Source organism: Mobula hypostoma, chromosome 15, assembly GCF_963921235.1.
Source record: "Mobula hypostoma chromosome 15, sMobHyp1.1, whole genome shotgun sequence".
Lineage (NCBI taxonomy): Eukaryota > Metazoa > Chordata > Chondrichthyes > Myliobatiformes > Myliobatidae > Mobula > Mobula hypostoma.
The window spans coordinates 19,758,750-20,002,542 of NC_086111.1; the positions used below are offsets into that span (position 1 = coordinate 19,758,750).

At 43.2% G+C, this 243,793-nt stretch overlaps 3 protein-coding genes and 1 pseudogene across 6 annotated transcripts; 3 read left to right on the plus strand and 1 right to left on the minus strand.

The window, feature by feature from the left end:
• Positions 1-53,280: 53,280 nt before the first annotated feature.
• nicn1 (nicolin 1) lies at positions 53,281-71,390 on the plus strand. Of its 4 annotated transcripts, none has more exons than XM_063067823.1 (7): positions 53,281-53,436; positions 55,480-55,592; positions 57,152-57,337; positions 60,764-60,883; positions 62,404-62,466; positions 68,382-68,486; positions 69,166-71,389. In XM_063067823.1, the coding sequence occupies exons 2-7, from the start codon at positions 55,491-55,493 to the stop codon at positions 69,205-69,207; spliced, it is 618 nt and encodes a 205-aa protein (XP_062923893.1). In that variant the 5' UTR covers positions 53,281-53,436; positions 55,480-55,490; the 3' UTR covers positions 69,208-71,389. The 4 variants fall into 4 exon arrangements, with proteins under 4 accessions (XP_062923893.1, XP_062923891.1, XP_062923892.1 ...); XM_063067821.1 differs by having other exon boundaries at positions 55,480-55,622; positions 69,166-69,915; XM_063067822.1 differs by lacking the exon at positions 53,281-53,436 and adding an exon at positions 53,902-53,944 and having other exon boundaries at positions 55,480-55,622; positions 69,166-71,388.
• Positions 71,391-92,491: 21,101 nt separating this feature from the next.
• Positions 92,492-150,959, plus strand: amt (aminomethyltransferase). The gene is made up of 9 exons (XM_063067825.1): positions 92,492-92,656; positions 104,592-104,759; positions 107,862-107,942; positions 118,767-118,898; positions 119,172-119,250; positions 126,293-126,438; positions 138,293-138,473; positions 148,085-148,240; positions 149,287-150,959. The coding sequence occupies exons 1-9, from the start codon at positions 92,588-92,590 to the stop codon at positions 149,463-149,465; spliced, it is 1,191 nt and encodes a 396-aa protein (XP_062923895.1). The 5' UTR covers positions 92,492-92,587; the 3' UTR covers positions 149,466-150,959.
• A 1,926-nt stretch (positions 150,960-152,885) lies between these two features.
• LOC134357165 (uncharacterized) lies at positions 152,886-155,730 on the minus strand (annotated as a pseudogene).
• Positions 155,731-155,996: 266 nt separating this feature from the next.
• On the plus strand, positions 155,997-241,470 carry bap1 (BRCA1 associated protein-1 (ubiquitin carboxy-terminal hydrolase)). Its single transcript, XM_063067826.1, has 17 exons — positions 155,997-156,087; positions 182,940-182,969; positions 183,134-183,188; positions 187,246-187,378; positions 190,589-190,708; positions 191,676-191,737; positions 198,544-198,686; positions 212,721-212,799; positions 214,238-214,361; positions 217,082-217,229; positions 219,218-219,402; positions 226,055-226,188; positions 227,730-228,178; positions 236,371-236,543; positions 237,691-237,783; positions 239,012-239,084; positions 240,674-241,470. The coding sequence occupies exons 1-17, from the start codon at positions 156,051-156,053 to the stop codon at positions 240,805-240,807; spliced, it is 2,172 nt and encodes a 723-aa protein (XP_062923896.1). The 5' UTR covers positions 155,997-156,050; the 3' UTR covers positions 240,808-241,470.
• Positions 241,471-243,793: the final 2,323 nt, after the last annotated feature.

Consider the following 243,793-nt stretch of genomic DNA (forward strand, 5'->3'; position numbering starts at 1 on the left):
TTAGCCCACTGCTCCACTCTCTCTACACCCACCACTGTGCAGCTTGGCACAGCTGAAATGCCATCTACAGTGCTAATATATATATAGCTAGGGTGTCTACGACTTTAGCACAGTACTGTATTTGTCAATGTGCAGTGGAGAGTGAGTTTGTAAAATCTGGTAGGAGCAAAGGATTTTAGGAATGGAGAGGTGTGTGGGACAGGTGGCAGAGGAGGAATGCTAGGTGTGGGAGTTGGTGCAGGTGCAGACACACCCAACCCTGAGACACCAAGCAAGGATCCAAACAATTGGTTTATTGATCATTAAAGAATGTCTCTCTGGCGCTTCCTGCTCCCTCCCCTCTCCCTTCCCCCTTTCCCAACCATTCTGTAATGATCAATAAACCAACTGTTTGGAATCAAACGACTTTGCCTGGTGTCTCAGGCCTGGGTGTATCTCGACCTGTGCAACCCCCTGTCCCTGGCACTCCTTCTCTGCCACCCGTCCCACACCCCTCCCACAGTGCTCCCCCCTCATCATTCCCAACATCTTTTGCTCTCACCAGATTCACAAACTTGCTCTCCGCTCCACATTGACAAATACAGAACTGTGCAAAAATCTTTTTTATATATATATATATGTATGTGTGTGTGTGTGTGTGTGTGTGTGTGTGTGTGTGTGTGTGTGTGTGTGTGTGTGTGTGTAGTTCTAATTTTATCATGTTTTTATTCTATATTACAAATTACTGCTGCAGCACAGCAAATTTCATATGCTAGTGATATTAAACCTGATTTTGATTTCAGAGGATCCACTCTGGAGTGACCCGGGTGAATGGGAGTGGCATATTCATTCTATTGCTTACAAAGTCTCCCAAACACTCAATACGGGATGTACATTAGTCAGAGGTTCATAAGCTGGGGAGCGTCTGTGAAAAGGAACTGAAATCAAGGTTCATCAAGTTTCTTCCTGAGACGATGGGCCTGTGGGGGGGACATAAGAGATTTCAGATATTGTAATGTGGAGTAACAAACAAAAAGATGGAGGAACTTAGTGGGTCAGGCAGAATCTGGAGACAGAAACTGACATTTCAGGTCAAGGCCATCTGGATTAAAAGGTGGGGGGGGTGGGGAAATAGCTGGAAGAAATATAGATCAGATTAGTTTAGCAGCATGCATAAAATGCTGGAGGAACCCAGCAGGTCAGGCAGCATCAATGGAAAAAAGCAAACAGTCAATGTTTCACTACCATACCACCCTATCTCTGTTGGGGTGGCATGAGGATGTGGTGAAGGCAGATGTGTGCGAGGAGGAAGAGATGCAGGTGAGGGCAGCATTGATGGTGGAGGAAAGAAAGCCCTTTTCTTTGAGAGAGGAGGACAGCTCATTCACTCTGAAATGAAAAGTCGCATCCTGAGAGCAGGTCAGGTGGATCTGAGAGAAGGGGATGGCGTTTTTACAAGTTACAGGGTGGGAAGAGGTATAGTCCAGGTAGCTGGGGGAATCGATGGGTTTATAAAAGATATCAGTAGATAAATTGTCTCCAGAGATAGAGACGGATCCATTCCCATTCCGACATGTCAGTCCATGGCCTCTTCTGCTGCCGCAATGAGACCACACTCAGGCTGGAGGAGTTTATATTCCCTCTGGATAGCCTTCAACCTGTTGGCATGAAGATCGATTTCTCAAACTTCCAGCAATTGCCCCCCGTTCACCATTCTTCATCCCTTTTTCCCTCTCTCACCTTATCTCCTTACCTGCCCATCACCTCCCTCTTGTGCTCCTCCCCATTCCCTTTCTTCCATGGTCTTCCACCCTCTCCTATCAGATTTCCCCTTCTCCATCTCTTTATCTCTTTCACCAATCAACTACCCAGCTCTTTACTTCAGCCTACCCTGCTTCCTGGTTTCACCCATCACCTACCACCTTCTACTTCTTCCTCCCCTCCCCCCACCTTCTTGTTCTGACTTTTCATCTTTTTTTCCCCAGTCTTGATGAGGAGTTTCAGTCCAAAACGTCGACAGTTTAATCTTTTCCTAGATGCTGCCTGATCTGCTGGGTCCCTCCAGCATTTTGAGTGTGTAGCTCGGATTTCCAGCATCTGCAGATTTTCTTGTGTCAGATTCGGATTTATCTTTACTTGTCACATGTACATCGAGACCTACAGAGAAATGAGTTGTTTGCGTCAAATCAAATCTGCGAGGGTTGTGTGGGCAGCCCACCAGTGTCGCCACACTTCCAACGCTGACATAGCTTGCCCACTACTCAGTAAGCCTAACCCGAATGTCTTTGGAACGTGGGAGGAAACCAGAGCAGCTGACGGAAACCCACGCGGCTCACGGGGAGAACATACGAACTCTTTGCGGACAGCAGCGGGATCGAACCCTGATCTTACAGCTGGTGCTGCAAAGCGTTACACTAACTGCCACGTTACTGTGCCACAAACAGAAGTGAAGGGCAGAGATGGAGCAAGAGCAGGCAGGTGACAGGCGAAGAGGACGTGTGATAAGGTTGATAGAGTGGTGAAAAGAAGGTGGGGGGGGTGGAAATGACAACAAACGAGACTGTCAGCAGAGATTGATTAGGCAAGGCCTCCACTTCCGTAACTTAAGAATGAGAAATGCTTTCACTGAAACACACAACAATTTTAGGCAATTCAATAGGGTATGTGGGGAGAGGATGTTTCTCCTCAGAAGTCTAGAATTAGGGATCACAGACTCAGAGTAAGAGGTAGTCCATTATAGATTAAAATGTGGATTCATTTCTTCAAAGTTCAAAGTATATTTATTGTCAAAGTATGTATATGTCACCATATACTACCCGAAGATTCATTTTATTGCAGGCATTCATGGTTGAACAGAGAAATACAATATAGTTAATGGAAAAACTACTCAAAAACAAAGACTGACAAATGACCCATTTCACTGTATGTTTCGATGTACATGTGATAATAAATCTGAATCTTTTTCCAGCACTGAATCTGGAACATTTGTACCATTTTACAGGGACAGATAGGTGTTGTATTGCTATCTAGTGGCCATATGTGGCAAGCAGAGATTATGCAGCGAGTTTTCCCTCTTCATGCCACAGATCTGGGGGGGCGTAGAAAGTATTGCACAAAGCAGTACCATGTAACAGATTCTTATGTCAGTTTACGGACTCGCCACCTGCCTGTCATTTCTGAGGCCGGGGAAGTCAGTGTGTAATGTACATACACTGTACATTGAGAGAGATTGCAGGTTCTACTTGATTATCTGATGCGGCTTTTCCTCAGGTTTCGGCTGCATTTCAGGCCTTTGCTCCTGATCGTTGGTCACCCGGTCTGGGGCAATCAGGGAGATCTCCAAGGAGGTGGACAGTCGAGGGTTCTGCCCAAGCTGATTTCTTGCCCTTCTCCCAGGTGTATCCCTGGTGAAGGAGAATTAACTATTCATAGGTACAACACGGTCCTTCCAGCACCTGTGTGAATCATACTAGATCGGTGACGAGAACATGGCAAGTGCACATGCAGCCGTTTGATCATGCGGTGAATTGATTGGACCTCCTACACACAGAGGGCGCTCTCTTTTGACACAACCCCTCTGTGGGCCTGGTACGGAGCCCCCGCACTGTAAGTTACCCAGCAGGTACCACTACTAACATGACTCAGTAAAAACATTTAATCCAACTACTCCATTCTCGTCCTTGCTCTGCGCATACGTAATCATTTCTGACAAGGTTCAAAACACAAATGGCCTCTCTACTCCAACCACACAATCCATTTTGGGCTGCAGCTATGGCAGAACTGATCCCTGGAACCTGGCTGCGATGGAAACAACCTTCACGGAATATGTGAAACTCCTGCCAATCTTAACACCAGTGGTACAGCTGGAGGAAGCAATGAAGCTCAACCTGCTCCACCTGCACTTGGGAGAACTTGAGCAGAAATACTTTGATGCTTTGGCACCTACAGAGCGAGTCTGAACAGACAGATGCCCTTAAGGCTCTGGGCAAAGTTTGAGGGACGTAGGATGCTTCAGGTTCTCAGAGTGGCAGTAAACTCTCAACAATAATGTAGATGATTTCATCACAAGATCCTAGCGGGGCACAGGAATGCAAGTACTAAGGTATTCCTTCGAGCAAATTCGAAAACGTGATGCTAATCCAAGCACTGATTGTTGGAGCTTCCTGAACGAAGGTACAATTTGGCCTGGGACAAAGCATGCTCCACAGCTCACCACCAGGAGGCAGTCAAGAGAGGCCTTATGCAGGTTTGGACTCCTCCCGAAAACGTCAAGGTTTGTCAGTGGATACTGACCCACAATGTACAGTCTCCGCAGAGATGTCATCACTGTGGGGAAAGTCATGCCCTGGTTCTGCCAGAAGATCGGGCACCTCAAGAAGGTGTGCTTCGCTAAGGAATGTGGCATGAGAAAATCGCAAAATTCAACCATCATCCCCATGCAAGAAGACAGCCGGCGCTGAACCGTCAGCACTATTTTCCAAACCCATGAGAGGGGGCACCAGAACTAGCCTCCTTACTTGGTTATGCTCACAGTGGACGACCGGCCTGTGAAATTTAAGCTGGATACTGGGCCAGTCATCACCTTGGTAAGTGGATTACCCTTATGACTGCCGAGCTCGTCAATCTGCAGCAATGCTGGAGATGTGTGGGGTCTTTATGGCAGAAGTGGTTCGCCAGGGGAACCTGTTTCACTTACCTGTACATGTGGACAGGGGAGGCCAACGGCCTGATCTGCTGGGCAGAAATTGGACTGTGATGGGAAGTTACTGGAGAGATTCTGAATCTGATGATATAGAGGTCAAGCATGCATTCTTCCGGAACTCTCTCAGTAGAGTCTCTCAAACTCAAGAGTATATCACATTTTTATACCCTTAACATCAAAGGTAACAGTAGGTGATTCAATACAATTTCAATAGTTACAATGACATCGTTTACTTCAATACTTTGCATTGACGATGCTTTCTTTGAATTACATATCTACAGTGGGAAACACCTCTGAATGTTCAAACATCCCCTCTGGGACATACTATTTGACACAGATTCCCTAGCTGATTCTCTGAGTACACAAATCTCCCAACTATTGATTGATCAGCTATTTGATCTGTTCAGTGATAGTATCAGTTCTAGTCTGCAAGCTGCCATGAACTTGTTTACAATGGTGCAAATTAACCTAAACTCACAACAGTCTGGTTTGGTGTAGGCCAATTAACACAGCCCCATTGTCCTACATTGCATCTCTTGAACAGCTAGCCCCATGCCTTGTGCTCTACAGGCAGTACTGTTTATTTGCAAAGGTGTTCTTTTAAGTTCAATTTTCTGGATGCAATTTACAATTTACATTAAGAACTGAATATTGGTTCTTGTTTGAATTAGATCTCCTATGTTCACATAACTCCAGCATACTCCCTAACACACTGCCCTCCACTTCAGCTAACCAGGAAGCCACAGAGAGAGAGGCTGCCCCCTGCAGCAGTCCATATGAGGGTGCACCAGTTGACCCCTACCAAGGATGGAGAGTTCATCATTTTGCTCTGTTTACCTCATTTATTCCCCTCCTCTATAATTCCCATTCATAGGGGGAGGAATAAACTGTATCAGATTGAATGCAAGAATGTGGCAAGTACACATGTGACTGGCTGGTCATGCAGTTATTCATTGGGCCTGCTAAGTGCGGGAGGCACTCTCTTTTGACATGGGTTTTCCGGTGTGAGTGTTTTTCTTCTCAGCAGGCCATAGTTCAGAATATGACTCATTAAAACTTTTAGTCCTACTGCACCATTGTTGTTCTTGTTCCGCAAATGCGTAATATTGTGGGTGCCACAAGGGCTCGAGTGCCTTCTAGATAGAGATGACCGTGTTGTAATGTGAAACTATTGCTTATAAATGGTGTGAATTGTGGAATGCTACAGTATTGTAGTATTGCAATGCTGAATAAGCCTGCTTTGGAAAAGAATAAAAGGAGGAAAGGTGTTGAACATCTTGTATGAAGGTGATCAGGATTCCACAGATTCCACTTTGCAGCCAACCTTCAAAGTAAGTGAAGACCTGCTCATGATCCGGCTGTCGTGCAACCTTTTCAGAGTTGATAGCATTCACCTGAAGACAATGGTGAGGTATCAACAGTACTACTAGCAGAACAGCTCACGTATAGACCCAGAGAAAGAGAAAGCATAAAGACAGGCCCTTTGGCCTACAAGGTCTGTGCTGGCCATCAACCAACCATCTCTTCAGGGGGCAGATATCAGATCCTTCTCCCCAACGCAAGTTTTTACCGTAAAGTTCAGCATGGCTTTCTGTGTGTGGAACCAAAGGAAACAGGGGACAATTTTAATGAATATTTCTTGGGAGTTTTTATTGTGGAGAAAATGGTGAAATCTAAGGAAATGGGGGAAGATGAGTGGCGATGTCTTAGACAAACATACAAATTAACAGGGAGGAAGTACTGAAGGCCTTACAGTGTATAAGGTGGATAAATCCCTAGGGTACATTAATTTCTGGTAAAACTGTGCCATATTAGTGTTCTCAGCCTTCTCTTGGTATCAGCATTGCTCCTAGTATTATCACAAATGACACAATGGAAGTTTCTGTGCGTAACTTGGAAGGATCTTTTCAATGACTGAGTTCACTCTCTGTCTTCTGACTCTCACTAGCTTCAGTTCCCACACTCCTTTCCCACTTAGTAGAGGTCCTATTCCTAAAATTCCCAAAGCTTGGCAGAAACTGTGGAGGACCTTGAAGAGATTCTTGCTTCTTATCTGGCTACAGATGTGGTTCCAGAGGACTGGAGAGTGGTTAATGTGGCACCACTGTTTAAAAAAAGGTGGATAAAGCAAGCCAGGAAACTACAGGCCACTGAGTCTGATATCAGTGATGGGTAAACTACTTGAGTGGATTCTGATGGACATCATCTACCAACATTTGGAGAGACAAGGTCTGATTTGGAACAGTCAGCGTAGCTTTGTATGTGGGAAGTCATATCTGACAAATCTCTTGGAGTTCTTTGTGGAGGTAACTGAGCGGGTAGATGAAGGCAGGACATGGGAACTTCTCTATATGGATTTTAGCAAGACCATTGACAAAATCTCTCTTGGCATGCCAGTTTGATTAGAGTGCATGGGATCAGTCGGTGGCAGGGGTGGTGGGGAAATAAGGAGTTGGATTCATAGTTGGCTCAGTGGTAAGAAGCAGAGGATGATGCTTAGGGGTTGTTTTCTCGACTGGAGGCCTGTCCAGTCAAATTTATGTTAATGATGTGAACGTGAGGCTATTAGTTATGGTTAGTAAATTTGTGGAAGATATTAAATCCGGTGCTGTTGTACTGTGTGTGTAAGATTATGAAAAGTTGCGGGGGCATCCTGGGCAGCTAGGTATGGGGGCTGAGGATCAGCAAATGGCTTTAAATCCAGATAAACGCAAGGTTTTGTATTTTGGAAGATCAAGCCAGGCTATGGATGTTAGGGCTCTGGGGAACGTGGTAGAAGGACCAAGAAGAGCAAGTACATAGTTCACTTTAAGTGGTGTCACAGGTGGATAGGGTGGTGAAGTAGGCATTTAGCAAACTAGTCTTCGTCACTCAGAGCTTTGATTCAGGAACTTGGAGTTACATTGCAGTTATGCAAGTTGCTGATGAGGTTGCTCTTGGAGCATTGTATACAATTTTGGTCATCCTGTATGAGCAAAGATGTTATTGCAGTTAATTGTACATTGTATTTTATAGGATAGCTTTTAAATTTTATTTATTGTGTTTTTTGTGCTTATTGAGTATTTTTATGCTGCATCGGATCCGGAGTAACAAACCTTTACATTTGTGTACTGAATAAAATGGAAAGTGGGAATGGTGGCAACACAATGTTATGGAGCAGATCAAGAACCAGCACCATCCATTCCATTGGGGAATATCTGTCCACATCCTAGGAGAATCACCTTTGGGTGACAATCCTCCATCATGAGGGATTACCAATGAGTCTATGACAAGTGGCACTTCTCATGACTTTCTGCTCACCAGCACCCCCTCCTGGCCACCAGCTGCCTCTTCCACTGCAAGGCAGCATGCTTTTCAAAAACTGGTAAAAAATGATAAGAAAGATAACCTAACAGTGTAAATACTGCCAGAACGTGCGCAAAAATTGTGACCATGTTCAGCAATTATATGACTGTGGTGATTTGGAAATGCATAAAAAAAATTAGGTTCAGTTCCTCTGAAGCATCAATTACTTTGGACACAAGCATCAAAACTCCCAAAATTCAAAGGTGGATACTCTTGCTTTGAACTTTTTGAACTAATCAGTGAACATTCACTGCGAGTTTGTTCAAATCTATCAAGAGTTTATAAGGATGATACATCGAGTGGACAGCTAAAGAATTGTTTCCCCCAGGGAGGAAATGGCTAATACACAGGGGCATAATTTTAAGATGATTGGAGAAAAGTAAGTTTTTTAAAAAACAGAGCATGGTGGATGCTTCGAACTCCCTATCAGTGGTGGTGGTAGAGACAGATCCTGCCTGGAGGGGTGATGGAATGCTGCCACAAGAAAGCAGCATCCATTATCAAGGACCCCCACCACCCAGACATTCTCTCTTCTGTCTGCTGCCATTGGGAAAGCTGTACAGGAGCCATCAGTCCCATATCACCAGGTGCAGGAACAGTTATTACCCTTCAGCCATTAGGCTTCTGAACCTGAGTGGATAACCTTACTAATCTCAATACTGAACTGATTCCACAACCTATGGACTCACTTTCAAGAACTTTACAATTCATGGTCTGTGTTATTTGTTTATTTATTTGCAGTTTGTCTTCTTTAATACATCGGTTATTTGCCAATCTTTATGTGTGTGTAGTTTTTCCATTGACTTGATTGTATTTCTTTGCTCTACTCTGAACGGCTGCAAGAAATCAAATCTCAAGGTATGGTGACATATACAGTAAGTACTTTGATAATAAATTTACTTTGAACTTTGAGATAAATGGGGGACATTTAGGGAACTCTTAGATATGCACATGGATGATAGAAAAATGGGGCTGTGTAGGAGAGAAGAGTTAGACTGATCGCAGAGTAGGTTGTAATGTGGTGTTACATTGTAGGCTGAAGGGACTGTACTGTGCTGTAATGTTATATGTGACTTCAGTGTCCCACACAGCGCCACATGATCTTCCTATCACATCTTCCCTCAGTAACTAAAAGTCATACAATGGCTGCTTCTAGCCTCACATTGCCCCAGGAACACACATCAAGTCCTCAGTTCCCAGAAGACTCCATCAACATCTGTCCTCCCTGTCACCCTCACATCCCTTCATGCCAGAGTATTTTTATCCCACTTCACCGAGCTCAAGATGCAATATTCAGGGCATGTTGTGCTGTTTGACTTACCATACACCCTGCCTGCTGGATGCAGACTCGCTGAACGACAAATGCAGCTGGATGTTGTAACATCAGCACCCTCTGCTATAGGAGCTTCCTGCCATCTAGTGGTCCAGGCAACTTACTGCCACTATTCAAATTGTTCCACTAACATTGCAAGCTTAATTAATGAGTCCCAATGAAGGGTCTTGGCCTGAAAAGTCGTCTGTTTATTCCTCTCAATAGATGCTGCCTGTTAAAGAGTGTTCTGGAGTTACGTGAACTTAGCAGATATCAATTCAATTGCAACATAAATTGCAAGAAGTAACTGGAAGTTAAAAGCACACCTTGGTAAATAAACAATACTGCATGTGGGCTGGCTGCTCCAGAGATGTAAGACAATGAGGTTGTGTTAATTGGCCTACATAAATCCACACAGCGCTGGGTTTAGGTTAATTTAACACTATTGTAAACAAGTTGAAGGCAGCTTGCAGATCAGACTGATACTATCACTTAGCAGATCAAATAGCTGATCTATTAGTAGTCAGGAGGTTTGTATACTCAGAGAGTTGGCTCTTGCAACACCAATCTAGGAAACCTGTGTCAATTAATTTTGTCCCAGAAGGGGTGTTTGAATAACCAGAGATGTCTCCCACTGTAGATGTGTAATTTAAAGAAAGCACTGTCAACCCAAAAAATTGAAATAAATGATGTCATTCTATCTATTGAAATTATATTGAATCACTTACATTAAGGGTATAAAAATGTGATATACTTTGGGGTTTGTGAGACTGTACCGTCAGGATTTCCAGAAGAATGCCTGCTTGTTGTGATGAATAAAGACTTCTACATCACCAGATTCAGTGTCTCTCCAATAACTTTGAACACAGTCACACATTAGGGGCTCATCTGGGATTTGTTTATGACCCACTGTATAGCCAGTGACTTAAGCAGTCTAAGGGGATGAGTATTTTTAAGAGAAGCACCCCACGCTTTGATCTGTTCAGGTCAATGGCCATGGAACCACCAAGTATCAATGAACAGGGTGGAGAGCTGATCTGGTAGATATGAAACTGTGGTGTGTGTTTGTGTAAGAGACCAGCTAGAAGACAATTTTGGGCATTTTGGTGAAACAGGACTACCAGTTGCAAACGGTGGTTACTGACCAATTTGGACGCAGAAGGGTGCGTGTATACTCCTTCAGGAGAGTGCATAAGCAGTATATTTGATGGTGAGTTTTAAGAATAAGTATGAAACTTTGGGGTAACAGACTTTTATCTGGAAAGGAATATAACAGACATCATGAATTCAGCTGCACAGAAGAAGCAGATTGCATACTCCGTGGTTGTAAGTAGGTCCTGTTTAATCGTTGGCTATCACTTCCATTTTGCTTAGTGTGGGAATTAATTTGTAGATACTTGAGAGAGAGGTGTATCTGTTGGGATGGCACATATTGAGGTCAACCAACACCATGTTAAGAAGCCTGCCAGCCCTTTACACTGATAACCAACATCCGTAAGCCCTTCACCCCTAGGGAGAAGCAGAGCACCTTGTCTGAGCTGCCTTTGCTCAAAGTCGCTTGTGGGAATTCAGGATTCTGAAGCAAGATTGAAGAATTGATTGAAATGCACCAGATGCACCCCAAAGACACACATCTGTTGGTAAAAGTGAAATGCCCAAGGAATATATGGGACAGTATGGCCTGTGGAGTACAGAATGCTAGCACTGCGGAGGGACATCGCTTTAGGGGGAAGTGAGGCAGTGAATGGGGGAGGTGAGAATAATTGGGGAACAATATCAGTGATTCAGAGAGCTGATGAACCTGCCATGGATTACGCAGATTGTAAATATCAAGCAAATGAGGAGTACTCAGTATTGGACAATCCATGGAGGGACTGAAAATGTTGAAGGAAGGCCTGAACTCAGCCCACCAGAAAGTTTTAGATTTGGGGATAGTAGTGGGGTCAACACCCCATGATAGAATCTTGGGCTGGGGAGATAGACTAGAGAGGGAAGAGAAGTTGTTACGTGCTCTTAGTGAATTTAGCTGCTATGAAGACACAGAGGACTTGCTTTGTGTGCAAACCATTGTGACTGTGAACAAAGCCACCGGACAGACACAGCTGGTAGATATAGAACATTTTATTCGGGACACCCACAAGCCGACAGGGAGGGGAGGAGATGGGAGTAAATTTGCTCCAGGAAAGGCCAAACTCAATGGAGGATCTAATTAAATATGACAGAAAAAAAGTCCTGTACTTTGAATCCCCTTCCCCAATTACCTGCGTGTATCTACATCTACCTTATCATCCCTAATGGCTACTCACAAGGCTCTAAGCAGAGATTGTTCCAGAAATTTGACCACAGGATGAAGAATTGATTGAAATTCACCAGCTGCACCTGAAAGATATACATGTGTTGGTAAAAGCGAAATGCCCAAGGAATATGAGGGACAGTATGGCCCAGGGAGTAAGGGATGGTACATGGGCACCTGGTGGGAATGCCAGCAATAAAGAGAGATATTATTTCTTTAAAGGGGAGATGAGAGTAACTGGGGAATGATCATGTCAGTGGTTCAGAGAGCTGATGAGACTGCCATGGATTATGTAGAACGTAACTACCAAGCAGGAGGGGTATTCAGGTTTGGATAATCCAGGGAGGGATGATTCAGTCTTCCCAGAAATGTTGAAGGAAGGCTCTGAACTCGTCATAGACTTAAGGATAGCAGTGGGATTGACCTACCCAAAGATAGTGTCATGGGCTGATGAGATAGACCAGAGGAAGGGGAAGAGAAGTCTTAAAGTGGCTGTAGTGGGTGTAGCTGCTGTGAAGAAATGTAGGGCTTGTTTTGTGTGCCAGCAACCAGGGCACTAGCAAGGTTCTGCTGGAATAGATGTAGAAAGGAGATGATTTGTTACAGTGTGGCCTTCTGGGCTATCATGGAGGCAGTGTCCATAAAAGGGAGAAAGATCTACCACCAACACAGGCAGAATCCACAGCGGTGCCCTCTCTGTCTGATCTGACTGCTAACCCGATTATAGAGGTACTAAGGACAGCATCCAGGACAAACAAATGGCAGGTGACGGTCTCCGTTGACAGTGATTGTCACCCATGGATGTACATAAAAGGATTTTTAGGGGCTGACAATGTGATGTCAGTGGACAGCGTCATCAGTGTCGATAACTAACACACCCTTTCCTATGATTGGAGAGGTAATTTACAGTTCCAGTGCAGGGGGTGAAACAATGAGGGTGGAGAGAAGTGAGCCTCAGGTACCTGAGATTGAGGGAGTGCAGCTTCCTGCAGATTTTGGAGTGTGCCAAATCATGAGGGTACTGTTCCCAGAATAAACAGTTCATGTAAAGCAGGTGCTATCACAGACTCAGGAAAGGGAGAAATAACATGGACAAGACAGGGACAGTGAGCATGTATGATCCCCAGAGCAGCCAACATTGCCCACAGAGAGACAGCAGCCCTGTGCAGGGATGGGAGATGGGACAGTGTTTCTGAATCATGTCAAACACAGGCGAGAACTATTACAAGCAGTACAGCAATCAAAAACACAACAGAAAGGGGGTAATAAGGAGCAGCAAGAGAATGAGTGTGCAGATCACAGGGCCAAGAGAGAAGCAAATGAATATGAGATGACAGAAATTGAAAGTCCAGAGAAAGAAACTACTGAGGCAATTTGGTAAACTTGTATGATGATGTGAAGGACCATTGTAATCAGGTTAATTCATTAAGGGACTGAGCAAAACAGCAGTAACATACTGCTGATCAGAGAGAGCCAGAGAGAGAGAAGATTATCCTCACCAAGTCATTGGGAGGGAGCTGCCTAAAAAGGCAGTGTTTGCTTCCAGATGGACAGGATCACAGCTGATGCTTCAGACAAGTGACACCTATGTCCGTGTGCAGACCTGGCGATGCAACCAGTGGAAATACTGGACTCAGGTTAAATGGTGTGACTCACCTTGTGAGAGGAACAAGTAGATTCAGTCTGATAGTTTCAGGTATCAGATTGAAGGGGCAAAGACAAGGATGTGATTAAAGTACAATTGCAATGGTCCAGCAGGGAGGGAGGCAACAAGCACATGAACAACAAAGCTGCATTTTCCAGACTGGTTGACACTGAGAGGACAAAAGTATCCAAGAAGACAACATGACCAAATTTCTGGAATGTTTTCTTGCCATCTCTGCTAGCATCAGTTAGGGTGATAGCAGAGGGACATTGGGGAGGAGATCCAGAGTGAAGGGCAAATTTTGCTGACCTACTTAATTAGATCCTCCTTAAAGGTTGCCTTTCCTGGAACAGACTTCTGTCCAGGGGCCAAGAGGAGGATATGTTAGGGAGTATTCTGGAGCTTTGTAATTATAGCAGATATTAATTCAACCAAGAACCAGTCTTCAGTTATTAATGTAAATTGTAAATTGTATGCAAAAAATTGAAGTTAAAAGAACACCTTTGCAAATAAACAAGACTATCTGTGGAGCACAGGCTAACCTACAGCATGGGGTTGGCTGCTCAAGAGATGCAGTGTAAGGCAATGTGGTTAGGCTAATTGGGCCTGCATCAAACCAGGCAACGTGGCTAAGTTATTTGCAACCATTGTAAACAAGCTCAAGGAAGCTTGCAGACCAGACTGATATTATCACTTAGCACATCAAATAGCTGATCTATCAGTAGTTGGGAGATTTGTGTACTCATGAGTATCAGCCCTAAACAACATTATTTCTGTGTGTCTGGGATCTCTGTCCTAGAAGCTTTTGAACAATGCAAGTGAATTATTTTGTCCCAGCAAAGCTGTTTGAATATTCAAGATGTGTCCCACTGTAGATATGTAATTTAAAGGAAGCATGGTCAACCCAAAATATTGAAGTAAGCAATGTTTTTGTAACTACTGAAATTGTATTGAATCACCTACTGTTACCACAGAATTTAAGAGTATAAAAATATGATATACTTTTGAGTTTGAGAGACTTTACCAAGAAGGTCTCCAGAATATCTGCCTGTCATGATGAATAAAGACTTCTGAATCACCAGCTTTAGTGTCTCTTCAGTGAATTAGATCACAGTCACTCCAACATTTTGCATGCTCCTCTAATATATTCAAGGGAACATGAGCCCAGTCTTTCACTTGTCCTGAAAAATGAAATCCATTATCTGACTGAATCTCTCTGGGGCTCCCATGACAACTAATTAACTTCTGCATTTCCTTCAGAGTGTTGCCCTGATCAACTTTTGTTAAATTAACGCCACAAAGAGTGAAGGGGCGAGAAATGACGAGGCGAATTCAGCAGATGAGCCAAGATGGAGTGTTGCAGAGTTGTTGCAGAAGGAGTTCCGATGCGAGTACGACTGGCCCGGGAGTGACGTTGGATTGCTCTGGATGCTGAAAGAAGTCAGAGCCTGGGCAGAGGAGATTCAGTGCACATACAACTGGCCCGGGTGCAAGGTTGGATCACTCTGGGTGCCGAACTCAATGGAAGAGCTTGAGAGCGGCTTCGGATTAGGCGACGAAACCTCGGCCCGGATTGAGTTGCTGGTCATCTCCATGGCGCTGAGGCTATGAAGACTACCCCGGCTGCTGTGCTCCATGCCAGCTAATATGATGAACTGACAAGCCAGGCTTTGGGCCTACTCTGGGCTGCCCTGGGGTTTGGATCTGAGGACTGTTTTGGTTGGAATGCTGCTGTTCGCCTCAATTGTTTGCATGATTTTAATTTTTTTTTCTTTAATTGGGCTCCTTTCAGTTTCTTGCTTTGTGGCTACCTGTGAGCAAGCAAATCTCAAGGCTGTATAATTTATACATTCTTTAATAATAAGTGTACTTAAAACTTGAACTTTTGTACAAAAATTGCCATTAGAAGACCAGAATAGGGGTTCATGCGTTTATTTGTTAACTAATAGCCCTGCCCTGTTGACTTTTATATTTACATTCAGTTGGACAACAGAAAGGCAGCCATTTTTGTTTTTAGAATTTTTCAGTCAGACTGAAGCACATATACACAATCCCGTGCCATCTTTCCTTCATTTGTGCCATTAAAATCATTGTCTGTAGGTGTTGTTTCAGTTCATAAAGGAGAACACTACTGAGCAATATTTTGTGTTAATATTATGTAAAAATTTATTTCTGATTATTGGTATAGTGCTTGACCAGCCTTGGTAAGGAATGTTTACATGATGTTAGTCTTCTCAAGTACTTTAAAACCTTGTTTACTCTCATTGTGTATATTTTTGGGTATTTTACATGTAGGTAAGTCTTCTATATTCCTAATTTCTTATGAATACATGACTTAATCATCATCAGTGTGTTGCATTAAATACATATGGAAGGCTTTTTCTCTTTGTTTTACTCTTATTCAATTGTATATGTGAGTGCTGTCCCATAAAGCACTGGGAGCTTGGACACTATATCCTGACTACTGTGTTCAATTGAGTGGAGTTTGGCTTCCTGCTGAATTGTGTACTTCCTACTTCACACACAAGCAGAGCAGTACAGTGCAAAGAGGGGAATGCAGCTGGCCAAATGGCATATGAACAGTCAATGGCAGTGAACAACAAGCATTATGGATGACAGGCACTCAAAGCACACAACACCACAAGAAACACAAAGCTGGCGAAGCAAAGTTCCTGACAACAGTTCTCATCGTAGTTCACTGCGATCATGCAGACCATCAGTTTGTGCTGCAGCAGCATAAGCCAGAGAGAAGGCAGAGGCTGCATGAACCCAAGTTACATTTGCAGAGAGGGAGATTGCCATTAAAATAGACAAGGCTCGGCGAGAGGCTCATTAGGAAACTCTGCATCATGAGTGATTATGTCAGGGCCTAAGCCTTAGTCAGGGTCTTAGCCAGTAGTCTGAGTCGGCCTATAACACAACACTGGATCAAAGGTCACAAAACCCCAATCAATTGACCTCTCATACTTTGCATAGTTGGAAAAAAAAGACAGCAATCAGCACAATGAAGCCAATGGTCACCCTCCAGTAAACTGCTTACAACAAAGCTCAGAAATATTTAATCCTTCACATATGTTACACAACTCTTACCTATCTGTCCAGCAGCAAATAAGAAATCTCCTGACTGTTAAAACAGAGGAGATAATGCCAAGTTTTGACAATAACGATCTACAACAATAGCTAAGGTTCAACATGCCTCAGTACACAGGTAGTTTACAAGTCGGCCATCCAGAGTCTTAAGTCATGATGGATGTGGCAAAATATCTGGCATGCAAAGAGCTTCTGAGCACCGGCCTATCACACTTTGATAATAGTCCAGAAAATTATAGAGCAGTGATTCCCAACGGGGGTAGTACCGCCCCCCAAGGGGAAGGTTACGCATCCTAAGGGGGCATTAGGGGAAATAGAAGTTATCAGGGGGTGTTCAAGATTCTTGGGGAGGGTGCAGTAAGCATCATCCTAACTTAAGGCACGTGACTTGACCCACCATTAGTTTAGTAGGCACCTCCAAACAAAAAAGGATGAGGCCCTGGAACACAGGAAGAACCATAGCTCTGCAGGTGGTGAAATAGAGCCAATCAGTGAACCTGCTGACCCCTATGATTCTTCTTGAGGTCTTCATATGTGCAGTCAAGAACCATCTTTGGGGTTATGAAACCTTACAAGACTGGTCATTTGTGCTAATTGTAATAGTATAAAGGTGGCTTGCCAAACACCAGCTCTATCCTGACTAACATTCAAATTCCAGTCTGAATCCCTGTCAGCGTAATTTTTGCTGTCGTGATCATCTTCATCTTCGCTTCACTATTCCTTTGCATGCCACTACCATTGTTCCATCATTGTCAACTCGCTGCTATCGTCAGCATCTGATACGCATTCCCAGTTTGTGTTAATTCATTTTTTAATTTAGCCCTGTTAATGATGGATATGTATGGTGCAATCTCTGAATCTGAAGGTGGCGAAGCCTTAAATTCTAATCCTGCCAAGAAACAGAAACTACAGGAAGTGCATTAATACAATGTTACATACCTGGAGTATGGTTTTATTCTGTTCCAGTCAGACCACCATGTGTCTTATTTGTAATGCTGTGCTGTCTAATGAAGCTATGAAACCGTCAAGATTGCAGAAACACTTCTGTAAGATACCCTGAAAAGGTTACTTACGGTATTACTCAGTTCCAGAAGATGAAGGAAGCATTTGAAAAGTGTTGCACACTTGAGTCATAGAAGACTAGAAATGACCTTGCTAGTGGTCTCATTGCTTCTTATAACATTTCCAAATGATAGCACAGTGTAGAAAATCATAGAACTGGTGAAACATTAATAATACTCGTTATATCAAAACTGCTCACCACTGTTCTCAAAATGGATACCAGTATTCTAAAATCAATTCCTCTGAGTAATAACTCTGTACCTCGTTGTATTGACGAAATGAGTGAAGACACTGAGTATGAACTATGCTCAGAGCTACAAAAAACAGAATTTGGATAACTGGATGAGTCAACTGTGTGAGACAATGAGGCATTGCTAATGGTTTATGTACAGTTAATCAAAAATGGTAAGGATTATGAACAGAGTATCTTTTGTATAAAGTTAAAAACAAATATCAATGGAGCATCAATGAGCTCAAAATATATATTGAGGGTAAAAGTATTCCGATTAGGAACATGATTTCTTGTGCATCAGATGGAGTACCATATATGGCAGGTCACCATGCTGATTTAGTGGCATTTATGAAAAAAGAAATCCCAAGTCTGTTTGCAATCTATTGTGTAATTTGTCAACATCTCACAACTCAAAACCTCAGCCAGTGACTCTTTCAAGCATGATACTTGTAATATCTGCTAGTAACAAAATTAAAGCTCATCCATTAAATAGCAGAATATTTCACCAGTTGCGTCAAGATAATGATGAAGAGTTTGAACTTTTGCTTCTTCACACTGAAATGTGTTGGCTGTCAAAAGACTGCTGCTTAAACATTTCTTTGATCTTTTTGCTCAAAGTCGACAAGAACTTGGAAAGAAGATTGAACTTCTACGAGGAGATGTGGCATTCCTCGCCAATATGCGCGACAAAATGAAAATTCTAAGTACAAAACTGCAGGGTGAGAATTTCAATTTAATCTAGATAAAAAGTGCAGTGTCCACTTTTATCAGAAAATTGGAAATACATAAGCAAAACATTGGGAGAATCCCTGTATGGAAAGTATGGCACTCTCTCTCACAGACGGTGACTTATCAGAGTATTGCTTACACCTGCAGTCACTGAAGAAGAATTTTCAGAATTAATTCAGGGATTTGAACGATCTGGAAATTCTGGACTGGGTAATCAACCTTTTTTTTGTAATTGAAGAATAGGAAGAGAGTCTGCAAGAAGAAATTACTGAAATTCAGAATGATGAAGAAGCAAAAATGCTTTTCAAAAATATCAGCTTTTGTGGTATGTGGCTACATATGAAATTTCCTGGTCTTTGGAGAAGAGTCAAACTGCTCTTCTTTGCATTTCCTTCCTCCTACCTTGTTGAAAGAGGCTTCAGTGCAGTAAACCACATACTCACAAAAAACAGAAACCACTTGGACATCATTAAGCATTGGGGCTTATGGCTTTTGCCGTCACAACTTGAACCAGATATTTCAACTCTTGCTAAAAACCATCAAGCTCAAGGATCACATTGATGTCGAAGCTGCTGTACAGCACACTGGTACTATGTTAGCTCTAAGTTTAAAGACAAATAAAAATTTTAAGCAGAATAATTTTTCTCTTGTGAGCATATGGTAGACATGCTTTTACACTATGGGGGCACCAGAAAATATGCTGTGCCCCAGAGGGGTGTTGGCAAGTATGCAAGTGCTTTGGGGGGCATTGGGCTAAAAAAAATTGGGAAACACTGTCACAGAGCACTGAAGTCATCCTTTAATAATATTGTACAATTAAAAACCTGGATCTTACTGCTGGTGAGGAAATGGACTGGCTATCAGAATGACCTGGTAAGGACTCCTCAGACTTTATTAAATGCTTTAGAGCAGTTCAGATAGGCAACCAAGCTGCAGCTTTAAGAATGACCTGGGACAGACTCAATGAATATTACAGTGGAGATATGAGAAAACACACCTTTCAAGAAGCTGGACAGCTTTCCAAAGATTGCAAATAAGAATAACTGTAAGTTAAGAGAACTTGGGGATCTGTTAATGGGGCTGCTTTCGGGAAAGGATGATGGCTATCTGTCTGGCTTAGTTTACTAAACACTGCTCGCAGTATTACTCCCATTGTTGAAAAGCTGTCACATTCCTTGCAAGAGAAATGGATTTCTCAAGTTTCGAAGTATAAATAGGAATATAGAACCATGTCCTTCCTTTTCTTTGTTCACTTATTTCATCTGTCATCAAGCTAAATCAAGAAAGGACATCAGCTTTGCTCTTCCTGGCCCTTCAGAGGAGCAAGAAACCTCCTCTAAAGCACAAAAACATTAGGACTCTCCGGTGTCCCTACATTAGATCAATGTCTGCCAACCTATAGCTCAGAAGGAAACTGTACCTAAAGATGACCCAGCAAAACATTGCCCCATTCATAGTAAGCCTCGCCTGACGCAGAAGTGCCTTGGCTTTAGGTTAAAAACCATTGAGGAACAAACGACTTACCTCAAAGAACAAGGGATTTGTTTCAGATGCTGTTCTTTATCATTACATCTCACACGTAACAGCAAGGCCACATTAAAGTGTGATAAATGCAACAACATGTTCCAACCCTGCATCATCGTCCTCCCATGTGGGCATCCAATGTTTTAGATCGGATTTCAAAGCATGACAGGAGGAAGAAGAAACTTTGCCACCTGTGAGCTCTTAATGCACAGAGCTTTGTAACAGTAATCTAGCCATTAAATCCTGTTCCAGGATATGCTTAGTTAATAGTGTATCCTAAAAGGCAATGAGAGAATGATTGTACACTGTGCTCAATAACGAGAGCGACAGATCCTTAGTCTGGTTGGGGTTCTTTGATTGGTTTGGCATCCATCATCCTACAACTTGAAGACCTGTGCTGGTGTAATGGAGAGATCAGGTAGAAGAGCGACAGGTTGTCAGACTGAAGCAAGAGATGGTGGCATTACTCTTACATTTCCAACACGAATTGAGTGTAGTGACATTCCAGGCAATCACAAGGTAATACCACCTCCTGAGGCTGCTCTCTATCACATTCATCTCAAGTGTCTTGCCGAACAGATCCCACATCTAGATGATAAAGCCCAAATCCTACTTCTGCTTGGGAAAAGTACATAAGGTCAGGAAGCAAATCAATGGTCCTGGTAATGCACACTTCACAGCGAAGCTGGATCTAGGATGGTATGTTTTTAGGGTATGTTCACAGACCTTCTGTTCACAGTTTTAAGACAAACATTCTGGAAAACAGGAGACCTTCACAGCTCAGCCTTTGTACAAGTCATGTTAATCTTAAAGGTAAACTCCAATTCACAGCCTCAACACAGTCTCTCACAAAGTCATCAGTATCAGCAGAACAGTGAAGACTGTCTTGATCTCACAGTCTTCAGAGGAACTGAGGAAGATCATAAGCTTGCACTCTCTTTCTAAGATGAACTCTTTCTTAAAGGCTATGGACAAACAGAACTTCCAAGATGAGACCAACAGGACAGATTTTCTCGTGTATGATTGGACATCTTTCCCTACCCCCCACTTTCTGCTTTCCTCAGGGATCGCTCCCTATGCAACTCCCTTGTCCATTCTCCCTTTCCCACTGATCTCGCTCCTTGTAAGCAGAACAAGTGCTACACCTGCCCCTACATCTGCTCCCTTAATACTATTCAGGGCCCCAAACAGTCCTTCCAGGTGAGGCAATACTTCACCTGTGAGTCTGTTGGGGTCATCTATTGTGTTCGGTGCTCCCGTTGTGGCCTCTTGTATATCGATGAGACCCAACGTAGACTGGGAGACCACTTCGCTCAGCTCCTATGCTCCATCCGCCATAAAATGAGGGATCTCTCAGTGGTCACCCATTTTAATTCCACTTCCCATTCCCATATGCCCATCTATGGCCTCCTCCACTGTCATGATGAGGCCACACTCAGATTGGAGGAGCAACACCTTATATTCCATCTGGGTAGCCTCCAACCTGATGGTAATGCCCCTCACTTCTCTATTCCCCATTCCCATTTCTCTCTCTCACCTTATCCCCTTGCCTGACCATCACCTCCCTCTGGTGCACCTCCCCTTTTTTTTCTTACTTCCATGGCCTCAGGTCCTATTAGACTCCCCTTCTCCAGCCCTGTATCTTTTTCACCAATCAACTTCCCAACTCTTTACTTCACCCTTACCCCCTTCCCAGTTTCACTTATCACCTTGCGTTTCTCCCTGCCTTCCACCCACCTTTTTATTCTGACTTCTCATCTTTTTTCTCCAGTCTTGCTGAAGGGTCTCGGCCCAAAACGTCGACTGTACTCTTTTCCATACATGCTGCCTGGCCTGCAGAGTTCCTCCAGCATTTTGTGTGTGTTACTTGGATTATCAGCACCTGCTGATTTTCTCTTCTCTGTGATTGGCATCTCTCCACTTTAAGTCTCCTAGACCATTTCTGCTCAAGAATAGAGACCTTAACTTACCTCTCTTCTCTATGGCGCCTGGTTGATCAAAATTTCAAGGTGAAAGAGCAGTCCATTGCTTTCCTACATGACCCTCCACTGACTGAGGGAAAAGAAAGCTGATATCTACCATATTTGGAGGCTACCACCATGGATAGACAAGATCAAGGTGATTTTCGACTCTCATGCTCAATACAATGGCATCAGTCTGAATGGCATTCTGCTCACTTGACCAGACTTGAATTACAGACTTTTGGGGGTCCTGATCTGCTCTCCTGATGGCAGTTAATGCTAACATTCCGCAGATGTTTCATGTAGAGAGTATATTTACTGGCTGCATCACAGCCTGGTATGGAAACACCAATGCCCTTGAACAGAAAATGCTACAAAAGGTAATGGATATGGTCCAGTCCATCACGAGTAAAGCCCTTGACATCATTGAGCGCATCTACATGAAACACCATTGCAGTAAAGCAGCATCCGTCATCAGGGACTCCCACAACCTAGGACATGCTCTCTTCTCACTGCTGCCATCAGAAAGAAATTACAGGAGACTCAGGACTCACAGCATCGGGTTCAGGAACAGTTAGTAACCACCAGGCTCTTGAACCAAATGGCATAACTTCACTCAGTTTCACTTACCCCATCATTGAAATGTTCCCACAACCTATGGACTCACTCTTCATCTCATGTTCTTGATATTTATTATTTATCATTATTATTTCCTACTTTATGTATTTGCATATTTCTTGTCTTTTGCACACTGATTAAACACTCAAGTTGGTGTGGTCTTTCATCGATTCTGTTATGGTTATGGATTTATTGACTATGCCCGCAAGAAAACGAATCTCAGGGTTGTATATGGTGACATATTTGTACTTTGATAATATATTTACTTTGAACTTTGAAAGGGAATATGCAGCGATGGATGACTTACTTACCGGTAGTTAGTGCCTTCGGCCCCCACTCACCAACCACACAGACCTGACTTTGCACAACACACCTGTGAGCTCATGCTTCTTCCCCTCTTCTCACTCTCTTATTCTGGCTTCTGCTCTCTTTCATTCCAGTCCTGATGAAGGGTCTCGGCTCAAAACTGTTTATTTCCATCCATGCCGTCTGATGTGCTGAGTTTCTCCAGTATTTATTCGTGTGTTACCCCAGTCCAGCATCTGTAGTCTTTGTGTCGGCCTTTTTTGGGGGGTAGAGTAACCTCTTTAAGGTTAAAGGGGAAAAATTTAAAAGGGCTTGAATGATAACACAACCCTTTCCACACAGAGGGTGGTATTTGATGAGCTGCCAGAGAAAACTGTATTAATGGATACAATGACAATGTTCATAAGACATTTGGACAGATACATGACCAAGAACGGTTGAGAGGAAAATGGGCAAGCAAGTTGTCCATTAGTTTACATGGACAACTGGATCAACATGGGTAAGTTGGGCTGAAGGACATGCTGCCCAATTTTCTGACTAAGTGAGGTAGGCAAAGGAAATTGATGAAAGCCATCCGGTAAACTTTGCCCACACAGATTTTGACAAAGTCCTGGTTCAGTGGTAAAAGAACCTGGGCTCCAAGACAAACTGACTAATGGGATCCAAACTGATTCTATGATAGGAAGCAGAAAGATCAAGGATGACTTCTTAATGGGGATCAGGCCAGTGGTGTATCACAGGAATTTAGCTAGAACCTTTGTCTTTTCTTATATTAACAACTTGGATGTAAATGTAAGAGATTTGATTGGGAAGTTTGTGGATGACACAAACTGGCGTGGATTATAAGCGACTTTGTCCAAGTCTACTGGATAGAGATCAGATAAATTGGGAAGGATCAATGGCAGTTATAATTTAATCCCAACAAGTGTGAGATAATGCACTCCATGAAATCAAATAGAAGTTTAAGATTTGCAGTAAACAGCAGCAGATGAAGGAACAATGACAGACATACCCAGGGATCCAAGTACCTCATTCCCCAAAAGTGGCAGCACAGATCAATAGGGTGGTCATCATCATCAGTAATCACTTGTAGTCAGGTATGATTCTTCTCCTGGTGGCTGATCTGGTCAGTCGTGGGCTTTGAGATGACTGAAGAGGCCGATCCATGATCCACAAGTCCTATTACAGTGTTGGCAAGTGTAGGTCATTGAAGTGATGGTGGGTGTGGCTGGCTGGCCCTTTCCCAGTCTCCCCTTACTTCGAAGCCACTCAGTTTCAGAAGCACAGTGGAGGTATTCTTTGAGCTGTGCAGTCCCCTCATAGACAGTCCTTCTTCAGATTTTCCTATCCTGTGCTAATTTCTCGCATCCATTCAGGTTGATGTGGCACTTCCTCAGGTGGGTCTTGATACTGTCTTTGAACCACTTTTTCTATCCTCCAGGAGTGCACTTTACATCCTTGAGTTGGCCAAACAGGAGTTGTTTAGGGAGGCAGTAGTCAGACATATGGATGATGTGACCAACCCATCACAATTGGTGCTGAGTCATAATTGTGGCTATGGAGTTAATGTTAGAATGCCTGTTTTTCCAGCTAACTCTCAGAATCTTTTGGATGCATCTTTGATGGTAAAATTCTAAGGGTTTTATGTGCCTGCTATATGACTCCACTCCATATAACAAGGAAGGGAGGACTATAGCTTTATAGACCAGAGGCTTAGTGTTGGTCTTAATATCCCAGTCTTCAAAAAACCCTCTTTCTCAGCCTGGCAAAAGCTCCACTTGCACAGCCTATTCTGCAATTTATTTCAAGGTCAATGGTGGCTCTTGAAGAAAAAGTGCTGCCAAGATATGGGAAATGATCAGTTTTCTCCAGAGGGATGTTGTCAATTTGGATGCCTGGAGGTTTAGCAGCTTGATCTGGAACAAGTTGGTGTAGGACCTGGGTTTTCTTGATGTTTAGATTAAGTCTCAGGAGCTTGTATGCTCTGGCAAAAAGCATTCATTATACACTGCAGATCCTCCTCAGAGTGAGCTATGATGACATTGTCATCTGCATATTGGAGCTTCAGGATGGAATTAGTTGACACCTTGCTCTTTGCCTTGAACCTGTTAAGGTTAAAGAGTCCCCCATCTGTCCTATAGGGAATCTGGACTCCTTGTGGGACGCCTTAGCCTGTGAGGTGAAGAATGGTTGCAATGAAAATGGAAAACTGAGTTGGGCAAATGGTGCACCCCTGTTTGACCCTGGTCTCAACCTTAAAAGGTGTTGTTTCAGAGCCACTGATGCTGATGATTGTTGCACTTATATCATTGTGTTACGAGCTGCAGGATCTTGAGCTATTTCTCTGGGCACTCAATTTTACACAGCACTTGCCAAAGGGCAGGATAATTTAGAGTCAAATGCTTTTCTAAGGTCTATGAAGGTCATATAAAGCGAGAGATTTTTTTCCCAGGCTTTCTCCTGCAATTGACATGCTGTAAAAATCATGTCAGATATTCCTCTGGCTGGATGGAAGCCATACTGATATTCAGGCAGGAAATCTTCTGCCAGAGATAAAAGGTGAAAATTCGGGTGAGTACCTTTCCTGTTGTAGAGAGGAGGGAGATGTCTCTATAGTTTCTGCAGTCAGCTTTGTCACCCATTTTGAAGAGTGTGACAATCAAGATGTCCCTGAGTTTAACAGAAATCTTCTCCTGGTCCCAGATCTTGACAAGCAGGTCATGAATATGATTTAAAAGTTCTGTGCCATCTACCTTGAGGATTGCTACTGGAATTCCATCAGGCCCAATGTCCTTGTTTTTCCTCAATTTCTTGCAAGCCATCTGCACCTCTCTGATACAAGGAGATTCACTCCTGACCTCCTTCATGGGTCATTGTGGGAGCTGGCTGATGACTTCAATGTTAAAAACGGTGTTACGATTAAGAAGCTCCTGAAAGTGTTCCTTCCATTGAGAATTGAAGGCATCATCGTCCTTTAGCAGCTTTTGTCCTTTTTTGGAATGAAAGAGGTTTAGGCCACAATGGTTTGGTCCATACGCTGCCTTAGTGGCAATAAAGAAACCCCTAATATCACCAGAGTCAGCAAGCTGCTGTATTTCTAGAGTCCTCTCAGTCTACCACTGATTCTTTATTTCCCTTACTCTATACTGGACTACGGCCTCAGCTTTGGAATGGGCTTCTCTTTTTGCCTTGCATTTGATGTCCATCACCAACACCCTGTTCTGCTGGAGAAATAAGGTGAAAACTTTGTGGATTCATCCCCATTGAAAGACTTGGCAATTTATAGATTATGTCATTGTCGGAGCAGAGATCGCAGAGACATAAAGAGTACAAGAGCCATAATCGGTGCTGATGATGGCTGGACAGGCCATCGGCTTACTCGCTCACTAATGACCATCAAAATCATGGTAAGAGTAGAGTGAGAAAGAAGCTGTGCTGTCCCAGGTTCAACATTGAGAGCCTAAAAGACACAGTGAAGGTACATCTCCAGGCTGTCCTTCCTGAAAGACTCACAAAGCAGTATCTGGAGGACATTGAAGCACACTGGACCACACTGAAGACCACCATCCTTGATACTTGTAAAAACATCGGATACACGACCAGGAAAAACAAAGATTGGTTTGATGAAAATGACAATGAAATAGAAGAGCTAATCTACAACAAAAGGAAAGCTTTCTGTGTCTGGGAGAAGGACATCAACTGCAAGGCAAAAAGAGAAGCCCACTCCAAAGCCAAGGCCATAGTCCAGCATAGAGTAGGGGAATAGGGTGGTAAAGGTTTAGGACAACAAAAAAATTACATGATATATATCAGTGATAATAAACTTGATTCTGAAAGCCTGTTTGTTCTCCCTGGAGTGAAGGATGCTAAGGGGTGACCTGATAGCAGCACAAAGGATTATGAGAAATACAGATGGGGTAGATAGTCACATCTAACAAATGGCAGCTTTTGTTAAGATTGTAACACTGAAAACAAGTGAGCACAGCTTAAAGGTGAGATTGGGTACCCAATGGACAAGAGTATGTATAACTGAAATGCACTACTAGAGATGGCGGAATCAGATATACATGTAATTACTAACTCTGTGAGAGACACTTAAAGCAGCAAAATTGAGGCAAATATGGATCCTAATGCAATGTGTACTCTCACTGGATTAATTAGTTTTCATCATGCAAATTTTGAACTTCAACTTTTAGCTTTAATGATTTTCACATAATGCAGTGTTTTTCAACATAGAATCTGAAACAGAATCAGAATCAGGTTTAATATCACTGGCATATGTCATGAAGTTTGTTAACTGAATGCCCAAATGGGGAATATTTACATTACTACTTTGAGAAAATGCCACATCACTCCTTGTGTTTTATACACCTGAGACTAAACTAGAAGACAACTGCCACAAGATTGTTTTTACCCGGAGCTCCGTGTCTATTTAAGGAATGATCTCCAGACAACCATTTAGAAGACAAGCCTTCATTAAAGCAAGCACACCTAGAGCTTCCTTGTCCTTTCATCTGCACTTGCTGCATTTTATTTCACTACAAGAACCAAGACAAGCATGATTCGCTGTTACAACAAATTAAGTACATACTTTGCTGCTTTGTGTGGGCTGCATTTGATAACTGGGAAGTATCATCTGCCTTGATGCTCAATTGAGGCATTAGTCAACTTCCACCCCAGCCTGAATACACACGTAGCACCTTAAAACACCTCAGACAATTGACTATGAAATCATTGAGGGTTCGTTGGTCCAAGTAGAACATCACTTAGGGGATCTACTCAAACATAATATTTAGCAGGGATTGACAAGTTACTCAAGAGGAAATCCTAAACAAGCATTCATGACAAAGAGTGATCCTTGCTGATAAGTTATGCAGCGTTGGCTCTGACCCACTTTTCACACCCCATCCTTTTAATTTACTAATCCTAAATCAAAAACAGGTGTGCTGACTCAAATAACACCATCAGTCCTGCACTCTGATTCAAGATGTATGTAACAACGTTTGAGTTGTAGGGGAGGAGGAGTTATGGAAAAGGTTATATTCTAATTCATGAGTCCTCACAAAATTACTGTCAAAACCTCTTTTCCAAGGCAACATGCTACTGCAAGAATTTATAGAACTGATAAAGTGTCTTTGGGTCATACTTCCTCCAGGAGGAGAAGGAGTTACGGAAAAGCTGGCATTCGAAGTTAGACGACATTAAAGGACTTCTGAACAATGCAGATTCCTGAATCCAGAATTTCAGAGGAGCTATGGAAAGAGATCTTCAAAACGAGTAGAAATTGTAATGGACAGTGTTCATTTCTGCTTATTTGACATGACTATGAAGTAATGAACCTAATTTCATGACTGTTAGGGTGGATTCTGGTGATAGGATATATAGTGAATATTAATTTCAGCAACAACCAGTCTTCAGACTGGAATGTGGATTGCAGATTGAATTTAAAATGCAGCTCTGAACAATGGTCTTCCTGGAGTTACAGACTGGGGATTAACATTCATTTTGGGTGTCTGGAGTGTTGGTGTGAAGATGGAAATGTTTGAAAATTATATGTAATCCAAAGGAAGCATTGTAGATGCATTGTAACTATAGAATTGCCCTGCTGTTACCTTTGATCTTTAGCACAAAAAATGTCACGTAATATTGGGTCAGGGAAACCTCTTTTGCCAGAGTGTCTCAAATTTGATGCCTGCTGCTCGCTTTGCTGTATCAAGACTTCTATATCCACCAGCTTCAGTGTCTCTCAGTGACTTTGTTCACAGCCACATTACACTATGTATAACATTGCCTTTCTTACCCATTTAAAATCATCCAAGATTAGTAATTATTGCTTATTCAAAAGCATATACTTCACATTTCACCTCTCAGACACAACCTATCTTGTCCAAATTCCTGTATTTTTAAAGTGCAGTTAACTGTTTGATACGGCTGTGGATGTTGCAGCAAAGCAAGAGTTAAGATAATGTCCAGGCTAGGATGGTTTACGGGAACCCACGCAAGTGAGGCCTTTGAAGACAAAGTTGAAGAGTAAAGTTTCCCAGGCATATCTCTTCATGAGATAGTATTGGGATGACCCATGCATTTGCCAGTCACTCTTCCCGTTTTGGTTAAACAGATGGACATCCATACTGTTCTGCCCCCGATGTACTTGAGCTTGGTGGCCTCTATAGGTGCAGTTCACTTTATATAAATATCACTTACTGTACACAGACTCTTTTTCTGATTTGAAGCACACAGAGAAGACATCCATCTCCATCCACTCTTTAATTCCTTTGAAATAGCAATATTTTTTCACAAAATATTCTCAATAAAAACCCCCAAAAAAACTTCAGCCTTGGGTGATTTTGAGAAGTTGTTCAGCTCACTGCATATCTGTGCTTACATGCACAATGAGGGCAGCAGAGTGAAAAAACAGGACATCCTCAAGGGCATCGCTTGTGGACTGCAGACAGGTCTGAACACCGCAGGCAATAATGTGAACTTCCAACCCAAGCAACTTTCAATTGCCAAGATGTGGAAGTCAGGTCAGAATGCAGCTAATCTGCCCGATCTTCACAACGTTCAAGCAAAACCACAATCAGCATCGCTGCAGCACGAGCTTGTGGCAAAGCTGCAGCAGCACAAATGAAAGCAGAGTATGCTAAGCATGAAATTGAGTTGCAAGTGAAAACAACAATGCACAGAGGCTACATTAAATGTGCTGAAGCAAGAGTATGAAGCTGAGGCTGTTTCAGCAGAGGCAAACATGTATACATAGAACATAGAATAGTACAGCACAGTACAGGCCCTTCAGCCCACAATGTTGTGCCGACCCGCAAACCTTGCCTCCCATATAAGCCCCCACCTTAAATTCCTCTATATACCTGTCTAGTAGTCTCTTAAACTTCACTAGTGTATCTGCCTCCACCACTGACTCAGGCAGTGCATTCCACACACGAACCACTCTGAGTAAAAAACCTTCCTCTAATATCCCCCTTGAACTTCCCACCCCTTACCTTAAAGCCATGTCCTCTTGTATTGAGTAGTGGTGCCCTGGGGAAGAGGTGCTGGCTATCCACTCTATCTATTCCTCTTATTATCTTGTACACCTCTATCATGTCTCCTCTCATCCTCCTTCTCTCCAAAGAGTAAAGCCCTAGCTCCCTTAATCTCCGATCATAATGCATAATCTCTAAACCAGGCAGCATCCTGGTAAATCTCCTCTGTACCCTTTCCAATGCTTCCACATCCTTCCTATAGTGAGGTGACCAGAACTGGACACAGTACTCCAAGTGTGGCCTAACCAGAGTTTTATAGAGCTGCATCATTACATCGCGACTCTTAAACCCTATCCCTCGACTTATGAAAGCTAACACCCCATAAGCTTTCTTAAGTATCCTATCCACCTGTGAGGCAACTTTCAGGGATCTGTGGACATGTACCCCCAGATCCCTCTGCTCCTCCACACTATCAAGTATCCTGCCATTTACTTTGTACTCTGCCTTGGAGTTTGTCCTTCCAAAGTGTACCACCTCACACTTCTCTGGGTTGAACTCCATCTGCCACTTCTCATCCCACTTCTGCATCCTATCAATGTCTCTCTGCAATCTTTGACAATCCTCTATACTATCTCCAACACCACCAACCTTTGTGTCGTCTGCAAACTTACCACCCACCCTTCTACCCCAACATCCAGGTTGTTAATAAAAATCACAAAAAGTAGAGGTCCCAGAACAGATCCTTGTGGGACACCACTAGTCACAATCCTCCAATCTGAATGTACTTCCTCCATCACGACCCTCTGCCTTCTGCAGGCAAGCCAATCCTGAATCCACCTGGCCAAACTTCCCTGGATCCCATGCCTTCTGACTTTCTCAATAAGCCTACCGTGTGGAACCTTGTCAAATGCCTTACTAAAATCCATATAGATCACATCCACCGCACTACCCTCATCTATATGCCTGGTCACCTCCTCAAAGAACTCTATCAGGCTTGTTAGACATGATCTGCCTTTCACAAAGCCATGCTGACTGTCCCTGATCAGACCATGATTCTCTAAATGCCCAGAGATCCTATCTCTAAGAATCTTTTCCAACCGCTTTCCCACCACAGATGTAAGGCTCACGGGTATGTAATTACCCGGACTATCCCTACTACCTTTTCTGAACAAGGAGACAACATTCGCCTCCCTCCAATTCTCCAGTACCATTCCCATGGACAACGAGGACATAAAGATCCTAGCCAGAGGTTCAGCAATCTCTTCCCTCGCCTCGTGGAGCAGCCTGGGGAATATTCCGTCAGGCCCCAGGGACTTATCCATCCTAATGTATTTTAACAACTCCAATACCTCCTCTCCCTTAATATCAACATGCTCCAGAACATCAACCTCACTCATATTGTCCTCACCATCATCAAGTTCCCTCTCATTGGTGAATACCGAAGAGAAGTATTCATTGAGGACCTTACTCACTTCCACAGCCTCCAGGCACATCATCCCACCTTTATCTCTAATTGGTCCTACCTTCACTCCTGTCATCCTTTTTTTCTTCACATAATTGAAGAATGCCTTGGGGTCTTCCTTTACCCTACTCGCCAAGGCCTTCTCATGCCCCCTTCTTGCTCTTCTCAGCCCCTTCTTAAGCTCCTTTCTTGCTTCCCTATATTCCTCAATAGACCCATCTGATCCTTGCTTCCTAAACCTCATGTACGCTGCCTTCTTCCACCTGACTAGATTCTCCACCTCACTTGTCACCCATTCTTTCACCCTACCATTCTTTATCTTCCTTACCGGGACAAATTTATCCCTAACATCCTGCAAGAGATCTCTAAACATCGACCACATGTCCATAATACATTTCCCTGCAAAAATATCATCCCAATCCACACCCGCAAGTTCTAGCCTTATAGCCTCATAATTTGCCCTTCCCCAATTAAAAATTTTCCTGTCCTCTTTGATTCTATCCTTTTCCATGATAATGCTAAAGGCCAGGGAGCGGTGGTCACTGTCCCCCAGATGCTCACCCACCGAGAGATCTGTGACCTGACCCAGTTCATTACCTAGGACTAGATCTAGTATGGCATTCCCCCTAGTCGGCCCGTCCACATACTGTGACAGGAATCCGTCCTGGACACACTTAGCATACTCTGCCCCATCTAAACCCTTGGAACTAATCAGGTGCCAATCAATATTAAGGAAGTTAAAGTCACCCATGATAAATCTTCCAATTCTTACCATCACTCTCACGTAGCACTGGCAGCAATCCTGAGAACGCCACCCTTGAGGTCCTGTTCTTCAGCCTTCTGCCTAGTTCTCGAAACTCACACTTCAGGACCTCATCTCTCTTCCTGCCTATGTCGTTGGTCCCAACATGTATCACGACTTCTGGTTGCTTTCCCTCTCGTACCAGGATGACGTGCACCTGGTCAGAGACATCCCGGACCCTGGCACCCAGGAGGCAACAAACCATACGGGTGTCCTTCTCACATCCACAAAATCTCCTGTCTGCTCCCCTGACTATAGAGTCTCCAATGACAACAGCTCTCCTCTTCTCCGTCCCACGCTTTTGCACCACCGGGTCAGACTCGGTGCCAAAGGCCCTGCCACCGTAGCTCACACCTGGTCAGTCATCCCCGCCAACAGTATCCAGGACGGTAAACTTATTATTCAGGGAAATGGCTACAGGGGTGCTCTGCACTACCTGTCTGCTCACCTTCGCTTTCCCCCCTCTGGCTGACACCCAACGACCTGCTTCCGACAGCCTAGGAGTGACTACCTCCCTGTAGCTCTCATCTATGACTGCCTCATTCTCCCTTATGAGTCGAAGGTCATCCAGCTGCTGCTCCAGATTCCTTACACGGTCTTCCAGATCGCCCAGCCGTATGCACTTCTGGCAGTTGTGACTCTGCGGGAGAGGGGCGTTCCCCCAAGACTGCCACATCTCACATGAGAGGCACATCACCGTCTCGGGAGACATTGTAAAGACTAACTGTGAGCAAGCCTGTCCTCCGCCTCTTCTCGTCGAAGCCTCTCGAGTCAAAGCCTCAAAGCTCCACTCCTTCACTGGCCCACTCACTCACTGGCCGCTTTCCACAGGCCACTTCGCTTGAGCTATCCCTCTATTTATCTGTTTGAGCTTTTCAAAATGCTTGGTCACCTGACCTCGATTGCCCAATCAGCTGCTTTCTGCTGAGTCTGAGCTTTTGAAATCTTGATTGTCTAATCAACGGTTTTCTGCTGATCTTTTCAAATCTTGATTGACTTGACTGCACAGACCAACTGCCAAAACTGCCAGAATCTCTCGAGTCAAAGCTCCACTCCTTCACTGCCCCACTCACTCACTGGCTGCTTTCCACATGTATGAAGCAGCAGACAAATGTATGAATTCCTACAAGAAATAAATCTCACGGTTCTATATAGTGATGTATATGTACTTTGATAATAAATTTACTTTGAACTTTGAACTGTGAATGACTTAAACATTTGTAAGTCTATAAACAGAACCAGTCAGGCTTTGAAACATAGAAAACATGCAGCACAATACAGGCCCTTCGGCCCACAAAGCTGTGCCGAATATGTCCCTACCTTAGAATTACCTAGGCTTTACCACAGCCCTCCATTTTTCTAAGCTCCATGTAGCCATCCAGGAGTCTTTTAAACGACCCTATCGTTTCCGCCTCCACCACTGCCGCCAGCAGCCCATTCCACGCACTCACCACCCTCTGCGTAAAAAACTTACCCCTGACATCTCCTCTGTACCTACTTCCAAGCACCTTAAAACTATGCCCTCTCGTGCCAGCCATTTCAGCCCTGGGGAAAAGCCTCTGACTATCCACATGATCAATGCCTCTTGTACACCTTTATCATGTCACCTCTCATCTTCTATTGCTCCAAAGAGAAAAGGCCAAGTTCACGCAACCTATTTTCATAAGGCATGCTCCCCTATCCAGGCAACATCCTTGTATATCTCCTCTGCACCTTTTCTATGGTTTCCACGACCTTCCTATAGTGAGGCGACCAGAACTGAGCACAGTACTCCAAGTGGGGTCTGACCAGGGTCCTATATAGCCGCAACACTACCCTTCCATTCCTAAACTCCATTCCACGATTGATGAAAGCCAATGCACTGTATGCCTTCTTAACCACAGAGTCAACCTGTACAGCAGCTTTGAGTGTTCTATGGACTCGGACCCCAAGATCCCTCTGATCCTCCACCATTAACACTATATTGTCATCATATTTGACCTACCAAAATGAACCACCTCACACTTATCTGGGTTGAACTCCATCTACCACTTCTCAGCCCAGTTTTGCATCCTATCAATGTCCCATTGTAACCTCTGACAGCCCTCCACACTATCCACAACACCCCCAACCTTTGTGTCATCAGCAAATTTACTAACCCATCCCTCCACTTCCTCATCCAGGTCATTTATAAAAATCACAAAGAGTAGGGGTCCCAGAACAGATCCCTGAGGGACACCACTGGTCACCAGCCTCCATGCAGAATATGACCCATCTACAGCCACTCTTTGCCTTCTGTGAGCAAGCCAGTTCTGGATCCACAATGCAATGTTCCCTTGGATCCCATGCCTCCTTACTTTCTCAATAAGCCTTGCATAGGGTACTTAACTTGCTAAAAATCCACATACACTACATCTACGGCTCTACCTTCATCAATGTGCTTAGTCACATCCTCAAAAAATTCAATCAGGCTCGTAAGGCACGACCTGCCTTTGACAAAGCCATGCTGACTATTCCTAATCATATTATGCCTCTCCAAACATACATAAATCCTGTCTCTCAGGATCTTCTCCATCAACTTACCAACCACTGAAGTAAGACTCACTGACCTATAATTTCCTGGGCTATCCCTACTTCCTTTCTTGAATAAGGGAACAACATCCGCAACCCTCCAATTCTCCAAAACCTCTCCCGTCCTCATTGATGATGCAAAGATCATTGCCAGAGGCTCAGCAATCTCCTCCCTCGCTTCCCACAGTAATCTGGGGTACATCCCGTCCAGTCCTGGTGACTTATCCAACTTGATGCTTTCCAAAAGCTCCAGCACATCCTTTCTTAATATCTACATTCTCAAGCTTTTCAGTCCACTGCAAGTCATCCCTACAATCACCAAGATCCTTTTCCGTAGTGAATACTGAAGCAAAGTATTCATTAAGTACCTCAGCTATTTCCTCCGGTTCCATACACACTTTTTCATTGTCACACTTGATTGGTGCTATTCTCTCACATCTTATCCTCTTGCTCTTCACATACTTGTAGAATGCCTTGGGGTTTTCCTTAATCCTGTCCGCCAAGGCCTTCTCATGGCCCCTTCTGGCTCTCCTAATTTCATTCTTAAGCTCCTTCCTGCTCGCCTTATAACCTTCTAGATTTATATCACTACCTAGTTTTTTGAACTTTTTGTAAGCTCTTCTTTTCTTCTTGACTAGATTTACAACACCCTTTGTGCACAATGGATCTTGTACCTACCATCCTTTCCATGTCTCATTGGAACATACCTACTCAGAGCCCCACGCAAATATCCCCTGAATATTTGCCACATTTCCTCGGTACATTTCCCTGAGAACATCTTTTCCAATTTATGCTTCCAAGTTCCTGCCTGATAGCGTCATAGTTCCCCTTACTCCAATTAAACATTTCCCTAACTTGTCTGTTCCTATCCCTCTCCAATGCTATGGTAAAGGAGATAGAATTGTGATCTTTATCTCCAAAATGCTCTCCCACTGAGAGACCCGAGGTTCATTTCCCAATACCAGATCAAGTACAGCCTCTCCTCTTGTAGGCTTATCTACATATTGTGTCAAGAAACCTTCCTGAACATACTTAACAAACTCCACCCCATCTAAACCCCTCACTCTAGGGAGATGCCATCACAACAGCCAATCGATCATACTAAAAAGATGCCTAAATGCATATGGGCTATAGAAAAGACAGTACCTCAGTTCTACATAGAGAAGCTTCCCTCACTACTCAATCAAAATATCTTTCACGTAGGCCAGGTATTGACAGTCAGATCTACAGCAGCAAAGATCCACAATGGCCCATTTTGCATTTTTACCGCAGTGAAGACTTTAGTCTAGAGTTACTACTTAAGGCAGTTCCATCTGCACAGACATGGACAAACTGAACTTCCATCCACACCATGACACACATTCAGCAAATCAGTCTCCAAAATGCTCTCATTCAGGGGCTGCAGATGTATTCAATTTGGCTCTGTACCCTGCTCGTCGAGACCTAGTCACAACGAGACTAAAAGAGTTTGACAACTAGTCTGCCAAATATCTGTCTGGTTTCTCAATGTCGAGAATGGGCTAAGTCTCAACCCTAACAACGAGCTATACCTTTTCTGTAGGTGGCTTGGTGGGGAGTCACTACAACATGCAAAAACAGTTAAGGTGGTTCATATTAATAATCCAGGAAAAGGTTTACAAATGAGGCTGGATACATGCTATGGTTATCCAGAGGCAATTGAGGAATCCCTCTTCAGTAGACTTGATAATTTTCTAAAACTTTCACACAAAGAACTGTAGAAGCTACAGGAGCTTACAGATCGGCTGTTGGAAGTACAAGCAGCAAACAGTGAGAGCTACTTACTAAACTTGAGTTTCTAGGGCACAGCAAGGGCAATAAACCCCATAATGGAGAAACTACCAAACAACATCAATAAACCCCATAGTGGAGAAACTACCGAACAACATCAATAAACCCTACAGTGGAGAAACTACCGAACAACATCCAATAAACCCCATAGTGGAGAAACTACCGAATAATATCCAATAAACCCCGTAGTGGAGAAACTACCAAACAACATCCAATAAACCCCATAGTGGAGAAACTACCGAATAATATCCAATAAACCCCGTAATGGAGAAACTACCGAACAACATCCAATAAACCCCATAATGGAGAAACTACCGAACAACATCCAATAAACCCCATAATGGAGAAACTACCGAACAACATCAATAAACCCCGTAATGGAGAAACTACCGAACAACATCCAATAAACCCCGTAATGGAGAAACTACCGAACAACATCCAATAAACCCTGTAGTGGAGAAACTACCGAACAACATCCAATAAACCCCGTAGTGGAGAAACTACCGAACAACATCCAATAAACCCCATAAATATATACACACATTCTTTTGCTCTCTCTCCTTTTTCTCCCTCTGTCCCTCTGACTATACCCCTTGCCCATCTTCTGGGTCTTTTCCTCCCTCCCCCTTTTCCTTCTCCCTGGGCCTCCTATCCCATGATCCTCTCATATTCCTTTTGCCAATCAACTGTCCAGCTCTTGGCTCCATCCCTCCCCGTCCTGTCTTCTCCTATCATTTTGGAACTCCCCCTCCCCCTCCCACTTTCAAATCTCTTACTAGCTCTTCCTTCAGTTAGTCCTGACGAAGGGTCTCGGCCCGAAACGTCGACTGTACCTCTTCCTAGAGATGCTGCCTGGCCTGCTGCGTTCACCAGCAACTTTGATGGGTGTTGCTTGAATTTCCAGCATCTGCAGAATTCCTCATGTTTGCCCCTACCATGGTTAGTAAAACTGAAGTAAAAAACTCTAATATGAACCCCGACAAACAATGTTCTATCCATATGAAACTTCATCTCTTAAGGAAACACAAAGGATTCAGAGAAAACCCACTTGCATGCTGGGGACACTTTCTAAAAGAGCACTCAATAGGTTTCAAGTGTTGTGTTTCAACAGCACATCAGACAAAAGATTGTAAAGCTGTCATACACCGCACTGAATGCAACAGTAACCGACACATATTATCAGCACTTTGGGTTATTAATGGTTCCAGTACACCCAGAGCAGAGGATGGCGGGGAGCCAGCAGAGCATCCATCACATGTACGTACTTCCTCATCCACAGAGGTTTCTGGGGAAGGTTTCCAAAGCAAATCCTGCTCTAAAACATGTCTCGCCAACACCTACCCAAAAGGATATCTTGAGCAAAAAATTGAAGTATTTGTGATATTAGGTCGTTAGAGCAATGTGTCATCAGCAAAATCAACATGGAGTCAATAAGAGGAGAGGTCTGCTTTCCCTTGCCAACTCTCATTATTAAGTTTCATTAGCTTCTATTAAAATATTTTCATCTATTTAAGCATTTGAACTAATTGCAGTCATACTAATTTCAAAATCAACTGGAATACAAGCATGAGCAACTGTTAGATGTAAAGAGAATACATCAGCTCTCACCCAAATAACATTGAAACCTTTGCTACAAAAGAGTCTTACTTCTCTTAATGAAAACTTCATTCACTGTAAAGCATAGGAAACATATGGAGATTTTCAAATAGAGATCCTTAAACAAAAAGCGACATTTAATCGTTTTTGATCAGATGACGAATTCAGTCCTACTTTTAATGCTCCAAACTTAATATCTAATGTCAGGTAACATTTGGGTGAGGAAGTAATTAAACAATCTGATCTGCTCAGCACAGTATAATGCTTTATTTCAAATGCTTCTTTGGACTGACTCAGCAAGCTTCTACATAAACTTGCAACTTGAAGCAGTCAAGCCATCTGACTGCTGAGAGACAACAGTCTATAAACCAGTTGCCTTTTAATTGCCAATTCACTACCACTGCATTTTAACTACTCAATGCAGTGAGATAGACAAGTTTACTTTGAGATAAAACAATCGTGAACTAAGACCAAAGTATGATAGTTGCTACAGTACAACTATGCTGTATTAAAATTAAACTTACTAGAATTGTGAAAAGAAAGTGATCATCAACATCAACGTTAATCTCAATTTCAGCAAGATTCCTAGAACAGTAAACAAAATTGAATTCTTTCAATGTTTCACATCTCTTTGCATGAAAATTGGCTTTCTTGAGGTATTAATAAGAAGGAAAAATATCAGAAAAATGTGTGTTTGTCTAGACTTATTTACTGGAGAAGTGAGATATCAAAGGAGTTAGATGAATCCCACAGAAAAATTAAGTGTACAAAAGTTGCTTGAAAAGAAGGAGACAAAAAAGAGGCAAGATAATGGTGTCTACTAATGTTTAAAAAAACAGTACTGGAATCTGAGGATGAAATAGATGACTGTAACTCTCTATACCCACTGTCTCCCTCAGGCACAGTTACAACATTGCCCACACCAAGTGCCACTTGAATACTCAGTAGCCGAAGCACGAGCCAGAGCACAACAACAGTCAGAGGCTCCCAATAGGAGACGCAGGGTCTACTAGGTGGAAGTTACAAAGAAAGCTAAGTGGCTGGGGAATGGGCACAATATTAATTTAACTATTTTATGGACTATCCTTATGTATTGTAAGGGTTCAGTTTTGTGGTTGTTGAATGTCTCACCACCACTGTGGCCTTGAATGTAACAGAACTGGCTGCAGGAGCTTTGATTACCACTAGGGGAGCACATCATGGGACGCAGTACTGCGGGAACAGCCATGGGAACATGAAAGTTCACCACAGGACTGGGACTCATGAAGAGTGGTGACAAGTGACAAGGGATGATTGGTTCTAGTTCTGTGGTTTGAGATGGTGCTATGTGTTGGTCTTCTTACTGCAGCATTTCATATCAGTGGAAAAGGGTATAAATGTAAAGTGGTTGGGTGGGGGGAGAAGGAGTGCTTGGGAGTAGTTTTTCAGGGCCTCACTGATGGCCTGGTCATGAACAGCAACTCAGATTGAATAGGAGGTATACTACAGTGAGAGGGGCCCACGCATGCCTAGATAAATATTTTAATGCTTGCTCAGTTCTGTCCTAATAAATGTTCTTTTGTACTTCTAACTAAGTAATAGGAGTTTGTGTCTTCCTGTCTCGCCGAGTTGGATCTGAGAACCTATTTTTTTAACAAAATACCCCACAACTGCCTGTAAATTGTAGAAGATACAGAAAGCAAATGAAAATGTTAACAAATGTATAGAACACATACTGTATGTACTGTATTTCAAGATCTTTCCAGAATAACCCAAGGTAGGGATGTCCACCTTGTTGAATGTTATCGAAATGGATAGCAACCTAGGATGAAGGAGTATTTACTGTTACTTGTGTGGGATACAAAGACAAAGTTGCCTAAATCTTTTTTTTGTGACATTCTCAAAGGCAATTACGCCAGAAGTCTAAGCCCATTTATTTGTAGGTGATAGTGACAAGGTACTTGAGTCAGTACTAGCGATACCTCACGTCCACAAGCCTGGGTTGAGGCAGAGGACATGGATGTCCGGAAGGGTTTTTTTTTAAGCTTACAGAGGACCTGACCACTGGGCTCGAGTGCTCTCAGCACTAAGGCAATTAGCAGTTTCTGCCTCTACCACCACCTGAAGTTACAAATTGACTTTAAATAATCTATTTGATCCACGTTGCCAGCCATCACTGCGACATCGGAATTCTACCTGTCATGAAGCTCTGAATTTGTCATTCCCTTGAATAGAAGTGGTGTTGGCCAGAAAGAACTAAAATCTGCAAATCAGAGAATAGGAATGAGGCGAGGGCAGTGGAAGCAGACAAAGCAAGTGAGGGTTAATACCTGTAACACTGGCCAACAGCTTGATTTCTGAATTGACACTGGAGTAATTTCTTCCACAACTTGTGCTTCCGATTGGTCACTAGCACCATTGAGCTATGAGTCAGTGAGCATTGTGGGACTGTTTCTCAAAGGTTGATCTATTGGATCAAGTGGCATACATAATCCACTGCACAGCAAATTACTCCACTGAAGGCTCAGATGACTTGTCAGAGGAATCCATATGGAAGCTATTTTCAAACTATCACAGTTAAGTCTTTCTCTCTTACTAGTTGCACCCTCTGCATGTGTCCTGAAGGCATTGTCACTGCTATGAAATCATCAGCTAATGCAGACCGACTTTTAAAATGCTGCCTGGCGTAAGTCCCCATGTTACTGTTCATACAAAACTACCATACTGCTCAAGGGACTTGGGACTAATGGTTTACTGTCTTAAACCTGACAGCAAAAGCTGTCTATACTAATCCAGAAGGAAGCCTTTACGTTTTCTGAGGCAGTTGTCTATAAATGCAATCACACTTTGTACTTCGAGCCGGGTGGCCATCTTTTTGGCCTCATCTTTCCAGCCTGAGATAACGAAAGTTCAGGAACCCATGCCAGGCACCTGATCCACCTTGCCATACACCAGGATGGCATGCCGATGCATTTTGTAAATGGTTACACCTCCGCGCCCAGCCGGAAGCAGGTGTGCCTGTTCTAAGAGGTGTCCGCTCCACTGGCTTTATCGACCATGGTGAGTGGGGGTGACTTCATTACACCATCGAGGAAAGGGGTCACTCCAGTGCCCAGAGTGACCGAGCATCACTGCGGATGTTAAGGGAACTGCTCGTTTCCTTTGACTTGGTTGGTGTTTGATTCCTGCGCTTTCACAAGGAGGTCTGAAGTGGAGGAGGGGAGGCTCATGGATTGATCATTTGTATATCACCAGGACACACATCTCCCAAGTGTCAGTGGTCTCCATGCAGCTGGTTGTGTGCTCAGACCACCATTAGGTCAATCAGCTGCCTGCATGGATGGAGTCCATGTACCAACATTTCAACAACAGGTTACTGGAGGTAGGCCAATTTCAGGATTTATTCCATCAATTTTTGGACTCATGGAGGGAAGAACAGGGGAGTTTCCCCTCACTGAGGTTCTGGTGGGATGTGGATTGAGTAAATGGCAGGTATGTGAGATCGAGTGGCTTGAAAAAGATGTGCTCAACTTGAGTTCTGGCTGGGGCCGGCCACTGACGATCTGCTCCTCTGGGAGGAGCGCCCGAGGAAGAAGGCAGCCCTGAGGCACCTACAGCTTGTCAAGTCCTGAGGTGCATTTATGAGGTCACTGGTCCAGATGCTACAAGATCAGGACAACCTCTCACCCTTCTTCCACAGGCAGCTTGTGGAGCTGCTGACGGAAGATGACTCCTCTGTCACAGATCTGGATAGAGTTATTGCAGAAGTGCACTCCTGTTATGAGACTCTGTTCTTGCCAGACTCTATCATTGACAGGGTGGACAATGTGAACCTTTTTGGAGCTCTGCACACATTCAGACTTGGACCACCCTGTGTCTGATTGTTGTATGCTGCTGCAGATGGCCTTGTTAAAGTCCGGGGTCCCTGGCAGCGCCCTTGCGCTTTGGGAGCGGGGTGCATCAGGGGTGCTCCATGTTGGGGCAGTTGTACTCTGTTTGCGTGGAGCCATTCTTGTGCCTTCTCTGTGAGAGGTTGATGGGTTGGTTAGACGCAAACCTGATATGGATGTCCTCCTCATGGTCACTGACCCTGTTGAGGATACAAGACTGCCAGCTGTGTCCTCTGCAAGAGTCAACTAAGAAAATTGTGTTGGTCTTTTGGTAGCTCAGTAGTGAATGGACTCCCTGACAGAGGGGCTAAGACCCTTTGGGTGGAGCACCATGAAACTCTTCTTTCAGGGAGTCTATTTCAGTTCCTACTGAGGAGGCCTAGCTAGTGAACTGGTGGGACTTAAGGATGGAAGTCTCTGCCTATTTGATGCTATTTTATACTGGGGCAAGAACGTTGGTCATAAGTCAGCTGGTAGCCTGCATGATCTGGTACCGGCTTGTCACTTTAGTCCTGCACACTGTTTCTGTCCAGGACTGAGAAGAAGGTGGTGGACTTCTTCTGGGGCACACAAGACAGTGGGCCTCTCCTGCGATCCTGAATCAAATGATTGCAGAGCACAGTCCGATATTGGTGTGTCTAATACCCAGTTGGTGGTGTCCACCCTCAGGACCTTGCAAAGAGACCTGTACGCTGGGCACCCTTGGAGATGGCATGAGCTCTCAACCCACAGTTTGGGGTTTAGTTACATCCAGTCAGGGTGCTCCTGCATGAGTGCAGGGTAGTTTCTCTGGCTATAAGGGGACTTATCTCCATCCCATTGTGGAAGCTCAGAAGTGTGCAGGGGTACCCGATGAACTAGCTCCTACTCAGCCGGAAATGCTCATGAGACCCAAGCCCTGAGGTTTCTCCCAGGAGAAGGACCAACATAACATGAATCATCCTGAAAAGATACCCCCTATTAAGTTTCGCAACACACCGAGGCAGTTCTTGTACAGGCTGCTCCTGCACACTTTTCACTTCCTTGCCCTCGTCTACCGACTGGACATACCATTGCAATCTGTTCTACACTCCAGCTGTGGGGGAGGTCCACAGTGGAAGTTATTTATGCAGGGGTACTTCCCTATATAATTGGCTGTGGGTGTACAGACATGTAGTAACTGAGATGCTCCTGCACAGCTGGAATTTTCTGTTATAAAATGTTAAAATAATTTTGAAATCACCCTAATACAATTATGAAATTATGCTAATGTAACTTTGAAATCTACACTAATATAATTTTGAACCATGTAATTAATTGTGTTAATTTTCTGAATACATGTACCACAACCTTTACTTTAAAACATCTTAAAGCATCAACATATTTACATTGTCAGTGTTTCAAGATACAACAGTTACAAATTGTAACAATACACATAGAATGGAAGTCAGTAGTTTATTGTTCATAAACAGCCAGCCCGCTGAAAACCAATGCCTTCTAGTCAAAAGATTTTACTTTTGCCATTTTACATGTCAATTGTTCTGACTGCCTAACATCGTCTGTGTTCTGAGTTGTGTTTGTTTGATATGAAAAATCCTATATTCTGACATTTTGCTAAGTAATCTTTCAAAAAAATCAGAATCTAATACGAATTTTATTTTTACAAATTGTTAGAACGAGGTAAAAATTTGTTTCTATAAAATTGTTCGTCTGATAGTATTTTTTATTACAAATTATAAATTTTTCAATCTAGCTTGTTTGCTCATTCATTATGTGCTGTTATATGATGTAGGCGATCATGCTCTTTCCGTAACCATGATTATTCTTGGCAAATTTTTCTATAGAAGTGGTTTGCCATTGCCTTCTTCTAGGCTGTGGCTCTCATTATCAAGTTCAAAGTTCAGAGTAAATTTATTATCTAAGCAGCTCTATCGACAGCAGAACTGCACACTGTCCCTTTCATGTCACAAGAAGTGTAGGCATCTACATGGTAAACAGTGATCTGCCGCTGTGTCAATGGCCAGCTGGGACACCTGAAATCTACCTGATGTGAAGTTCTGAGCTTGACAATCCCTTGAATGTAAGTGGTGTTGCCCAGAGATCATTACCAGATAAGAAGCTATTTATTTAGTTATCTAAATCTACAGGCTTGTAGAAAGAACAGTCTGTGATCTGAAGCGGCCTGGATGCAATGTTTGGCTGACTTGGCCAGACTGGTTTGAACCAGTCTGAATTGCAAAGAACAAAGGGAATTATCCAGGGCACAAGTCTGGAATGTGGGGCAGGTGGGGGGGGGGGGAAGAGCTATCAAGTAATACTTCTTATAGACTTGGACCAGAGCCAATGAAAGCAGATACAGGTTGGTCAAATGAGCCTGCGCCAATGAAATCAAGATTACAGATTGATCTGATAAAGTAAAAGGTAAGAAAAGAGGATTTCGGGAACACAGACAGCACCGATTTTGTGGAGACCAACCATCGCAAAACTGATAACACCGTGTCAGAAACATGGAGTTTACATTGGGATCAAGAGGAATGCCTGGCCATAGACTTCTTTTCCCAGGTATTCTCTCCGTGCCGAAATGAAGATTATTGTTGAGGGTTAATACCTGTAACATTGGACACCAGCTTGATTTCATAATCGGCACTGGAGTAATTTCTTCCACAATTGAGCTTCTGATTTGTCACTGAGCTATGAGTCAGTAAGCATTGGGAGACTGTTTCTTAAAGGTTGATCTATTGGATCAAGTGACATACATAATCCACTGCACAGCAAATTACTCCACAGAAGGCTCGGATCACTTGAAAGAGGAATCCGTGTGGAAGCTATTTTCAAACTATCACAGTTAAGTCTTTCTCTCTTACTAGATGCACCCTCTGCAGGTGTCCCAAAGGCATTGTCACTGCTATGAAATCACCAGCTAATGCAGACCGACTTTTAAAATGCTGCGCAGTGTAAGCCCACATGTAAGTCTTCATGTAACACCACCATATTGCTCAAGGGACTTGGGACTGATGGTTTATCATCTTATGCCAGACAGCAAAAGCTGCCTTTACTAATCCAGAAGGAAGCCTTTCCGTTTTCTGAGGCAGTTGTCCTTACATGCAGTCGCACATGAGTTTGGACAGTTATGGAGACTACATGGATTCCTCACCTCTTTGGGGACCCCAATACTGCATTATGAAATGTTTGCAAATCTTCTGCAATTGTCATTATTAAGTGCATGGCTCGTACCAACAGAAGTGATGAAGTATTTGGAAGTAACGAACATGCCGATTCCTCTGCTAAAGCAGCAGGGGCAGACACCTATGAGCATGTGCTACCCCAGGCTGCAAACTCTTTCCCAAATTCTGTGGACCAACTTGTACCATTACAGTGTGATGCATCAGAAGCTGAAAATCCTTCATGAACCAAAACACACAGTGCACGACTCACTCCAGTGATCATCCTGTTAAGCCCTCTGCTTTCCTTTTTTGGCTTGCCCTCGTGGTACATGTGTTGACATATTAACAGCATTTTTAATTCATCTCATCTTCTTTCTCCTATCAGGCAGAAAATACAAAAGCCCAAAAGCATTTACACCAGGCTCAAAGCCAGCTTCTGTTCCACTGTTATTTGACTTGTGAACAGACCTCTTCGCCTCACAATCTACCTCGTTATGATTTTGGATATTGTTTACTTGCACTTTCTCCCTGGCTTTTACATTTTGTTCTGTATTATTATTGTTTTAACTTGTTCTGTCTCAATGCACTGTGTAATGGTTTGATCTCTATGAACAGGATACAGGACATGTTTCTCACTCTCTTGGTGCATGACAATTAAGAAAACCTAACTGTGGTAGCTAGAGCATGGCAAGAACAGGTCCTTTGAAGAGTAATGTGCCCCGACAACCGACAAGAGTACAAATGTAACACCCCAGAGAACAGTACGAAATGCCAGGGACATGAGCAGACCAGGCCAGATAAAAATAACAATGAAAGACAGGAAAGCACACAAACTATTAAGGACAACTTTTGAGAGATGTAGATCTTCTTTTGTCCTGACAGTAAAATCAAGTATTTTAAGGTATTAGAAAATGTAGAGAGCACCTTCCTAGCTAGGAAAGATAAGATCAAAACCATACAGCCTAGGAACCATAGATTAGTGGAACAGGTTTCAGTTCCAACGTAGGAAGAGGTTTGCACATAGAGGGGTGCTTTTAAAAGAATGCAGGAGAGATATAGAAGATACCTAGATGGCTAGGCCAGGGAATTAATGGCGGGGGGGGGGGGGTTCCAGCTGAGGTCGAATGCCCCATTAACCTGGAAGAACTTGAGCTCCATTGTAACTCTCAGGTCGTGGCCTTGAACAATCAAACAGATATTCCAGGGTTCTCCCGTGTTTAGAACAGGCTGACGATGTTCATTTAATTTCTGATATACATTACCGCGACTGAGATTTTGAATGGTATTGTCAGTTTTAACAAAGATACTATGGCTAGCCCAGACAGATTTACTCTGAATGCTGTTTCCAGTATGGACAACAATGTATTGTCAATTCTCTTTACTTCTTGGATTGAAGTAGTTAAGTACTTTCTTTAATGAAAAAGAGAGGGACTGTGCTAATCCCGAAATTTTGAGGCAATGAAAATTTAAAATCTGTGGACAACTGGTGTCCCATCACCATTGGTTTGATGCTTCTGATATTGTTCTCGAAGACTTTGCTCCAGTAGTTGATGGATGTGTTTGTCCATCAGAAGGGATCTGTCTCAATCACCCCGACTAAGTCAAAAGTACAGTATTGCAATATTAAGCAATAGGAATAATGGGATCAAGAAGAACCATAAAGAACTGGTTGATTTTATAGACCTTTCAAAGGCATCATTAAAGCCTTAGGTGAGATAGGGGTTGGTGCCCATTTTGTGAACCTAATTTAAGACACATAAAAGGACTTCCGCACTTTGTTTGATAATGGAAAGACCAAAACTGGGTTAATCCCTATTTCAAGAGAGGTTAAGCAAGGTAACCCGCTTTGCTGTGTTTTGTTTAACATTTGATTATGTTTGTTAACTAGGACTGCGTCTTGTTCTATCTTGTTGCCGATGATCTGTCGTGCATTAGCTTGGCCTTCACTGATGACATTGCCCTTGTGAGTGATTCTCACAAGGGCATGTCCAAGAACCACAATATTCTAGACAACGTTGTAAGATAACAGGTCTTGGGGTTAAACTCAATAAAACAGCGGGATTCATTTGATTTGTAAAGTAAGGCACTCATTTTAATACCACCGATAAACGGCTTTTTAACAAAGGTGGGGTCAATAGTATAGCAAAATATCTTAGCACCAGGATAGGCCCCTGGATTGGGTGTTCTGGCCACGAATAGCAGAATAAACTCGTGGGATAGAGTACGAGTATCTTGAGAATTAAGCTCAAGCCAAACCAATAGGTAGAATTTTTTAAAACATACACCATCCATTGATTTCATTATTCCTTAATACTTAACAAGGATCTCCAGGCCATCCCCATTAAGTTGGACCAGACAGCCAGGGGCTTTATTAAAGAATATTTACACCTCTTCAAGGGGTTTGATGATTAGTTTTTATGGTGACTGATCATTTGAAGCTTCAAGATTTAGAACTACTTGTGTTTGTTGTTGTCAGTGTTATCTTGAACACTATTCTGGAAAAATATGATTTATGGGCTTTTCATTTTTATCTAAGCTGTAACTATTTACATCTTACAGAATTTGGAGCCACTGTTCCACATTCTTCACATTAAGAGGACAAGTATATTAGAAGTTAGATTTGGTGCAGGTTACCCCTAAAACATTTAAACTTTTATGTTTAGTCTAAACATTTACTTACTTACTTACTTTACTTTATTGTCGCCAAACAATTGGTACTAGAACGTACAATCATCACAGTGATATTTGATTCTGCGCTTCCCACACCCTGGATTACAAATATTAAATATTAAAAATATTTAAAATAGTAAAAAACAGTAAATATTAAAATTTTAAATTATAAATCATAAATTGAAAATAGAAAAATGTAAAGTAAGGTAGTGCAAAAAAACCGAGAGGCAGGTCCGGATATTTGGAGGGTACGGCCCAGATCCGGGTCAGGATCCGTTCAGCAGTCTTATCACAGTTGGAAAGAAGCTGTTCCCAAATTTGGCCATACGAGTCTTCAAGCTCCTGAGCCTTCTCCCGGAGGGAAGAGGGACGAAAAGTGTGTTGGCTGGGTGGGTCGTGTCCTTGGTTATCCTGGCAGCACTGCTCCAACAGTATGCAGTGTAAAGTGAGTCCACGGACGGAAGATTGGTTTCTGTGATGTGCTGCGCCGTGTTCACGATCTTCTGTAGCTTCTTTCGGTCCTGGACAGGACAACTTCCATACCAGGTTGTGATTCACCCTAGAAGAATGCTTTCTACGGTGCATCTATAAAAATTAGTGAGGGTTTTAGGGGACAGGCCAAATTTCTTTAGTTTTCTCAGGAAGTAAAGGCGCTGGTGGGCCTTCTTGGCAGTGAACTCTGCTTGGTTGGACCAAGTCAGGTCATTTGTGATATTGACCCCGAGGAACTTAAAGCTTTTGACCTGTTCCACTTGTGCACCACCGATGTAATTTGTGGCATTTATTGATAATAACTACATTTTGTTCTCTTCCCCTGCCCCATATTCTACAACAAATGTAAAACTTCCATTCATTTTAGAAATTGAGAATTCTCTGTTGAGATTTAGCCATCACAAGAGCAGTATATTGAACAGGACAAAAATATTTACAAGTCAAGACAGCACAAAGCTACAGTCTCTGTCGAGATTGTGGCTCAGATTTAGTTATTTTGTTAGGTTCATAGGAATGGTTTTGGGACAGCGAGTGGAGTTAGGGGTCAGGCTCATGTTTAGGGACAGTGGAGTTAAGACGTCAGGCTGGAGTCTAGGCCCTCGCTCCAGGCTCCGAGACCAGTGACATGGACGTGTGACAAAGAACTTCAGTGGATGGATGTTGGGCTGGCATCGCTGTGGACAAAGACGAGCGAGGATGAAGACTTGTGGCCCCCTCAGGTCGGCGGGTCCTAGGATCAGAGGTCCATGCAGGCAGAAGGCACAAGGGCCAGTGATTCCCCTAGGTCAGCAAGTCCACAATTCGAGGTCTGGCTTCAGGTTCCCAGTATCAGTAAGTCTGAAGTTTGAGGCCTGACTATCAAATACTGACGTCGACAAGTCCAGAAATTGAGACCCTATGGCTGAATCCCTGGGTCTGTGAGTACACCGGAGTAGTCGGAGGCTGACAGTCTGCAAATCCACTGGACTGATTGTATGTGTGAGTAAGTGGGTGGGAGGGAGCAAAGGGACTTGTTTAGCTGTTGTTTTGCTGCTTGCTGCTGTTATGCTGAACTTTGTGGACATGCTATGTTGTTGTCAGAATATGTGGAGTCACTTGTGGTCTGCCCAAGCAGATCCTTATTGGTTGTTAATGCAAGTGGCACATTACACTGTTTGTTTCAATGTGCATATGATAAGTGAATCTGAATAATGTTTCCTGCACTCCTTAGATGTGTAACTACTTATGTACATCACCAGCAGAGTTTCCACAGAGAGCAAAGAATCAGTGGCCAAATTGTGGGAGCAAGATTCCACTGATTGACCTGTTAGAAACCCACCCTGCAACAGATGCCAATTTCAAAGGTCTCTGGTCACCTCAAAATCCATTTTCTCTTTCTAATCATACCACACAATCCATGTACCAAGAGACTAATTTTACTCTAGCATAAAACCCCTAAACATGCTGATTAGCTATGCCTGCAAACACAATTAACTGGCCAACAAGCCTGGATGCTTTCCCCCCACACTGTGAACAAGAGATGATTAAATCAATAAAGATATTTAAAGCTTTACATTAATTTAGATAGTATGAATAGGGGAAGTGTTGCAATGATCAAACTTGAGCCACTCCATTAACCTGCATTAAGGGGTTACACCAGTAAATAACATTTCCTTTTTTTTTGGTGTGTGCCTGCGTGCGTGCGAGTCTGTGCATGTGTGTCTGCGTGCGTCCGTGATGATGTCTTTTTCATGGCTTTTACAAGCCGCGGAGTGAGGGAGAGACTGTGTGGTGCGCCACTCCTCACACAGACATTTTCTCGCAGTATTTTTCCACTTGTTTTACGAGGTCGAGTTGCGACCTTGACACTCAACGCGGCACGGATGGAAAGTGTACTCGGGACTGGGAGACTGCTTTGCTGAACATCTACGCTCTGTCCGCCAGAGAAAGCAGGATCTCCCAGTGGCCACACATTTTAATTCCACACCCCATTCCCATTCTGACATGTCTATCCACGGCCTCCTCTACTGTAAAGATGAAGCCACACTCAGGTTGGAGGAACAACACCTTATATTCCGTCTGGGTAGCCTCCAACCTGATGGCATGAACATCGACTTCTCTAACTTCCGCTAAGGCCCCACCTCCCCCTCGTACCCCATCTGTTACTTATTTATATACACACATTCTTTCTCTCACTCTTCTTTTTCTCCCTCTGTCCCTCTGAATATACCTCTTGCCCATCCTCTGGGTCCCCCCCCCTTGTCTTTCTTCCCGGACCTCCTGTCCCATGATCCTCTCGTATCCCCTTTTGCCTATCACCTGTCCAGCTCTTGGCTCTATCTCTCCCTCTCCTGTCTTCTCCTATCATTTTGCATCTCCCCCTCCCCCTCCAGCTTTCAAATCCCTTACTCACTCTTCCTTCAGTTAGTCCTGACGAAGGGTCTCGGCCTGAAACGTCGACTGCACCTCTTCCTAGAGATGCTGCTTGGCCTGCTGCGTTCACCAGCAACTTTGATGTGTGTTATTTACATTTCAATCTTTGAATTCCAATTTGACTAATCTTGAAAACCCTTCCCAGACTTTTCACATATTCCCAGCATTATTTTTAAAGGGAAACCTTATTTGACTACCTTTAACTAACTATGCATTAATCAGTTTTGCAGATTTAGTAGTTCACGTGGTTATGCAAAACAAACTCACAAATGTTCCAGGCTTTATACTTTAAAACTTGAGGGAAAAAAAGACTATTTAACAACCATTGACCTACTGCACCAGCACATACACAACACCTAGTGTCACTTTATGTACACACAACCCAGGTAAGTGTGAGGTGGTTCATTTTGGTAGGTCAAATATGATGGCAGAATATAGTATTAATGGTAAGACTCTTGGCAGTGTGGAGGATCAGAGGGATCTTGGGGTCTGAGTCTATAGGACACTCAAAGCTGCTGCGCAGGTTGGCTCTCTGGTTAAGAAAGCATACGGTGCATTGGCCTTCATCAATCGTGGGATTGAGTTTAGGAGCCGAGAGGTAATGTTGCAGCTATATAGGACCCTGGTCAGACCCCACTTGGGGTCAGTTCCGGTCACCTCACTACAGGAAGGATGTGGAAACCATAGAAAGGGTGCACAGGAGATTTACAAGGATGTTGCCTGGATTGGGGAGCATGCCTTATGAGAATAGGTTGAGTGAACTTGGCCTTTTCTCCTTGGAGTGACGGAGGATGCGAGGTGACCTGATAGAGGTGTAAAAGGTGATGAGAGGCATCGATCATGTGGATAGTCAGAGGCTTTCTCCCAGGGCTGAAATGGCTAGCACGAGAGGGCATAGTTTTAAGATGCTTGTAAGTAGATACAGAGGAGATGTCAGGGGTAAGTTTTTTTTACGCAGAGTGGTGAATGCGTGGTATGGGTTGCCGGTGACAGTAGTAGAGGCGGATACGATAGGGTCTTTTAAGAGACTGCTGGACAGCTACATGGAGCTCAGAAAAATAGAGGGCTTTGGGTAACCCTAGGTAATTTCTAAGGTAAGGACATGTTCGGCACAGCTTTGTGGGCCAAAGGGCCTGTATTGTGCTGTAGGTTTTCTATGTTTCTATTTAGTCTATGTACGAGTTCATCATACATTGCATTTTATAGGATTGATTTTATAGTTACTGAGTTGTTATGTTCTTTACACTATGCTTTTTACGCTGCTTTGGATGTAGAATAACAATCATTTTGTTCTCCTTTACACTTGTGCACTGAAGAATGACATATAATCTTTAATCTAGAAACTGGTATCCTATTATTGTCACCCTCACCATCACTGACCTTAACAACCCTGGGGATCTCCTATCTACTGCCACCAACCTCAGTTCCCTCACCCCGCACCTCCCGTTTCTATAATCTACCCAAGGTCCACAAACCTGCCGGTCTAGGTAGACCCATTGTTTCCGCTTGTTCCTGTTCCACTGAATTCATATCTGCTAACCTCGACTGTTTTCCCAACATAGTTTGGAAAACCACTTCACCGAGCACCTATGCTCCATTCATCAGAAAAAGAAGGATCTTCCAGTGGCTACCCATTTTAATTTCACTTCCCATATGTCAGTCCACAGCCTCCTCTACTGCCCTGATGAAGCTACACTCAAATTGGAAGAGCAACACCTTGTCTGGGCAGCTTCCAACCTGATGGCATGAATATCAATTTCTTAAACTTCCAATAATGCACCCTCTTCCCCTTCACCATTCCCTTTTCCCTGTTTTATATCATCTCCTTTCCTACCCATCACCTCCTTCTTTACTTTGTTCCATGGCATTCTGTCCTCTTCTATTATTCCACCTTCTCCAGCCCTGTATCTCTTTCACCAAACAACTTCCCAGCTCTTTACTTCAACCCCCAGTTTCACCTATCGTTTCCCTCTCCCACCCTCTAACTCTGACTCATCTTCTTTTCCAGTCCTGATGAAGGGTCTCAGCCCGAAACACAGACTGTACTCTTTTCCATAGACGCTGCCTGGCCTGCCGAGCTCCTCCAGCATTTTTCGTGCGTTGCTTCGGATTTCCATCATCTGCAGACTTTCTCTTGTTTGTAATTGCCCTATTACTGCAGGCAGGTTACATGGTCCGTATTGCACAGACAATACTTACCAAATTTTGATTTTAGCCATGACTAATTACAGTTTTACTGTCATTATTGCTTTGTGGGGGCTCACTATTAGTCATGTCCGTGTAATTCGGACTAACAGCTGCAAAGGGGTCTCGTTTAATCTCAGCAATTTCCAACACATTTCAATAAATTCACTTGAAATTGCGCCAGACGCACCGTCCTTAACTTCCCCTCGGTATAATTCAATGTAGTATAAACCATAGCACTTTAAAAAATAAAATAATTTAAAATAATTCCTATATATAATCACCCCCCATTCAACAAACTCTTTACCGACCCGTACGTGCAAAAAGTCGACGACGCCCCTACACACGAAACGGAAATATCACGTGATCACCGCGGTGCTCAGCCCGCCTCATCCTCGTGCCTGACGTAACCTCTTCCCCGATTGGTAGGATCGATGCCGTCTGGACGGCAAGCTATCACGTGAGCTTCCTTGAACCGCCTCAGCGTCCGCGCTCCTGTTCTCCACCCAGCTTCTATCACGTGGTCTTCCACCAGGGCCCGCCTCCTCTCACGTCACACGACGCCATGGTTACGCTTTCTTGGGTTTGTTGGTTCGGTTTAAAACGAATTGTTGTGTACATATGATTGAAAAACAGTTAAATAGTAAATTCTGAATTAGTAACTCAATGGTAAGATATTTTTCTGATGTTTCATCATACTTAAGTAAATAAGCGATTGTGTTAAACCTTAGTCGTCAGTTTAATTAAGGTAGTCATTTCCAGCCAATTTTTATTATTTGTTCTAGATGCAATATTACTGAATCCTTCCAATATAACAACTGCTAGTATAATGTCCACGTTACTAAATGTATTTAGTGTTTATGTCAATTTTGCATAGGGACTAAATATAATTATTTTGAGGAAAGATCTCAACCGAAACGTCGACGGTCCATTTCCCTCCGATTGACAGCCATGACTGTCCCGCTGAGCTCCTCCATCATTTTATATATCGTTTCAGATTTCCAGCATCCGCAGTTTCCCACTTATGAATGAAGTAATATTCTAATGTTAAGAACCAGTCCCACGCAAATAAAATTCCTCTTCCTTTCTTATTTTCCTCAATGTTAGGTGCTCCGAATAAAATTCGCATTACAAACCCTGGAAGTAAGAATTATAGATGCCAGCTGGTTAAAAGGAGGTACTGAGTTAAAAATCCACTTTATGAATGATTATATAACAGGCACTAACCCAAAAAAGCAAAAATATTTCGATCTTGTTTCCCACCCTTGTTCATGAGCCCTGTATTCCTGCACCAGACGTGATTATTATAGCTGGCACCTTGAGTTTCTACTGGTTGCTTTGCATTTAGATAAATTGTATAGTTTCACCCTAAAGACTGTTTAAAATTCATTAATAGTTAGTACTATGCAAAAGAACAATTGGAATGGTTACTTTTAAGTGGAAATTGGAGATAAATCCTATGATGAAGCTGTAGGTACAGTGGATTTGGGTTAATTGGGACACATCAGGACCAGTACATTTTGGCCCAGTTAAGCAGCTACCCCAATTAGCTGAAGTTTCATGAAAATAGTTAAAAAGCTATATTTTAAAAAAAAGACAAGCTAAGGTTTGACTGAGTTATGTACTTAAATGAAATACAGGACAAATTAGAACACTAACAAAACTACTACACTATAAAACTGTTATAGTTCCTATCAGTTATCAATAGAAGAATTAATCTAGTGTACGCTGTCGTGCTCCTTTGACTGTAAATGAACAAAATCCATGCGGACACCTGGTGCAGATAGCTAACAATGTTCTTGATGATTGTATCCTCCAAATCTTCATTTTTATTGCAACATTCTAGATGACTGTCAATATCTTCAAATTCTTCCTAGTTCTTAACTTGGAGTAGGGAAATTGTTTCATTTTCACTCCCAGCTGTTTCTGGCATCTCCAAGCCTGAATGCTTAAAACTGCAGTAAGAAAACTGTTCTGAATTGTCTTACTGTTTATTACTCACCAACTATCAGCGACAAAAATCATTGGCTTTTGAACACAAACATGCAAGTGAAGCTATTTAAAAATTGTTCATTCTAAGCATGGTGCATGCAAATAACACTAGTTAGAAACTGTTCAGCAATAGTCTCCTGTCCCAATTAAGCAGCACAGTTTCCCAAATAAATGAAGGGAATCCCAACTATTTTCTCGATTAGTTTTGTTCTCTAAGAGGTCAGGGCTGCCCCAATTAACCGATGGCCCAATGAGCCATAATCCACTGTATATGGAGATCTCACTGCTATAAACGTTTGTGCACTGCTCCTTTTAATACAGGGATATCTAATATTAGAATACAATTAACTTATTAAAATTTTAATGTAGATTATGTTTGAAATATTTTCTTTCACCATCTTCATATTTTATAAATGTAATATTTTTAAATGTTTCCTGAATTATTTGAAACTTGCAATTCCCGTCATTTAGTGGAAATGAATAAACTGTCGACATCTCAACCCAAGGCGTGGACTGTTTATTTATATTCATAGATGCTGCCTGGCCTGTTGAATTCCAGCAACATTTTGTGTGTGTTGCTCTGGATTTCCAGGATCTGCAGAATTTCTTATGTTTATTAATTCCCATCATTGTTTTTATGTACAGTTCTACTTCAGGGTTCAGTGCTCCGTATTTCAGTAAGCATATGGTAATATCTAACACCAGTCTCCTGTTCTACAGACACAATTAAAATGGCGGATAACTGCATTGCATGCATGATCAAAAGTCCAGTCGCACTACAGAGTGGGGATTTGAAAACAGATTCTGCAAAGCCTGGTGTGTTTGTAATTGAGGTGACTTTTCCAAAGGAGAGAATTGCTAATGTATGTGAGTTTTGTGCCTTCAATGATCAATTAAAGGGCAAAAGTGAGAATGGAAAACTACTAACTTACTGTATATTAAATTAGATCATCATTGTAGGTATAGGTATTTAATGGTGCATGCTGTAAAGGGGCTGGCTGGCAAAAGAAGCTATGTAATTATTGGTAAAACAGGTAGAAGCCTGCTTGATGGAGACGTTGAGCTGCAAACTCATACCAGCCAATGAGCTATTTGTCCCATAGATCCTGTATTCTTGTAAAGATGGCTTTTGGAATAAAGCAGCTGAAATTAGTTTTCAGTGGTGGGATATGCATATAAGAGGCATGTTAAGTCAGGGGAGAAGGAGTCCGGTGAGTGGAGCACCTTGTGAGCAGAAGCGATCATGGAGATGGGAATGGCTTGCCTAAGATTTTTTTTAAATTCCTAAACCTGTATTTTGCTACTGATCTTGGAGAAAATGGTCAGCAACAACGATGGTATGGATCTCATATCCAGCCATTGGCCGCCGATAGGAATTGGTACTCAGAAATCGCTGATGTCCGTAGGCAGGGTAAGCGGCCAAGTGCATAAAAAATTCTGCCCTTTACCTTCTGCTTTCTGGCTTGCTATTTGTACAGTTATTTAAACATTTCAAAGGATAAAAATTTCAGTTTTAAGATACAGATTAAAGTAAATTCTGCCATTTACTTTCTGCTTTCTGGCTTACTATTTGTACAGTTATTTAAACATTTAAAAGGATAAAAATTTCAGTTTTAAAATACAGATTAAAGTAAATTCTGCCATTTACTTTCTGCTTTCTGGCTTGCTATTTGTACAGTTATTTAAACATTTAAAAGGATAAAAATTTCAGTTTTAAAATACAGATTAAAGTAATATGCAAAATATTTGTAAACTTTTAAGTTGAATATATTATTTCAAGAGTGGAATTTTAACATTTTTCATTTAATGTTGTGTACACATTTCTTTTTTGGGTCCAGAGAGGATTGTTTATGAGCAATTATAGCCTAAACATGTATTAAAGTTTGGTTAAATGCACAAAAGTGTTGCATTTTAGTATTTTTAACTGCAAAGTATTTTTAATACCATGTGATTAACTTGGAAGTGGCAGTTACAATCAAAAAGAATAAGAGAAAATAATATATTCTGGCATGCTTTGAAATAAAAGGCTGACTATATCCCAAAATCTACCCTATTAAGGATGAAAACCTTGTCCCTTTTTAGAAATGCTTCATTTTAATACAGGGCATACACTTTGTGCTACTTTCTTCTATAATGATTGAAGAATTACTGTTCTCTTTTAGTTATTTTATTGTTGCAAGCAGTCTGAATCTCATTTAATTGATTAACTTAGACATGCTGTTTTTCTTTCCAAATATTTCAATCCATTCCAAATTTACCATGTTTATTTACTTTTAATGTACCCTTTGTTTCAATTTTATTTTATTGTTTCCATCTACTTATTTGAACTGCTTATTATTTCAACTTTTCAATTGTTTGTTAACTCTGCTTTGTATTGCTGTTCACTGACCAGATTAAGAAAATCACATTTAAGAATTATTATACTGCTTTCTTAACAATACGCCTTCAACAACGAGTGTCTGTAGCATCTGACAAAACTCAGCTGAAGTGGAAAACTTCCTTACGCAACATGTGCCTGATGCCCAATCCTCACACTGAGAGTGGATCGCAAGAATACTTTTCCATCTACAGACATCAGGTCAGATTAGACTTTGTCTCCTCTGTTAATGGAATGAATGTATGTATTTTAAAAGAAAACTTTCCTCCTTAATTCTTCTATGCACAATCAAATGGGATAAATCCTTAAATTGATTACCATTTTAATTTAGCTTTTGTTCCATTTCCTTCATCCCAATATATCTTTTATTACCTCTTGTTGTTCCTTCCCATGCCTTGTGAATCGGGTGGCAACCTTGCTGTTTCTTCCATTACCATTTGATAGCTACATTTGTTCACAAGATAATTCAAAGACACCAAATTTAAGCATTATTGTGTAACAACTCCACGTACACCGGGTGCGATGAGGCTACCTGAACACATTACTTGTAAGTTTTTCAGGAAAATAATTACATTAGGGACAGCTGTCTGGAATAAATTATGTTAACATCCATTAATCATAATTCTCTGCTTTTGGTGACTAGTTTGCAAAGTGATTCAAAGGAGAGGTTTTAATTGTATCTGGTTATAAAGTATTCATTTACTGGCTCTGACAACTTAATAACATCGTAGAGGCTTCCATCATGGAAACAGGCCATTCAGCCCAAATCATCCATGCCATGCTGACTGAGTTGCCCAGTGAACTAGTTGCATCTGCACATGTTTGCCCAATTGCACTCTATACCTCTAGATTCTCTGTACTTATCTAAATGGCTTTTAAGCATCACTAATATGCCCACCTCAGTCACTATTTCTGGCAGCTCATTCCGTATGTGCACCAGCTGCCCCGATGCCCCTTTTAAATCTGTTGTCTTTGATCTTAAACTTATGCCCTCTTGTTTTTAAGCATCACCTGCCTATGGAAAAAGATGATGTGCTTTCACCCTGTCTATGCCCTTCGTGACCCTGTATCCCTCTCTCAGGTAGCCCCTCAATCTCCTACTTTCTGGGTAATAAAGTCCTAATCTGTGCGACCCCTCCTTAAAACTCAGACTCCCAAATCCTGGTAACATTCTGGCAAATCTTTTCTACACTCTTTCTAGTTCAACATCTCTCCTATAACAGGTGACCAAAGCCGTTCACAATACCCCAAGTGCAGCCTCTATTCCTTATATAGCATTAGAAGGGGATCATTTCCTCTGGAATGCACAGGTTTATTCTTCCCTTTCCATCAAAGTCACTCTTTCTCCCATGGTACTTCTTAGTTGAATGGCAGGACATGCCACATCTGACCTCTTCTCTCTTCCTTCCCCAGCATCCAAATTTCCAAATGAACCAACCCAGTACAATCAGTATATGAGCTCATCTACACTGGAGAGATGTAGTGAGGATTAAATATCTTCTGGAGTGCATCCTTTCAGTGCTTAATGATGGCCATGAGCTTCCATTTACTTGTTGCTGTATTCTGCTTCATTCTTGCTCTGATCTTTGCCCTGCAATTCCTGCTATGCTCTGTTGAAGTTTAATGTATGTTCAACGAATAACACTTGACCTTCCAGCTGGAAATTACAAGTCAAGTCAAGTCACTTCTTATTGTCATTTCAACGATAACTGCTGGTACGGTAGTTCTTTGACTTCTTTCCTATCACAGGCTTTACTTTGTGTACTTTCAGAAGCTTTCTCTGTATCGTAAAACTAATTCCATCTCTGGTTGCAGGATAGTAATGTAATATTCATTGTGTTTCTGCCTCTGTAGTTAAAAACAAGACAATGTTTTTCAGGACGATGGTGCTACATGAACAATACAAAAACTACACTGAACTATGTAAAACAACACAAAACCACACTAGACTACAGACCTACCCAGGACTGCATAAAATGCACAGAACAGTGCAGGCATTACGATAAATAATAAACAAGACAATAGGCACAGTAGAGGGCAGTAGTGTGGTGTCAGTCCAGGCTCTGGGTATTGAGGAGTCTGATGACTTGGGGGAAGAAACGGTTACATAGTCTGGTCGTGACAGCCCGAATACTTCGGTGCCTTTTGCCAGATGGCAGGAGGGAGAAGAGTTTGTATGAGGGGTGCGTGGGGTCCTTCATAATGTTGTTTGCTTTATGGATGCAGTGTGTGGTGTAAATGTCTCTAATGGCGGGAAGAGAGACCCCGATGATCTTCTCAGCTGACCTCACTATCCGCTGCAGGGTCTTGTGATCCAAGATGGTGCAATTTCCAAACCAGGCAGTGATGCAGCTGCTCAGGATGCTCTCAGTACAACCTCTGTAGAATGTGGTGAGGATGGGGGGTGGGAGATGGACTTTTCTCAGCCTTCACAGAAAGTAGAGATGCTGCTGGGCTTTCTTTGCTTTGGAGCTGGTGTTGAGGGACCAGGTGAGATTCTCCGCCAAGTGAACACCAAGAAATTTGGTGCTCTTAAGGATCTCTATGGAGGAGTCGTCGATGTTCAGCGGAGAGTGGTCGTTCCATGTCCTCCTGAAGTCAACAATCATCTCTTTTGTTTTGTTCACGTTCAGAGACAGTCCGTTAGCCGCTGCACCTCGATGCTGACTCTCCGTTCTTGCTGCTGAGATCCACCACACTCGTGTCATCGGTGAACTTGATGATGTGGTTTGAGCTGTGTGTTACAGCACAGTCATGGGTCAGCAGAGTGAACAGCAGTGGACTGAGCACACAGCCTTCTAACTTCAAGAAAGTGGGATTAATGTAATGCTGTAAATAGATGGTTGATAGTCAGCATAGACTCAGCAGTCCAAAAGGCTTGTTTCCATGCTGTATGACTAAGAATGAATTCAGATAATTAGCATTTCCATAATTTTTATTTCAGATTTTCTGCATTCATTTGCTGTATTTTGTTAACTATTCAGCTTTGCACTTCCTCCAGGCACATTCCCTGTGCTGTACCCTCTCTTGTCACTTGATCTCCTTTGACTTCTTTCCTCTCACAGGCTTTACTTTGTGTACTTTCAGAAGCTTTCTCTGTATCGTAAAACTAATTCCATCTCTGGTTGCAGGATAGTAATGTAATATTCATTGTGTTTCTGCCTCTGTAGTTACTGCCTGGCCTGGTCTGCATTTCCATTATTTCCTGTTCTTTTGGATTTCCAGCACCTGCTTTGTGTTTTGTTTGTGGTTTCTCTAATAATGAGCTACTTTATGTCTGTTCAAAAGTTCAAAGTAAATTTATTATCAAAGTACATATGTCACCATATACAATACTAAGATTCATTTTCTTGCGGGCTTTTACAGTAGATACAAAAGAAGCACAGTATAATCAATGAAAGACTACACACAAAGTCTGACAAGATGTGAACTAAAAATATTTTGGTGATAAAAATTTGTCATGTTTAATGCCGTCTGTGATATTAAGAGCAGATGGGAAAGTAGGTGCACCTTTGGTGTTTGTAGGATGTGCTAGAATTTCTCTGCTGCAGGGAAACAGTGATATTTTGTCAATGACAAGCACAACTTGTAAATTAACTTACAAGATGTATTGGGCTTCAATCATAGATGCTATTTGAACCAAATGATGTAATGACCATGCGGCTGATCCTCCGACAGCCATCTCCAGTCTGGCTGAATTTTACATTGGAAGATATCAAAGTATATGAATGCAATCACAACAAGGATGTAAGTATCAGTATGGAGCACCTTCAGAATATCAGTATGGAGCACCTTCAGAATACTGTAAATAGTTGTTCCTGTGCTGTCCGACTAACAATGAATTCAGATAATTAGCATTTCCATCATTTTTATTTCAGAGTTCCAACATGCTAAATCAAGTTGTAAATATTCATAATATCTCTTGCAAAAATGATTATTATAATGTCATTACAGTATATTGATTCACAATAATGTAAGTGGTAAAAGGGAGTTTAATTAGTTCACTCCCAGGAAATGCTTCTCATAAACTGACTCTGTTCTGCCACAGAGGGAGAATGTTCTCTCAGATCTGGCTTGAGAGAGCTAGTTTACACCTGTTCCTGACACATGGGATGCCTTATTGTTAGACATTATTTTGGAGTCCTGCTAAATAAAATAAGATTTCATAAAATTTGTGAGTTACACTCAGTCTTTGTTATCCACTAATTTACTCTCCACTGGTATGTGTACCTGCACTGACGGCATTGTCTTCATCATGAACTTTTTTTTCCTAATGTATTTATATACATACAGGTTCAGGACCCAAGCGTTGTGCAAATAGAGTAGAGCAGTGGAATCAGGGAATACGGATATCCTTAATTCTTTGGAAGTGGCATCACAGGTCGATAGGGTCAAAAAGAGAGCTTTTGGCATTTTGGCCTTCATAAATCAGAGTATTGAGTATAGGAAATGGGATGTTATGTTGAAATTCTATAAGACATTAGTCAGGGCAAATTTGGAGTATTGTGGGCTGTTCTGGTCACCTTCCTACAGGAAAGGTATCAATAAGATTGAAAGAGTCAAGAGAAATTTTACAAGGATGTTGCTGAGACTTGAGGACCTCAGTTACAGGGAAAGGTTGAAAAGGTCAGGACTTGATTCCCTGGAGTGTAGGAGAATGAGGGGAGACTTGTTAGAGGTATAGAAAATTTTGAGGGGCATTGATAGGGTAAATGCAAGCAGACATTTTTTTCCACTGAGGTTGGGTGACACTAGAACTAGAGGTCATAGATTAAAGGTCAATGGTGCGATATTTAAGGGGAACATGGGGAGGGAACCTTTTCATTCAGAGGGTAGTGCGAGTGTTCAACGAGCCACCAGCGGAAGTAGTGGGTGCAGGTTTGATTGTAACATTTAAGAGAAGTTTGGATAAGTGTGTAGATGCGAGGGTATGCAGGGCTATGGTCCAGGTGTAGGTTGATAGAACTAGGGTAACAGTTTAGCACAGACTAAATGAGACAAAGAGCCTGTTTCACTGCTGTAAGTACCCTGACTCTGAAAGTGACCAGCACACAGTTTAAACTTGATTCAAATTATGTATTTTATATCTATACTTGTTATGTCAGATGAACTATTACTGGAATTTTTTTCTTGTACATTGCTTATTTCAGAGATAAATGGAGATGGACATGGGAAATTTGTAGGATGAGTTAGAAAGGTTCACTTTATGCACCAACTAAATAAAATTAAATGTCAATTGATGATTTGCAAGTATTGTATTTTTACAGAAAGAACAGGGACCATGGCTTTCTAAGCTTACTCCGCTGGAACAACCTTTGAACTTGTTTGAAGTGAGTGCATTGTTTATTTTTACATCTACAAATTGTACAGGTCTTTGCAGCTTCCAAAAGTGAAAAGAGACTTTCCACCAAAATTCCAACATTCTCTGTTCTGATGTTCATGATCCTTTCCATCCACTTTCTATACTTCAAATTTTAATAATCTTACTTATTTTTAATAATCTTACTTATTTATGGGAATTTGCAATAGCTAAGTAGAGATTAATCTCTCTAAATACTTGTTACACCTGTACATTAATTTTATCAAATAATTGGGGTACGAGGACCTTTGGGTGCCTCTGACAACCGAAACCTTTCAATCTCCTGCAATAAAAACAGACAATGTTGGAATCATTCAGCAGGTCAGACAGTGTGAATGGAAGGAGAATCAGTTATCGCTTCAGACTTCACCAAAACTGGAAAAGAGAAACAAGTTCATCTTTCAATCTCCCACCATTTTAAAATTACATTTCTATTTTCCCATGTGACTGACCCGACATTTTTCCACATAAAGTATTCCATCTCTCCTTGCTCATTCATTAGCTTGTCTGCATCTTTGCAAGCCATGTCTGCCCAGTATTACACTATCAGCTCATCCAAATCATTGATATCAATTGTAAAAAAGATCTATAATTCATTATTCATTAATCCAGCTTCCTACTCCGAACATAATACATATGTTCCTGCTATGTTTTCCGTCTGTTAAAGAATTCTCATTCTACGTCTATTTATTTAACCCTCCCATTCCCAATGAAATCTAAGACTGTTTAATAACTTCTTGTTCTCAGCTTCTTTCCCTTCTCGTCTTCACATTTCTCCTCTCTTTCTTGCAATTGATTATTTTAAAGATAAAAGATTAGCTTTACTTGTTCATCCCACGTCATCGAAATGTACAGTGAAATGTATCATTTATGTCAGGTGAAATCAGCGAGGATTGAGCTGGGCAGCCTGCAAGTGTCACTACACTTTTGGCGGCAACATAACATGTCCACTAACCCTAACGGTTTTTTGGAATGTGGGAGGGAACTGAAGCACCAGAGGAATCCCACGCGGTCATGGGGAGAATTTCTTGCGTACAGCAGCAGGAATTGAACCACAATCTTACAACTGGTGCTCTAACCGCTATGCTACTGTGCTACCACATCCCATGATGCAGTCAACATGGATTTTTAGCAAGATAAAAGGTTCCATGTGCCAGACTTGTCATAAAATATATAAGCCTATGGGACACAAGGGAACATTTGGCTAATTAGTTTGGTGATAAGATACAACAGATGAAAGTTGATGGGTGTTTACATGACTGAAGTGCTGTTAACAATAGAATTCCTCTGAGCTCAGCACTCAGTCTCAAGCCCTGTCATATTTGTTAATGTTTTTGATTTCATTGTTTGGGAAATAATAAAGAAGAGAATAAGTATGTTGTGTGGTTAATTGAAGAGGGAAGAAACGGACTGTGGGAAAGAATGGATGCTCAGGTTGTGTTGAAAAGTAACATCAAATGTGTAGCCCCCTGGCCACCCTCAGGGTCACTTGGCTTGCTGTCTTCTAGGGAAACAGCCCTCAGCCCCGCCAAACTGGGTAATTAGTTTGTGTGGATGCTGTGTGATGTACCCCACCCCACCAACAGACAATACACCAGATAGGATTAAATGATTTACAGTTTATAGATATTACTGGAACTATATAATTAATAGAGAATAAAATATAAAAGGAAAATGAAAGGCGCCACACTTATCAAAGTTCAATCTCTTCGTGCACAAACAGTTGGAGCTCAATCAATTCCTGACAACCACCCGGATCCTGTCGACTCACGGCTCGGGACCACCCGGAGTGACCGACCGGAGCCTTTCCACACGTCCGCTGTCCTCTCCATCTCCCCTCCTCGCTGAACGCCCCGTTCGGGGTCCCACCCCGTTAGCAGACCTCACAGCACCTGGTCCATTCTCTGTCCCTCTCTCCTGCCTTCTGCCCCAAAACCCCGCACCTACAGTATCTTCAAATATACCAAAAACATAACAACTATCCCAATTGGTTCATTTGTCCTCATATCAATAGATAATACAAAACAAACCGCTAGCAGGAAGGACTTTCTCAGCGTTTAACATAACAAAGCATTCCTAAGTATAACATAACGAAGAAGCCATTTTAATTAGCCTCCGCAGTAACATAAAAGACGAAACCCCCTTACACTCTCCCCCCACCAAATAAAGTCATGCCCTCATGACTTCTAAATAGCTCGCCAACCAGCCCTGCGGACACACAACACACACATACACAGATACACACAGTGACAGTGCTCCCCTAACAGTGGACCTTACGCCCGTCCCACGGGTGCTACATAGGCCAACCTATCTGGGGGCTTCCTAATCCTCCGAGACCTCCGTACCCCCTCACCTAAACCCAAAAGGCTCAGACACTACTAGGGATACCTCAGGCCTGCTTGCCAACTCCTCTCTCACTCAGGCCGCCATTACAGCTCCGGGGCCCCGCTTCTTTTCCTTCCTGATCCTGCCGTAACTCAGACTGCCCACAGCTAACCCTCCCCACTACACCTGACTCAGGGGGAGAAGGGCCAAAGGTCTCTTCCTCAATCACGGGGAAGTTAGCGAAAGGCAGCATGTACCACATGTGCAGCACATCATCCTTCGAATCCGTATTCGTCCTCATCTCCTCGATCGGTAGCCGCTGTTCAAGTTTCTCCAAACTGAAACATTTAGCTGGGGCTACCCCTTCAGCCTCCTGCAGTCGAGACGTCAGCTTTTTCGGGGACTCCTTCAACTCTCACCACAGCCTCAGCAGTTCTGACTCAGGGTTCTTGGCCATCTCAATCTGGGATGCAGTTACCCCACCAGCTTCTCCCACCCTGACCTGAAAAGCAGCAGTTAAAGAATGTTCAGCCTCCGGTTGTTTCTTCCTGAAGGCGTCTTCCAGGTCAACTTTCAGTTTTTCCACTTCATTTAAACGCGCAACAGTCACCTTCAGGTTCCTTTCAAGTGTCCGCCTCCCTTTTCTAAGATCTGTCCTCCATTTCTTCACCTCCTTGGGAGTATAGTCAAACTCCCCTCCCTGGGCTCTCGGTTTTCTGTTGGCCTTAGTCAGAACACTTCCTTGATCTTCCCCAACTTGTAAGTCGTCCAATCTTTTCTGAATCAACGTCTCGAGTTTCTGCTGATCCCTTCGAAGGTGGGTCATTGTTTCTTCTAGCTGGATTAATTCATCAGTACATGACCACAGTGTCGGCTCAGAATTCCGTTGCTCCTTCTCCACATTGACGAGCGTGAATTCCAAGTCTACAAAAACGTAACAACTATCCCAATTGGTTCATTCGTCCTCATATCAATAGATAATACAAAACAAACCGCTAGCAGGAAGGACTTTCTCAGCGTTTAACATAACAAAGAAGCATTCCTAAGTATAACATAACAAAGAAGTCATTTTAATTAGCCTCCGCAGTAACATAAAAGACAAAACCCCCTTACAAATGTAATACTGAGAAATGAGGTCATAGATTTGGGCAGGTGCAAGAAGGCATGGGAATACATGATGTGTAGGAGGTTACCGAGTGATATGTAGAAACTCAGGGCCCTTAGGATGCATGTCCAGAGAACTTTATAAAGGGCAGCAGGACAGAAAATAGTAAATAGGGGAGGAGTAGGCCACTGCACCCCTTCCTACCAGTCAATGTGATCATGAATGATCCAACTTGGGCCTCATCTCCTCTTCTGTTTTCAAATCCTTAATTTTTAAAAATGTATCTACTTTCTCTTCAAATACCCTCCTGTGATCCAGCCTTCACAACTCTAGGGTAGAGAATTCCGAAGATTCACCACTTGGCAAGAAGTTTCTACACATCTCAGTTTCAAATCACGCCACCATAAACCTGTAACCATGTCCCTTTCTCTGCGATTCTCCCACGAGAGGAAACCTCTCTGTCTATCTGTCAAAACCCTTTAGGATCTTGTAAATCTCAATAACATCTCTTATTCTTTTCAGCTCAAGAATATAGATCTAATTTTTTTTAACTGTTCACAGTAGAGCAACCCTCTCATCCCAGAAATTAACAGTGAATCTCTTTTGGATTGCCTTCAATGCTAGTACATCCTTTTTTTTAAAGAAAAACGAGGGGACCAAAACTATGCACAGTACTCCAGGTGTGGCCTTGCCAACACCCTGTACAATTGGAATGGTGTTTCATCATTTCTAAACTCCATAACTCATTCAGTAAAGGCCATTATACCATTTGTCTTCCTAACCAGACTGCTGACTTTTTGTGATTCATGCACAAGAACATCTAGACTCATCTGAACTGGTAGGGAGGGAAGGATGAATGGGAGGAGCTGGCTAAGACAGACAGTCAGGCATAAGTGGCCTTTTCACTGGTTTGTAAGATGTAATGGGTAGTGTGCCAACATGTTATAATTTGGAAAGAAACTGAATACAAAAGTGTGGAGATTATATTTCAGTTCTACTAGGCATGGGCAAGGCCACATCTGGAGTATTGTACACATTATTGGTCTTGTGTAGAGAAAATATTCATGGTTTGGAAACAGTTCAGAGAAACTTTGCAGGACATAACATGGATGTCGGCTTGTACTTTGAGTGAAGGTCAGACGGGTTTGACTTGTTTAGAAAACTAAGAGAGGACTTGATTGAAACGACAGGATAACGGGGAGTTTTGACAGGGTGGTTGTGGAGAGGTCGTTCTCAACTGTGGAATAATCTAGAGCAAGGTGTTGCCCACTTAAGACAGATGAGATTAAATTTTATTGTCAAAGGGCTGAGAGTCATTGAAACTGCTGGAAGAAGAACTTTACATATTTCTAAGGCAGTAATAGGTAGATTGTGTCACGTGACCAGCAACAATGAATATGTAATTGAGTCTAGTTTTATAAACAAACATAAACATATATTAAACTCCGCTCAACAATAGCGAAAAGAATTCAAACGACTAACTTAACCAGAAGTTAACTGCTCTGGAACAGTTCTTAAAGTGGTAAGTTCAAACACAGTCTTAATATGGTAAATTCGAAAGTCCAAGTGATTTACACAGTCAATAAGGAGAGACTTCTTTGAAAACGGATTTCTTCAAAGACGTGACGTTACTGCTGATTCTCCAAAGGATTCACGATGAAGGAAATAAAACGGCTTAAAGGAACTGACCTTTTCCTGGCGAATGAACACTGCAAAAAACCTTCCTGATCTTACAGGGGTTATCTCAGATGCAGGTCACTATTTCTGAACAAAGATTCAATAAGGTCAATCCTTTATGAAACCGCCGAACGACACCAACTTTACTTAATCCTTCAGGTTCCTGAGTAAGGTCTTCACTCTCCAATACTAGACTGTAAAGGTAAATCAAAGATACCTCAAACAAAACTGGCAGCGATTGATGAAACTGCCGGCACAACGATTCTACCTTACAATAGAAAATAAAACTCCACTTTAAAACGAAACTGCGTCATAAGACGAATACGCAGCATAACGGAGTAACTGATGAACTAACGAAACTAACCTCGTCACAACAGGGGTTTCTCTTTATATACCAGTTGAGAACGTCATCGCGTGACCTCACACTGGCGGGAAAATTACATCACCCCACCATCACAAGACCATTACATCATGCTCATAAGATAGTCACAAGATACCCACAGGGTATGTAACAATTGATAAATAAAGAAATAAAAGGTTACTGTTGGCATACATAAACATGAAGAAATGTTATATTCAGATCAGCCGCGGGCATGAGAGGTGGAGTGGCCTGTTCCTACAGCTAATTGCAGTGTCCATATTTGGAGTTTACGTGGAATTTGTGGCAGATTAGAGATGAGAAGGTACTGTTATGAACTGACAACATAATTTTCACAAAATTGCAATCTGATACAAGGATGGCCATCTACTTTACCTTCAACTAGATGTATTTTTTACAGGGATTACCAGATCCAGACGCAGTAGCTTCTAGTGTGCAGCAGATGTGGGTTTTAACCGAAATAGTCCAGAGCAATTCAACCACTGCCCGTGTGGGCCGCTTTGATGTAAGTATCATTATTCTTTTGTTGCAATTTATCAATAAGTAGAATGGAAAATGAGCTTAAGATTAGCAGGCAAATGTAAATAAATGCACTTACTAAGAGAAGTTAGTCTTAATAAAGTTTTCAAAATTGAACCTCAAGTTATTCCCTTTGGCCTGACAAGAAAGATGGGGAAGGAATCATTTTAAATCAGAAGATCACTGATTTAGTTGTGCTGAATAAGCCAGGATCAATTAACAAATTGATTAACTGTAACTCTCTTTATTCCTGATTCGTGATTAGTAACCTTTGTCCATTATTGAAAGTCCTTGTGTGAAACTGTCTGTCCACTAAAGTTGTCGATCCTTCCATTGGGGAGTAAAATGATACTCGTTGTTGGAATTAAAGTCTGACAGTCAGAAGGAGTTCCGGGATTGTGATGTGATTTTCAGTGTCCCTGGATGTTATGTGAAAATGAACATGGGACAAATTGCGCAGAACACAAACAAGCATGCAATCACTGTCTAGTATCATAAAAACATATCTGCAAATTCAATAATAGAAGTTGATATAATAGCTATAGAAAACTAGTTCAGGAAAATGAGGGAGATTTTGAAAAGAGGGAAAAAAACAACGGTGAATTGAAATTCATTCAAAAATGGAAGAGCCATTATCACTCTATATTTCTTATACTTGTCCATAGGTGGATGGTTCCTATGATGTCAGCACGTTATCCTACATCTGAGCAGTTCTTCCATCTGTGCTGTTCCCTCTGTAAGGACCACAGCATTGACAGCACCTTGATTTGTGACTGTATGCAGGTCTGAATGCCAAGTTGTTCATGCCTCAACCGGAAATTGAACTGAAACCTGAACTGAGTTCATTTCACAGTATTGCTGTAATAACTCCACTATTGTTTTACATGTACAAAGTTAATAAATGTCTCATTGTAAATGTACACTATTGTAAATAGAACAGTTGTTAAGGTATGTATTATTTTTCATTTTGGTTGGACCCGATTGCTAGAGCTATGAATGTTCACCTCAATTGCGAATTTAATTATCAAAACTAGACAACGGGGTGACCCGTTGGGGCACCCTTTGAGAGAAGGGTTATGCAGTCTGATGTGACCAGAATGAACATAAAATTTTCCTGAATGCTATTGGTATCGCTTTGCTTTGGAAACTGAAGTAGAAAACCTCAGTTTATTAAAGAAGAACGACACGTATCAAAGCAAATATAGCTGCTTCTCATTTAACAAAGGACACTTTTGATGGCATCATTTCTGGTTTATCTGCCACTCTTGTGCCTCTTGTTGTCATTCTGGAGATGTGCAGCCCTTTCATCCCCCATCTCTTCATCTGTTCTGCTGTTTGTTGTTTGTCTCTGATCCTGGAGACATGCATGCCTCTCCTCCTCTGTCTCTTCTTCTCTCATCTTCTTTTGTCCTGACTTTTTGATCCTGGAGTCATGCGGCCCAGGCCTCATCTGATTCTTGTTCTCTCCCTCTCCTTGCCGCTTTCCGACGACGTTTGGCGTCATCTCTTGACCATAATGTCCCCCTTCCCTTTCCATGCGGCATAATTAGGCTGACCTTTTACCCTAATGCTGGATAGAAGATACGAAGCACTAACACCAAAGGATGCTGATTATTCTTGATGATGTGGTTGGCGCTCTTCTAAATGGACGTGATATAGTCACCGCTGTCCTTTGACTGCAGCAAAGGGTTTTATGGGTGTCTCAAAGTACGTCATTACAATAAGAGTTAATTATCTCATTGATGGGTGGCAGTTAGATCTGTCCCAATCCTGCACATGCTGATGGTGATTAGCAGAATGTGATCCCTCGAAATAGAGCTGCCCTGCCTTTTTGCTCTGGTAGGTGTCACTGCTGAGGCTGGCCGTGCGCATGTGTCAGGCTGTCATGTCCCGATTTCCATGATGGTGGGTTAAAAGGGAGCCTGTTGATTTTTGTGAATGAGCAATTTTATACGAATACATAACCCTGAACTTTGCCTGCATTCTGTAAGCTAGCGCATTTTAATTCGATTTAGCCAAAAAAAGTGCTGGTAATGCACCTTTTGCGCTAATTGGAGGTCACAAACAGACAGACAGAGCATGAGAGTTTTAGTAGTATATGGATAAACTTTTCAAACCATTCATTGCAAAAATATTTGAGGATGCATCAACTTGTTACAGCCAGAATAAGTGGCACCACTTGTGGACTGCCCGCAGCTCATCCTTGTCTGAGTTGCTTGTTAACACAAATGACACATTTCACTGCATGTACATGTGATTTAAAAACTGTATATATATAAATCTGAATCTAAAGAGTGGATGGTATACAGATAAAACATTAGTTTTAATCTCCCATCAAGTAACTTTCAAAAGTAGGAAGCAAAAATAACTAAAAGAAAATCTGGGGAAGACTGACCAAGTGAGAGTATAAAAACAGAAAACAAAGTAGTAGTGAATAATCTTCCACTGTATCTCATCTTTGCGCAATGCTGCAACAGGATTGCCTGAATACTAAACTGTAAAAGAAATGTTTAATTCTGTGTTTCACTAATGTAATATTTACTCCATTTTTTCAATGGAGAATACTGATAAGGTCAGTCCAATAATTTCATCCTCAACACATTTTGGATTGTTAGTTGATTCCAAGTTATTGTTTATTTGGATAGCATGTTGGGCTAAGTTCATAACTTACAGTGAACTCAGCATAACTACAGTATGCACTACTAGCTTCAGTAATAGAAAACTAGTCGGTGTCTAAGAGAAGTAGGCTTAAGGGGAAAATGATGATTATTATCGCAACATGTTAAGGTTTGAGACAAAATTTAAGTACGCAAGTTGTCACAGCATAGATTTTAAGAATATGTGAAAGGAGGGGATAAATAAAATAGAAGATTTTGGATATAAAGTGAGAGTTATTCAGGGATACATTCAGATATTAAAGGAGAGAAAAATACTCAATTAATCAAATTTAAATTAAAACTTTGAGGTTTAAAGTTGAAGAGAATTCATTGGCAGTTTTTGGTACATTCATTAGATACAAGAATTGTTCCAGAGTCTATGGATGTGATTCCTATAGTTTAAGGAGATAAAACAATACCAGATAACTATATTTAGCTGTGCGTATCTGATAGGAAAGTTAATAACTCGTCTCTACAAGGTTATATTTTTAGTTTATTTCTTTTCTTTATAGAATTTAACATGGATTTCAAATTTAGTCATTTTTGACAAAATTTGTATTATTATTTGTAAAGGTAAAAGTGCATAAACATGAGCAATATACAAGCTGTCCACAGCGTAATCTGTGTACATACATCTATTGATGCTTCTGGACACACCTTAAGTGATGTTCCTGGAATCATCGGGTGTTTCGGGTCTTTCAACATCATACAGCCTCCTCCAGGTGACCCAGCCGGGGCTGATCAGACCCCAGCTTGTGTCCAGATGGCTAGCTACTTATAACTCCATGGCTCCCCTCTTTTGAGCCACAGCCATCTTGAGGCCCTCTCTGCCGCATCGGTGGTACTGCGGATGGCTCTCCTCTTCCTCTCTCCCTCGATGCCCAAAATGCTGAAGGCTCTAACTAAAGAATGGGCTACGAATCCCCTACAACCAACCTCCACTGGGAGACACCACACTCTCCATCCAGCCTGCTGACAGTTGCTGACCAGTCCTGCGTACTTGGAGAGTTTCCTTTCAAAGGCCTCTTTCAAGTTATCTTCCCATGGGACTGTCATCTCCAGCAGCACCACTTACTTAGTAGACTCAGACACTAGGACAATGTCTGGTCGCAGGGTGGTGGCTGCGATATGGTTGGGGAACTTCAGCTGCCCTTCGAGGTCCACCAACAGCTGCCAGTCCCTTGCAGAGGTCAGAATGCCTGCAGATGTTCTTTTGGCAGGTATTGGCTGCTCCCCAGCTCTGACAAAGGCAATGGTCTGCTTGGAGGGTCGGGACCGCTTCGCCCACTCAACTCCTGTGCTGACGGCTTCAGCAATGGTCTTCAGGACGTGATCATGCCTCCACCTGTACTGTCCCTCACCAAGTGCCCTTGCGCAGCCGCTGAGGATGTGCTCCAGGGTTCCTCGCTTGGAGCACAGTGAGCACGCAGATGACTCTGCCTTGCCCCATGTGTGCAAGTTTGATGGGCTTGGAAGCACATCGTACACTGCCTGGATGAGAAATTGGACGCAGTGTGGTTTGGCTTTCCAAAGATCAGCCCAGGTCACTTTCCTCTCAACCCCATTCTCCCATCTTGTCCAAGCTCCCTGTTGCTTCATTCCCACTGCCTTGCAGGCTCTCATCTCCTCCACTACTGCTCTCACCTCCTCCTGAACTAGACTACGCCTTTCCTTCCCTCTGGTGTCCATTTGGGGAGTTGGAAAGGATCCCAGCCCAGCTCGGCCTTGTGTGACCACTCCCACCAGCCTCCTGTGACGCAGCCTCGCCTCTGCTTCCTTAACAGCTTCCTCTGCCCTCCACTTCCTGCCAGTACTTACTTGGATCCCTGCTCTAGACACCTTCAGGTCACTTGAGTCCCTATACTGTAGCACTTCTCTGGCTCTTGTTACCTTGAATTCTTCCTCCAAGGATTTGAAGGGCAGTTGCAGTTTGTTGTGGTGTCCATAGGGTGCGATGCTGCTCAGACTCTTTGGCAGCCCCAGCCATCTCCTGAGGTGGTTGCTAACCCTCCTCTCTAAGGTTTTGACTGTCGAGATCAGAACTACATAGACGAGGAGGGGCCACAGGATTCTGGGAAGAATGCCATGCTGATACACCCAGGCTTTAAACTCCCCAGGTAGACCAGACTTGTCCACAGATCTCAGCCAGCCATCCAACTTGGTGCAGGTTGCCTGAATGGATGTTGTGTCCCTTAAAGAGCTGTCAAAAACTTTGCCTGAGCTCTTGACTGGCTTTTCTGTGATGGTTGGGATGGCTGTGCCTGCGATGCTGAACCGGAACTTGTTCTCCACCTTCCCTTTCCTCAGCACCATCGATCTTGATTTGGCAGATTTGAAATGCATCCGGGTCCACTCCATCAGCTTTTTAAGCCCTTGCAGAATTCTCCGGCAGCCTGGGACTGATTCTGTGGTGACTGTGAGGTCATCCATGAATGCCCTGATAGGTGGTTGCCGTTGAACGGAATTCATTCTGGGCCCGCTGCACTCTGGTTCAGCAGACTTAGTGAGCATGTTCATGGCTAGGGAGAACAGTAATGAACAGGTTCTGTTTTATAGACATCCATATGTTAATTTTGTCTGAAAATACACCAAAATTACACTATAGTAACCATACCTCCTCAATATTGTAAAGTACCAAAGACTGACAAGAAAGAGCAATTAGTAATAGTGAAGAGAGGGAAAACATAGGAATGAACATGTGCTGGACTTTTGAATTTAATAATACTATGAGAAGCTTGTTGTTATTGTGTCCATAGCTGGGCGTTCTTAACCCAAAGACGGTCTATATTATAATAGATGTCTTCTTCTTTCATGTGCCTTTCGCGTTACACGCTTGGGCAATCATGGCTTTCCACATCGAACGATCCCATGCAGCGTCAATGATATCTCGCACACTTAGATCTGTTAGTTCTTTCGCAGTGTCCATATATTTTCTTCTTTGTCTTCCACTTCTGCGTTTCCCAGGCATACGGCCTTCTAATGTAAGGCATTCTATTTCTCCCTTTCTGATGACATGGCCCAGGAATTTAAGTTTCCTCTCATTTAATGTTCTCATTAAAGATCTTTTAGTATGATCTTTTTGTAATAGATGTAATTGAATAAAACTCAGGACATTTGAAGTGAGAAGCAAGGAGGACAACGAATGTCAAGTTGGCTGCAGAGTAAAAAATGAAGCAGTTCAAAGTAGATCAGTAAAAGCTGGAAAACAGTTTTCCCACAAGCACCATTTCGTTACTATTTGCTGAGAATGAAAACATAGTTTCAAGTATGCTAGCGATACCATATTTAGAAATGATGCCCAATGCTTTGTAGATTCGCTCAACAAATCCTACTTCAATATATTTTAAATTTAGAAAATGGGACAGTAAAGTGTGAAAATAATTGTAGGGGGCTGGATTATTTTTCAAGGCACTGTAACTGAAATTCCTGATTCCTGATACCATCCTAATATCCTGTCTGTTTTCCTGACATCCAAAGTTTTGGTGCCTAGAAATTAACACAATATTACTTTAACAAATCATTGAACACATTTAGAAGGAGCAGCATCCATCATCAACGACCCCCACCATCCAGGCCATGTTCTCTTCCTACTGCTGCTATTGGGAAGGAGTTACAGAAGCCTTAGTTCCTACATCACCAGGTTCGGGAACAACCATCTTGAACCAACTTAAAACTTAACTCACTTCAATGCTGAACTGACTTCACAACCGATAGACTCACTGTCATGGACTCTACAACTCATGTTCTCAGTATTATTTGTTTGTTTACTTATTTACTTAGTATTTGCACAGTTTGTCTTTTTGCACATTGCATGTTTGTCAGTCTTTGTTACTGATAGATTTTCATGAATTCCATTGTTTCTTTATTTCTTGTAAATACTTGCAAGAAATTGAATCTTAAGATAGTGTATGGTGACATATATGTACATCGATAATAAATTTACTTTGAACTTTAGCATAATGGTTGGGTAGAAAGTTTCGCTAAATTTTGAGAAGACCAGGGCCATAATCTTGGATCATAAACTATTCTTCTGGCAACCCAAAGCTGCTTATTAATAGAGAGAAATTGCATTTATGTAGTGTTTTGGATGGCATCTGCATAATATGTTTCTCTAAGTACATGATCCTTAGTGTGGACATTGACAAGTAAGGGGAAAGTTTAGTTTTAATTCAATGGTTAAATCTATCTAACTTAGTCTAAATGTTACAACTTCTTGCCTTCACAGCTTTCAGTAAATTGGAAAGCCAGCTCTGATGGCGAAGACTGGGGACTGGAGCCCTGTCCTGAAATTGGAGGACTGTCCATGTGTGTGGGTGGGAGGGAGGAAAGGGGCTTGCTTTGTTGTTGTTGCTTTGATGCTTGTTGTGTCCTGTGTTGTTCTGGCAAGCATTCTGTGCATGCTATGTTGGCACCAGAATGTGTGGCGACATTTACCAGGCTGCCCCCAGCATATCCCTTGTTACACAAACATTGCATTTTATTCTGTGTATTGATGTACATGTGATAAACGTAAATTTAAATCTGATGGGTTGCCCATTAATTCACTCAGTTGATTTACTTAGTGCCACAGGGGTACAAAGCTGAGGGTAGCTGGAGTTTAGCATGGTGTTTCTCTGAAAGCACAGACCTTAGAGTACAGACTTCCCTGGAATTAGGGTAACTCTGCACTGACATTGCCTTGCAAGTGAAAGCCACAGCACCAAAGTGTAGCTGATTGGTGAGTATTTTCTGAAATAGTCCTTGCCACGGTACCTGAAGTTGAAGCATGGCAGGGTGACTCAGGCAAGAAGAATCTGCATTTGTGCCTTGTGCAACTTCCTTTTTAACAGATGTGTAGGAAATGTCTTAAGCTGCAGCGGCTTGAACTCTGACCTTTAGATCTGGAGCAGTGACTTGAGTCACTGTGTGAGACTGAGGAGTTTGTGCTTTGTATGCTTATGGTGTTACTGCAGCTAATGAATACTCAGAAAGGGAATAGGTGACTGTGAGGGAGGCTAAGCGAAGAAGGCAAGCAAATCCACAGTCACCATAGTGAATCTAAGATCAGGAGTCCCTTGTGTCCATCTAAAGAACTAACAGATTTTTTTCTTTGTAGTATTGATGAAGGCAATAGTCCTCAGAAGAGCAAAGAAGAATGATACCATGTATGGCTCAGTTACACAAGGAGTAAACAGTGAGAGAACAATATTGATTGGGGAGTACAGTTCTATGATCATACAGACAACTCCGGAATGGTTTGACACCTCTTGTACAATTGTAGAGCATGTCACTGAATACCTGAATGGGAAGGATGAAGAGCTAGAAACTGCTCTATTTCTGTATTAACAACACGGGAGGCATTGGGTCCTTCAAGCGGATTTTCAAATGTGTAGGAAAGGATTGACTAGCAAGCCTTCAGACATGGAAATCCCTGGAATATTTCTAATGTAAAACTATCAGGAATACCAAGAGACAAGACCGGCTGTCGGTTGTGGCAGAACATACATACTAGACCAGGCTACAAAACAAAGTCACACTGCATTACTGACAACAACACATCCCTTTTTGATGAACCTAACACAGTCTCTGTATATTTTGATCTGAAGATGATTGGAATGTCACCCACGCCAACAACCTCCAATGCACCTGAATCCTTAGTCACTGCTTTGGTTGTAAGATCAATCTTCCAGGGAGTGGACTAGTAGGAAGCAACAGGCCCAGATGGTATCCCTGACTGTGTCCTTACAGCTGGGATACCATGTATGGCTCAGTTACACAAGGAGTAACAGCTGGCGGGGTATTGTAGACATTTTTAACCTCTCCCTGTTTCAGTATGGGTTTCTCACTTTCTTCAAAAAGACCATTATTATCCTGGTACCAGATTTAGATTTATTTATCACATGTACATTGAAACATACAGTGAAATGTGTTGTTTATGTTAATCAACACACCCAAGGATGTGCTGGAGGCAGCCTGCATGTCACTACACATTCTGGCACCTACATAGCATCTCTATATTGTTTGACACAACACAACACAGAACAACACAAGCAGCAAAAGCAACAGCAACAGACAGAACAAAAGGCAACAACAGAACAAGATAATGACAGCAAATCAATCCCCTTTTCCATCCTTCCTCCTCACACACTCACTCACTCACTTCCAACTCCAGGATAGGCTGCCTCTGGACTAGACACTCAGACATCAAGGATCCAACATCCAATTTCTGACCTGGACTCACAGACTCGACCTTTCCATTTTTTGGACATTACCCTTCAGCTTTACCTGCTGGACTTAGTCAACCTCAGGGTATCAACCCTGAGACTCAATAATTATGGGTTTGACCTTCAGGCTTTGATCAAGCCGAACTCCAGTATTGACTTTGGACTGTGGAGTGCCTTGGGCCTCAACTTCTGGACTTGCGTGGACTTCCGATTTTGGTGGCCTCAGGTGGGGTGGGGTCATTGACTTTCTTGACTACGACCCCTATGGACCTGTGACTCTGATTTCACTGACGTGGATTGTGGGTCTCCCAAGCACCTGTTGGATCCAACCTTTAGATCACTGACCTTTGATTGTGGAGTGTTCCAAATTGGACTCCAAGTGCAAGTTCCTGCTCCTGACTCTTTATCCTTCCTCATCCCTGATACTTAAACTCTAACCTGACCCCTAATTTCCCACACTTTCCCCAAAACCATTGCAACAAACCTAAAAAACAGCTAAGTCTAAGCCACGACATTGCATCTTATCTTGACTGGACACCTAAGAAAAACAAGGTAACTTACCTTAATGACAACTGTCTCATAGCTCTGACATCCACCTTCATAAAGTACTTCGAGAGATTGGTTATGGCGTGCATTAACTCCAGCCTCCCAGACAACCTCAACTCACTACAATTTGTCTGCCACCAAAACTGCCTGTGATAGATGTCATCTCCCTGGCACCTCTGGACAGAAAAAAACACATGTTAGACTACTGTTTATTGACCACAGCTCCAAATTTACTAATATAATTCCAAACTCATTAATCTCCAAACTCGTCAATGTGGGGCTCAACTCCTCCCTTTGCGACTGGATCCTTGACTTCCTGACCGGCAGGCTGCAATCAGTAAGGATAGGCAGCAACACCTCCGCCACAATTACTCTCAACATTGCTGTACCTCAGCGATGTGTGCTTAGCTCACTGCTCTACTCTCTCTACGCCCATGACTGTGTGGCTAGACACAGCTCAAATGCTATCTATAAATTTGCTGACAACACCCCCATTTCACACCACAGAATTTCAGGTGGTGACCAGAAGGCGTACAGGAGTGATCTATATCAGCTAGCTGAGTGCTGTCACAGCAATAAGTTTGCACTCAACATCAATAATTGATTGTGGACTTCAGAAAGGGTGAGGTGAGGGAACGTACACCAATCCTCATGGAGGGATCAGAAGTTGAAAGAGTGAGTAATTTCAAGTTCCTGGTTGTCAACATATCTGAGGATCTATCCTGGGCCCAACATATCACTGCTTTTACCAAGAAGGCACAACAATGAATATGTTTCATTGGGAGTTTGAGGAAATTTGGTATGTCACTAAAGTCACTCGCAAATTTCTATGGATATACCGTGGAGAGTATTTTAACTGGCTGCATCACCATCTGTTATGGGGGGGGGGGGACACTGCACTGGATTGAAACAAGCGGCAGAAAGTTGTAAATTCAGTCAGCTCCATTATGGTACTAGCTTCCCCAGCAGGCAGGACATCTTCAAGGAGTGATGCCTCAAAAAGGCGGCATTCATCATTAAGATCCCCTCATCCCAGGATATGCCCTCTTCTCATTGTCACCTTCAAGGAGGAGGTACAGGAGCCTGAAGGCACACACTCAACGATCCAGGGATAGTTCCTTCGCTTCTGCCTTCGGATTTCTGAATGGACATTGAACCCATGAACACTAACTCACTACTCTTCTTGCACTACTTATTCAATCTAACATGTGTCACGTACCCCGTGACAGGGATAAAGAAACCAGCAGAGATGGAAAACACTTTGGAGTCTCGTATTGCTATAAACTACTAATATTTATTAGTAACTATGCAATACAGTAATATAAATGTACATAAATCAAACAGGTTAGCAATCATTATATATAAAAGTAAGTGTGGAATAGATATGTATGAAAACCAAGCTTCTTTAAGTCTAGGGGTAAAAAGATACAGTCTTACGATGTTGAGTAAAGTTCAGTTCAGTTCAGTGCGTGGTATTTAGTTGAGTAGTGATGGAGAGAGAGAGAGAGTGAGTTGAGTCTTCAGGTGAGCTGATGCCGTCGATCTTCTCGTCGTCCTCCGAAATCCTTTACAAGTCACCGACTGTGACTTTAACCAGGGGGACCGGTCTTCCTGTGGTGGAGCTATCACCCCGGCCAGGGTGGATACATAGACAACTCCCCATCAATCAACCCCTTCTTCACAGGTGGAATAGCAATTTGGATCAATCCACCTGATTGATCCTCCAAAACCCACTTTCTCTGCAGGCACAACAATGCTCATTCAGTGTCCAGATCATTGTCTGAGGTCTGTAAGGTGGATGAATTGAAAGTGCAGATTGTTATTAATGATTATGATATAGTTGGGATCACAGAGACATGGCTCCAGGGTGACCAGGGATGGGAGCTCAACGTTCAGGGATATTCAATATTCAGGAGGGATAGACATGAAGGAAGGGGAGGTGGGGTGGCGTTGCTGGTTAAAGAAGAGATTAACGCAATAGAAAGGAAGGACATAAGCCGGGAAGATGTGGAATCGATATGGGTAGAGCTGCATAACACTAAGGGGCAGAAGACGCTGGTGGGAGTTGTGTACAGGCCACCTAACAGTAGTAGTGAGGTCGGAGATGGTATTAAACAGGAAATTAGAAATGTGTGCAATAAAGGAACAGCAGTTATAATGGGTGACTTCAATCTACATGTAGATTGGGTGAACCAAATTGGTAAAGGTGCTGAGGAAGAGGATTTCTTGGAATGTACGCGGGATGGTTTTTTGAACCAACATGTCGAGGAACCAACTAGAGAGCAGGCTATTCTGGACTGGGTTTTGAGCAATGAGGAAGGGTTAATTAGCGATCTTGTCGTGAGAGGCCCCTTGGGTAAGAGTGACCATAATATGGTGGAATTCTTCATTAAGATGGAGAGTGACATAGTTAATTCAGAAACAAAGGTTCTGAACTTAAGAGGGGTAACTTTGAAGGTATGAGACGTGAATTAGCTAAGATAGACTGGCAAATGACACTTAAAGGATTGACGGTGGATATGCAATGGCAAGCACTTAAAGGTTGCATGGATGAACTACAACAATTGTTCATCCCAGTTTGGCAAAAGAATAAATCAAGGAAGGTAGTGCACCCGTGGCTGACAAGAGAAATTAGGGATAGTGTAGCGATGTGCTACACACAGCGCCAGAATAACCACACGGAGTCGGTGAGTTGGAGTTGCGATGAAAGAGGTTTATTCAAACTTCGCGGCCCGCTTTAAAGCCTTCCCGTTCCCGCCCTTTTTGCTGCCGGCCCTCTGCCTGCACGCGCTCTTTCGTGAGCCGGTTCGTAGGTGTCAGAAAGTGGGTCGCCACATAACCCCCCCCCCCAGAACTGGCGATACCTCCCCCAATGTCCACAGTCTGGATCGGCCTCTGTTTAGGAGGTCTGCCCCTGCACCGCGGTGCCTGAGCCTGGACCGGTTGCGCCAAGTCCACATGGGCCGGTTTGAGTCGGTCCACCGTGAAAACCTCCTCTCTCCCCCCAATGTCCAGCACGAACGTGGACCCGTTGTTCCTGATCACCTTAAACGGCCCCTCGTAGGGCCGCTGTAGCGGTGCCCGGTGTCCGCCCCGTCGTACAAAAAGAAACTTACAGTTCTGCAGGTCTTTGGGTACGCAGGTCGGGCTCTGTCCGTGCTGTGAAGTGGATATGGGGGCCAGGTTACCGAGCCTCTCACGTAGTCTGTCCAGGACTGCCGTGGGTTCTTCCTCTTGCCCCCTTGGGGCTGGTATGAACTCTCCTGGGATGACTAGGGGCGCGCCGTACACCAACTAGGCCGACGAGGTGTGTAGATCCTCTTTGGGCGCCGTGCGGATTCCGAGCAGGACCCAGGGAAGTTCGTCCACCCAGTTAGGCCCCTCCAGGCGGGCCATGAGAGCCGATTTCAGGTGACGGTGGAAGCGCTCCACTAGTCCGTTCGACTGTGGGTGGTAGGCAGTTGTGTGGTGTAGCTGTGTTCCTAAAAGTCTGGCCAAAGCCGGCCACAGGCTGGAGGTGAACTGGGCGCCCCTGTCGGAGGTAATGTGGGCCGGTACCCCGAAGCGGGCTACCCAGGTTGCGATCAGTGCTCGGGCGCAGGATTCGGAGGTGGTGTCGCTGAGCGGGACCGCCTCTGTCCATCTGGTAAACCGGTCTATCATAGTTAGGAGGTACCGTGCTCCTCGTGACACTGGCAGGGGCCCCACGATATCCACATGGATGTGGTCGAACCTCCGGCGGGTGGGTTTGAACCGCTGCGGTGGAGCCTTGGTGTGCCGCTGCACCTTGGCCGTTTGGCACTGCATGCACGTTTTGGCCCATTCACTGACCTGTTTACGAAGTCCATGCCACACGAACCTGTTGGAGACCAGCTGGACGGTGGTCCTGATGGAGGGGTGCGCTAAGTTGTGAATGGATTCGAACACCCGCCGGCGCCAGGCTGCTGGGATGACGGGGCGGGCTTGGCCGGTAGCTACGTCACATAGTAGGGTCCTCTCACCTGGGCCTACGGGGAGGTCTTGGAGCTGCAAACCGGAGACTGCAGTCCTGTAACTGGGGATCTCAGCGTCTGCCTGCTGTGCCTCTGCCAGCGCTGCATAGTCCACCCCCTGGGACAGGGCCTGTATGGTAGGTCTGGAAAGTGCGTCTGCCACGACGTTGTCCTTTCCAGAGACATGCCGGATGTCCGTCGTGTACTCGGAGATGTAGGACAGATGTCGCTGCTGGCGGGACGACCAGGGGTCGGACACCTTAGTGAACGCAAAGGTAAGCGGTTTGTGGTCTGTGAAAGCGGTGAAGGGCCTACCTTCTAAGAAGTACCTGAAATGCCGGATTGCCAGGTATAGTGCCAATAGCTCCTGGTCGAAAGCACTGTATTTGAGTTCGGGTGGTCGTAGGTGCTTGCTGAAGAACGCCGGGGGTTGCCAGCGACCCTCGATGAGTTGTTCCAGCACTCCACCGACTGCTGTGTTGGATGCGTCCACCGTGAGGGCAGTAGGAACGTCCGTTCTGGGGTGCACTAGCATCGCGGCGTTTGCCAAGGCTTCTTTGGTTTTAACGAAAGCGGTTGCGGCCTCTTCGTTCCAGGTAATGTCCTTGCCCTTACCCGACATTAGAGTGAACAAGGGGCGCATGGTTCGGGCTGCTGAGGGGAGGAAACGGTGGTAGAAATTCACCATACCCACGAATTCCTGCAAGCCTTTGATTGTGTTGGGTCGGGGGAAGTTGCGGACCGCGTCTACCTTGGCGGGCAGCGGGGTTGCCCCGTCTTTAGTAATCCTGTGGCCCAGGAAGTCGATGGTGTCGAGTCCGAACTGGCATTTGGCTTGATTGATTGTAAGGCCGAATTCACTCAGGCGGGAGTAGAGCTGGCGGAGGTGGGACAGATGCTCCTGCCGACTACTGCTGGCTATGAGGATGTCGTCCAAATAGATGAATGCAAAGTCCAGGTCACGTCCCACCGCGTCCATTAGCCGCTGGAAAGTCTGTGCGGCATTCTTTAGACCAAACGGCATTCGGAGGAATTCGAAAAGTCCGAACAGGGTGATAAGTGCTGTTTTGGGGATGTCGTCCGGATGTACAGGGATTTGATGGTATCCCCGGACGAGGTCTACCTTGGAAAAGATCCTTGCGCCGTGTAGGTTTGCTGCGAAGTCTTGAATGTGCGGCACAGGGTAGCGGTCTGGCGTTGTAGCCTCGTTCAGTCTGCGGTAGTCACCGCATGGTCTCCAGCCCCCCGTTGCCTTGGGCACCATGTGAAGGGGGGAGGCCCATGGGCTGTCGGACCGTCGTATGATCCCTAATTCCTCCATCTTCTTGAACTCCTCCTTCACCAGTCGGAGCTTGTCCGGGGGAAGCCTTCGAGCACGGGCGTGGAGGGGTGGTCCCTGGGTGGGATGTGGTGCTGTACTCCGTGTCTGGGCATGGCTGCCGTGAACTGCGGTGTCAGCACTGATGGGAAATCCGCCAGGACCCTGGTGAATTCATCGTCGGACAGCGCGATGGAGTCCAGGTGTGGGGCTGGCAACTGTGCTTCACCCAGGGAGAACGTTTGAAAAGTCTTGGCGTGGACTAATCGCTTCCCTTGCAAGTCGACCAGCAGGCTGTGGGCTCGTAGAAAATCTGCCCCCAGCAGTGGTTGGGCCACGGCGGCCAGTGTGAAGTCCCACGTGAACCGGCTGGAGCTGAACTGCAGCCGCACCATGCGGGTGCCGTAGGTTCGTATTGTGCTGCCATTAGCGGCCCTCAGGGTGGGTCCCGGCTCTCTGTTGCGGGTGTCGTAACTCGTTGGAGGTAAGACGCTGATCTCCGCTCCGGTGTCGACCAAAAAGCGGCGTCCCGACTGCTTGTCCCAGACGTACAGGAGGCTGTCCTGATGGCCAGCCGCCGTAGCGATCGGCAGCGGCTGGGCCTTGGCGTTTCCCGGGAATTTGCAGGGCGGTCTGCAGCGGCGGGCCTCCGTGCCCCACCGCTGGTAGTAGAAACACCATTGTTCGTTGGGCTCCTCACTCCCGTCGCTGGGTTTTGTAGGCTCTGCTGCCGGGCCTGGTCTGGTCTGTTGTTGGGCACGCGGCTTGGTGATCTGTGTGACGGGAGCCCCTCTCTCTTTCCTGGCATTCCACAGCACATCTGCCCGGGCCGCCACCTCCCGGGGGTTGCTGAAATCTGCATCGGACAGCAGCAGGCACATGTCCTCGGGCAGTTCCTCCAGGAACGCCTGCTCAAACATGAGGCAGGGTTTGTGTCCTTCAGCCAGGGCCAGCATCTCGTTCATTAATGCTGACGGCGGCCTGTCTCCCAAACCATCCAGGTGCATTAAGCGGCGTGCTCGTTCGCGCCGTGAGAGTCCGAAAGTCCTTATGAGATGAGCAGGGCCTTGAATGCCGTGTATTTGCCGTCCTCCGGGGGCGACTGTATAAACTCCTCAACTTGTGCAGCTGTCTCCTGCTTGAGGGAGCTCAGCACGTAGTAGTAGCGAGTGGACTCCGAGGTTATCTGCCGAATGTGGAATTGAGCTTCTGCTTGTTCGAACCACAAATGGGGCCGCAGCGTCCAGAAGCCTGGCAGTTCCAACGAAACTGCGTGAACAGATGCAGCGTCGGTCATCTCTGGTCCAAATATCGTTTGGGCTGTCGGGGTCACCAATTGTAGCGGTGTGCTACACACAGCGCTAGAATAACCACACGGAGTCGGTGAGTTGGAGTTGCGATGAAAGAGGTTTATTCAAACTTCGCGGCCCGCTTTAAAGCCTTCCCGTTCCCGCCCTTTTTGCTGCCAGCCCTCTGCCTGCGCGCGCTGTTTCGTGAGCCGGTTCGTGGGTGTCAGAAAGTGAGTCGCCACAATAGTATTAATTCCAAAGAAGAAGCATACAAATTAGCCAGAGAAAGTGGCTCACCTGAGGACTGGGAGAAATTCAGAGTTCAGCAGAGGAGGACAAAGGGCTTAATTAGGAAGGGGAAAAAAGATTATGAGAGAAAACTGGCAGGGAACATAAAAACGGACTGTAAAAGCTTTTATAGATATGTAAAAAGGAAAAGACTGGTGAAGTCAAATGTAGGTCCCCTGCAGACAGAAACAGGTGAATTGATTATGGGGAGCAAGGACATGGCAGACCAATTGAATAATTACTTTGGTTCTGCCTTCACTAAGGAGGACATAAATAATCTTCCAGAAATAGTAGGGGACAGAGGGTCCAGTGAGATGGAGGAACTGAGCGAAATACATGTTAGTAGGGAAGTGGTGTTAGGTAAATTGAAGGGATTGAAGGCAGATAAATCCCCAGGGCCAGATGGTCTGCATCCTAGAGTGCTTAAGGAAGTAGCCAAAGAAATGGTGGATGCATTAGTGATAATTTTTCAAAACTCGTTAGATTCTGGACTAGTTCCTGAGGATTGGAGGGTGGCTAATGTAACTCCACTTTTTAAAAAAGGAGGGAGAGAGAAACCGGGGAATTATAGACCGGTTAGCCTAACGTCGGTGGTGGGGAAACTGCTGGAGTCAGTTATCAAGGATGTGATAACAGCACATTTGGAAAGCGGTGAAATGATCGGACAAAGTCAGCATGGATTTGTGAAAGGAAAATCATGTCTGACGAATCTCATAGAATTTTTTGAGGATGTAACTAGTAGGGTGGATAGGGGAGAACCAGTGGATGTGGTATATTTGGATTTCCAAAAGGCTTTTGACAAGGTCCCACACAGGAGATTAGTGTGCAAACTTAAAGCACACGGTATTGGGGGTAAGGTATTGGTGTGGGTGGAGAATTGGTTAGCAGACAGGACGCAAAGAGTGGGAATAAACGGGACCTTTTCAGAATGGCAGGCGGTGACTAGTGGGGTACCACAAGGCTCAGTGCTGGGACCCCAGTTGTTTACAATATATATTAATGACTTGGTTGAGGGAATTAAATGCAGCACCTCCAAGTTTGTGGACGACATGAAGCTGGGTGGCAGTGTTAGCTGTGAGGAGGATGCTAAGAGGATGCAGGGTGACTTGGATAGGTTGGGTGAGTGGGCAAATTCATGGCAGATGCAATTTAATGTGGATAAATGTGAAGTTATCCACTTTGGTGGCAAAAATAGGAAAACAGATTATTATCTGAATGGTGGCCGATTAGGAAAAGGGGAGCTGCAACGAGACCTGGGTGTCATTATACACCAGTCATTGAAAGTGGGCATGCAGGTACAACAGGCGGTGAAAAAGGCGAATGGTATGCTGGCATTTATAGTGAGAGGATTCGAGTACAGGAGCAGGGAGGTACTACTGCAGTTGTACAAGGCCTTGGTGAGACCACACCTGGAGTATTGTGTGCAGTTTTGGTCCCCTAATCTGAGGAAAGACATCCTTGCCATAGAGGGAGTACAAAGAAGGTTCACCAGATTGACTCCTGGGATGGCAGGACTTTCATATGAAGAAAGACTGGATGAACTGGGCTTGTACTCGTTGGAATTTAGAAGATTGAGGGGGGATCTGATTGAAACGTATAAGATCCTAAAGGGATTGGACAGGCTGGATGCAGGAAGATTGTTCCCAATGTTGGAGAAGTCCAGAACGAGGGGCCACAGTTTGAGGATAGAGGGGAAGCCTTTTAGGACCGAGATTAGGAAAAACTTCTTCACACAGAGAGTGGTGAATCTGTGGAATTCTCTGCCACAGGAAACAGTTGAGGCCAGTTCATTGGCTATATTTAAGAGGGAGTTAGATATGGCCCTTGTGGCTACGGGGATCAGGGGGTATGGAGGGAAGGCTGGGGCGGGGTTCTGAGTTGGAGGATCAGCCATGATCATAATAAATGGCGGTGCAGGCTCGAAGGGCTGAATAGCCTACTCCTGCACCTATTTTCTATGTTCTATGTTCTATGTATCATCTGACCTCTCATTTATTTCTCTGTGCTGAGCATCACCTGTCATTCAAAGAGTCCCTCCCTCCTCTGTCTGCAAAGAAGTGCACAAGCAGGCAACAAGTCCTTGAAAGTAACATCAACAATCTGCCTTTGGTCACCATAGCAACCTTCGAGCTGCTCAGTGCTGTCTCCAACTCCAAACGCAGTAGAAATCCAAAGTTACTTCCGATGCCTTAAAATGACAGTCCAACTGTTAATCTTCGTCTCTCTCTCTCCCTTCCAAACAAACCATCAATGATGAATGTCTCTCTCTGTCTCTCTTCAAACGGTTAATTGGGGCACTCCTGGATCCCCTCACACATGTATATATTGTATTATGTATTGCTGCATAATGACAAATTTCTGGACATGTGCCGGTGATATTAAACCTGATTCTGATTCTGAACCCCACAGTTCAGGTTCAGTACAAGTACCCTGCAGGCTACTTCCTCAGCCCCCGACTCTACTCCCTGTACACTCATGACTGTGTGGCCAGATTCTGCTTTCACTCCATCTGCAAGCTTGCAGATGGTACCACCATAATTGGCGGTATCTCAAATCATGATGAGTCAGAGTGCATAAAGGAGATAAAGAGCATAGTGATGTGGTGTCATGACAACAACCCTTTTCTTAGCATCAGCAAAATAGAAGAGCTGGTCATTGACTTCAGGATGAGGCAGTGCACATACTCTGGTTTACATCAATGGTGCTGAGGTCAAGAGGGTTGAGAGTTTCAAGTTCCAAGTTCCTAGGACTGAACATTGCCAACAGCTTATCCTGGTCCATCCATGTTTGATGCCATGATCAAGAAAACTCACCAGTGCCTCTACTTCCTCAGGAGGCTAAAGAAATTTGGCATATGCCATTTGACATTCACCGATTTTTATTAATGCACCATTAACAGCATTCTAACTGGATGTATCACAGGTATGACAACTGCTCTGCACATGACTGCCAGAAACTACAGAGAGCTGTGGAGCAGAAAAGTATATACACAAAAGATTCTGTAGATGCTGGAAATCCAGAGCAACACACACAAAATGCTGGAGGAATTCAGCAAATCAGGCAGCATCTATGGAAGGGAATAAGCAGTCGATATTTCAGGTCAATTATGAACATGTGCCTAGTCTGATGCAAGGTGGGAGAGGTTTAGCTCTGATACTTTAGAACCATTTCTGGGGTAGGTAGAAAAAACCAGGACCAATCTTCTCACATAGTGTGTGAGTACTTTTGGAGAGGGTTTAAACTAGCAGGAGAGAAACAAAGTTAGGAGTAGGTTTGAAATGCAGTAAGAAAAACAATTAGGAGGCAGAAACAAAAGTTAAACGAGGATATTTAAGGACATGTTACACCTGCAACAAGCTGGATGAATTCATGATAACAGTTCCCAGTTCTGCAACCTCCCATCTAGAAGAAGTTCAGCAGATGCATGCGAACACCATCAAGTCTCATATAATTGTAATGGGCTGGATTAATCAGTCCCTACAATTTGAGAGTCCAGGAGATGTGGTAATAGGTGTAGAAGCACAGCAAGATAACTTAAGCCTAATTTATTATCATAAAAATAGAAAGCACAAATAAACCACACAAAATATTACGTGGTAAGTCACAAAGATTTCAGGGCTCATAATTCTTAGTCACCACTTGATTGTTGCTGCTGTTGTGGGAACTCTGAATTCCGAGTTGATCGTGAAACCACCCCTTGGTCATAGGTACTGATCACGATCTGGCCCTTGGTGCAGTCCAATGAAATCAGAAAAGGCAGCCCAATATATTCACAAGCTTCACAGGGAAGATCAGAGTGGTCGGCTATGTGTGGAACCAAAGGAAATGGGGGAGATCTTAAATAGTTTTTTTGCGTCTGTATTTACAAAGGAAACTGGCATGAAGTCTATGGAATTAAGGGAAACAAGTAGTGAGATCATGGCAACTGTACAGATTGAAAAGGAGGAGGTGGTTGCTGTCTTGAGGAAAATTAAAGTTGATAAATCCCCGGGACTTGACAGGGTGTTCCCTCAGACCTTGAAGGAGACTGCTGCTGAAATTGCAGGGGCCCTGGCAGAAATATTTAAAATGTCGCTGTCTACAAGTGAGGTGCCAGAGGATTGGCGAGTGACTCATGTTGTTTAGTTGTTTAAAAAAGGATCGAAAAGTAATCCGGGAAATTATAGGCCGGTAGGTTTAATGTTGGTAGTAGGTAAGTTATTGGAGGGAGTACTAAGAGACAGAATCTACAAGCATTTGGATAGACAGGGACTTATTAGGGAGAGTCAACATGGCTTTGTGCGTGGTAGGTCATGTTTGACCAATCTATTGGAGTTTTTCGAGGAGGTTACCAGGAAAGTGGATGAAGGGAAGGCAGTGGATATTGTTTACATGAACTTCAGTAAGGCCTTTGACAAGGTCCCGCATGGGAGGTTAGTTAGGAAAATTCAGTCGCTAGGTATACATGGAGAGGTGGTAAATTGGATTAGACATTGGCTCAGTGGAAGAAGCCAAAGAGTGGTAGTAGAGAATTGCTTCTCCGAGTGGAGGCCTGTGACTAGTGGTGTGCCATAGGGATCAGTGCTGGGTCCATTGTTATTTGTCGTCTATATCAATGATCTGGATGATAATTTGGTAAATTGGATCAGCAAATTTGCTGATGATACAAAGATTGGAGGCGTCATAGACAGTGAGGAAGGTTTTCAGAGCCTGCAGAGGGACTTGGACCAGCTGGAAAAATGGGCTGAAAAATGACAGATGGAGTTTAATACAGACAAGTGTGAGGTATTGCACGTTGGAAGGACAAACCAAGGTAGAACATACAGGGTTAATGGTAAGGCACTGAGGAGTGCAGTAGAACAGAGGGGTCTGGGAATACAGATACAAAATTCCCTAAAAGTGGCGTCACAGGTAGATAAGGTTGTAAAGAGAGCTTTTGGTACATTGGCCTTTATTAATCAAAGTATTGAGTATAAGAGCTGGAATGTTATGATGAGGTTATATAAGGCATTGGTGAGGCCGAATCTGGAGTATTGTGTTCAGTTTTGGTCACCAAATTACAGGAAGGATATAAATAAGGTTGAAAGAGTGCAGAGAAGGTTTACAAGGATGTTGCCGGTACTTGAGAAACTCAGTTACAGAGAAAGGTTGAATAGGTTAGGACTTTATTCCCCGGAGCGTAGAAGAATGAGGGGAGATTTGATAGAGGTATATAAAATTATGATGGGTATAGATAGAGTGAATGCAAGCAGGCTTTTTCCACTGAGGCAAGGGGAGAAAAAAACCAGAGGACATGGGTTAAGGGTGAGGGGGGAAAAGTTTAAAGGAAATATTGTGGGGGGGTTTCTTCACACAGAGAGTGGTGGGAGTATGGAATGAGCTGCCAGACGAGGTGGTAAATGCGGATTCTTTTTTAACATTTAAGAATAAATTGGACGGATACATGGATGGGAGGTGTATGGAGGGATATGGTCCGTGTGCAGGTCAGTGGGACTGGGCAGAAAATGGTTCGGCACAGCCAAGAAGGGCCAAAAGGCCTGTTTCTGTGCTGTAGTTTTTCTATGGTTTCTATAGTTTCTATGGTAGAGTGACCCAGAAACAGACAAACTCTTTGATCTTTTGTCTCAACACAGCCTCTGTTTTTTCAAGTACATCCTATGTCCATTAACACAGTGTTCAGCATACCCTCATAAATCATTTAGACATTGTAATGGCCACTCTCACTTATTTTGTAGCACACAACATTCCTTTCGACTTACAAAAGAACATTAATGTCTATACACATAAACAATAAACTTGAATGCAGAAAGAATCCATCAACCTAGCTCTCTAACCAAAAGACATTTAGTCATTAACAGACATCCTCATGTTAGTCATGCCAGAGAATAAGAATCCAGCTACTACTAATAAACGTTCTACAGACATTAACAGACTTCACATACTACAATATCAGAAAGAGCTAAATTGTTATTTTGACCCTCCAGAAATTTATCCAATGTTTTATACAATTTAATGTAACATAATCACCTCAGTTTGGAAGTGTATTGTTATTTCATCATGGTTGAGTCTAAATCTTGGAATACCTGATGTAACTTCACCAGGAGACAGTTCTTTGGGAAGGCAGGTCACATTCAGCTCCTTGAGGACAATGCCAAGTGTAGAATAAATGTCCCCAATTATTCTCAGATATTAAAAACATATACACTTAGATAGATATACATATATATATAATGTTAATGCCATTACAGGGATGTGCTTAGTGACCAAAGCTTGGAAGAATATTCCAGTGTATCTTGGCTAAGGTTTGGTGTTTCGAATTTGAAACAGTTGAGACCCAAGTGACTGCAGAATCTGTAACAAAAAAAAACTGCTGAAAGGACTCAGCTGGTCAAACAGCATTTGTGGAGGCAAAATGTTTCAGATGGAACTCTGCATAGAACTACTCTTCTTCTCGTTCTACAGATGCTACCTCACCTGCTGAGTTTCCAGCACCTCAAAGTCAAATTAATTATCAAAGTATGTACTCTATATGTTACCATATATTACCTTGAGATTTATTTTCTCGCAGCCCTTTACAGAAAAATAAATACTATAGAATTTACAAAAATCTATTCAGAAACAAAGACTGACAACCAATGTGCAAAATAAGATAAATTATGCAAATGAAGTATAAATACTGAGAACATGAGTTGTTGAATCCTTGAAAGTGAGTCAATAGCTTGTGGAATCTGTTCAGAATTGTGGTGAGTGAAGTTACCCACACCGTTCATGAGCCTGATGGTTGTAGGGTAATAGCTGTTCCTGAACCTGGTGGTTTGGGACCTAAGGCTCCTGTACCTCCTGCCTGATGGTAGTAGCAAGAAGAGATCATGGTCTGGATGCTGGGGTCCCCTCTTAATGGATGCTGCTTTCCTGTGACAGTGCTCCATGTAAATGTGCTCAGTGGGAGGAGAGGGCTTTGCCTGTGATGGACTTGGCAATATTCACCACTGTCTGTAGACATTTCCGTTCCTGGGCATCGGTGTTTCCAGATCATAATTCAACCAGTCACAATATTCTCCATTGTGCATCTATAGAAGTTTGACAAAAGTTTATATTTGTGCCTGCATATAATATACCTTTCTATATTAGTCCATCACGGGTAAAACCTCTGTACTATTGAGCACATTTACATGGAGTGCTATGGCAGAAAAGTAGCATCCATCATCAGATATCCCCACCATGCTGGCTTCTTGGTGCTGCCATCAGGAAGGAGTTACAGGAGCCTCAGGATCCACACCACCAGGTTCAGAAGTTATCATCTCCTCAACCATCAGGCTTTTGAAGCAGAGGGAATAACTTCACACTGCAACACTGAAATGTTCCCACAACTCTTGGACTCGCTTTCAATGATTCTTCATCTCGTGTTTTCGTTATTTATTGCTTATTTATTTATTATTATTATTTTGCTTGTTTTTTTTTGTATTTACTGTGAATGTCCACCAGAAAATGAATCTCAGGGCTGCATATGTATTTTGATAATAAACTTACTTTGAACTTTGAGATAACATAGTGATGGTTAATAACTTTCCGTTGAAGCTACATGTATTCTCCAGATCACCTGCACGTCCAGAAACTGCAAAATTAGAGTTTAAACGAGCTTGTTCGAAGTGCGTTATGGGATTTGTAGTTCTTTGTGGATCGGTGAGCAGAATCCCGAAAGGTCGGGACTACAATTACCAGATGTCTCATCCGATGAGCGAACGCCCGCTCAGTTTGTTGGAGTGAGCGAGTGTTGCTTGTTGCTGCACTGTACTTGTTCTCGGAGTAGGGAATATGTTGGGAGCCAGAGCTCGTTTGAGGTTCGCGCTCCGTCTGCATCGGAGCTACAGCCATGGCATAATGGTAATGAGTGGATCAGGGGCCTGAGATTTCTGGGCTGGGAGTAAATGGCAGGATTTGTTATGGTGGGGAAATAGTATTGCATTAGTAAACACGAGTGTTGTCGAATTAGGAGGGAGTATTGCACAACTCCTGGGGTCATGCTTAATAGGGAATATTTCCAGTTCAAGAACTGCATTCATTGTTTGTTGTGGGGAGTAATACGAGATTTTTTGATGTGCATTATCAGTTCAAAAGCGTAACATTATCTTTTAAGGGCTGTTATTGTATGGATAAGTTTTAACCCGATTAATATGTTTTCTGACCCATGGGCCCACGCACTGCTTGGCTGTTGATAGTGCAAGATTCAGTAAATTGACAGAGTGAGGCTTGGAGATGGAGGTGGGGGGGGTGATTAAAACTTTTCATTTATAATGTCCCCTGCCTTTGAATGTAACTTCATCTTTGAAGAAGAGCAAATTATTAAAACAATGAACCTATATGCAAAGATGGTGTATTTAAACGAGAGGAAGCAATACTGCACTCTTGTCCTCAGTTAACAAACGTGAAGGAGTAGTAAGTGTTCAAGGTCCAGAGAGGAGGTTCATGAGGATGATCCCGGAAATGAAATGGTTAATGTCTGAGGAGAGTCTGGTGGCTATGGGCCTGTACTCGCTGGAGTTTAAAAGAAAGAGGGGGATCTCATTGAGACATCGAATATTTAAAAGTCTAGATAGAGAGAATGTGGAGAGAATGTTTCCTCTAGAGGGTGAGTCTAGGACCAGAGGGCACAGCCTCAAAATAGAAGGTCGTCCCTTTAGAACAGGGATGAGGAGGAATTTATTTAGCCAGAGGGTGGTGAATCTGTGAAGTTCATTGCTGCAGATGACAGCGGAGACCAAGGCATTGGGAATATTTAAAGCGGAGGTTGATACGTTCTAGATTAGTAAGGTTGTCAAATATTGTGAGAGAAGGCAGGAGAATGGTTTGAGAGGCATAATAAATCAGCCATGATAGAATGCCGGAGCAGACTCGATGAGCCAAATGGCCTAATTCTGTTTCTACCCTTATCAAATAGTAATCTTAAGTTAAGTTGGGTTTATTACCATGTGTATAATATATGGATACAGGTACAATGAAAAACTTGCAGAAGCAAAACAGGCATGTAGGTGCAGAAAACACAATATAAATTATACAAGACAGTGATGGGAGGGCAAAAAAACCTGGAAAACAGGACCAGTGCAAAAAGACGACTAGAGACAAGTCTGGTACTTGAGCTTTGTTCTTATTTATTATACCAGGAACATTGATTACTATGCAGCTTTGTTAACTGCAGTGTTATAAAATGGAGATTAGATATTGTTTTGCATGATAACTTGCTATTTGAATAATATATTTCAGTGTTTGTGTAGAGTTTCCTTGCTTATCAGCTGTGCCATGAACCATCCAATCCTGTCATTCCCGAATTCAGATCAATGGGATTTTTTATTAAAGTGTTTTTTTGTTCATTGCCAACTTGCAGTGATTATGACAGGTGCTGTCCAAGATGTTAAGTTGTGCAGGTCCACATCTGTTCCCATTCCTCATCAGCTTGGTCAACCATTCACTCTTAATCCTTTGTATTTCTTTGTGACCAATTAAGACATCTGGGGATGTCAGAGACTTTTTGAACGGTGTGTGGTTGGCAGTAAGCACTGGAAATTTGTCCACAGGTGGAAGGCTGTGATTTTGAACTTGTTAAGCACAAGGTTGCTGGCTTTGGTGTAGATGCTCTGTGTGAAATTTTATAATTTTGCTCTTTTGGCAATAAACTGTAAACTTGGTGTGGGGAACATTGAGCCTAATAAACTCCTTTGCTGTAATTAGTAGCCCTGATCAGTGTGAAGGTCCATGGGCCTATGTTCTTCATGTATCTGTAATTCACTAAATGTTGGCTGGTCTGTTTTAAGACATCTAGGATCAGAGGCACAGCCTCAGAATGCAAGAACGTATGTCCCTTTACAACAGAGATGAGGAAGAATTTTTTTTTTGCCAGAGGGTGATGAATCTATGGTATTCATTGCCACGGACAATTGTGAAGGCCAAGTCACTGGGTATATGGGTTCTTGGTTAGTAAGGTCATCCAATTTATGGGGACAGGGCAGGAGAATAGGGTTGAGGGAGGTAATAAATCAACCATGATGGAATGGTGGAGCAGACTCAATGAGCTGAATGGCCAATTCTGCTCCCTCCTTGGTCTTGTAACCTGACTGGGTGCTTTCGTACAGTGCTTTATTACTGCACTAAGAACAAGGAATGGATTCAGATGTCATTCTTGAATTTGAATCATGTTTTTGTTTTACAAAGTATTCACAAAATTGCTGGGCTGCCTTAAATGTCCAGCTACTTCTGTAATATTCTATAATGAAGAAAATCAGCATCCTTTGTCTGAATGATGTGTGTGTCATTACAATGTAAATGAGCCAACGCAACAAATTTCCTTCTTCATGCCTGCTGTATCTAATTGGTTAATGGTTGTTCTAAATCGAAGTCATGTTCCTCTGCTCTCCTCCATTTATCTCTTAATTTGATGAATGTTTGTTTCCTATACTTAACAACGGAAGTATCCACGGCCATCTGCAATGCAGAATTTCAAAGACTTTTGGCCTTTTGGGTGAATACATTTCTGCACATCACAGTCCTGTTTGGCCATCTCTTTATCTGTAATAGTGGTTCTAGACTCTGTAGCTAGAGGAATCATCCACTGTACTGTCAAGCTGTTGAAGATTTTTCTTCAGTACAATCACCTGTCAGTTGAAAACTCTGACTAGTATTTGGTCTACTTAATTTTTTTCTTCTAGGAAGTCCTCTTATTTCAGGAGAGTCTAATGCATTTTTTGAGGCAGGAAGGACATCTCTTTATTTGAGGCCATTAACACTGATAAATAATATTTCTATAATATATGCTATTATACATTTGCTTTCTTTGTGCTTGCAACCCCTGAATGTTGGCGTTCCATAGATTATGCACCAAAATGCAAAGACCAGCACATCTTGTATCATACATTGTATTTCAAATGAAAAGACCTTTTCTCCTCTGGAAGTAAGTACCTATGATAAACTTCCAAGTTATAAATTTCCAACTTGAAAATTAGCAATCTGACAATGTATTGTAAATGTTCCTTTGATTCGTTGAGCCCCACCTCCAACTCCAAGGCATATGTGTACCATAAACAACTTTGGACACTTTGCATTCAATACTTCCATCTTGATCAATTGAGAATGGGTGAGACCAGCCCAAAAGTAACTTACTTATTTTTATCTCCTGTTAACTAAACTTCACACTATATATTTTAATGAAGTTTTAATTTTTTACTTTATCAAATAATTTTGAAAAAATCTAATTAAGTTTCATCCATAGGTCTGCCTCGTACATTTTCCCAGTTACATACCTCAAACATTCTTGACTATTTGTAAAACATATACCCTTTCAAAAGGAGCTTGTTCCTTTTTTGATCAAGAAACCTTTCTTGCATGCTTTCTTTACACTCTTTGTAAGTGAGGCCTTCTCACCCTATGTTAGGATTAAACGTCCCCCATGATTCTTCTACAGGCTGTCCTCAGGTTAAGAATACCCAATTTAGGAACATTTCTACCTATGAGTGTGCTCCAATCATAAATTCAAAACGTTTTTATTTGTATGAATGTCAGAACTAGCTCACTTGCTGTCACTTCCATTCATTGCAATACTGTGGAGGTTTAGGTACTGTATCAAGTAATCTTTGTGTGTTTTCTGAAAAATTGACTTAAGGACATTGATAAAACAGAACTCATTCATTACCATGGATGCCCTGTATTACCCTTGTTGCATGAACTCTGATGTATATCCTGTTGAACACGACAACTATTGCCTTTTGAAACATGAGAACACATCAGGAACAATACCAGTGTCCCTAACGAGAATTAACTAAAAATAATAAAGCAAACTAGCTAAGGTCGAACTGTTGTCGCTGATCAACTGGACTCTGACATCTTCCTCTTGTTCCTCAATCACACTTTATGTACTTGTACACAAGAACAGCATGGCCTCATCACCAATCTGTTCTGAAATTTGAACAAAGACCGGCAATTTTTAGACAGATTCACTAGTTAGAGTCAGATATTGACCAATTGGTTACCTTGTGGATGTCAAATTCCTTATTTGCATGATCAAACACACACCACAGTAATACGGGTATTAATAGCCAATAGAATCTCCACATAAAAACCACTAATACTTCAGAATGAGTATAGTAATTAGTAGAGTCGGCTGCGGTTGGGTGCTTCCAATGCATTGGCAAGTTTGCTTCCATCTGCGTGAGATGATGGGGCTATCGGGACTTGAAACTTTTTTTACCGTGCCCATGGTCTGCTCTTTATCAAATTACGGTATGGCTTTGCACTGTTGTGACTATGTTATAATTATGTGGTTTTGTCAGTTTTAGTCTTGGTTTGTCCTGTGTTTCTGTGATATCATTCTGGAGGAACGTTGTTTCATTTTTTAATGCATGCATTTCTAAATGACAATAAACGAGGACTGAGTGTCCTCATAATCTAATCTAATCTAATTGACCAATAGCAAGTGTCATGCTAGAAACCTTCATTTACACATCCTTGTCTTGTCTTGGTATGGCAAATGGCTACAGCCCCATGCTATACAAAGGGAAGCTAAGCTCTTCAAAGATGTTTCTTACTTGGAGTGACAGCACACCATCTGTAAACCATCCTTGCCTGGACATCATCTTAACCTTTGTTTCAACTTCCACACTACCATTACTAGAGCTAGTGATAGTTTGAATAGATCCATTCTGAAGCAAATCAAGTCTTGAATGTCTTGGGGGTTTTGAATCTAATCCCACTCATTCTCTCCCTCTCAAGTGTTGTGGGAAGCAGACATGGTCGGATTGACCATGTGTATGATCAGGTCACCGTCAATGGGCAATAAATTAGATCGCTTTGGTAGCGATGATTATAGCTCCATACCAGCCCTGGAAAAGTAGTTTATTTTGATCATACCTGATTGAAAGTGTGCATATTCCTTACCCTGACATCAAGTAATGAAGATAGACGAGATGGAGGGACTGCAACAATGGTGTACTTCCCTAGTGAATTTGTAAGGGAACATTTACAGATAGTTAATACTGCTCTTACTATTTTTGGAGTTGGTTGATTCCATTTCGTGCCCTCTCACAACCATGTGAGGATTAAACTTTCTCTGACTTGAGCACAGCGGTGTGGCAGGGGATGTCAGATTAGATGGCAACCTCTTTGACATCAGGAGGCTCCATGCAACCACCAAACTCTGTAGAGAGCAGGTCCTGGAGCTGCAGTATGCAGACGACTGTGCTTTTGTGGCCCATGCTCCGGAGGATCTTCAGACTGTCCTTGCTGTGGTGGTGAGAGCGTACAGCAGGATGGGACTGACTGTCAATACCACCAAGACAGAAGCGGTTTGCCAGTGGAGTACCAGTCTCTCACCCACTCTACCTGCCTTCACTGTTGGTGATGAAAAGCTGTCAGTAGTGCCATCTTTCAAATATCTGGGGAGCATTCTCTCTGAGGATAGCAGCATTGACAACAACATCCAGAGCCGCATTAAACAGGCATCAGCTGCCTTTGGGAGACTTCGGCGTAGAGTCTTTCAGAACAGGAGCTTTTGTCCCTCCACAAAGGTCACCATATACCAAGTGGTCTGTGTCACCGCCCTCTTTTATAGCTGTGAAGGTTGGGTAACCTACAGCAGTCGCATCCAGTCCTTGGAGCGCTTCCACACAAGCTGCCTCCAGCGCATCCTGGGAATTACCTGGCGTGAGCGGGTGCCTCACACTGAAATACTTGTAAAGACCAACTGCAGAAGTATTGAGGCCATGATCACCCAGCGTCAGCTGCAGTGGCTGGGGCACGTGATAAGGATGCCCCCATGTCAGCTCCCCTGCAGAGTGTTATACGGCCAGCTACATCATGGTCAACGCTCAGCTGGAAGGCCGAAGAAAGCGCTATAAGGATCAGTTGAAGAATGCTTTAAGGAAGTGCAAGATCAGACCCGAGGACCTGGAGGATGTTGCTGCTGACCGTACCACTTGGTGACAGCTGTGTGGGGATGGGGTTTGTATTCTGGAAATGGAAAGAACAACCAGAAGGCAGCAGAAGAGAGCCGGGAGAAATGCAGCCATGGTTGCCACCACTACCACCACCACTACTACATACTCCCTCTTGCCCCTTCTCTGCTCCTCACCTGCCCATCACCTCCCTTTGTCCCCCCCTTCCATGTTCTACTCTTTCCTAACAGATTCCTTCTTCAGCCCTTTACCTCTTCCTGAGAAGAAATGCTGGAGGAACTTAGGACAGGCAGCATCCATGGAAATGAACAAATAGTCAACATTTTGAATTGAGACTATTCTTCAGGACGGGAAGAGAAGGGGGAAGTACAGAATTAGAAGGTGGGGGTAGGGGAAGGAGGATAACCAGAATGTGGTAGGTGAAGCCAGAGGGTGGGAAAGATAAATCCGATCAGATAAAAAGAATCGATTAGGAGAGGAGAGTGGACTGTAAGGAGAAATGGAAGGAGGAAGGGACCCGGGAGAGGTGATAGGCAGGTGAGAAGAGTTAAGAGGCCAGTGTGAGGAATAGAAGAAGAGGGGAGGGGAAAGAGAAGTCAGTATTCGTACCATCAGATTGGAGGCGACCCAGATGGAATACAGAGTGTTGCTCCTCCACCCTGAGGGTGGCCTCATCGAGGCCGGGAAGTTCTGCTTTTGGCAGATGGAGTGGAGGTGCATGTCCAGTTCCGATGAAGGGTCGACCCGAAATGTTGACAGTTTATTCTCCGTGGAGGCTGCCTGACCTGCTGAGTTCCTCCAGCACTGTGTGTGTGTGTGTGTGTGTCTCACCATGAGATCTGTGCATGTTTGGCATGGCAAAACTGTAGTCAGTGAGTTAGCAAATGATGGTGGGTGGGAAGGCCTCTTCAAAATGCATGTGAAATTCATGTAAATGTATTTTCAGAAGAACTTACTTTTATTTTTGGAAGCGCAGGATTTCTCTGCACTAGAGTCAGAAAGTGATATCTACCACACAGTAAGTTTCTCTCACTATCAGCCACGGATCTTTAATTTTAATTATTTACAACAGTTATTCAGTTTATGAAACTTTATCTATAGGTCTCAATATTAACTAAAGTGAAAGGTGAGGTAATTGTAGTTAAGAGCTGCTTACGTCTGTGTTTTAGAATGAAAAACATACACGTGAATAATCTGGGAAACTTCAGGCTTTTAAGTTGTTAGACAGAAATGGGATCATTTTAGTCATGGAAAAATGATTTTTGTTTGATAAAACATAAGAGGCCTGAGGGCAACTTCTCCACAAAGAGGTCAGTGTAGATGTGGAACAAGCTGCCTGGGAAACGGTTGAAACAGATACAACAACAAATTTAAAAGATATGTGGACAGGAAGGATTTAGTGGGGTATGGACCCTGGTGAGTGCTGTAAAACAGAGGGATTGGGGAGATACAAGTGCGTAGTTCATTGGAAGTGGCATTAGAGGTACAGGGTGTGGTGAAGAAAGTATTTTGCATGCTGCCTTCGCAGTCAAAGCTTTGTGTATAGGAGTTGGGAGGTTATGTTGCAGTTGTTGAAGATGTTCATAAAACTATTCTTGGAGATTTCTGGACAGTTTTGGTCACTCTATTGTAGGAAAAATAACACTAATCTGGAAAGGGTGCAAAGACGTGCTGCCAGAATGTGAGGGACTGAGTTACCAAGAGGTTGGGTAGGCTAAGACTTCATTCCTTGTGACGTAGGAGAGTGAGGGTTGGTGACCTTACAGAGGAGCATAACATCATTAGGGGCATAGATAGAATGAATGCACAGAGTCTTTTTCACTGAGAAGGGGAGCCAAAAACTAAATGGCATGGGGTGGGGGGAGGTTTAAAAGGAACCTGAGAGACAACTTCTCGCAGAGGGTGACCTGTTTGTGGATTGAGTTGCCCAAGGAAGTGGTTGAGCTAGGTACAATAATAATTCTTAAAAGGTATTTGGGTAGGAGAAGTTTAGAGTGTTATGTGGGCACAGGGTTCAAGCTTGATGAGTAGAAACATAGAAAATAGGTGCAGGAGTAGGCTATTCGGCCCTTCGAGCCTGCACCGCTATTCAGTATGATCATGGCTGATCATCCAACTCAGAACCCTGTACCTGCCTTCCCTCCATACCCCGTGATCCCTTTAGCCACAAGGGCCATATCTAACTCCCTTTTAAGTATAGCCAATGAACTGGCCTCAACTGTTTCCTGTTTCCAGTACCTTGGTAGGCTTGAAAGATGTGGGCTGAAGGGCATGTTTCCAAACTGATTTACTCTGACTCAGATGATAAGTTGCCTCATGAAACAATTACAAATGCACAATATTGGGCGTACTGTATTCTCAGGGACAAATATCCAGGCAAGCTTTTGGTTAAGAAACTAACAAGTGGAGTATTATAGAGCCACGTGACACGTAAACAGGCCGTTCAGCTCAACCTGTCCATGCTGACCAGAGTTCCCACTTGAGCCTGCCCCATATGCCTGCGTTTGGGCAATATCCTCTAAACCTTTCCTATCCATGTACTTGCTGAAATTATTTTATAATTATACCCCCCTCTACAGCTTCCTTTGACAGCGTGTCCCATATACCCACCAAGTGCGGTGAAGTTTTAAAAAAGCTTGCCCCTGAGGTCCCCTTTAAATGTTTTCCCTCGCACCTTAAACCTCTGCCTCTGGATTAGATTTCCCCACTTGGGAACAAGACTCTGACCATTCACCTTGTCTATACCCTCACTTTAAACCTCTTTAAGGTCTCCTCTCAGCCTCCTTCAGTCTGCGGGGGGGGGGTGGGTGGGAGAAAAAGCTCAGTCTATCCAACTTATCCTTGTAGTCCAATACCTCCATTTCAGGCAACGTTCTTCAGAATCTTTTCTGCACCCTCTTTAATCACATTCTTCCTCAAGCATAGTATTCAGAACTGCACCCAGTACTCCAAATGTGGTCTCTCCAATGTCTTGTACAGCTGTAACATGATGTCCAAGTTCTTAGAATATAGAATTAAAGGAATTGATTCCAGATTGTATCTATTTCCCATTTTGGATGTGGGATCAAGTATAATATATCCAAGTTGTCTGTTGATATAAAGCTGGGTAGCAGTGTTGTCTGTGAGGAAGTGTAGGGACCATGGGATTCATAGGTAAGTGAATAGGCAAATATATCATAGATAGAATGTAATGTGGAAGAATGTGGTTGTCCACTTGGTTTAAAAATAAAGTAGGCAGAATATTTGTTTTTAAATGGTGAAGGACTAAACAGTATTGGTCTTCAGTAGGAACAGGACATCCTTGTGTGCACCACTGAAAGTTCACGTGCATATTTAGCAAGCAGTTAGAAAGGCAAAGAGAATTTAAGAGTTTATTTAGCTGTCTTGTTTTGTTTATATTGGGTCCCAGTGCAACTACATATGAAATATTGGGATTTTAGAGAAGGATTATCAGATTGCTTCCTAGGTTAGTGGGGTTGCTGTATGAGGAGAAACTTAAGTAAGCAACCTAACTGGCTTTAGAAGAATGAAAGGGCAGCTCATTGTGTTTTACAAATTTACTCCAGAGTTTAACTGAGCAGATGTACAGCTGATGCTTTACCTGACTGGGATCATGGCCTCAAACCGAAGCGTTTACCATTCAGGACAGACAGAAACACTTTCTTTGCCCAGCGGTTAGTGAATCTTTAGATTTCTCCATCCTGAAAAGATGAGGAGGCTCAGTATTCAAATACATTGAAGGCTTAAACTGGGATCCCACAGGGGTTACAAAGATTGTGTTAATTAGGCAGGCAAGTGAGAGGAGAGCAAGATCAAATCAGCCCAGCCATTATCTTAATCAATATGGAGTGTCAAAGTACAGTAGGACCATATACTACCTCAAGATTAATTTCCTTGCAGGCATTTATGGCCTACTCTGAATAATTATTGAAAATTTGGCAGCAAATTTGCAGGAGCACAAACATGAGAATGATTGGGTAAGGTGTTCTGATGTTAAATGTGGGAAAAAACTATTGCCAGGGCCCTAAAGTAAAATTCTAGGAGTTTTAAAATTCTGAGGCAGGCAGCTTCCGTGTATCATCTCCCTCAGCGTTCAAGATTTTGTGCTTATGCTTCTGGAACGGGACAAGACTGACCTTTGGAATCTGGAGGACTACCCACAATTCGTACTTGGTTACAGTTGCGTCCTTTGGTTAATGCAGTGTTGTAAAGAGATCTGCTTATCAGGGAATGCAGTGCTGAGCCATCGTAACAACACTTTGTAAATGTGGGAGATTAGTTACCAAGTTCAACACTTTTTAATCATAGAGATTTTTTTAAATGCTGAAAGACTGGAGCTGCATGGGGCCCTATATAAATAAAACAAGACATCTATACTCAAATTATCTTTGCCTTTTTAACTGTTTGCTGAACATATTAGCTTTCAATGGTTCACACAAGGATGTCCAGATCCCACACTGAACACCAACACCTTTCAATCCTTCACCATTCTAAAAAAAAACAAAAGACTGGATTATTTTTGTAATTTGTCAATGACAATGTCACTTCATTCATAAGCTCTCAGCTGTTCAACATAACCATGCTTTACTGTGGAATTATAATATTAGGAAGAAATATTCTTTTGGAATCAGGAATTTTGTGTAAGGGATTGAAGACATTTAGAAATCCCATTCTCTCTTCTGCATAGTTAACATTCGTTAGAATATTGAGAATGGATTTTCTTGAGATGGACTTCACTCTTGCTCCATATCCCCTGCACAGTATTGGCATCTTGGCAGATCCAGGAAAGCCCAGACATTGTGTGCAAACAGAACACCTTTGTAGGGCTACTTTATGTATATTAAAGCTATAGAATTTGCAGCCCAGAATGAAAATATTTGGCCATTTGTGTTTTTGACTTTTTGAAGAAAGTGTCCAAACATCCTATTCTGCCATACTGAAATCTTTCCTCGGTGTAATTACCAATCCACCTTTTGAAAGCGGCAGATGAATTTGAACTTTTTCCTGCAGTTAGACCTGCTCCCCCTTGTCATTGACCATAAAAAAGGGAAGAATTATCAAGAGTTGAGATATCTACCTTGTGTAAAGTTAGTGCCAGGCACTCTCCAGACCATGTGAAAGTTGCTTGTACCTCTTTGATTTCTTCTTCTTCTTCGATGTCTACACTTCGATTCTATATGTGAATGTCTACCTGTGCTGTACCTGAATTATAGGGACCGGTTGAATAGGTTAGGATTTTATTCCCTAGAGTGTAAGAGAATGGGGCGGGGGGGGGGCAGATTTGATAGAAGTATACAAAATTGAGGAGTATTGATAGGGTAAATACAAGCTGGCTTTTTCCAAGTGAGGTTGGGTGAGACTAGAACTAAAGATTATGGGTTAAGGGTGAAAGGTGAAATGTGTAAGGGGAACATGAGGGGGATCTTGTTCACTTAGAGAGTGGTGAGTGTGGAATGAGATGCCAGTGAAATTGATGGATATAGGTTTGAGTTCAACAATTAAGAAACTACATTGATGGGGGGGCGGGGGGGGGACAGAAGGCTGTGGTCCAGGTGCAGGTGCAGGACAATGGGACTAGACAGAATAATAGCTTGGCACAAACTAGGTGGGCCCAAGGGCCTCCTTCTGTGTTGTAGTTCTCTGACTCTAAACGTTTGAACAAAAATGAGGATGATGATGTTAAACAAAGATGAGGAATAATATCCTGGCTCTCATAAAAGGACAAATGTATTCATCTTGTAGAGGGTGAGAGAGCTGCCAATCAGGAACAAGGAACTGGTGTTGTGTTTTAGTGGGAAGAGGGGAAAGCATCTCTGATTCATCAATAACAATGTCCTTGAGCTTCCATGCATGACCCTCTTTGTGCGTGTCTCTCTGCTCAGGAATCTCTGAAGAAGACAGCACTGTTCGAGTTCCATCAAAGCGAAGGCGCACGGATGGTGGAGTTTGCGGGCTGGAGTATGCCTGTGCAGTACAAGGATAGTCACATCAGTTCACACTTGCACACCCGCCAACACTGCTCGCTATTCGATGTTTCTCACATGCTGCAGGTAAGACCCGAGTCTGGATATTATACCTGGTGTATCAAGCAGCTCCCTACCTCATTGATTCAGAACTTCTAAGGCTTATTGGTGATACTGACCTCTGTGGACGGGGTGACAAACAAGGTACTGAGGAATAAATAGATTTTTGGAAACACGTGGCATGTCCAGTCTCTTTCTCTTCGATGTCTGCACTTCATTGAATACTATTCAAAGACTATTGAGTATTGAAGGGCCTAGATAGAGTGGATGTAGAGAGGACGTTTCCCATAGTGGGAGAGTCTAGGACCAGAGGGCACAGCCTCAGATTACAAGTAGAGCCCTTTAGAACAGAGTTGAGGAGGAATTTCTTTAGCCTGAGTGTGATGAATCTGTGGCCAGGTCATTGAGTATACTTAAAGCTGAGGCTGATGGGTTCTTGATTAGTAAGGGCATTGAAGGTTATGGGCAGAAGGCAGGAGAATGGGATTGAGAGGGAAAATAAATCAGAAAAAAATGTGGAACAGAGTCCATGGGCCCAACAGCCTAATTCTGCTCCAATGTATTATATTTTTATACACAATAGGTGCAGAAGTAGACCGTTCGGCCCTTCGAGCCTGCACCGCCATTCTGAGATCATGGCTGATCATCTACTATCAATACCCGGTTCTGCCTTGTCCCCATAACCCTTGATTCCCCTATCCATAAGATAGCTATCTAGCTCCTTCTTGAAAGCATCCAGAGAATTGGCCTCCACTGCGTTCTGAGGCAGCGCGTACCACACCTCCACAACCCTCTGGGAGAAGAAGTTCCTCCTCAACTCTGTCCTAAATGACCTACCCCTTATTCTTAAACCATACCCTCTGGTACTGGACTCTCCCAGCATCTGGACCATATTTCCTGCCTCTATCTTGTCCAATCCCTTAATAATCTTATATATCTCGATCAGATCCCCCCTCAATCTCCTTAATTCCAGCGTGTACAAGCCCAGTCTCTCTAACCTCTCTGCGTAAGACGGTCCGGACATCCCAGAAATTAACCTAGTGAACTTTTATGTCAGATAACATTTGAGAGGAAAGGTAAAACTGAATTACTATTATAGATGACTAACCTTGCAACAGAACTGTCCAGTTCTGATATAAACAGAAGAAGTGAACTACCAAAAGGTGCTATAGAAAATGTATGGCTGCTTGCCTTTGCTGGTCAGGGCATTGAGTATAAAAGTTACAGAGTCATGTTGCAGCTGTATTAAATTGGTTAGGCAACATTGTTAAGAAGGGATTTAAACAAACACACGAACCGGCAAGGAGTGGAGGGATACAAACCACCTGTGCAGTTTAAGTTGACATTATGGTCAGTACAGACATGGCGGGCCTTGGACCTTGTTCCTGTGTTGTGCTGTTCTAAGTTCCGTACTTTGTTGAAGTCTGTGAAACTTAAGAGCCTCCTTTGGAATCATGTCGATGGTACTAGGCAGAGTAATAGTTCAGCATGGACTAGATGGGCTGAAGGTCCTGTAGGGTTCAGTGATTGACACGCTGCTCCACACGGTGGGTCTTGTGGGAACAGAGCAGAACTCCAGTAGCTCGGAGTGAGATTGAGAAAATGATCGGCAACTTAAACGAGAGGGTGAATAGTTTCTTTTTCCACAGATCTGCTTGACCTGTGTGTTTCCAGAATTTTCTATTTTTACTTTAGATTTCCAGTTTTCAGTTGAGGTAGTGAGGATATTTTGGACCCAGTCCCTGAAGAACCTGAAGAATGGTTCCTCCAACTTTTTGTTTGTGGCTTAGTCTGGATTTCTAGCATCTGCAGAATCTCTAGTGTTTTTGAAAAATAGTGGATAGGTTGTGATGATGATGGATGGAATGCAAATACTTTTTTTTTAAAAAAAAGGCAACGTATGTCCTATTAACGAGTGGCAGAGAAGGAGAGGAATTTGTGAGCATTCAGTAAAGTTTTACAATTACTACAAAACTATCCTCAGTGGAATCAGTTACCAAGTTGCAGTTCTGAGAAGCAGTAATGATTAGCATTTCACAGATTATCAGGTTTGGAAAAGAGTAAAAAGTTCAAAGTAAATTTATTATCAAAGTACTTATATGTCACCATACAACCCCGAGATTCATTTTCTTGTGGGCATTCACAGTAAGTACAAAGAAACACAATACAATCAATGGAAAAACTACACACAAGACAGATGAACTTCCAACCAAAATGATTTTATGAACACAAGAAAGTTTGCAGATGCTGGGAATCCAAAGTGCAACACACTGACACACACACAGTGCTGGAAGAACTCAGCAGCTCAGGCAGTATCTATAAAAATGAATAAGTGGTTAAAATTTCAGGGCAAAGGAAGGGGGAAGATGCCTGAATAAAAAAAGGTTGGGGAGGGGAAAGAGGCTAGCTGGAAGGTGATAGTTGAAGCCAGGTGGGTAAGAAAAGTCAAGGGCTGGAAAAGAAAAAATCTGATAGGACAGTAGGAGAAAAGGAAAGAGGAGAGGACCTAAGGGAAGTAATAGGCAGGTGAGAAGAAGTGAAAATTCATCATGGGGAATAGAGGAAACTCTGGAATTAGTTTTGCTTAAGGAATGTGGAAGAAACTTCCAGCAACACAAGTAATAACTTGGCTTAATCCAGTGCCTTTAATGTTATAATAAGATATCCTAAAGTGATTTTCATGAGTATTATCAGAAAATAAATTTGTGTCTTTGATGGTAAATTACAGGGGCAAGTTTACACTGAGGTGGTCACGTATTTCAGGAGAGTAACTGAGCTTGGGTGGAATGCTGGTCCAAAGGGCCATTGGCTAGTGGGGACGGGAGTGGAGTTTTCTTCATTACTTAGGGGATTGTGGAGGGACTGAGACATCATTTTCCTTTTGTGGGGTCAAATCCACATCCTCATTTAAGTAAGTAAAATAAATATCTATGCAATAATGTTTTGTGTTAAGTACACTTTTTTTTGCCTTTTCATTTCCAGTGAATGGACAAGATAAAAGTACTGGAAAATTATGTTAACCAGTTTTTTTTAATATCCCACCTGTGTATGTTAAGAATATAACTTTCTTATAACTGACATACTTGGAAGTGTTTTTGGCATCTCATGTATACGTGTTCTGTGTTTCAGAGCAAGGTGACTGGGAAGGATCGAGTGAAGTTCATGGAGAGCTTGGTGGTGGGGGACATTGCTGAACTCAAGGACAACCAGGTAAAGGTGGCTTCCTGTCATGAAATATCTGCCCACTGGTAATCTCTCCATCCCAATGCTGAATTGAATTAATAATAATAAATACTTTATTGATCCCAAGTGGGATATTCTTTCGTTACAGCAGCAACATTTAAAAACCCACTTAGCAGTGTGGAAACTTAACTAATGATAAAGTACAGAATAGTAGTATACACAATAATAATTTACCTATGTGCAATAACTTGCAATAATGTACAATAATAATTTATGAAATAGTATGTAGCCCCCCCGCCCCCCGCCCCGGCCACCCTCAGGTTTGCACGGCTCGCTGTCGTCTAGGGAAACAGCCTCGGCCCCACCAAACTGGATAATTCGTTTGTGTGGATGCTGTGTGATGTACCCCACCCCGCCCAAATAACAGACAATACACCAGATGCAATTAAATGACTTACAGTTTATAGATATTACTGGAACTATATAATTAAGAGAGAATAAAATATAAAAGGAAAATAAAAGGCGCCACACTTATCAAAGTTCAATCTCTTCGTGCACAAAACAGTTGGAGCTCAAGGACCTTCTTCTTCACCCTGCGACCCCCTCAGACCACCTCGACCGGCTGCCTGGGACCAACAACGGTGGTCGACCAGACACTCCACACGAGTCCGTCTCCGTCTCCTCGCCGAACGCCCTCCTCGGGTTCCGACCCCGTTAGCGGACATCACAGCACATCGTCCATCCTCTGTCTCGCTCTCCCGCCTTCTGCCCCAAAACCTCGCGCATACAGTGTCTTCAAATACACCAAAAACATAACAACTATCCCAATTGGTTAATAACATATTTCTTATCACACTCTAAACCAAAACAAGCTACTAGCGCAATCTTTCTCAGCGTTTAACACAACAAAGCCGCATTCCCCACATTAACATAACAAAGACGCCATTTTAATTAGCCTCCGCAGTAACATAAAAGCCGAAACCCCCTTACAAGTAAAACAGATGCTATTGTACTGTGATGTGTGTTCTTGTGTTACACAGAGATGAACTGTAGTATATGTTTATTGCATTTGGTAGGAAAGATCCTTGTGACAGCGGAGCTGAATGAGTTTGTTTGAAAGGGTGCTGCGCTGTTTATTCAGTAGGTCATGGAGAACGTGTGCCTGATTGTCTATAATGGATAACAGTTTGTTTAGTGACCTCCTCTCCACCACCAACTCAAAAGAGCCTGGGTTGTAGCTGAGGATGGATCCAGCCTTTTTGATGAGTTTACTTAGTCTTTTTGTATCACCAATGCTGCTCACCCAACAAAAAGCCACAAAGAAGACTGCACTCACTACAACAGACTGAGAAGTGATCTCCAACATCTGGCTGCACACATTGAAGGATCTCAGCTTCCTTAGAAAATAGAGTCTGCTCATCCCCTTCTTGTAAACAGCCTTGGTGTTGGTTTTCCAGTCAAGCCCATTGTCAAAGTGAACACCCAAATATTTGTACTTTTCCACCGCCGCAACTTATTCCTCCCAGAATGTATACAGGGCTCGTGACGTCCTATTCCTCCTAAAATTGATCACGATCTTCCTGCTTTGGGCTACACTCAGGAGCAGGTGATTCCTCCTGCATTACTCCACAAACTTGTCCACCAGTCCTCTATACTCTGACTCCTGCTCATCTCTGATACACTTAACCACCGCAGAGTCATCAGGGAACTTCTGTAAGTGACAAGACTCAGATTTGTACTGAAAGTCTGAGGTGTACAGTGTGAACAGAAACAGAGACTGGGCAGTCCCTTGTGATGCTCTAGTGCAACTCTCCACCATCTCGGAGAGAGAACTACCCAACCATACAAACTGAGGTTCATCTGTCACGTAGTCAGTAATCCAGGAGTGGCTGGATTGTATTGAAGGCACGAGGGAAATCAAAAAATGTTATTCTCACAATGCCACCAGCATCATCCAGGTGGGAGAGAGCTCTCTGCCACAGGTAGATGATGGCATCATCCACTCCCACATGAGGTTGGGAGGCAAGCTGTAGAGGGTCAAATAAAGATCTCACCTGCAGTCCAAGGTAAGTCAGGACCAACCTCTCCAACACCTTCATCACATGAGATGTGAGGGCAATTGGTCTGTAGCTATGTTCCCTCACGCACACACACATTTTTCAACCAGTGCACAAAGGAAATTAATGTGCGCACAAAAGGTTAGTTACCTAAAATAATGTAGTAATTAATAATTATACTCATTGAAAATAATCTCTTAGCTAAATGTTTCTGTTAACTAGTTAGTCAGTTTTTCAAATGCCACAATGCACATCACTAATTTATGTCACCTTACCTTTCCTGTTCCTGTTGATGAACTGGCTGCACTGTGCAAGATTCTGCAAAAGAGTGGCCTGACACCGATTGATTCACTTCATTTTGCGCAAGCCAAAATTAACAAGATAAGAAAGCAGTATCTGGGAGACAATGTTTTGTGGAGTGACAAAGTTACGGTTTTGCTAAGCCAACAACATGAAGAAAACGTCATAGTAGATACAAGTTTGCTGTTGACTTTTATAAATAGTCTTTGTGTTCATTTAGAAGAAAGGTTTCCTGAAGATGAGGTACAAGAATGGTCAGCTTTTGATTTCTCCACAATTGTTGATTGTGACTTCACATTTGGCAATGAACAAGTTAATGCCTTATGTCTAAAATATCATGATTTTCTAGCTGAAAATATTGTAATAGTTAGACAGTTTAATGACTTCAAATTTTCCGTGCAAGAAAAAATTAAATCCAAACTGATTTCAAACTTTGCTTAAATGGTGGCATTTGTACTTCAAAATGAACAGCTTTGCGACCTTGCACAGTTGATGGATGTGGGGGAACCTTTCTTGCGTCTAGTGCGGACTGTGAGTGAGGTTTTAGCCTAATGAATCAACTCAAAAACCAGCTGAGAAACCGTTTAGGTGAATGTCATTTGGATATGTTAATGAGAATCAAAAGCTTTCAATTGGATGGAAGTTCTATTAGTCTAGATAGAGTTTACAAAGAATGGGTAAATGCCAAAGACAGGAGAGAGAAAAAAATAACTGAGTGACTGAAATATACATTTTATTTTGTTGTTATTCTGTGCAGTTTTATGTCAAATATTTTGTAAACCTACATAAACTGTGCCATGTGCACATTCAGTGCGCACATACTTTTGTCACAGGAAAAAAATTTGCACAACTTAAGATTTTTGCGCGCACTGACTACTAAAAATTAGAGGGAACATTGGTCTGTAGTCATTAAATTCAGATGGAGTTGCCTTCTTGGGTGCAGGAACCAAGCAGGAAGTCTTCCATAGCACCGGTATCTTTCCTTGACTCAGACTTGGATTGTAAAGGTGCTGCAAAATACCAAACAGTTGGCACACATAGGCTTTCAGTACCCAGGGGCTGATACCATTCAGGCCTGCAGCCTTGCCTTGATGTAGTCTCTCCAGCTGTCTCTTAACCTGACCTGTGGCCTCAGTCAGGTTGGGGAGGGTGGTCATCCCCATGGAGGCAGGATACTCCAAGGTTGGGAGGTTTGGAACGCAAGCACTCACCAGAGGGAAAGAAGAGGTGGAGGGAGAAGGCTTTGGGGGCAGGGAGGGTGTGTGGTTTGGGCAAGTGGGGGAGGGGACAGCAGGAGGTCCTGTGCTGAACCTGTTGAAAAACAAGTTCAACTCATTGGCCCTATGCAGGCAGCCTCGATCTTCCTTTCCTTAACCTTGAAGCCACTGATCAGCTTCATGCCTGACCGTACGTCCCTTTGCTATTTTGCTGGAACTTGTACTCCAGCTTCCTCTTGTAGGATTCTTTGCACTCTCTCAGCTTTACCTTCATTTCTCTCTGTACTCATCTCAGTACTTGTCTGTCTCCAGACCCAAGGCTTTATTCTTCTTATTCAAAAGTTCTTTCAAGTCGCTGGTGATCCAGGGCTTGTTGGGGAAGCAGTGTACAGTCCTACAGGCAAGATGGTGTTCTCACAGAATTTGATATAGTCTGTGATACAATCAGTCATTTTGCTAATGTCCTGCCTGTGTGGCTCACGTAACACATCCCAGATCATCAACTGGGTGAAAGATGCTCTTTGGTCAGCCCAAAACTTGATGATTTTCCAGCATATGGAGATGTCCGTGGGAGAATGCTGCCGACTGGCACATTCTCGACTGCAGGAGTACGTGCTGAGGGACGCACTGAAACACGGTGCAGCCACCGCAAGGGCCCGCTGGGGAAGGACCACGGTTTAGGGTTCTTCTCCCGCGGGAGTGGGAGGGGTCGGTGGCGAGGAGTATACCCCTCAACAATGGTGTGGAAAGATGAAACAACAGAGTGCCAGGTGGGTGTCTAAAAGTGTAGAAATGTATAGACCGTAATGGAAACATCTGTAAAGGATTGACAATCATTGAATGGTTTATTGTACATAATTTTATTTTTGAATAAAGTATATTTTGCTAATTAAAAAAAATTTTACTATATCAAGCGCTGCTGTGGCAGATCATGAACCTGATGACCTTTCGGTCTGCCCAAAGGTTGTTGGTCTGCTAGCACATTGAAACGTCCTCGGAGGAATGCTGCTGACTGCCACGTTCCAGGCTGCAGGAGTACGTGCTAAGGGGTGCAATGAAGCTTGGTGCAGCCACCACAAGGGCTCAGTGGGGGAGGACCACAGTACAGGGTTCTTACACTACAGAGGGGGCTGGGTTGGGTGAGGAGCCTCTTCATTATTGTAGTAGTTTACCACCTCAGGGGACCACATGAGTAGCAATAGACCTATCGGTTTTAAGGAATGTCATGGAATAGTACAGAAGCATTGACTATTATCTTAAGAATGAAAAGGCATTGCAAGGTTTATTCTTGTAGATATTTTTTATCATGAATAAAGTTTATGATGTATATGAATAATATAGTATTTTATGTATTGCATAGTATTGCTACTGCATTACAACAAATTTCACAATTACAGTGGATTCCAGCTAATTGGGACATTGGTTAATCAGCACTACTACTACTATGTCGACTCAGGCCTAGGGGGCTGGCGTCGGGCACGATGATGGACTCTCCACTTCTCCCTCTCCCTCATCAGTGCCTCGCTAGTTGCAGTCTTCTCGCCTCGATTTTAGTGGAGAGCATCGGTAGGATGTTATAGAGCTCAACGTACATCATGTGCTGTTGCCAACTCCCATCAAGAGCCATCCGGAGCATTTGTGTATAGCAACCATCTAGAGACTTTCACATAGTCTTGGTGAGTGTCCACGTCTCGCATCCGTACGTGAGAATGGACTCTATGACTGCTATGAAAATCCTCTTTTTAAGCCCTCTGGTCAGGTTCGACTTCCAGATTTCCTTCATTTTGTTCATAGCCCTCCACGCCAATGCCTTCCGTATCTTTATGTCCTTCTCTGAACTCATCATTCTTGACCTGAGGTACTTGTAGTCAAAGACTTTCTTAATGGTATCATTCTCTACGGTCTTGAGAGTACCTTCATCGCGGTTAAACGCCACGTACTCTCTTTTTAGCATTTAGGTGAATTCCAACTTTATTGCACTCATTTTCCACTTTTGTCAGTAGCTGCTGTGCTTCCTCCATCTGGTCAGAGAGCAGGACTATGTCATCTGCAAAATCGAGATCTGTGAGTGTAACTGGTCTGACCCTTTTGGTTCGCCCTGGTTTTATGGTAAAACCAAGCTTGTCATGATCTTTGGTAGCTTGACGCAGAGCGTAATCAAGGACGATTATAAAGATGTAGGGTGCCAGAGTGTCTCCTTGCAGCACTCCAGCTAGGAGCTCGAACACTGCTGTTTTTCTGGTGATACAACTTTCGCCATGGTTTTGGTATAGCTGGACTCTATTGCTCTCAGTAGACGGTCTGGTATTCCATAAGCTTTCAGGATCTTCAGCATTTTACCTCGGTGAATGGAGTCAAAAGCTTTGCGAAAATCGATGTAAGTAAGCACGGCTGGTAGGTTGTTCTTCTTGACTTCCTCGATGATCCTACGAAGAGCAAGTATTTGCATTACTATTGTGCGCTTCTGCCGAAAACCATTCTGATTGAATCTTAGCTTAGGGGCAATGGCGGTGCGAGTCCTGTTCAAGATCATCCAATTGTATAACTTTGTTAAGATGCAGGTCAAACTGATACCGCGGTAGATATCTGTCTTTGTGAGGGATCCAGACTTGGGGACTGGGATAATGTTTGAGAGTGACTACTTTTCTGGTTTGTCGCCTTTTGTCAATGCCGTATTACATATGTACAGCAAGATGTCATCCAGGTCGCAGTTCTTCAGGACATCTGGTGGTATCTCATCTGGTCTAGTGCTCCTGCCCTGTTTGAGTGCATATTTGCCTTCCTTCAGTTCCTCAATGGTGAATGGGCCGTCATCGATGTTGACTTGCGTTGGTATCGTGGGTATGTCCTTTTCTTCTTCCGTGATCATTGGAGGGCTTCCCAGCAGGTTATTAAAGTGGGTAAACCATGTCAGGACATGGTCCTGTACTGTTTTACCACTTATTTGATCTAATGGGGACTTCTTCTGTCTACTGATCTCATTGACTAGGTGCCATGCTTCTCCATGCTGCATGTCTTCATTAGCAGCTTCTATCTCTCTAATCCTCTCAGCTAGTTCTTCTTCCTTCAGATGGTCTTAGGTGGCAAAGAGATTCTTCTTTGCCGTCTTGAACTTGTCTCTTAGCTCTTCTGTTTTGCTCCTTCTAAGACGATGTCAGGATGTTTTGAGATCCGACTCTTCTTGATTCGCTACACAGTAGGCAAACTCTTTGTTGCATCTGTGTGTGCGTCTATGAGCTGTTGATAGCGGTCGGTGGCAGTCTCTTCCTCCCCCCTTTCCAGTGGGCCGAAGCGATTTCTCACCTCCACTGTGTACTGGGCTTGAAGAACAGGTTGTGAGGAGAATGCCTTCCAGTCTATGTTCTCTTTGGGACCTGTGGCTTTGGGTTGCCACAGGCTCAGTCTCACTTGCATTGACACTACTCTGTGATCAGAACTGACCAAGTTGAAGGTGCTGTAGGCTTCTGAGTTGATCACACAATTATGCCATTTTGTTCTTACGAGGATGTAATCGAGCTGTTTCCTGTAGATGGAGGCTCTGTTTTCATATGTCCACAGTTTACCAGCTCGAATTGTGTGTTGGCAGCAATGAGACTGTGTTCCTGGATGAAGTCAACTAGATATTGTCCATTTCTGTTGGTAAAGTCTTGGTATGAGTATGGAACATCTTCCAGTCTGACCTGGGCATTAAAATCGCCGAGCACAGCCAGGAAGTTATGTGCCGGTATTGAAGTGACAGCTTCGTGAAATTTACTGTAGAGGGCCTCCACCTCCTTCTCCTTTGATGGGTTTCAGTCAAATTCCGCAGTAAGGATTCTGTCACTGACTGAGACTACGCCCCTCAGTGCGTCCTTCGCCTTGCTGTTCAACATCAGCCCTACTCCACCTTGTGCTGACATCATTGTCAGCTCTGTCCATGCAGACGAGGTGATGAGGTGCATCCCCTCTACCTCTGTCAGGGTGTACATGACGGTGTTCTTGGATCCCCAGGATGGAGATCTCGTATCTGCTTGCCTGTGATGCCAGCTCTGTGCATCGAGGCAAGAGGCGGGTGGTGCTTACGTTGAAGGTTGAGATGATCGTTTTTACCTTACAATGCAAAATCAGGGCAGTTGCTTATTTAGAACAACTCTTGAAGAACAAAAACTAATGGTAAAACTAACCAGGATTCCCGTTGTTTATTTGGGACACTACGTCACTTAATTGTGACACTATTGCTGAACTGTTTCTAACCAGCGTCAGTCACGTGAACTTGTGTGGCTATTAATCACTACCCCATACTTGGAGCGAATCATTTTTAAATAGCTTCAGTTGTGTGTGTTTGTGTTCAAAGAGCAGTAAATTTTGTCACTGCTAGTTGGCGAGTAATAAGCTGGAAGGCAATTCTGAACTGCTTTCTTACTACGGTCCCAAGCAGTCATGCTTTCATGCTGGAAATGGCCAGGAGTGAAAGTGAAATTACTTCACTCCTTCAAGTTAAGAACTGCAAAGAATTTGAAGATATCAACAATCATCTTGAATGTTACAATGAAAATGAAGATTTGGCGGATACAATCACAAAAGCATTGTATGATGGCTGTCTATTACCTGCAGTAATTTTGTTCAGTTACAGTCAATCAAAAGACCACAAGTGTATATTGACTGTTTGTTGTATCCAATGATGACAGTAAAACCTGTGCAGGAGAGTTTTTGAAGTGGAAAAGCTGTGCACTGGGAAAGTTCCACTCTCTCGGCCTTTGAAGTTCGGGTTCAGCGGGATGAGCAGTCGTCACAAGCTGGGATCTTCCTTGGTTACAGTGGATGATCTTCACTTTTGTGCCTTATCATGACTTACGCTTGCCACGAAGAGTTGCAGAATCACCATCCTGGCTGTAGGATCTTGCTGTTGATCTCATCCATCCACTTCACCGGAGCTGACTTCACATGTTAGGACAGGCTTGTCCTTATCTCACTGGGTTTTGAATTCTGCTGGCTACCCTCACCTGGTTTAGCCAATCTGTTGCAGTGGTTTACTGGGATGTAGCAGCTGTTGCATGCAAGCAGCTACTTGGAGCCACAGGTGAGAGCTGAGTGTCGGTTGGGGACAAAGGGTGAATAAGCTGTCCTGGAATGGATGTGACAAGTCCTTCCATGAGAGGTGCCAACCCTCTCCATGGACAGCCCATACATGGCACTGTACACTGGTTGAATTCCTCCATCAATGACTATTAGGAACAAATACGCAGTTTTGTAGTACGGTGGTGGCATTGGAAGTGTTCTCATTTGTTCTGTATTTAATTTAAATATAATTTTTTGTTACTCAGTTAAATGGTAGTTTGTCTTTTTTGTATCTTTTTAACTATTTCCATGAAATTCCAGCTAATTGGGGCAGCTGATTCATTGGGCCAAAATGTACTGGTCCTAATGTGTCCAATTAACCAGAATCCACTGTATTTGTCAGTGATAATAATTCTGATTCTGAGCCATTACAATCTCTGACAGTGGTGTTGAGCGTAATTTCTGCAGTGCTGTGTCAACCAGAACTTTAATCTTGAGGGTTGTTTGAACTCTGGTCTGTGTTGCAGTTGATCTGACCAAGGCTGATAATATCTGGTTGGTTCAGGGCTGGGGAGGAAAGACATCAATCAGTCTGGGGTTTTGCTCATGATAACTACTTTAAATAGTGTTTCCCCATCAGACTTATTAATATGGGGAAATCAATAGTTCAGTAGTTCCATTTAATATCAGAGAAATGTATGCAATATGCATCCTGAAATTCTTGCTCTTGGCAGACATCCATGAAAACAGAAGAGTGCCCCAAAGAATGAGTGATAGTAAAAATGTTAGAACCCTAAAGCCCCTCCCTACTCCCCCCTCCCATGCACAAGCAGCAGCAAAGCAATGATCCTCCCCCATCCCCACCCACCTAGTTCCACAAAAAAGCATCAGCTCCCTCCACCCACCAAGCATGCTATGGCAAAGCCCCCAATAAAGACCATGATCTGCAGTACAGCAAAAACTAATTATAATATGATTGGTTTTAAACTAGTTCTAACTAAATAGTCTGCCACTTTTTTCTGTCTAGACTAAGTTGATGATCTAATGGACTGCTATTATCCTCAGAATAGTAGTTCACAGTGAGTCCGGCAATTAGAGGAAATTTTGAAAAAATATCCATTGGAATCTTGACACATTAGTTTGCAGTTAGTTTGCTGGCAAGCTTCAATTAACTGAAGCTTGGAGCTAATTTGGTGCAAGCCTGAAGTAAACGCTTGTAGTGGATGTCTACTTAATTGAAGAATGGATGCATTCATTCACCAAGAAACCAGCATGTGATTCCCAAATAAAAATTCTCAGTTAATTTGATCAAATTCCTGGTTGTAATACTCATTTATGTAAATAAAGGGTTGGGGCTGAATACTTTTTCAAGGCACTGTATAAAGCTTTGATTATTCAGTTTTGGGCTGTGTGGGCTGGGTATCCGACACTGCCTGTTTTTAGTGGTCACCAACCTGAGTGTGGCAGACCATCTCAGGTTTACTCAGGCGTGCACCTGGTACGCATGTCCCAATTGGTATAAGGATGGGATGGAGCTGCATTTGTACTTTATTTCTTGCTGATGTCACATGGGATTTTATTATGATACCCCACAGCCAAGTAGTCTCGTGACAGTGATTGTCTTGATTGCTGAAATGTGGCCAGCTTCTCCTCTGTGAAATTCAACAGCTATAATGAACAAGTTTTGTCAGTTGGCTTCTTATAATAATCATGGTGCACTTTATACATATCTAAAGCCCATCCCACATACCAACCAGTCAATGTTTCGGGTCAAGACTATCTGCATCTTTTTGTTCAGATAAGGAATCTTAACCTAGAATGATAGCTGCCCATTTCCTTGCACAGATGCATCCTGACCGGCTGAGATACTCCAGCTGTTTGTTTGTTGCTCCACACACCAACTACAGAGGCATAACAAAAGTAAAATCCTTGAGTCTAAAAAGCATCTGTTATGAGCTCGGAAGTATAGAGCTGATGGTTAGTTTGGCATGGGGGAGCACATTTGTGGCTGTGTGCATGTGCATGTGGTGCTTGTTTTTGTTTCACCTGCAGTATTTGGCTATGTTTAGTAGGTGCTGGGTCTCAGCTCCTTCTCAAGGATCAGCTTTATTCGTGATACATGTATTAGGAATTTGCTGTGTTGTGTTGGCGCGACGTGCAGAAAGACTCAACGTTCAACAGTTATAAAGAATTCTATAAAAATAAGAGATTAAACTGATCTTTCACTGCTTGTTGTTCAGGGCACACTGTCGCTGTTCACCAACGACAAGGGAGGAATAATGGATGATGTCATAGTGAGCCGGACATCAGATGGATACTTGTACATCGTCTCAAACGCTGGCTGTGCTGCCAAGGACTCTGCTCACATGAAGGTGCATTGGCTTTATTCCACATGTTAGGGATACAGAATCTCAGTGTCAGACACAGGTTGTACATTGTTTCACAGTACGGAATCTGGTTGGGTGAGGTGAACAGGACTTTGGGAATAATGTCTATAGATGTTCACAGATTGCTCTCTTCCCCCTTTCTGAAACCTGAAGATGCATTCTAAGGTCACTTTGCCAGGGTGCCAGTGGGGTCATTTGGTGTGCTGTCCTTGCCCTGATACGTGGCCCTGTGCTTATCACCTTCCTTCTCTTTCCCAGGAGCAACTAGCCCAGTTCAAAGCTGCAGGGAATGATGCCGACCTGGAGTTTCTGGAGGCCGGATTGATCGCGCTGCAAGGTGACTGCATTCAAATGCTATTTCAGAGCCATCATTAGCCTGGTAAAGGTCCTACCCCAAGCATTGGTTCTCTTTAATGCTGACTATCACAGCCAAATGTAAACATTTCAGGACTTCTTATTATCACTTCCCCGTCCCCTGGCTTCATGCATCACCTACCGGCTTCCCCCACCTCCCACTTCTTAATCTAGTTTCTTCCCCTTTCCTTACCAGTCCTGATGATTGGTCTTGGCCTAAAATATCATCTGTTGATTCCTCTCCTAGTTGCCATCTGACCTGCTGAGTTCCTCTGGCATTTTGTGTGTGTTCTGGATTTCTATCATTTGCAGACTCTCCTGTTTTTTTTTTGAGTAAGAATCCTGGTCTCTTGGCACTCTCAAATTTCTTGACAAGCACAATTCCCCAATTCACAGATGATGGCAGGAGAGCCACAGAATTGTATGTTGCGGTTTTTTTTTGATAATTTAAAGATAAACATCAATATGGTTTTATGTAGGTTGCTCCACTCCAGAATGCCTCCTACCTAATTAAATACTTTCTGAAATGTGATCACAATTGCAGTGTAGAACAGTCGGTGTGTGCCCATAAGCAGCAATGAGGAAAGTGCCAAAATAATCTGCTTTGGAACCGAAGCAAAATTTTGCCGATGTTGAAAATATGAAATTAAAACAGGAAACTCTGAAAATGCACAGCCTATCAGACAGCACTTGTGGTGAGAAAGGGATTGATGGGATTGATAGCTTCAACACCGGTTAGTTCCTTATTCTTGGAAATAATGTTTCTGGAATATTTGCGTCTGTCCAAGAGGGCAAATGGAGCCTTGGTTTAATATCTCATCCAGGAACATTTTTGGAGATATACAAGTTAACATTTCATGAAGGAAAAGCCATAAACTGAAGAGATTCTGCAGATGCTTTATATCTAAAGTAATACACACAAATGCTTGAGGAACTCAACACGTCAGGCAGTATCAATGGAAAGGAATAAAAAAAAACCAACATTTAGGCTGAGGCCCTTCATCAGGAATGGTGCCTGACCTGCTGACTCCCGCCAGCATTTGTTCAAAGTAAATTTTATTATCAGAGTACGTATATATCACCACATACGACTTGGGATTCATATTCCTGTGGGCATACACAACAAATCTCTAGAACAATAACTATACAGGATCAATGAAAGATCAGCCAGAGACATTGGTGTTCCCATACCAGGCCGTGATGCAGCCAGTCAAAACACTCTCCACTACATGTCTACAGAATTCGTCAAAGCTTTTGATGTCATGGTGAACCTCTGCAGACTCCTAAGCAAGTAGAGGTACTGTTGTGCTTTCTTTGCAATTACATTTATATGACAAGTTCTGGACAGGTCCTCTGAGATAGTAACACCCAGGAATTTAAAGTTACTGACTCTGTCCATGTCTGATCCTCTGATGATGACTGGCTCATGGACTTCTAGTTTTCCTCTCTTGAAGACGATCATCAGTTCCTTGGTCTTTTCTGACATTGAGAGGTTTTTCTTGTGACACCACTCAGCCAAATTTTCTGTCTCCTTGTATGCTGATTCATCACCAGCTTTGATACAGCCCACACCGGTAGTGTCATTAGCAAACTTGAATATGGTGTTGGAGCTGTACCTAGCCGCAGAGCCATAGGTGTAAAGCAAGTAGAGTGGAGCGGGGGGGGAGCTAAGTACACAGCCCTTTGGTGCACCTGTGCTGATGGAGATGGTGGAGGAGATGTTCTTGCCAATCCAAAGTGACTGGTGTCTGCAAGTGAGGAAATCCAGTACCCAATTACACAAGGAGATATTGAGGCCAAGGTCTTGAAGCTTGTTGATTAGATTTGAGCGGATGGATGATGGTATTGAATGCCCTGAAGTGGATAAAGAGCATCCTGATGTATGCATCTTTGCTGTCCAGATGTTCCAGGGTTGTGTGAATGGCCAATGAGATGGTATCCCGTGTGGACCTGTTGCTCCAGTAGGCAAATTGGAGCGGATCCAAGTCGCCACTCAGACAGCCTCTCAAAACATTCTATCACTGTGGCTGTAAGTGCTACTGGAGAAAAAAGCCAGTTTAACTGCTCAATGTGATTCTGTTCTCTGGGCTTATGTGTCCATCATTTACATCTATAATGATAGCAGCAGTGCAAAGAGATCGTCAGCTCTGTGTAATGCTAAAATAAGTTGTACAAACACAGAGTCAGACCCCGATCTCACAAAGTCAAACCCTGGCAGAGTGATCTCACAGTTGTTTGAAATCAGCTCTGTACAATTAATAAAATTGTCAGTATAGATGCAGAGTCTGGACTGAGCTTGAGTGGTCCGATGCTGGTAGGCCACTCTTGCAATGTTTCATTTTAAATCATGTAATTACAATAGATAGATACTATATTGATTCCAAAAAAATTAGTGCCACAGCAGCATTACAAGTGCACCTATATACAAATATTAGAAGAGAAATAAGAAAGAATAAAAACTCAGACACGAGGACTTCCGTTAATGCCCCTCCTCCCCTTCACACCCCATCCCTTATTTATTTATCTAATATATTTATTATTTTTCACCCTTCTCTCTCCCCCTCTCCCCCTCTCCCCCTCTCCCCCTCTTCCCCCCTCTCCCCCCTCTCCCCCCTCTCCCCCCTCTCCCCCCTCTCCCCCTCTCCCCCCTCTCCCCCTCTCCCCCCTCTCCCCCCTCTCCCCCCTCTCCCCCCTCTCCCCCTCTCCCCCCTCTCCCCCTCCCTCTCCCCCTCCCTCTCCCCCTCCCTCTCCCCCTCTCTCTCCCCCTCTCTCTCCCCCTCTCTCTCTCCCCCTCCCTCTCCCCCTCTCTCTCTCCCTCTCCCCCTCCCTCTCTCCCCCTCTTCCCCCCCCCCATAACTCCTTGCCTGCTCTCCACCCTCCGGGCTTCCCTCCCGCCTTCTCTTTCTCCCCAGGCTTCCCGTCCCATGATCCTCTCCCTTCTCCAGCTCTTAGATCCACCCCTCTCCTCCTGTCTTCTCCTTTCATTTCAGATCTCCCCTCCCACTTTCAAATCTCTTACTATCTCTTCTTTCAGTTAGTCCTGACGAAGGGTCCCAGCCCGAAACGTCAACTGTACCTCTTCCTATAAATGCTGCCTGGCCTGCTGCGTTCACCAGCATTTTTTGTGTGTGTTGCAAGAATAAAAACTGTTACCTGAAAAAGTCATCTCTTCCCTGCTATAGGCTGACTCATTACAGAGCCTAATAGCCAAGGGTAAGGATGACCTCATATAGTGCTCTTTGGAGCAGTGCAGTTGTCTTAGGCTGTGGCTAAAAGTGCTCCTCCGTTCAGTCAAGGTGGCATGCAGATGGTTCCCTAAAGATAATATGTCCAACCATTCCATAAAGTTTAACTTCCAGATTGAATGGTAGTAAGGAATGCAAGTACAATGTTAGCATTAATTTCATGAGACTAGATTATAAAAGGAAGGATGTAATTCTGAGGCTTTATAACGCATTTAGACTGCAGTTGGAGAGCCGAGTAGTTTTGGGCCCCATATCTAAGAAGGGATGCACAAGCAGGGAAGAAGGTCCAGAGAAAGTTCATGAGAATGATCTTGAGAAAGGGAGTGTTAATGTATGTGGGACGTTTGATGGCTCTGGGCCTGTACTCACTGGAAATTAGAAGAATAGGGGTTGCGGGGGGGCAGAAACGAATCAAATATTTAAATACCTAGACGGAGTGGATGTAGAGACAAAGTTTCCTATAGGGCACTGCCTCAGAATAGAAGGTTGTCCCTTTACAACAGAAATAGGGATGAATTATTTAGGCAAAGGGTGGTGAATCTATGGAATTCATTGCCACAGATGGCTGTGGAGGCCAAGTGGATGTTGATACGTTCTTGATTACTAAGGGCATTATAGGCAGAAAGATGGGGTTAAGAGGGATAATAAATCAGCCATGATGGAATGGTGGAGAAGACGATGGACTAAATGGCTTAATTCGGCTCCTACGTTTTATGGTCTGATGTTGTTACAAATGGTTTTCAAACTGTGTAACGAGCAGGTCTTGGTTTGCTGGCTTTGACTTGAGAGTTTGACGGTTAAGATTTTTATTTAACTGCACTCTCTGGAGGAGGCACACTGCTCTCTCCTGCTTAGGGTAGTTCCAATTGAACAGGAGCTCAGCAACTGTATCGTAATTACTGAAAATCTCACTGAACAATTACATGTATATCAGTGATTATACAAAAATATAAGCAAGCATAGGAATGTTAAACTACAAGAAAAATAATAATTCTACACCTCAATCCAACAAAGGACGTACCAGCCTTTCTTCCGGTGATGTTGGTAAGACAATTTCCATTCAAAATGTAATTTGATTGAACGTTATTAATGATTGATTAATTATCAGGAAGTATAGAACGACCCAGTAGAAAGACCCTGTGATTAAATAGGGCCTTTCACAAGCTTTAACTGACCACATTGTTTTCAGTCAATGAATTTGAAGAGCTGTCACCGTTGGAATTGGGAAATAATTTTAACACCACAGAGAAGTGGTATCGACATAATCTGTTTTGAAGACAACCGATGCTGACTTGATATTGGCATGCCTCTGATGAGAGTCCCATCAGGTTGAAATAGTTTTTATTTTATTTATTTACAGATAACAGCATGGAACAGGCCCTTCGGTCCAACGAGCTGTCCCTCTCAGCAGCTCGCCTATTTAACCCTAGCTTATTCACAGGACAATTTGCAAAGACCAATTAACCCACTAACCGGTCTGTTTTTGGACTGTGAAGGAAAACTGGAGCACCCGGAAGAAGCCCATGCAGCTCACGAGGGGAGTGTACAAGCTCCTTACAATGGATGCTGAAATTGAACTCCACTGCCTTGACCTGAGCTGTAAATAGTGTTGCCCTACCACTATGCTACAGTGCTGCTCATGCAGGCTGGAGTGACACAAAGCACTGGATGAACTCATCAGGTCAGGCAGCATCTGTAGCGGGAACTAAATCTTTCTGGTTGAGATCCTTCATCTTGACTGGAAAGAGAGATTGGAAGTAGTGTTGGACCCTGATGTTTTTGATCTAAGGTTCTTCAGCAGTCCACAGTAGCGGTTAGCACGACACTATTACTGTTCAGGCATCAGAGTTTGGAGTTCAATTTTGATGCTGTCTGTAAGAAGTTTGTACGTTCTTCCCATGAGTGGGTGGGTTTCTTCCGGGTGCTCTGGTTTCCTCCCAGATTCCAAAGACATACCAGTTGGTAGATTAACTGGTCATTGTAAATTGCCTTGCCATTAAGCTAGGGTTAAATAGGTGGGTTGGAAAGGCTTAATCTGCACTGTCTCGCTAAGTAATGTTAAATAAGCAAGTCAAGCATGAAACTTATTTCATTCCTATAACAGTTAATAAACGATCGTAGACAATGAGGGGAAAGGGTGAGAGGAAGAAGGAGGAAAAGGGAAGTAACTGTATGGCATGGAAAAGAACAGCAAAGAGTCCGAGCCAACATAGTCCAGTCCTCTTATAGACAATCCATTCAAATTTCATTGTGAATTAACCAATAAAATAACCCCTATTCAAGTAATGTGGTACCCACAACTGCCACCATTTTAAAGAAAACATAAGCATACAAGTGATTATATAAAAATACAAACAAACATAAAAAAGTTAAACAACAAGAAAAATAACAATCATACAGTCCAAACCAGTATAAAAAGGTGGAAGGAAGGGGCAGATCAAGAGTAGCTGGTCGTAGGTAGATCCAGATGAAGTTGGGTGATAGGGAGGTGGTTGGGAGAGTGGGGATGACATCAGAGGCTGGAAAGTGGTGGTTGGAAGTGACAAGGGGTTGAAGAGGATGAAATCTGATGGGAGAGGAAGGTGCAGCAAAGAATAAAAGGGAGAATAGTGGGGTAGGGAACCAGTGGGGTGAAGAGGAATGAAAGAGGGTGATGGTGGCTGTTTGGATGAGGAGCAAAAAGAAAGGAAGAATACTGGAGGAGAGAGGATTTGGTGGGGGGGGGGGAGGGAAAGAGAAAGGACAATTACCAGAAGTTGAGAATTTCAGATCAAATGAAGTCTCAATCTGAAACATTGAGTGTCATTTTCCTCCACAGATGCTGCCTGACCTGCAAATTTCCTCCAGATTCCTGCATCTGCCAAATTTGTGACTGAAATAGTGCTGTGGAATTATTATTTTTTTGTCTGTGCAGACGAGAGGGCAGACATGACCTTGGTTTGAGTTCTCATATAAAGATAGCCCTACCAAACAGTGGGAACATGCTATATTAATGTACTGAAGTGTTAGCTACGATTATACATCCAGGTCTCAGCAGCTGGAGCATTGTTCCCTAGCTCTCTGGTCAGAGATGATCAGGCTGTCTTTTGTCTTTCTCAAACCTTGACTGACCAGCATCTTACCCCATGGGAGGGAGGAAAGGGGCTTGTTTTTCTATTGTTGCTTAGTGTGTTTTGTGTTCTGTGTTGTTCTGTCAAGCATTGCGAGCATGTTGTGTTGCCTCTGGAATCTGTGGTGACACTTGCGGTCTGCCTCGGCACATCCCTAGATTGATGTTAACATAAGTGATACATTTCACTATATCATACACAAAATGTTGGAGGATCTCAGCGGGCCAGGCAGCATCTATGGAAAAGAGTAAACGGTCCCAAGTTTTGGATAATCAGAAGAAGGGTCTCAGCCTGAAACAGTGACTGTTTATTCATTTCCATTGATGCTGCCTGACCTGCTGAGATCCTCCAGCATTTTGTGTGTGTGTGATGCTCTGTATTTCCAGCATCTGCAGATTGACTCATGTTTGCATTTCACTGCATGTTTTGATGTACTGTACAAGTGATAAATAAGTCCGAATTTGGTTTGAAATTCTCTGTTCCCATGCATGGAATTGACCAAACCAAGATGCAGCAGCACCTCTAGGACCCCAGCATTTGCTTTTGCCCATCCGCTCTGTTGGGATCTTGCTGTGCTGAAACAAATCCAAACTCCTCTTCCCATTGCAGAGCACAGCACAACTCTCTAGGTAACGTGGACCTTTTATTTACCTCCCCTCCCCCCTTGCAGGTCCATCTGCAGCAAGGGTGTTGCAGGAGGGCGTGTCCGATGACCTCAGCAAGCTGTCCTTCATGTGGAGCACGGTGACGACAGTGTTCGGAGTCAAAGGTTGCAGAGTGACCCGTTGCGGCTACACTGGAGAGGACGGGTTTGAGGCAAGTTCTCTTCTCCTGAAGTAAGTGCCAATAATCAGGTCAGATAGGTCTCTCTTATTTAGCATATACAAGGACATCCCCCTTAGAACAGAGATGAGAAGAATTTCTTCAGCCAGAGAGCGGTGAATCTGTGGAATTCATTACCATGGATGGCTGTGTAGATTTAAAGTGGTGATTGATAGGATCTTGACTAATAAGAGTGTGAAAGGTTGTGTGGGGAGAAGGTAGGAGAATGGGGTTGACAGAAATATAAATCAGCCATGGTCAAATGGTAGAGCAGACTCGATGGACCGAATGGCCAAATTCTATTTCTATGTCTCATAGTCTCATTATCATCAAGGTAGTTAGAATCGGCATTGGAGAAAGGAGTGATTTTGATTTCGATACTCTGGTACATCAACCACCATAGTTTTGTTTTTGTACATGGCAAAACTTTTAGGCATCTCATAAAGTATGAGCAGACCAAATTTAATACTGAGGCACACAAGGAGAAAAGACAAATATCCTGTCTCATTTCCCTGCCCTTGACTCATTTCTACCCCTTTCCAAAGGGAGGGTGAGTTTTAATGATGAGAAAGATGCACCGAGGGATTAAGGGACTGAAGGATGTTCCAACAAGCGAAGCAGAGCTGAAGTTTGTAGGGTGGACAGCTCACAGTAGAAACAGCCAAGACCATGGGATAATAAGATGTGGGTGAAAGTTTCATCTGATGAGCAGAGGTTATAGATGTACAATATTACAGTGATGAATGTAGACAGTGATAGGACGGCGAAGCAATTAGATGGAGACTGTAATTAGTGGACAGTGGAGAGTGATAGGTCAACTAAACAATCCGATGATGGCCACCTCAGGGTCTAACAAATGAATGTAGACAGCGCGCTGCATTCACTACTAACAGACAATGGCCATATCTGGGTATGTTCACTATCTGTTCCACCCTCAAGACTGTTACCAAGGGGTGAATGGAGTCGGTAGTTTGGAACAAAGTTTATGATGAGCAGCCAAGGCAATAGAGTTGATTTTTCTCACTATTTGTGGAAACGTCTACTCCTCCAAGTGCAAGCAGACTGTACTTTAGAGAGACTGAGTAAATTTGCAACCGGCATTATTTTTCCTGATGGGTGTTGGGGAGGATCTTGTGGATCTGGAGTGGGAAGATCTGTTTGATTCAGAATCCTCTGCCTACGACTGGATATATGGAGATGAGGAGGAATTTCTTCAGCCAGAGGGTGGTAAATCTGTGGAATTCTTTGCCACAGGTGGCTGTGGAGGCCAAGCCATTGGGTATATTTAAAGTGGAAGTTGATAGGTTCTTGATTAATAGTGTCAAAGGGTACGGGGAGAAGGCAGAAGGAATAATATATTAGCTGTGGTCGAATGGTCGAGCAGACTCAATGGGCCAAATGGCCTAATTCTGCTCCTGTGTCTTATGATCTTGTGGATAAAGAGTGAAACCAGGTAAATGCAGCCCAACACCTGATTGAGGAAGAGGATTTGGAGGAGGAATTTTCCAGAAGCTGTGAATACGTGAAAGGATGTGTATGTCCTGGTTCCACAGTCCTGTGTAAGGTAGACACCTAACTGCAGTAGTTCAATGCAGTTGTGGGGAGGATGAACACAAAATTGGGAGTTGACGAGGTGACATCCTAAAAAAGAGATGAAAGAAGTTGCTTGTTGCAGCATTGGAACAGTGTGAAATAAAGTGGAATGGAGCATTGTGGCATTAACTTGGTGTTGCAGAAAAGTTAGAGCATAATAGAATGGCATTGAGGGTGAATTTCTGGATATGATCTAGAATGCTGCCTCATGGAATATTGCACAGGCTGAGAGCACAGATGGGAGTATTGTCACTCGACTACAGGAAGAATGTTATTAACCTGGAGGAAAGATTCACAAGGATGTTATCAGGACTGGAGGGCTTTGGTTACAAGGAGAGGCTGGATAGGCTGAGGCTTTTTACCGTAGAGTATAATAAGCAGAAGGGTGACTTCAGATCAGGGGTTCCCAACCTTCTTTTTTGTGCCATGGACCCTGACCATTAATTGAGGGGTCCGTGGACCCCTGCTTTAGAGGTTTATTGAATCACAAGGGCTGTAGCTAGGCGGGATGGTCATAATCTTTTTTCTTCAGATAGGGGGATCTGTAAATGAGAGGTCGCAGGTTTCAGGTGAGAAGGGAAAAGTTTAAATGGGACTGAGGGTAAACAGATTTACACAAAGGATGCTGGGTATGTGGAATGAGCTGCCAGAAGAAACTGTAGAAGTGGATACAATTACAATATTCAAAATGCGCATGGAAGGTTGCACGGATAGTTAAGTTTTAGGTGGCTGTGGGCTAAATACAGGTCAATTGGACTTGCTTGGATTGATGGCTTAGTCAGCATGGACATGTTGAGCAGAAGTTCTGTGCTGTACAACTCTATGATCTCTAACTCTGGGTGTGTCTGAATTGGAGCTGATATCAGCCTGCAACGTGCTGGAGCCTGTGACATCCATTAAATGTGGCGGGGGGGGGGGTGGGAGGTGCAGACTCTGATTGTGGAAGTGAGTTTTGGTCAGAATCTTCTAAAAGGTGAGAAGGGAGCCAAAAACCACTGAGGATGAACAGTGTGAAATGCACTGATGGAAGTCCTATTGGTGTGAGGAAGAGAGCTTCTTCAAGGTAGCCATGTGTGAGAAGTCAGAGTGAATTCGATAGTAATGGATAACAAACTACTGATGCTAGGATCTGAAACAAAAATGAATGGTAGAAGAACTCAGCCAGTCAACAGCCTCTGTCCAAGTCAAAGTAAGTGTACAGGTGTCCCCCGCTTTTCGAACGTTCGCTTTACGAAACCTCACTGTTACGAAAGACCTACATTAGTTCCTTGTTTTCGCTAACAGAAGGTGTTTTCACTGTTAATGAAAAAAGGCAACGCATGAAAAAAAGCAGCGTGCAATAAAAGGCAGCGCACGAAAAAAAATCAGCGCACGCCCCGAGCAGCCGCTCTCCCCCGGATTCGGAACAGCATTCTCACCAGCATTGCTTAAGCACGTGCCTGTGAGCAGCTATTAGCAAGATGAGTTCTACGGTATCGGAAAAGCCTAAAAGAGCTCGTAAGGGTGTTACACAGTGTAAAACTAGACATAATTAACTGTTTTGATCGTGGTGAACGAAGTAAGGACAAAGTGAGTTTGGCTTGTGGAAGTTGACAAAGATGATGTTGGAGAGGTTTTGGCATCCCATGACCAAGAACTGATAGATGAAGAGCTGATGCAGTTGGAAGAGGAAAAGATAACAATCGAAACCAAATGAGTAATAATAAAGTACAACTTTAATTTTGAAAGGGTACGTCGGTTTAGGGCATATTTGCAAGATGGTTTGAGTTCTTACAAAGAACTGTATGATAGAAAAATGCGCGAGGCTCAGCAGTCAAGCAAGCCTTCCACATCAGCCACAGCAGACGACGAACCTCGACCTTCGACATCGAGGCAGGCAGAGATAGAAGAAGGTAACCTGCCTGCCCTAATGGAAACAGATGACGATGAGATGACACCCCAGTATCCCACCACCCCAACCCCCAGGCTGCGGACAGATACCCAGATACCGATTCACGGAGAATGCTGTGGTAGCCGGGAGGCACACAGCACATCTTTAAGGAAAAAGCCAAAATAAACATGCTAATTAATTAGGTGCCGCCTGGGACGTAATTGTCGGCTCAGATCAGAGGCGATGCAAATTTCGGCTTTTTTCTTAAAGATGTGCTGTGTGCCTCCTGGCTACCGCTGTACCTCTGCATACTTCGCAGATCGGTATCAGTCGCTGCCCGGAGGGTGGGGGCCACTGCACCACCCCAAACCTCCAACGACTCAGCCTAACACACCATCATCAGTGTGCTCGGCGCTTTCCCAATTCCGGTAAGTGATACTACACTGTACGTACATTATTTCTACTTTGTATAGGCTGTGTATTTTTAGGTGTTATTTGGTATGATTTGGCAGCTTCATAGCTTAAAGGTTACTGGAGAGCGCTTGCCCCGTGTTTTTGCTGACGGCGCTTGCGTGAGATTTTCGCTACGGAGAACAGTTCAGGCAATGCTTGTGGAAAAGTATTTCTACTTTATATAGGCTGTGTATTTATCATATCATTCCTGCTTTTACTATATGTTACTGTTATTTTAGGTTTTATGTGTTATTTGGCATGATTTGGTAGGTTATTTTTGGGTCTGCGAACGTTCACAAAATTTTCCCATATAAATAAATGGTAATTGCTTCTTCGCTTTACGACATTACGGCTTACGAACTGTTTCATAGGAACACTCTACTTTCGGATGGCGTGGGAAACCTGTATTATTGAAGTGCCTTTTTGTCACCATATACTACCTTTGAGATTTATTTATTGTGGCATTTAGAACACAGATCACAGAACAGTACAGCACAGGAACTGGCCCTTTGGCTCACAATGTTGTGCCGAATTAATAATCAAATTGCCAACTAAACTAATCTCTTTTGCCTACACAATGTCCATATCCCTCCATTTTCCTCACATTCATGTACCTACGCAAGCGTCTCATAGAAGTCGCTAATGTATCTGCCTCTGACACCACCCCAGGCAGTGCATTTCAGGCACCCACCACTCTCTGTGGAATGAAAAATCATTGCCTCTTGCATCTCTTTTGAAATTACTCTCCCTCACCTTCAATATTGGATATTTCAACCCTGGGAAAAAGATACCATCTGTTTACTCTATCTATGCCTCTCATAATCTTATAAGCTTCTATAGTCGACCCTCACTAATCCGACTACCTGTAATCCGGTTCCTTCGATAATCTGGCACTGATTATGCTTAATGTGATCCTTCTGTAATTCGGCATTTTCACTAATCTGGCATTCCTCAGGTCCCAATGGTGCTGGATTAGTGAAGGTGGGCCTGTACCAAATCTCCCCTCAGCCTCTGCAGCTGCAGAATAAACAACCCAAGTTTGTCCAACCTCTTGTTATAGCACATGGCCTCTAATCCAGGCAGCATCCTCTCCTGCACCCTCTCCAAAGACTCGACATCCTTCCCATAATTGGGTGATCAGAATTGTATGCAATACTCCAGATGTGACCTACCTAGAATTTTATAAAGCTGCAATATAACTTCCTGACTTTTGAACTCAATGACTCGACTAATAAAGGTAAGCACGCCATATACCTTCTTAACCACCCTTTCAACCCATGTAGCTACTTTCAGAGAGCTATGAGCTTGGACCCCCAAGATCCCTCTGCTCATTAACACTGTTGAGGATCTTGCCCTTAACAGTGTACTGACTTTTTATACTTGACCCACCAAGGTGCAACACTTCACCTTTGGCCGGTTTAAACTCAATCTGCCATTTCTACACCCATATCTACAACTGATCTATATCTTGCAGAATACTTTGCTATCCACAACACCACCAATGTTCATATCATTTGTAAGCTTACTAATCCACTCATCTACATTTTCATCCAGGTATTTTATATACATCACAAACAGCAGAGGTCAGGACAGGTCCCTACGCAACACCACTAATCACAGACCTCCAACTAGAAGTCCTTTCGACCACTACTTTCTATCTTCTATGGACAAACCCGTTACGAATACAGATGGCCCCCATGGAACCCCATTTATCTTCTGAATGAGCCTCCTATGAGGGACCTTGTCAGACACCTTACTAAAATCCTCCACAGCTCTACCTTCTCCAATCACTCTTGTCACCTTGACAGAATGTTCAGTCAAGTTAGTAAGACATGACTTGCCTCACACACAGCCATGCTGGCTCTCTCCAATTAGGTTGTGGTTTTCCAAATGGTCCTAAGTCCTATCCCTAAGAATTCTCTCCAGGAACTTCCTTACCATTAACATGAGATTCACCAGTCTATAGTTTCTGGAATTATCCCTGGTTCCCTTCTTGAATAATGGAACAACATTAGCTACTTGTCAGTCATCTGGGACCTTGGCTGTAGCTAGATAAGTCATGGAGATATTGGTCAAAGCCTCAGCAATCTCTTCTTTTGCCTTTCTCAATAGCCTGGGGTATATCCCATCAGGCCCTGGGGACTTCTCAGCCTTAATGCTCTTTAGGAGACACAACATACCTCCTCCTTTACTTTGAGATGCCTTGGCATATCAATACTCTCAGCACTGATCTCCATGTCCTCCATGTCCTCTTTCTTGGTGACCTCACCCACATCCTCTGCATCCAAGCAAGTGTTTTTTCCCCCTTTATCCTTGAGTGATCCTACCCTCTCCCTAGTTATCCTCTTGCTCTTGATAGAATATCTTGGGATTCCCTTTGATCCTACTTGCCAAGGACTTTTCAAGGTCCCTCTTCACTTTCCTAATTTGTTTTCTGAGTTCATTTTTGGCATCTTTGTAATCCACAAGGGCTCTCTTTGATTCTATCTTTCCAGGCTTTACATACTTCTTTTTTCTCCTTGACTAAATTCATCACTTCTCTCAACATCCAAGGTTCTCTTACCGTGCAATCCTTGTCCTTGCTTCTGACCGTAACATACCTGTCCTGTACCCTGTGCAGTTGATCTTTTAACACCATCCACACAGTACCTGTGCCCTAGCTTAGCATCATGCAGATGTTTCTGTAAGAAGAATAAGAGCTCTATGGACCACAGGAAGAAAGCAAATCTACGGCAGGACGGACAGTCTCAATCTTTAGTGAAAAAGCTCCCTGTACTTGACGGAGAAAAGATTTTTGCATTCCATTTTGACCCCAGAAGAGTTCTAGCTTTGGCAGAGTTCAGAAGGGCCTGATAATATTTGAATAAAAAGAGAAAATTATAGGAGTATTTGTAATATGAGTAAGGGATGTCTGCCATGATATTGAATGGTAGAGCAGTGAGCAATGCTCTCATCATTCCCTCCTTTTATTTATGAGGCAGAGAGCAGAGTAGTGGGCAAGGATCCTATCATTCCTTCCTTTTACTTATGAGGAAGAGAGCAGAGTAGTAGGAATGGATTGATCAGACCTGTAGGGGAGAGAGGCATTGATATTTGATGTCACGTAAATGGGACAGTGGGTGTAAAATGATCCTGGGCTATGGGTAGAAATACGTATAAGGGTTAGAAGCAGGACTAGAGTAGTCAGGACTAGAGGGAGTTAGATATGGCCCTTGTGGCTAAAGGGATCAGGGGGTATGGAGAGAAGGCAGGTACAGGGTTCTGAGTTGGATGATCAGCCATGATCATAATAAATGGTGGTGCAGGCTTGAAGGGCCGAATGGCCTACTCCTGCACCTATTTTCTATGTTTCTATGTCTATGTTTCTATCCTCTGGACCCTTTCTTGCCAATTCAGCAACAATGGTGATGGTCACAGAGAGATGTAGTACAGAACCAGGTCCTTTGGCCCACTGTGTTTATGCCATCCATCAAACACCCATTTACACTAATCCTACATCAATCCCATTTACTAATTTCTCCCCACAATTTTATCAACTCCTCCTGTACACTTGGGGGAATTTACATTGGGCAAAGTATCCTGCGCATCTTTGGGATGTGAGTGGAAACTGGAGCATCCAGAGGAAACTCACAGGCACAGGGAGAACGTACAAACTCCTCACACACAGCACCAGAGCTCAGATTTGAACCTGGGTTGCTGGCATCGTGAGGCTACACCAATGTCTCAACCATAAATCAGCGCTGAAACTTCGGTCTGTTTATCCCTTGATTTCTGTAAGATCTAGAAAGTATCGATTTGATTTGAGTGTAATTAGGCTTCCAGACTTGTCCAGGATACAAAATTATAAACTTTCACAATTACATTTGTGATGAAAATTCTACTCATTTTTGTCCTGGCAGGCCTACTTTAAGATTGTTTCCCCTGGTTGTAAATCCCTCAGCTCAGGGAAATCTCTCTTATCTCCACCCAATACCCGATGACTATTTGTTTTGCTCCACAGATGCTGCTTGATGTGCCGAGTTCTTCCAGCATTTTGTGTGGTGCTCTTGCATTCACCCAATGGGATTTAATGAGACTTCATGTGATTGTTTGAAACTCTGAGTAAACCAAGTCTTCCTTCTCTAATCTCCCATTGTGTGACAGACCCACCATCCCTAGAACCTCTTATGTGAATCTTTGCTGTTCTCCCTCAGTGAAGTACAATATATAATTTTTTAGATCAGCAGTCCAAAAATATAAACGATTCTCCAGACCTGTTCTCATTAAGATCCTAGATAATTGCAGGAAAATATGTTAAAGCTAATGTACCATTTACTTTCCTAATTTCTTACTGCATTTGCATGTTGGCTTTTGGTGACTGGTTTACAATAACATTGTGGTCTTGCACTAGGATTTGGGTTTAATAGGACGTTCTAAAGTCTTGAAAGACTGGATTACAGGGAGATGTTGGGAAGGCTTGGACTTCAATCCTTGGAACATTGGAGACTGAGCAGTGATCTTGTAGATGACCAGAAGCTCACGAAGGACATAGAGTGAATATGCACAGTTTTTTTTCCCCAGGGGAAAGTAATCAAGAACTATAGAGCACGAGTCTAAGGTGAGTGGGAAAAGATTTAATAGGAATGTAGGAGGCAACTTCTTCATCCAGAGAGTGGTTATGTTTATGAAAAGATCTGCCAGAGGAAATAGGTGAGGCAGGTAGAATACAACATTTAAAAGATATTTGGACAGGTACATGGATGGGAAAAGTTCAGAGGCATGTGGGTCAAATGTCACCATAGATGACTTAGGCCGAGGGCTTTTCCCAGTAGTAAACATGAAATGCTGAAGATTTTTACAAAGGCATGAGACCCTGGGTGTCACAGATCTACATGTTCAGCATCGCAAGTTTTCCACTGAAGTGGGTAATTCACATTTTTCATATTGTACTCTACGTTGTTGCCTTCTCACTCAGTTGACACTATCCCCTTGGATCCTTCATTACAACTTATTTGAATGAGCATGGAGATGAAAGTTGCAAGCCATTTTTGTGGGATTGACCAAAGTTTAGAGTGAAGTGGTATGGTTGCATTGGTACAGGCTGTAGAGATTGGGGCAGTTGGTTTGAGAATGTTGCAGGGCTATAAGTAGAGACCGTAGTTTAGGTTTGAAATAAGTATAGGGCTCTGGGCAGAAGGTACTGGGTTTTGGAATTAAATTGATTTAGGGGTGAGGGCAGAAAGAGAGGTTTAGAATGGAAATGTGATTAAGAGCAAGAGCCAAAGGGTATGGGATTGATGCAGATCTGTGGGGAGAAAATGAGGCAGTGGTTGGGTGCAGGCATAAGGATATGGAGGAGTAGTGATCGGGAGGAAAATGAGGTAGATTTGGTTTGGAATTAATGGAGGAGCATGGGGTAGGTCAAATGGAGGGATTGAGTTTGAGGTGGAGACTCACCCTTGGAAAGAGTAGGCACGTGGGACTGGGATTAATGTTGGAAACAGGATTTTCTATTAATGCAGGGCTATAGCTGAGAGCAGACCACTGGGATTGATGGGGATGTATTGAGAGGGTAAGGAAATAGAACTGGATTTTAAAATCTACAGAACGATTGGGAGTAAGCAGGATAGTGTATATGGAATTGGGACTGAGGTAGTTATATTAGACGAGGTGTGTATTTACAGGGACATTACCAGGCTGGAGCATTGTTAAAGGAATTGGCTACATTGTGGAACAAAGGAGACTGTAGTAGATGCCAAAACCCTTGCACTTCAATCAAAGTTGTGTTTAGTATCAATTGTATGCGTAAGTACAATGAAAAATTGCAACAGCATTGCAGGCACGTAGCATCAGACACACAACGTTCACAGGAAAAACCTAAATCACTTTATTATTTTTATTAAAGTTATAGAGCGCTACTGCACAGGAAGAGGCCTCTTGGCCCATCTAGTCAATGCCAACCTGTTTCTCTGCCTAGTCCCATCTCCCTGCACATAGACAAGCCAGACCGTCACCCTCCATACTCCTCCCATCCACGTACTTATCCAAACTTCTAAATGTTGCGATGGAACCCACATCTTCCACTTCCACTGGCAGCTTGTTCTGCATGCACACCAGCCTCTGGGTGAAGAAACTCCCCCTCCGGCTCCCCTTAAACATTTCACCTTTCACCCTAAGCCTATGGCCTGTAGTTCTAGTTTACCCAACCTCAGTGGAAAAAGCCTGCTTGCACTTACCACATCTATACCCCTCATAATTTTATAAACTCTCACTCTCCTATGCTCCAGGGAATGAAGTTCTAATCTGTTCAAACTCTCCTTATAACTCAGGTCAAGTCTTGGCAACATCCTGGTAAATTTTCTCTGTACTCTTTGAAGCTTATTGATACCTTTCCTGTGTGGGTAGGGGACCTGAACTACACCCAGTACTCCGAATTTGACCACCAACATATTATACAATTTCAGTAAAACATCAACTCCTATATTAAGTACTCTGATTTGTGAAGGTCAATGAGCCAAAAACTCTCTTTATGACTCTACTGGTGATGCCACCTCTTTCAAGGAATTATGGATCAGTGTTCCCAGATCCCTCTGTCCTAACGCACTCCTCAGTGCCCTACCACTCACTGTGTGAGTCCTACCCTGGTTTGTCCTCAAAAAAGTGCAACTTCTTACACCTTGTCCGCATTAAATTCCATTTTGCCATTTTTCAGCTCACTTTCCCAGCTGGTCCGGATCCTGTTGCAAGCTTTGATAGCCTTCCTCGTTGTCCACTGAGCCCCCAATCTTGGTGACATCCACAAATTTGCTGATTCAGTTGACCACATTATCACCCAAATTGCTGATATGGATGGTAAACAACAGCAGACCCAGCACTGATCACTGTGGCACACCAATAGTTGCAGGCCTCCTAGTCAGAGAGGAAACCTTTAGGCCCCTCCGGCCTTTCAGGTCCCACCACCCAGCACCCCCGATTTAACTCTAGCCTAATCACGGGACAACTTACAATGGCTAATTAGCCCACTGACCTGTACGTCTTTAGACTGTGGGAGGAAGCCAGAGGACTCGGAGAATACCCGTGCATTCCATGGGGAGGACATCAGAGTCCTTACAGAGGACTCCAGGATTGAACTTTGAACTCCAATGCCCCAAGCTGTAATAACATCACACTGACCACTATGGTACCTTAGCTCCCCCTAAATGCACTGCTTATTTCTGTAATTTAGAATCACTTATATCTTTGCACTGTACTGTTCCGCAAGGCAACAAATTTTGTCATATAGATTGGTGATAGTCGGATTCTGAAATTGTAAACAATTTTTACAAAAATCACAATTAGAAGAAAAATATCAATTGCAGTGCAATGTAGTCATGGTGTTGCTTTAAGATGAGCCTGTCCTAGCTTGTGAAGTCAGCTCCAGTGGACTGGGCAGATGGGATCTACAGTGAAATCCAATGCTCGGGAAGGTGATACTGCAGCGTTCTGGAGAGCGAAGGGCGTGACAAGGCACAGAAGATGCCATGGTCATCCACTGCAACCGAGGAAGACCCCAGTTTGTGACACTTGTTTGTATCACTGGACCCAGACTTCTGAGGTTCAGAGAGTAGAACTGCCATAGTACAATAGCTTTCCTCTTTAGAAACTCTCCTGCACAGGTTCCCTGTCATTGTCAGACATGATGGACAAGATGAGCACTTGTAGTTCTGCAACTTGCAGGGTGACCAGCTGAACAATTATTTAGCATGGACACTGGCTGCAGTTGCCTTTCTGAGGGGCAGGTTGGGTTTATGGGTGTCACAGGACTGCAAGAGCATAAGGCATTGGGATTGGGACATATCTGAGAAGGGAGCAGGGTTAGCAGAGTGCTACCTAAGAACTATGGAGTAGCGATGGACTGTTGCTTTCTGTTGTATTGGGAACAAGTGAGTAACATTTCCACTTTTGAAATTTTAGATCTCAGTACCTATTGAACACACTGTTGAGCTGGTGGAGTTGCTGCTGAAGAACAGTGAAGTCAAACTTGCTGGCCTCGCGGCACGGGACAGCTTGAGGCTGGAGGCTGGCCTTTGTCTTTACGGAAACGACATTGATGAGACCACAACACCCGTGGAAGCAAGCCTTTTGTGGACTATAGGTACTCCCCTTAACCCCTGGTGTGTCTGCAGAAGATACAATGACTCATCCTTATAAGCAGGATCAGATATCACTTTTGAAATTTGCTAATTTGACTTGGTTCATTTAGTTCCTGTACTGGTCCAGAATTTAGCCGTTAGTTCTCTTTCGTATTTCAGTTCCTACTTCCTTTTGTCCATTTAGCCTCATAGCTTTGATGATAAAACAAAAGATTGATTGAAGTAGCGTCACGACGGTGCAGCGGTCTGCAGTGTTGCCTTATGGCCACGAGGACCCAGCTTTGACCCTGCCCTCTGCCATCTGTGTAGAGTTTACACATTTCTCCTGTGACTAGCATAGGTTTTCCCAAATGTTCCAGTTTCCTCCCACATCCCAAAGACATGCTGGGTCAGTAGGTTAAATGGCTACTGTCAGTTGTCCCAATACAAGTAAGTAGCAGGAGAATTGGGAAGAACCAATCAATGCCTGAGAAGAGAATAGGTTCCTGGGAAATGAATGGGATTATTAGATTGCTCTGGGAGATAGCACAGATTCAATGGGCTGAATGGCCTCCTCAATATGATATGTGAATTCTTAAATTCTTCCTGCTTGTAAAATTTAGGCAAAACTTCTATTTCCTTTAATGTCTATTTCACGTCCATCCCACTCCCATTATTTTGGTTTTAGTTTCAGTTTCTTCCTTGCTTTGTTGTTCAAAATCCTCACACAAATGTCCCATTTCTCCTATCTCTGTCAATATTGATTGAGTTTTCATCTGCAGCGTCTCTTGCCCCAGAATGGTAAGAGTGTTCTGATAACTTAAAACCATTTAAGACCATAACATATAGGAGCAGAATTAAGCTATTTGGTCTATCGAGTTTGCTGTGCCATTTAATTATGGCTGATCCATTTCCCTGTCAGCCCCAATCTCCTGCCTTCTTTCTGTATCCCTTTATGCCCTGGCTAATCAAGAATCTATCAACCTCTGCCTTAAATACACCCAATGACTTGGCTTTCACAGCCGCCTGTGTGAACAAATTCCACAGATTCACCACTCTCTGGCTAAAGATATTCCTCCTCATCTCCTTTCTAAAAGGACATCCATCTGTTCTGAGGCTGTGTCCTCTGGTCTTAGACTCCCCCACCATAGGAAACATTCTCTCCACATCCACTCTATTTAAGGCCTTTCAACATTTGATAGGTTTCAATGAGGTCACCTCTCTTTCTTCTGAATTCCAGTGCATATAAGCCCAGAGCTCTCAAGTGCTCTTCATATGATAACTCTTTCATTCCCAGAATCATTTTTGTAAACCTTTGAACCCGCTCCAATGTCAGCACATCTTAGAAAAGGGTCCCAAAACTGCTCTCAATTGAGGCCTCACCAGTGCTTTTTAAAGCCTCAACATTACATCCTTGTTCTTATATTCTAGTCCTCTTGAAATGAATGCTAACATCATTCGCATCTCGCGATTATTCGCATAATTGCATTTGCCTTGCTCACCACAGACTCAACCTGCAAATTAACTTTTAGGGATTCCCTGCACAAAGATTCCCAAATCCCTTTGTACCTCAGATTTTTGAATCTTCTCTCCATTTGGAAAATTGTGTACCCTTTTATTTCTTTTACTAAAGTGCATAACCATACACTTCCCAACACTGTATTCCATCTGCCACTTCTTTGCCCATTCTCTTAATCTAACTCCTTCTGTAGCCTCTCTACTTTCTCAAAACTACCTGCCCCTCCAACTATCTTCATATCATCTACAAACTTTGTCATAAAGCTATCAATTCCATCATCCAAGTCATTGACATATAACGTAAAAAGAAGCAGTCCCAACACAGACCTCTTTGGAATACCACTATTCACCAGCAGCCAACCAGAAAAGGTTCCCTTTATTCCCACTCCTTGCCTCTTCCAATCAGCCACTGCTTTATTCATGCTAGTATCTTTCCTGTAATACCATGGGCTCTTAACTTGTTAAGCAACCTCATGTGTGGCACCTTGTCAAAGGCCTTATGAAAATCCACGTACACAACATCCACCGATTCTCTTTTGCCTATTCTGCTTGTTATTTCTTCAAAGAATTCCAACAGATTTGTCAGGCAAGATTTTTCTTTGAAACCATACTGATTACTGCCTATTTTATCATGTGCCTTCAAGTACCCCGAAACCTCATCCTTAGCAATCTCTTCCAACATCTTCCCAATCACTGAGGTCAGACTAACCGGCCTAGAATTTCCTTTTTTCTGCTTCTCTCCCTTCTTGAAGAGTAAAGTGACATTTACAATTTTCCAATCCTCTAGAGCTATGCCAGAATCAATTAATTCTTGAAAGATCATTCCTAATGCCTCTACAATCTCCTTAGCCACCTCTTTCTGAACCTGGGGTGTATACCATCTGGTTCAGGTGACTTAACTACCTCAGATCTTTCAGTTTTCCAAGAACCTTCTCCCTAGTAATGCCAACTCCACACATTTCTGCCCCCTGACATACTCGAACTTCTGGCATACTGCTAGTGTCTTCCATAGTGAAGACTGATGCAAAATACTTATTCAGTTTGTCTGCCATTTCTTGTCCCCCATTACTACCTCCCCAGCATTATTTTTCCGCAGTCTGATATCCACTCTCACCTCTTGTTTACACTTTATGTATCTGAAGAAACTTTTAGTGTCCTCTTTAATATTATTGGCAGCTTACTTTCGTATTCCATCTTTTCCTTCTTAATGACTTTATAAGTCACCTGTTGGTTTTTAAAATCTTTCCAGTCCTCTAACTTCCTCTAATTTTTGCTCTATTATGTACCCTCTCTGGCCTTTATGTTAGTTTTGATTTTTCTTGTTAGCCATATTTGTGTCATCTTGCCTTTAGATGTATATGATGTAGATGTAGATGTTTGGGACGTATATATCCTGTGCCTTCCAAATTGCTTCCTGAAATTCCAGCAATTGCTGGTCTGCCATCATCCATACCAGTGTACTTTTCCAGTCAATTTTGGCCAGCTCCTCTCTTAAGTCTTTGTAATTCTGTTTACCCCACTATAATTCTAACATATCTGACTTTAGATTCTCTTTCTCAAATTGCAGGCTGAACTCTATCATATTATGGTCACTATTTCCGAAGGGTTCTTTTAACTTAAGCTCTCTAATCAATTCTGGGTCATTGCACTATGCCCAATCTAGAATAGCTGATCCCCTATTGGGTTCAGTATTGGCACGTGGCCAAGTGGTTAAGGCGTCGGTCTAGTGATCTGAAGGTCGCTAGTTTGAGCCTCAGCTGAGGCAGCGTGTTGTGTCCTTGAGCAAGGCACTTAACCACACATTCTGCGACAACACTGGTGCCAAGCTGTATCGGCCCTAATGCCCTTCCCTTGGACAGCATCGGTGGCGTGGAGAGGGGAGACTTGCAGCATGGGCAACTGCCGGTCTCCCATACAACCTTGCCCAGGCCTACACCCTGGAAACATTCCAAGGCGCAAATCCATGGTCTCACTGACTAACGGATGCCTATAATATTGGGTTCACCATGAGCTGCTCTAATAGCTATCTCATAGGCATTTTAGATATTACTCCTCTTGGGATCCTGTAACAACCTGATTTTCCCAATCTACCTGCATATTGAAATCCCCCATGACTATTGTACCATTGCCCTTGTGGCATGCGTTGTAATTTGTAGACCATATCCTTCTTACTGTTTGAGTGTCTACATAAAACTCCCATCAGGGTCTTTTTACCCTTGCAGTTCCTTAGCTCTACCCACAACAATTCAACACCTTCCAAGAACTTGGCAGGTGCAACAAGTGGTTAGGAAGGCTGGTTCAGTATTATCCATTATTGCAAGGAGGTTGAAGTTCAGGAATGGGGAAGTATTACATTGAAACAAAGTGTTGCTGAAGCCACAAATGGAGTTGTAACCCTCTCACAGTGACTCGAAATGAACTGAGCTCATTAGCTATCTCTGGCAGACAGTCACATGTTTCAGCATTGCATGGGTATGATGAGATGGCCAACTTCAATAAGTAGCACGTCTAGGGTCGGTATGATTCGGGTCAACCAGACAGGATAGTTGGAATGTTCCGTTGAGGGAACAAAAATTATGGTGAATGCTGTATAAATACAGCCCCATGCAAAGTTATCATTCGCCAGGAATTAACAATTTGCACCAGCATAAAATTAAAGTGGAACTATATTTACAATTATTTCTACTTTAACAAACAGTTAACAGTAAAAGGCCCATTACAGATGAACCAGTCTAAAAGTGCACGTAAACGTTGGAGCTCATTGCTGGATAGTCGGTAGTCATGCGCTATGCTTTAATTACTCACATTGCTGAACCCACATTCTGCGTGAAAGACACCAGCCACAGTTTGAACTTTCCTTGAAGATGGTGACAAATGAACTGGCTAACTCAGAATGGTGGAACCATTTGTCTGCACGAAGCACTTCTTATGACGGGGTCTCTCCCGCGGGTGGGGTTCCGTGTGCGTCTTCCCTTCTGCTCTTTTCTGCACTTTTCTTCCTCCAACACCTGCCAACAAAAACCCAAAACCAACCCACCATCTCCTAGAAATCTGATGCCACCAAGCTTTCTCGAGTGTTCCATGGCATCCCACTGGACAGCAGGTTATCAAGACAAACTCGATTGGCTGACACAACACTCATAAGCTGAACAAGTGACTCCTTATCTTAGCAAAAACCAAAATACTAGATTGTGAAGCTTAATGACAGAACACACTTTACAGAAAAGCTGCAGAAAATAAAACATAACAGTAGTCATACAACAAAACATGTTCTTCACTAGGGCATCACAGAGTGTTACATTGTTTTAGTCCTCTTAGTTAAGAAGAGATATACTGACATTGAAAGCTGTCTTAATGAAATTCCCTCAGTTAACTATCAAGATGAGAGGCCTGTCCTATCACAAACGATTTAAGGTGCTGGATCTATATTCTTTAGAGTTTAGAAGAATGAGGGTGACCTTATTGAAACATATGAAATCATAAGGGAGTACGGCTGGGTAGTTGTGATGTTTACACACGTGGGAGGGTCTTGAATAAGAGGACAAAGATAGAAGGGGGCGGTTACCTAAAACTGAGGTATACAGGATGTCTCCTCTCGGAGTCTAGTGACTCTTTGGAATTCTGTACCATGAAGGGTTGAAGAGGCTTCACCATCAGGCTATTTACAGAGCAAGCTGATGCATTTTTTTGAAAGATCAGCAAATTGATGGCAATGGGGATCCAGAGCAAATCAGCCATGATATTAAATGGCAGGGCAAGCTTGGGGAGTGGGGCAAATGGTCTACTCCTTTTCCTTTCTTTCTTTTCTTTCATCAACACCCATGGTCTTTCTGTGTTTAATGGCTATCTAGAGTAGACAAATATCAGAATTGTATTGTACCTGCATACTTGACAATGAACTGAACCTATGAACCTATATTCTAGCTTATCCCACTCCATCTTGGTGAATAGAAACATAGAAACATAGAAAATAGGTGCAGGAGTAGGCCGTTCGGCCCTTCGAGCCTGCACCGCCATTTATTATGATCATGGCTGATCATCCAACTCAGAACCCCGCCCCAGCCTTCCCTCCATACCTCCTGACCCCCGTAGCCACAAGGGCCATATCTAACTCCCTCTTAAACATAGCCAATGAACTGGCCTCAACTGTTTCCTGTGGCAGAGAATTCCACAGATTCACCACTCTCTGTGTGAAGAAGTTTTTCCTAATCTCGGTCCTAAAAGGCTTCCCCTTTATCCTCAAACTGTGACCCCTTGTTCTGGACTTCCCCAAGATTGGGAACAATCTTCCTGCATCTAGCCTGTCCAATCCCTTTAGGATTTTATACGTTTCAATCAGATCCCCCCTCAATCTTCTAAATTCCACCGAGTACAAGCCCAGTTCATCCAGTCTTTCTTCATATGAAAGTCCTGCCATCCCAGGAATCAATCTGGTGAACCTTCTTTGTACTCCCTCTATGGCAAGGATGTCTTTCCTCAGATTAGGGGACCAAAACTGCACACAATACTCCAGGTGTGGTCTCACCAAGGCCTTGTACAACTGCAGTAGTACCTCCCTGATCCTGTACTCGAATCTTCTCGCTATAAATGCCAGCATACCATTCGCCTTTTTCACCGCCTGCTGTACCTGCATGCCCACTTTCAATGACTGGTGTATAATGACACCCAGGTCTCGTTGCACCTCCCCTTTTCCTAATCGGCCACCATTCAGATAATAATCTGTTTTCCTATATTTGCCACCAAAGTGGATAACTTCACATTTATCCACATTAAATTGCATCTGCCATGAATTTTCCCACTCACCCAACCTATCCAAGTCACTCTGCATCCTCTTAGCATCCTCCTCACAGCTAACACTGCCACCCAGCTTCGTGTCATCCGCAAACTTGGAGAAGCTGCATTTAATTCCCTCATCCAAGTCATTAATATATATTGTAAACAACTGGGGTCCCAGCACTGAGCCTTGCGGTACCCCACTAGTCACCGCCTGCCATTCTGAAAAGGTCCCGTTTATTCCCACTCTTTGCTTCCTGTCTGCTAACCAATTCTCTATCTGCATCAATACCATACCCCCAATACCGTGTGCTTTAAGTTTGCACACTAATCTCCTGTGTGGGACCTTGTCAAAAGCCTTTTGAAAATCCAAATATACCACATCCACTGGTTGGTGGAATGATATGAGGGCAAACAAGATTACTGTCTATTCAGCGCTAACTTAAAACTTTCCACCTATAAATGCTGCCTACCTGCTGAGTACCATTTGTGTGTTGCTACTAGCTCTCTCCCCTCTTCCTTTTTCAAAAATGTTGACTGTACATTTCCCTCCATAGATGCTGAGTTTCTCCAGCACCTATTACTGCTAACTATCTCCCCTTCCTTCCAGACCGATGAAGGGTCTCATCCTGAAAATCCACTCTCCATTTCCCTCCATCGATGCTGCCAGATCCGCTGAGCTCCTTCAGTGCCTTTGAATCTTTTTCCATTCACTGTTTCTCACAAAGTTTCTGACTGTCCTCTTGCTCTTGGCCTTGTTTTTTTGCAATCTTTGACTCAAATTAAGACCCAGTCTCTGTGACCAAAAATTCACATCCCTTTTCTATTTGGAGTTCCAAGTTATATCCACCAACTCTCCAGAATCATTAAAACTCACTCTCTCTGCTTGCTCTTCAGGTCACTTCACCAAATGCTAGAGGAATTCAGCAGTTCAGGCAGCATCTATGGTTGGGAATAAACAGTCAACGTTTCAAGCCAAGACCCTTCATTGTGGCTAGAAAGGAAGGGGAAAGAAGTCAGAATAAGAAGGTGAGGGGAGGAGGAGGAGTACAAGTGGGTAGGTGATAGGTAAGACCAGATGAGGGGGAAGGTGGGTAGGTGGAGTACGGTGATGAACTGGGAAGCTGGGAGGTGATAGTGCAAGAGGTAAAGCACTGAATAAGGAGGAATCTGATGGGAGATGATAGTGGACCACAGGTGAAAGGGAAGGTGGAGGGGCACCAAAGGGAGGTGATAGGCAGGTAAGGAGAAGAGAAGGGGTAAGAGGGGAACCAGAATGGGGAATGGAAAAAGAGAGAAAATGAAAGTGGAGAGATTACTGGAAAAGTTGGAGAAATCAGTGTTCATGCTGTGAGGTTGGAGGCTACCCAGGCAGAATATGAGATGTTGTTCCTCGCACCTGAGAGTGGCCTCATCTTCCGACCTTCATGTCAGAAAGAGAATGGGATTTCCAGCATCTGCAGAATCTCTTGTGTTTACTTCACCACCTTCCTGTCTGTAACGTGTGACCTCTTGGCACTGTGTTACCGAGCTATTCTCCAAGTGTTTGTAAACTTAGTCTACATCATATCCATCTATTGGTGGAATCAGACTCCAATCTGCTCAGCTTGTTCTTCTGCCTTGTTGGTTACTCGACACCCTACACCTGCGCAGTGCTTTCTGCTGACTTGGGGCTTGGTGAGTCCAATTAGGGTCCTTTCCTGTACGGCAATTGCCCTGGACAACCTTGATTTCCATGTGGGAAAAATTATCCACATCGCTCATCTGTCCTGCTCAGATAGAGCACAGTAGAGGAACAGGCCCTTCAGTCCACGATATTATGCTGACCTGTTTAAACTAGTATTAAATTAATTCCTTCTGCCTAAACAATATTTATATCTATCCATTCTCTGCACATGAATGGGTGGGTTTGGATATTGTGTAGGCAGGAAGTGCATATCTAAGAATCTCTTTAGTGTCTCTCTTGAATTTGCCTTCACTACTATTACCCTTAGCAGCACCTTCCAAGTACCAGTGACCTTAAAAAAAAACATGCTCTGCATATCGTCTTGGAACTTCTTTCCTGTAACCTTTAATGCATGCTCTCTCCTATTAGACATTTCGACTCTGGGGAAAAGTACCGGCCATCTACCTATACTTGTCATAATCTTACAAAGCTCTATCAGGTACCCCCTCAGCCTGTGCTGCTCCAGAGAAAACAACCCAAGTTTGACCAACCTCTCCATGCCCTCTAGTTCAGCAAATATCCTGGTAAACTTCTTCTGCACCCTCTTCTAAGATGTGGGTGACATCGTTTAAGTAATCACCCAACACATCCTCAAGTGATCATGCAAAGGTCAACTTGGGAAGCCCACTGTTTATTCTGTACAACTAAGCTACGTGCAGGGCCACTTCAAAATGTGAAATTGTTTTCCCCCAAGGAAATGGCGGGGAAAAAAGACCAACTGCTGGAGGAACTCAGAGAGTCAAGTCACAGCAGTGGGGAAGGAATTGCCATTGTTTTGATTCAGTCCCTGCATCGAGACTTTTTCAACGACTGGTACTGCTCGACCCACCAACTCCCTCCAGTTGATTGATTGCCCCTCCTTATTCCAGCATTTACCATCTCTTGTGTTCTCTCGAGGGTAGAAAGTTTCTTCCCCTGAAGAATTCAGATTTATTCATCACATGTACATCGAAACATGCAGTGAAACGCGTTCTTTGCGTTGACCAACATTTGGTTAACCAACTTTGGGGTTCTCACGTTTAACTGTCGTTCATTCTTTAGGGCACTTCTCTGTTTTTGTGGATGTTTGCAAAGAAAAAGCATTTCAGGATGTATATTGTATACAATTCTCTGACATTAAATTTGACTTTGAACCTTTGAACCTAAAGATGTACTGAGGGCAGGCTGCAAATATATTTGGGAACCACTCGAATTTTGCAATAGTTCAGCAGCCACAGGTGTGTGTGTGTGTATAGAGAGAGATAGATATATAGATAGATATAGAGAAGGAGATATATAGATATATATATCTGATATTAGCTATTTATTTCCAGATTTTTTGAATTGCATTCAAATGCTCCAACTGTCATAGTGGACTGGGTTTCTGTATATTACTAATCCAGTGGCATAACCAACAAACTACCCCCTGTAATCCCCAAATTCTCTCCTCGCTGGGATGACCTCCCACTCCCTGTTCCCTGTGGCTGTATCCCACGGACACTGTTTGTCCTTCACCCACCTGCAGCTGGGGCAGCGGGGACCCTAGTTGTTTGGTGCTGCTCCTGTTAATTAGAAAAATTTTTTTTTGCCAGCCAGCAATCATTACCTTGACGCAGTACCCCCCACTTCTTCTCACAGGAAAACGCCGGAGAGCGGCGGCCAACTTCCCTGGAGCTGAGATTGTCCTGAAGCAGATCAAAGAGAAAACGAGACGGAAACGAGTTGGTCTGACATCAACTGGGCCCCCAGTCAGGCAGCACACGCCTATTTTAAACGTCGATGGAAAAGTCATTGGTATGTTCCAGGGGAGTGTTACATTGGAGGGGACGCCATGAAGGATTCATTACAAACTTCTAAAGGGAAATGGGCTAAATACTTGAAAGATTTGGTAAGGTTGTGTGTGAAGAATAGGGATGTAGGACCAAATCAGATATGATGGAATGGTGGAGCAGACTTGATGGGCCAAATAGCCTCATTCTCCTCCTATATCTTACGGTCTTGTGATACCTTTGGAACCTCTTTGATCCAAATGGTGCTATGTGATTATTTATTGTTCATACAGTCATACAACACAGAAGCAGGTCCTTTGGCTCAGCTCATCCATGCTGACTGAAGTGCTCACCTAAGCTAGCCCCATTTCCCTGTATTTGCCCTTATTCCTTTTGACCTTTCCCACCCATGTCCCTCTGACAGCTCGTTGCCTAAATGTGTCATCCTCAGTGTGAAGAAGTTGATTCTTCAAGTCCCTTTTAAATAGATCCGCTCCTGCCTGAGTGCATTCGCCGTCTGTGCCCCTCATTTTTTCATAGGTCGCTTACACCTTGCATTCCAGTGAATAAAGCCCTCCTCAGAAAGTAGAGGCCTTGGTGAGCTTTCCAGGTTGTGTAGGGTGTGTTCTGGGACCATGAGAGGTTGTGCGAGATGTCCCAGGAGTTTGAAACTGTTTGCTGTGCTGCTGATATATAAAGGTACCACGTGGGGGAAGGCATTTCCATGCTCTGTCTCTCTTTTTTTTAAAGGCCTATTGGCCCAACTCGCTCAGGCTGACCAAACTCGCCTATCTTAGCTAGTCCCATTTACCCGTGTTTGGCTTATATCCATCTCGGCCTTTTCTATCCATGTACAAATAAATGTCTTTTAAACACTGTAATTGTACTGTGTTGGTTTGCAGGACAGCTGGACGCATACAGTATGTCCCCTTACCTTCATTTATACATAGGATGTCCAGTAGACTTCAGGAGAACTTGTTTAAAGATGAATGATTATCAAAGAAAATGATTATCAAATAGAGAAGTTATAAGAATTTTTAACCTTCACCTCTGTTTTCCATTGATGTACAGGGGAGGTAACGAGTGGCTGCCCCTCCCCGTGTCTGAAGCAGAACATTGCCATGGGATATGTGGATACAGAATACAGCAAGTCGGGCACGCCGATAAAAGTGGAAGTTAGGAAGAAGATCGTGGATGCCGTTGTCACCAAGATGCCTTTTGTACCCACCAAGTACTATACTGTGAAGTGACACCTTCATCAAATGTTAGACGTGACCAGGGTTAAAATCATAGTTGTAATAGTTAGGTGATAGTTGATGAATTATCAAGTCTTCAGGTTTACAGATTCTGACAATTGAGCTGCTCCATTCTCCCGTAGAGAATCAGAAAATCTACAGCAGGAGTGGAAGCCATTTGGTGGCGTTTGTCTGTGCCAAGAGAAAACATCCATCCAACCAAATGGCAGCTCCAGCTCTAGGTCCAGAGCCCTGCAGGTCATGGCTCTCCAAGCAAGATGAGGGCTTTTGCCTCCATCAGCTTTCCAGCACACCAGTTATTTCCTTTTGAGAGGGTGCGGGAGCTGCCTTCCTTCAGTAGTGCTTGATAATTATCCTCTGTGAACTAATCTTTCATACTGCCTTTGTAAATGAACATTCATTGTTAATTAGGTGCTATGCCAACTCTGTAAAAAAAAAAGCTGTAGGTGATGCAGAATTGCCTCTGCAATATTTGAATTATGACATGAATACTAATTCAATTGATGATAACTGACGAGAGGTTAACACTGTCTGCAGCCAGTTCAGTAATTTTAATAAATGTAGTGCTTTATTTACAGACAGTGTTTGGTAATATTCACACCTCTGTACAAAAATGTTAATGTTGATTTTTGTGTGCGTTTTTTCCAATGTATTTGTAGAATAATAAAATTAAATAACCAGCATTGAGAAATGAGATGAAGTTTAATATGAAGGGGAACCAGCTTGTCCATTAACAGCCTGTAGTTATGTCTCCTACTCTATCTCAATCTTGCTCAGACACTTCAAACTACTTGAGGCTTGGCCTCATTCATGTGTATTAAGTTTCTTTTCCCAGCTTCCTTTTAAAGTGGCCAATTTTAAACCCAAGCTTAGCACACGACCTTGAAATTAGTTTACCGGTTCTTTTAAGTTGTGCATTTTGGTCCTGTTTGAAGAACATGAGTTTGCCAAAAGGCATGTGGGGACTCTGAAGTCAACTGAAAGAAAGTTTTATGGTCTGATGAAACCATATTGAGTTTTTTGGCTCAAGCCAAACACAGCACATCATCAAAAACACACCATCCCTACCGTGAAGCTTGGTGGTGGCTGCATCATGCTGTGGGAATGCTTCACTGCAGCAGAGCCTGGAAAGCTTGTGAATGTAGAGGGTAAAATGAATGCAGCAACATACAGAGAAATCCTGCAGGAAAACGTGATGCAGTCTGCAAGAGAACGCTGACTTGTTCACGGCAAGACAATGACCTCAAACATAAAGACAAAACTACACAGGAATGGCTTAAAAACAAAGTTAATGTCCTGGAGTGGCCAAGTCAGAGTACAGACCTCAATGCAATTGAGAACTTGTGGTTGAACTTGAAGGTTGCGCAGATTTGTAAAGAAGAATGGGGAAAAATTGCAGTGTCCAGATGTGCAAAGCTGTTAGAGACCTATCCACACAGACTCAAGGCTAATTGCTGCCAAAGGTGCATCTACTAAACACTGACTTGAAGCAGGTGAATACTTATGCAATCAATTATTTTGTCTGTTTTATTTGTAAATAATTTGGATCACTTTGCAGAGATCTGTTTTCATTTTGACACGTGTGTCTTTTTCATTTGATCATTGAATCACAGTGGATTTAATTTGGCTTTTTTTGACAGTATTGTAAAACAATAAAACATTAAAACTTCCAGGGAGGGGGAAATACTTCTTATAGGCACTATATTTTGATAATATATTTACATTGCACTTCTCCTTCTCTAATAAATGCTGGCTATTACCTTGCCTGCCATGTCACCTGATATGCTCCTATGTTACTGGCAAGACCTCCCTCAAAATATGGAAGGAGGCTATAGGTGGGTTTTCCAGGGTGCTTGGCAACTTAGTAGGCATGTGCTACCTCTCATTATAGCACATGCCTTCTAATCGAACCCAGGTGTTTATTTTCTGGGAGATGGGTGGGCCTGATGATAGAAGATTGTGGGAGGTTTTGACAGAGTAGACCGCAAGTAACTTTTTCCCGGGGTTGAAATGCCTAATGCTAGAGAGCTTGCAATTAAGGTGAAAGGAGATGCACAGGAAATGTTTTTACTACATTGAGTTGTGGGGTATTGGAAAACGCGGCTGGAGATTGTAGTAGAGACAAATATAGTAGTGGAGCTTAAGAAGCTCGTCGATAGGCATGTGAATGTGGCAGAAGTGGTGAGTTTTTTTTAAGATTATGAGGACAGTCAGTCCTCATTTATTGTCATTTAGAAATACATGCATTAAAAAATGATACAATATTCCTCTGGTATGATATCACAGAAACACAAGACAGACCAAGACTAAAACTGACAAAAACCACATAATTATAACATATAGTTACAACAGTGCAAAGCAATACCATAATTTGATAAGAGCAGACCATGGGCACGGTAAAAATAAAAGTCTCAAAGTCCCGATAGCCCCATCATCTCACGCAGACGGTAGAAGGAAGAAAACTCTCCCTGCCATGACCTTCCAGTGCCGCAAACTTGCCGATGCAGCATCCTGGAAGCACCCAACCACAGTCCGACTCTGAGTCCGTCTGAAAACTTAGAGCCTCCGACCAGCCCTCCGACACCAAGCACCATCTCTGCTGAGTGCTTCAACCCTGGCCCCAGCTGCTAAGCAACAGGCAAAGCCGAGGATTTGGGGCCTTCTCCTCCGGAGGTTCTGGATCACACAGTAGCAGCGGCAGCGAAACAGGCATTTCAGAAGTTTCACCAGATGCTCCTCCGTGCTCTCACGTCCATCTCCATCAAATCAGAATTGTGCACGGCCTCCTACTTGACAGATTACAGATATTCATCACCGGAGAGGCCGCGCGCGCTGCATCACGCCGCCATCTTCTCCTCCTCCCGAGTTAGGCATTTAATTGCTAGTTTAATTGTAGACTGTGGGCTGAATGCCTGGTTCCTGTGCTGTACCATGTATTCTATGTTCTGTGATCTATACCTCAATCTCCCTTTGTCTTCTACACAACACTCACCGCTCTGCCATCGATTGTCCCTTCACTTCCCATTGTTTTTTATTCACTATGCCTTTTCCCCAAAAGCAGTGGCTAGCATTATCAACATTTGCTGCACATCATCAAAACATTTCCAATACAACAGTAGCTTGAGTGTACAGAAAACCAGAGCAAAAACTGACTTAGATTGAACTAGACTGGAATGGGAGTGGAAAGGAGGTGAAAACTGGGCAGACAATTTTTGTCCAACATTGCATCTTTTATGACCTGACTTTGATCTTTTGTTATTTATTCTAGGTTTCCAGCATCTGCAATGTTGTGATTCTGAGGTACACCCTGCGGATGCGCTGGGACACATCATCAGTGATGCAACCTGGGGTCGTCGGGTGTTTCAGGTCTTTCAACATCATGCACCCTCGTCCAGGCGACCCAGCCGGGGTTGATCAGACCCCAGCTTGTGTCCCAGCAGCACTGGCCCATGGGTCACCCCTCCTGATCCATAGCCATCCGGAGGCTCTCTTAGCGGCCTCTGTGATGGTCCTGATCGCTCTCCTCTTGCCAGCCCCAGTGATGCCAAGTAGGGCGTAGACTCTGCAGAGTGAGCGGCCGGCAAAACCCCTGCACCCGACTTCGATGGGCTGGCAGCGAGCCCTCCAGCACTGCTCGACCAGCTCCTGGGACTTGGCCCGCTTCCGCTCATTTTGCCTCCTCAATGCGGTCCTCCCAGGGAACTGTCAACTCAATGAGGATGACCTGCTTCGAGGACACTGAAGAAAGGACCACATCCGGCCTCAGTGAAGTTACTGCTATATGGTTGGGAAACATCAGCTGCCTCCCGGGGTCAACTTGAAGCAGCCAGTCTGCTGCGGTGCTAAGCAGGCCTGATGATGATGCTGATCTGGGCTGACGTAGGGGCTGTGCTCTGGCTCTAACAAAGGAGATGTTCTTCCTCTGACCACTCTGTTTGCTGGTGGTCATGGCCATCGCAATGCTCTCTGCCACTGCCTTCAGCACCTGGTCATGACGCCACCGATAGTGACCTTCCCCCAAGGCTTTAGGGCAGCTGCTAAGGATGTGTTCCAGTGATCCTCTTCCTGGACAGAGAGGACATGCTGGTGTATCGCTCTTGCCCCAGACGTGGAGGTTTGCAGGGCTTGGCAAGACATCATAGACAGCCTGGATTATAAATTTAATGCGCTGGGGTTCTGCCTGCCAGATATCAGACCAGGAGATTTTCTGCACCAGCACACCTTCCCACCTTGTCCATTCTCCCTGCTGCTGCATGCCCACCATCCTGCTATTCCTCTCCTCTTCAATGCCAGCCCACACTTCCTCCAGGACTAGTTGGTGTCTGACCTTGCCTCTGGCCTTGTCAGAGCAAGGTTGTGAAACGGAGCCCAGCCCCGCTCTCCCAGTTGTCTCAGCCGGGACTCTGCTACCACCAGCCCTTCCTGTGCCTTCCACTTCCTGCCAGTCTGTACCTGGATGCCTGCTGCTGCCATTTTAGGGTCCTTGGAATCCCTGTACTGCAGCACCTCTCTTGTGCGGGAAACCCTGAACTCCTCGTCCAGGCTGCTGAAGGGAAATCGCAGCTTATTGCACCTTCCGTACAGTGCTGCACCGCTCAGACTACGAGGTAGGCCCAGCCACCTTCGAAGGTAGTTACTGACCTTTCTCTCCAGTAACTCCACAGTTGTCACAGGCACCTCGTATACCAGTAACGGCCATGGGATTCGGGGTAGGATGCCATGCTGGTAAATCCAGGCTTTGAACCTTCCAGGTAGGCCTGACTTGTCCACCCTGGTGAGCCAGCTCTCAAACTCCTTGGAAGTTGATCGGACGGCAGATGCATCTCTGAGGCTACAGTCAAAGACCTTCCCTAAGCTCTTGTCTGGCTTCTCGGTGATAGATGGAATTGTAGTGCCATCCAAGGTAAAACGAAACTTGTCCACCACTTTGCCCTTCTTCAACACCATGGAGCTGGATTTAGCTGGTCTGAATCTCATCCTTGCCCATGTGATGAGCTTTTCCAGGCCCTGGAGGATCCACCTGCTGCCAGGAACTGATGTTGTCATGACAATGAGGTCATCCATAAAGGCTCCGATCAGGGGCTGCCGAACACCAGACTTGGTCAGCAGGCCTCTACACTCTGCCTCAGCTGCCTTGACTATCATATTCATGGCAAGGGCAAAGAGAATAAAGGAGATTGTGCACCCAGTTATAATCCCCTTCTCCAGCCTATGCCAGCCTGATGTCATAGCTCCAGAAGTGACTCTCAGTCTGAAGTACCCATAGTAGTTCATGATGAGGTACTTGATCTTTCTGGGAACATGGTGCTGGTCCAGTGTAAAGTCCACCAGTTTGTGGGGTATTGACCTACTTGCATTGGCGAGATCTAGCCAAAGCACGACCAGGTCTCCCTTCCCCATGTGCGCCTCCCTGATCAGCTGGGTAACTACTCCAGTGTGTTCCAGGCATCCAAGCACTCCGGGAATTCCACCCCTCTGCACTGAAGTGTCGATGTCCGTCATCCGGCGGGACAAGACACTAAAGAAGATTTTCCCTTCCACACTAAGCAGCGAGATGAATCTGAACTGCTCCAGGTTCGATGAATTTTCCTCCTTGGGGATCCAGACCCCCTCTGCGTACCTCCACTGGTCTGCCACTGTCCCCCTGCGCCAGATCACTCATAGGATCTTCCAAAGAATCTTCAGAAGCTCCGGGCAGTGCTTGTACACCTTGTAGGGTACTCAGCTGGGCCCTGGCGCAGAACTGGCTCTGGCTAAAGACACACCCTCCTGGACTTCCTTCCAGGTGGGCTCCCTCACATCGAACTCCACTATGGGGAGTGGTTGGCTTGTAAGGGCTCTGTGGAGGCCCAGCTCTTGCTCCCTTGCATGGTTGCTCAGGATGTTATGAAGGAAATGTGTTCTTTCGAGCACACAAGGCGGCCGCTGCGTTTCTGCCCTAGGAGCTGTTTTGTAAAACCAAACGGATTGGCTATGAAGGCAGTTCACTTCCTGGCTCTTTCTCTCCTTAGCCTCCTGTGCCATTCTGCTCTGCACAGTGTCATTAGCTTCTGTTCCAGAGCTCAAGCAGGGGAGGTTTCTGCTCCTCTGTTGCAACCCTAAACTGCCGTGCCATGGACCGGAGCTCTTGGCGCAGTTGGTGGATCTGGGCTGCCCTGTGGTTCAAAGTGTATTGGGATCTGGTGGTCTTTCCCTCCTTTATTCCAAACCTCTCTGTGGCAAAGCTGACAATGATGGTGGTCATTGACTGAAGCCGTCTGTCAACATCTCCCTTGGCTGTCAACTCTATAATTAGCTGAAGAATATTTAATTGTTGGCTAAAGAACAATGAACACTAATATAAATGCTAGAACTCACCGAATTAACAATTCTTTCTTTGGCATTATTAATCTAGTTGTAAAGCACCAGTGACCTACCAAATTAAAGGAACAACACAGGACTTGCCCCGCACAAACGTGGCGTTCAGTGCGGCCGTGGCGAGGTTTCTGCGCGTGCGTGCAGTCGCGTACTGATGACGTAGTGAGGCCTGCTCCTGCGCCGGGCCTGGGTTGTAGGAGTAATGGATAGCGGGGCGAGAACATGAATAAAGGCTGGCTGGAGCTGGAGAGCGACCCGGGTGAGTACAGGGAGAATGGGGAAGGTTAAGAATATGAAGCGGCGGGGTAAATCCCGCGGGGAGCGGAGTAAGGACGGGAGCCGCTCCGAGCTGGAGCCCACTGCGCCCAGTGAATGAAGCAGTCTGGTAGGGCTCAACTCCCTGGTAACCTCCGCCTCCCTGCCGGAATTGGCTTGGCGACAGAATCATTTGTAAAACTAGTCCTGTGCCCTGCAAAACTGAGAAATGTGTGGTGTATGCAACCCAATTTGCCATTAAACCTAGGCACCAGGTTTAGTGCTGCCTTGTTACAGGGGCTGTAAATGATTACGGCACCCAACATAGAGATTCCTGCTTCTGCACTGAATAATTCCAGCAGAGGAGTGTTGTGTAAAGTATTAGGCTGTAATACTTCAATTCTAGGAACATGTACAACCATAATGCAATCTTCCTGTGTTGGGGAACAGGGCTGTGTCAAGGTAGCAGATAGACCTCGATTCTCCAAGAAATTGGATTTAGGGCTTTGGCAAGCGTGTGTGCAGTGAGATTAATTTAGAATTGGAGAAGGAAAGAACCAGTGAGTTAGAGTATTTTCTTCTTTAACTGTAAAGGTCTGTGCTGTAGATGTTTCTGACAGATGACAAAAGTGGGAAATATCAGATGGTGATTGTTGATTTTAAAATGAGGTGTATGTACAGTACTTCCTCTTCTCAGTATCTAAACTTGGTCTTGTGAAGCAGAATATCAGATATATTTTTGATCTTTGCAATGATTTGCTATTGGTGTGGCAGAAATGCCCCAAGATGTTTGACTGAAATGTTGTCAAATTATGTCTCATACCAGGATACATATGCAGATATTTGAGCAAATGATCAAAAAGGTAAGGCTTTAGTATGTGGAGAACCTTCAAGAAGGGTAGTGATGTTCATTATAGGACTTACATAGAAACATAGAAAATAGGTGCAGGAGTAGGCCGTTCGGCCCTTCGAGCCTGCACCGCCATTTATTATGATCATGGCTGATCATCCAACTCAGAACCCCGCCCCAGCCTTCCCTCCATACCCCCTGACCCCCGTAGCCACAAGGGCCATATCTAACTCCCTCTTAAATATAGCCAATGAACTGACCTCAACTGTTTCCTGTGGCAGAGAATTCCACAGATTCACCACTCTCTGTGTGAAGAAGTTTTTCCTAATCTCGGTCCTAAAAGGCTTCCCCTCTATCCTCAAACTGTGGCCCCTCGTTCTGGACTTCCTCAAATTGGGAACAATCTTCCTGCATCTAGCCTGTCCAATCCCTTTAGGATTTTATACGTTTCAATCAGATCCCCCCTCAATCTTCTAAATTCCACCGAGTACAAGCCCAGTTCATCCAGTCTTTCTTCATATGAAAGTCCTGCCATCCCAGGAATCAATCTGGTGAACCTTCTTTGTACTCCCTCTATGGCAAGGATGTCTTTCGTCAGATTAGGGGACCAAAACTGCACACAATACTCCAGGTGTGGTCTCACCAAGGCCTTGTACAACTGCAGTAGTACCTCCCTGCTCCTGTACTCGAATCCTCTCGCTATAAATGCCAGCATACCATTCACCTTTTTCACCGCCTGCTGTACCTGCATGCCCACTTTCAATGACTGGTGTATAATGACACCCAGGTCTCGTTGCACCTCCCCTTTTCCTAATCGGCCACCATTCAGATAATTATCTGTTTTCCTATTTTTGCCACCAAAGTGGATAACTTCACATTTATCCACATTAAATTGCATCTGCCATGAATTTGCCCACTCACCCAACCTATCCAAGTCACCCTGCATCCTCTTAGCATCCTCCTCACAGCTAACATTGCCACCCAGCTTCGTGTCATCCGCAAACTTGGAGATGCTGCATTCAATTCCCTCATCCAAGTCATTAATATATATTGTAAACAACTGGGGTCCCAACACTGAGCCTTGCGGTACCCCACTAGTCACCGCCTGCCATTCTGAAAAGGTCCCGTTTATTCCCACTCTTTGCTTCCTGTCTGCTAACCAATTCTCCACCCACACCAATACCTTACCCCCAATACCGTGTGCTTTAAGTTTGCACACTAATCTCCTGTGTGGGACCTTGTCAAAAGCCTTTTGAAAATCCAAATATACCACATCCACTGGTTCTCCCCTATTCTCTCTACTAGTTACATCCTCAAAAAATTCTATGAGATTCGTCAGACATGATTTTCCTTTCACAAATCCATGCTGACTTTGTCCGATCATTTCACCGCTTTCCAAATGTGCTGTTATCTCATCCTTGATAACTGACTCCAGCAGTTTCCCCACCACCGACGTTAGGCTAACCGGTCTATAATTCCCTGGTTTCTCTCTGAGTTCTGGAGCTCAGAATCTTGACTAATGGTGCAGTAGTTGCATATGGGTGTGATAGGCCGTAGTTGGATCAGCACAACCTTAATGTTTGTGAGGCTGTTGGAGGAAGTGCGGGACAAAACCATGAAAGGATTTGAAAACAAGGATGAAGATTTTAAAATGGTATTGCCATGTAAAATGACAAGCCAATGTATGAGTGGAACTTGGTGTGGAGTAGGACATGCAAAGTGGAATTTTACATTACCTGAATTTTCTGCCATGTAAGCCTGAAGGAGAGCACATTAATACTGCAACTGGAACTAAGGTCGATTTGTCTTTAGAATCCAAGCTATTTATTTTCCATCTCTTCCCATTGTTTATAGAGCCAGACTTTTCCCGAAGTTTCCCTGACCCCTGCGATTGTGTCACATGGATGGCACAGCTGGTAGAGCTGCTGCCTCACGGCTTTAGTAACTTGGGTTCACCTCTGACCTTGGTTGCTGTCTGTGTGGAGTTTGCATGTTCTCACTGTGGTTGCATGAATTCACTTTGAGTACTCTGCTTTTCTCCCACATCACAAAGACGTATGAGTCAGTAGATTAATTGGCCAGAGTAAATTGTTCCTGATGTTTAGGTGAGGAGTGGATATGATGCAAATGAGTGAAGAATAGAGGGGGAAAAAGGAAATGTGTGAATGGATATGGTGATCCTAAGGGCCTGTTTCCATGATCTGTGCCTCTTTCCTGTCCTCTTTGACTCAGCTCTTGCTCTCAAGCGTATTCCCCAAAACCTCAAATTACTGTTTCTGTTTGGCTCTAGTTGCTATTGTAGAGTTCTCTGTCCTCGGGACCTGCCTTCTCCCTTTCAAATCTATTGGCAAAGTCCTTTTCATTTCCAGTCAAAACTGTCTTTCTAGATGTTTGAACCTCTGACCATATTTCTTTCCTTACCTTGTGACTAAACTTGTATCAAAGTTTCAGAAGTTTATTTTATAACTGTGAATGTAAATCATTGACCTTCCTTCTCCACTGCTGCTGCTTCTGTTATCAATTGCATGTTGCCACCTCTTGCTGATGTCCTTTCACTGCTGTTCTTCCTGTTCTCCATTGTTTCATCTGGGGATCCCTCAAGTCTATCCTTATCCTCAACACAAGAGATTCTGCAGATGCTGGAAGTCCAGAACAGCACACACACAATGCTGGAAGTCATCTCTGGAGAGGAACAAACAGTCGACATGTTGGGCCCAGACCCTTCATCAGGACTGGAAAGAAAGGGGTAAGAAGCCGGAATAGGAAGGTGGGACTGGAGAAGTTGTACAAGCTGGCAGGTGATAGGGAGAAGGTAGATGGGGGCAAGCTGATACAGGAGGAAATGTTTCATATATCTCTTCCAGGGAAGGTGGGACCTGTACAAAAGAGACGCTTTGTACCTGATCTTGAGAGGGAATAATACCCTTGTGGGAAGGTTTGCTAGTGCTGCTGTGAGGGGTTTAAACTAGAGTTGTGGGGGTGGGGGGGATAGGAACCAGGATGCCAGGGCAGCTTGTGGATGTTAAGTCTATGTACAAATACAGAAACTGAACAGTTGAGTATAGTGGGGTTGTTGTTCTGAGTGATTGTAGGAAAGGCAATTGAGTTTGGAGCACGGATCAGCACGTGAAATTATGGACATTGTGGATATCATTGAAACTTGGTTGCTGGATTGGCAGCTCACTCTTCTGGGGTCCTGTAGTCTTAGACATGACAGAGCGGGACTTATTAAACAGAAAGGGGTGGCATTAATCATCATGGAAAATGGCACTGCAGTGCTGATAGAACAGTCTGGAGAGCTTGTCAACTGAGGCTCTGTGGGTGGAACTGAGGAATAAGAAAGGGATAAGCACATTTAATGGGATTATATTACAGACCTCCTAATAGTTAGCGGGATTTAGGAGAGTGTATCTGTAGAGAGGTTGCAGACAGTTGCAAGGTTGTGATAGTAGGTGATTTTAACTTCCACATATTGACTGGGATTCCTCTACTGTAAAGCGGTTGGATGGGGTAAAGTTTGTCATATGTGTTCAGGAAAGTTTACTGAATAAATATATGGAGGTCCCGGTGTGTGTGTGTGTGTGAGAGAGAGAGAGAGAGATGAGAAAATGAATTTGAAGAATGAGAATATCTGCTATTAGGGAATGAGACAAGGTAAGTGATAAGAATGTGTGTGTGCTGGGGGAGTACTTGGATCTAGTTATAATTCCATTAGTTTCAAGATAATATGAGAAAGATGGGTCTGGTCCTTGGATTGATATTTTAAATTGGAGAGAAAGGCCAATTTTGATGGCATCAGAAAAGATCAGGCAGGTGTAGATTGGGAGTCAGGTCTCCGTTCAAGATTTAAAAAGCAGAACTTCGAGCCAGTTTTATCTGAATTGGCCAGTCCACACCAGGGGTGCGTAAAATGAGCTACTTTTTAAGCAGCGATGGAAATTTTGAAGACAGAGTTTTGTGGCAGTTTCTCTGAGTTGAGAAGCAACCAATCAGCAAGAGGAATTAAACAGAAAAGGCCAATAAGAATAATTCACGTACACGAGAAGTGGCCATTCTTTTGCAGTATGCCAGTCTTTGCAGTGGCCTTGGCTCATCAGGCTTGGGTGAGGTAGATTGTCTTGTAAGTTTCTCCCCCTCTCCCCCTCTCCCCCTCTCCCCCCTCCCCCCCCCCCCTCCCCCCTCCCCCCTCCCCCCTCCCCCCTCCCCCCCCCCCCCCCCTCCCCCCTCTCCCCCTCTCCCCCTCTCCCCCTCTCCCCCTCTTCCCTCCTCCCCCCTCCCCTCTCCCCCTCCCCTCCCCCCTCTCCCCTCTCCCCCTCTCCCCCTCTCCCCCTCTCCCCCTCTCCCCCTCTCCCCCTCTCCCCCTCTCTCCCCTCTCCCCCTCTCCCCCTCTCCCCCTCCCTTCTTATTGGTTCATTCCTCATCTATTAGGGCATTGATTAGTGAGAATGGCTCCAGGGGCATGTTTTGTACTGTGTGTGGTATGTGGGAAGTCTGGGAAACCTCACTGTGCACTAAGCAACAGCTCCTGAGAGAACGTACAGTATTAAGGAACTGGAGCTGTGGCTCTATGACCTTTGACTCATACGGGAGAATGAGGAGGTGATAGACAGGAGCTACAGGGATGTAGTCACCCCTAGGTTGCAAGAGACAGGTAACCGGGTGACTGTTAGGAGAGGTAGGGGGGAATGTTCAGCCGGTGTAGAGTACACCTGTGGCTGATCTCCTCAACAATAAGTATATAACTTCAGATACTATTGAGAAGGATTGCTTACCAGGGGAAGCCACAGTGACTGGGTTTCTGGTACTGAGTCTGGTGCTGTGGCTTGGAAGAGCAGGGAGGTGAAGAGGACTGCAGTTTTGATCTGAGATTCCTTGGTCGTAGGAACAGAGATGAGGTTCTATGGGTGTAATAGAGACACCCGGATGGTATGTTGCCTCCCCGGTGCCAGGATCAGGGATGTCTCTGACCATGTTTGTGGCATTCTTAAAGACGAGGGTGAGCAGTCAGAAGTCTTAGTACATATTGGCACCCATGACAAAGGTAGACAAAGTGAGGAGGTCCTGAAGAGAGATTTTAGGGCGCTAGGTAGGAAGCTGAGAAACAGGACCTTGGGGTAGTAATCTCTGGATTACTGCCTGTGCCACATGCCAGTGAGGGTAAGAGTAAGATGATTTGGCAGGTGAATATGTGACTGAGGAACTGTTGCAGGGGGCAGGGGTTCAGTTTTATGGATCATTGAGATCTTTTCATGAGAGGGTATGACCTGTACAAGAGGGACCTGAACCAAAGGGGTTCCCATATCCTTGCATGCAGATTGGCTAGAGTTGTTTGGGTGGGTTTAATCTAATTCAGCATGGAAGGTGGGAACTGGAGTCATAGTGCTGAAGTTGGTTTACAAACAGAGGCAATGCATAGTGAGACTCCAAGCAAGGATAGGCCCTTGGTAGGGCAAAATTGCAGTCAACAGGATGAGTTGCACCATAAAAGGTGGATAAAATCGAGGAAGGTGAATACAGGGCTAAAGCTGTTATAATTGAATGCGCATGGTATACAGAATAAGGTCGATGAAATTGTAGCACAATTACAGATAGTCAAGCATAATGTAGGCATCACTGAATCATGGCAGAAAGATTATAGCTGAGCTCTTAATGTCCAATGATACACATCGAAAAGATGGGCAGGAAGGCAAAGGGGGTGGTGTGGCTCTGCTGGTGAAAAGGTGACAGGTTTGGAAGGTGTTGAATCGGTTCTGATAGAACTAAGGAACTGCAGATGTAGAAAGACCCTGATGTCTACAGATCCCCAAGGATGTGGTCTACAAATTGCAATGGGAGATAGAAAGTGCATGCCAAAAGGGCAGTGTTATAATAGTCATGAGGGATTTCAATATGCAGGTAGATTGGGAAAATCAGGTTGGTGTGGGATTCCAAGAAGGGGTATTTCCAGAATGCCTACAAGATGGCTTTTTAGAGCAGCTTGTGATTGAGCCCACCAGGGGATCAGCTATTCTGGAATTCCAATTCTTTTTATGTTTAAATGTCAGTGATTTAGATGATGGAATTGATGGCTTTGTTGCAAAGTTACCACATGATATGAAAATAGGTGGAGGAGTAGATTGTTTAGAGGATGTAGAGAGGCTACAGGAGGAGTTAGACAGATTAGGAGAACGAACAAAGAAGTGGCAGATGGAATACAGTGTCGGGAAGTGTATGGTCATGCACTTTGGTAGAAGGAATGAAATATTTGACTATTTTCTAAATGGAGAGGAAATTCAAAAATTTGAGGCACAAATGGATTTAGGCGTCCTTGTGCAGGATTCCCTAGAAGGTTAGTTTGCAAGTTGAGTATGTGGTGAGAAATGCAAATGCAATGTTAGCTTTCATTTCCAGAGGACTAGTATTACATTCTTGTGCAAGGATGTAATGTTGAGATTTTATAAAGCACTGGTGAGGCGTCACTTGGAGTATTGTGAGCAGTTTTGGGTACCTTATCTTAGAAAGGATGTGCAGAAACTGGAGAGGGTTCAGAGGAGGTTCAGGAAAATTATTCCAGAATTAAAGAGCTTGTCATATGAAGACTATTTTATGGCTCTGGGCCTGTATTCGCTGGAATTTAGGAGAATGAGGAGTGACCTAATTGAAACCTATCGATTGGTGAAAGGCCTTGATAGAGTGGATGTGGAGAGGATGTTTCCCATGGTGGGAGTGCCTTAAGACCAGAGGACCCAGTATCAAAATAGAGGGACGTCCTTTTACTATGAAGATGAGGATGAATTTCTTTATATACACACATACATACATACATACATACATACATACATACATACATACATACATACATACATACATACATGCACGCACACATACAGATACAGTGGCATGCAAAAGTTTGGGCACCCCTGGTCAAAATTTCTGTTACTGTGAATAGCTAAGCGAGTAAAAGATGAATTGATTTCCAAAAGGCATAAAGTTAAAGATAACACATTTCTTTAATATTTTAAGCAAGCAAACTTTTTTATTCCCATCTTTTACAGTTTCAAAATAACAAAAAAGGAAAAGGGCCCCAAGCAAAAGTTTGGGCACCCTGCATGGTCAGTACTTAGTAACACCCCCTTTGGCAAGTATCACAACTTGTAAGCACTTTTTGTAGCCAGCTAAGAGTCTTTCAATTCTTGTTTGTGGGATTTTCGCCTATTCTTCCTTGCAAAAGGCTTCTAGTTCTGTGAGATTGTTGGGCCATCTTGTATGCACTGCTCTTTTGAGGTCTAGCCACAGATTCTCAATGATGTTTAGATCAGGGGACTGTGGGGGCCATGGCAAAACCTTCAGCTTGCGCCTCTTGAGGTAATCCATTGTGGATTTTGAGGTGTGTTTAAGTTCATTATCCTGTTGTAGAAGCCATCCTCTTCATCTTCGGCTTTTTTACAGAGGGTGTGATGTTTGCTTCCAGAATTTGTTGGGTATTTAATTGAATTCATTCTTCCCTCTACCAGTAAATGTTCCCCGTGCCACTGGCTGCAACACAAGCCCAAAGCATGATCGATCCACCCCCGTGCTTAACAGTTGGAGAGGGGTTCTTTTCATGAAATTCTGCACCCTTTTTTCACCAAACATACCTTTGTTCATTGTGACCAAAAAGTTCTATTTTAACTTCATCAGTCCACAGGACTTGTTTCCAAAATGCATCAGGCTTGTTTAGATGTTCCTTTGAACCTTTTGAATAGAACTTTTTGGCTGCAATGAGCAAAGGTATGTTTGGTGAAAAAAGGATGCAGAATTTCATGAAAAGAACACCTCTCCAACTGTTAAGCATGGGGGTGGATCGATCACGCTTTGGGCTTGTGTTGCAGCCAGTGGCATGGGGAATATTTACTGGTAGAGGGAAGAATGAATTCAATTAAATACCAGCAAATTCTGGAAGCAAACATCACACCATCTGTAAAAAAAAAAGCCGAAGATGAAAAGAGAATGGCTTCTACACAACAGGATAATGAACCTAAACAACAGGAATTCTGCAGATGCTGGAAATTCAAGCAACTTCAAGTCCTGACGAAGGGTCTCGGCCTGAAACGTCGACTGCGCCTCTTCCTATAGATGCTGCCTGGCCTGCTGCGTTCACCAGCAACTTTGATGTATGTTGCTAGGATAATGAACCTAAACACACCTCAAAATCCACAATGGACTACCTCAAGAGGTGCAAGCTGAAGGTTTTGCCATGGCCCTCACAGTCCCCTGACCTAAACATCATCGAGAATCTGTGGATAGACCTCAAAAGAGCAGTGCATGCAAGATGGCCCAAGAATCTCACAGAACTAGAAGCCTTTTGCAAGAAAGAATGGGTGAAAATCACCCAAACAAGAATTGAAAGACTCTTAGCTGGCTACAAAAAGCATTTACAAGCTGTGATACTTGCCAAAGGGGGTGTTACTAAGTACTGACCATGCAGGGTGCCCAAACTTTTGCTTCGGACCATTTTCCTTTTTTGTTATTTTGAAACTGTAAAAGATAGAAATAAAAAAAGTTTTCTTGCTTAAAATATTAAAGAAATGTGTCATCTTTAACTTTATGCCTTTTGGAAATCAGTTCTTTTTTGCTGGCTTAGCTATTCACAGTAACAGAAATTTTGACCAGGGGAGCCCAAACTTTTGCATGCCACTGTATATCTGTTTTTATTTTTGATATATTTTATTTTTATATATTTATCTCTTATATAATTTCTATATCAGTTAAGTTAGACAACCTCTCCTCCTCCACTCTCACCCTGAACACCGGTGTGCCTCAAGGCTGTGTGCTGAGCCCTCTTCTGTACTCCCTTTTCACCTATGACTGCATTCCTGTACATGGTTCTAACTCCATAATCAAGTTCGCAGACGACACCACAGTGGTTGGTCTGATCAGAGGAGATGACGAGACGGCTCACAGGGATGAGGTCCAGCACTTGGCCACGTGGTGTGCCGGCAACAACCTGGCCTTAACACCCAGAAGACCAAGGAGATCATTGTGGACTTCAGGTGTGCTAGGAGCTACACTCACGTCCCCATCTACATCAATGGAGCTGTAGTGGAGCGTGTATCAAGCTTCACATTCCTTGGTATCCACACTTCCGAGGATCTCACCTGGTCCCTGAACTCCATCCTGATTGAAAAGGCGCAACAGTGCCTTTATTCCTGCAGAGCATCGAGAAAGCTCACCTCTGTCCCAAGATACTAACGGACTTTTATCGCTGTACCATTCAGAGCACACTCACTAACTTCATCTCAGTGTGGTACGGCAATTGTCCGGTATCGGACCGCAAAGCACTCCAGCGTGTGGTGAAAACTGCCCAGTGGATTATTGGTACTCAATTGCCCACCGTTGAGAACATCTACCATAAACACTGCCTGAGCAGGGCGAAAAGCATTATCAAGGATGCATCTCACCTTAACCACGGACTTTTTACTCTCCTCCCATCCAGTAGGTGCTACAGGAGCCTCCGCTCCCGTACCAGCAGGCACAGGAAGAGCTTCTTCCCTGAGGCTGTGACCTTGCTGAGCCTCACATCACAGCGCTAAGCAGTATTGCACCCATATTGTACTGTCTCAGTACTTTTATATTTGTGTGCTGTAGCACTTTTTACTCGCAGTTACTTTGTAAATAACACTATTCTTTGCACTTCTGGTTAGATGCTAACTGCATTTCATTGACTTTGTATCTGTACTCGGCACAAGGACAATAAAATTGAATCTAATCTATATATATATATATATAGACACACACACACACACACACACACACACACACACACACACACACACACACACACACACATAGTGGCATGCAAAAGTTTGGGCACCCCTGGTCAAAATTTCTGTTGCTGTGAATAGTTAAGTGAGTAGAAGATGAACTGATCTCCAAAGGCCATAAAGTTAAAGATGAAACATTCTTTTCAACATTTTAAGCAAGCTTAGTGTATTATTTTTGTTTTGTACAATTTTACAGTGAAAAAAGGGAAAGGATCACCATGCAAAAGTTTGGGCACCCCAAGAGATTTGAGCTGTCAGATAACTTTTACCAAAGTCTCAGACCTTAATTAGCTTGTTAGGGCTATGGCTTGTTCACAGTCATCGTTAGGAAAGGCCTGGTGATGTAAATTTCAAAGCTTTATAAATACCCTGACTCCTCAAATCTTGTCCCAACAATCAGCAGCCATGGGCTCTTCTGAGCAGCTGCCTAGCACTCTGAAAATAAAAATAAATGATGCCCACAAAGCAGGAGAAGGCTATAAGAAGATAGCAAAGCATTTTCAGGTAGCCGTTTCCTCAGTTTGTAATGTAATTAAGAAATGGCAGTTAACAGGAATGGTGGAGGTCAAGTTGAGGTCTGGAAGACCAAGAAAACTTTCTGAGAGAACTGCTTGTAGCATTGCTAGAAAGGCAAATCAAAACCCCTGTTTGACTGCAAAAGACCTTCAGGAAGATTTAGCAGACTCTGGAGTGGTGGTGCACTGTTCTACTGTGCAGTGACACCTGCACAAATATGACCTTCATGGAAGAGTCATCAGAAGAAAACCTTTCCTGCGTCCTCACCACAAAATTCAGCGTCAGCAGTTTGCAAAGGAACTCTCCAAGTGTTAAGCATGGGGGTGGATCGATCATGCTTTGGGGTTGTGTTGCAGCCAGTGGCACGGGGAACATTTCACTGGTGGAGGGAAGAATGAATTCAATTCAATACCAGCAAATTCTGAAAGTAAACATTACACTGTCTGTAAAGAAAAAGCTGAAGATGAAAAGAGGATGGCTCCTACAACAGGATAATGATCCTAAACACACCTCAAAATCCACAATGCACTACCTCAAGAGGTGCAAGCTGAAGGTTTTACCATGGCCCTCACAGTCCCCCAACCTAAACATCATCGAAAATCTGTGAGTAGACCTCAAAAGAGCAGTGCATGCAAGATGTCCCAAGAATCTCACAGAACTAGAACCCTTTTGCAAGGAAGAATGGGCGAAAATCCCCTGAACAAGACTCTCAGCTGGCTACAGAAAGCATTTACAAGCTATGATACTAGCCAAAGGGGGTGTTACTAAGTACTGCCATGCAGGGTGCCCGAACTTTTGCTTCGGGCCCTTTTCCTTTTTTGTTATTTTGAAACCGTAAAAGATGGAAATAAAAAAAAGTTATCTTGCTTAAAATATTTAAGAAAAGTGTCATCTTTAACTTTATGCCTTTTGGAAATCAGGTCATCTTTTACTCATTTAGCTATTCACAGTAACAGAAATTTTGACCGGGGTGTCCAAACTTTTGCATGCCACTGTGTGTGTGTGTGTGTGTGTGTATATCAAAGGTTGATAGATTCTTGATTGGTCGGCATGAATGGATATGTTGGTGGGGGGGAGGCAGGAGATTGAGGCTAAGAGGAAAAAAATGGATCAGCCATGATGAAATGTCAGAGCAGACTCGATAGGCCAAGTGGTCTAATTCTGCCCCCATGTCTTATAGGATAGGTTATTTTCTGGCAAAGGGATGCTTGGTAAGTAGGAGGCCTTCAATAGTGAAATTTGAGAGTACAAAGTTTGTATGTTTCTGTTAGAATAAACTGCTAATAGATAGGAAATCTTCGTTTGCAAGGAATATTGAGGCTCTGCTTAGGAAGAAGAAGGTTCATAACAGGTAGAGGCATTAAGGAACGGATGAGGCACTTGAGTACAAGAAATGCAAAAGAACACGAGGGAAGTCGGGAGGCATGAGGTTGCTCTGGCAGACGAGGTGAAGAAGAATCTCAAGGGCTTCTACAGATAAATGAACAACAAAATGATAGCAAGTTCGAAAATTGGTCCTTTGGAAGATCAGCATGAACATCTATGTATGGAGCCAACAGAGATGGGGTTGGCGGGGGAGATCTTAAATGGATTTTTTGCACTTGATTTTACTTGGAAGTTGGAAACTGTCTATAAACTTGGGCAGCACAATAGTGTGGCCCTGAACTGTATCTGAATTACACAAGAAAAGCTGCTTGCTGTCTTGAAGTAAATTAGGGAAGACAAGTCCTCAGGGCCTGTCAAGATGTCATCTCGGATCTTGTGGGAGGCTAGTGCAGAAATTGCAGAGGTATCTAAACTGCCCTTATCCATGAGTGAGACACCAGAGGACTGGAGGAAAGGGTCTAAGAATAAGCTGAAAAATTATAGACCAGTGAGTCGGACATCTATAGTGGGTAAACTATCAGAAGGTATTCTAAGGCAGTGGTGCCCAACCACCGGGCCACAAGGAAACGATATGATTTGGCGATATGAAATGATATGAGTTAGCTGCACCTTTCCTCATTCCCTGTCACGCAGTGTTGAACTTGAACATCCCCCCCCCACCCCTGTTGCGTCCGCAAGAATATCGTCAATATTAAACTGGTCTGCAGTGGGGACCCTTGTTCTAAGGGACAGGATATATACTTGTATATTTAGATAGACAAGACTTGATTAAGGCTAGTCAACATGGCTGTGTGTGTGGGAGGTCATGTCTAACCAATCTTACAGAATTTTTTGAGAAAGTTACCAGGATAATTGATGAAGGAAAGGCAGTGGATGCTGTATACATAGATTTTAGCAAGGCCTTTGACAAGGTCCCGCACAAGAGGTTGGTTCAGAAAGTTCATTCACTTGGTATTCAGGATGAGCTAGTAAACTGGATTACTCCAGTACAGCCTCCTTTACATTGGTGGGACCCGTTGTAAATTGGAGGACCACTTTGTTCAGCTCCTCCACTCCATTCGCCAAAAGTGGAGCTTCCTGGTGGCCAAACATTTTAATTCTGATTCTCATTCCCGTTCCAGCATTTTGGTCCATGGCCTCCAATGTGCCAAGATGAGGCCACTCACGGGTGGAGGAGCAACACCTTGTATTCTGCCTTCAGTAGCTTCCAACCTGATGGCATGAATATCAACTTCTCCTGGTTTAAAAAAAAAATTCCTTTCTTCCTCTCCTCTTCTGTTCCCCACTCTGGCCTCTTGCCTCTTCTCACCTGCCTATCACCTCTTTCTGAGTCCCGTTCCTTCTTCCCTTTTTCCCTACAGTCCACCCTCCTCTCCAATCAGATTCATTGTTCTCCCACCCTTTACCTTTCCTACCTATCTGGCTTCACCTATCACCTTCTAGCTATCCTCCATCCCCTTCCCTCCAACTTTTTATTCCAGTGTCTTCCTCCTTTCTTTCCAGTCTTGAAGAAGGGTCTGGGCCCAAAATGTCAACTGTTTATTCATTTCCATAGATGCTGCCTGACCTGAGTTCCTCCAGCATTTTGTGTGTGTTCCTTCGGATTTGTAGCATCTATGTGCTTTCTCGTGTTTATATTTGGATTAGATATTGGCTTTGTGGGAGAAGGCAGAGAATGGTAGTGGATGATTACCTCTCTGACTGGAGATGGTCGGTGGTGTGCTGTAGGGATTGGTGCTTAGAATGTTGTTTGTCATCTATATTAACAATCTGGATGATGTAGTTAACTGGATCAGCAAATTTGCAGATAACAACAAGTTTAGGTGCATAGCAGTGAGGAAGGCGATCCAAGCTTGTAGCGGGATCTGGTCCAGCTGGAGGGCACCATGTTGATGAGACTGGACAGAGTAACAGTTTGGCACGGACTAGATGGGAGAAGGACTCGTTTCTGTGCTGTAGTACTCTTATGACTGTGACCTCAGGATCATCTCTAATTTCTCTGACAGGACACACTGCTATTTGACTTGAACCCTGTTCTGGTTTCTCCTTTTTCCATGCCAGAGAACTTTAATTTAAAAGATTTCCTTCAAGCCTTTGAGAAAACAGTACAGCTTGACACAGTGCAGTTGATTAATTTTTGTAGTACAGGTGCTTGGCTTATTGAGTGGTTGGTAGGAGGGCTGGATAATCAGAATCAGGTTTATTATCACTGGCATGTGATGTGAAATTTGTTAACTTAGCAGCAGCAGTTCAATGCAATACATAATCTAGCAGAGAAAAAATAATAATTAAATCAATTATGTATATTGAATAGCGTTTTAAAAATGTGCAAGAACAGAAATACTGTATATTTAAAAAAAAGTGAGGTAGCATCCAAAGATTCAATGTCCATTTAGGAATCGGATGGCAGGGGGGAAGAAGCTGTGCCTGAATCACTGAGTGTGTGCCTTCAGGCTTCTGTACCTCCTACCTGATGGTAACAGTGAGAAAAGTTCATGCCCTGAGTGCTGGAGGTCCTTAATAATGGATGCTGTCTTTCTGAGACACCGCTCCTTAAAGATGTCTTAGGTACCAAGATGGAGCTGACTAGATTTACAACCTTCTGTAGCTTTCAGTCCTGTGCAGTAGTCCCTCCATACCAGACAGTGATGCAGCCTGTCAGAATCTCTCCACAGTACAACTATAGAAGTTTTTGAGTGTATTTGTTGACATGCCAAATCTCTTCAAACTCCTAATAAAGTATAGCCACTGTCTTGCTTTCTTTATTACTGCATCAGTATGTTGGGACCAGGTCAGATCCTCAGAGATCTTGACACTCAGGAACTTGAAACTGCTCACTCTCTCCACTTCTGATCCCTCTGTGAGGATTGGTATGTGTTCCTTCGTCTTACCCTTCCTGAAGTCCACAATCAGCTCTTCCATCTTACTGACATTGAGTGCCAGGTTGTTGCTGCGGCACCACGCCACTAGTTGGCATATCTCACTCCTGTACGCCCTCTCGTCACCACCTGGGATTCTACCAATAATGGTTATATCGTCAGCAAATTTATAGATGGTATTTGCCACACAGTCATGTGTATATAGAGAGTAGAGCAATGGGCTAAGCACACACCCCTGAGGTGCGCCAGTGTTGATTGTCAGCAAGGAGGATATGTTTGCACCAATCCGTACAGATTGTGGTCTTCTGGTTAGGAAGTTGAGGATCCAATTGCAGAGGGAGGTACAGAGGCCCAGGTTCTGCAACTTCTCAATCAGGATTTTGGGAATGATGGTATTAAATGTTGAGCTATAGTCTCTGAACGTCCTGAAGTAGGTATTTGTGTTGTCCAGGTGGTCGAAGGCCGTATGAAGAGCCATTGAGATTACGTCTGTTGTCGACCTATTGTGGCGATAGGCAAATTGCAATGGATCCAGGTCCTTGCTGAGGCAGGAGTTCATTCTAGTCATGACCAACCTCTCAAAGCATTTCATCACTGTTGATGTGAGTGCTACCGGGTGATAGTCATTAAGGCAGCCCACACTATTCTTCCTAGGCACTGGTATAATTGTTGCCTTTTTGAAGCAAGTGGGAACTTACGCCCGTAGCAGTGAGAGGTTGAAAATGTCCTTGAATACTCCCGCAAGTTGGTTGGCACAGGTTTTCAGAGCCTTATCAGGTATTCCATCGGGACCTTCCGCCTTGCGAGGGTTCACTTTCCTTAAAGACAGTCTAACATCGGCCTCTGAGATGGAGATCTCAGGGTCATCAGGTGCAGCAGGGATCTTCACAGCTGTAGTTGTATTCTCCCTTTCAAAAAGGGCATAGAAGGCGTTGAGTTCATCTGGTAGTGACGCATCGCTGCCATTCATGCTGTTGGGTTTCGCTTTGTAGGAAGTAATGTCTTGCAGACCCTGCCAGAGATGCCATGCATCCGATGTCGCCTCCAACCTCATTCAAAATTGTCTCTTAGCCCTTGAAATAACCCTCCACAAATCATACCTGGTTTTCTGGTACAGACCTGGGTTGCCAGACTTGAATGCCACAGATCTAAACTTCAGCAGATGATGTACCTCCTGGTTCATCCACGGCTTTTGGTTTGGGAATGTACAGTAAGTCTTTGTGGGCACACATTCATCACACAGGTTTTAATGAAGTCGGTAACAACTGCAGCATACTCATCCCTGATGAATCCCTGAATACAGTCCAGTCCACCAATTCAAAGCAGTCCTGTAGGTGTTCCTGTGCTTCCCTTATCCATGCCTTCTTGGTCCTCACTGCTGGTGCTGCAGTCTTCAGTCTCTGCCTATACTCAGGGAGTAGAAGTACAGCTAGGTGATCAGACTTCCTGAAGTGAGGGCATGGAATAGCATGGTAGGCATTCTTGATGGTGGTGTAGCAATGGTCCAGTGTGGTGTTTCCTCTGGTATTGCAAGTGATCTGTTGATGGTTGCTTAGTGATTTTTTTCAGATTGACCTGGTTAAAATCTCCCAAAACGTTGGTGAAGGCGTTAGGGTGTGCTGTTTCATGCATTTTGATCCCATTACTCAGATCATCTAAAGTCTGCTTGACATTGGCCTGAGGTGGAATGTAAACTGCTAACAAAATGACCCCAGAGAACTCCTGTGCTAGGTAAAAAGGACGGCACTTTACTGCTAGATATTCCAGGTCTGGTGAACAGAATTGGGACAGCGCTGATATATTAGTGCACTAAGAAGAGTTGATCATGAGGCATACTCCTCCACCTTTGCTTTTGAGAGACTTTATAGATCTTTCCTGACGGTGTATAGTAAACCCGTCGATCTGAAGCGCTGCATCTGGTACGGAAGGGCCAATGATGACCCAAATCTAGTGACCTTAAACAATGCATGGAATGACACAATCATGGCACTTTTGTGACTTGCGGAATATGAGGCAGCAATTAGAGCAAAGTAAATATTGTCTTTCTAGGGAAACAATTTCAAATGATTCAGTAGGAAAGCCTCATAGGTTCCAGACATTGTCCATCTTTACCTGTATCAGCCATTTGATCAGTGTGGATCATATATGGTGCAGCCTGCTAAACTGATCAATACTTAGTAAAATTTATTGGTATTTCCAATCAGAATGCAGCACTATGGCAAATCAGAAGAGGCGGTGCTTCCAGAATCGCTGCAAAAGCTTTGAGATCTGGAATAAAAATGTGCTCTTATAAAATTTGTGAAAAATAAATAAACACAACGCATTCAGAAAATTGACCTAGTTTACCAAGAACAATGGTCACTGTGGGAGGCCACTTAAGGGTTTTGCTTTGGAAACTGAGAAGGCATTCTCATGTATTGATATTTGGACAATGATATTTTATTGAACAGTTTAACATCCATATATAGTCAATGAAAGCAGCAACCCTTTCTCTTCTGTCAATAACATAAACAGAATTATACCATTAATTCCTTTGCATATGAAGTGCGCACCAACAGGGATAGTACAATGAGAAAATAAAACATCCTGTGGAAATGCAACCCCACCAATAGCATTAGATGATAAGACATAGGAGCAGAACTAAACCATTCCATTGTGGCTCATTTATTATCCCTCTCAACCTCATTCACCTGCCTTCTCCCTGTAACCATTGACACCCTTACTAATGAAGAACTTATCAATCTCCACTTTAAATATCCCCACTGACTTGGCCTCCACAGCTGTCTGTGGTAATGAATTCCAGAGATTCACCACCCTCTGGCTAAATAGGTTCTTCTGTATCTGTGTTCTAAAAGGATGTCCTATTCAGAGGCTGTGTCCTCTGTTCCCACTATTGGAAACATCATCTCCACATCTACTCTTACCTAGACTTCCAGACACCTTATATTCCATCTGGATTGCCTCCAACCTGATGGCATGAACATTGACTTCTCAAACTTCTGCTAATGCCCCTCGTACCCCATCTGTTATTTATTTATATACACACATTCTTTTTCTCTCTCTCCTTTTTCTCCCTCTGTCCCTCTCACTATACCCCTTGCCCATCCTCTGGGCCTTTTCCTCCCCTCCCCCTTTTCTTTCTCCCTAGGCCTCCTGACCCATGATCCTTTCATATCCCTTTTGCCAATCACCTGTCCAGCTCTTGGCTCCATCCCTCCCCCTCCTGTGTTCTATCATTTTGGATCTCCCCCTCCCCCTCCCACTTCCAAATCTCTTACTAGCTCTTCTTTTAGTTAGTCCTGACGAAGGGTTTCGGCCTGAAACGTCGACTGTACCTCTTCCTAGAGATGCTGCCTGGCCTGCTGTGTTCACTAGCAACTTTTATGTGTGTTGCTTGAAATTCCAGCATCTGCAGATTTCCTCATGTTTGTGTTCAATAGCTTTCAATGGGATTCCATTCCCCCCCACCCCCACATTCCTCTAGACTCCAGCGATAACAAGCCCAGAGCCATCAAACACTCTTCATACCTTAACCTCAAACAACAGGAATTCTGCAGATGCTGGAAATTCAAGCAACATACATCAAAGTTGCTGGTGAACGCAGCAGGCCAAACAGCATCTATAGGAAGAGGCGCAGTCGACGTTTCAGGCCGAGACCCTTCGTCAGGACTAACTGAAGGAAGAGTGAGTAAGGAATTTGAAAGCTGGAGGGGGAGGGGGAGATGCAAAATGATAGGAGAAGACAGGAGGGGGAGGGATAGAGCCAAGAGCTGGACGGGTGATAGGCAAAAGGCGATACGAGAGGATCATAGGACAGGAGGTCCGGGAAGAAAGACGGGGGGGGGGGTGACCCAGAGGATGGGCAAGAGGTATATTCAGAGGGACAGAGGGAGAAAAAGGAGAGTGAGAGAAAGAATGTGTGCATAAAAATGAGTAACAGATGGGGTACGAGGGGGAGGTGGGGCCTTAGCGGAAGTTAGAGAAGTCGATGTTCATGCCATCAGGTTGGAGGCTACCCAGACGGAATATAAGGTGTTGTTCCTCCAACCTGAGTGTGGCTTCATCTTTACAGTAGAGGAGGCGGTGGATAGACATGTCAGAATGGGAATGGGATGTGGAATTAAAATGTGTGGCCACTGGGAGATCCTGCTTTCTCTGGCGGACAGAGCGTAGATGTTCAGCAAAGCGGTCTCCCAGTCTGCGTCGGGTCTCACCAATATATAAAAGGCCACATCGGGAGCACCAGACGCAGTATATCACCCCAGTCGACTCACAGGTGAAGTGATGCCTCACCTGGAAGGACTGTTTGGGGCCCTGAATGGTGGTAAGGGAGGAAGTGTAAGGGCATGTGTAGCACTTGTTCCGCTTACACGGATAAGTGCCAGGAGGGAGATCAGTGGGGAGGGATGGGGGGGACGAATGGACAAGGGAGTTGTGTAGGGAGCGATCCCTGCGGAATGCAGAGAGAGGGGGGGAGGGAAAGATGTGCTTAGTGGTGGGATCCCGTTTGAGGTGGCGGAAGTTACGGAGAATAATATGTTGGACCCGGAGGCTAGTGGGGTGGTAGGTGAGGACCAGGGGAACCCTATTCCTAGTGGGTTGGTGGGAGGATGGAGTGAGAGCAGATGTACGTGAAATGGGGGAGATGCGTTTAAGAGCAGAGTTGATAGTGGAGGAAGGGAAGCCCCTTTCTTTAAAAAATGAAGACATCTCCCTCGTCCTAGAATGAAAAGCCTCATCCTGAGAGCAGATGCGGCGGAGACGGAGGAATTGCGAGAAGGGGATGGCGTTTTTGCAAGAGACAGGGTGAGAAGAGGAATAGTCCAGATAGCTGTGAGAGTCAATAGGCTTATAGTAGACATCAGTGACGACTGCATTGGCGCTGCTTCCTGCACGCATGCAGAACTCGTTGACTTTATTAACTTTGCCTCCAACTTTCACCCTGCCCTCAAGTTTACCTGGTCCATTTCCGACACCTCCCTCCCCTTTCTAGATCTTTCTGTCTCTGTCTCTGGAGACAGCTTATCCACTGATGTCTACTGTAAGCCTACTGACTCTCACAGCTATCTGGTCTATTCCTCTTCTTACCCTGTCTCTTGCAAAAACGCCATCCCCTTCTCGCAATTCCTCCGTCTCCGCCGCATCTGCTCTCAGGATGAGGCTTTTCATTCTAGGACGAGGGAGATGTCTTCATTTTTTAAAGAAAGGGGCTTCCCTTCCTCCACTATCAACTCTGCTCTTAAACGCATCTCCCCCATTTCACGTACATCTGCTCTCACTCCATCCTCCCACCACCCCACTAGGAATAGGGTTCCCCTGGTCCTCACCTACCACCCCACCAGCCTCCGGGTCCAACATATTATTCTCCGTAACTTCCGCCACCTCCAACGGGATCCCACCACTAAGCACATCTTTCCCTCCCCCCCCCTCTGCATTCCGCAGGGATCGCTCCCTACACAACTCCCTTGTCCATTCGTCCCCCCCATCCCTCCCCACTGATCTCCCTCCTGGCACTTATCCGTGTAAGCGGAACAAGTGCTACACATGCCCTTACACTTCCTCTCTTACCACCATTCAGGGCCCCAAACAGTCCTTCCAGGTGAGGCATCACTTCACCTGTGAGTCGACTGGGGTGATATACTGCGTCTGGTGCTCCCGATGTGGCCTTTTGTATATTGGTGAGACCCGACGCAGACTGGGAGACCGCTTTGCTGAACATCTATGTTCTGTCCGCCAGAGAAAGCAGGATCTCCCAGTGGCCACACATTTTAATTCCACATCCCATTCCCATTCTGACATGTCTATCCACGGCCTCCTCTACTGTAAAGATGAAGCCACACTCAGGTTGGAGGAACAACACCTTATATTCCGTCTGGGTAGCCTCCAACCCGATGGCATGAACATCGACTCCTCTAACTTCCGCTAAGGCCCCACCTCCCCCTCGTACCCCATCTGTTACTCATTTTTATGCACACATTCTTTCTCTCACTCTCCTTTTTCTCCCTCTGTCCCTCTGAATACACCTCTTGCCCATCCTCTGGGTCACCCCCCCCCCGCCTTGTCTTTCTTCCCGGACCTCCTGTCCCATGATCCTCTCATATCCCTTTTGCCTATCACCTGTCCAGCTCTCGGCTCTATCCCTCCCCCTCCTGTCTTCTCCTATCATTTTGCATCTCCCCCCCCCCTCCAGCTTTCAAATCCCTTACTCACTCTTCCTTCAGTTAGTCCTGACGAAGGGTCTCGGCCTGAAACGTCGACTGCGCCTCTTCCTATAGATGCTGCTTGGCCTGCTGCGTTCACCAGCAACTTTGATGTATCATACCTTAACCTTTTCATTCCCGGAATCATTCTTGTTAACTTCCTGGATCCTCTCCAATGCCAACACATTATTTCCTAGATATGGGACCAAAACTGCTCACAATACTCCAAATGTGGTCTGACTAATGCCCAGTGATACATTACTGCAACCGTGTATGGCAATGAATTCCACAGATTCACCACCCTTTGGCTAAAGAAATTCCTCCTCTTCTCCATTCTATAGGGACGTCCTTCTATTCTGAGGCTTTGCCCTCTGGTCCTAGACTCCCCCACTATAGGAAACATCCTCTCCACGTCCACTCCATCTAAGCCTTTCAATATTCAATAGAACAGTGGGGGGGTAGGGGGCAGGGAAGGAGGAAATCAATTTTTTGAAAATCATGATATGGGTAGTTTACAAGGAATGCAGGCTCTCCATAATGCAGGGATACACTGTACTTGTGGCTAAAGTTTAGCCAAAGCACACTGTTTTCACTTGAAGCCAGGTAGTTGTGGATTGAATTCCACTCCAGACCCTTGAATACATAACCTAGACTGAAAGCACAATACAGTACAGAAAATGATGTCAAATCTCAGCATTTTAGGCTCTATCTGTGGAAAGGGATCTATCTTTAGATTCTGCTTGACTTGCTGAGTTTTTCCAGTATCTTCTATTTTGATTGTAGATTTCCAGCATCTGCAGCTTTATGATTTTCGCCACAATTGTACTTGTGAGATGTTGCATTGTCAAAAGTGCCAACTGTCAGATGAGACGTTAAATTGATAGCATCACACACAAAATGCCGGAGGAACGTAGCAGGCCAGGCAGCATCTATGGAAAAGAGTACAGTTGACGTTTCGGACCCTTCATAGGGAATGGAGACAAAAAAAACCTGTTATTAAGAAAATTTATAACCTGTTTACCTTTTATTTGGATGTAGAAAATCCTGCACACAATTCCGAACAGAGCAAGTGTTCTCCTACTCTAGTTATCACTTAACCAACATTGAGAGGTGACCTGATAGAGGTGTATAAGATGATGAGAGGCATTGATCATGTGGATAGTCAGAGGCTTTTTCCCAGAGTTGACATGACTAGCATGAGAGGGCACAGTTTTAAGGTGCTTGGAAGTAGGTACAGAGGAGAAGTCGGGTAAGTTTTTTACGCAGAGAGTGGTGAGTGTGTGGAATGAGCTGCCGGTGACAGTGGTGGAGGCAGATACGACAGGGTCTTTTAAGAGACTCCTGGGCAGGTACGTGGAGCTCAGAAAAATAGAGGGCTATGGGTAACCCTAGGTAATTTCTAAGGTAAGGACATGTTGGGCACAGCTTTGTGGGCTGAAGGGCTTGTATTATGTTGTAGGTTTTCTATGTTTCTATTACTTTGTTAAAAACACCTAGTCGCTTGATGAACTGTGCAATAAGCGTTTTGGCTATTGCAGTTCACTTCATTGCTAATGAAGCATTTCAATATTTCAGTTTTCTTCTTTACAGTAAAAAGAGTTTCCTTAGATTATGCCTTTTGTTTCAGAAAGCCACATTTTTGAAGTGTGCCTGACTTTATTCATTAGGGCATCAAATAAAAGTTAGTGAGATGTCAGTTGTGAACAAAGTATATCATGCAGTGGTGTGACTTTCCCCGTTCCAACCATTACTCTTCATTCTTTTGTGTGATTTACAAAATGTATCTTCTAAATGTTCCAGGGTCGTTCACTAGTAATTTGTGACGTATTTAAATAACCTGAATGAAAATGTGGATGGGTGAGTCATAAGTTCACAGAAGTTACCAAGATTGGTGGTGGTGTAGAAGAATGCAGTGGAATATAGATCAGTCGCAGGTTTGTTTAGAGAAGTGGCAAGTAGAATCTTGTCCGGTCAAGTGTTAGGGGTTGCTCTTTGGAAGATCAAATGTAAAGGGACATTGCACAGTTAATGGGAGGACCCTTAACAGCATTGACGTACAGAGGAACATCGGGGTTCAGCTCCCTGGCTCTCTGATAGTGACTATACAAGTTGATAGGTTGGTAATGTGACGAAAAACCAAGTTATCAGAAGATTGATGCTAATGAGAGAGATAAGTGAGACAATGGAGCAGCATTCAAAAATGTTAATGAGAGAGAAGAGAAATTAATGAAAAGAGACACAGTTCTGAGTATTGACAGACCGGTTGCTTTGAACCTGAACTGTTTGAAGTTTGATGGACAGGTGATACCCCAGCAGGGGGATAAAAGGAACAGGTTCGCTAAGGCACGACAGACACCACGAGATCAAGAGATAACGAGACCCTGGAAGAGCGGTGTGCCCCCACAAGTTGGTGGGAGTTTGGAGGTCTGGTCGCGGGACCGACCATAGACGCACGGTGAAAAAGTACGATCGGCGGGAACCTGGTGTGTATGTCCGCCCTTGCCTGGGTGCCGGGTTCACCGCGGAAGAATGATCGTATCCGGAACGGAGGGGTTACAGTTGGTGACCTCAGAAGACATTAAAAGGGCTCGCCCGAAAGCTAACTGCGAGGAACATCAAAGGTCTGTTTGAATCGTAATTTGCATATTCGCTCTCTCTCTCTCTCTCTCTCCAACGGCACAACAGCGATTGCTGCGAACTGTACTAAGCTGAACTGAACTCTGCATCACTTGAGACTGATCATTTTACCCCTAGACTGCGATAGAGCTTGATTGATTCCTATTATCCTAGTTCTGTGTACATGGGTGTTTTATCATTGCTAACCTGTTGCATTTATATCCTTACGATTAGAGTACTGTGTTACTTATTTCTTTAATAAAACTTTCTTAGTTCCAGTAATCCAGACTCCAACTAAGTGGTCCATTTCTGCTGGTTTGGCAACCCAGTTACGGGGTATGTAACAGTAAAAAGGGCATATGTCCTGCTTGCCTTTATTAATTGAGGCTTTGAGTTCAAGAGTCAGAAAATATGTTGCAGCTTTATAAAACTCCACAATTTTCCACTCAATTCTGATCACCCCATTATAGGAAGAATGCAGAAGCTTTGCAGAGGGTGTACAAGAGGTTTACCAGGATGCTGGCTGAATTAGTGGGTATGTGCTGTAACTATAGGTTGGACATACAATATAGGTTGGGATGTATGGGTTGTCAGGGAGGGGTAGCACCTCTGGTGGGGGGAACATGTCGCATCCTTTTCAAGGCGGCTATTCCACCTTTGGTCCCCACCTGGCACTCAGCTCTCACCTGTGGCTCCCCGTAGCTGTTTGCATGCGACAGTGGCCACACCCCAACGGCTTTGACAAGCCGGCTAAACCAGGTGAGGGTAGCCGACGGGTCTCAAACCCTCGGTGAGATAGGGAGTTGTCTATTCCAGCATGTGAAGACAGACTCCGGCGGATTGAGCGGACGAGACCAATGGAAGGTCCAACGGTCAAGATGGCGGTCTCTGCAAGTGTCGTGGAACGTGTAGAGCACAACAAGACACAGATGATGTACTGGTCATCCACTGCGCCTAGTCCCATCTCCAGCCTTCTCGGCTCTTGTCTTGGCACTGGATCCAGATGGGAATTGGGAAGAGAGAGTGAGGCTGACGCTGCGCAACTCTCCCTCACTTAAATCCAAATCACGCACTAGTCTCAACACCATCATAATGGTGTCGAGGTCCTTATCGACGTCAACGATGGACGGATGTTACATAGGTTGGACAAACTTTGGTTGTTTTCTTTGGAATAGTGGAGGCTGAGGGAAGACCTGATAAAAGTTTAAGATTACTAGAGGCATCGATAGCGTTGGAAGCCAGTATATTTTTCCTAAAGTTGAAATGCCTAATACTGGAGGCATGCATTCAAGGTGAGAGAGGGTAAGTTCACAGGAGATGTGCTGAGCATTTGTTTTACACAGAATGGTGGGTGCTTGAAATCTGCAGCCAGAGTTGGTGATGGAGGCAAATACAAAGAGCTTTTCAAAGGCTCTTAGATTATGCACTTGGATGTACAGGATATGGATATTCTGTAGGCAGAAGACATTAGTTTAGTTATAAATTTAATCACTAGTTTAATGTGTTTCAGCATAACATTGTGTGCCAAAAAGACTGTTCCTGTGCTGTACTGTTCTATATTTCAGTTTACAAGTCAGAGAGTTCAACAGCTCAGAAAGAGGCCGGTTGGTCTATTGAGTGAGTGTCATTTATCAAGCACCCATTTTGCACTAATCCTGTCGTACTCTCCTCACACTCCCCAAATTCCAGCTATCACTCACCAATTTACAGTGCCCAGTGAACTAATGTAGAGACACAACGTAGTCACAGGGAGTGCATGTAAACTCCATACAAATTGCACTCAGTTGCAGGAGTTATGAGGCCAAAGAGACTTCAATTATGAAATTTGCAGAACTGTGGAGAAATAGCTGGGCAAAGAAAGTGATTGGCTTGTATCTTCAAAAGAGCCAGCAAAAACATGTTGGATAGAGTATCTTGAAGCATATAATATTGTGAGCTATTATTGTAAACAACATTTTTGTCTGGTTTATTAACTATGTCAGCATTTATTTTGGAGTCATAGAGCACCGCAGCACAGAAATGGTCCCTCGGCCACTGTAGTCCGCACCAAACTACTATTCTGCCTTGTCCTAACGATTGCACCTGGACCATAGTCCTCCATACCCCTCCCATTAACTGCCTATCCAAATTCCTCTTAAATGTTGAAATCAAACCTATATCAGCTCATTCTACTATCTCACCATCCTCAGAGTGAAGAAATTCTTCACCTTTCACCCTTAACCCATGACCCCAGTTCTAATCTCACTCAAACTCAGTGAAAAAAGCCTTTTGGCATTTAGCCTATCTATGCCCCTCATAATTTTGCATTCCTCTATCAAATCTCCCCTATTGAATTACATATTTCTCCCACTATTGTTAGTATCACTGATATATCTGTTAGGATTCATAGCTTACTTAGTCCAGAATATTCTTCAGACTCAAACCATGTTTGAAAGAATTGAATCTGGATTTACAATGTTGGATTTTGTCACAGTTCATATGGAAAAACCACAAACATTTTCTCAGTTTTACTGAAAGCCTGCTGCATGGATACATGTATGTATTGGAATCAAAATTGTTTAAATCGTGATTATTACCGATATCATCACAATTTTGTTTGATACCAATATTTTTAATCTCCATTTCAGGGCTCTTCACCCTGCTGGTAGAGGATTTTGGTAAGTATTTTTCATGTTACAATGCACCTCACTATGTTACAAGAAGTTGGCCATTAATGATTTTGGAGATTTTTTTGGGCATATATTAAAATAACTACAGTGTAATCCTTGGGTAATATTTTATCCAAGCTAATTAGGTTTAACTTCTGCATCTTTGTCCTAAGGTGTTAAAGGTGTTCAAGTGGAGGAGATCTATGACCTACATTGTAAGGTTCAGGGGTAAGTTTTATGGTGTTTTATTTTTGATACTTTCATTCTGCCTTCATCTTTCCTGTTCTTCATAGAAGTAATGTGGTTAGCTGATTTCAAAAAATAACTCTTTTAACTTTCTTAAGTTTCCCTACCCCATGGCATGCATTTGGACAGAGTGATAATAGACTATTCATCAGGAAGGTGTGACTTAACCAAGCTGAATCTTGTTTTTACATCTTCACCCCTCTTTGCCATTTGCTAAGGCTATGGGTGATCTTTTACCTAAACGTTATTTTCATGCCCTAGCCCAATATACCTTGATTTCCTTAAAATTTGTCAGTCTCTCTTTGGAATGTGTGTTTAATGATTGAGCCTTCATAGCTCTCTTGGGTAGAAAATTCCAAAGAATCACTAATATCATTAACTCTTTATCATCTGACCTTGCTCCAAGAGTATGATTGGTGTGAAACACCTTAGGCAGAAGAAATCTCATAGAGTGGTAGAACACTACAGCACAGAAGCAGGCACTTTGGCCCATTGAGTCCGTACAAACTATTAATCTGCCTAGTCCCATCAACCTGCCCTCTCATCCATGTACTTATCCAAACTTCTCTTAAATGTTGAAATTGAACCTGCATCCACCACTTTCATTGGCAGCTTGCTTCCCCCCTGACATTTCTCCTTTCACCTTTAACCGCTAACCAAGTTCTCGTCTCATCCAACCCCAGTAGAAAAAGTCTGCTTGCATTTACCCTATTCATACCACTCATAGTTTTATATACCTCTATCAAATCTCCTATGCTGTAGAGGGAGAAAAGTCCTAGCCTATTCAACCTTTCCCTATAAACTCAAGCTCTCAATCCCGCTGCCTTGGTGATGTAGTGGTTAGTGCAATGCTATTACAGCTCAGGGCGTTGGAGTTTGTATGTCCTCCTCGTGAATGCATAGGTTTCCTCCCACATTCCCAAGACATACCAGTTAGCAGATTAATTGGTCAATGTAAGTTGTCCTGTGATTAGGCTAGAGTTAAATAAGTGGGTTGCTGGGTAGTGTGACCCGTTGGGCCGGAAGGGTGCTGTATCTCTAAATAAAATAAAAATTTTTGTAAATTTTCAAGTCCTGGCAACATCCATGTGTTAAACCTATTCAGTCCCATAAAATGTTTGTACCTTTTAATGACAGCATATTGTGCTTAATCTCTTCTTGTTGACCAAGTGCAATCTCAGGAATGAATATGGTGAACTTTTATTGCATTTCTGTCACAAGCATTTCCTTCTTTGGGTGGGGATAGCAAAGCAAGTTGGATCTCTCCAGGGCCTGTGTAATTGCAGTAAGCTGTCTACTCTTGTACTCTAATCCTCTTGCAATTAAGGCCTTCAGGTTTTAATGTGTGTACAGGAATATCCAGGTATCTCAGGCTTTCTATTTGTTCTTCCAAAGTAGGTGCCATTTTTATAGAGTTGCCTAGCATGGAACCTGCCTCCTTGGTCCAATTCATCCATGCTAATGCTGACTAAGATGTGTATCCACGCTAGTCTGGCTTGCTGTATGTGGCCCATATTGCTTTTCTATCCATGCACCTGTCTAAATGGCAGGTGGTGTAGTGGTATCAACACTGGACCTTGAAGCAAGTGGTCCCGGGTTCGAATCCGGCCGACTTCTATCCGTGCTGGGTTGAGCATCGAGCTAGCAATTTGGCCTTGTTAAAAAACAGACCAAAAAAGCCAAAGAAATGGCAAGGTGGTGGCCTGATGTGCCTCATGGCGCAGAGAGGAAAAGAAATAATAACCTACTAAGTGCCTTTTAAACATGATAGTGCCCACCCACAGCTTCTCTGGCAGGGCAGTTCATTCCATATACCCATCACCCCTGTGTGTGGAAAAAGACTGACTATTCACTTATCTATGCACCTCAGCCTCCTGTGCTCCAGGGGGGAAAAGGAATAATAGTCTTTTCAGCCTTATATTCAGGGGTACTGGGACTCCAGACTAACCTTGTGATATCCTACTACATAAGAGAGTACTAGTGAATGTAGAGTATTTGAAACTCCAAGTACATGCATTTACTATTGCCCCCTTATCTTTGCAGCTACTTATATAGAACACTACAGTACAGTACAGACCTTTTAACCTACTCTAAGATCAATCTAACCCGTCCCTCCTACATAGTCCTCCATTTTTCTATCATCCATGTGCCAAGCTCAAATAAATTCCAGCTGAATCTCCAAACATTTTCATAGTTCAATTCCAGCTGCTGAAACCTATCATTATTCTCTCAGAGCTCTGTTATTGCTTCCTTAATAACAGATTCTAATATATTTCAAACTACTGATGTCAGGCTAACTGGATGTTCTGCTGGATGTAGAACACAAGTTTCAGATTCTAGTTCAGTTATCTCCATAACATTGTCTTGCCTTTTTTGCAGTTCAACAGCAGTACATTTCAGAAAGCTGATCAAGTCTCTAATGACTTCCAGTTTCTATTTACAAATCCAACTATATACAAGACCATAAGATGTAGGAGCAGAAGTAGGCCATTCAGCCCATCGAGTCTGCTCCGCCATTCAATCATGGGCTGATCCAATCCTTCCGGTCATACCCACTCCCCTGCTTTCACCCCACACCCTTTGATGCCCTGGCTAATCAAGAACCAATCTCTGCCTTAAATATTTAAGCTCATGTACATCCAGGTCCTGTAGTCTTTAGTCCATATTGTCTCTCCTTATTCCTTAAGCCTGTTACTTACTTAACATTTCTTTAGTAGGCTGGCTGAGTGAAATTTAATGCAGTTTTTGAGTTTATATGTTCTGTTATCATTCTTGTCTCTTTATGTCACCCACAAAGTTGAAAACTTTGCATTGCATAACCATGTGCATTATCATTAAAAACCTATTGCTAATGGCCCTCTAACTCCAAAGGCTGCAATTTTCAAGTCAAATAAATAACAAACTAAAGTGCATTAATATTGAATATTATCTGTACCTTACAATATTTAATGTACTTGGTTTGTTACTTATGTGCGGTTCACCTGTAGATTTTATCCTTACCTTCGTAAGTTATTGTGTGTTATGTGTGCTATGTGTACTACTGTGCTTTACACCCTGGTTCAAAGAAACGTCACACTTATATATATGTGTGTGTGTATAAAAATGTGTGTATATATATATGTGTGTGTGTGTAGTTTAGTGACAATAAACTTCACTTGACTTGAATTTTATTATTCAACCTTTTGACTGATACTACATCAGAAACCTATTAGTCTTTGTAGACAACATCTACTACATTCCCTTCATCAATCCTGTCTGTTAAGTGTCACAGAAAAATTCACTCAAACACTATTTGTCTGCAGCAAATCCATATTTGCTCCCTCCTTATAATTTCAAACTTCTGTAAGTGCCTGTTAATAATGTCCTTGATTATTGTATTTACAAGTGTCCCCATAATGTTAAACTGACTGGCCTGTATTTACCTGGCACATCCCTCTTCCCTTTCTGGACAAGTGTGTTACAATTGCCATTTTCCATCTTTGGCATGTCCCCTGTATTTAGGGAAGATTGGAAGAATGTGATGAGTTCTGTATCCTCCACCCTCAGTAATCTAGAATGCTTGCCAACAGGATCTGATGACTTACAGAAGCACTGCCAGCCTTTGTAGTCCCTCTTCTTCATCAGTTTTCATCCCATCTGCTATCTCTGCCAGCTCCCATTCTGTTGAGATTTTGGCAACATTTTCACCTTTGAATATTTGCAGCTAATATCTGGACTCCACCAATAGAGGCACTTGACTCCATTCTGCCATCTTGTTGCAATTAGTTTGGATCCTTTTATCATCCTCCTTCTCTTGAGATTGAATTAAAATTATGAAAAGGGTTGTTAAAGCAACAAAACTCTGGCAGTGCTTCCTTTAACCCCACTGCCTAAATCCACCCAATATAACATGCTTCCCAATATTTCTATAGGTCCAGTGGTAATCTTCCTCTAATTCTCCCTGGTCAGAAGTCATTTAAATACAGGCTTCTATGTGATCGAGGTTTCTATACAATAGTGAATATGTTATCTCACACTGGTCCTGCCCTCTTGTTTTTAGCCCAGTATATGGATTCATCTTCCTATTTAAATGGATTGAAGAGCGGCGGTCACGGCGCAAGGTAACACCACTAGTGGATGAGACATCAGTGTTCGATGAAGAGATTGTTAATGACATGTTCTTTGCTCACCAGGTAAGCACTAACATTTCTAAAGTTGTCTTGCACACTGTCCTCTTTAGACTGATAGGACAATGACATTTTTGGAACCATAAAGAGCACAATGAGGATATTAGGCATGTGCATTTGAAAGAGCCGTCCAATTTTTCTTTCCTACATTACCTTTTGGAAGTCGTGATTAAAGCTAAAATTCAAAATGGTTTCAATGCTTTCATAACTGCTAGCAATGTAAGATTTGCAGTTTTTTTTTCTCCAAAGAAAACAATCTAGTTTGCTGTCATCTCTCCTCCTTTTCCTTACTTAACCCCCTAAAAATGTCAGGTACTTCATATAGCAGCTGTTTTGGGTCTCATGGTATACTAGAATAGTTGTAAATGGTGAATGTTACAACCTTATCCAACAGTGTCATGATTTGGCATTGCAGTTCCTTGTCGTAAAATAGCTGAACTCATTGAAAAATGACCACATTAATTATGCCAAAGTATCATGAAATCTTATCGAACTATAATAAGTAATTTTATTATTGGAGAAAACCTGCTTACAAGCAATGTATTTCAGAAAGACAAATTCAGGCAGAGAGATTGTGATTAAAAAGATAGCATAAAGAATTTTATTTATGACTGTATTAATTATTATAGCATTACAAAGTATTTTAGCATGGGTATGGACTACTTTTCCCCAAGTAGGTCTCTGCCAGTGGTTTTCTTCTGAACTATTCTGGCCATTTCAGCCACAATTTACTTACCCCAGCCATGGGAGAAAGCCCATGCGGTCACGGGGAGAACATACAAACTCCTTACGGACAGTGGTGTGAATTGAACCCTGATCTTACAGCTGATGCTGTAAAGCACTACACTAACCACTACGCTACTATTTCGCCCTCCTATGCTACCGTACAGTAGAAAGCAGGGAACTGTAGGCCAGGTAGTTTAACATCTATTGTTGGCAAGATGATAAAGTCAATAATCAGAGGAAATAACTAATCATTTCAGAAAACTGAACTTAATGACATCTAGTTAATATAGTTTTATGAAAGGTAAAATATTTTTGACAATTTGCTCAATTTTTTGTGAATTTGACAGGACCATTGATAAGAGGAGAACCAGTAGATGTAGTGTATTTAGATTTCCAAAAGACAAGGTACCACATAAAAGTCTAATGCATAAATTAAGAACGCAAGATATTGGAGGAAGTACGTTAGCATGAATTGAAAACTGGTTGTCACATAAAAAAGGAGTTGAAATAATGCATATTTTTCAGACTTGAGGGATGATATTAATGGAGCACCCCAGGCTTGTTTCTTGGCCCTCAGTTGTTTACGATTCGCATCAGTGATGTAGAGAAGGGAACAAAACATAAGGATTCCGAATTTGCCAATGATATGAAAAAAGGGAATGTTGGGATGTTGGAATGTTGTGATTCCGTAATGAGATTCAGTGAAAACCTGGCAAGTGGACTTCAATATGGGGAAATATGAGGCCAGAGAAGAGGCAGCAAAATGGGAATCATTACCTAAATGGAAAGAGACAGCAGTACCCTGCGCGGCCCTGTGGACAAGAATTCTCACCAGTGTCACATACTGAAGTGTAGCAGAAGCAGGAACATCGAAGACAGTGAGAGTGGCTGTTGGAGGGATTTGCTGATTCTCGAGTTGGGGATCTCAAAATAAAATAGCAACTGTTCAAAATTTCTGTAATATTGAAATAGTGACTGTTATCTCCCCCTTCACAGTGTAAGGAGCGATATGTCTCTCCCTTGTTAAGAGACCCTGTGGGATGTCAAAATGTAGGAGTGAACAGTTAGTTTTTGATGGACTATTAACTATGCATGATCTTTCTTTAGGGGCTTTGTTTTTGCTTGCATGGTGCGTTGCGGGAATGCTGATGCTTTATGCTAGAAGAAGTGGGAGGAGGGAAAGTGGGGAGGGTTGATGCTATTTTGTGTGTGTGGGGGGAAACGGAGCTTTGGGTTCTTACATTGTTTCTGTTATTCATTCTTTGGGTTTTTTTCCCTCCTATTTTGAGGATGTCTTTGGAGAGTAAGAGTTTCAGGTTGTATATTGTATACATTCTACGATATTAAATTAAAATATTGAACTATTGAAAGATCCAGCTGATTTTAGTGTCTGAATCATTAAAACCTGGCAAGCACAAAAGGTAAAGAAAGCAAAACCATAGCTTAAGGATAAGGTGGTTTTATTATCCTCATACAGGCTGTTGATGAAGCCACATCTGGAATGCTGTACACTAGTCGCCTTACCTGGGGACAGGGAAGATAAAGTAGTGTTGGAGAGATTCGACAGGTTAACTTCATGGTTGAGAAGGTTGTGCTATCAAGAGAAGCTGGCCAATTAGTGTTTGTATTCCTTGGAGTTTATAAGAATTATGTGTGACCTTATTCAAACGTATAAAATCCTATGGTGGCAGACAAGGTAGATATTGAGGCAAATTCTCTATTAGGAGAGTCACAAACAAGAGGACATAGCTACTCATTTACAACTGAGGTGCATAGAAATTTCTTCTCAGAACGTGGTGAATCTCTGGATTTCTCTATCCCAGAGGACAATGGAGGCCAGATCATTCAATATATTTAAAGGCAGAGATAGATAAATGTTTAAAAGATCAAAGAATTGAAAGCTATGGGGAAACTAGAACAGGAGTTGAAATCAGTATAGATCAGCAAATGATATTAAAAAGCAGGACAGGCTATAGTAGACTGGTGGCCCACTCCTGTTCTTGTTTTTGTTCATTGGCACATTTTTCTTCCATTTTGTAAAGTCCCAGTGACGTTATCTGGAATATTTTGTACAGATCTGTTCTCCCTCTTTAAGGAAAGATATTCTTGAGATGTAGGAGTGCAGTTAACTTCAAAACTCTTCAGATGCTTGAACTGTAAAGTAAAACCAGAAGATGCAGGAGATGCTCAGCTGGACAGGCTGTACCTCTGTAAAGAGAAACAGTTAATATTTCTACTGTAGTGAAAGTTTGTCAAGTTGGTTGCACGGATGGTGAGGTTGTATAGACAAGATTAAGCAAACTGAACCTAGAATTTGTAGAGTTCAAGAAAGACAAGTGATGTTATTTAAATGTACAAAATTCTTAGAGGTTGACAGAATAAACCTGGAATTTACATGTCCTCTGGTTGAAAATCAAGGGTTAGGGTCTGAAGAACTTCTTTCTGGCTATACGTCCACTAATTTCATTGCATTTTGATCTTGTCCCAAAGCTGATCCCAAACTCATGCGCAACGCACGCGTTGCTCAGTGTCCTCCTGAACTGCGACAATGTTGAATTGGGACCCACCCTCAGCCGGATGAAAGACTTTACCAAAGGATTTAGCCCAGAGGTATACATCATTAAGAGTCTCCTGTGCTGCATTAAAGTGCTTTAATTATTTAAATTGTGACTTTTGCCAAACAATATCAAAACAAGTAATCAAGCGGACCTTGAATATGCTTTTCAAAGGAGTTTTTTTTGCCTATAGACTGCTTAACATTTGGTCCAATTTTACATATGATTTCTCTGTTTTCACTGGTTGTCGTATCCGTCCCAGCTTTCTAAGCAGTGTGAAGGATTGGCCTGGGTATAATTGAAAGATTCCATTTTGTATTTGTATGACTATTTCCAGATAATGGGTAAGCATTTTAAAAGAAAGCTTTTGGATTCTAAATTAATGAATACCTGTTCCCAACCGAGTTGCCAACTCATTTCTAACTACCGTGTACTGTGCACACTCTATTAGATCCAGCTACTGTAGGAACCCTGTATGATTTGCAGAATGAATATGTATTAATTAAAAGCAGTTTTTTTCCTCTGTACATAATATCTGGATATCATTTGTGATATTCAGTATTGCAAAGAGCAGATTCAGGCACTGGTCTGTCTGGATTAAGTAATCCTTAAGGTGCTGCAGTAATTAGCACCATTGCAAGTGGAAATTCAAGCAGGTGTAAACTATTCTGTACAGCAATCTGACACTTCATTTTGGAAAGGGCAGGGGAGGTAAGAATAGCATTAGACACAATGAGTGAATGCCATTATCAAAGTTTGCCAATTGCTGTTCTGTGTGCTTGCACATACAGAACAGCCACTTGAGTGAATACCCATAGGCGCTTTACCTAGAGGAAACATTACCTTCAGCAAAAGATGCAGGTTGGAGGAAACCAAAAAGCTGTCACATTTATTTTAGAACTTGTATAATGTGACTGCCTGAATAAAATGGAGTAAGATGGTATTGAACTTGTCCATAAACCATTTGTTACTGCTCACCTTCAACTCCCAAGTGACGAGAGCTGTTCATCTTGGCTCCACAGAGTAAAGGCTATGCAATCGGTAATGCTCCAGAACTAGCAAAGGCACACAACAGCCATGCCAGGTAAGAATGCATATTGTTTTCCAGTCTTTTATGAAGTGTCAGACCACACTGCTTAGAAATTGTACCTTGTGGTATTGCTCATGAGTGTTTGCTACTTAGTCCTAATGTATAACTGAGCTTGAATTTGACCTTTCAAAATCAAAAGGGGTTTGAATACATAGCTGTAGTTGCGTATAAATATATGGTTCACATTGTTTTCTGTTTATAAGAAAGTACTGAAGGAATGATGTGCATCAGTGAAGAACCTGCTGTGATGGGAAAATAGCCACTTCATGAATTTTGTAAATTCGAGTAAAAACATTCCTGTGGATGTAATCACATTTATTTCTAAACATACAAGTCATTTTTCCTGCACAGAGTGAATGGATAATCTGCAAGAAGCAGTGATTGAAACTGATGGTCGCAGCTAGCAGGTTTACTGAAGTATTTTGGAGGCACTGAAGTAGTTAGTTCAGTGGAAGGTCTCTAACTAAAGGTGCAATGTATGATAACTCAGTGCCTTACAGAAGATTTCAGTTTGCCTCTGATCCCTGCTGACTTATCAGATCTTCTGGAATAGACCATGCCTGCATGGCAGTGATATCCAAGAAAAGCCTGAACTTTGAGAGGGGGAGGAAGCTCTGAAAAATTGCTTGTGAATCATATAAATTTTATGTATGTGGCATCTTAAATACTATGCCAAGCGTCAAGTAGTACTATCAGATTCCTCCTTCAGCCCTTTATCTCTTCCACCTACTGTATCTCCTCCCAGCTTCTTACTTCATGCCCGTTTCCCACCCACCTGGTTTTACCTATCACCTGCCAGCTTGTACTCCTCCCACTCCCCCCACCTTCCCACTCTGGCTTCTGCCATATTCCTTTCCAGTCCTGATGAAGGGTCTAGGCCCAAGTCATCAACTGTTTTTTCCTCTCTAGAAATGCGCTGTGACCTGCTGAGTTCCTGTAGCACATTGTGTGTATTGTTCAAATGCTACTGTTTGGTTTCATTTGTGCTAACATCTCTGATGGCAAAATGGATTATCAACATGAATGTGAACAGCTGGTTTCTTTGAAGGTTCTGTCTTGTTTTTAATGTTATCTTGCATCTAGATGTGTCTTCCCATAAGGGCAGATCACCCACCTTTATGTGCCAATTTATCCACGTTTTGATCAAGTGGGTGTAACGTGCAAGTTGAATATAATATTGCCATGCACATTTTTTTAAGGAAAATTAAACCAGGTATATTTTGATTAATCGAAACACTTTACCTTTGAGTGGTAATATAGGATTGTAAATACACAATGTTTCTACACAAGTGATTGTTTCACTCTTTTAATTTTCATCTTAAAAATCCTTTCATTATTCTATAAGCCTGAGCCTGTGGAAGATCTTGGATTTGTAGGGACTGGATCCGAAAACTAGATTCATAGAATAATACAACACAGAAACAGGCCCTTCAGCCCAACTGGCCCATGCTGACCACAGCATCATTCCTGCTGGTCCTAGTTGCCTACATTCTGTACAAAACTTTCCAAGCCTTTCCCCTCCATGTACCTACACAAATGCATCTTAAATGTTACAATTGTACCTACTTGGACCATTTCCTCTGGCAGCTTATTCCAAGTATCTCATTAACCTCTTGTTACCTCTCAGGTCTCTTTTAAACTTCTCCCCTTTTATCTTGTATCTGTGCTCTCCCCAACCTGAGGAAGAAACTATGGCCTTCCACCTTAATTATGCTCCTCATAATTTTATAAATTTCTATGAGATCACCCCTCATTGTCCTGCTCTCCAGGGAATAAAGATCCAGTGTGGCCCTATAACTCAAATCTTGTAGTCCAGGCAGCATCCTCATAAGTTCTCCGGGCTGGTTTGCTAGAGTTGTTGGGGAGATTTAAACCAAGTTGGCAGTGGGGATGGGAACTGGAATGGTAAGGCTGAGCATCCACAGTTCATATACAAGTTGATGCTTGAGGTATAGAATATAAGAGCAGGGATGTGATGTTGAGGCTCTATAAGGCACTCGTGAGACCACACTTGGAGTGGCAAATGAAATACGATGTTGGAAAGTGTATGGTCATGCACTTTGGTGGAAGAAATATACGGGCAGACTAATATTCAGATGGGGAGAGAATTCAAAATGCAGAGATGCAAAAGGACTTGGGAGTCCTTGTGCAGGATACCCTGAAGGTTAATCCCCAGGTTGAGTTGGTGGTGAAGAAGGCAAATGCAATGTTGGCATTCTTTTCTAGAGGTGTAGAATACAAGAGCAGGGATGTGATGTTGGGGCTCTATAGGCACTCGTGAGACCACACTTGGAGTATTGAGTGCAGTTTGGGGCTCCTTATTTTAGAAAGGATATACTGACATTGGAGAGAGTTCAGAGAAGATTCACGAGAATGATTCCAGGAATGAAAGGGTTACCATATGAGGAACGTCTGGCAGCTCTTGGGTTGTAATCCCTGGAGTTCAGGAGAATGAAGGGGGGATCTCATAGAATCATTCCGAATGTTAAAAGCCTGAACAGATTAGATATGGCAAAGTTATTTCCCATGGTAGGGGAGTCGAGAACAAGAGGGCACGACTTCAGGATTGAAGGGCGTCCATTTAGAACAGAGATGTGGAGAAATTACTTAACCTGTGAATTTGTTGGAGGCCAAGTCATTGGGTACATTTAAGGCAGAGGTAGATAGATTCTTGATTAGCCAGGGCATCAGGTATGGGGAGTGGGGATGACTGGAAGAATTGCATCAGCCCATGATTGAATGGCGGATCTGCTCCTATGATGCCGAGTGTAGTGAGACTGTGAGGAAGGACAGGCAGATGATATAGCAAAATTGCGGTCAGTGGGATGAGCTTGAGTGTAAGATGAAGGCAAAATCGAAAAGGGTGATGAATGCAGGACTGAAGGTGTTATATTTGAATGCGTGCAGTATGTGGAACAGGGTAGATGATATTGTAGCACAGATGCAGATTGCCATATATGACGTGGTCATCACTGAATTGTGGCTGAAAGAAGATTATAGCTGGGAGCTTTACGCCCATGGATTCGCCTTGCATCAAAAGGACATGCAAGTGGGCAGAGAGGGTGAGGTGGCTCTATTGGTAAAAAAAAATGAAATCAAATCCTTAGAAAGAGGTGACATAGGATTGGAAGATGTAGAATCCTTGTGCGTAAGTAAAAGACCCTGATTGGAGTTAAATCCAGGCCCCCGAACAGTATCCAGGATGTGGGATATAACTTTCAATGGGAAGTAGAGAAGGCATGTAATAAGGACTATGTTATGATAATGATGGGGAACTTCAATATGGAGAATTAGATTGGTGCTGGATCTCAAAAGAGGGAATTTGTAGAATACCTACGAAATGGCTTTTTAGAGCAGCTTGTGGTAGAGCCCACTAGGGGAAAGGCAATTCTGGATTGGGAGTTGTATAATGAAAAAGACTTGATTAGGGCTCTTCAGGTGAAGGAACCCTTGGGAGGCAGTGTTCATAAGGTAGAATTCACTGCAATTTAAGAGAAAAGCTGAAGTCAGATGTGTCAGTATTATAATGGTGTAAAGGGGATTACAGAGGCATGAGAGAAGATGGCAGAACAGCATTGCAAATGTAACTCCACTCTTCAAGAAGGGAGGGAGGAAATTACAGACCAGTTAGCTTGAACTCAGTGGTTGGGAAGATGTTGGAGCTGATTATTCAGGATATCGGATGCCATCGTCTACCTGCTGAACCATGTCTACGCCCACCTGGACAAGCCAGCGAGCACTGTGAGGGTCATGTTTTTTGACTTCTCCAGTGCGTTCAACACCATCCGCCCTGCTGTGCTGGAGGAGAAGCTGACAGCGATGCAGGCGGATGCTTCCCTGGTATCATGGATTCTTGATTACCTGACTACCTGACAGTACGTGTGCTTGCAACACTGTGTGTCCGACAGAGTGATCAGCAGCACTGGGGCTCCACAGGGGACTAACTTGTCTCCCTTTCTCTTCACCATTTACACCTCGGACTTCAACTACTGCACAGAGTCTTGTCATCTTCAGAAGTTTTCAGATGATTCTGCCATAGTTAGATGCATCATCAAGGGAGATGAGGCTGAGTACAGGGCTACGGTAGGAAACTTTGTCACATGGTGTGAGCAGAATTATCTGCAGCTTAATGTGAAAAACACTAAGGAGCTGGTGGTAGACCTGAGGAGAGCTGAGGTACCGGTGACCTCTGTTTCCATCCAGGGGGTCAGTGTGGACATGGTGGTGGATTACAAATACCTGGGGATACGAATTGACAATAAACTGGACTGGTCTAAGAACACTGAGGCTGTCTACAAGAAGGGTCAGAGCCGTCTCTATTTCCTGAGGAGACTGAGGTCCTTTAACATCTGCCGGACGATGCTGAGGATGTTCTACGAGTCTGTGGTGTCCAGTGCTATCATGTTTGCTGTTGTGTGCTGGGGCAGCAGGCTGAGGGCAGCAGACACCAACAGAATCAACAAATTTATTCACAAGGCCAGTGATGTTGTGGGGATGGAACTGGACTCTCTGACGGTGGTGTCTGAAAAGAGGATGCTGTCTAAGTTGCATGCCATCTTGGTCAATGTCTCCCATCCACTACATAATGTACTGGGTGGGCACGGGAGTACATTCAGCCAGAGACTCATTCCACTGAGATGCAGCACAGAGCGTCATAGGGAGTCATTCCTGCCTGTGGCCATCAAACTTTACAACTCCTCCCTTGGAGGGTCAGAGACCCTGAGCCAATAGGCTGGTCCTGGACTTATTTCATAATTTACTGGCATAATTTACATAGTACTATTTAACTATTTATTACTATTCTATTACTATTTATTATTTCCATGACTATTACTATTTACTATTTACTAATAGTAGTATTACTATTATTATTTCTATTATTATTTATTATTTATGGTGCAACTGTAACGAAAACCAATTTCCCCTGGGATCAATAAAGTATGACTATGACTATGACTATGACTATGACAATATGGTTTCAGGGAACTTGGAGGCACTTAATAGAATAGGCCAAAGTCAGCATGGTTTCCCTAAGGGAAATCTTGCCTGACAAATTTGTTGAAATTCTTTGTAGAAATAGCAAGCAGGATAGACAATAAACTGGGGTAATGGTAGATGTGATGCACTTGCATTTTCAGAAGGCCTTTGACTTCATGCCACAAATGAGGCTGCTTAGAAGTATAAGAGCCCATGTTACTGGAAAGATACTAGCATGGATAGAAGATTGCCTCCTGCCTGTAAGCCAAAGCGCTGGAATAAACGGGGCCTACTCTGGTTGGTTGCCAGTAACTAGTGATGTCCTGCAGGGACCGGTATTGAGATTGCTACTTTTCACTTGGTCAACAATTTGGATGACAGAATTAATGGCATTGTGGCCAAGTTTGCTGACAATACAAAGATAGTTGGAGGGGCAGGTAGTGTTGAGGAAGCAGGGAGTCTGCAGAAGGACTTGGACAGATTGGGAGAATGAGTAAGGAAGTGGCAGATGGAATACAGCGTGGGGAAGTGTACAGTCCTGCACTTTGATAGACGGGATAAAGGTGTAGATTAGGGATTTCCAACCTTTTTTATGTCATGGACCAATACCATTAAGCAAGGAGTTTGTGAACCCCAGATTGGGAACCCCTGGCGTAGACTATTTTCTGAACAGGGAGGAAATTCAAAAATCGGAGGTGTCGGGGGACTTGGGAGTCCTTGTGCAGGATTCCCTGAAGCTTAACTTGTGGTTGGAGTTTGAGTGTGAGTAAGGCAAGTGCTATGTTAGCACTCATTTCGGGAGGACTAGAATATAAAAGCAAGGATGGCTTTATAAGGCATTGGTCAGATAAGGCTCGGAGAATTCTGAGCAGTTTTGACCCCCTTATTGAAGAAAAGATGTGTGGCATTGGAGAGGGTCCAGGGGAGGTTCACAAGAATGATTCCAGAAATGCAAGGGTTAGCTTATGAGCAGTGATTGACGACTCTGGGCCTGTGCTCACTGGAGTTTAGAAGAGCGAAGAGGGAAATCTCATTAAAAGTTAATTGAATATTGAAAGGCCGACACAGAGTGGATGTGGAGAGGATGAGTGAGTCCAGCACTAGAGGTTGGTGGATCTATGGAATTCATTGCCATGGAGGGATGTGGAAGGTAAGTCATTAAGTATATTTAAAGTGATAGGTTTTTTATTAGTCAAGGCATGAAATGTTATGGGGAGAAGGCAGGAGAATGTTGAGAGGGATAAAGATAAACAGCCATGATGGAATGTTGGAGAATAAAATGGGGTTAGTGCAAATGTGTGGTTAATGGTCAGCATGAACATTGCAGTTCATGCTGACCATTAACCACACACTTGCACTAAACCCATTTTATGTTTCCATGCTGTAATTCCCTAAAGACAAAAACAAAAGATTTATTTCTAACTTAATGCTTATTTTCATAGAATATGGAACTCATTCCTTTTCCCCGCAATTCCCTTTGCTCTATTTGTGAAACCAGAAGTAGGGTTGTTTTCTTTTGGTTGGTTTTACGTGCATCAGAATGAAAAGAAAGCAAATCTTCTCTCTTGTTCTTCCTCTCCTTTTCATTATTGTCTCCCTTTTGTAGTTGGTTGTCTCACCACAGAGTTCCTTACCATAACTTTATATTGGGGCAGTCTTGAATATACAATCGTGCCTATTCCCAACCATTCTTTTAGTTTCTGCTTGTGTGGAGTGTCAGCACAAACATAATTCTCCTTCACTTGATGACTTTTCCTGCTAAATAAGTACTTTAGGAACATGTGAAGCTCTCTGACTGCTCTTTCTACCTCTTTTTACTCCAGACCTGAACCACGGCACCTTCCAGAGAAGCAGAATGGGATTAGTGCTGTGCGGACCATGGAAGCCTTTCATTTTGTCAGTTACGTTCCCATTAAAGGTCGCCTCTTTGAGCTGGATGGTTTGAAAGCCTATCCCATAGATCATGGTATGAACTACTCTGTATAATCTTTCATATCAACTTTAGTGAATATTTGCAGTTTGCTTTGAACATTCAGATACAAAGCCTGCATCATTTTACATTGGATGGAGGCATAATTTTGTGTCAGAAGATTGAATTGTTAATATAAAACTTCTTTTAATGTGTTCATTGCAAGTTTGGGTTTGGTTTTATTCCCTACTACATTTCACTGTTCTTCTTTCAGGCATCTTTTGTATTTTATCTTCTACCAACAGTTTGTTGTCTGCATTCAGCTTCAAATGCAAGGGCTTATATTTACTGGGATTCTTGTCTGTGACTGAGGCAGTGGGACAGATTATTTGTCAGCTCATGTCAGCTATTGGCACTCTTGATCTTGCACACCAGGTAGATTCATGGAGTGACTTTAAGCCTCTTCATGGTGACTACATTTTACTCAGACCAGTAGTCAGACTGTTATTAACATCCTGGTACTCATTTGACTGAAGTTATGAATGTTGTCTTTGGCTTCCACACCAGATCATCACCCATTCTGGAAGTACAATTATTGATATTAGAAGAGAATACAAAAGGTCTGGAATCTGTTTTTTTCCTTGTCTCTAGGATTGAACAGTCCTATCAGAATAAGAATCGGGTTTAATATCACTGGCATATATTGTGAAACTTGTTAAATTGCAATACATAGTTTTTAAAATCTGTAAGTTACAATAAGAAATATATATAAAGAGAGCAAAAAAATGAGGTAATGTTCATGGGTTTATTGTCCATTCAGAAATCTGATGGTAGAGGGAAAGAAACTGTTCCGAAACAGTGTGTGTGGCTTCAGGCTCTCTACCACCACCTCAATGGTAGCCATGAGAAGAGGGCATGACCTTGGGTGATGGAGGTCCTTAATGATGGATGCTGCATTCTTGAGGCGTCACCTTTTGAAGGTGTCTTTGATGCTGGGAAGGCTGGTACCAGTGATGGCGCTGACTGAGTTTACAACTTTCTGCAGCTTTGTCTGATCCTGTGCAGTGGCCTTTCCATACCAGATGTGATGCAACCAGTTAGAATGCTCTCCACAGTACATCTGTAGAAATGTGTGACTGTCTTTGGTGACATACCAAAATCTTATCAAACTCCGAATGAAATCTTGGCGCTGTCATGCCTTCTTTGTAGTTGTATTAATATATTGGTCCCAGGATAGACCTTCAGAGATATTGAGACCCAGGAACTTGAAACTGCTCACCCTTTCCCACTGCTGATCCCTCGATGCGGACTGGTGTGTGTTCCCTTGACTTCTCCTTCCTGAAGTCCACAATCAATTCCTTGGTCTTACTGATGCTGTGTGCAAAGTTGTTGTTCTGTTGTTATGAATTGAAAGTGCAGATTGTTATTAATGATTATGATATAGTTGGGATCACAGAGACATGGCTCCAGGGTGACCAGGGATGGGAGCTCAACGTTCAGGGATATTCAATATTCAGGAGGGATAGATGTGAAGGAAGGGGAGGTGGGGTGGCGTTGCTGGTTAAAGAAGAGATTAACACAATAGAAAGGAAGGACATAAGCCGGGAAGATGTGGAATCGATATGGGTAGAGCTGCGTAACACTAAGGGGCAGAAGACGCTGGTGGGAGTTGTGTACAGGCCACCTAACAGTAGTAGTGAGGTCGGAGATGGTATTAAACAGGAAATTAGAAATGTGTGCAATAAAGGAACAGCAGTTATAATGGGTGACTTCAATATACATGTAGACTGGGTGAACCAAATTGGTAAAGGTGCTGAGGAAGAGGATTTCTTGGAATGTATGCGGGATGGTTTTTTGAACCAACATATCGAGGAACCAACTAGAGAGCAGGCTATTCTGGACTGGGTTTTGAGCAATGAGGAAGGGTTAATTAGCGATCTTGTCGTGAGAGGCCCCTTGGGTAAGAGTGACCATAATATGGTGGAATTCTTCATTAAGATGGAGAGTGACATAGTTAATTCAGAAACAGAGGTTCTGAACTTAAAGAGGGGTAACTTTGAAGGTATGAGACGTGAATTAGCTAAGATAGACTGGCAAATGACACTTAAAGGATTGACGGTGGATATGCAATGGCAAGCATTTAAAGGTTGCATGGATGAACTACAACAATTGTTCATCCCAGTTTGGCAAAAGAATAAATCAAGGAAGGTAGTGCACCCGTGGCTGACAAGAGAAATTAGGGATAGTATCAATTCCAAAGAAGAAACATACAAATTAGCCAGAGAAAGTGGCTCACCTGAGGACTGGGAGAAATTCAGAGTTCAGCACAGGAGGACAAAGGGCTTAATTAGGAAGGGGAAAAAAGATTATGAGAGAAAACTGGCAGGGAACATAAAAACGGACTGTAAAAGCTTTTATAGATATGTAAAAAGGAAAAGACTGGTAAAGACAAATGTAGGTCCCCTGCAGACAGAAACAGGTGAATTGATTATGGGGAGCAAGGACATGGCAGACCAATTGAATAATTACTTTGGTTCTGTCTTCACTAAGGAGGACATAAATAATCTTCCAGAAATAGTAGGGGACAGAGGATCCAGTGAGATGGAGGAACTGAGCGAAATACATGTTAGTAGGGAAGTGGTGTTAGGTAAATTGAAGGGATTGAAGGCAGATAAATCCCCAGGGCCAGATGGTCTGCATCCTAGAGTGCTTACGGAAGTAGCCCAAGAAATAGTGGATGCATTAGTGATAATTTTTCAAAACTCGTTAGATTCTGGACTAGTTCCTGAGGATTGGAGGGTGGCTAATGTAACCCCACTTTTTAAAAAAGGAGGGAGAGAGAAACTGGGGAATTATAGACCGGTTAGCCTAACGTCGGTGGTGGGGAAACTGCTGGAATCAGTTATAAGGATGTGATAACAGCACATTTGGAAAGCGATGAAATGATCGGACAAAGTCAGCATGGATTTGTGAAAGGAAAATCATGTCTGACGAATCTCATAGAATTTTTTGAGGATGTAACTAGTAGAGTGGATAGGGGAGAACCAGTGGATGTGGTATATTTGGATTTTCAAAAGGCTTTTGACAAGGTCCCACACAGGAGATTAGTGTGCAAACTTAAAGCACACGGTATTGGGGGTAAGGTATTGGTGTGGGTGGAGAATTGGTTAGCAGACAGGAAGCAAAGAGTGGGAATAAATGGGACCTTTTCAGAATGGCAGGCGGTGACTAGTGGGGTACCGCAAGGCTCAGTGCTGGGTCCCCAGTTGTTTACAATATATATTAATGACTTGGATGAGGGAATTAAATGCAGCATCTCCAAGTTTGCGGATGACACGAAGCTGGGTGGCAGTGTTAGCAGTGAGGATGCTAAGAGGATGCAGGGTGACTTGGATAGGTTGGGTGAGTGGGCAAATTCATGGCAGATGCAATTTAATGTGGATAAATGTGAAGTTATCCACTTTGGTGGCAAAAATAGGAAAACAGATTATTATCTGAATGGTGGCCGATTAGGAAAAGGGGAGGTGCAACGAGACCTGGGTGTCATTATACACCAGTCGTTGAAAGTGGGCATGCAGGTACAGCAGGCGGTGAAAAAGGCGAATGGTATGCTGGCATTTATAGCGAGAGGATTCGAGTACAGGAGCAGGGAGGTACTACTGCAGTTGTACAAGGCCTTGGTGAGACCACACCTGGAGTATTGTGTGCAGTTTTGGTCCCCTAATCTGAGGAAGGACATCTTTGCCATAGAGGGAGTACAAAGAAGGTTCACCAGATTGATTCCTGGGATGGCAGGACTTTCATATGAAGAAAGACTGGATGAACTGGGCTTGTACTCGTTGGAATTTAGAAGATTGAAGGGGGATCTGATTGAAACGTATAAGATCCTAAAGGGATTGGACAGGCTAGATGCAGGAAGATTGTTCCCGATGTTGGGGAAGTCCAGAACGAGGGGTCACAGTTTGAGGATAAAGGGGAAGCCTTTTAGGACCGAGATGAGGAAAAACTTCTTCACACAGAGAGTGGTGAATCTGTGGAATTCTCTGCCACAGGAAACTGTTGAGGCCAGTTCATTGGCTATATTTAAGAGGGAATTAGATATGGCCCTTGTGGCTACGGGGGTCAGGGGGTATGGAGGGTAGGCTGGGGCGGGGTTCTGAGTTGGATGATCAACCATGATCATAATAAATGGCAGTGCAGGCTCGAAGGGCCAAATGGCCTACTCCTGCACCTATTTTCTATGTTTCTATGTTATAGATCAACCAGCTGATCTATATCGTTGCTATATCCCTCCTCATCACTGTCTGAATTTCTGCCAACAATAGTTGTGTCATCGGCAAATTTATACTTGGCATTTGAGCTCTGCCTAGCCGCATATTCATGAGTATAGAAAGAGTAGAGCGGTGGCCTAAGCATGTGACCTTGAGGTGTGCCAGGGTTGATTGCCAGTGAGTGAGAGATGCTATTTCCAATTTGCACTGTCTGTGGTCTTCTGGTGAGGAAGTCAAGGATCCCTTTGCAGAGGGAGGTACTGAGGCCCAGGTTTTGGAGCTTGTTGATTAGAACTTGGGGTATGATTGTGTTGAATGTTGAGCTGTAATCAATAAACAGCAGCCTGACGTAGATATTGCTACAGTCCAGGTGATCCAAGGCTAGGTGGAAAGTCAGTGAGATTGTATCTGCTGTCAACCTATGGTGACGATAGGCAAATTGTGGTGGGTCCAGGTCCTTCCTTAGGCAGGAGTTGATTCCAGCCACGTCCAACCTCTCAAGAGCACTTCATCATAGTAGATTTGAGTGCAACTGGACGATAGTCATTGAGGCAGATCACCCTGCTCTTCTTGCTACTGGTGTGATGGTTGCACTTTTGAAGCACATGGGAGCCTCTGACTGCACAGAGAGTAATTGAAGATGCCCTTGAACATTCCTGCCAGTCATTTGCCACAGGTTTTCAATGCCCTACCATGTGCACCATGAGGACCTGATGCTTTGCGAGGGTACTCCCTCTTGAACAATGTTCTTATGTTGGCCCAAAGACAGAGATCACTGAGTTGCCAGATGCTACAGGAATTTGCACAGGTATAGTTTTATTCTCCCTTTCAAAGCGTGCATGAAAGGTGTTGGACTCATCTGGGAGTGAAGCATCACAACCATACATGATGTTATGGTTCGCTTGTGGAAAGTAATGACCTGCAAATCCTGCCAGAGCTGGTGTGCATCCAATTTCATCTCCGACTTCAATCAGAATTGCATTTGGGCCCTTAAAATCCCCTTCTGAAGATTGTACTGGGACTTCATGGATTGTTCTGGATCACTGGTCTTGAATACCTCAGCTCAGTGGTCTTGAATCCTTCAGCAGACTATGAATCTGCTAGTTCTTCCACAGCTTTTGTTTTGGGTATTCCCAGGCACACACTCATCCGCACAGGTCTTGATGAAGTCAGTGACAACCGTGGTGTATTCATTCAGAATCAAAGATGAGTCTCTGAATGTTGTCCAGTCTACCGACTCAAAGCAGTCGTGTAAGCACTCCTGTAGAAGCTATTTATCTATTTCCTGTCTGTCTACAGTATTTTGTGTTACACATTTATAATGAGTAATTTATCACATGGGTTGGGACCTGGTAGAAGCAAATGAGTACAGTTATGTATTTATGCTTTGTCTTAGTCAAGTTACTCTAGTTGAAAGAGTGAGCCATGGGGTCTTTTTTTTCTGTTGACCTCTAATTATGTTAATTTCACAATATTACTAATTTTTTAGATTATGAAGACATGTAGTCCTCTTTTATTGTCATTTAGTAATGCATGCATTAAGAAATGATACAATATTTCCTCCGGTGTGATATCACAAAACACAGGACAGACCAAGACTGAAAAAAACTGACAAAACCACATAATTATAACATATAGTTACAACAGTGCCACAATACCATAACTTGATGAAGAAGTCCATGAGCACATTAAAAGTTCAAAGTCTCTCAAATGTCCCACATCTCACGCAGACGGGAGAAGGAAGAACTCTCCCTGTCATGCCGACCACAGTCCGACTCTGAGTCATCCGAAAACTTCAAGCTCTGATCAGCTCTCCGACACCGAGTACTGAGCGCCATCTCTGTCCGAACGATTCGACCTCAACCTCGGTCGCCAACAGCAGGCAAAGCCGGGGATTTTGAGGCCTACCCTCCGAAAGGTTCCCGCCCACGCAGTAACGACAGCAGCGAACGAGCGTTTCAGAAATTTCTCCAGATGTTCCTCTGTGCTTTCAAGTCCATCTCCATCAAATCAGAATTGTCCATGGCCCCTATTTAACAGATACAATATCATTTTTCACTGGAGAGCTATATACGCGCGATGTGCTGCTCTCTCTCCTCCTGCGGATAATTTTAGTTTCATTAGTTTTTCGTCGCTATAAGATAATTTGTCTTTGGTTTCGTAATGAAGGATTGAATGTACTTTTTCGACTTGGAGCTTATTTTATTTTAGAAATGCATCATACAGCGTCAACTCCCATACTCAGTCTCTCAGTGGCTTTGGTTTGTTTTACAAGTAACCGCTACATTTTTGTCAACAAAAAAAAAAGTTATACCAAATGAATACCAGTCTACGGCAAAGGATTGCCTAGCACCTGTTGGGGAAATTGGAATGGCAACACCTAGAAACCTGCACGTTGGCAGCTATAGCAGTTTGCAGTAGGACTGTCTGTGACCTTTTGTTAATTCATGCGATGTATTTGTGGTTTGAATACAGTTTGGAATGGTCAGCACTACCTGACCACTGGGGACTGTTGCTCGATTGCATAGCATTTACCTGAGGGTTTGTCACTTTGTTTTATTGAAATGCTGAAGCATTGTCCTGGTTATTGACAGTTGAACTGAACACTGTTTGTTTGGTGTGATTTAAATGCTGTGGCTGAGCAGACTGTTTGTTGACTACATATATTGAATGGAATATTGCCAGTTTGCGGATGTGCTGCAGGCGAACAGTTAATTCCAAGTTGCGCAGTAAGGAAGAAGTAACTTGAGTGCATTGAAGCACAGAACTGTCATCAACAACCCTGCAATTGGGGCTATCAAAGAGAAACTAAACTTACTTTGAAAGCTTAAGCTGGAAGAATCCCAAAAAAATATAAAACAAATATGAACAAAATTAAAGGTTAATTATCATCAATTAAGGATCTTTTGGGAAATAAAGAAAATGCCTTACAAGTGCATTCTTATCTTGAGGACGACTAATCTCTGTGAAGCTGTTGCTAAGCAACATCACATATTCATCTCATTACTTCCCAAGGATGAGCAGAGGAAACAAAATGTTTTTCAATCATTGATAGCCTTTGTAGAGCATTCATAGAGGATGTTACACAATGGTTGACCCAAATATGTCACTTTAAAGGTCATGTTTTAGCAATAAGAGTATGTGGCTCACCTTCCAACAGGTGATGTTTCCCAAATTCCAAAGCATGTTTTGACTACGCCTATAGCAGAGGACCCACAAGATGATGTAAACCTGAAAGACAGTGTATCAAATGTCAGTGCTCAAAGTTTTGCTGCAGGAAGAGCATCTTCTGTATCTAATACCAACTCTGCAAGGTTTAAAATAGAGGCATTAATCGCATGTCAAGGATTATTGAAGGACAAACAGCTACGGAAAAGGAAGGAGCAGCTTAAGTTTCAAGGAGAAATTGCCACACAGGTGGCCAAAGTTAATGTGCTAAGACTTCAAGTGAGGTGAGTGCTAGAAGTGCTCCAGCAGGACAGTCCCATGGTGTGAGTTCCTATATTGACAAAGCACAGGAAAACAAAAACACTCAATGTCAGTGATTTCATTTGTTCCTCAAGTGTCTGTGAAACATAATCAAGACCCCAAGAGGTGGTTAAGGGTGTTTACTCTTAGCCTGTGCTAATGGGGCACTCTGAACATAAGTCATATCCAACAGCTCAAGTGGCTTATGGGAACGTTCACTTACAGCATGGAAGCAATTGTTTCAGACGATAGATGTCAGAATTGTATTATTGATATTACGAGGAAGCAAAATAAAATAACAACCTTATTGGTACACCAGCAATGCATTTCATCTTTTCCTAAAAGAGAGATTCAAATCTTTGTTGGTGATCCATTCTAGTATCATGCATTCATGAAGGCTTTTGACAATACTGTTGAAGGCAAGACTGACAGCTATAGTGACTGCCTCTATTTTCTTGAATAATACACTAGGGGTCGTCCTAGAGGACTTGTCAGAAGTTGCCAGCATGTCAAGCCTAAGAAAGGATATGTAAAGGCTAAGCGTTTACTTCAGGAACAGTTTGGTAATGTTCAGAAAATTGTACCTGCCTGCATGCAAAAAGCTTTCTTGGGTACCTACCAAATCTGAAGACATGACCAGGTTTTCAAGACTACAGTCTTTTTCTTAGAGGCTGTTGCACTGCCTTGGAAGAAGTGCAGTACATGTATGAGTGAACATGCCTGCTAATATGTCAGTTGTAAAAATTCAAAAAAATTGCCCTATGTGCTTTGGGATAAATGGAAAACAGTGGTCTGTGAACTGCAAGAAAGGCATAACCATCAGACTACTTTTGCTGACATTGTTGATTTTATTGAAATGCAAGTAAAGATTGTTACAGACCTGATATTTGGGAATATACAGGATGCTACATCGCCTGCAGTTAACAAAACTAGCCTTAACTTGGTTGTAAGGCTGAAAGAACAGCTTTGCCACTACTGTGGTCACCATAAGAAGTAAGGTTAAAAGTTAACCTGAAACTAATAAAAGGGAAATGGTCTCATCTGCCAGAGGGGTTTGTCTGTTCTGCGAGGGTGAACATACATTGGATTTGTGCCCTCAGCTGGAGAAAAAGGCTCTTAGTGAGGAGATTGCCTTCCTAAAGGAAAATTATGTCTGCTTTGGCTGTTTGCTTACAGGACACATCAGCCAGGATTGCAGGAAGCATCTTTCATGCAAGGTATGCAGTTGCAGGCATCTCAGCATACTTCATATTCACTCTAACAAAAAAAAGATGCAGAATTAAAACAAGCCATGAAGCCCCTGGATTTTGGAAAAGTTACTGCTGCACAGTTACACCATTTTACAGATGCAAGCAAAGATGGCTATGGAGCAGTGACCTACCTGTTGTCAGACAACTCGTATTCTCAGCTGTACAGTGTATTTATCGTGGGAAAATCTGGGCCAGCTCTGTTGAAGTCAGTTTCCATCCCTTGTATGGAGCTCATCGCTGCTCCAGTGACAAGATGTAGGGACACATTGTGGAAGAAGAATACTGTCTTAGTGTGTTGTCTGTTGACAGTTGCACACAGCTCCAGCACGCCAGCACATGGCTGATGTATCTCCAGGTGACCCTTCGTTTACACATTAGGAGTGGAATACTTTGGACCATTTGAGGTGAAGAGCAGGAGTGCAGTGAGGAGGTATGGGGCCATATTTACCTGTTTAGCTATTTGAGCAGTTAAGTGGCATCTTTTTCGACACAGATTCTTTTGTTAATGCACTTCAATGCTTAATAGCAAGACAAGGATAGGTTCCTGAACTGCACTCTGATAATACGACAAACTTTGGAGCTGACCATGAGTTGAGAGAAGCCTTTAAAGAAGGATCAGAGATGCCCTTCTTCAGAAAGGAATTTAGTAGATTTTTAACCCCCACCCCACTCCCGGCTGGTTCACATCATGGAGGAACATGGGAAAGATGAATCAGGTCTGTGTGAAAGGTCCTTAATTCCACCTTGTGGGTACGGAATCTTGACAAAGGAGGTTTCCACACAGTACTTTGCAAATTAGAGGCTATCATCAATGGTCGTCCAATTACTAAGGCATCCTCTGATCCCAATAACTTGGAAGCATCTATATGATGAATAAACTCTTCTCGAGCTTCCAGCCAGGTACAGGTATCGATTTTTGACATACGTTTCTATGACAAACTCTGCCATCTTCATCAGGAATGATGCCAAGGCAGGCATAGTCCTGTGGTATATATATCTCCATTGCCTGTCCCTCCTGATTGGTTAGTTGACATCAACAACAGAAAACTACTATGGGATTGCCTGGTGAAGGAAGCCATTGAAATAAAGCTGGAAGAAAAGCATTTTAACAAAGACAAAGGTCTTGCTCTAAGTAAGAACTGGAATTCGATTGTAATTAAGGTGGGACAGCGGAAACCTGATTGGATGAGGACTAACCAATCAGGAGAGACGATGACGAGGGTATATATACCATTGGAGTAGACATGCCCAGGTATCATTCATGATGAAAGATGGCAGAGTTTCTCATCAAAGTGTCAGTTAAAATTGATATCTGTGCCTGGCTGGAAGCTGGAGAAGAGCTTATTCATCTCAGTATGTTTCTAGTGAATCTTCACTGTACTATAAGCCCAATGGTGGTCATCTCCTAATTGTAGTATCCAGGGCTGAATATAGTGCTCTGGATGAACTCAAGTTAAAGCTATGCAAAACTAAAATATTTCCTTTTCTATTCGTATTTGAACATACAAAAGAATTAGGAACATAAGTAACTCACTAAGCCCTTTGAGTCTGTCCTCCCTGCATAACTAAAGTCCTGCAATTGGGGCAACGTTCTTGTGAATCTCCTTTTCACTCTCTCCAACTCAGCCTCATCCTTCCTACAGTGCGGTGACCAGAACTGCACGCAATATTCCAAGTGCATTGTAAAATTACAACATGACATCCCAACTTCTATGTGTTTTTTTAATTCCTAAAGGGGTATTGGGGATAAGTCTGGAATCTATAAGATGGTGAGCCTTACGTCAGTGGTGGCGAAGTAGCTGGAGAATATTCTGAAGGGACAGGATTTGTGTTTACTTGGAAAGGGATTAATTAGGAGAAGTAAAAATTATTTTGTGCAGGGAAGATCATGAAACACAGTGGGTTTTTTGATAAACTGAGAAAATGAATGAATGCAAAGCTGTAGAGGTGGTTTATGTGGACTTCAGTAAGGCTTTTTAACAAAAACCCATGTGTAGGTCTAGTCTGGAAGGTTATGCACAAGGCATGTTGACAAATTGAATACAAGATAGACTTGGTAATAGGAGGAAGAGGGTGATGATGGGTGGGTGTTGCCGAACCTCTGGAACAAGTGGTGTACCACTTGGATCAGTGCATAGGGATCAGGGAATATAAATGACCTTGCTGATAATGTATTGTAGGTGGAATGATTTAGTAAGTTTGCAAACAATGTGGAAATTGCGAGAGTTGTATAAAGTAAAGTGGGTCTAATGATGGAGTAGGGTACATATCAGCTGGAAAATTGGGTGGAACTGTGGCAGATGGAATTTAATCCATATGTGTGAGATGAGGAAATCTGCCCATACGGGAAATCTAAGCAACACACACAAAATGCTGGAGGAACTCAGCAAACTGAGCAGCATCTATGGAAATGAATAAACAGTCAATGTTTCGAGCCGACACCCTTCATCAGGAGTCATGAAGGGTCTCGGCCCAAACCATGGACTGTTTAATCTAGTGGCTGACGAAAGTACTTCATTGGGGCTCTAGCTATCTCCTTCCTTGCTTCCCATAGCAACCTAGAAAATATCTCATCTAGCTCAAAGGATTTATCCATCCTTACACGCCACTTGTCATCTAATATCTCTTCCTTAATAATTACCTGCTTCAGATGACCAATATTCCTCTGTGTGAATCCACTGTCTTCCATGTCATCTTGGAAAATATTCATGAGAAGTATTCATTTAGGAGCTCACCCACCTTGCCTGTCTCCACACACAAATTATCTGTTTGCCTTCAGGGGTCCACTTTTCCTGACTACCCTTTTACTCATAATTATAGAATGTCTTGGTATTCTCTTTATTTTTACTTACCAAGAATATAGCACACTTTTGCCTTCCTAATTTCTTCAATCCCTTCACTCCTACACATTGTATATTCCTCAAGAGAATCCCTCAATCCTAGCTGCACATTTCCTTTTTACTTCTTGATTGAGTCGCAGTGTCCCTTTTAGAGCTTTCCTTATATTGCCGTCTTGTCCTTTCACCCTTACTAAAACATGCTGTCTGTGAATTTTTACAGACTTTCTCTTTATTTGTTTTATTGTCTCATTGTTTATTTTGGGTAGAATTACACTAGAATAACAAACTTACCATTGTTCTAGCTGCTTTCTATCATGATACTTAAGGGCATTAAGCAATTGGAACTGAGTTGATAGAAAAGGTATTAGTTAATTTCCTAGCTTCATTTAAAGTAGATAAGTCATTTGGCCCAGATGCAATGCATCTGAAGTTGTTGAGAGAAAGAAGAGGGGAAATTGCAGAGGTCCCAGCCATGATTGCCCAGATGCCTATAGATTTGGAGATAGTGTCCGAGAACTGGAAAATTGCCATTATTATATCCTGGTTCTGATGAGGGTCCAAAAATATAGGTACTTACCAGTCGATATAACAGTGATGACAGAGATAGTTCCAGGAGCAGTAATCAGAGATAAAAGATTAGTAGACACTTAAGCAGGAGAAAGACGGTATGAATTTGACACAGCCAAATTTTGTTTAATTAACTTTACAGAGTTTTTTGATGACTTAACACAGGGGTTCCCAACCTGGGGTCCATAGATCCCTCAGTTAAAATTAGGGGTTCATGGCATTAAAAAGTTTGGGAACCTCTGATAACAGATTGAATTGATTCTTGTGCCATATGTTCTTATGTCTTTCCTCAGACTGGCAGTTCAAGGCTGCAACTGACAGCCCTGTTCCTGGCCACTTAAACTTTTGTCAAGTCACCTCGCAGACTTTATTATGATATATTCACACCATTTTACCAGTGGAATTTTCCTGTAAACTGTAACTTGTACAATTAGTAAACATACACAGTGCAGCTTATATATTTAATGATTCTGCATATTCAAGTCACTCCACGGAAACAAGCGGAAGAATATTAGGATTCAGTACTTATGGGTTATAACGTATTCCAGAAGGGGCACTTCCATAAAGCGAACAAGACTAGACTGTCCAGTCCGTTGAAAGTTATAGGGCAAGTTGAGAAAAGGATCAAAAGAACTTGTTGGATCCTGGGCTTTATAAAGCACAAAAGCAACGAACCTTTTTAAAATTGGTCGTAACTGGAATATTGTGTCCAAACTGGGTGCGGCACCTCGGGTAAGATGTAAAAGCTTAGAGACTTGCTAGTATATTTCCATGAATGAATGGCTCTAGATATGTGGATGGACTGCAAAAAAACTGGGATTGTTTGCTTTGGAACAGTGGAGGCTGCTTGAGGCGTATAGTTGAGAGAGAGAGAGACTGAAAGAGAAACTATTCTCATAGCAGAGGGTTAACAATCAGAAGAATGAAGATTGTTGCCAAAAGGAGTGAACATGAACTAGAGAAAGCCTTGTTAACAGCGAGTGGTTAGGGTGTAGAATGCAGCTTGAGGATACTAGTGGAGACAGATTCAGATGTAGAATCCAGAAAACTGGTAAAATTATAGAAGGATAGAACATGCAGCACTAGGGGGTGGGATTGGGGAAGTGGGACAAGATGGACAACTCTTATGTAAAACTATAAAAACCTTACAGGCTGAATAGCTTTATTCCATATTATAACTGTTCTATGATTCCTTCAATGATTGAATTTCAGTCTATCTCCAGTGACATTTACTGTAGGTTCTTTTCCCTATTCTCATCAATTTGTAAGTGTGGGAATCCCTCAATTAACCAGTGTATGTTCTGGGAATTTTTTTTATAGCCAATTGTTTCCTTGGTGTTACCTTTTCAAGTCTAAATTAAAACTTTATTGTTGTAATCCTTTTTAGTTCCTCCTAAACTCCTCCTCTGTCATGAATGATAGCAAGTCTTGTTACATCATTATCTCATTCTTTCCCATGTTCCTGCAATCTATCAAATTTATAGGTCTTTAATAATTTTAGTTTAATGTCTCCTATTCATTATATCTTGATTTCGTCATTCTTTACTACCGACCCATGACCTTTCTCCAACACTTGTTTAAATAAATTGTCTTTCCTTACAGCATTTGAATTAGTACTTTGTCTTGCATAATACGGGCTTTAGATAGTTCTTGATTTGTCTGCTTATGTATTGAAGGACCACATTCTGTTTCCAGGGCCTTGGGGTGAGGATGAGGAGTGGACAGACAAAGCACGAAGAGTAATAATGGAGCGAATTGGACTGGCTACTGCTGGGTAATGAGCTGAACGTTCTTTATTTAAGAAGTTTTAAGTAGTTTGCTGTAACTTCTTTATTGTTGCTTTCTTGCTTATGGGATGGATCACTTTATCCAGATAGATGGTACATTTTAAAAATAATCGAACTGCAGGTTATTTTTCCTAAAATATTGTATTGAACTGTTGGGATTTTGCAACAATCAGAGCTTCATGGTCACCCAGCTCCTTACAATGTTGATGATGCACACAAAATGCTGGAGGAACTCAGCAGGCCAGGCAGCGTCTATGGAAAAAGGGTACAGCTGATGTTTTGGTCTGAGACCCTTAAGTAGGACTTGGCAAGAAATGTTGACTGTACTCTTTTCCATAGATGCTGCCTGGCCTTGCTGAGTTCCTGCAGTGTTTTGAGTGTGTTGCTTGGGTTTCCAGCATCTGCAGATTTTCTCTTGTTTGTGATCCTTACCATGTTGAGTTCAAATTCTGGGTTTGAATGCATTTATTAGCTCGAGTCTCCAGATGACTAGTCTAATGACATTTACAATAACTGCGCGTATTTACAGGGCTTTTAATGTAAGAAACATCTCAAGGTATTTCACAACAGTGTTATGAATATAATGTTACTGATACTGAGCTACAGAAGGCATGGCTATGTACGTGCTCAGCAAGAGGGTGTAAAGGGGAGAGAGGGTGAATTCCAAAGCCCAGTGTCAAGGCAGCTGTGAGCAATACAGCCAATGGTGGATCAAATTGGAGGAGTACAGCGATTAAAAGATTTGTAAGGTTTGTGAGGAGGAGAGACGAGGGAGAGATTCAAAAACCAATTTGAGGATTTAAATTATGATAATTGTCAGAGGGTGGGAAAATGGTGATAGATGAAAGAGACAATGCAGGGTTCAAGTATCAGAGTATTGATTATGTGTTCAGGTTGGGAGACTGGATATGCCTCAAGTCCAGAATAACATCAACATCGACAACATTTTTCAGCAATGGATGAACCAAAGTGGGAGACATCAGCAGATGTTGTGATGGAACAGAAACTTGTCTCAGAGTTAGACACAATAGCACATTTGAAAATGGTCTAACTTAGCTGGTTTGGTAGAGGGTGAATAAAGTTTGTGATAGAGAGACGTGACAACAGCTTCACTGTTCCCAAGGTTAACTGCTTTGTTATCTTCTTGTCACTGAGGAGAATCAGGAGCACGTGGCTTGACTGATGTTTTTCATATTTTTGGTAGAAGTTGCTTCTTTCCCAGCTCTGCTACAGCTAATTATGGTGCCCTTACGACCATTCAATCTAAAGTCAACAGAATGCTGGGCAAGCACAGGCTTTTGATATTGCTGATAGGTTGTTGGCAGTAACTTTGTGCCTTTAGTGGACAGGGATCACAGTTCTGTGTGTGAATTTGAAGCCACTTCATTATTTCGTATTGTCTAAAATAGTTTTTGTTTGTCACAGAGAACCATACCATGATATCCGTTTCAATCTCATGGCTGTGGTGCCAGATCGCAGAATGAAGTACGAGACCAAATTGAGCCTTCTGAAAATGAACCGGCAGACGGTGCTCGAGGCCCTCCAGCAGGTATTGACCTAATCACATCACAAATTCTGATGACTTGTTTCAATTGTATGGGTTGAGGAAGACCTGCAGTTGCAATATTAAATGACGAAAGACCGGAGCTAGGTTAGATTTAAATAAATAATTCTTTTGGAGGGGATGATGGAAATTTGGAACAGTTGTTCATGACAGAGAACTGGACCACTTGGCTTTGATCGTGTTAATTTTGTACTGTGGGGAATTCATGAGCAGAACAACCAGGAGCCATTCATAATTTGGAGAGAATGTGTCAGATATCTTTTTGTTAGTGTTTTTTGTTGTCTTTAACCGTGGTGTGGGCCTGCCTTTCAGGGTTTGCCATAATATCACATTATTTTGAATGGGTTTGGTTCTCTGTATGTTGTCATGTTGTCACACACAGGGTATCACAGGCAGCAGGCTGGATGCACTAGAGCTTTTTCTGTCCTTCAATGTTTGAAAGGAATGGAGTGTGACTTCAGATACCACCATCATTCACACAGGAACACCAAGGTGGCGGCTTTGACCATCTGTATTTTCTGGTTTTTAACTTAGACCATTCTGAGCATAGTAACAAGTACACTCAGTGGCCGCTTTATCAGGTATACTTATACACCTCATTAATGCATGTCTGATTGGCCAAACATGTGGCAGCAACTCAATGCAGAAAAGCATGCAGACATTGTTAAAAGGTTCAGTTGTTGTTCAGATCAAATATCACATACGAAAGAAATGTGATACAAGTGCTTGTTGGTGCCAGATGGGGTGGTTTGATTATCTCAGAAACTGCTGATCTCATGGGATTTTCACACACAACAGCCTCTAGAGTTTACAGAGAATGGTGCGAGAAACAAAAATGCAGAGAGCAGTAGTTCTATAGGCGAAAACACCTCCTTAATGAGAAAGGTCAGCAGAGAATGGCTAGACTGGTTCAAGCTGACAGGAAAGCAACAGTACCTCAAATAACCACGTGTTACAACAGTGACATGCAGAAGAGCATTTCTGAACACACAACATGTTGAACCTAGAATTGAATTGGCTACAACAGCAGAAGACCACTAGCATATACTTAGCGGCCACTTTATTAAGTACAGTAGGTCTTAATAAAGTGGCTACTAGGTGTACAGACATCCTGAGAAAAAATACTTTGTCATTAATAAAATAGCAATACTGTTCAGTGTAAATTCTACTGTAAACCCATGTTCTTTGTCTATGCTTCCTCTCCAGCGCACGTGAAGAGAATTTTAAAAAAGAAATCTGCTGGAGGAATTCAGCTGTTAGTGCTGTAAAGGGAAATAAACTGTCAACATTATGGGTTCAGACCCTTTATCAGGCTGATGGATCTCAACTTGGAATGTCCACTGTTCAGTTCCCCCCAAAAAAACCTTGAAAACCTACTGAGTTCCTCCAGAGTTGTTTTTTTTAACTCCATATATCAGCAGAATCTCATTGAATTAATATTACATGCAAATTTTCTCTCAAATTTATTTTTATTTCAGTATCTGCAGTCTCTTGTGAGTCTCTGCATGGAGACACATTTCAGTTGAGACATTAAGAGTTTTCCAACTCTGGTAGATGAAAAAAGAGTTAAGCCCTGTCCAGTAGAGTTACTAATATTCCTCTAGCCAGTATCTATAATTAATTTGTGGGATTTGCAGAAATTGGTTTCTGTGCTACCTTCACCTTAGCACTGACTGCACTTTAACATTATTGGTTATCATGTTGAAGAAGCCATAGTGAAGCTCTTCAGAAATGTAGTTTAATTGACTTTTTTATAACATGGACACTATCTTTAGGCCCAGGAAATTTCTATATATGCTCTCAATAGTTTTCTATACTGTGTATTTAAATAACCAGATAACACCATTGCATTTCTCCCCCCTTTATTTAGATTAGATTCAATTTTATTGTCATTGTGCCGAGCACAGATACAAAGCCAATGAAATGCAGTTAGCATCTAACGAGAAATGCAAAGAATAGTGTTAATTACAAAATAACTGCGAATAAAGAATAAGTGCTACAGCACACAAATATAAAAGTACTGAGACAGTACAATATGGGTGCAATACTGCTTAGCGCTGTGATGAGAGGTTCAGCAGGGTCACAGCCTCAGGGAAGAAGCTCTTCCTGTGCCTGCTGGTGCGGGAGCGGAGGCTCCTGTAGCGCCTACTGGATGGGCAGGTGATCATCATGACTCCAGTATTTCTACTATTTTTTAATTGTACATATGATGTTCTTTGAGTTCTATTGCTGAGCAGCAGTGAACCATCTGATTGGCCTATCAGAGTTCTCTTTGGGAACTAGTTGACTTGATCAGCATTTGACTTGATCTGTCTATTGTTCATGATTGCATTTAATTTAAAAAAAAGGTCCATGGTTAGGGTGAGATGCATCCTTGATAATGCTTTTCATTCTGCCCAGGCAGCGTTTATGGTAGATGTTCACAATGGTGGGCAATTGGCTATCTCCCCCATAGATGATACAAGGATAGGTAGAGGGGCAGATAGTATTGAGGAAGCAGAAGGAGTTGGACAGATTAGGAGAATGGGCAAAGAATGTCAAAGGTTATGGAGAGAAGGCCATAGAATGGGATTGAGAGGGAAAATAAATCAGTTATGATCAAATGTTAGATTTGCACCTACTCTAGGCTGGCTTTATGTAAACTTGCTGAAATATCCTAGGTTAGTCGCTCTTTGAACTGGACCTTCTGATTTTTGTTTCCCCAGCTGATCCGTGTCACCCAGCCTGAACTGATCCAAACGCAGAAACCCCAAGAAGCTCAGGCCATGGAAGAGGCAAAGCAAGCCTTGAACAAGCCAGCACCTGAATCAGAAAGCAACAAGGCACGTCATGTTCAGGAAACCCTGCACACAGGTAAGGCTCACCAATGCATCCATTAAGTCATCAGTTTGTTTCCTGCAAGTTTTATAGCCAGCTTTTCTGAGTAGATTGTGGTGATTAATATTTGCACTGTGACACACAAAGCAGATGGTGATATTTGCACTTACAGGTAATGTTCCCATTACTCCCCCTCTCTAACAGTGTGCTCATTTCTATTCCTGTCTTTTAGTACTAACTTAGTTATTAGTGCTGCCATCTCAAATCTGTGGAGCTGAGCACAGAATGTATGCTGACACCCAAGTTCAGTTCTCTTGGAGTCCACCACTGTTGAAGGTTCTGTCTTTTAGGTGAGGCAGGCTCCCATTTGTAGATTCAGACAGATGTGAAAATTGCCCTTATTATGACAGAGAAGGAGGCCCTGTGGCCCATTGTATCCTTGCCGGCCTTCAGTGCGGCAATCTCCTCGATCCCGTTCCACCACTCCATATGCATCTTACCTTTCCTCCTCTTTGGTTATTGCGTCCTTGCCCTACACCAAGGCATAATTTACACTAAGCAGTTCTAGCGCTGGTTTAGAACACTGTTATTCAGAGAAGAATAGTAATTCTATTTGCTGACATTACACCAACCAGTGGAACCAAAGCATATTACTATATTTCTTTCCTCCCCAACTGTTTCCCAGTGCCCCACCACCATTGTTAATTTTATCCTGAATTCCCATCGTTCAGCTATTTGATACCAACATAGATCCTGGAGGAGAAAGTCCAAACATTAAGTTCCTCTTTTAAAAGTCTCATTCCTATTGAGTTCTGCAGGAGTTCATGAAATGGAATAATAAAGCCCTGCCTGCCCATCACAGAACAGTTCTCTCTTGAATTTTTCCACTCACCATTGGACTTCCTTTGCAAAGTTGTGTGTGTCGTGAAAGGGTCTCAAGGATGTAATGTTGAGACTTTATAAAGCCCTGGTGAGGCCTCACTTGGAGAATTGTGAGCAGGTTTAGGCCCCTTACCTTAGAAAGGATATGCTGAAACTAGAGAGGGTTCAAAGGAAGTTTCATGAAAATGATTCCAGGATTAAACGGCTTGTCATATGAAAGCTTCTGATGGCTCTGGGCATGTATTCACGAGAATTCAGAAGAATGAGAGGTGACCTCATTGAAACCTATTAAATGGTGAAAGGCCTTGATAGAGTGGATGTGGAGAGGATGTTTCCTATGGTGGAAGAGTCCAAGATCAGAGGACACAGCTTCAGAATAGAAGGGCATCCTTTTAGAACGGAGATGAGGAGGAATTTCTTTAGCCAGAGAGTGGTGAAGCTGTGGAATTATTTGCCACAGGCAGTTGCAGAGGCCAAGTCTTCTTGTATATTTAAGGCAAAGGCTAATTCTTGTTTGGTCATAGCACGACATGATACAGGAAAAAGGCAGGAGATTGGGGCTGAGAGGAAAATTAGATCAGTCATGATGAAATGGTGGAGCTGACGCGATGGGCCATATGGCCAATTCTGCTTGTATATCTTGTGATCTTATGGTCTTGAGGTCATATGACACTAATGACCGCAGTGCTGGTGCCTATGGAGTTTGCGTCTGATCCTGTTGTCTGTGCTGCTGGTGCTCACTGATGATGCTGACAATATCGAGGCTTGTGAGTAGTGCTGGTGATCCTGTTTGCACTTAGTGTTGGTACCTGTGGTGTTTGCAAATAATGCTGATAATCACAGTGGCTGTACACAGTGCCAGTATAGTTCCCACACTGCAGTGCCTGCAAAAGGTGATGGTTCTTGCCATCAATGCTGCTACAGTCTCTGTACTCACAGTACATATCCATGGTGCTGAGGGCCCACTACATAATCTCGGTCCATGTGGTACTTGTATAGACACTACAGGGTTGCTCAGTCTATTTCCTGTGACCCTGTCAGTCAGAGTAAGGTTTGTGCATGGACTTTAATTGTTGAATCTGTAGGTTTGATGTTACATAACAAATGGATTGTCACCTGCTTTTCTCTTCTTTTATATAAAGGATCCAGTGAAGCCTCCATACCTCCAACTCAGCCACCTTGTACGTCCAGCCCATCCAGCAAACTAAAACCTCCAAGCAAGCCTATAATGCCCAGTACAAATGGACCCACGTCTGCTCCCAGTCCTGTCATCCTGCGGCTTCCAGCTTTCCTCGATAACCACAATTATGCCAAGTCACCAATGCAGGTCAGTGAGCAGGTTGAACTAAATGCCATTATGTCATCTTCAGAGGCCAGACTCACGCGCACTTGAAATGGTTTTTGAATTTTTTTTTGTCCTGAAAGCTGTCAGTGCCTTTGGTGATTTGCAATGAGCACAAGAACTGTGAGCACAAGAGTTTCTGAAGATGCTCGAAATCCAGAGTACACACACAAAATGCTGGAGGAAATCCGAAGGTCAGGCAGCATCTATGGAGAGGAATAAACAGTTGCATTTTGGGCTGAGACCCTTCATCAGGACTCAGAAATATGGTTAGGGTTAGATGTTAATCAGTATTGTATGACTCTAATCTAAGCAAATCACTTAATCTACACCAGAGCAATATTTGATCTTTGTACACTTATTATCCGATTATTCTCTGTGACCAACTGAGAACTGTGTACTGTAAGGTCCTAATCACTCAGTTGTATAGGAACGAGGATATCTTACTACTGACCAAATTTACATTTCTGTTTTACTCTGGATGTAGACCCATTTTATATATCTCACAATATACAAAAACTACAGTGAACTGTCTGGGCAGCAGAGAGATCATTGGCGGCAGTCAACCGTCACTACAGGACTTGTATGTGTCCAGGACAAAGAATAAATCATTGCAGATACTACCCACCCTGCAAACTGCCGTTTCCAAAGGCTTCTGGAAAGTGCTATAGGGCTATTAAAATAAAAACTTAAGGTTTTATTTTAATAGCCCTAAAAGTTCTTCTCTCAGGCAGTTAATCTGATCAACCATTCTAGTTGGCCTGACCCCCCTCCCCCATCGCCTCTATATTACCTGTGTCACTGCACTATTTTCATTTAAACTCTTTCTAATGCTGTTTACATTGTAAATACATGCTGGTGTTCATGCACATTTTGTTCCATACCTGTACTTTAGTTTTTGTATAATTCTCTATTCTTTATAATTGTTGAATGTTACACCAACACACCACAGCAAATTCCTAATACATGTAAATGTATATGGCGAATAAAGTTGATCCTTGATGGAAAGAATAGTCTGGTCAATAGCAGCTAGGTACACCATGGTGCAGGTGTTCCTTTGGAAACTATAATATCTGGATATTTACTGATACTCCCTGTGACTGACATGAGTTTTGTTAGCATTAGATGGTCGAATGCATTTTCCCTGTTTCTTTGGTAATTTTGCAAGTGTTTATTCTCCTCACCAATTTTCACATGTTATTGCTGATTTCGGAACAACTCTCTCTCTTGATGTGATTCTGAGTAACTCATTAGTGCTGTTAGTGTCCTTCTGACTCAAACCATGACTCACTGAGAGCTTTCTCAACTTCAATTTATGGGGAATGTGGTTAGATTCAAAAGTTTAAAGTAAATTTATTGTCAAAGTACATATATGTCACTATATACAAAGCTGAGGTTCATTTTCTTGTGGGCATACTCAATAAATCTGTAGAATAATAATCATAACAGAATCAATGAAAGACCGTCCAACTTTGGCACTCAACCAGAGTGCAAAAGACAATCAACTGTGCAAATACAAAATGAAGGAAATAATAATAATAAATAAATAAGCAATAAATACTGAGAACGTGAGATGAAGGATCCTTGAAAGTGAGTCCATAGGTTGTGGAACCATTTCAGTGATGGTGCAAGTGAAGTTGAGTGAAGTTATGCCCTTTGGGTCAAGAACCTGGTGGTTGAGGGATAATAACTGTTCCTGAACCTGGTGGTGTGAGTCCTGAGGCTCCTGCATCATCTTTCTGTTGGCTGCAACAAGAAGAGAGCATGTCCCTGGTTGTGGGGGGCAGAGGGGGTGGGGTCCCTGGTGATGGATGCTGCTTTCCTGCGATAGCATTTCATATAGATGCGCTCAATGATGGGGAGAGCTTTACCCGTGATGGGCAGGGCAGTATTTACTATTTCTTGCAGTATTTTCCATTCAAGGGCATTGGTGTTTCCATACCAGGCTGTGATGCAGCCAGTCAATATAATCTCCACTACACACCAATGGAACTTCATCAGTGTTTTAGATGTCACGCCGTATCTCTGTAAATTCTGAAGGAAGTAAATGCACTGCCATGCTTCCTTCATAATTGCACTTGCATCCTGGGCCCAGGACAGGTCCTCCAAAATAATAACTTCACTTCAGAGGCTTAGAGCCCATTATCTAGGGTGTGAGTCTCGTGTCTTAGTGAGGGAGTACAACCCTGCAAAAGAAAAGACAAAATTCATTGTACAACCAACATCTAAAGTGCATAATCTGATCATTATAATGGTTGTACTTGGAACATAAAACCAAGGAGGAGGACTAGGCCATTCGCCCTTCGAACCTGTCACCATCCAATGTGATCATGGCTGATCCTATATGCAAATATTCTTCTCTTTTGTTCATGAAATTCATTTAACTCAATACATCTCATCTGTGGTAGTTCACCACCTACTGCAAAGAAAATCATCCTCATCTCAGTCCCAAGTGTCTTGCCCTGTGTTCTGTGACCCATGGTTCCAAGTCCCCAACCCCATGCATGGGGAGACATTTCTTTCTGCATTTAATTTGTCAAGGTCTGTTCAAATTTTGTGCATTTGAATGAGATCCCCCCACCCCCCCATTCTTGTAAAACTGCAGTAGATGTTAAGTCAACCCGTTCTCCTCTCACTTGACTGCCCTGTATCCCAGGAGTCAGTCTGGAGAACCTTTGCTGCACTCTCTCTGTGGCAACACATCTTCTAGAGAAGGAGACACGCAGACTCCAGGTGAGGTCCTGTATAATTCTAGTGAGATATTCATGCTCCTTTACACAAAATATCTTGCATTGATGGCCAATGTAACATTTGTCTTCTCGCTGCATGTTTGCTTTTAATGACTTGTGCACAAGGACACTTCCAACCTCTCACGTGTAAATAGTGCTCTGCCTTTCCATTTTTCCCACTCTCACAAATTGTCTGAGTCATTGTGAACTTTTCTGCGTTTTATTTAGCTGTCAGTTTTCTAACATGACAGTGTTACAATAGTAATTAATTGGCTGTAAAGTGCTTTTAAAAATTCCACGGTGATGGAAGACCACATAAATAGAACATAGAACATTACAACACAGTACAGGCCCTTTAGCCCATGATGTCTTGCTGACCTTTTAACCTACTCTAAGATCAATCTAACCCTTCCCTCCTACATAGCCCTCCATTTTTCTATCATCCACATGCCTATCTGAGAGTTTCTGAAATGTTGGGGAGTGACAATGGACAGCCAGAGATGTTCGAGTGGGTTAAGATCAGGAGAGATGTCAGAGGCAAGACCTTTACACAGAAAGTGGCAAGTATATGGAACACCCTGCCAGGGATGGTGCTAGACTCTGACGAGCCATTCAAGCATGTCAGTTTTCTTATTTGAAGCCAGTCCCTGGTTGCTCTGGCAGTGTGTTGTGGATCATTGTTCTGCTGAAAGATGAACCTCCTTCCCAGTTTAAGCTTTCTGGCAGAGGCTAGCAAGTTTTTATGCTGGATCTCTCTGTATTTAGCAGCATTCATTTTTCCATCAATCCTGACGAGATTTCCAGTCCCTGCTATCCAGAAGCATCCCCATAGCATGATGCTACCTCCACCGTACTTTACAGTAGTGATGGTGTTACCTGGCTGATGTGCAGTATTGCATTTACACACATGTACTGCTTAGCATTGATGCCAGAAAGTTCCACTGTAGTCTCATCTGACCACAAGACCTTCTTCCACATCTTTTGTTTTAGCCAGGGCTCCTTCCTTTCCTCTCTTCCTTGCCCTTTTTGTGCAAAGCCTTAGCGATTGTGGAGCTATGTACTTCATCTCCGTTTGTGCAGCCAATGATATCTGTAGCTCACTCGGAGAGACTGTTGGCATCACAATAGCCCCTCTCACAAGCGCCATTCTTCTCTGGCAACCAAGTTTAGTGGGGTGACCTGATCTAGGCAGTGTGACTGTTGTTTCATATTTTTTCCATTTTTTCACAATGGACTGCATTGAGCTCTGAGGTACGTTCAGTGCCTTTGAGGTAGATTTGTACCCTTCCCCAGATTTGTGCTTCTCTATTATAATTCCCTAATTTGTCTGAATGCTCTTTTGTCTTCACTTTGGTTTGGTCTGTTGAAAATCTGCCATACTGTTGGACCTTACAGAGAGAGGGAGTATTTATTATGAATTCATTGAAAACAGCTGATCCTCCAATTTTCTACATCAGCACATTGAGTGAGTTAATACTGTATATTGCACCTGAGGAAATTTAGTGTAGTAATGATAAAGGGGATGAATACTTTTTCAGGCTCACAATTTTTGCTTTTAATTTTCAGTAAATTGTCAGGTTTTAGAATTTTTCTTTTGATTTTGCATGATGCACAACATTTTGTAGATTAGCTCAAAAATCCTACTTCAATATATTTTAAATTTAGAAAATGAGACAGTAAAATGTGAAAATAGTTGTCGGGGCTGAATACTTTTTCAAGGCACTGCGATTGAAGTTCCTGATGCCTGATGCTTATCTCGATACTATCCACTTTTTTGACATTCTTCCTAAGATTTGGTAGCTAGAAATGAACACAATAGTACTTTTGCAAATCAGTAAACACATTTACAAGGAACACTGCCGGAAGAAAGCAGGCCATGTTCTCTTCTCGCTGCGGCCATTGGGAGGGAGTTACAGGAGCCTTAGTTCCCACATCTCCAGGTTCAGGAACTGTTATTACCCCTCAACCATCAGGCTCCTGATCTAGTGTGGACAACTTCACTTACCTCAATGCTGAACTGACTTCAAAGCCCATAGACTCACTTTCAAGGACTCTACAACTCATGTTCTCAGTAATAATTTCTTTATTTATTTACTTAGTATTTGCATAGTTTGTCTGTTTGCACGTTGCTTGTTTTGTTAGTCTTTGTCATAGATAGATTTTCATGAATTCTATCATATTTCTTTATTTTCTTGTGAATGCCTGCAAGAAAATGAATCTTAAGGTAGTATATGGTGACATAGATGTACATTGATAATAAATTTACTTTGAACTTTAACAAAGCTGTAGCATAAATTCTATGCTTCCTTTCTCTATTTATAAAGCCGAGGAACCTCTGATTTTTCACTCACTACTGTAAGTTGCTTTTACCGCTCGCCTATCAGCTCTTGCTTCAACACTTTCTCTTCACCTCTTAATACTAGCTGTTTCCCATCTATCTTTCAATCCAGATAAAGAGTCTCCGCTTGGAACATTGACTGTCCATTTTTCTCCATAGATGCTGCCTGAGCCGTTGAATTGCTCCAGAGTTCCTAGTGTTTCTCAGGTTGTTATGTGATCTTCAAATGTTTGTGTATAAACATTCCTTGGTTTCTACATTCCCTATGTGACTGACCTTGCCTTTCTTTGCTAATATATTCCTTACGCTGCCATTTTCATTCGGTTGTTTGTGCCTACATGAAGTCTGATACTCGCTTCCTCATTGTTTAATCTGCTTCTGATTTTATGTGAATTCCCCACTTCGAAATTATTCCCTTTATACTCAAATCAAGGTTGGTAAAGCTAGGTGACTGCTCTGCCAAACACCTATTCTCTATCCACTATGGTTTTAATTCTCCTCTCTATTCCTACACGGACATGTCTGTCCTCAGCCTCCACCACTGTCAGGGTGAAGCCAAACACAAACTGAAGGCACCTTTTCTTCTGCCTGGGTAATCTACACCCTGACAACATGAGCATTGAATTCTCCGACTTCAGGTAAACCGCCCCATCTCTGTTCTCTGCCTCCCATCACCCATACACTTCTCTGTGGCCCTCTTCCCCGCTGTTCCAGTCTGCCCTCCCCACCCCTCTTACTTGATTCCATGCTCCACCTCCCTCTCCTATCAGATTCCTTCATTTCCATCCCTTCGTCCTGCCTATTGTTTACCAGCTCCTGGTGCTATTTCCATGCTCTGCTCGATTTTTCCTATCACCTGGATACATCAAAAATTTGTCCTTGCCCCAATATACTGATCATCTCTGCTCTGTCAGTCCAGATGAAGGGTCTCAACCCAACCATCAACTGTCCATTTCTTCCATAGGTGCTGCCTGGCCTGCTGAGTTCCTCCAGTGTTTGTGTATTGCTCCAGATAAAGATTAGCTTTATTTTTCACATGTACATCAACACATACATGTACATCATTTGACTTATTGTTTGCGATGTTCTTTGGGCAGCTTGCAAGTGTCGCCATGCTTCTAACACCAACATAGCATACCCACAGCTCAATAACCCTAACCATCTGTCCTTGGAATATGGGAGGAAACCGGAATGTGTAGAGGAAATCCATGGAGACAATGTACAAACTCCTTATGGATGGCAGCGGGTATCGAACCCCGATCCGTGACCATTGGAGCTGTAAACCACTACACTACAGTGCCAACCCAGCATCTATAGACCCTTGTGTCTCTAGTTCTATTATTTGCTACTTTATCACATTTTAATGCCTATACACACACACAAAGTATTCTCTCCATCAAAGGACGCAATGACTTAAATAAAGTCAGTTTGCAAATCTGCTCTTTCATTTATTAGCCTATTTTGGTTTCTTATATGTCGCATAATTTTTCCCCCCAGATTATTACTTCCAAAGGTCCCCCCACCTGAACAGCCTGGTTAGGGTGTTATACCTGTTATTGCCTCCCTACAGGAAGAGGAAGATTTTGCATCCGGAGTTGGTCGAGGCCGCCTTCCCATCCCCCCTCACCACCGTTACTCAGACAATGATGATGAATACGATGAGGAAGAGGAGGAGGATTGCCAGAACACAAACACTGCTATTAGGTCAGTACAGGATGTATACTGTCCTTGGCAATCCAACAAATTGACCTGTTAGTAACTAGTCACAGCTTGGTGCTAATACTTTCAGAGGAGCAGAATCACAAGCATATAAAGAAATCATTGCTTTTCAAATCTGCTGCAAATTAATTTAGTTGACATATATTTTTCTGCCTTGTTAATTGTTCAGTCATAGTACAATACTTAACATTGTTCCTGTGGGTTAGATGGTAGTAAATGTGAGTGCACTGTATTTGAAAGGAGGGAGAGAGACCAGCATTTACTAGCTGCAGATCGTGGGCTTACTTTGGTTCTTTTCTTTTCCTCTATCTTCCCAGTGCTGTTGAAGAACATGAGAAATAGAAACAAGAGTGGCCCTGAAGGCACCCATAGGATATAATTTTTTAACGTTATCTACCCTGGAATATCACATTTGTATTTAATGTGTAATTGTCTAGAAAGTGGGATTGGCAGACTATTTAACCCAGAGGACATGATAACCAAGCTCTAAACAGTTCACTGGCAATTTCTACGTTTACATGTGTCAGGATAAGCATTTGCAATGAGACCCCGACTTGCTTTTCATCCTTATCTCAGCAGAGCTCAGGTTCTGCTGCCAATAGTTATCCAGTGTACACTAGAGGACCTTGGAATCAGAGAAATACTGTAAGTGTGCAGTATGGAAAAACCATGCCAAGTCAATCAGTCAGATTAATGCCTCAGCTACATAGAACACTGCAGCACAATACTGACCCTGTGGCTCACAATGTTGTGCCAATCTCTTGACCTAGTCTAAGATCAATTTAACCATGGTCCTCCTACATAGCCCTCATTTTTCTATCATTCGTGTGCCTATCTAAGAATTTCTTAAAGGCCTCTAAATGTATTTGTCTCTACCATCACCAGTGCATTTCAGGCACCCACCACTCTGTGGGGGGGCTACCTTTGCCATCTCCCTGAAACTTTCCTTCACTCACCTTAAAAGGATGTAAGGATGTCCTCTGGTATTGGTCATTGCTGCTCTGGGTGAAAGGTGCTGGCTGTCCACTCTGTCTATGCCTCTCATAATCTATACACTCTTATCGAGTCGCCTCTCATCCTCCTTCGCTCCAAAGAGAAAATCTCTTGCTTGCTTAACCTGTCCTCATAAAACATGCTTTCCAATCCAGGGAGCAACCTAGCAAATCTCCGCATCCTCTCTAAAAACTTCCACGTCCTTCCTATAATGAAGTGACCAGGTCTGACACAGTATCCCATGTCCTACCAGGGTTTTGTAGAGCTGCAAAATGATCTTGCGGCTCTTGACCTCAATCCCCCAACTAAGGAAGGCCCATTCACCATACACCTTCTTAACAGCCCTATCAATTTACGCGGCAATGTTGAGAGATCTATGGATGTGGACACCAAGATCCACCTGTTCCTCCACACTGATAAGAATCCTGCCTTTAGCCCTGTATTCTGCCCTCAAATTTGACCTCCTTAACGTATTAAAAAGTCTTTTTCATTTTGTCAGCAGCAAACTCTGTACTTATTTTGCTGTGTTTCAGGTATAAAAGGAAGAGCCATCTGTTACAGGAACAACGACCCACTGAGCAGCTTTCTCTTCTGCAGCCCAACACTATTAACGTGCTGACTGAGAAACTCAAGGAATCTCAGAAAGACTTGTCAATTCCCCTTTCCATAAAAACCCTTGGAGGTGTTCCAGCTCACCCCCAGGCTTCCCCAACGCCCAGCAACGAGAGTACGGACACTGCCTCTGAGATTGGGAGTGCTTTCAACTCCCCACTCCGCTCCCCCATCCGCTCAGCCAATCCCACTCGTCCCTCCAGCCCGGTCACCTCTCACTTTTCCAAGGTGCTGTTTGGGGAGGAGGAAAGTCTATCTCGTGTCGACTGCATGCGTTACAACCGAGCGGTGCGGGACCTCGGTCCCGTTGTTAGCACAAACCTGTTGCACCTGGGCGATGAAGGAACGCTACAGACCCTTGGAATCACCGGTGAGTCAAATAGTGAGAAAGTGAAGTCCTAAACTGAAAATATTTGTTTTAACACGCCCAGAACATCCAAGGTGCTTTAAACATTTGCAGTTTTATTTATCTAAGATCTCTGTCACAGTGTAAGAAATATGCTGGCCTTTCCCTACAGGGCAGTTTTTAATTTCCATCGTTAATTAACTTACAAATGGCAAAATAAGTGGTGAGTGTTAACCTTGAACTAGAGAGCAAAATGTTGGAGGAACTGAGTGGCTCAGGCAGCACCTGCCATCACCCAAGGATGTGATGTTGAGGCTTTATAAAGCATTGGTCAGTCCATCCTTGGAGTATTGTGAAGAGTTTTGGGCACCTTATGCAAAAAAAGGAGGTGCTGGCATTGGAGATGATACAGAGGAAGTTCATGAGAATGATTCCAGGAATGAAAGGATTAATATATGAAGAGCATTTGATGCCTCTGGGCCTGTATTCACTGGAGTTTAGAAGAATGAGGGGGTATCTCATTGAAACCTATCAAGTATTGAAAGGCCTAGATAGAGTGGAAGTGGAGAGGATGGTTCCTGTATTGAGGGAACCTGGGACCAGAGGTGTGGAGGCTAAGCCATTAGTATATTTAAAACGGAGGTTAATAGGTCCTTGATTAGTAAGGGCGTCAGAGGTTACGGGGAGAAGGCAAGAGAATGGTCATAACAGAATGATAGGGCAGCCAGGATGGGCCAAGTTGCCAAATTCTGCTCCTATGTTTCGAGGTTTTAAATGGGCAGTTGAAATTTCATGTCAAGACCCTTCAGCTGGACTGGTCCACTGTCAAAAAAGCACTCACCGATAATCTACTACTGAGCTTGGGTTTTCCTGTATCATGTGGCTCCAGACTTCAGAATTGAATTGAAAATAAACTTGGACTAAGATGTTAACTGTCCTGGGCTATCACCAGTGGGATCATCAGTTGATCTCCCACCTGTCTTCAGGAGTTTCGGCTGCTTATGATCAAGACTCCCTCGAGGTGGTGGGCCAGCAGTACTAAAGTACCACCCCCCACTGGTGAGCTTAAAAACTTGGCATCTGCCTCTATCAGAGTTGTTGGTCGCTTCCATCCAACAGATAGTCTACTCTTCAGGTATCTATGCCACTACTGAAGGGTTTGCAAAAGATGGATACACTGTCTGACTATCTGCCCCTCTGGACATACTTGGTCCACACCCATGATGATCCTGTCTCTGCTGCCTCAGCTACAGCCCTGCTGGTTGACTTGATCTCTCTTCTAATGAAGCCAAGGTCACGCAGCCACTTCTGGAAAGTGAACGCAATAAAGCCACAGCAACCTACTTCGAATGGATAGCATGAGACCTTCCACCCTCTGCCTCTGCAGCCTGATCTTAATTCTGCATACTTGGTTAACTTGCGCTGATGGGCTTCATCGATGTTGTCTTCCCAGGGGACTGTGAGTTCACCAATAACCACTTCTCTACCAGTGTCAGACCATACAATTATACCTGGACGCAATGTGGTGAAAGCTATTTGCTCCGAGAAACTGCCTTTCCCATCCAGGTCAGCCTTGACACACCAATCATTGGCTGAAGAAAGTATGCTTGATCGTGAGCCTGTGCTGTACACCCTTGACTTGGAGCCTTCTTTCACAAATGATATGTGATGTTCTGTGCAGCATGGGGCATGAGATAAGTTGTGCTGCAGTACTCTCTGCTCAACCGCTTCTGTTACAACTTTGAGAACGTTGTTATGTCTCCAAGTGTACATGCCGCTGGAAAGATTGACTCTGCATGCACTCAAAATATGTTGAAGTGTTCCCTTCTCGCCACAAGCAGCACACCTGTCTGTCTTATCTTCATACCAGGTGCTGAGGTTGGCAGGTGTTGGGAGCAGATCGTACGCTGCTCTGCATAGAAAAGAAATGCGGAGCAGTTCCATCTGCCACAGGACATTCCAAGGTAGGTGTCGTTGTTCAACACTTTCCCACCGGGTCCAAGCCCCTTGTTTGGCTAGGCCAGCTGTTTTAGCTAACCTCTTCTCCTCTTCTACTTCTCATATTTCTTGTGTTACAAGCTCACGGCGCTCCTTACCTGTAGAAGATGACCACCACTTGTGGGTTGTCCATCCAAGTCCCTGGCGGCCTAGCTGGATAGCCCCAACTGTCTCCTTGTGCTTCAATCTGGACTCTGCCTCATCAACTGCTACACGGGCTGACCACTTCCTGTCTGATCTCACATACGCCTGGGTGTTCTTGATGACAGTGTCTTTCAGGTCTCGAAGCATCAAGAATGATCTTACTTTGGCTACCTTAACCTCTTCAACAAGGTATTGCACTGGGATGGTAAGCTTTGTCTGGCTACTGTGGATTGCAACATTGGTGAGGCTGCTCGGTACTCCCAGCCACTTCTTCACATACTTGTTGATCTTCCGTTCCATTGCCTCAACACGGGACATTGCCACTTCATAGACAGTTAGTGACCACATTATCCGTGGCATCAGTCTGTGTTGCAAGCACCACAACTTCAACTTGCCAGGCAAGCCACACTTGTCGACACCCATCATACCTCTGCTGATCTGTCCTCCTGTCTCTTGAACCCTCTTGGTGTCTCTCAGCAACTCTGTGTACCATTGCCCGAGGCTCTTAACTGGTTGGTCCTGGATGGATGGAATCTCCTCTCCACAAAGGGCGAATTGGAAGTCAACCGGCTTTCCTCTCCTAAGAACAAGGTTCCTTGACTTCTTGGTCTTGAACTTCATTCTTTCCCAATCCATTAGCACCTCGAGTCTAGATAGTACACTTTCCACTGCCTCCGTGCTGGGACCCAAAAGGGTGAGATCGTCCATGAACACTCGTATTGGTGGTAACTCCCCTCTGTCATCAAGTGCGACACCTGGTCCTACTGATTCTGCAGCCCTCACAATGACCTCCATGGCTAACACAAAAGGATGGGTGAAATCGCACATCCCATTGAGATTCCAACATCCAAGTTCTGCCACGTAGTTGTAAACTGCTGAGTGGAAAACCTCATCCTGAAATCATTGTAGTACTGCATAACAAAGTTCCTCATCTTAGCAGGAATCCATAGGAATTCCATCACAAACTCAATCAGGGTTTCAGTAAGGCCTATGGACTTCAGTAAGGTCTTTGACAAGGTTCCATACTGAAGGTTAGTTAGGAAGGTTCAATCGTTAGGTACTAATATCGAAGTAGTAAAATGGATTCAGCAGTGGCTGGATGGGAGACGCCAGAGGGTAGTGGTGGATAACTGTGTGTCAGATTGGAGGACGGTGTCTAGTAGTGTGCCTCAGGGATCTGTACTGGGTCCAATGTTGTTTGTCATATATATTAATGATCCGGATGATGGGGTGGTAAATTGGATTAGTAAGTATGCAGATAATACTAAGATAGGTGGTGTTGTGGATGATGAGGTAGGTTTTCAAAGCGTGCAGAGAGATTTAGACCACTTAGAAGAGTGGGCTGAAAGATGGCAGATGGAGTTTAATGCTGATAAATGTGAGGTGCTACACTTTGGTAGGACTAATCAAAATAGGACATGCATGGTAAATGGTAGGGCATTGGAGAATGCAGTAGAACAGAGGGATCTAGGAATAATGGTGCATAGTTCCCTGAAGGTGGAATCTCATGTGGATAGGATAGTGAAGAAAGCTTTTGGTATACTGGCCTTTATAAATCAGAGCATTGAGTATAGGTGTTGGGATGTAATGCTGAAATTGTATAAGGCATTGGTAAAGTCAAAATTGGAGTATTGTGTACAGTTCTGGTCACTGAATTATAGGAAAAATGTCAATAAAATTGAGAGAGTACAGAGGAGATTTACTAGAATGTTACATAAGTTTCATCTCCTAAGTTACAGAGAAAGGTTGAACAAGTTGGGTCTTTGTTCTTTGGAACATAGAAGGTTGAGGGGGGACTTGATAGAGGTATTTAAAATTATGAGAGGGATAGATAGAGTTGATGTGGATAGACTTTTTCCATTGAGAATGGGGAGATTTGAACAAGAGGACTTGAGAGTTAAAGGGCAAAAGTTTAGGGGTAACATGAGGGGGAACTTCTTTACTCAGAGAGTGGTAGCTGTGTGGAACGAGCTTCCAGCAGAAGTGGTTGAGGCAGGTTCGATGTTGTCATTTAAAGTTAAATTGGATAGCTATCTGGACAGGAAAGGAATGGAGGGTTATGAGCTGAGTGCAGGTCGGTGGGACTAGGTGAGAGTAAGAGTTCGGCACGGACTAGAAGGGCTGAGATGGCCTGTTTCCGTGCTGTAATTGTTATATGGTTATAGGGCATGGGGAACAGAACTATATGCATTTGCAAGATCAAGCCAAACTATAGCCAGATTTCTTCTCGACCTTTTCGACTCCTGGATGGTGTGCCATATCATACTAGTATGTTCAAGGCATCCCAGGAAGCCTGGTGTTCCTGCCTTCTGCACAGATGTATTTACCAATCCATTTGCTATCACAAATGAAGATATTCTTTCTGCTAGAATGCCAAACATAATCTTCCCCTCTACATCCAGGAGTGAAATTGGTTGGAACTGATTCAATGTAGTAGAATTCTCTTCCTTCGGGATGTATACTCCTTCAGCCTCAATCCTTGACAAAGGAACAACACCTGGTCTCCACACCACCTTTAACAGTCTCCACAAGTATTTCCTCAGCTCTTCACACTACATCTTCGCAGTACATCTTGTTGAGACTCATTGCTGCCAGAGCACATTGGTTGCAAAGAGAATCTGTGCCTAAGGATGCCTGTCTACTTTGTCCTGAATTGTGTCGAGCTTCCTGAGTGTTTTTGGGGTTGCACTTTGTCAAGATCCGTCAAGGCTCAAGGTCACTTCTTGTTTCACCAATAACTCTTTATCTGTAATGAGGTCTGGAGCCGCACGATTCAGGAAAACCTAAACCCAACATCAGTAGCAGGTTATTGGTGAGTGCTTCTGTATGGCACTGTGGTGTTTGAGTACTGTTATTAGCAGGATTGTATATGTCATTTTTGGGCAGAACAAATCTGGGCAATTTTTCAAAATGTGATTTTCTTTGTGTTGAAATTAAACAGCTTGGCTAAAGGGCAACTCTGGGACATAAGATTAAAGAATAAAGACTTTTATTTGTCATGTACACATTGAAATATAGTGAAATGCGCCATTTGCATCAAATCTAATCAGCGAGAATTGTCCTGGGCAGCCCGCAATGTCACCATGCTTCCAGCACCAGCATAACTTGCCCACAACTCATTAACTAACCCTAACCTTGGGAATGCGGGAGGAAGCACAGCGCTCTGGCAGGGGCGTTACGAGAGGCCTGAGCCCTGCCACCATGCATGCTCACAGATATCTCGTGACAGGATTTTGGACTGAATCTAATTGGCTGGAGTTGTCTTCACCTGAGATGTCTACCGTCACAGGAGGCAGAAGTGATTCACTTACTTGGCACTCCTGGCTAGAAAGAGTTGTGATGGGCAGGTACAGCAAATAAGGTTGGTGCAATTAGCTTCAATGTGCCCTTTTTAGGAAGTTAAATTGATACGTTATTATCACATGTACTGAGCTACAGTAAAAAACTATTTTACAAGAGCAAGAGGATAAGACATGAGGGAATACGACCAATCAAGTGTGACAGTGGAAAAGTGTGTATGGAACCGGAGGAGATAGCAGAGGTACTTAAGGAATACTTTGCTTCAGTATTCACTATGGAAAAGGATCTTGGCAATTGTAGGGGTGACTTACAGCGGATTGAAAAGCATAAGCATATAGACATTAAGAAAGAGGATGTGCTGGAGCTTTTGGAAAGCACCAAGTTGTATAAGTCTCTGGGGCCTGACGAGATGTATCCCACACTACTGTGGGAGGCGAGAGAGGAGATTGCTGAGCCTCTGGCAATGATCTTTGCATCATCAATGGGGACGGGAGAGGTTCCAGAGGATTAGAGGGTTGCAGATGTTGTTCCCTTATTCAAGAAAGGGAGTAGAGATAGCTCAGGAAATTATAGACCAGTGAGACTTGCTTCAGTGGTTAGTAAGTTGATGGAAAAGTTCCTGAGAGGCAGGGTTTATGAACATTTGGAGAGGCATAATATGATTAGGAATAGTCAGCATGGCTTTGTCAAAGGCAGGTCATGCCTTACAAGCCTGATTTTTTTGAGGATGTGACTAAACATGTTGATGAAGGAAGAGCAGTAGGTGTAGTGTATATGGATTTCAGCAAGGCATTTGATAAGGTACCCCATGCAAGGCTTATTGAGAAAGTAAGGAGGCATGGGATCCAAAGGGACCTTGCTTTGTGGATCCAGAATTGGCTTGCCCACAGAAAGCAAAGTTTGATTGTAGATGGGTCATATTCTGCATGGAGGTTGGTGACCAGTGGTGTGCCTCTGGGACCCTTCTCTTCATGATTTTTATGAATGACCTGGATGAGGAAGTGGAGGGATGGGTTAGTAAATTTGCTGATGACACAAAGGTTAGGGGTGTTGTGGATGGTGTAGAGGGCTGTCAGAGGTTACAGCGGGACATCGATAAGATGCAAAGCTGGGCTGAGAAGTGGCAGATCGAGTTCAACCCAGATAAGTGTGAGGTGATTCATTTTGGTAGGTCAAATATGATGACAGAATATAGTATTAATGGTAAGATTCTTGGCAGTGTGGAGGATCAGAGGAATCTTGGGGTCCGAGTCCATAGGACACTCAAAGCTGATGTGTAGGTTGACTCTGTGGTTAAGAATGCATTGTCCTTCGTGGAATTGAGTCTAAGAGCTGAAAGGTAATGTTGCAGCTATTAGGGCCCTGGTCAGACCCCACTTGGAGTACTGTGCTCAGTTCTGGTTGCCTCACTGCAGGAAGGATGTGGAAACTACAGAAAGGGTGCAGAGGAGATTTACAAGGATGTTACCTGGATAGGGGAGCATGCCTTATGAGAATGGGTTGAGTGAACTTGGCCTTTTCTCTTTGGAACGACAGAGGATGAGAGGTGACTTGGTAGAGGTGTATAAGATGATGAGAGGCATTGATCGTGTGGATAGTCAGAGGCTTTTTCCCAGGGCTGAAATGGCTAATGCTTCTAAGGTGCTTGGAAGTGGGTACAGAGGAGATGTTTGGGGTAAGTTTTTTCACACACAGAGTGGTGAGTGCGTGGGATGGGCTGCCGTCGACGTTGGTGGAGGCAGTTACAATAGGGTCTTTTAGGAGACTCATGGATAGGTACACTGAGCTTAGAAAAATAGAGAGCTATGGGTAACCTTAGTTAATTTCTAAAATAAGTACATGTTTAGCACAGCGTTGTGGGCCAAAGGGCCTGTATTGTGTTGTAGGTTTTCTATGTTCCTAAGTCATCCATACAGATCACAATGGTACATTGAAATAGTACACAGGAAGATAGTAATGCTGAGTAAAGTGTTAAAGTTACAGAGAAGGTGCAGTGCAGGTAGATAACATAGTGCAAGCCTTAACAAGGTGAATTAGGAAATGAAGAGTCCACCTGAAAGTACAGATCCAGTGGGATGGAAGCTGCCCTTGAGCCTGATGGTACATGTTTTCAGGCTTTTCTTTCTTCTGTCCGGTGGGAGAAGAAAGAATTTCCGGCTAAGAGGGGTCTTTGATTATGTTGATCGCTTTACCGAGGCAACAAGAAGTGTAGACGGATTCCATTGAAGGAAAGCTGGTTTCCCTGATGCGCTGAGCTGTATTCACAGCTACGCAGATTTTCCAGGCTCCGGCAGAGCAGATACCATCCCAAGCCATGATGCACATTGGGGAGGGTCGATGAAAACTTGCTAAAGAGAGGAAATCAGCAAGGAATCCCAGGCATTTCCCACCTGGGCAGTTGTTCTTTACATAGTTTGAAAACCAACTATTCCTATTTCTGATCAGGCAAACCACATTACATGGAGAATAGGAGATTTGTGAGGGAGTACTCATCCTGTGAAAATCAGGCCTACAGCATGTGAAAGAATGCAAAAATAAGAGAAGCATTTTGACCACTGGGTTATATTGTGGAATGCCTACATATTCAGTAATGTACCTACAATGCTTAATGTAGGAATCTTGGGCTGTATCCATAAAAATCTGGGGCACACACATACAGCACAGTTTTACTACAGGCTGTTTGGATTCCTTTGGTCATCAAAGTTAAGCATTTATAGAGAGTTTGTTAACTTCTTTGAAGTGATTTTATTTAATCATCATCTCTTTGGTTGTAGACCAGCAGAAAACAGACTCCATTAAAAGCTCACCATTGCCTCACACTGTGGACAGGCCTACAGAAGTCAAAATGGAGGATGGGAAAGAGTCCCCTGGATCGTGTGACAGAAAGGAGAAATTTTCAGGGACTGCAAATAATGAACAAAATGTTGCAGAAAAATATTCCCCCAAGGTGAGTGGGAGGCAATATGAAGAGTGGAATTTCTCCTGGTAGTTTGACTGCAGCTCACCAATGAACTGCTCAGACTTTCCCAGCCTCACTTTTCACTGTGTGGCTGACTTAAAGGGAGCAGTCACCCAGGTGAACTTATTTTGAGCAATAACAATGGTTCATTTTGGTATATCTACCGTGTACAAGGAGGGGAACATGTTAATGCACAAGATTGTTCTATTTATTTAGCGATATAATGTGGAGTAGGCCCTCGGGCCCTTTGAGCCACAGCACCCCAGCATTCCCTGATTACCCCTGACCTAACTATGGGACAATTTACATTGACCAATTAACCTACTCGGCAGATCTTTGGACTGTGGGAGGAAACGGGCACTTGGAGAAAACCCATACAGATGGTGCTGAAATTCAGCTATGAACTCTGGAACACCTGAGCTGTCAATAGCACCATGCTAAGTGTACGCTATTGTGGCGCCCAAGTTCTCGTGGGAGCTGTGGTGGACATGTGTAGTGAAAAGCAAATGCTCTCACTGCTGGCAATAGTTGTAATACATTGTAGGGTAGGGAAGGTGTTGGGGTTCTTTATGGAAACAGACCCCACACTAATTCTTAAGGAGATGTAACTTGTTTTATCTTTTAAAGATTGGCTTTATCTGTCACATGTACATTGAAACTTACAGTGAAATGTGGTGTTTGCATTAATGACCAAAACATTCTGAGGATGTGCTGGATGGAGGCAGCCCGCAAGTTTGGCCATGATTCCAGCGCCAACATAGCATGCTCACAACTCACTAAACCCAACCCGTACATGGTTGGGATGTGGGAGGAAGCCGGAGCACCTGGAGGAAACCACCGGTGATGGGAGAAACTCCTTATCGGCAGCTGCCTGCCGCTGTAAAGCGATACGCTAACGCCTATGCTGTCACATCATTCATGACATTGGTTAACCAGGAGTGAATGTAATTCCTGCATTTGGCAAAAGATTTCTGAAACATTCGGAGTTGTTCTGCAGATTAACGAGCAAACACCAAAAGGATTGTGTGCTTAAATATTAGTACAGTCTGTGTGAATCTGTTACAATGGTGAACAATGTTACTCATCTGGATATTTAAACAATATACGAACAACGATATTCTGGCTTATTTTCCAGGAGTTGCTGGCCTTATTAAAGTGTGTAGAGGCTGAGATCTCTAATTGTGAGGTGTGCCTTAAGGAGGAGGTAGAAAAGAGGAAGAAGTACAAGGTAAATGGGGAAAAAATGGTCTCCCTCTCCTTTTAGTGGTTAAATACACTTTTATTTGTTGAATGAGGGCCAGTGATTACTGTTCTCTAACTACCTTTAAACTGAGCAGACTGTCCTGAGCTGCCATAGTGGTCGAGGACTTACATATGGGTCCAACCCGGTAATGGATCACAGATATCCTCACTGAAGGATGTTGTTGATCCAGTTGCAGTTTTGGAAACAAATAATGGTAATCATGGTACCAGATTTTTATTCTGGCTTTATTCAGTTATCTGCATTTAAATTCCCTTGCATTTGTGGGAATGGAGGATGTCTCCAAATATGTGGCCTTGGTCTTCGGATGCTGTCTGGTAATAAGCCAATTATGCACGCAAATTCCCACAGTTCCCCCTGAAACGGGTGAGATAGCTTCCTTTATTCTGTTAGTGGGGTTCCTTCAGCAAGGAGCTCAACAATTGTGTCCAGTAAAATTTTGTTGCACGCTGATGGAAGACGTGCATTTGATGTAAGATCAGTGTAGACGGAGGCCGGTAGCATATTGCTGTTTTACTCCCCACCCACTGAAATACATACAGTACTGCGCAAAAGTCTTAGGCACCCTGGAATTTTTATATAGTTTCAGATGGCATGACCTCCACAGAGTCCTGATCTCAACATCACTGAGGCTCTCTGGGATCACCTGGAGCGACAGAAGCAAGCAAGACAGCCAAAGTCTGCAGAAGAGCTGTGACAAATTCTCCAAGATGTTTGGAATAACCTACCAGCTGTTTTTCTTATAAAACTGCATGACAGTGTATCCAAGAGAATTGATGCAGTTTTAAAGGCAAAGGGTGGTTACATAGAATATTGATTTGGTTTAATTTTTATTACTTTTCCTGCTCTTTGTAGTAATCTTTTGATATTTAGAAACTTTTCATTCCATTATTTTTGAAAGCTTCTTTTCTTACAGAATTTTTTTCCATGTATCTAAGGCTTTTGCACAGTACTGTATAATGAGAAGAATATCACCGAGGTTGTCAGTTTTAATCAACTTGCAACTAAGGTAATGATAGTACTGAGAATATTTCTGAAGTGTCCAGCCATCAACAGAACCTGATTTAAGGTGTAAGGACTGATGATCATTAGGGATGATATTGTTAGAAGTCCTGCATTAATTATAATTAATGTTTTGTTTAATAAATCCTATGTGGGTTGTCCTTTGCATAATATGTCTGTTATTTTTGATCAGATTGATGATCAGCGAAGGACCCATAATTATGATGAGTTCATCTGTACGTTCATCTCTATGCTATCTCAAGAAGGTAAAGGACTTTGTCAAAATTCTTCATTCCTGTATGGAGCTCCATAGAGAAGGGTACAGTGCTTTAGCACCACGTTTGGGAAGTTGCAGCCTGACTTGCTGCAGGTTTGGTTGTTTAATACCTTATGTACATTATACTTTATGAATCCTTCATAGCGACATCTTGTAATCCCTGACATTGCTTACTGAGTGAAAGTGATGAGGATTTTTGCCTCTACCACACTTTTACGCAGTAAGTCTTAGGACCCAACACTCGAGTGAAATAAAATCTCATCGGTTTCTCTTAACTCTTCAGCCAATTACCTTAAATTCATGCCCTCTAGTTAAAGACAACTAAGTTAATTAGATCCTTCCTATTCACCCAAAGCTGTCATAAGTTTGTACACCTCACTCAATCTTCCCTTAACACAGCTCAGCACATCACAGGAACCAGCCTCACTTCAATGGACTCTATCTGTACTTCTCGCTGCCTCAGTTAGGCAGGCAAAGACCCCACCCACCCTAGACGTTCTCTCTTCACCCCTCTTGCTTCAGGCAGAAGATAGGAAGGCCTGAAAGCACATGCCACCGGGCTCAAGGACAGCTTCAGTCAGACTCTTTAAGAGTGTCCACTTTGTACAATAAGGTGGACACCTGGCTTCATAATCTGCTTTGTTATGACTTTTTTGGTAGCTTTTACAGTTTATTCAGTGTTGTTATTGTTTTACCTTATTCTAATTCAGTGCACTGTGTAATGATTTGATTTAAACTGTATGCGAGACAAGCTTTTCACTGTATTTTGGTAGACATAATAATAAACCGATTCCCCCTATCCTCTTCTTCCCCGCAGTGACACCCCCCCCCACCCCCAAGTCCAGTCTAGCTATAATTACTACTGCTCTTGCTAAACAACATCTGAGGCCTCTCACTAATAGTATTGGATCTTCCACTTGTGTCATGGTGAAATCGTGGCTTAATAGTTATGAATTTCTAGTTTGATTTCCCAGAGACGAGGGGTTTTCCATATAGGGTCCTAAATGAATATTTCTCATTTGTAGTCACCGGAGAGAATGATCAGGTCTGACGAGTTAAGGGTGGGTATGCTGATACTCAGAACGCATCAGACTGGAGGAAGTGTTAGGGTGGATAAATGCCAAGAACCTGGCGGGATATATCCCAGGATGCTGACGGAAGAAAGTGACGAGATTGCTGGGGCTCTGGAGATTACTGTATCTTCATTTGCCATGGGTGAGATACCAGGAGGATGGCCAATGTTGTCCTCTTGTTCAAAAGGGGAGTTGAAGGCACAGGCCAGTGGTCCTTAGGGCAGTGTGGGGGATTAGTAGAGAAGACCCTGAAGGACACAATTTTTGTCCACTTGGAAAGGCAGGGACTGGAGTCATCCTGGTCCAGAACTGTTATCTGTTCATTTCCTCCAGCATTTTGTGTGTTAGTTTAAAGTTGGTTTTCTTGCCACCTGGATCACAATTCTAGCCAGAGGGGCCATTGCACTTTAGTTTGACATAGGAAGGAAACTGGCCCAGCTCATTGCTGAGGGAGTGAGGTTCTGATTGGCATGTTACTTACCACTGTTGTCCAATTCCCTGCTAGGAATGCTGGCCAGCCTGGTGGAGCAGAACATCTCTGTGCGGAGGAGACAGGGCGTGAGCATCGGACGCTTGCACAAACAGCGCAAACCAGACCGGCGGAAACGTTCCCGGCCATACAAAGCCAAGCGACAGTGAGGATGAGAGCACAGGCGCCCTCCGCCTTTGGCGTCAGAGCCGTCCCGCAAGGCAGGCAAGCAATTCTTGTCGCTGAGGAGCGCGGCTTCAGCTGCTGGAGCTGCTGACTCGCATCACGGGCTCTTGACAGGAACACAAGATGATTACACTAACTTCTGGTCTGGACAATGAAGCCATCCGCAGTGCAACAGAACTGAGAATAGGATCAGTCAGTAATGGGTCCAGTGAAATTAAGCATCTGCTTTGTAATGATGGACCAGCCAGAGTCTGTGTGCTCTTCTCAGCACCCTGCAAAGCTTGCCAGCAGGACGGTAACATTACATGGGAACTACAACCTTGGTCTGGTCCCCTGCTCTGTGTGTACTGCCTAAAGTAGCTCCATATGTGATTCTTCTTCACCTTGCACCATCCAAATTCAAGCTTTACTCCAAACTCACTGCTGTCTTTGGAAGTGCTTTTTATACTGGAGACTAGCTAACAGACAACTGTGATATGCCTGACCACTGACCAAGTGCTGGAAGGGACGAGATAACTCGACCGGTGATAATAGAACGAGGACCCTGTTCATTCAGAGGATTGCAATTCCAGTTTTGAATTTATTACCAGTTTGAATTAAAGAGCACTTTTTTTAAAACTTGTTTGGAGTCAGTGATATGGATTAAAAATAGTTTATTTCTATGTTTAATGAGACAAGGTTATTGAGTGCAATTTTTAAGATTCTGTCTGATTCAGCTCCCACACGTTGAACACTGTGAACTAGAACATGCATTCCCACCTTCATAATGCTTGCACTGATATTTCAGTCCAAACCTAGTGACATTCTTCTTACTGCTGAAAGACGACAAAATTACCAAATACTGCTTGTCACATGACTAACAATTTCTGGAAGTCAACCTCTTCCAAGATTTAAGTTTATCCCATGTACATTGAAACATTGAGTGAAATGTGTCATTTATGTTGACAGCTAACACACTCGAGAGTATGCCAAGGGCAGCCCACAAGTGTCCCCACACGTTCTGGTGCCAACATAGCATGCCCACAACCCTCAGCAGAGCAACACAGAGCACAACAACAGCAAAACAAGCCTCTTTCCTCCCTCACACCCACACATACACATGCACGCTGCCTGTTAACTCCAGCACAGACCTCCTGTTAAACTTCTTATCCATGCTGTTTGCAGGAAACAGGCAAATCACCTATAACCACATTGTATAAATGAGGAAAACTTCCTCTCACATTTTTCCCCATCTCTCTTGTATATTTCCATCACTTTGAAGATGTTCCCTAGTTCTTGAATCATCTGCCAATGGGAAGAGTACTTGAATCATCCTATCCCAGCCTGGTGTGACCTTGAACACTTCTATCAAATCTCCTTTCTCTGCTTCTCCAGTCTAACCATATAACTGAGAACCTGTCTATGTGGTAGCACTATTGCCCTTGACGAGTTCAGCACCCAGCTCTTTATATTACAGAGCAGTATTGTTGAACAAATTGTCTTTCAAATTAACAGCTTAAAACAAAAGCCTTGTACGCTTTTCAGGGAGATTTTAAAAGATCAATGGCATTGAAAAACAATAAGGAATCCTGATGGTTTAACTAATATTCTTTTCTCAGCTAAAGCCTTTTTTTTTTAAAACCTTCACTTCACTCTACCTGTGGTGGATAAATGCTCGAGCAATCTGTGCTGCCAAATTCTTCATTAGGATGAAGTAACAAGGTATTATTTCGCTCTGGTCTTTCATGAGGTTTCTGTTAGTTACACCATAGGAAGTCGGTTCCTGATAATATACTTTCCCCCCGTCGATCACTGCTATTTGAAAAGATCACAGGTCCAGACCATTCATATCCCTCCAGTTCTGTTGTTTAATTGAAATAAGTAGGATGATGAAAAAGGCGGGCAACATTGAGCAAACCATCAGCACAGAGGAAAGTTAGTGTGTTGGTCTCAGGGATAGCTACAGCTCATCTTTGCATAACGTGGTTTCGTACAATTGGACCTGTGGGGATAAAGTTGATAACAGTTTACTCTGAAATCAGTGAAGAATACTCAATAGTTCAAACTATTTGTAACAAGCCATACTCAGGTGAAGAATGCCTGAGTTATGGATACTCCTACATATGAATGAGCTAAAATATTAAATTTTAAAATCTGATGTATGTTCCTACAAATGGCAGAAATAAATTCCACCCCCCCAACCTCAACATGCTCCTTCTACATTAGTAATAGTATTTTTCTGATCAGTTTTGTATGCATTTGATGCCATTCATTACCATACCGAGATGCTATAGTTATTGTATTGTGTTTTTATTTATTTCCTGATTCATGGACATCTATAAAAATGAAAGCCATTCCTTACCCAGAAACAGCCTGTATGTTATTGCCAATCATAAACCAAATGAATATTTTAAACCAAGTGGACAGTCATAGAACATTGAACAGTACAGTATAGGCTGTTCGGCTCACGATGTGCTATTTAACCTACGCCAAAGTCAATATAACACTTCCATCCTGCATAGCCCTCTATATTTCTATCATCCATGTGCCTAAGAGTCTCTTAAATGTCCCTGATGTGTCTGTCTACCCCTGGCAGTGCCTTCCATGCACCTACCACTCTGTATGTAAACAATAACCTACCTCTGACATCCCCTCCTGTCACCTTAAAATTTTGCCCTCTAATGTTAGCCATTTCTGCCCTGGGAAAAAGGCACCGGCTGTCCACTCTCTCAATGCCTCTTATCGTCTTATACACCTCTATCTGGTCACATCTCATCCTCCATCGCTCCAAAGAGAAAAGCTCGAGCAAGTTCCTGGGTGTCAAGATCTCTGAGGATCTAACCTGGTCCCAACACATTGATGTAGTCATAAAGAAGGCAAGACAGCAGCTATACTTTATTAGGAGCTTGAAGCGATTTGTTATGTCAACAAATACACTCTAAAACTCCTATAGTTGTACTGTGGAGAGCATTCTGACAGGCTGCATCAGTG

What these genes read in the sequence shown, in the direction of transcription:
- nicn1 (XM_063067821.1), top strand. Translation starts at nt 55,491, where the DNA reads ATGGCGGATAACTGCATTGCATGCATGATCAAAAGTCCAGTCGCACTA. An exon ending in CAAAGGAGAGAATTGCTAAT is followed by an intron (nt 55,623 to 57,151) that starts GTATGTGAGTTT and finishes TTCACTGACCAG; the next exon opens with ATTAAGAAAATCACATTTAA. An exon ending in CCCGTGTGGGCCGCTTTGAT is followed by an intron (nt 68,487 to 69,165) that starts GTAAGTATCATT and finishes ACTTGTCCATAG; the next exon opens with GTGGATGGTTCCTATGATGT.
- amt (XM_063067825.1), top strand. Translation starts at nt 92,588, where the DNA reads ATGTTGGGAGCCAGAGCTCGTTTGAGGTTCGCGCTCCGTCTGCATCGG. An exon ending in CTGAACTCAAGGACAACCAG is followed by an intron (nt 107,943 to 118,766) that starts GTAAAGGTGGCT and finishes CTTGTTGTTCAG; the next exon opens with GGCACACTGTCGCTGTTCAC. An exon ending in AGGACTCTGCTCACATGAAG is followed by an intron (nt 118,899 to 119,171) that starts GTGCATTGGCTT and finishes TCTCTTTCCCAG; the next exon opens with GAGCAACTAGCCCAGTTCAA.
- bap1 (XM_063067826.1), top strand. Translation starts at nt 156,051, where the DNA reads ATGAATAAAGGCTGGCTGGAGCTGGAGAGCGACCCGG. An exon ending in ATGCCAAGTCACCAATGCAG is followed by an intron (nt 219,403 to 226,054) that starts GTCAGTGAGCAG and finishes GCCTCCCTACAG; the next exon opens with GAAGAGGAAGATTTTGCATC. An exon ending in CTCTATGCTATCTCAAGAAG is followed by an intron (nt 239,085 to 240,673) that starts GTAAAGGACTTT and finishes ATTCCCTGCTAG; the next exon opens with GAATGCTGGCCAGCCTGGTG.